At 50.8% G+C, this 255,970-nt stretch overlaps 1 protein-coding gene across 17 annotated transcripts; it reads left to right on the top strand.

Annotated features, from left to right (window-relative positions):
• Positions 1-63,227: 63,227 nt before the first annotated feature.
• NFASC (neurofascin) lies at positions 63,228-241,364 on the top strand. Of its 17 annotated transcripts, none has more exons than XM_004756402.3 (33): positions 63,228-63,391; positions 145,539-145,644; positions 167,941-168,121; positions 174,295-174,312; positions 175,037-175,142; positions 177,069-177,265; positions 177,725-177,847; positions 180,629-180,799; positions 185,007-185,057; positions 190,978-191,089; positions 191,519-191,703; positions 192,997-193,128; positions 195,455-195,598; positions 196,263-196,374; positions 196,639-196,805; positions 197,505-197,652; positions 198,864-198,988; positions 199,910-199,954; positions 201,205-201,306; positions 201,613-201,810; positions 202,620-202,690; positions 203,959-204,181; positions 206,101-206,216; positions 207,857-208,061; positions 209,207-209,329; positions 210,366-210,539; positions 212,944-212,958; positions 218,295-218,519; positions 221,885-222,001; positions 223,260-223,412; positions 230,122-230,253; positions 232,157-232,226; positions 235,206-241,364. In XM_004756402.3, exons 1-33 carry the CDS (start codon positions 63,285-63,287, stop codon positions 235,435-235,437), a joined length of 4,386 nt encoding a protein of 1,461 aa, XP_004756459.2. In that variant the 5' UTR covers positions 63,228-63,284; the 3' UTR covers positions 235,438-241,364. The 17 variants fall into 17 exon arrangements, with proteins under 17 accessions (XP_004756459.2, XP_044937012.1, XP_044937011.1 ...); XM_045081087.1 differs by lacking the exon at positions 63,228-63,391 and adding an exon at positions 161,564-161,758 and having other exon boundaries at positions 145,543-145,644; XM_045081077.1 differs by lacking the exon at positions 199,910-199,954.
• The last annotated feature ends 14,606 nt before the right edge of the window (positions 241,365-255,970 follow it).

Raw genomic sequence — 255,970 nt, forward strand, 5'->3', positions numbered from 1 at the left:
AAGCCTGGGCAAAGGGGAGAGGGCAGGGGGTGAGGTATGTGTATTGAGGGAGAGGGCAGAGGACAGTTAGTCTATACTCATACCATTTCACATGGTAAAGACCCATGAGTTTCTGAAGAGCTGGTTGGGCATAGCAGAAGGGACGTGGTCTTGAGTTGTCAATGACTCCACCCAAGGACTGCAGGCCCACCAAGGTCATCCCAGCAGCGGGTGGCCCAGTGTTGAGTTCATTTGGCAGGAGCTAAGGGGAGGTGGGGAAATGAGGTAAGCCAGAGTCAATCTCCTGGTCAGGGACATGTACATTGGGGTCCCCACAGGGTCCGCTCTTCCCCAGCCCCTCACACAGCTCACATATGGCACAGAGCCCAGCATTTGATGTCTGGCCTAAAAAAGGGCTTGATGACCTGCTTGCCTAAAGGATCCGTGGCCACTTACAGAGTAACCATGTGTTGATCAAAGCACCTGGATTACTCAGACCTTTCAAGGAATCCTGGACTCTGTCTCTGGTGTAACATTAACTCTTGGAGACCCAGAACAGTACTTTATCCATTGGTCAACATGAAGCTTTTGGGACCCAGCTGATAAATGGATTTTTACCTGAGTCAATCTCACAGTAGACCCAATAAGTCTCTTAGCCTATCCCGTGGTTATTTTCTCAATTTCTGACTAAACAATTACTAGATGACCTTAGCAACTGGCAGAATCCCTACCCTCACTCCTGATCTGTGGAGAAAGGGTTATTGCCGTCAGAAGGACCAAATGGGAGTCTCTGGAGACCTCCCACTGCCATGAGGGAGTTGCAGAGATTAATACGGACATCAATAGCTTCCAGTTTTGACAGGAGCTATGAGCAAGAGAAGGTTCTGTTGTGGGTCCAGGTCGCAATGTAAGCATCTGGGTCCTGTGCGCGCCCCCCACCCCCACCATGACCCAGCCGATGGAGCGATGATTACTGTGTGTGGTGGATCAGGATTCTGCATGGAGACATGAGAGCACCCATGGGAGAAGCACAGTGAGGGCCTCTGAGGTTTTGGAACAATGATCTCATCTCTTCAGCTCAGTAATTATTCATGTGAGAAACAGCTCTTGACTTTCTACTAGACCTCACAGGCTGAACACCAGATCGTGGGATTCCAGACGACCACGCAGCCCACATCGCCCATAGTGAACCAGGTAGGATTGGATCAATAAGCCAAGAAGGGCGCCCCCACTGCCACCACACCATCAGGCGGGAGCAGCATATTTGAGCCTGGGTCAGGCAGGGCCTGGAGACACAAGCAAGTTGCACGTGGCTCACGCTCCCAACACACTTGCTTCTGTTCTACCCATCACCCCACCCTCAGCACACACCTGTAGCCTCAGAGAGACTTCCCTGTGACGTGTTGTCTGCAGGGGGAGATGTTGGGGCCTGATTTATATGCTGCCCTTGCATGGGAAGGGATGGCTGTGGCATCAGAGCTGCCCTCAGAACCAGCCTTGAAGGATAGCCGATGTAGGCAGATTCAACTCCATCTAGAACATTCCGCTGTATCTTTTGACCCCTCCTCTCAAGAGAAGAGATGGCCCTAAGGTGAGCGTTTAAAGTGATTCACAAGGTCTGTAGTGAAGGGTAAGGCCCGATGGCCAGGGATTTGAAAAGAACCAGATAGAAGGGGCGCCTGGGTGGCTCAGTGGGTTAAGCCTCTGCCTTCAGCTCAGGTCATGATCCCAGGGTCCTGGGAACGAGCCCCGCATCGGGCTCTCTGCTCGGCGGGGAGCCTGTTTCCCTTCCTCTCTCTCTGCCTGCCTCTCTGCCTACTTGTGATCTCTGTCTATCAAATAAATAAATAAAATCTTAAAAAAAAAAAAAAAAGAACCAGATAGAAGATTTAGTGACAAAGGGGTTTTGAGAAGGGGTCTGTGAGTGGAAGCCTACCCTCAAATAACAAGACCCTCTTATCTCCAATATGGCCCCCACCTTGTCTTCCAAGTGATCTTGCAGCAAGCTGATCAGATCACGTCTTTACCTGACTAGAATTTTAACCGCTCCCTATTGCTTATGGGATAAAACAGAAACTCTTCACATAGCCCGTTTCTTGCTTGTTTGTTTAGCCTACCTCTGACCTTTCCTTCCTTAACACTTGTTTCTCCAGGCTGATTTCCCAAAGCAGGCTTTTCTTTCTCTGCTTTCTGTACCTCAGCCTCCCTGTTTTTCCCTTTGCGGAAGGACTCTGCTCTAGTCCTCCGCCGGGTCCCAGCTCAGAGGTCACCACCTGCCCCGCTGTCCCCGGGGCCGTTTCAGGCCGGCTCCCATAACCGACTCTGGAACCACGCTGCTTGGGCCACGGCCCTCGCTCTGCCACTCCACCTTGCCCACGTTATAGGTGAATCTTCCTCACCTGTAAAGCAGGCAAGGCTTGATTTATCAATATGCAAGGATTAGTAACAATAAGGCATTTATGTTGATCAATAATAAAACATAAATATATAAGATTACAGAACCAGAAAGATAAAGTTAGAATTGTGCCCGGCAGTGTGGGTGTTCAGTAGGTGCTCATTAATTGCTGCAATTAGATGCTCTTGGTCCTGTGCTCCCTGATACCATGTGCATATGCCCAGGCCAAGAGGACCAGGATGCTCTCCCCTCTTTGCACCCAGCAAGAGGGGAGATGAGGGGTGGGATGAGGGGTGCCTGGGTGGAGCAGTGGGTTAGGTATCAGACCCTGGGTTTCAGCTCAGGTTTGATTTCAGGGTCATGGGATCAGGCCCCACAGCAGGCCGTGGGTTCAGTGGGAAGTCTGACCGACAGTATCTCCCTCTCCGTCTGCACCGCCCCCACACGTGCTTGCACACTCGCTCTCTTTCTCAAATAAATAAAATCTTAAAAAAGAAAAAAACTCATGGGATGAAAAAGCAATGTCTGGAATCAGAATCAGAAGTACAGGAGTCAGAGACAGAGGACCCCGTTCTGCTGTTCACTAAGAAACCTGGGACAAGTTGCACAGTGAGTTCAAGTCTCAGTTTGTTCGTCAGCAAAATCAAGATGACAGGGCACATATAAAGCCCAACGACAGGAAAGTGCCATTTTTGTAGGTCAAAAACAATTGAATATCAGCGATTTCATATGCTCCAATATTACTCTCACACCTTAGGGCTGAAAGGGATGCCCAGATGAGGTAATGGCTGTGAGAGTGATTTACAAGCCGGAAGTACCATACTAATGTCACTGTTGGTTAGCATCTGGTATGTGTGGCAAGTTAGGCTCAATGTATTTGACTAGAAGAATCACTTTAGGCAATTCTGCTTGTATAATAAATAGCAATTGGAAGAAACAAATTAAAATGTCAAATTCACATGACAGGTGGCATCAGAGCTGGATTGGAACTGTGAGCAGAAGGGCCATGGGCTGGGGTGGGCCCCCGAGTGGGGCGCAGAGGCCAAGGGATGTCTTGCAGAGTGCTGTGGGTCCGAGAGAGCGGTGGCCGGCCAGCCCTCCAGCCCGAGTGCATTTAGCATTCTGTGGTTCTTGGAAGCCCCTTGGGACTCCTCCGGCGCTCTGGTTCCTCCAAGAGCACACACTGTATTTGTTCACACTCACTGTCCCTCTCCCAGACTCCCAAGGTGACAACTTCCCCGGAATCCCTGATGCAATGGGAGCTCTCCTGGTGAATGTCAATATGCACAGGTCCCTGGGAGCCCGCTCCTGCCCGTGTAGACACCCCCACAGCCCCCGGTGAGTCTGATGGAAGCGATCTGTTCATAGACCCAGGCTTCTCCCATCAAATGTCCTTCCTGCTGTGATTTCACTGGCTCAGAATGCCGACTGTGTCCGATAGGATAGAAGGAGGGGGATGGGCTTGATGTGATGACTCCGGTGATCCAGGCCGGCAGAGTCAGCGTCTGGCAGAATTAACATCGGCGTTGCCAATAAAGCAGAGCCTCCCAGTTGTTCCCTTGGTGTACCTGTTTGCCCTCTTGCCTTTCCTACATGAAAAAAACCTCTTGATCACCCAAAATTGCTGTGATTTTAAGTCGTAAAATCATTCACTGTGAGAGCCAGCAGGATCTTTGGAGATCACCCACAGCTGAGGAAACTGAGGCCAGAGATCAGAGGCTTGATTAGAAACTAGGCCTGTGGAATCCCCCAGTTAGTCCTCTTACTGTCTTGTGACATATTTTAACCAATGGGTTGTCACTGATAAGAATATGGGTGTGTGACAGAGGGTAGTCCTGGGTTCATCTGAATCTGCCTCTTACCAGCTGTGTGACCTTGGGAGCATCACCTGACCTCTCTGAGCAAACCTTCGTCATCTGTAACCACTTAGGGTTGTAGAGACTCAGATACCATATATCATGCACATGAGGCTCATTAAAGTCAGTAACATTTCATTGTGGAATAAAAGACAAACTTTGTTGAAGGGTCAATAGCAAGTAAGAAGATTTGGCGCAGTCTTGGTCACAGGGGAGGAGGAAAGGGTAAGGAACCCCAACGTAGCTGATGTCACCCTATTTTATCCTGCTTTTGTACAGGGCTGGCATTGACTCCCCAATTGATTAAATTCTGGAAACATTTATTGAACACTTATTATGTGCCAGACCAGGGTAAGTTTCATGGGTATAGACTCTTCTAAGACAGTGCTCTTCCACTGCAGGAGGTGACCCTCTAGCCTGGGAGACAGATGGGTAAACAAGTAGCTGATGTTTTTCTGCATAAGAGGTGTGCTAACAGAGGAGTGAACAAGGAAAAGGGCATTTCAGGCAGAAGGAACAGTTTGAACAAGTGCCTGGAGGCATGAAAATCAATTTGGAGAATGTATCAGGTAGGCCTCGGCTTGGCAGCTGACAATAGAAAACTCAAAATAGCAGGGGCTTAAGCAAGCTTGAGGTTTATTTCTCTCTCACATAAAAGCACTGCAGAGCCCTGCAGCCCAGAGCTGACTGATGTCAGCCCCTCCACAGTCGTCAGGAACTCAGGCAGTATAAGGCAGATGCTTAGAGCATGGACTCCGGAGTCACACTGTCTGGGTTTTAATTCTTTCTCAGGCCAAGAGACCAGGAGGAGGTTATGTCTTTCCTCTGTTTTCTCAGCTGTAAAATGAGGATAATAAAAGGGCCCATCTCACTGAATTGCTGTGAGGATTAAATGATTTCAGTTGGAAATGTGTTTTGAACAGAACCAGGTACATAATGGGGCCATATATATTTTAATATCCTATTTTTCTGTCCCATCATCTTTAGCACTTGGCTTTCATTCTCAAGGTCACCTCACAGTCCAGAATGGCTGCTGGTGCTCCAGCCATCACATCCCAGTTCTAGGCAGCTGAAATAAGAACAGGGAGGAGGGCAAAGGCCTCTCCCTCCAGTTGGGTCAGCTTTCTTTAAGTAGCTTTCCAGAATTCCCAACACATCACTTGTCACTGGCCTGAACTTAGTCACTTGGCTCATACAGTTGCAAAGCAGGTTTGGAACCATGATCTTTTAGCTGGGTTCTAATCAGACAAAAGGATAAGGGATATGGATTTTGATTGATATGATATTATGATTTGTGATAAGAAGTATATATTGGATGTCCTTTTCAGAGGTCCTAAAATCCTTGGACTTTCCTGTGATAAGAATGGTAAAGGTGGAAAAAAAAAAAAAGAATGGTAAAGGTGTCTTTGTTATGTTAATGAAGCTATTCCCAGAATGCCCTTAGGTAACAAAGATTGAGGGTTGATTGGAGGGGTGAGGGGGGTGAGGGGAGAGAACCAATCCTGTGATTAGAAGTTGATTAGAAGGTTGGAAACTTCAGTCCCACCCTGTGGCTTCCAGAAAGGGAGGAAAGGCTGGAGACTGGGTTCAATCTGTAATGGCCAACCATTTAATCAAGCATGCCTAGGTAAGGAACCTCCATAAAAACTCAGGACTGGGTTCGGAGAAGTGTGTGTGTGCACACGTGGACATCTGGGGAGCGTAGGATCCTCAGGGAGGGCAGGGAAGCTCTGCATCTTCTTACACAGCTCGCAGTATGCATCTCTCCCATCTGGCTGTTACTCAGTTAAAACCTTTAATAATAAACCAAAGACCTAGTAAGTTAAATGCAGTTTTTTGGGTTTTTGTGTGTGTCAGTTCTGTGAGCCACCCTAGCTAATTAAATGAACCCAAGCTGGAGGTTGTTGGAACTTCGGTGACCACCTGGACTTCTCACTGGCCTCTGATGGGTGGGAGGCAGTCTTGTAGGACTAAACCCTAAACCTGTGGGATCAAATAGTTTCAAAACTGACTTGAATTGTAGGCAGAGAGGCAGAGAGAGAGAGAGAGAGAGAAGAAAGCAGGCTCCCTGAAGAGCAAAGAGCCTGACGTGGGGCTCGATCCCAGGACCGTGGAATCATGACCTGAGCCAAAGGCAGAGGCTTTAACCCACTGAGCCACCCAAGCGCCCCAGGGTCCAGAACCCTTTTCATCAGCAGCTTGTGGTGTCGTTTTTTGTGAAGGGGCGTTGCTGAGCTTGGTGGACTTCAGAGCTGAAGGCCAAGAAAGAATCCTTGAGCCGTCTTCAGTGCAGAGTGGTAGATTTATTAAAGCACAGGGACAGGACCCGGGGGCAGATAGAGCTGCTCCTGCCTGCCAGGGGACAGTGAGGAGTGAGGGATCATATATCTGGGGGTTGGGAGAAGGAAGGCGAAGGGAAATTCTAAAAGGATCTTCCTATGCTAAAGAAGACTCGGGATCCTGGAGGAATGCTATCATCTGTCTATCCCAAGTATTTGTCGATGGGCTGCAGGTTATAAGGATATGTGATTTTATCTACATTTCCTCTGCCTTTGTCTCTCTTATCACTTGTAGCGTCTGCCACCAGGAGTAACAGAGAAGCTCCAACAGGCACGCTCCAACGTAGGGGTTGGGGTTGGGTTGTGGGAATAAGGCTCAGACCAAACTGCGGAAAGCCTTGAACGACGTATCAGTCACTGGTTGGATGCCGGGGATCTGCATCGCAGTGGGGAACTGGGCTCGGGAATATCTTCTGGGAGTCATCAGAACACAGAGCCTTGGAGCAATGGGAGTTTGAGCTCCCTTAGTATCAGAGGTAGGGGGTGATGAGAGGTGAGGAGTGGTATTCAGGCCCTGACGTCAGTGGTGCTTGCCCAGGGTTTGGGGGAGGTGAAAGACGATGGCGTAGGAAAGGTAGCACCATTTGACCAATGTCTCTCCATAGCTCATCTCGCGGTGCTGTGTTCACGCTGCTTTGTCTTCTAACCAACTGCCATCAGTCTGCAATCATCAACGCAATATATTACCTTGAAAAATGAACAGAGTTCCTTTCTTAGGAATGTGCTTGCCTACACCCCATCCCCATCACCGCCCAGTTGCAGATAGAACCCTGGAGAACACCACCCTCTGGGGAGAGGAAGAGGAAGAAGAGGAATTCGTGTGTCTGGTGAGGACCCTGGGAACCCAGCTCACTGGTCACCTTCACTGAGCAAACTCTGTCTGCATCAGTGCATTTGCTGAAGGAAGCCAGAAGAGGAATTGGAGGGAGAGTCTGTGTCTCATCCTCAAGCCTCCTGGAATCTGAAGGTAACATTGGAAAATTATGTTGGATTAGGTTGTCACTGGAGGATCCTGTGACCTAAGACAGAAAGCCCCAGATGCCAGGTGGCTCTGACGTTGTCTCAGAAACACCACCCTTAGGCAGTACTGATGCCCAGGGAGCCCCACAGTACAAGTCACTCTTGCTGTTAGTGTTTGTAGCCGCCTCCTCACCAGAAAGCGCCTTCCTGGGGTATGGAAAGGGAAACTGAGGCCAGAAGAGGTTGTCCCCTAGTGAGATATAGGCATGGGCAGGGAGGATTCTAGAAAGGTCTACACATGTATACCCCAGCTTTCTACACTGTAGCATCTCCCTCCTGGCACTCTAGGAAGCAAGCATTTATGGGAAACTTCCCACAAGCCAGCAGTGTGCTAAACATTTTTATGTTGCTACATCCTTCTCCTAACTCACTACGGTAAGTACAGATTCCCCCGTTTTACTGATGAAAAAACTGAGGCACAGGTCCCAAAGGTTAATGCTGTAGAAGAAGTAGCCCAAGGTCGCTCGGCTGCTGTGATCCTAGCCCTGCCTGGTGACTCCGAAGCCAGCCTGCTCAATCCTAACGTTCTCCCACATCCCAAATGTTCCAGCCCCTAGAATTACGTCTTTCCTGCTGCCTCCATCATCTTTGGGCATTTCGTAATGTCCTCTGCAAGGATGGAGCTCTTAGAAATGGAGAAGCCAGAGGTCTGAGTTTCCTTTGCAGGAAAGCAGTGTTCAAGCCCGCTTTCCCTGCCCTCCTGGCAGGTTTGCATTGCCAGAATCCTAGAATTGGGAGTCAGGAATCCACCCACTCTGTATATCCAGAACTCCCATGTCAGGAATTCCCTTTAATAACACCAGGCTACCGGTCCTGGCAGCCGCAGCAGTCAAGGCCAACAGCGATGGGCGCTGATTGTCTCTTATCCACCCAAGCAACACTCCCTGGGTTCCCTACCCCCACGTTTTCCCGCAGAGCAGTGGAGGCCAGGGTGGCAGGAAGCCCTTCTCCCTGAGCCCTGTGACCTCCCGTGGTGGGCACAGAGCCCCAGACTCCACGCCTAGGAAGCCAGGTCCACCTCAGCGGCCCTGGGGGCCGCTTCATGCTCATGGCGGCCTCCAGAGGGCGCACCTGGACAAAGTCTGGTCAGTTAGGAGAGGCTGTGTTTCTAGACCACTATCAGGAAGAAAGACAATCTGACCCACTCCCCCTAGACCCCGGAGATGTAATGAAGCCCCCTCCCTCTCCCAAGGCCAGTCTGTAGTGTGAAAGGTGATCAAGAGAAGGGACAGTTCCGAGTCTGGGGAAAGGACTGGTATCGAGGAATCCATGTGGACGGTGTGCTGCCCAGACTCCAGCGGGGTCAGCCATCAGTCTGGCTCTGTCCGGGAGACTGCAGGCTGCCCCGCTGTGGAAGGGGATTTAGCAGAAGCCCCCTGAGCCCACCACCTCTTAACCCACCCTGAGTTCTCTTGGAAAAGACACATTGCTTCTGCCCACCGAGGTGGCCTCTCGCCAGTCACCCTGTCCCACCCTTCGTGCTGCCTGCGTACCTACAGCCAGCTGTGTTTGGTCCAGTCTGTTCATGCCGGTTGTCTTCTTTCGTAAATACATACTTTTCCTTAAATATTATGTAAACTGGGGCTCCTGGATGGCTCAGTCGGTTAAGCGTCTGCCTCTGGCTCAGGTCATGATCTCAGGGTCCCAAGGTCACGCCCCCCATTGGGCTCTGCTCAGCAGGGAATCTGCCTCTCCTTCTGCCCTTCCCCCACTTGTGATTTCTCTCTCTAATAAATAAAACCTATTTATTTTATATACTTATTTTATATATTTATTTATTTATTTATTTATTTGTCAGAGAGAGAGAGAGAGTGTGTGTGAGCACAAGCAGGGGGAGCAGAAAGCAGAGGGAGAAGCAGGCTCCCTACTGAGCAAGGAACCAACTCGATGTGGGACTTGCTCCCAGGACGCAGGGATCATAACCTGAGCTGAAGGCAGATGCTTAACCGAATGAGCTACCCAGGCATCCCAATAAATAAAATCTTTTTTAAAAATATGTAAACTGATGAAATAATAAGCCAAAAAAAAAGTTGCTTCAATGAAAATTAACTTCAATACTTTGGGGAGAGCCCATAAAGACAGCTTGGATGGGATGGAGGGAAGGAGGGAAGGAAGGGAGGGAAAAGCTTTTGAGATGTGGCTGACTTATCTGTAGACGATCAGCAAGCGTGGGGCTAGGAAGAGGAATTCTAAAAACCCCAAGGGCCCTGCGTTCAGGTTGCTACACAATTGTTCTCAGGTCCTTGGGTAGGATAGACATCCTTGCTGCTGACTTACGATGTGCTCCACGGAAGAAAGACGAGGAGGAACAGAAGAGCGGATCTACACTTACACAAAAGGTCATGGTTCTACATCAAAAAATTAGCAAATGTCCATTTATAATTTTTACCGTAAAGTAGCGTTTCCCATAGGAAATCGCTTGGCTGTGTCCCCACTGGAAGGAGTATGTCACCCAGTGCGGACGGCAGCCGGGGTGCTTCCAGAGCCTAGCTAGAGAGGAGGCCACAGCACACCCCAAAGGCTAATTAGAAAATCAATGCATCCAGGCCTAATTGACAACCCTAATCATCTTTTTGAACTAAAGTGTCCTAGCTGCATGGGAATCATTAGCGCCTGTCAGTGAGAGATAAGGTCTTCAGATTGCCACAAGGAGGTGGGGTTCTTTATTCAGCAGACCCGGACTCAATCAATACTTCCAATATCATGACCCATAACCTGAGTCCAGTTAAGAAATGCTTACACTTCCTTAGAGGCATCATTGCCCCGAGGCTGTCCCTGCAGTGAGGCCATCTCCCATTGGGTCCCTCATCCCACCTGTCCATCTCCGCGCAGCTCCTGAGAGGCACCACGTTGCTGGAAGCAAACCTTACCGCTGAGCCTGCTTTTACGTTACACTCATGACATCCTTCAAACTGGCACAGGGCTGCCCAGCGATTCCTCTTCATTTCTTTCCCAGGGAAAACTTCCCAGTATGGGAGATGCCGCCTGGCTCAGGTGCTTCTCTCTGAAAGTCTCCCATACCGGCTCCTTCACTTCTTTACTGGGGGAACAGAAACCATCTGATGTGCACTCTTATCTCTCCCAGTCTTCCCCTTCTCCTGCCCTCTGGGTACCATCGAGAACACTCTGTGAGGGCAGGGACCTGAGTCAGGTCCTCAGCACCTAGCACAGGGGCTGGCTCATCATGGGCTCTTGAAATTGTTGATTGAATGAATGAAAGTGAATCCTCTATGCTTTCCTGATTTATCAGTCCTGTTCATTGTTCACGACCTTCTGGAGGGGAGGGACGAAGATCCCATCACATTGGCTTAGGCATCTGAGAAGACAGATGAAAATGAAACCCTTACTGTCTCCACCATTCACGGAGCGTTACCAAGACCACCTTTCCAGGCTCAGCTCAGTTTTATTTCCATCGGCCGTTGGCATTTGTGCTTCTCCCAGAAGGTTATACTTTGCATGTTCAGATCTTGGTGGGTAGCAGAAAACTACTGCTTGGCCCATAGGTAGAGCTCAATAAGAGTGAGGAGTAGCTGAGTGCCCCAGACCCCAAAGTCACCCTGGATTCCTCCCTTTCCTGTCCTTTCCACGTCCGGTCTGCTAGCAGACCCCTTCAGTTTTGACCTCTATGGCAGAAACAAGCAAGCGTTCTCTGTAAAGGCTCAGATGGCAGATACTGTTCATGTATGGGCCACAAGGTCTCTGCTATAACTGCTCCTTCTACTGTCGGTATGAAAGCAGCCAAAGACACTAAGTAAATGAATGGGTATGGCTGTGTGACAATAAAGTTTTATTCGCAAAAATAGTTGTGGATGGGATTTGGCATCGTTTGTGGTACTGTGCTCTATGGCATATCCCCAGATTGGTCCTTAGAAAGGAAATCACGCTGAGAAAAAGAGCCATGTTCAGTGCCTTCTACCCTCCTATAGCAGTCACTTGGGAAGGAGCAGTAGAGCCTTCCGTAGTCGTGTGCATGTGTTTATAGATGGAGGTGAGCTGCCACCAGATCAACTAAGCTTTTCTCCTGGCCCTTGAATAGGTCTCTCATGTCACTCTTCTTTCCTGACAGGCTCATGTATTCAAGACAGAAGCTGGTGCCCAGCACGGCCACTCGTTGACTGGGTCACCTGTTCCCGGTCACTGAACCATTGAGAATGTCTCTTGTCTCATTTCAAAACTGGAGGAATCTTGCCACTTTTCTCATTGGGTTGTCCTGAGGTTTAAACACGATCGTGTATCTGAAATGCCTGGTATGGTGCCTGACACAGAGCAAGGGCCCCAGAGCTGCTACTGCCGTTAGTGCTGATGGTACTGTCATTGTATTCTGATATATGCCTCAATACATAAATGCCACATGAACTTCCTGTGTAAGAATGTGGTCACCTGTGTCTGTCTGCCAAAGTTTGAATCCCAGCTCCGCCACAGCCCGTGCGACCGTGGCCAAGTGCCTCAGTTTACCTAACTTGCAAGGCTGTCGTGAGGATTACATGAGTTGTATATAAAGTGTGTAGAAGGGTGCTAGGCAGACAGGGAGCACTGTGGAAGTGTGCGCTCTCCGTATCAGCATTATCAGGACCAGGACAGAGTCCCGGAATCCCCTGGAGTTCGGCACCCCTGGTATCCAGGCGCCACGCCAGCCTTCAGCCCATGGCGCCCAGCTTAAGGAGAAGTGGGTCCTCCCCACTGCTTTGACAGAGTCTGAGCCCCTACCCCTTGCAGAGCAGGGTTCAACATCTTCTGCCATTCTCCTTTCGATCCCCCCGGAAGCTGCCTCTCCTTTCCAGCCTGCTTTAAACCAGTGGGAAAGGACCCTTCTTTTCTGCCAAACTTTTTCTCTTCTGCCAAACCCCTTGTCCTGGGGGATATTTGTGGTCCTGCTACTTATTTAGCTCCCGTAACAAGGCTGCTTATGCTGTGGTGATCGGAGTCATACAAACAGGGTAAGAATAGAATTCATGGTCACTAGCTCCCTTAGAGAGCTCACTCAGGCCACACTGCTCCCGGCTGGGCAGGTGGGCAGGATGGGACGGCAGGGTCGGGTTCATCCTCTCCTGAACTCATCCAGCATCTGCTGAAGTAGCTCACTCCCTTCTTGGTGTTAAGTAGCCGGAAATCTGCCTCCTTTCCCCTTGTTTCTGCTAGATGGACTTCATTCACCACTACTGATGTCCGTTTCCATCGTGACAGCGACACTGTTCCCACTCTCCAACGGGCCCGAGTATCTTTAAAGGCGGGTGAATGCTGATTCCCACAGAGTCCTAGAGACCGACCCCCATGTGATCAGTGTTGGCTGATGAGGGTGAGCCCCGGATCGGTGGTCACCCCGGATCAGTGGGCAGGGCTGATAGGGACAAGCATACAGCACTGGTTACGTTCTCTTGTTTTCTGTTTTAAAACATGTATTTAATAATTAGCTAGTGGCATAGCAACTGTTCTTGGAAGCTATGAAACACTCCAGTTAGAGAAGGGTTAAAAGAAATAAAACCTCCACAGAACAAATTAGATGCTTTGTCATTAACCAAACTGTTATAAATTCCCTTTCTCTGAACATTTGCTTGTTTGTCTTTTTTTTCCCACCTCCAGGCAGCCTCGGGTCTTTTCACAGGCCTGATAGGGCTTATGCACAGTTTCTGCTTAGATCACCAACGGTAATTATCTCCTCAGCACCTCTGCCTCTTTGTTCAGGGCTCCAAGCCTCAGAGATTGGCTCCATTTTCAACTCCCGCCCCCCCACCCCCACCGTAGCTCTGAACTTCTTTTTAAAGGCCGTACTCTTGCCCGTATCTTCTCTTGGCTCCTTCTAACTTGCCCACTTGGGTTCCTTCCTTCCAATGAGAGAAGTCTTCATTTTATCATCTGACTTCTAAGGGAATTAGGCCTTTATTCCTTCTGAAGAGCCATCAAACCAAAAAGAACATCAATTAAGCGAGCCTCTTCCCACACCAAGGAAGGAGCTATGCATTGTAATTTTTATATAAAAATTTAAAATATAAAACTTGAAAGAAAATTTTAAAACATAGCTGAGCTCAAAGTTAAGGGAGAGGGATCCCTAATGCTGGGTTAACAAAGAAGAGACTCAAAGGCTGGTCTGGGTCGTTAACAGCCACGGAACCATAATGCTTCATGGAGTTCTACAATTAGCTTGGGGCCAGAATTCTCATATCTGCCTGGGGAGAGGAGCCTAGGCTGCTGTCCCATGGAGTAGAGTTGAGCTGTCATAAAAGTAGGGATTATGAGGAGTTGGTAGATCCATGAAACGAAATAAGGAAACTTCTCCAACCACCTTGGAAATGGATGAAGAAAGCTTGATGTTCACTCTGGCCATGGGTATACAAAGAGTTATTAAGAAATTGACATCCTGAACCAATATGACAGGTTTGGGTTCTAAGTTCCCAGTAGTCACATGGTACAGGGACTCCCATGTGAGAAATTAACATGAAAACCAACCAGAAACTGAAACTTGTGGGATCCTTGTGATGCCTTGTGAGAACACTTGCACAGCCCAGGGGTTTGTGGGCATCCTGTGGGAAGTGATCCCCCACTGAAGAGAGGCTCCAGTCCAATGTAATCACAGAAGAAAAACAAACCATGTAAGGGATCGTTAGCAGATACCTCAAGTCAAAGCCTTTGCACCTCAGTATCTGGATATAATTAAACAATGTGGAAGAAACTTTCATAAGTACCCTTAACATTTAAAAATATTAAAGACAGAATAAACATCAAGGTGATCTGCATAAGACCATATAACAAAAAACATAATTATCCAAAAGAACATATAAAACTCTAGAAATAAAACTATAATAGGCAAAACTTAATGAGTTAACCAAAGCTTTGAAGAGTAGTCTTTTCAAGAGAATTAGTGAATTTTTGAAAAGCTGGATCTGAGGTTACCTAGAATGCAGTTCAGAGAGTTAAGGAGATGAAAACCAGCCTAAGAAGTCAATACCTTGTAATGAGGAGGTCATGGAAAGTGGAAGAGAGGGAAACGCAAGATGCCTGGGATAAGGAACTTGTCAACCTAGACTTCTCTATCCCATTCAACTGCCACACAGGAAGGAATGAGAGATCAAATGCTTTTGGACCTTCAAACACTGAGTCTACTACTCACAGACCTACTAAAAAAGAAGAAAACACAACTTTTAATGAAACTGAACATAAAGAAGAAGTAGGTCTAAGAGGAATATTTCAACAACTTATGTGACTCTGATGGAAACCCGGGGCTAAGACCCTTAGATTCGGATCCAAACCTTAATTTTACTTAAGTGAAAACAGATTCTGGGAGGTAAAGATGTTCTACCCAAGGTCAAATTCAGACAAGGGGTGTGCATGGTGTGAAAGAGAGATGTTCTTAGATATTTTTCTGACCATATATCCCGGAGATCATTTAGCTTGGATGGAGAGACCTTGAGCCAGGGCAATCATAGAAAGAAAAGTGAGAAGAGAGGATGTTACTCTAGGACAGATAGATTTGTTCAGTTCTGTCCCGTGTGATATTTATCTGACTGATTCCCACTGTTTCTATGTGGTATTTTTTTTTAAAGATTTTATTTATTTGACAGAGAGAAATCACAAGTAGACGGAGAGGCAGACAGAGAGAGAGAGGGGAAGCAGGCTCCCCGCTGAGCAGAGAGCCCGACGCGGGACTCGACCCCAGGACCCTGAGATCATGACCCGAGCCGAAGGCAGCGGCCTAACCCACTGAGCCACCCAGGTGCCCCTCTATGTGGTATTTTAAATAAATTCTGTGTTTTAAAAAAACAGAAAAACTAATAGTGAGCAAGGAAATTAGTTTATATGCTGGTACATCTCTAAATGATAAATATTTTAAATGTCTAAATTGGGTGAGGTTTTTTTTTTTTTTTACTTGACAGACAGAGATCACACGTAGGCAGAGAGAAAGGAGGAAGCAGGCTCCCCACCGAGCAGAGAACTCCCAGGACTCTGGGATCATGACCTGAGCCAAAAGCAGAGGCCTTAACCCACTGAGCCACCCAGGCGCCCCTAAATTGGGGGAGTTTAAATATAAGATGCAAAATAAAATCATAGTTTTATTGAAAACATTGTTTGCATGAATTACCATTTTTGTAGGTTGATATTGACAGTTTCATGTACTTCAACCTGATAGATAGCGGTAGCTTGGAAAATGGGAGGAGAAATCAGATGGACAGGATGGTAAAGACCTTGTACAGCTCAGGAGAAAGGCAGAGATAAATCATTTTAGACTTTGTTAAGTACTTATGTTAAAATGTTAAAGGTATAGAATTCAATATAAAAATATATTCAAAATTAAGTATAATTTCTAAAAGGAAAACGATAGAATGCGTAACTATCTAACTAAAGGGGGAAAAAAAAAGAAAAACAAATTTAAACACCCTGGATCCAATAGGACGCAGGAAAGGAGGGAAAAAGATGACAATGCGGGGCGCCTGGATGGCTAAGTTCGTTAAGCATCTGCCTTCGGCTTTGGTCTTGATCCTGAGGTCCTGGGATGGAGCTCGTGGGGACCCCAGCTCAGCGAGGAGCCTGCTTCTCCCTCTCCCTCTGCCTACCGCTCCCCCTGCTCATGCTCTCTCTCTCTCTTTCTCTGTCAGATACATAAATAAAATCTTTTTTTTTTTTTTTTTTTTAAAGGTGACAAAGAAAAGGCTTAGTAAATGGACTTTTGAATTTGGTCAGACTCGGGTTCAAAACTTGGCCTTGTCCATGTCACCGGCCAGTGTCACAGGCAAGTTACTTCCCTGTCTTCCCTACTCAGCTTCTTTTGCCTCAGCTGTAAAATGGGGCAATGAAATCTTGGCAGGGTGGTTGTAAGCATTACACGAGATAACATAGAAAAGTGGATGGCTGTGGCCTCCGGCGGGTGCTCAGTGAAGGTCAGCCGAGCCCTCCCCCCGTCCTGCACTGCCCTCACCTTCACGGGGCTGCCCTACCCGTGTGTGTTCACCCGCAGCCCGGGGCGGTCTTGTTCGAGTCCAATGTCCTCACGCTGTGCTTGGGAAGGGTGGCGGCAGCCACGACACTGTGTGAAGGCCTGGCCTGGAGCTCTCCATCAGAAGAGCTGTCCTGTCTCTGTTCTAAGAGCTGCGAGATATCGGGCAAATGACGAAGTCTGTGAATCTTGGCTTTTCTTCATGTGGAAAATTAGTTAACAAGCGTGATATCTGGCTTAAGGCTTTTTCATCCGGATTCGACAGGGAAGAGCGATGAAAGCTTTGCAAGCTACAAACTATACTGCTCTAGGAGAACGTGACCCCTGTGGGAAACTTTGAACCCACTTCTGGCCCCCTAAGCCCTGGCTCTTGTTCCAGTCACCTCTGCCACTTCCTGGCTCACTGAGAAGGAGCCTTCTCCCCACCCCCACCCCCCACCCCCCACCCCCGCCCATCACACACTTACTTACGCATTCAGTCTCCCAACACATTTTTTGCTGAGCGCCTATTGTTTGCCAGGCATTGGGCAGCAGGGTTGGTGGGGGGGGGGGTGGTCATTCCTTCAAAGAGTGTGTATGGTTTTTAACACTACAGGGCATAGGAATTATTCTGAGTAGCTTGCTTAAAAAATATGATGCCAGTTCCCCCAAAGATCCAGATTCAGGGGCACAGAGTCTAGGAATGTGCCTTTCTAAATGAGCAAGCCAGGTTATTCTGGCAGGAAAGTCTCTTGGCTCACCCTTTGAGAAGCGCTGGCCTGGTTCTTCCTGGGAGTCTCAGGGGCTCACCGCTGGTCCCCCCTGTGCCCACCAAGATCTTCAGCCTGCCCAGGCTTTCTGTTGAAAGTTCAGCGCCAGGAGAGGGCGGCGTGCAGGGCTGTTTGGCGGTTTCGTCCTCAGAAATGTACACCGGCTTTAGCTCCCACCTTCCTTGTCAGAGGAAATCAAGCTAACAGCAAAACCCTATAGGCCTGACAGGCCCTGGGGGGAGGACTCTGTCATTAGGACAAGTGTCATGAGAGGTGCATTGGTAAGGCCGGCACCCCAAGGCTTCCCACAGGGCAGCTGCCCTTGTTCCTTGAGCCTGTTTTGACCATGAGCCATGACCAGACCCAGAGTGCCTGTGCCGATGGACTCTGACCTGCATTTCGGCCCTGCTCAGATGTCATGTCTCCTGCCGTGTTACTGCAGCATCTGGCCCTGGGCTGCCTGGGTTGGGAAATTCTGCCCTCACTATCCTCAGAGGCGATCACCGATCCTGCATCTCGGTTTCAGTGGAGTGAGAGAAGAAGCAGCCAGGTTCTCGCAGGACAGGAAACCCAGCTGGGACACAGGCGCAAGTGCACGACGTGTCCTCGTGTTTGCAGCAGGGCCCACACCCATGCGATGCATGAAGTCTGAGGTCCAGTGTGGAGGTCTGTAGGTTCCCAGCCCTCCGGACGAGTTCCCCTTCAGTCCGGATACTTCTCTGCAGGAGACGGTATATTCTTCACTCTGGGCTCACCCCTCCGCAGAGGCTTGGCAGTCCACATCCTTTCTCTCCTCCACACACTGTGCTCTTCTTAAACGTTTTGCCTACTCCCCTGGGCCCACCTGGTCCCTGGCTTTTCTCAGATATAGCCCACAACATGCCAGTTTCTCTTTAGGGAGACAGTTCTCAAACCATTGACTGTTAGACAGGAAAGATCTAGAAATCGTCTCATAGAAGGACTCCCCTATCTCTACTATCCCATCTTCATTTTATAGTTGTAAAATCTGGCACATGGAGAAAAAAGTGACTCCTTGTATTCATTCAGGTCACAGATGCTAATGGCACCTCATACTCAGAACCATTAGACCCAAGGCAGGCATGCATTGGGTAGCACAGAGCCAAGTGCAGACCAGGGCAGAACTCTGGGGACAGGAGGAGGCAGCCTCAGAAATTTGCAGACAGCCTGTGTCCTGGCTCACTAAGAGTGACTTCGTTGTCATTAGTGCTCCTGGCTCTAAAAAGTACAGAATGTCTTTCTTCCCATACAATCTCATTTACTTTCAGGATAGTCTTGGAATCCCAAGGAGCCTAGAAAATTCTCCCCTCCTGTGTGCGTGCATGGGAAATCAGCATGCGGGAGAGAACTCACTTGATTTGCCCATAACTGTATGGCCAGGACTTTGAGTCCAGGTCCCTGACTGTTTACTCTTTGCTCCTGTAAAGAGCCATTTTGTCATCCCAGAAGGGCAGTACCCTTCCCTTTGGGGAAGAAGCAGGGAGCAAAAAATTGCATCCTCTTGGGTAGAACCCTTCTCCTAAGATGGAGGCATCTCTTGATTTTGTCCCCATGGCAGATGCCAGAGATCTGGCAGAGAATGTCAGAGCAATGGCAGAGATCACCCCCATCAGAGAACGCCTGGGCTCTGACCACACACCAGGGACATGACACTTTGGGGGAATTGCCCTCAACCCTCTGTCCACTCTTGCCCCTCCACCAAACTTTCTCATTACAATTATGACCTCCACATTGAATTTCCTATTCTTTTTTTGCCCTTCAAGATCCATGAAATGTCATCTTCTTCCCATCATCGACCCTAAGAAAACACCCTGGAACAGAAACCAAGTAAATAGCGAGGAACCGTTCATGGGATTTGGGTCATAACCTGGCCCTACCCTTTCTGTGCCTCAGTTGTTCCAGCTGCTTGGTGAGAATAACAAAACATGCTCTTGCCATCTCCAAGGGTCGATGTAAGATTTAAATATGAGTATAAATATGAAAGATGCATGAAAATGTAGCACACCATATAAACACGAGCATCACAGGTTAACAGCCATGACCACTACAACAATAAATCCTCATCTCCCAGAAGCTTTCCACTAACCATGGCTCCTACAGAACTCTTCTTCCAGAAGGCAAATGATGGCAAATCAAGCCGATATCAAGAATTTACCTTCTGATATAGTAACTTCCGTCCTGTGCTGCTCATTCAGCCCCATCACCTTCCCTTTCTTTATCTACATTATCACCTTGAGACCTGGTCTTCTGGAAAAAATCACCACGAGGGCCTTAAAAATCCCTGTTCATCAGAGAAAGCATCAACCATGCTCACGAGGCTGTGCTTACGGTGGGGAGAAAGTAGAAGCAGACATTTCAGAGAGAGATTGAACAAGAGTTTTCAGAATAAAAGTTACTTAGAAAGCTCAATTTACCAGAACAATTCGTTTCATGAATGTTCATGAACGCTCTGCTTAGTCAGTTACACTGCATTGTTACCTCTAAAAGCTCTCCAATAAATGTTTGGATTGAACTCCACAGACCCTGTCTTCTCACTCACAAGGGCTGGAGAAGGATGAAGAATGGAACCGGGCTAGGGTCCTCCAGCCTGTGCTCCCTGTAGGGAACTGGAGTTTCCCCTTTGACCCTGGCAAAGTCCTGGTGTGTAACATTCTAGATCCATCCTCCAATGGATCCCTGAAAAGAACCCAGCAATCTTGGGTTCATAACAGCCTAATTTCTTCTTGGTAACAGAAACCAATCACCTTGGCTAGTTATGGAACCTCCTCTGCCTGTTGGTTCAGTGACAAGAGAAGCCCCAAATGGCCAGGGAGGAGGGTCACCTTCCAATTTCATGGCTGTGTCTCTTCCCTCATGGAAGTGTTCCTCCCTTGGGAACTAGGACCTCAAAACCTGCCAAGACCAAGAGAATGTGCACATCTAGAAAAAGATTGTATAAATGTATTTTTGGATATAATCATGAGAAGTATCATTTCTGCCTCTTTCCTTTCAATTTTTTGGACCTTCATATTCAGGCTTTGAGAGAAAAGGCACCATCACTTAGTCACGGGTTTAAAGCATATGTGGTATTTTATCAGATAACACCTCAATCTCTCAGGGTGTTGTTCCCCAGCTGGAATCATAAGTGGGCCTCTCTTGGCCATTTCATTCTTTGATCAGACCAGCTGCCTCTGACTGATGAGGTACATGGTGGGATCACTGAATTCCATAGGCATGATGAGCCTGTCACTGAACAATTTTTGTATTAATATGAGTGTCTTTGTTAGAGGCAATGTTGGATAAGGTACCAAGATCATGAATAAAGGATTCTGTGGGTCCCCTAATGATAGCATTGGCAGAAGAATATCAGGCAAAGCAGGTAAATCTGTACAGAATATGTTCTAGTCCCATGTAATCAAAGCTTTGCCCACTCCAGGATGGAAGGAACTCAATATAATTAGGTGACTGGCTGCTCCCAAAAGATTAGAACCCTATCCAGGGCTCAGTGTTTGGCCTCTGCTGATGGCAAGGTAGGTGCTCACAGCAGCGGTCTTCAGAGTCATTGGAGGGGAAATCCCTGTTGTTGTGACCAGTTCTGCCACCGTGGCCACTTTATACATGGGCCCAAGGAGTGAGCAGCAGGGTGGTTGGGAAAAGAAGATGACGACCGCCACAGCGTGGGTCATCTTGTCTACCTTGCTTTTGGAAGCTTTCTCTGCAGGGAGTGGTCTCTGATGATCATTCCCTTGGGTCATAAATGTCTTCACAGTCTTCCTTCAAACCACAAGTTTCATCCACATCTTTTTTCCTCAGCCCTCTCTGTCATACAAGTTTTTCACTCGTAGTCTTTCCAAGTCCCCAACCAATCAAACCGAAGTGTCAGCTACTGTCCATGAGACTGTATAGACTTGTACTTCGGCCCATTTTTCTTCCAAGCGAATCAGACATTTTGTCCAAGCTTCTGGGAGAATTTTCCTTATCAATGTGTCTCAGCATCATCCCTATAATGCAGCAGACATCCTCTTCTGGCTGCTGCTAGTGTGCGAACAGACTTATCTATAAACCAGGCCTACAGTTTTTTCTTCTTTTGTTAATGGGGAAGTTCCCATGAGACCATTCGGGCGTGTGGAAAAGATGGTAAGACAGCAGGAGTAGACGCGATGGGACTCTAAATTCACCCATGCCTACGCAAGTCTCCAGCACTTCCATAAAATAGTGGAACAATGCCGCGCATGCCAACTTCATGATCTGGTGATGACACTCAGTTCATAATGAACAGCTCAGGTCATGTCACTGCTTGGTGCCCTTTGGTTAAAGGTTCAGGTACTTCAAGTGTCCTTGAAGCTTCTGGGTCTAAAAACCTAAGGGGCGAAGCCATTGGTACTTCCGCCTGGGCTTGGTACACGGTCCTCTGTTGCCTTGGGACTCACCTTGAAATGGCAGCCTCATGAGTTGCTGAGCCAGTGGGCCAGAGTAGAATACCTGAAGGTTTGCTTTTAAACTTCAGAGAGACCCACCAAGCACTAGGCCTTTTTCCTTATGGTGCATGGTTCAAAGTGGAGAGATTTAACCTTGACTTCGGAAGAGTAATTCCAAGATATTTTAGACCACTGGATCCCTAGGCATTTCATTAGTGAGTCAGGCTTCTAAATTTGGTGGGTTTTTTTTTTTTCCTTCCTACCCTCTGTCATGCCTACATCTTATAGAGGCTTCAAGTTTCTTGCTGCTTCCTGCTTTCCAGGTTCAACTGACATAATGTCTTTAATATAATGGACCAGCAGGAAATACACAGCAAGGTATCATAGCTCCTTTGGATTCTATGAAAGCAGGAGAGTTGACATAATCCTGAAGACCATGAGTGTATGCCAACAGGTGAAAGCAGGCTGCTGCTGATTGTTCTTGCTAATTAAGATAGAGAAATAAATAATCTGTCAAGTCACTAGCAACACACCCGGTGCCACTGCCATAGTAAAGACAGTGCATCCAGAGTAACAGCTGTAGTCAGCAGCAACTGCCTGGCTGAGCAGAACACAACCCACAGTCATTCTCCACAACCTGGATGATGTTTTCCCTGACCAAATAGGTAGTAATCAAGGATATGATTGAAAGCATCATCTCTCCATCTTTCACAGCTTGGATGGTGACTCTAATCACTGCAGTACCACTGGGAATGTGGTATTACTTTTGATGTAGTCTTCTAGCATGTAGGAGAATGGGTGCTATTGGCTTTCCAGAGGCTTCCTCCTTGCTTTGCTCACTGGTTCTCATCCATGAATCAGGAAACCTAGTGGGGCTTCTTCCATTTGCCATTCATGTCTATGACATGGGTCTCCTGGAGTTATTGCAAGACAGCTCACACCAAGATCTCATTCATCATCAGACCTTCACAAGTCCCCACCGCAGCTCGTGGACCATCATGCTTTTAGGGTCCTCAGAAATTAGCATCAATTCAGAGCTATTATCCAAGGCTTGTGTGTTTCCTTTCTCTTGTGCTCAGTGGCCCCAGCAAATGGCCCCTTGGGTACGTCTTGGGGAGATTTGAAGAAATGCACAGAATACACTCATACTCACATTTCGGGCTTCTTCCTTAGAGGGACCTGGCCTCTTCCTCAGTCAAAGTGTTCTGAGTTTGAGCACTACATGATCTGAGCAAACTGGGTGGAAAAGTGGCTGCTCAAATCAGGTGTCTACCTGCTACGACAATAATTTTCTCAATTATTGAGAACAACAATTATTTCTCAGTAATATTCTTTATAGATGTAGATCTATGCTATCTAATGTGGTAGCTGCCAGTCACGTGTGGTTACTGAGCATTTCACATGTGGTTAGTCCTGACTGAGCTATGCTTACGTAAGAAGTACACTCTGGGTTTCAAAGACAGTCCACTGAAATGTAAAATATCTATACATCAGTAATGCTTGATATTGATTATATGTTAACGTGATAACACTTTAGATATGAGTTAAATCAAATATTAAAATTATTATCATGGTTTGTTTTTACTTTTTAAATATGTGGCTACTAGAAAATTTAAAATCACAAATGTGCTTCACATTATATTTATATTGGATCACGGCTGATACGGATGAAGCAATATCTTGGTAAGTTACACATCTATTTTTTTTCTTTCAACTCTATGATCCGTTATCCACCACCATAAACCCATGTGGAGGAATCTGATTATCATTCTGTCCCGTGGCTTATTAGAGTAAGTGAACCCACCTCGTCTCTGGGGACTGTCACTGGGGATTCCAATTTGTAAAGTTAATATTAGAGTTCTTGATCAAATGGCAGCCTCATCCACAGACATCTCTGACCTATGGAGAGCAGCCACACAGTGCTTCTCAAGGAGGCAGGTGTTCTTTCTAATGAACTTTTTAACGCTTTGGTGAGGGGCGTATCCCCTGGGCCTTTAGAAGAGAGATGAAGTAGGTTACAAATATTTCAGTTTCCCATCACCCTAAGCTTTGGATTCCTTCTACAAGGCTGTAGGAAGTTCTGGTATTCTCAGCCTCATTAGGTATAAGACACTATTAAACCCAAGATTTAATGACTCATCCAAGCGAACGATTAGAGCCACTCCCAACTGCTTGAGCTACCATGTTACGTCTAAATCCCAGGTGAATTCACCCATATTGACTAAATTGATCCAATCCAACTATATTTCATCTTCCTTGGCCTAATATTTTGGAGTCTCTTTTGCATATGCATGTTCCTGATTCCTGACACTACAAATGAAAAGATGTTGCAATTCCTTTGCAGAATAAATGTCTTCTCCTGGAGGAGAAGACATTTCAAAAAAATGAAATAAAAAAAAATTTTTTTTTGAATTTCAAAAAAATTTCAAAAAATTTTTTGGGTATGGTGAGATGTAACTCCAATTACAAGCCTTCAGGAAATGAGATATGCTGGGCCTAGGTCTAGAGAACCGTAGGTGCACCTCTTGCCAGACAACTGCCCTGTGCAACACTGTAGGGAAGCCTTATGCAAGGGACTGCTTTTTCTAGCAAGGGATATTCAGGGGGCCTGGGGGTCTATAGGTCTCGGTTTCATTTGTATCACTCCAAATATCCTCATCTTAACCTTAGCATCCAACTCCCTCATGACCAGTACCCCAACATTAGCATAAAAACTCGACAAAATTTTACATCTGATACTCCTTGCAAACCTTCAACTTGCAAAATTGACTTTAGGCCAAATGCACAGCTATGTCTTCTCTGAGGCAGCACGCAAAAGGGATTCTTTTAAGGTCTCCACAGAAAATGTCTGGTTCTACACTCAATGTCTTGAGTTGTATGTTCAAAGCTCAAAGCTCCTCTCTATTCCTCTCTCTCACACATACACACCCCCACACACTCACACACTCTCCAGCACAGTCAGATGTTGTCAGCAGTTCTTGTAATTACCACTGTTGCCATAGCAATCAAGTGCTGTGGTCACTTGATCACTTAAAACCTTGTCTTCCGCTGGGTCTCCATCCTACATCACAATCAGTGATGATTCAAATCATCTCTTTGGTACTTCATGCCACAGATGACCAGAGCCCCATTTCCTCCCCAACAATAAGGTCATTCATGCCTTCATTAAATAAGTCAGAAACCTGATCCCAGCATCTCATTTTGAAGGTTGTTTCCTGGAACTGTTCCTATTACCAACTACTCTATTCGTCAGGGGTCTGAGCAGGAAACAGCATCTATGCCGCACGGTGTAGAAGAAGATCTCTTAATGAAGAGGTAAGAAAGAAACATGAGCAGAGAGTTAAGGGACCAGATGTGGGGTGCTAAGGAACTGAGAACTTAGAGGTGGTGGAAAGCCATCCCTATCCAGGGCTGAAAAGGCCGTGGAAACACATAATGACACGGAAAGAAAAAGTAGGAGGTGGAGTCACGGGGGAGGGGACACGTGGAAGGAATTACGGTCCATGGAAGGGCACAGCCCCTGCCAGAGATGGGAGAGAAGCGCAGGTAAGGGGCAGGTAAGAAACTCCAACCCCACTGTCAAATGCAGTTGGAAGCTAGAGGACAAAGGAGCCCAGACGATGCAGTCCAGAAAAAGGGAATGGGTTTCCTGGGTGTCCAGCAGGGTAAAGAAGAGCCAACAGTGGGTTTGAGAGAGGAAGGCCAGTTCTCCAGGTGTTGCCTTTACCGGAACAATCTCCTTTCATCCTTTTAACCTAGTATCCGTAAGATGTATTCTATTATCGCCATTTTGCAGGTGAGAAAGCAGGCTTGCTCAAATAGTAAGTCATGGGGCTGCAGCTTTAACCCGGGTGAGCTGAACTGGAGTTTCTAGATCGTGCTATGTGAGATTAGTCAGGCTGGAGTAGAGGGTTCCATTAGAGAAGGGGCCAGAAAGGCTGGGACCGGAACATGGAAAGCTTTGAAGGCTGGTCTCAGGAGTGCGAAGGGTCACGATCTCTGTAAACGCCGACAGGTGCCACATCCTCCCCTGCCATGCTTTCTCAAACCCCGTCAGAATTAGGAGACCCATTGACCTTTGCTTGCTTGTCTAAGTAGCCTGAGCCAGGGAGTCAGCCTTGAAGAACCTGCCTAGCGCTCCTGTGTGTGGTTGACCCTGGTTGGCTGGACCCCCCCCCCATTACTCACTTTCTTCCACGGAGTCATTCTCCTGCCACTTGACTTTGGGGGAAACTTCCTGCCACTCCTCCCAGCACATGTGTTTTGGGTTGAGGTCCTAAGCCAGCTGGCATATTGCATGGGCAATGACTAGTTAAAGATGGGTGCGTGACCCAAGTCCGGCCCAAAGGAACAAGCCAAAGTCAGTTCCTGGAGTTTCGTTAGAGAACTAGCAGCCTGAGGGGGAAACGGGGGACCGCTAGATTTCCACAAACGGGGCCGAGACCAAAGCCAACGTGGAGGAAGGCAAACAGGATGACCCAAAGTATGCCCCTGTGACAGGTATGAGCCCTGAATCCAAGCACAGCCCCAGCCAGCCCATTTGCAGACTGTTACATAAGCCATAAATCCAAGAGGTTTCAGCTTTTGGTCATAAGACAAACGTGGCGAGGTGAGGCGCTGGCCCTCCTTTCTCCAGAAAGTGCTCCAAATTTTGCCCCTTACCCCGCAGGTTTTAGGAGCCCGGGGAGTGGGTTGTGTGAAGAGGCCTGGAAGAGGCTTATGTGAGGCAGAGGGCGAGGAGGCCTGGGGCAGCGGAGTGTATCCTCCGGGATGAAAGACAAGATAAATGCTTGAGTCAACACACACCCCCACAGAGGTATATTTAGTAAACTTTTTTCCTCACAGGGCTTGAAAGATCAAAATTGCTTTTTAAAAAATAATAAAAAGGAAGCAGCCACTGTGGTTTCTTTTGACACCAGCCCAATTTCTTGGCTGTCACAATACTTCCAAATAACATGTGTAAGATTTCGCTGGGCTGTCTCTTTTTCCCTAAAACCCAAGGCGAAAAACAACAACAAAAGTCTGCCTTTCCAACTGCATGATAATGTTGGGTCAGAGGCTTCCTGAGATCTCGAACACTCCTGGGTCGTTTAGAGACCTCGATGTTTCCCTTGCACCTGGGAAATGCAGATGGAGCACGGGCCGAGGTGGAAACCGAGGCACGAAGCTTGACCTCTGGGGTTCACTAAGCAATGAAACCCACCTGGCCAACCTTTAAGACTATAAAAAGTCCCTATGGTGCCTGGGTGGCTCGGTCAGTTAGGTGTCCAACTCTTGATTTCAGCTCGGGTCAAGATCTCAAGGTGGTGATCACAAGCTCAACACTCAGCAGGGGGGTCTGCTTGAGTCTCTCTCTCTCTCTCTCTGCCCTTTCCCCTGCCCACTCTCTCTCTCTCAAATAAACAATACGGGCTATCATAGCCTTCCTCGTGGGAGATAGAGCTTCGGGGCTACTGAAGTTAAAAGGTACGTTCCACTGGGGCACTAAAAGACTTCTCACTCCTCCCCCAATGACAGACAGACTCCCTCAAATCTCTCTGTGCTCCTGCTTGTCACTTTCTTTCTTCCAGGTATGGCTCAGAGGAAAAAGCCTATCTTGCTTTGTTCAAGATTAGCCCTTCCCTTTATTGTTTGGCTCGCATTGTACACTAGGACTTGGTCTCCAGTGAGTCCCTCTCTTCCATATTTAAAATAAAATGGTTTAATCAGCTTTGCTCCCGTAAGTTACATACAGTAAAACACAACCATTTTAACGAATGGATGAGTTTTGACAAACGGATACAGTACGTAAGCATGCGTACTACAATCGAGGTACAGAACACTTCCGTCGCCCTCAAAACTGCCTCCTGCAGTCAGTTCTCCCTCCCACTCCCATCTCCCTCCCTCCCCAGCAACCCCTGCTGGGTCATGGCAGATCTGTTTTGTGTCACTGTGGATTAATTTGGGTTGTGATAGAATTTTGTGTAAATGGAATTGCACAGTATACTCTCACATGGGACTTGCTTTGCTCAGGATAATGCTTCAGGGGTTCATCACGGTTTTGTGCAAATCAGTAGTTCACCCATTGTACTGCTGAGTGGCATTCCACTGTGCAGATAGATATAGTGCAATCACTTATCCGGGTGCCTGATAATGAATATTGGGGGTGTTTTCCATTTAGGGCTATGACTAATAAAGTTGCTATAAACATATGTACGCAAGCTTTGTGTGGACGGGGTGTCACATCTCTTGGGTAAACACCTAGAAGTGGAATTTTGAATTGTATGGTAAGTGTATGTTTACCTTATAAGAAACTGCCGAATTGTTTCCCAAAGTGGCTGTATTTTACACTCCTGCCAGGGATATGGGAAAGGTCTACCAGCTTCGGATCCTAGTGAACACTTGGAGTTGTCAGTCTTTTTAATTTTTGTCATTTTAGTGGGTGTGTAGTGTTTAATTTTCACTCCTCTGATGGCTAAAGATGTTGAGCATCTTTTCATGTGCTTGTTGGCTATCCATATCTTCCTTTGTGAAGGGTCCATTAGAATCTTTTGGCCATTTTTTCTTCTCTTACTATTCAGCGTGATGCTCTTCTAATGCCTAAGTATATATGTATGCCTTTTTAAAAAATATATGTATGTCTTTATATGAAAATATTATACATATACAATCCATATATATTTGTCTTATCGTTTTCTTTTTTTTCTTTTAAAAGATTTTATTTATTTATTTGACAGAGAGGAAGCAGGAGAGCACAGCAGGGGGAAAGGGAGAAGGAGAAGCAGGCTCCTCACTGAGCAGGGAGCCTGATGTCAGGCTTGATCCCAAGACCCTGGGATCATGACCTGAGCCAAAGGCAGATGCTTAACCAACTGAGTCACCCAAGCACTCCTGTATTTTCATTTTCTTAAGAGTGTCTTTCAAAGAGCACGGACTTTTCATGTTGATGGAGTCCAAGTTATCTCTCCTATAATTTTAACCTCTGCTGACTCCTTCCCTTCAACATGTAAACATGCTTAAAGGGTTGCCTGGGTGGCTCAGTGGGTTAAGCATCTCAGGTCATGATCCCAGGGTCCTGGGATCGAGCCCCGTGCGGGGCTCCCTGCTCAGAGGGAGTCTGCTTCTCCCTCTCCTTCTGTCTTTCCCCAAATTCTTTCTCTCAAATAAATAAATCTTTTAAAAACCGTGCTTAAGTCTGTCTAATAACTACAAAAACCAACCAGACATAGAACAAGGCAACCACCACTTCCCCCACCACCTCCATAAGCCCTTTATTAAACTCCTACCCCTGCCTGGGTGGCGCAGTGGGTTAAAGCCTCTGCCTTTGGCTCAGGTCATGATCTCAGCGTCCTGGGATCGAGCCCTGCATTGGGCTCTCTGCTCAGCAGGGAGCCTGCTTCCCCCGACCCACCCCGCTGCCTGCCTCTATGCCTACTTGTGATCTCTCTCTCTCTCTCTGTCAAATAAATAAATAAATAAATACCCTCCTACCTCTCTCGAGCTGCTCTGTATCCTTCTCCTTCTTTTCACAGCCACGCACTTCAAAGGAACAGTCTTCATTTACTCTATCTACATCTTCCAAACCCTTCGCCTCTTTAGCACATTCCCACCCTGCCCTGGGAAATCCCTGGCGGAGTCATGGACACACAGGCACAGTTAGGTGCTAACATCTAGGGAAGCAAGAGCATACATCTTACCACCCCTGGTTTGCAAGGGCTGGGCTGGACATCCAGGCCTGGCTGGAGGTGAGAACAGGGCCCTTTAACTACTTTCCCATGGGGTTTCAGAGTCTTGTTTCTTGGCTCTCTCCACGTCTTTGTGTTACTGTCTAAATAATCATTGCATCAACACATTACTTTAAAATGATTGATGAGGAGTTACCTGTGGAGAGTGTTTGATGAGATTGCCCTCTGCCTGGTCTCCACTCTGAGTGATGCTACTTCCCCCAGCCCCTTTCTATACTTCTGTACCCACCACTCTCTCCCCCACGGGCTCCATCAAGTGGGCTCCTGGGGCTTAACTCTCTTGATCAGCACCAACACTCTTTCTCCTACTTATTCCCTGTCTTGCTTAGCAAATACATACTAAGTACCATTGTGTGATAGAACTCAACAACAAAAATTGCTGATCTCTGGAGGGTGGATGTTGTGGTCAGAGGATGCACTCAAGAAGCTCCTGGTCTGCTTGGGGAGACCCCTGATTCATCTATCACTGCAGTGTGATGTGTGAGTACAGAGGAGTAATACCCAAGGTAGCTTAGGGGGATTAGGGCAGGTAAAGGGGCTCCAAGCTCTGGGACAGCACCTGCAAAGGAGCATGAATGCGTGTGTAATCTACACGAGGTGTGGGAGAGCAAGGTATTTACATCAAAGAGGTCAGATTCGGGGGAAGGGGAGCAGTGGGAGAAGGTGCATTAGGGAAATATCACAGGATATAAGTATCACAGGCTACATTGCCTAAGTCGTTAGCTGTCCACCCAAATCCATTGTCTCTAACAGAAATGGGGGTGGTAGCCAAGGATATGGCTGGACTACATTTCCCAGCCTCCTTTGGTGTCAGGTGGGGGACACATGACTAAGTTATCACCAATGCACCAAAGAAGGGTGCATGCCCTTTCAAGCCAAGGCTTTTGACGAGTGGGTGTGCCTCCTTCGTGCCCTCTTTCCCTCTTTGAGAACTGGATAGAGACCTAATGAGACCCTAAGGAGAAAGTGGACCCACAATGGAAGGAAGGAGCTCAAGTCTTTGAATGGCCCTGTGGAGCAGAGCTGTCCTATCATCCCAAATAATCAGCCAAGATTGTTTCATGAGCAACAAATAAACTTGTAATGTGTTATGCCATAGCAAATTTTGAATGATCTTTATTGTTGCAGTATGACCTAGCCTACATAATACATTCTGATTATGGTGCATTGATGAAAACACTCTAAAATATACCCGCATGTACGGGGAAGATGGAATGAAGTAGACCAAGGTGTTAATAACAGCGGCTGCCTTTGGGTGGTGGAATTATAGGTGGATTTCATTTCCTCCGCAATTTTCTGCCTTTTCCAAATTGGCTACAATGAGCATGTTATTTTAGAGTCATGACAAATATAAATTCTCTAAATTCAAGTAGTTACAGAGATAATAACAAGTTGAGGAAGAACCTCATTAGCAGGAGGCATGTAGAAAGTCTATTCGGGTAGTAGAGGTTAGGGGTGGAAAAAAAGCAAAGGAAAAGCAAAACAACATAAAAATTTTTTTATTCCACATTTATTGAGATCTGATCATGTGAAGGAGAAGAGGAGGGCACAACAGAGGAGCTCCCAGTCCATGCCTTCCTTGCATTCTCACACCCTGCCCAGAGCCTCCGTCCAGCCCTTGCATGGCTGGTGCTGCTGGGGGAGGGAGCTGTGAAGCTTGGTTTTGTATCTTCTTTCATGTAGTTTACAAGAAACTGACAGAGAGAAGTTCTAGCACCAGAGAATGGAAAGGAGAGGGAAAGGAGAGTCAAGTGATCACAGAGGGGGCACCAATGGCGTGTAGATGACACACACATTTTCTGTTCCTCCAAATCCCTTCCTGAAGCTCACCCCTCCATGGGCTTCCATGAGAACCTATACTCCTGGGGATCTTTTTAGGTCTCTGGCCCCTCTGGCCTCAGGTACTTTTCTCTGCCCATCTTTTTGGTTCCTCAAGGGTCCATCTTTGGGCCTATGCTCATACCACACTCCCTTCTGAAGTGGGTTCATTCCCTCCAACATGGCCCCAAGGCTACCCTCCAGCATAGCTCCAAATCCAGATGGACAACAGCCTCTGAACTCCTTCTGTCAAATGCCACCACGTGCTACTTCCAACCAGGGACCCAACTCACTACCATCCAGCCAAAGAAACCGGGCTGTTAGCTTCATTTCTCACACCTACCCTACCTCTTTAATATCTTCTCCATGTGTCCCATTCCCTTCGTCACTGCTGCTGTGGCCTCTGTTCAAGCTATCTGATTTCTCCCATATTTCTGTATCACTCTCTAATTCACACCCAGAAACTCAGAACCTTTCACTTCCACACAGCTCCAAGAATGTATTTTTTCTAATTTAAAAAAAACTAAGAGGGGCTCCCAGCTGGCTCAGTCAGAAGAGCAGGCAACGCTTGATTCTGGGGTCATGGGTTTGAACCCCACATTGGGCCCAGAGATTACTTAAATAAATAAAACTTTTAAAATAAATAAATTTGTGAGCACCTGTTTGACTCAGTGGGTTAAAGCCTCTGCCTTCAGCTCAGGTCATGATCCTGGTGTCCTGGGATCGAGCCCCGCATCGGGCTCTCTGCTCGGCGAGGAACCTGCTTCCTTCACTCTCTCTCTGCCTGCCTCTCTGCCTACTTGTGATCTCTATCAAATAAATAAATAAATAAATAAATCTTTTATAAATAAATAAATTTATGAAATACGTCTTATATACAGAGAAGGATGCTGAGAATACACAATAACCATAAACATCTGTATTACCCATCTATCCCCCATCCAGGATTAACTGATGAGAACATTTCCTGCCTATTTTCTTACAGATAAGTATTTCTGAAACAGACATTTAAGGATGCCTGGGTGGTACAGTCCATTAAACATCCGACTCTTGCTTTTGGCTCAGGTCATGATCTTTGGGTCCTGAGGTCGAGCCCCAGCTCAGCATGGAGTCTGCTTGAGGTTCTCTCCCTCCCTCTGTCCTGCCTGCTTGTGCTCACTCACTCACTCTCTCTCTAAAATAAATAAGTAAATCTTACCAAAAAACCCACAGAGATTTAAAATGTTTTCAATGTCATTTTTCTTGATTAAAAAGTCTCCGTGCATCTCTGTTGCACTCAGCATACTTTCAAGACTCCTTGACAGGTCTTCTGAGACTGTCCGCAGTGCCCTAGTGGTTAAGAGTGTGGGCTGTGGGGTCTATCACTCAGCTGCTGATGCAAGTAGCTGATCAGTTATTTAACTTCTCTGAGCCTTGGTTGCCACATCTGTAAAATGGGAATAGCATTGTAGGGCTTGGGAATTAATGGAGATATGCGAATTTCCTAGCACAGTAGTTGGCACACAATATTCATGTCAGATTTCTAACTCTTCTGCCCCGAATTCTAAAGCAAGAGAGGAACGTGGAAGGAAGAGGAGGGAAGGAAAGAGAAAAGGATCAATCACGTTTAAGCAAAGAGTTGGATAAAAGAGAGAACAGAGTGGGGTGCCTGTGTGACTCAGTCAGTTAAGTGTTGGATTCTTGATTTTGGCTCAGGTCGCAATCTCAGGGTGGAAGGATCAAGTCCCCAGTAGATCTCCGTGGGGCTCCAACTCAGCGGGGGTCTGCCTGAGAGTCTTCCTCTCTCCCTCTCCCTCCTACCCTCACCTCCCCGCCCCCCCCATACCCACACTCCCTGCGAATTCTCTCTCTCTCCCCCCTGAAACAAATAAATAAAATCTTCCAAAAAGAGAGAGGGAGAAATGAGGGAGTGAGACATCTAAATGGAGGAAATAAAAATAATGGAGGAAAAAATAGCAAAGGTGGAAGCGCCTTCCCAGGATGAAAGGGGACTGTGGGGTCTGGGAGAATTCGGAATGAAATGAGTGCAGCAGACACCCTCCCCACCCCCCCGCCCCTCACTGTTTGGAGGGCTCTGCAGGCATGGGTTCGCAGCAGCTCCACCAGGGGGCAATGTGGAGCCCTCGCTCCTTTTGCCTATAATTCACCTCCCCCCACCACACCGCGGGAGGTACCCGGGTTGATGCCAAGTCGCTTGGATAGATTCTGCTACTTGTTATTTGAGGGATAGGACAGGTATCGAGCTTTCTGGAGATTAATTTTTGATTTATCGGTGGTAACAATGATTTATTCTGATACACCCCCCAGGGCAAAGAAAGGGCTGTAAATATTTTAAATGCTGTTAGCCAGTGACAAGAAACATCGCAGGTTGGGGAGCAGGGCAGATGGGAATTTCAAATGCCTTCTCTAAATTACTTAAAGGCAAACTGTGAACACTTGCTAGCTTGTTTAAGACAGAGGCTGGGGGTAGGGGAGAGAAGCATATTAAATTGTTATCTTATTAACTCAGACAACATCTTATGTTTTCTCCATAGAGTCCATTTGCTTTTCCTACAGATTGGATTGGACTGGCTTTCACAGCCAGCTGAGGCAACCCAGCGAGTCATCTTTCAGACTCCTGTAGAGAGGAGGGACCGTCAGGGACAGGAGCCCTCTGGCCCATGCTCTCCAGCAGGACCCAAGGAGACAAGGACTGAGAGGCAGGATGGGATGGTGGGGAAAGCTTTGGACCAAGAAATTTCCCAGGGCTGTGTGGCCCGGGGTGATCCACTCTGACTTTGAATCTCAACCCCCCACTCCCACCCCGCCCTGATCATCCAAGCTGGTGTGCCAGGATGGAGACTGTGATGTCTAGGAGCACTTGGTATAATCATTGGCAAAAATAGCTCTGTGGGGTTCGCTTTCCCAACCTTCTCCCGCCTTGGTCCTTGTGCCAGCCCTGATTGTCAGGCAGAGGCGAGGAGGCCGTTCCCTCTCACGTGACGAGGAAACTGGGGCTGAGCAGTGGACCAGGTGGAAAGCCAGGAATAGAGAGTCAGGGTCAGTGGGGCGCCTGGGTGACTCAGTGGGTTAAGCCTTTGCCTTCCACTCAGGTCGTGGTCTCAGGGTCCTGGGATCGAGCCCCGCATCGGGCTCTCTGCTCAGCGGGAGCCTGCTTCCCTCTCTCTCTGCCTGTTTCTCTGCCTACTTGTGATCTCTGTCTGTCAAATAAATAAATAAAATCTTAAAAAAAAAAAAAGAGAGAGTCAGGGTCAGTTGGAACGAGGGGGAGGTGAGCAATGCACTCACCTCTGGCCTGCAGAATTTCAGGGAGCGCCAAAAACTCAGTAATCAAGATGAATAATATTTTAGTGCAATATTTAAAAAAATCAAAATTAATGCAAAACTCCATCATGAACAAAGTATCTCATTGTTTAAAAAGACTTTATTTATTTATTTATTTGAGAGAGAAGTATGAGAGCCAGCATGAGAGGGGAGAAGTTCAGAGGGAGAAGCAGACTCGCCGGGGAGCTGGGAGCCAGATGCAGGTCTTGATCCTGGGGCTCCAGGATCATGACCTGAGCCAAAGGCAGTCACCCAACCAACTGAGCCACCCAGGCGCCCCAAATCTCATTTTTAGGTAAAGACAAGGTCGGTCCTCATAAAACAAGCTCTTTTTTCCCCCTGAGGACAGAGGCTGGGAATCCTCCAAGTGCCTGGGACTCTGTATTAGGATTTTCCTCTTGGCATCTCAGCTCAGGGCATGATCCCTTTTCTTCTCTGACCTCCGCCTTTTCCTCTAGAGGCAGGCAAGACTGAGTTCAGTCCCTGCTCCATTCTTTACTGGTTATGGGATATTGGATTAGTTGTGTCACATTTGATAAGCCTCAGTTTCCTATCTATAAACCTCAGTTTTCTCATCTGTGCCTGCCTCATTGGATTATTTTGGAGGTCGAGTGAGATAATGTGCATAGAGCCCTGGGTGGGGGAGGGGAGGAGAGGGGGTTATATTATGTTTATGATATGTTAGTGCATATCAGGTGTTCGGTAAATAGTAGTTATTATTTTTATCTGTAAAATGGGTATCATGTCCTCAGTCCCAAAGCGAGACAGTTGTATGCGAAAGAGACATCCTAAAATCTCAGAGAAAGGAGAAAAAGCCCAAGCACAGTGCTCTATTCCATTCCTGGAAAACACCAGAAAGCCAGCACTCTCTGCTCATCCCTCCAGCTCCTGAAACAATTCCGGGCATGGCTGGAGCATCTTGGCCAGCTGCCCCCTCCCCCCCAAGGGAGGTTCGTGGCAGAACCCCAGCCTGCCGGATCATCCGCCACAATGAGGCTGGTAATCCAACACATGCTGCCTGGGGCAGGTGCTGGAGCCCAGAGACAGGTCGCTGCAGGAAGCCAGGCATCAGGGGGACGGAGCTCTGAGGGTCTTGGTGATGAAAAGCTCCCCGCCAATACTATAACCAGTCCTGCTTCCCTTTTTGAGTTGGATACTAAGAGCATGGAGCTAAATTTACGGCCCATCTTTAGCAGGCGCATAATCCTGCATTTTCCACATTCGGTTATGTACCTCCATCTAAAATGCACACTCTTATGTTCCCTTTGTCTCATTTCCCTTCGCTTGTTTTAATTTACTTTAAGCTGCCTTAAATCCATTTTGAAACAAGGTGGGGATAAATAAATACATCCTATCTGTATTTAAACAGCTTCCCATTGTATATGTATATATTCTTGTGTATCTCTTTTCCAAAAATTACTGCCTGCTGCTTCTTGCAAACGGCTGTGTTTGTGCTTGCTAATTGTGTAACTGAATGGATTTAACATTGGGAGCTCTGATGAGTACCCAGGAAGGAAGGAAACAGTGTTTTAGTTTTCAGTATAAAAGGCAGGGTTGGGCACCAGGTGTCTGTCCTAGGAAGAGGCCATTTAAGGCACTTGTTCTCAGCTAAGGCCGATTTTACCTCCTGAAGGGCATTTGGCAATATCCGGTGGCATTTTTGGTGGTCACAACTGGAGGCTGGGGTTGGGGTGGGCCTCTGACATCTGACATCTGGTGGGTGAGGCCATAGAAGCTACTAGGCGTCCCACAAAGCAGCCCCATGACAAGAATGATCTAGTCCCAAATGTCAACAATGCTTAGCTTGTGAAAACCCTGCTTAAGGGTAGGTTAGTTCTAGGTACCCAGAATAAAAACAAGGGGCCAGACTTCCTGAACCCTGCTGGGAAGATGGGCTTGCTGAGAGGGCCCCGTCTCCTCAGTCACCAGAACGGTGGGTCTCCCACTGGGGTCACAGGAGAAGAAAGAGCGTCTTGGGAAATAAAAAGACTCTGCCAGTGTCCCCAGGAGGGGTCAGGTTTGGGTTGGCTGGGATGGGGACCCCCTTCATTTAGCACTGGAGTCCTTCCAGTTGCCCCCTGCCCTTCTTTACTGGGCTCTCTGTCCCATGAAGTATCCAGCGGTGCTCAGCCAAGGGGAGCCCCAGCAGAGGGTCTGAGGGTAGGAGAAGCACAGGAAGGGGTATTGGTCCCTGCCCCTTTCTGTGCGCCTGCCTCAGGCGGGCTGCATTCCTCAACCAAAGTCACCCCTCCTCTCCAGGAGCACCCCTACACCAGCCGCTCCTTACAGGTTCTGCTAACAACCTGCAGGTTGTCCCCTTCTGTCCCTTCTAGGCTAGGGGGTATCAGAGTCCTGCTGTGCTAGTGCTGGGGTACGTTGCCATGTATTGTGATCTCCCCATAGCCTGTCATACCTTTGCAAATAGCCCCTTTACTCAGCCTTCCTCAAATTCTCCTAGTTTGAGCTTGTCTCCTGTGTCCTTCGGGGAGCTCAGCCATGGCAGCGCCCCATTTGTTTACTAAATGTTCATTGAACACCTACTGTATACTCAGACACCGTTCCAGGTGTTTGAGCTGCACAGGTAGACGCCCCACCATCCACGCCCCTGTCCCTTCCCGCAGCACTGAGGAGCACCTGCGGGAGGCACGCTCGTGATTGGACAGCGTCAGGGGTGCCAGGCTCCGCCTCGCGCCTGCAGTGGGTGGGGCCTCAGTTACTGGGGGATGGGCAGCTTCCTGACACCGCCCACCACCACCACCACCGCCACCCCTCCGCCGCTCCCGCCCAGGCCAGAGGCCAGGGGACTTTGTAGGAGCTCTGCCACCAGCGGGCTTACACACCTGGGCAGGTCACCCAGCCCCTCCGGCATTCCCTTTCCTCATTGGTCAGCCTCGGGGTTGGACCAGATAACCAACCTGTGGGCTTTCCATATTTGGAGTAAAATTTCCCGGCCTGATTGCTGCGCAGATCCTGGGTTGGGGGCAGCCCAAGCAGGCGTCCTGGGACGACTGTATGCATGCCAGGCCTTCAAGAGGGCTAGAGAGGCTGGGACTCCAGGCCCCGCTGTTGGCTGTCCTGCTTACCTTCTGGGGGTGTGGAGGTGAGGTGAGCCCCTCTGGGTCCTCCAGGGCCCCCGGACTCTCTCACCCCTGACCTGCCAACTACCCTTTCTCTCAGGGCTCTATCTGTTCTGGGGCCAGACGCTGGGTCCTTCAGCGTGCCCAGTGTGGCCCTCTTGGCTCCAGCAGCAGGCCTGGCAGCTTCCTAGGCAAACAGAAACAGTGCTTTCTAGATGCTACCAGCTGGCAGGGCCCGCCAGAGGCAAAGGGGTATTCCCTGTCTCAAGGCAATGTTGCATCTGCCAGCCCAGAGTTACAGGCGTCTCTCCTGCTCTGACAGACCTTCAGGGCTAGACCCCGGGGACCTTGCTTTCTGAAGCCGTCAGAGATGGAAGGAAGGCAGTGGGACCATAGGCAGGGGCCGAGCCTGTGCTGGGCTCGAATAAACAAACACATGCTGAGTCTGGGTGGAGATCAGGGCTTTGAGCCAGGCATCTTCACAGAGAGCATCTCAGCCAACCTCACCGCCCCTTGGTGAGGAGTAACCGTACCGCCCTTTTTTGATGGAGACTCTGAGTTTAGAGAGGGGAAGTGACCGTCCCAGGGTCACACAGCTAGCAAATGGAAGAGCAAGGATTTGAAGCTGGGACCATGGGCTCTAAACCCTGAGAGCTTCCCATTACAGCACGTGCCTCCTGCCTTTAGAGACCACCCAGCCCCCAGCCCCTTCCCCTGTCCCCCGCAGGATTAGGTCTCCAGTGTCACTTCTTGGCTTCAAGGGGAAAGGCCAGGATATGTGGGAGCTGGCACTTGTGAGCATCTAGTCTGTTGGGGCTCTCCAGCCAGTTACTTCGAGAGGGCCCTGGGGGCGGGAGGCCCCTCCAGGAGAGCAGGACCCCGGAGGGGCCACCCCTGGGCCCAGAGCTTTCTGGCTAGGACACACCCCATCCGATGGTAGACAGATCAGGTCCTGCGGGGCATCTTTCTATGACATTTTCCAGGGGACGGGAAAGACAACAGGGGCCAGGGTCTAAGGAATCTCCCACCCGCCTTGTCCCAGCCTGGGCTGCTGCTATTTAGGAGGTGAATTTTGGTAACTCATCCATCAGGGACAAGGCATCTTTCTCCTCCATGGGTCTGCAAGAGGGCGAAGGTGAGAAAATACCCCTTTCTCTCCACCAAACTTCCTTTTTTTTAAGATTTTATTTAGTAGGCAGAGAGGCAGGCAGAGAGAGACGGAGAAGGAGGCTCCCTGCTGAGCAGAGAGCCAGATTCGGGACTTGATCCTAGGACCCTGGGATCATGACCTGAACTGAAGGCAGAGGATTTAACCTACTAAGCCACCCAGACGCGCTGGATTTTCTGTTTTAAAAAAAAATGGAAATATTAATAGGTATCTAATTTAAAAAATATATTTTACTTTAAATATAAAGGTCATTTTAATGCACATATATGAATTTTGGACAAAAAGTACGGGGCACTATGAGAATAAGTCACAGTGTGCCAAGAGGTCTGAATTTCTTCAAAGAAGGTCCTTAAGGCTGATCACTGGGAATTTCTCTTACAGCTTTGTTGGGCTTTGTTTCTGTATGCAGTGCTGTGCTGGCCAGTGGCTAATGACTTGCTGGTGGGGGTGGGCTGCCCTGACTCGTGACGCGATGTCCTCAGAGTGAGTGTGGCCACCATGGCCAGTCTCGTGCTCCCAACAGGCAATCGTTGAAGGCAAAGCCAAGAAGAGGTGCAGACAGCGGGCTCTTATGAGCTCATCCCAATGGCCCCAACACATCGCTGACTTCTGCTTACTGGGGCTGGGGTCTTTGAAGGAAGTGATGGGGCTCTAAAGTACCCCCAAGTCAGTCACTCCCTTGGGGATCCCCTGGGCTATCCTACTGTGGGGACACAGGAGAGGATTGTCCTGGCCTCCTACCTGGGCCAGGTTTGGGCCCTGCCTATGGGGCACCTGCTGACCGCCACAGGGGAACACGGAGTCCAGCCGTGCTAACCTACCACCCCTAGTGCTCCCAATTAGGGTGTCAGATCAGGTGAGCCTCCTTCCAGGTGTCTGTGCTGTGCACACAGCTCACAGTGCCCCCAGCCCACCTTCAGAGCACCCCCTGCCCCAGGTGGCCAGGGTGAGTGGCATGCCCCCTGCAGACAGGATGGTGACATGGCCCAAGTCTGTGCTGAAAGGGGCTGATTGGGCAGGTAGTGGCATCATAGAGAGAAGAGCCATGGTCTTGGAGCCAAGAACTTGAATTGGAGTCACAGCCGTGTGGCTTACAGATGCGTCACGTCACCCTTCTGGACCTCATTCTCCTCCTCCATGAGGTGAGAAATGGTTGGGACGGCCCCCTGGGCCTTGTGGAGGGCGGAACCAAATGGCCTCCATGAGAGCTGGGCACCTGGGACTTGAATCCTGGGGCTCCCCGTGTAATTCACTAAACCACAGCGACCACTTCTAGTCCACAGAACTGCGGAAGCTGGGCCTGCGGTGGGCTGAGGGGGTTGCAGATTTCCCTTCCTGCCCTGCAAAGGACTCCCCTAGCCACCCTGTCTCTGGGTGGTCCAGTCCAAACACCCAAGTTCAAACCTTGTTGGAGCCCTGGACAGGGCTCGGGGTTAGAACATTCTTCCCTTCACCGACCTGGAGTCTGCCTTCTCTGTGCCTGTCAGCGAGCCCTCCCCTGCCTGCGCACACACACTCTGACACACGTCAGCAGGAGCATAAATATTTATGACATGTAGCTAATGCAGTTGGCTTATAGGCTTTCCAGTGCTTCAGACGGGTGCTTTTGCTCAAGAAGACTGATGTGGGGAGGGGTCCTGGGCAGGGAGTGGAGGACTCAAGCAGCAGAGAGGAGCCTCTTGGCCTCACTGAGTGTTCTGGAAGCTTGCCTTTCACTGCAGCAGCCCCAGATCTAAATTTGAAGGGGAGGTCAGCTGCCACCTTGGGCTCTGGGCATTGGGAATCAATCAGCCTTTAAAGGCGTTTATGGGAGAATCTCCTCCCTGCCTCGGCTAGGCCAGGCCTCAAGATGAATGGGTCCCTAATCAGAGGGGTCTAAGGCACTCTTCACCTGGCCGCCCTGAGGTGGAGCCTTTGTGAGGGCAAGACAGAGGGTTCTTACTCCCACCCACACTGGCTTCCCAGTTTTGTCCAGAGCTGAGTCCAGGGATGAGGTCCTAGACGACTGCCTCTACCTTCCAAAAAATCCCCACTGAAGTCACTCCCCAATATCCACAGTGAATAGCCCACGTCAGGAAGTGCCAATGCTTCAGAGACTTTCAGTGGGTAGCCAAGAGCTCACATGCTTGTGGGTTCTTCCCAGGGCCGGCCAGCTAATGCCCCCCACGCGATGGGACTTCTGAGCATTCTGGGAGGGAAGCTGCACCACTCTCCGGACTTTGAGGGGCATTGGGAGATGTGGTGGGCCAAGGAGTGTGAGAGAGGGCAGGGGAACAGTCAGCTCATGCCTGGAATTCACCTGTCTCCCCCCCCTCCCCATGCCCCTTCCTGGGAGAAGCCGCAGAGGCAGAGCCTACCCTGGGGAGGACCGTGCTCCCTGGAAGGGAGCAGGAAAAAATCCCAGGAAGACCCTTGATAAGGCAAGATTTCATCCTCCAGAATCTCACTTCCATCCCCTTCCAAACCGGCGCTCTCGGGTCTTAGACTCTACACAGCTGGGCTACCGGGATCTCCTTTCCCTCCACGGGACCCTGGGACAATAATGGTTTCCTTTCCCCTACTTTGGACAGCTCCTCTGTTGAGGAAGAAAGGGAAAAAAAGGTGATGGAGAGTGTCAAGAATAAAAATGCAGCTCGCTGTGGAAGCTGGGCTGGGCACTCCAGACTCTGGTGTATCAGGAAGGCTGAGCCATAGAACCTTCTCCACCAGGAAAATATCCGTCATTCCACCTGCCCCCACAACCAGGGTAACCCCCTTCCTCTGTGTCCTCATAACACCCGAGGCATCTCCCTATCGCTCTGCTGATGTCATTATGTTCGTTTTGCTTACGGGGCTATTTATTTATTTATTTTTACTTTTTTAAGACTTTAGACGGACAGAGAGACAGGTAGGCAGAGAGGCAGGAAGAGAGAGAGGAGGAAGCAGACTCCCTGCTGAGCAGAGAGCCAGACACGGGGTTCCCAAGACCCTGGGATCTCGACCTGAGCGGAAGGCAGAGGCTTTAACCCACTGAGCCACGCAGGCACCCCTCACGGCGCTATTAAGATCTCATCCTTCCCAGCATACAAAAGTCATCACATTCTTTTTTACTGTGTGAATAGTTATTCTATCATAGGGATTTTTTTTTTGTAGTCTATTAACTATTTTCCTGAATCACAGATTATGAGATTATTTCTATACAATGTGCCATTTAAACAATTAATGAGTAAGACATCTCAAATATTTTAATGCTTGGTGTTTAATGCTTCCAGAACTACCATGTGCTTACAGGCATGTGGGGGTCTTGTTAAGATTCAGCAGGTCCAGATGAGGCCTGAGAACCCGCATTTCTAACACGGTCCCAGGAGATACCGTGAGGCTGGGCTGTGGACCTCATATTGAGTAACAAGGTTTAGCCAACTTCCTGAGAGTTCTAAATTCTCTCCTATATAGCCGGTTCCCTAGGGAGGAAGAAAGTGATTGAACCATCTCACTACATCTTTGAAGGGCTCGGACTGACATTCTTCTTCATATGAAGTCAAATCTGTATTTCTTGGCCCTGGTTTTATTTCCTGGATCTAGATGGATCACATCGGAGCCATCACTCACATGCCAACCTTTCACATTCTTGCTAGACAGTTTTCTTTCCTGTATCCTTTGTTCAGGCTGAAGGCTCTCCTCTTCCTCACCTGCTTCCCCGAAGGGCAGGGGTGGGGACGGGGAGGGGCGTGGGGAGTACGCTGCCCTGCCCCAGCTTCCTCTTTTTAAATGCCAGTCTCTGTTGCTCGGTCTCCCCTGTCTGCTGGTCCCGGTGAGGTCATTAACTCTTCCCAGGGCGAAAGGTCAAAGCCATGTACAGCATCTCCCTACCTCGGACTCTCCCTCCGACAGCTGGTGGCGGGAGGGGCTGGAAGGGGCGGGGAAGGGACCCAAGAACTGAAGGTAAGGAAGACAGTGGGCCCAGGGCAGTGTGCTGGTGAATGCTTCACGTCTGGCTCTCCGAGAGGGCAAGACTCCTCCCCGATTGGCCGTGTTTGCTGAGCTCCATCGTGCAAAGCTCCCACCGCGGCGTTTCAGGCTAGCGAGGCGGGGTCCCTGGGCCCCCCAGCGCGACGTTGTAAAGCGATACCACGCAGGATACACGCGAGCCGCCTGAAGAACATACGTAACAGATCGCAGTATAACGAAGTGATGCGTTTTTCGTGTTTATGACTTTTATTTTGAATATGACTTATTTCTAAGTTTTTAAAGATATCTATGTTTAACAACTGGCTTGTCAACGTTTTGAAAATGTTACCACTGGCTCTTGTGAGCCTGTAGGAACGAGCCCCCTGGTGGGCGTTTCTCTTGCAACTGGGAGTAGCCCCCTTCCCGAGGCCTCTGGGAGAGAGCAAGCAACGAGCGAGGTCACTCTCCTCTGCAAGTCCTTTGCTTCCTGCCCCTTTGAGCCTCACTACCTCTGGTCCCCAACCTTGAAGCCAGACCCCATTCCCAACATCAATCTTCTGCTGCCCCCTAGTGGCAGTTTCTGCCCTCTGCAGGTGCCTGGGAGCTTTCTCACCGCAGGACCCACCAGCAACGTGGCGGGATCAGAGGCACCCCGGCAAGTTAAACAATCTCCCCCTCCCACTCCAGCCTTCTAGAACCCAAGGAGGGTGCTGGTTCAGAGCACCCCAGTGTCTCCAGCCCTGCTGCTCCCTCTACTTCCTGGATTCCTGGGTTCTCACTGCCCTCTGCAGTTCCCTCGAGGTATTGATAAGCAGAGCGAACGGGTCTTTACCTGGCTCTGTAGCGCCACCCAGTGCCTCTGCCGGGTCAGGGGCCTATGCACCTGCTTTGTCGGCCCCCCTACAGGGCGTCCCTGACAACAGCTGCTCTACTGAAGAGGTGTCAGCACCAACGCTTCCTCCAACGGTGAGGCTCATAGTCTCACCAACAGTCTCACCGCCAGTAGTCCCAAGCAGAACTGAAAGCTCCCAGGCAGAACCCTAGGATGCTCCAAGACAGTGGTCCTCACGTCATGTTGGCCGGGACCCTCAGTAAGACACGTTTTACAATGAAACAGCAGCTGACATGTCCGTGATTTCCCATCCTGCCTTTCCATTCAAAACAAACCCCCCAAATCTTGCCACAACTTAATAAGTAAAATTCACAGCCCATTAAAGGGTTTTCACCTGCAGTTTGCAAAACACGGGCTTAGGCCAACCCCTCGTTTCAGAGAAGAAATGGAGGGCAAAGAAAGAACAGGGATGCTTAAGGGCAAACCGGGCAGAGCCAGATCTTGAGTTCAACTCTCTAAGCTCTTCAGCCATCACATTAAGGAAAGGCTCCTCTGGGCTCTGTCCCAGGGCTTCCTTTGCACTGAAGCCCAGAGCCCTCATTCTCTGTGGCCCTGATCCAGTTAGGACGGACTTTCAGGATCTGACGGGAGGCTCCTTCTGGCCCCTGAAGTTAGGGATTGTCAGCTGCTCTCTCTCACGTCCTCCCAGATGAATTTCTCCTGTTTCAACACAAGGTGGCAGCAAAGAGAAGCAAACAGTCTTGGTGGTGGTGGACAGGTAAGAGGGCGGGGCGGGCTCTGGACAGGGGCTTTAACCTAGGAGATAAATGAATACCATCAGCATTGTCACCTGAGATCAGAGGCTTAAAGGCAATATTGTACCAAAGACCTTTGGAATTTACTTACTTTTAGAAGTTCAGGGGTATAGAGGATACACTTGTGACCATATAATGCCCCATGCAATATTTGTTGCATGAGCTCTGATAGAAATATAAATCTGTTTAACCTTCCTGGAAAGTATTATGTCATTCAGTCTCAAAATTTTTTAATGTTCAAGCGAGAAACTCCACCAGTAGGAGTTTAATGCAAGGTACTAATTACACATACAAAGATGTTTGCTACCAAATTATATATCTTTAATGGAAAATATTAAATAATGTCAACATGGAATTCATTTTTAGATTCTGCTACAACAACAAAAAATGTTTGCAACCATTAGGCACAGTGATGTAGAATGTAAAAGGGAGTGTACAAAATAGTATGTGTGCAATGAGTCATTCTCGTTAAATGTCCAGGGAGTCTCTTCACCCTTTCCACCTTGGGTGAAGGTGGAAACCCTCCCTAAAGGGGGTAGTCATTCAGCGTCCCCTGGGGAGTTTTTCAAACCACACAGCCTTCCCCAGCCCCTCACCCCAGTAGACTATGATGTGTCCCTCTGAGAGCAACAGCTTCCTTCTGGGAATCATTGCTGGGGGTGGGGAGGGGGGGCAGAGCATGGCTCAGTGGTGTATGCACACCAATTTCCTCTTGGGATGTGTGTGCATGTGGGATGTTGGCAGGATGTCCCTAGCATGGTAGCAGGACTGGTTTCTGGGTGATGAGATTGCCCAGTGACTTTTCAAGAATGAAAACAATACTTTTAATAACTATGTTTTTAAAAAATACAGTTCGTTTAATCATTCACCTATTGAAGGACATCTGGGCTGTCTCAGGGTTTTCGTTATTACGAATAAAGTTACCGTATACATTCGCATACAGGTTGTTGTGTGAGCATACTACCGTTTCTTAGACATAAATGCCCGAGAAGGCAATTGAGACTTGTTTTATGGCCTAGCATATGGTCTGTCCTGGAGAATGCTGTGTGCTCTCGAGAAGAAAGTGCATTCAGCTGTTGGCTAGTGTGTGGCATAGATGATGTTGGGTCTAGCTGGTTTACAGTGTTGGGGACGTTTCTGGTGTCCTAGCTGATGTTCTGCCTTGTTGCTCTATTTCTGGAAGTGGGGTGTGGAGGTCTCCAACTGGTATTGTTGGGTTGTCAGTTTCTTCATTTCCATCAGATTTTGCTTCGTGTCTTTGGGGCTCTGTTTGTCCTTAGGTGCACCTATGTTTAAAATTATAATATCTTCCTGATGGGTGGAACTCTTGTCATTAGGAAGAGTCCTGCTTTATATCTGGTAACATTTTTAAATTTTATTTTTATTATTATTTTTTTAAGGATTTTATTTATTTATTTCAGAGAGAGGACATGAGCAGGGGGAGTGGGAGAAGGAGAAGCAGACTGTCCGCTGAGCAGGGACCCTTTTGTGGAGGATCGAGCTCCCCGGGATTCCAGGATCATGACCTGAGCCAAAGGCAGACGCTTAACTGACTGAGCCACCCAGGTGCCCCGATCTTTTTTATTTTAAGGTCTATTTTGTCTGCTACCGCTGCGGCCGTTCTAGCTTCGTCGTGTTGCTGTCTGTAGGATGTCTCTGTTTCCAACCCTCCACCTTCAGACTGTGTCTTTCACTGTCAACTGGGTCTCCTGTAGTTGGGTTGTGTTTTCGATCCATTCTGACAATCTCTTATCTTTATCGGGTTTGTCTGATCTACTCATGTTTAATGTTTCATTGATAATGTTGGATTCACATTTGCAGTTTAACCTTTTGCTTTCTGTAGGTCTCCTGCCTTTACTGTTCCTCCTTTTTTGCTTTCTTTTGCATTAAGTGAGTCTTTCCAATGTAATATTTTAATCTTTTAATGATTTTTTCACTTTTTTAAGCTATTATTTTAATGGTTGTTCTAGGCCTTACCATATACATCTTTTTTAAAAAAATTTTTTTAAAGATTTTATTTATTTATTTGACAGAAAGAGATCACAAGTAGGCAGAGAGGCAGGCAGAGAGAGTGGGGGAAGCAGGTTCCCCGCTGAGCAGAGAGTCCGATGCAGGGCTCAATCCCAGGACCCTGGGACCATGACCTGAGTCGAAGGCAGAGGCTTTAACCCACTGAGCCACCCAGGCGTCCCGCCTTACCATATACATCTTAACTCATCAGAATCAGCTTCATATTTTTACTGGCTTAATTCCAGGGATATATGGAAATGTTTCTCCTGTCTAGCTCTATTTCATCCCTCTTTCCTTCTTATTATGGTATGGCCGTTGTTTAAGGAACTTTTTTAAAAAATTTTTGTTTATTTTGACAGAGAGAGATCACAAGTAGGCAGAGAGGCAGGCAGAGAACATGGAGGAAGCAGACTCCCTGCTGAGCAGAGAACCTGATGCGGGGCTCCATCCCAGGACACTGAGATCATGACCTGAGCCAAAGGCAGAGGCTTTAACCCACTGAGCCACCCAGGCGCCCCTTATGGAGCTTTTTTAAAGTACGGATTTCTACATCAAACTGAAAAGCTTCTGTAGAGCAAAGGAAATCATCGACCAGATGAAAAGGTAACTTCCAGAAAATATTTGCAAATCACACATCTGGTGAAAGATGAATGTCCAAAAACCATTAAGAACTCATATAACTCAATAGGAAAAAAACACAACGACTTGATTTAAGAATGGGCAGAGGTTCTTCAGACAGTTTTCCAGAAGATCTACAGATGACCAACAGGTACATGAAATGGTGCTCAGCATCATTCATCATCCGGGAGATGCAGATTAAAACCACAGTGAGAGATTCCTTCACACGTTAGAATGGTTTTTACCAAAAAGACGGGAAATAACAAGTGTTGGTGAGGATGCGGAGAAAGGGGAACCCTCACACACTGTTGGTGGGAATGCAAACTGGTGCAGCCACTCTGGAAAAACAGTATGAAGGTTCCTCAAAAAATTAAAAATAGAATTACCATATGATTCAGTAATTCCACTTCTGGGGATTTACCTGAAGGAAATGAAAAACTAACTTGAAAAGGTATCTGTACCGCCATGTTCACTGCAACATTACATATAATAGCTAAGACATGGAAACAACCTAAGTGTCCGTCAGTGGATGAATGGATAAGGAAAATGCAGTGTGTGTGTGTATAATAGAATATTATTCAGCCCCAAAAAGGAAGGAAATCCCACCATTTGCAACAACATGGATAGACCTTGAGGGAGCTATGCTAAGTGAACTTAGCATAGTTAACATAGATAACTTAGATATAACTTAGATAAATATGGTACAATCTCACATGTGGAATCTAAAAATCAAGAGACAAGAAACAAAAAACACCCAGCCTGCAGACAGAGAAAACAAATCGGGGGTTGCCAGAGGCAGGGCATGGGAGCATGGGAGAGATGGGGAACAGGGATCAAATGGTCCAAGCTTCCAGTTACAAAGTCACTCCCAGCAATGTCATGTGCAGCATGGAGAGTGTAGTTAATAATTCCTTCTTAAATACTTGAAAGTCGTTCAAGGAGGAGAGCATAAAAGTTCTCATCACAGGAAAATTATTTTGTAATTATGTGTGGTGATGAATGTTAACAAAGATTATTCTGGTGATCATTTTGCAATATATATAATGATTATTATATATAATATGTTGGCTATATATAATAATTATGTTATACACCTGAAACTAATATAATATTATATGTCAATTATATCTCAATTTTGTTTATTATTGTTTATTCATTTATTTATTTAATATCTCAATTTTAAACACTAAAAAACAATAGGGGCGCCCGGCTGGCTCAGTCAGGGACGCACGTAACTCTTAATCTCAGAGTCATCAGTTCCAGCCCTACACTGGGTATAGAGAGTCCTTAAAAATGAAATCTTTAGGGGCGCCTGGGTGGCTCAGTGGGTTAAAGCCTCTGCCTTTGGCTCAGGTCATGATCCCGGGGTCCTGGGATCGAGCCCTGCATCAGGCTTTCTGCTCAGCGGTGAGCCTGCTTCCCCCTCTCTCTCTGCCTGCCTCTCTGCCTACTTGTGATCTCTATCTGTCAAATAAATAAATAAAATACTTTTAAAAAATGAAATCTTTAAAAAAATTTAAGAACATTAATAAATAATTGAGTAGTTGCACACGCAAAAACAATTTTTAGTTGTTAAAAATCAATGGTATTATTATGAACACTAGTATTAAAATCTGGCTCATTTTTACCTTCTCCCTTGTTGCTAGTAGAGTAAAAGCCAACATTAAAATGTGTGAAGTAGGGGTGCCTGGGTGGCTCAGCCAGTTAAGCATCTGATTTTGGCTCAGGTCATGGACTCAGGGTACTGGGATCGAGCCCTGAATCAGACTCCGCGCTCACTGGCGTGTCTGCTAGTCCCTCACCCTCTGCCCCTCTTGCCACTCGTTTTCTCTCTCATATAAATAAATAAATAAAATCTTTTTAAAAAATGTGTGAAGCAAAAGGGCTTCAGTGGCTCAGTCATTAGGCGTCTGCCTTTGGCTCAGGTCATGATCCCAGGGTCCTGGCATCAAGTTCCGGGTCGGGCTCCCTGTCTGGCCAGGAGTTGGTTTCTCCCTCTGCCCCTCCCCCATGCTCCTATGCACTCTCTTACATAAATAAATAAAATCTTTTTAAAAAATGTGTGAAGCATAACACCTATATTTCTAGGTATTTGTTCTATCACAAATAAAGTTATATTTCTCTATTACCTATCACTGCCTTTAAAACTCTGAAATATTTTTTGAAAGTAGGATTTCCGCCCTTCACCCCCAGGCCTGCAGAATCAGAACTTGTATTGTTTTTTAAAGATTTTATTTATTTATTTGTCAGACAGAGATCATAAGCAGGCAGAGAGGCAGTCAGAGAGAGAGGAAGGGAAGCAGGCTCCTTGCTGAGCAGAGAGCCTGATGTGGGGCTCGATCCAAGAACCCTGGGATCATGACCTGAGCTGAAGGCAGAGGCTTTAACCCACTGAGCCACCCAGGTGCCCCTAGAACCTGTTATTTTTTAAAGCTCCATGGGTGATTATGATGATTGGCAAGTTTGGGGACCACTTTTATAGCAGGTGGGGGAAAGGCCCAGATTTAGCAACAGTCAGACCCTCTGGGGAATGAGAAGCCTGGGCGCGGAGCCTGGGTCTTACAGCTCCCACCCAACACTCTTTCCTATACATCCATCTTTCCCCAAGTGACCCTCTGTAGAACTTTCTCTCAGTTTCCTGCTCTTGGCTCTTGCTTGCTTTTTAGACAAGGAGAGGAATAAAGTGTTCTGTAAACCATTGAAACTTCATGGAAGTTTGAGGGGAAAGTTGGGAACCCTGCACAGATTCATCTGGCATAACCAACCACCTGTCACGACTCATTCCAGGAAGGGCTTTGCTTGCCGTTGTGTTACCCATGAGGAAATAATCTGGGAAATAAAAGGACATTTCATCTATTCATTTAGCATTTACTAAGTGTCAAGTGTGTGCCAGGGTAGGCATTAGGGATAAAAAGATAAGACAGCACTCCTGTTCTCAAGACGCTTATGAACTATATGAAGAACACAGGGAAAATATTTAACCTACTCAATAAGTTTTATGAAATGAATTATTTTCATAATTTATATGGTAGCAACACCTAATTTAACCTGAAATCATTTGGTAGCAAAACCTGACCTGGACTGTCATAAGGCAATGAATTAAAGCCTTATTCGTCTTGCTTAGCGTGACTACTCATGCACTTCACTGCAGAAATATTAATGTGTTTGATTTACAGTGTGCTGCCCCAGACATCACTGGGGCATAATATACAGTATCTGCACCAAGTTATCTTTCTCAAATCGAAACAATTCTGAATTCTAAAATACATCTAGCCTGAGGGTTTTTACTCTCCCTCGGGCTTCTGATAAGAGATTGTGCACCTGTGTTTCTTAAATTTTGTCTTTAAGATTATTTATTTGACAGAGAGATATCACAAGTAGGCAGAGAGGCAGGCAGAGAGAGAGAGGAGGAAGCAGGCTCTCCGCTGAGCAGAGAGCCCGATGCAGGGCTCAATCCCAGTACCCTGAGATCAAGACCTGAGCCGAAGGCAGAGGCTTAACCCACTGAGCCATGCAGGTGCTCCTGCACCTGTGTTTCTTTAGGTCCTTTTGGTCCAGGAGGAATTCTGAAGGTTCAAATTTCATGGCCATGATAAAGCCAGAACTCCCCTCTGGAGCCTCCGGATAACTGCTAAGATGTGAATGTAATTTTTATTGGGTCAGTATTTCTATGTGGGTCAGTGAGGCTCCTTGAACTTCTCATAAGCACTGGACCCAGCTTGGCTGGGGAACCTTCCAGAGCATCACAACCTAATCTGGGATGTGATATGACCAGCTTTGACAATGGTGGCCAAGAGGACAAGCAGAGGCAGGACAGTCCCAGCTGCAGTTGCTGGGCAGTGACCCTGAGCCTCTGTCCAGGAGTCAGCACCTGAGTCAGGTCAGGGTCTGGCAGGAGTGAGCAATTCTCTGTACAGCTGTGGGCGGCCCAGCAATGGGAAATCCAGGGTGAGGACACGGAGAGTCCAGGCCAAGAGGTGGGCAGTAAGGTTCAAACCCTCAACAGGGGGTTCAGAGCAGGGCCCCGGGGCAAGAGAAAGGCTCATGAAGGAGCAAGCACTGAGGCTGAGAAGCTGTCAGGACAAGAGCTCAGCAGATAGAGATAGCGCAGAAAACCAGGTACCTGACTGGGATGAAGGTGGGAATGAGTCTCAGCGGCAAGGCTGCCTGGTTGCTGAGCTGCCGATGGAACCTATGGTAACCTAAGTCTCTCCCTGCTAAGGTCTGGTTTGGCCTCTGAAAATGGGTGTGGACCAGAATCTAGAAATGTTCCCTCTGCAGGCAGGGCATAGCATCAAGGTTTGGAAGTCCATGGGGAAGAGAGATGAGGAACCCCTCCAGGCCTAGATACCATAGTGACTTGGGTTGGTCCCCGTGCAGGAAAGTACTAACTTTGCCCAAGGAAAGACTTGATTCTTGTCCAGCTCCTTGGAGGACCAGGAGCCTCCCAGGCCTTGGAATATTCCATAAGGCCTTGGAATATCCTAGCTGACAAGAGTATCTTCGTTTGCCGGGGGCGCTATGGGTCACACCAGATAGTCCATGCTAGTAATGTGATATATGCTGGAGGCCTTGGGCCAAACAGCACCAACTTGACCTCTGGGAGGGCTGAACGCCAAGGTCAGCCATACCTACATGCCACCAAGTCCTTGGGTGAGCTTCTCTGGCTGGCAATACTCTCAATATATTGCCACCTCATGTTGCTGGGAAAATCCAGTGCTGTCCCCATGTGTCTAGTGGGAGAGGAACACTGCAAGTTTGCTCCTGGTCTCTCCTGGGTCCTGCCCTATGTGGCTATGTCTTCTGCTGATTTCCATCTGTTTTCTTCCACTGTGATCAACTGTAAGCATGAGCACAACAGCTTTTCTGAGGTCTTTGGGTCCTCCTAGCAAATCATTGACCCTTTAGGGGGTCTTGAGGCTCTTCGAAAGTGCAGCCCCAGCTTCCTCCCTAAATCAGACTCCAAATCAGCCACGCCCTTCTGGACCATTGCTCAGTGTTCCACATGTTCCATCCTGAGTCCTCAGTGACCCACCTGGTGTCCTTTGCATCCAACTCTTGAATCTCAGCCCAGGTCTTGATCTCAGGGTGGTGAGTTCAAGCCCCATGTTGGGCTCTACACTGGTTGTGGAGGCTACTTCAAAAAAAAAAAAAATAGATAAGTTCTTAGACCGGGGACATACTGTATGAAAAGTCTTCTCTACCTACAAGGATAGATATGCCCCACTCTGGAGTCTGCTGTTCCAGAGTGCAATGCCCTGAAGGCACTAGGCCCTTACTACATTTAAATTCATGTAGAAGAAACAACAGAATCAAAAGCACAGAGACAAGAAACCTGGGGCAGGTTTGAGGCACAGAAGGCAGTCTTCTCTGGCAGAAGTCACGGGTGTCAGCAGAGAGAATCCTAGGAAGCAAGGCTGGGAGGGAAGGTTGGGGGCAAAACACTAGGGTCTTGAACGCCGCATTCTGGTGTTTGGGCTTCAGCTTTGTTCTATAGTCGCCAAAGAGGCTTAAAGTACAGGCAGCAGGCGTGGGATGAGAACACGAACACTTCCTTGGGAATCGGAAGTCTTGAGTTGGTTTTGCCTTGGTCACTGTGGAACATCAGGGACGTCCCTCTGAGGCTTCAGGTCTTTGGTCAAGTTCCCTAGAAGCAGAGCCTGAGGCAGGAATTCAGTTGCATATGGCGGGCGGAGGGAGGGCCTTCTGGGAAAGGGAGTGTGGGAAGCACAGTGACGAGGAAGCTGCCAAACCAGGCTGTGTCTCAGGTGAAGACCTGGCCTCGTCCACAGATGCTCTGAGTGAGAGTCACACAACAGCAGAGCCCTCCCCAAGGAGGACCACTCACAGTGGCAGCACGGGTGGGAGCGCCAGCCTCCCACCAGGGAGGGGTGGGTATGCGTAGTTTCGTGCCAATGTCTACCGCATCTGGCTTCCTCTCCTGTAAAACAGGTGCCACACACTGACCTCACTGAGGGTGTTGGGGAAGCCGAGAAAAAGGAATTCTAAGCTGGGGATTGGCACCAGCAGGGGCTGAGTGGCGGGAGCTGGCTAGGGTCAGCTCATCGGAGCCCACTGCTGAATCTTCAGGAACTTTGCAAACTGGTTGTGAAACACAGCCGTTACGAAAAATTCAATTACATAAACTTACAGTTAAATCATTAAAAAAAATTTTTTTAATTATATATTTGACAGAGAGAGAGACAGTGAGAGGGAACACAAGCAAGGGGAGTGGGAGAGGGAGAAGCCGGCTTCCCACGGAGCAGGGAGCCCAACGTGGGGCTCCACCCCAGGACCCTGGGATCATGATCTGAGCCGAAGGCTGATGCTTAATGACTGAACCACTCAGGGGTCCCTATAGTTAAATCATTATATTAAAAACGATAGGAAGAAATGATTCAGAGCTCATAATTTCCTAATTATTTGACTGCATTTTAGAGCAATCTATGATCTGGAGCTTATCTACATCTATTGATGTGGAGGAAACATTACATAATAGGGGAGCTTTGCCACAGCTTTTCCCAGCTCCGTGCTCAATGCTGGTTCCTTGAAATTGACCATGGTGGGAGAACTTTCATTACAGAAACTGGAAAATGCTGCAAATCAGGGCTTCTCTTTCTTCTCAGTGGACCAATTACTAAATATTTACTTGTCCATTACTGCTCAGACCAACTCATTCTGCTCCCCCCCCCAACATAAAAATATGCACACAATGGTCAGATTGCATGTTGAAGAGAAGGTTCTCTCTGGGCAAGGAGAGGGGTGATGTTTGTTCTTGGATTTTTAAAAAAATATTTTACTTATTTATTTAGAGAGAGAAAGCACGCACATAGCTAGGGGAGGGGCAGGGGGAGAGGGAGAGACACTCTATAGCAGACACCTTCCCCCATTGTGGAGCCCGACGTAGGGCTCCATCTCAGGACCCTGAGATCATGACCTGAGCCAAAATCAACAGTCAGATGCTTAGCTGAGCCAACCAGGTGCCCCTTAGGGTTTTTGTTTTGTTTTGTTTTGTTTTGAAGTAATCTCTACACTCATCGTGGGGCTCAAACCTACTACCCCAAGATCAAGAGTCGCACAATTCACTGACTGAGCAGCCAGGCGCCCTCTATGTTCTTGGAATTTTAAATTTATTTATATTTTTATTTTTTTTAAAGATTTTATTTATTTATTTGACAGAGATCACAAGTAGGCAGAGAAGCAGGCAGAGAGAGAGGAGGAAGCAGGTTCCCCGCTGAGCAGAGAGCCCGATGCGGGGCTCGATCCCAGGACCCTGGAATCATGACCTGAGCCGAAGGCAGAAGCCTTAAACCACTGAGTCACCCAGGTGTCCCTTTTATTTATTTTTAAAAGATTTATTTATTTATTTGACAGGGGGAGAAAGCAAAAGTAGGGAGAGCAGCAGGCAGAGGGAAGAGGGAGAAGCAGGCTCTCTGCCAAGCAGAGTGCAGATGCAGGGCTCGATCCCTGGATCCCGAGACCATGACCTGAGCCCCTGGGACCATGACCTGAGCCGAAGGCAGATGGTTTACGACCGAGCCACCCAGGGGCCCCTGTTCTTGGAATTTGTAAAGCTGAGTGGTAGTGAGGGAGGAAACAGCCAGGGGTGTCTTCTCCTCTACCAAACCCCACCTGGTTTGCTTCTACCTGGTCGTGGTACTTGGTCCGAATGAAGCAAAAAGCGCTCATGGCTCATGAAACGTTCTCAGGTGCTTGGAATAATGTTAAACTATGGCCATGTATCAATTCACTTCCAATCCACTCTTGCGTCTGAACGCGTGTGGCCCCACCTATTTAAGCCCCAGCCTCAAAGAAAGAGAGTGAATGATAGGCCTCTTTTTTTTTTTTTTTTAAGATTTTATTTATTTATTTATTTGACAGAGATCCCAAGTAGGCAGAGAAGCAGGCAGAGAGAGAGGAGGAAGCAGGTTCCCCACTGAGCAGAGAGCCCGATGTGGGGCTCAATCCCAGGACCCTGGGATCATGACCTGAGCTGAAGGCAGAGGCTTTAACCCACTGAGCCACCCAGGCACCCAATTGATAGGCCTTTTGCAGAGCTAGGAACTCCCTGTCGGGAAGATAGCATTTTCACCAGTTCCTAGCCTGGTGAAGTTAGTCTGTTTGGAGGCCTGAGAGGGAATAAGATTTAATTATGAAGGCTATTGCATTTACAAAGCCACTGTTATTTGATAGACAAATTCTGGGTTGTAAATGCACTCTTAGAGGACCCTTAACGGGAAGCTTGCACAAACGCTTCTGAAATTGTGATGAATCTTGTGTGGCGAAGCACACGCTCTCCCATCTGCCCAGTCAGATCCACTCTCCCCAGGGCCACCCACCCAGAGGAGGCAGGAGGCCACACATCTCGGGCCTGGCTGAGCCCTGAGCTCAGGTGTAAAGCTTACGGACAGGAAATGCAGTGGCTTATTTAAAACATCCTCCTGCTCACCTCCCAGGGGTTCTGTGCTAATAAATTGGCATTAATAAGATAAACTAATTGGGGGTGGCCTGGCTCATAGGCCAGGCTCTCAGCTGCTACCTCCTGGCTCTCAGCGCTGGCAGCCGGCAGGAATTGTGCTGGGGGTGAGGGGCAGGGTGGGGGATGGGGCAGAAACTGAGGAGCCTGGGGTCTGGAGCGCAGGGCCCCTGGCTTGCTCCTCAGCTTTTCCCCAGCCTGCTGAGTCGGATCCTTGCAGCAGGAGGCACTCTTAACCATTTGGATGTATAGTTACCCTGGCAGAGTAAAATCAGAGCCCATAGGAGATGGACAGGATGCGGAGACACAGAAACGTTATCCTGATAGAAAACAGACATATGGTCACCGGACGTTTATATATTTGCTGTGTACAGAGGTGGTGTCCGAAAGATAGTTTGGAGGTTGGAATGTTGCAGTGGATGGAACATTGCAACGGGTTATAGAAAACAATAGGGAAGACCATTGTAAATTTTACTTTACCCGGGAAATCAGTGGCTCCATGTAAGAGATCTTCTGTGGTTGCTACATGAGCACAAATATTTGCTTTGGCCATATTTCCATACCCAGCATGGTTATTTCTGGCTACTATGTTTATTTCTCTAAGAAATCTAGCAAAGTCATGTCTATTTCAAATATAAGTAGGGAAACACATTAGTATTCAGGCTGTAAGGACAGCCAGACTTTATATTTTTTTCCTTTGGTCTGTTTAATTTTTATGTATTTGACAACACCTAATGGCAATCTGTGTATTTCATTTAGCCCATATTTATTCAAGAGAGCATTGTTTATAGTGTGTGCTTCTAGATGGTCTCAGGCCTGTCTCAGACCACAGATGTCAGTGTAATTCTTTGACCAGCAAGGAGCCCAGCACCGCATATAGGGAAGGACTTCGAATGACCCATTCTGAACAACTCTTTTATTTTAGTTAATTTAAATTTATATAGCCACATGCTGCTAGTGGTTACCATCATGCCACACTAAGATCTATCTATGTTCATCGCAGCTCTGTTTTTATTCATGAATCCTGTTGCCCATTCAACAAATACTCCAGAGCTTCAGCCCTGAGCAGTGCCCTGTGCTGGTCTCTCTGGATTTCAGGAGTCCCTGCTCTCAGGAAACTTGCAGTCTAGCTGGGGAGACATACCGATAAGGAAACACGGTGTGATGAGCACAGGGAAGGAGAATTTATCATGTGCTCTGCTGCCCAGATGAGAGGCTGGGTCTGGCAGAAAGAGAGAGTTTTTCCAACGCGAGTTGTGTTTAAGCTGGGTCTTAAAATAGTACACCACAAAGTTAAAATGAGCAAGGAGGTTCAGGAAAAGAAGTTGTTTAATATCTCTTACATGTTTGATCGTGATGATGTAGATGCCTTTGTGGTTAGCCATGCATGATCTCTCTGAATTCTACTCATACAAATAGGTTTGCAAGACAAGTGCGAAAGAAAAAGCTCTCTTAATTTTTTTAAGTTTTATTTAATTAAGGAACCTCTACACCCAGCGTGAGACTTGAACTCATGACCCCGAGATCAAGAGTTGCATGTTCTGACTGAGCCAGGCCGGCAGCCCGTTTTTTAAAAATATTTTTATTATTTTTTTAGTTTTAAGAAAAAGCTCCTTTGACAAGGGTTTTCTAAATGCCAGGATTTCCCAGCTGGGGAGGGATTGTGTTCATTCTCCTGTTTGGGGACAGGATCAGAAAGCAGCCTGCCTGGAAGATCAGACCTTAAAGGCCTCTAGAAAACCAGGGCTTCACACATTTAGAGAGAGAAAAGTGTGAAACTGATTGTCTTCTTGCTGGCTGGTAGGAAGTCAGAGAGAGAGAGCTGTCAACTTTCCCTATTATTGCTGGGAAGCAGGTGCAGGACTTTCTCTGCAGTAGAGAACAGCTCCAAAAAGTCCTTCTCTAATACATTGATGCAGGTGAAATTTATCCCCAAACTAACTTTGCATTTAGTCTTAAAAGGGAAATGTGCCCTGTGCAGAAGTAGGTACCAGGATGGCTCCAGTCTGCCTCACTAGGAGCAGGGACAGGGCTAGGACACACACCTAGCCTGGCTACCTGCTGTTCTGGGGCCTCTCCTCCTCTCCACCTGCTCCTTGTTTACTGCCTAGTCTACTGGGAATGGAATTTCGCCTGCCTAGGGGTAGAAAACTAATTCCACACACCAGAAGCAGGCTCTGCATCCGGGAGCCAACAGCCTGGCAATCAGAAGCCCAGTTCTGCTCTCAGCAGTGCTGGGTGGGAGTCTAATCCAAAACAGATTTTAGTTTTTATTTTTAAATTCCAAAACGGGGAGAGGGGACGCAGGTGGAAAGATGCCTTCCAGCCTGGAACCAGGTGGGGGGCAGTAAACGCTAAAGAGTTGTCTATCATAGCTTCTAGCTTCTTGGAGGACCTATAAGAAACCTGGAGCCCCCTGGACGCTTCTCCCATCCGCTTTCTCTGCACCTGCCTTCTTGCCCTCCTGCATTGTGAGGGACATAGATTCTGGAAACTTTCTAAAATTGGCTCCTTCTAGTGTCCCTTTGAGCACACTCCTGAGCTTGTTTTCCTATGTCTTCCCCCGCCCACCTTGCTGTTGCTGAGTGTGGCTCTCACTCTGTTCTTGTTCTTCCTCACGGCGCCAGAATTTCTTCCCTAAAGCACTTGTCCACCGTGGGTCAGTGTAAGAGTGTGGAGGACTGGGAAGGGGGCGGAGTCTCCGAGATCTTTGTGCAAATCCCAATTCCACCCTTTACCATCTTCAAAGTTAGCAGCAGCCCCTAAGACCACCCTCACTTCTGACATCATTCACAAGCTTGGGCATTCCCAAGACTATGGTCAGGTTCTATAATGTGCCAGTAGAACGCACAGAACGCACTGGAAGCTAGAATACCTACAGTTAAGTTTTTCTTTTCTTTCTTTCTTTTTTTCTTTTTTTTAAGATTTTGTTTATTTGGCAGAGAGAGAGCAGAAGCAGGGGGAGCAGCAGGCTGAGGGAGAGAGAGAAGCAGGGTCCCTGCTGAGCCTGATGTGGGGCTCAATCCCAGGACCCTGGGATCATGACCCAAGCTGAAGGCAGACGCCCAACCAACTGAGCCACCCAGGTGCCCCCATAGCTCCGTTTTGTTACAGCGAAGGGATTCGGATTAAAGTCAGCCCAGAGAAGAGGCACCTGAGGCAGAGTTCAGGAGAGCTCCAAATGCAGAGCTTGTAGTCCGCTTCTCCCCATGGAGACACACAGACAGCAGTGCTTTCCAGTGATGTGCTGCCAACCAGGGAAGCTCCCCCAAGCCTTAATGTCCAGAATTGCTACTGAGGCTCAGTCAGGTAGACACAGCTGACCACCTGTATAGCTAACTTCCATTTCCAGCCTCTCTGGAGGTTGAGCTGATGCGTGCCCAAAGCCTCCACCATAAATCATTGTGTTCTCATAGGCCACCTAGTGTGGCCTCAGGCCCCCATGTAAAGCCACTTTTATCTGGTAGGACATCCCACAGGTTTAGAGATGACCTCCCAGAAGCCAAGGGCAAGGCCAGCTCTCTCTTTTCAGTCCAGTTAATCCTTTGCCACATCTCATCTGTGTGAGGTTGAGATCTTCCTAGCCTCACTGGGTCTCTCTTTTCTCATCAGCACACTGGAGGCAATGACCACAAATCTTACTGGGGTCTTGTGACAGCCAAGTGATATGACAGACGTCAAGGACCTGGTACGTGAGAGGCTGCAGTGAAGATGTGGTCCCTTCTAATGTTCTCCAGGTGCTTGGTTCTCATCTCCTAACCTGGCCCAGGGTGTCAGTCCCTCTCCCCTCTTCTTCCCACCCCTTATACTAACTTCCTTTCCCCCAGAAAAGGGTAACAACCTACCTATGCTTATTAAGCTGTTCTTCTTTTAAAAAGGTGTGTGTGTTGGGGCCCCTGGGTGCCTCAGTGGGTTAAAGCTTCTGCCTTCCGCTCAGGTCATGATCTCAGGGTCCTGGGATCGAGCCCCACACAGGGCTCTCTGCTCAGAAGGAAGCCTACTTCCTCCACTCACTCTCTCGCTCTGCCTGCTTCTTTGCCTGCTTGTGATCTCCGCGTCAAATAAAACAAAACAAAATAAACAAACAAACAAAAGATGTGTGTGTTTGCATTTTATTTTTTTTAAGTGGCTGCATACCTCTCCATTGCACAAATGAACACAATATATTGGACTGTTGCCCTCTGGATGAACTACAGCAAACAGCTCTAGGCATTCACATCTTTGTGACTTGTGCTAGTGTTTCTACAGCCTGGATTTTTCGAGGCAGCACTGATGGGGCTAAGGGTCTATTCAAAGTCTTGATGGTATCAAGTTAAGCCTCTACCCCAAATACATGGAACAGCCAATTTCCCCAGACCTTCTGAGGACCACGTGTAAGAGACTGGCTTGGCAACAGACACTGCTGGGGTCCGGCCCTGTCCCTCAGCTTCCACCATCCCTGCACACGCCCAGTCCTACTACATCGGAGACTTAGTGCCCGCGTGTTTCTTTTCCCCTGGCTTTAGGCAGAGCTTGTGCCATTGACTGGGAGCAAGGAGAAGCTAGAGGATGTGAAAGTCACTGGTGACTTTCCATTCACCATGAGACAGAACACAGTGAGTAGGATTTCAGGTCCAGGGTCAGCAAGAGTCCACGCCCGCTGGGGTTTCAGCCAGAACTTGAAATACAAATTCAGGGAAGAAGAGGAAGCAGGAAGGCCAGATGAATGTCTGGAAAGAAAAAAGCAACCACTGTCTGCCCTTGGCATTGAGAAGTTCTGTTCCTGACACACCAGCAGAACAGCTTGCACCAGATCCAGGCCTGTCTTTGTTCCTGGTGTCCATCACCACCAGCAGGTGGTGTCCCCTGATCAGGACAGGCCAGTGGTTGAGGACACTGAAGCCAAGGAAACCCCTGCTTCTACCCCATCTGGGCATCTGGGGGCCTTACATGCCCATCAGACCTGCACTTTGCTTCTTTACACTAAGGTCAAGAGATAGGAGCTCCAGTTTGAATGACCAAATCACTGCCTGATTCCTATCTGCTTCATCTTCTCTCCAGGACTCAGTTATCTCAGCTGTTAAAAAAAAAAAAAATGAAGGAAAGAAATAGAAGTAGTAATTAATATTTGTGCAGAGCATTTGGTTTACAAAGTACCTTATCTCCTTGAACCTCACCCCAATTTACAGATGAGAAAAATAAGTCATAGAGGGGTTAAGTGATCTGCCCATGTTCAGCCGCTGGTCAGCCAGGACTTTCCTGGAAAATCCTGTGTTTCTTCAACTTGCCTATACTGAAAGATTCTAACATTGTAAATCTAAGATTTTTAGGGCCTGCCCTAAAATAGTGAAATTAAGTAGGCGCCTTCAGACATATCTGGGCTTTAAACCATTGCTTGGGCTGGTTTGTTTTCTCCTCTCGAGTAATAATAAGACAATATTTATTAAGTGTTTATTATATGACAAACATTGTACTACATGAATTATTTTGCTTATCCTTACAATAACTCTAGGAGATAATATAATTATCCCCATTTTACAGATGAAGAAACTGAGTTTGACGAGGTCAGTAGCAACGTCCCGCCTACAGAGACACCAACAGAGATTGGAACTCGTCAAAAGGTTCCAGAGAGAATCTTCAAGGAGATAAAACTAATAGAATCTCTGATAGTTCGGAACATACAGATAGAGACAATTGATGGAGAATTTAGAGTTGAATTATAATTACTGTAAACAAACAAGTAAACAAAACATGATAATTATTAAGTCCAGAAAAGACCAGAACGTTTGCAGGAAAAGCAAAGGTCAGTTGTGAATAGGGTTTTAGTTGTCCTAGTAAATACTTCTTTGGATATAACCAATATCAAGACATGACGAAATTGGGAGGTGGGGGGGGGGACAGGAAAGCTATGTGAGAGATGAAGATAGGGCTGAAAGAGTGTGTCTTATAGGGTTTTCACTACTCACCAAGAGATAATGCCTGAACCAGAAGCAAGAAGTAGCAATTTAGCACGTTATTTAGAAATAGGGAGGAAAAGAAACAGCTCAGAAGAGTTGAAAGTGATGGCTTCTGGCAAGGAAGAGCATGAGGGAAATGTATTTTTAAGAAATCTATAATGATTGGACTCTGATTCAGCTCTATGTTTGTGTAGCTTTAATTATATTTTCTAAAGAAATAAAAGGAAAATAAGTAAATTGCCCAAGTTGACCCAGATCTGATGTGGTGGACGTAGGATTTGAACTCCCACAGGCTGCCTCTAGAGCTAATGGCAAAGCCACTGTGCAGTATGGCCTATGAAATACCTATGTCCTAGCGCTATAAACAGCAAGTCGCTGATATACATACAAGAAACCCAGTGGATGAATTTAGTGCTTAAAAAAGGGAAATTATTGGGGCGCCTGGGTGGCTCAGTGGGTTAAGCCTCTGCCTTCGGCACAGGTCATGATCTCAGGGTCTGGGATGGAGCCCCACATTGGGTTCTCTGCTCATCGGGGAGCCTGCTTCTCTCTCTGCCTGCCTCTCTCTCTGCCTACTTGTGATCTCTGTCAGTCAAATAAATAAATAAATAATAATTTTTTTAAAAAGGAAAATTATTTTCTTTCTCACATTGAGCCAGTCACGTGGACACTTCTGGTAAGGAAGAGAGTGGGGTCCTGCCCTGGGTTCAGGCCTGAGGGGCCCTGGTGCTTTGAAGCACCTTCCTCTGAGTTCTCTAAGGCCCTCCAATGCCTGGGGACAGTGTCGTCCGGACGGGGCTCCCCAGTTTCCAGATTCTCCCCTTCAGAGAATTTTCCAACCCTGTACACTCCCTCCTGCCCCTCCCCAAAGGGGTTGACCAGACACCCCCAGGAGCCTCAAGAATGGGCTACAGGGCCATCCCAGGGCCTGGGGTCAGGCCAGGCTCCAGGAGGGTACACTATTTCATTCATCGGATTGTGTGAGGCCAGGCTGCCAGAATGATGCTGAGGAGATCATGAGTGAAATCAGATTGTTTGTGTAGATGAGGGTCCTGCAGAAACTTTTGCCCAGGGGCAGCTATGCTTTCAGGCCCTTGCCCTAATGGACGGTCCTCTGTTTCCCATGACATAGTCCTTACCCCATAGCTCTGGTTGCAGGTCTCAAAACAGCCAACGGAAGAGGGGAACATTTTGTCAGTTACCTGTAAGATCCCGCCCTCAACTTTTCACTGTTCATTGGAGGAGGACATTGAGGAAGTGTCATGTCCTTGTGAGAGACTTAGTCACAGGGCCAGGACTAACACTGAGATCTCTGGCCTCCCGGTCACTGGACTTCTTCCATCCTATCTCAAGTTTGGGATCAGGCCTGCGTCCCCGGAGGGCAGAACAGAATCTCCCGTTTTTAAACGACGACCACGCTAGCCCCTGCAGGAATCGCAACTTTCTGACACCCCTAATTCGGGATCCCAACCATTCTTCAATCAACAAACGTCCCTGGAGAGTCTACCCGGAGCAAGCAAGTCTCCCTGGGAACACAAGCGCTCCGACACATTTCTGCCCCCAAGAAGTCACAGTCTGATGGTGGAGGGGCATTTTCAGGGCAAAACCCGATACCGCGGGGGCTTCCCGGACGCTCCTTTCCAATGCCGGTGAGCGGGTCGGGGAGAAGAGAAGGGAGGAGCTTTTTTTCCCGGCGGCGCAGGCCTAGCGAACCGCTCCCGGACGCGCCGGGCGGGGCGGCGCTCGGAGCATCTTCCTGCCCCCACCTCTCCGTCCGGGTCCCCGCCCGGCGCGCGAAGGGAGGGGCGCGGGGGCGCGCACGCAGGACGGCGGGGCCGCGCCGGCCGCCCGGGGACGCGCACGGGCCGGTCTCTGCCCTAATGCGGCGGCTGGCGGCGAGAGGCGCTGCAGGGGACGCGGGGGAAGTGGCGGCGCCGGCGACGGACAGCACGGACTGCGCCCAGGGCCGGAGCCCGCGCCCTCGGAGGTAGGCGAGCGCGGATACCGGACAGGTGGGGGTGCGGTAGAACGGGGGTCTTGGAAACCCATCTAGCGACACCCCCTTGTTGCCGCCCTCTTCTGCCCGTCTCCATCCCCCGACCGGTCCCCATCCCCCTCTGACTACATCCCCGTCCCTTCTCGTCTCCACACCATCACCTGCCCCGAATCCATCCTGCTCTGTGGCTATCTGCATCCACCCCCATTCAGCTCTCACCCCCCTGCCCACCCCAACACCCTTTCTGTCTCATTGGCCTCATTCCCTCCCTCTCCCTGCATCCTCGACCTCTTCTCCTTGCTTTCCGTCCCTGCCTCATCCACAGCGCTGCCCTATACCTGTTTACCTCCACACCCCGCTCTGGATGACCCCATCTTTCCTATCCCTCACATCAGCCCCTCAATTTGGCCTCCCCTGTCCTCATCCCCACCTCATATCCCGTCACTCTGTGTGCCTGTCTCTCCATCTGCTCCCTCAGTTTTGTCCTCCCCAGGTCCCTCTGCACACCCTGTCCCAGCCGCTTCCCAGCTGCCTCTTGGTTTCCTCCTGCACTATAGTCCCTCTCAAGAACCCCATCTTCCCCTTCATGTCTATTAGCTGGCCTGCCCCCCATCACCTTTCCCATTTGCCCTTCCTGGTGCTCTGTGTATCCACAAGGCTTGTACTGAGCCCCCATCACCTGACACGGGGCCCTCCTTCCCTGCTTGGGGAGGCCTAGGGCTCTGAAGGCCTGATGTAGTCACGGTTGCGGAATCCACTTATAACCTCTTTCTTCATGTTTGATCCAATTCATGGCTTGGGGGTGAAGGATGCTGGGGGATAGTCGGCCTCTTGTGTTCCTCAGCCTTCCCTGGTTCAGGTTGGTTTCCTAGATGGACTGTGGGAGGGAGTGCTAAGCATAGGGGAACTAGATTGGGCAAGAGGCAAGGTCCAAGGGAATGGCTGAGGACCGCTTACTGGTCTTGTTCTGAGCTCTGGGATGCAAAGGCCTGGATGTGGAGCCCCGCTGGAAGGTTGGAGAATTTTGGATTTTAGAGACAATTCTTCTTCAGTCTCCAAGTTGGCACAGCTGCCATGAGTGTGGCCCATGGGCTGGGCTGGAGAGAGGGCAGACTGCTGAATCACTTAGACTCTGGTCCCCACAGCAGCCCCTCTCCTGCCTCAAGCCAGGTTCTGCTCCTGATTCCTTTCTTGGCATTTGGCAGCAGGCTGTGTGTGTGTGTGTGTGTGTGTGTGTGTGTGTTGGGCAGAGATGCCTCCTCCCCCAGTCTGGAGGAATAGATGACAGTGCCCCTTTCCAGCCTGTCTGTCTGCCTGGGATGAGGGCCTGGTGTAGCTACCCTTGGAACCATGATGAGCCCTGCTGGGGCCCAATCAAAGCTCCAGCGACGGCAGACTGCAGGCCTTTGAGACATGGTTGGGCAGGAGTTGAATTGTTTGTATGGGGCCAGAGACCAGCAGGTTCAGAACCCACCGAACTTGAGACATAAATAGGAGAAGCCCGGGGAAAATGTGTGTGGTGAGTGGAGGCTCTGGAGGACAGGGGCCATACCAGCTGTGGGAGTGGGGAACAGGGAGAAGAGGGAAGGCAGAAACCTGTCCTCCGCTCTGGTTTGGGGATGGTTGGATCTGGTGGAATTGCGCTACAGGAGGAATTGGACGAAATTGGGGAGGGGGAGTGTCATTCTAATCTTTTGTGTTGACGGAGTTGGCCCTTCTTTGTGTGTGTGTTGAGAAAACTGCTGGGTTTTCTTTTCTTCCTTTTTTGTTTTTTTGAGTTGCACTTCTGAGGGATTAATATCTTCCCCTTTGGATTCAGCTGAAAGTGTGTGTGTGTGTGTGTGTGTGTAGATAAAGAATGAGAATAGCACAAATGAGGAAAAGAGACTCATTCACATTTAACCCCACAAATTGTGTTTGCTCCCTCGGACAGGGGATGGTAGCCCAGTTCCTGTCTTGGGACTTCAGCTAAATCCCCAGGGCTTAAATTGGGGGTGAATAGCACATTGCTGATGGGTTCTGTCCCATCTCCGTAAGGGTCCCTCTCTTTAAAAATCCCAGTGTTTGGACTCCAGCTCCTGTGCTACAACCCTAAAGGGGACTTAGGCACTGCCTGGCAAGGGGGAGGGGCATGCGTCTAGGGGGCTGGCTGCCCACCACTTTGTAACCTTTCTGCGCCCCCTCCCGTCATAGGGGGTGGGGCAGGAAGCTTCCCCAGGCCTTTCCTGGCCGGGGGAGGAGGCAACACCTGGAGCTCTCCGGGAGAGCTGATTGGATTAAGGTTCTGACGTTGAAATGCTTGATTGGGGCTGAGGTTATGTGGGGGATTCTGATAACAAGGTACGTATTTGCTGCTTTTGTGCAATGACTGTTATCCCAGATCCCTAGTTTAGCATCACAGAGGCTTCGCAGAGATAAATCAAGGCACAGAGAAAGAGGAGTGGGCTCTCCGGAGAGCTGGAGCCACATGCAGCGGGCTCCCTGTGGGCTGAAGCCGACTGGCTTCCGGGGCTGCTGCTTTCGGGGCACATTGAGGAGGTGGCTGTTCTCCGGGGTGGGGGGAGTTCTGGCTTGGCTATCTGAGGAGGAGGTACAGAGGAAGGTCCCTTTTCTGCAGTGACCGAGGGACAGAATTCGAAGGCTCCCATCACTCTGTTCTTGCATCTTGTTCCCTTCCCTTGGCACCACTGTCCTCTAAGCCCATCAGAGAGCTGGCATGTGAGGCTCATCACTTAGTCTTTACAAAAAAGAAATCCTTAGGACACCAGAAAGTTGAGTGGGGAGACAGAGTAGTTTAGTCTTCAGTCTGTTGGGCCTGGAGGACGGGGGTGTGGGGGAGCGAGGGTTGGGGGCAAGGCCAACCGGCTTAAGGCCGGGCTCCGTACTTATTTATTTAGCAAATACAAATGAAGCCTGCAGTTGCTGCCCTGCTCCGTGTGGGGCTTGTAGAGATGAAAACTGAGACAGCGTCTGGTCTTCAGAGCTCCCAGTGTCCCGGAGAAGAGAGACAAGTAAACAGACAAGCACCGCAGATAAGCTTGAGCGAGAACATCTGGACAAGGATGTAGAGAGGCGGGTCCTCCATTCCAGTGGTATCAGCCCCCTCGCTTCCAGAACCATGAAGATGACTGGGTGAGTCTGTCCAGAAGGGCAGGTCCAGTCTGGCCCTAAAGTCGACTAAGGAAAAGGATAGAAGAGGAGGTGAGCTGTAAGATATTACCAGATCCCTGGCTTTAGGGGGAAGAGCTAGGACAGCTGAACCTCAGTGGGTGCTGCTTTAGCCCATGGGGGGAGGGCACCCAGAGGGAACTCTGGGGCAAGTTCAAGGCTACTCAACTCTCCCATTACCATCTCCTAAGCCCTTGTATTTTAGGGGCAAACTGTGGTCTGGGTATGCTTAGAATGTTACAGGGAGTCAGAGGAAAAGAAGCCCAGTCTGCTGTCCCAGGAGCTAACTATCTGATGGGAAGTAGCAAGTATACGCCGAGGTATGTGCTCAGAAACAAGATAAGGAGGAAAATCCCAAGCTCTGGTAGGTGGGGAAGGGTCTTGGTGTCCTGGGGAGGTCAGAACCAGGTGGGATTCATCAGAGAAGTCCAGGTGGGGGAGGGCCTCCCCTTGAAGTTATTCCCTTGAGCACAGGACACCGGGCACATCCACAGTTGAACTGGGAAAGAACGTGAGGATGGAGACCCTCAGTCTTATCTGTCTGAGGAGGCCCCTTCTTCCCCACACACTAAATTTAGCTCGTTTCATTAGTGTGTCCTGAGTCTTTGAATATATCCAAGGAATTGTGCTAGGGACTGGGGTCTGAGTGAGTTGGAGAGACAGAAACAAAAACAAAGGAAAATTCAGTACAAGAAATGCTCTAGCAGGGGCTGGATGAGTTCTTGGCATTGTAGGAGCATGGCTGAGGGGTCATGGTAGACACGGTAGGATTGTCTTCCACAGTTGAGATACACCCTGTTTTGGCCAGAGCAGCTCGATATCAAACTTTGGAGCATTTACTCAAAATGCCCAGCTAGAGCCCACACCTAACTGCAAGGGCAGAGGTTGGATGCATCCGGCCTGGTCCTTGGGCTTACAGGGGAGGGCTCTGGGAGTTAATGGCCGTGCTGGGTGCTTGAGTAGGCACTTCCGAAGCTCTGCTGACCAGCAGCACCAGTCAGGTTGTGCCAGCCAACTGGAGAACTCCTGAGCCACCCTCCTTTCCTTAGACCTCGAGGCAGGCCAAGAAAAATAAGTGTCATACTATCATAGTCATCATTCTAGGTTTGCTGTGTGCTGGGCACTCTACTCTGTGCTTGTATGCATCACTTCATGTAATCTTCATAAGGGTAAACCCTAAAAAAAAAAAAGAAGTATTGCTAGGATTCTGGTTTTATAGATAAGGAAGCAGAGTCAGAAAGGTGGTTATTTACGATTGAAGAACAGGTAAGTTGTAGAGCTAGAATTTAAACCTGTGTGTATTTGCCATCAAAGCTCATATGCCTCTCCTATATATTACTGGAGAGTAAAAATAAAAACCTGGGATGTTTTAGCCCAAGGCTGTCTAGGAAAATCTATTAGAAAGGCCCAGTTATCATACATCTTTGAGTACCTCCTATGTCCTTCTGCAGGATACAGAAACTTTCAAATGGGGGAAATACATGGAAATATACGACAACTCTTAGGAATCATCTAAGACAGTATGCAATTAAGTCTTCAGACCCTGGAGAGTAGAACTTCAAGAGTGATCCCTCCATATGACTGTTAGAGTCAGGGAGGTGACAGGCGTAGTAGAAACAACTCAGCCTTTGAGGTCAGACTTACATTCAAACCTTGGTTCTTCCAAGGAGCTGCAGCTTGCCTATCTGTAACGTGGAGATGTTAATATGAACCTTGCAGGGCTGTTCTAAGGATTAAATGTGAGAAGGCAGTGAAGGCCCCAGCAGGGCACCTGGCTGGTAATAAGTACTCACCAAATGTCAGTGGCTCTTCACAGAGGAGGTGAGAGTGGGGCTGAGGCCTGCAGAATCCCTTGACTTGGTGGAAGAGGAGATTATCCTAGATGAGGGAACCCACCAGGTGTAACCCACCAGTTAAAACCTGATGGGTGCGGGTTCCCTGGGAAAGAAGTGACCTCCCTCATCTAGCCTGCTCTCCCCAGGTCCTTGTGGTGAAGTCTTATAGGAAAAGGACATCACCCTGAAAAGCAGGAGGGGCTTCTCTTTTACTTCCGGCTCTATCCTGAACAGAGCTTAAATGTGTTTCTGTTTGTAAAAGCAGAAGATTGCTGCAAGTCTCTTGTCCTAGAAGCTCATGTCTCTGGAATATGTCATTGATTAATTTCTTGTCCTGCCCTTCTTCTCCCAAAGGTCATGCCTTGATAAAGTTAGAGTGCCTGCGGTGTGGTGGGCTCATCTCCTGGGGCCGTTGTCATCCTGCCTCTCTCCTGCCACTCCCTTCTCTGGGAAGCAGCTGCCTGAGCATCTGCTTTCTCCTCCTTCACCTGCTCCTCCTCACTCATCCCCTCCCAAGCTGGGCCAGCCCCTCCTGAAAGGCCTCCCTGGCAGCCCCTCTCCCCGTCATTATGATGCTAATCGTGTTGTTAATTTTTCTGAGATGCTGAAAGAAAGCCCCAATCTGTTCTAATGAATTTAATTAGAGAGGGGCTTGGAGGGCTTCAGAACCTCTTACCAGGATCACAATCAACAGAGTTAACGAGATAAACAGCCTGGGATCAGCGGCTCAGGGGTAGGAAGGGAGGATTTCCCACTCAGTCCTAGAATGAGGAAAGCCCCCAGCACCCAGACTTGGAAGAAGGCTGTGCGAGCCGCTGTTGACTTGTGGGTTCTCTTTTGGGCTGTTTCCGCCCACCCCACCCAGCCCCAGGTGCACGGAGCTTTATACCTAGTTCTGCCCTTCAGTGGGAGCTACACCTCTGAGAAGGTCCTTTCGTTGTCATCATCATCACCCAGTATTTGTTGAGCACCTGCTGTGGGCACAAGGGGTCCGGCACCATCTTCTGGAGGCTCATGAGACCCCGTCTCCTCCCTAAAGAGAAATGAAGATATGTGTTCATATGTAAGAAACATTTGTTAATTCCAGACAGTAAATGCTCGAAGATTGGCAGGAGATTATGTTAGGCTTAGGTGATCTGGAAAAGCTTCTTGCGAGAGGAAGTACTTGAGGTCTTGAGATAGCAAAACTTGAAGACTTAATAATCAGAACTCTTGGAGTAAGAGTAGGAATGTGCAGATCTTCGGAATGAATAAATGGTATGGTTGGGTGCGTGTAATTCAGTAGTGAGGGAATGTGTTGGGGACGGTTTATTGAGATGTAATTGTAGAGGACCCAGGGTGCTGGAGTCTTTGCTCTTCTAACCTTATTGTGCTGGAGTCTTCTCTGTGCTTTCCTTTTCTGGAAACTTAGCATGACCAGCTTGGGGGAGTGCCTAAAAGAGGATGGTTTTTGTGCTGAGCTCACTGTCCTGGATCTAGTTTAGGCCAGTGGGGGTGGATTGACCAGATGCTAAGTTTTGTTCTCTGATCTTGTGATTTTCTGGGATGCAAGTGAATGGCTGGCAGAGCAATTCCAAGGACTTTTCCCGGTGAGAGTTCCCTCCTTCTTTATTGATGCTGGCCAATTTCCTTTGGCAGTAGCATCTTTTGCAAGTATTCCGTGGAATCTTCCAGTTCCAGGGTCAGTGAGTTTCGTAACTTGTCTCTTTATATTACTAAGACTTCTCAGAGTGTGTGTATGTTCATGTGTGTTTGTGCTTGGGGGGGTACATGTTGCCTATGTTAGTGGAATTAGTCCAACTGGATCCTGATTCTGTTCAGATCTTTATTTGCAACACAACAGTTGTTGAACATTTGTGAGCCTTAATTTCTCCAGGTACGAGGGAGGAAAAGTCATCCCTATATCTTATTGTGCCTGTGGATCCATAAACTGAATGCTTTGAGAATAGGATTTCAAACACAAGGAAGAATTATAACTAGGATTTTTGACAGGAAGTACAACACTGAGCTGAAATTTTAAGTCAGTTCTCCGTCCCCTCTGGAACTTCTACCTGTGAGATTAGCCAATGTTTTATTTGGGGGCATCACCAAAGATGATGCCTTTTGTTATTTGCCATAGTCTGTCTGGGCTTATGCATCATTAGTGGTGAAGTTAACACCGCTGTCAGCTGTTGGTTGGCCTGTACGTGTGTGTTTATATTGGAGACACTGTTATAATGTCCATTGTGTGGTATTTTTCCACACGTTGGTGGTGACATGTTCTTTATGAAGGAAAATGCCTTTGAGGCCACAGGCGATTTTCCTATGCTGACGTAGACAAGGACAGGACAGAAACTAGATCTCTTTCTGATCATCAGCACACACTGAGTGGAATTGAAGGCTTTGGGACTCACGTTGGGAACTAAACCAGAGTTCTCTGGCTGACCCAAGCCCTGGGCTATGCCTTGTGGGTTTTTTTTTTTTTAATATATTATAAAATATATATAATATTTGTTGCACCTACAGTCAGTCTTCAAAGGCTCTATTTGCATGGCACACTTCTAGGTGGCTTCTTGTTTTGAGAGCATCTTTAATCTCAGAGAATGTTAGAGATGGTCTAATCCAAGATCATTATTTGACCGACCAAGAAACAGACTCAAAAGGGCTACATACTCTGCTCGTGGCTGCACGGCTAGTTGCTGGCAGAGGTAGTTCTTCACATACTGGACCACTGGGAACTTTAAAAATAACAGATAAACCTAGTAATTGTGCAGAGGATAAGTAATTAAGTTCCCTAAAGCATTATCTAAACCAATAATGCTTTGGGATATCAGAGAAGAGAGGAAATTCATGTAGACTAAAGTCCTTTGGGAAGGTTTTGAAGAGAAGCAGAGGCTGGTTTGGGCCTAGGGATGGGTTGGGTTTGAGTAGATGGAGGAAATGGACCTTTCTGGTGGGGTACAGGAACATAAGCAAAGGTTCACAGGAGGGAAGCTGTGTTCAGGCATTGTACTGGCCAGACTAGAGCAGTGGGAGGTATAGCTGAAGGGACTGGCTGGGGCCAGAGTGTGGAGAATCCCGACCTTGATTGAGTAGTTGGTGAGGAGCATTTGAAGCTTCTTGATTGAGCTTGCTCTGTGTCTGGGATGGTGTTTGAGAGTTAGTTCCTTCTGAAAGGGCGTTGGGCAAACCGGAATGCTGGAACTTTCTCTCGCGGGCTTAGGGAGGGAGCTTGCTGCTGTCCAGGGTGCTGACCTGCCTCTGAAAGATTTTCCTCCCCAATGATGCCAGGTTAGAAGGTAAAGCCAGAGAATGTTTAGAGCAACCCAAAGGGATCTAGAAAACAATTCTGGCTAGGACTAGGAAATGCGTGGGCTTTCTGGCATCAGCCTAGTTTACCCCATCTGACTTTGCAGTCCTTGTAATGAAAGCAAAAGTGTGGATTGGGGGAACTAGTAAATGGCCCTTTTAAGGCGAGACCATGTGTGTGCACATTTGCATGCTAAAATGACCCAATTTGTAGCCTAGTAAATTTTGCCTTAGAGTCTGTATTTACATGAGAGTCTCAGCCCATTTCTTCTTTCATTGTGAAAATGCACTCCCTCTACTCAACATTTCAGAGTGTCTAAAACCTCTCCAGGGGGCATCTGGGTGGCTCAGTCCATTAAGCATCTGCCTTTGACTCAGGTCATGATCCCAGGGTCCTGGGATCAAGCCCCACATCGGGCTCCCTGCTCAGTGGGGAATCTGCTTCTCCTCTCCTTCCGCAGCTCCCCCTGCTTGTGCTATCTCTCTCTGTCAAATAAATAAAATCTTTTTTTTTTTTTTTTTAAAGCCACTCTGTAAGTAAGTAATAATAACCTGTCAAAAGACCGGAGTACAAAATTTCCATTGTGTTGGCATATGCAGTGTACATAGGCGTGCCTAACCTTATCATAAATGTGCTCGATTTCCGTGGGTCTCTGGTCTTAGGTTTGGCACATATAATCTGATTTCCTAAACCAGACTGCATGCTTTTTGAAGATGTGCCTTACAGTTTTCTTGTTTTCTCCCGTAGAATCTCAGTGTGCTGATAGTAATCCTTAATGAACGCCTGCTAGTGAGTAGCTCTCTTTGTTAGCCTGGAGCTATGGGTTTGGCTCCTAGAAAATGTGTGCACATGAATACAAATAATATTTATTGAGCCCCTGCTGGGTGTAAGTCTCTGTACTTGGTACTGTGGGCAGTGACAAAGGAGGAGCCGGGATGGCTGCTCTCAGTCTAATGAGAGAGCAAAGGCAGGCACGTGTGAAAACAACACACACACACATGACTGATAGACAGAAACAAAGACAGAGTGGTAGCAGGGATGCAGATCTGCGAGTGGGTTGCAGGATGCCAGCAGGGGCAAGATTTTGTGTGTGTCTCTGTCTGGCATTCTCTCCTCGAGGATTCCCTTCTTCATGAGGCGTAGCTGGTACCAGCCACCTCCTTGCCTCCAAGGACAGTGCTGCCTTTATGGCTGGTCAGGCAGCTCCATGTCTCACTGGGGTTGGGCTTAGGCGGGGCTGTCCTGAGCTGGCCTCTTCCTTAAAGAGTACTCGGGAAGGGAGAGAGGGCTGTGTGGAAGAGAAAGACACTCCTTTTCTTCTGGTCACTGAAATGGTGACAGGGTCTAGCTCTTGAAATTCCTTCCAGCACAGAAGGGTTTTGTTGGGACCCCAGCAGCTCTTGTACACGGAGCTCCGTGACGCGGGGTCAGGCAGCTCTGAGAGAGACAGGAAAGGCAGAGCTTGGTGGCGTGGCTCCCGACAGTCACCTGAGCTCCCCTGCTTTACCCTCATGGAGTGTGCGCTGCCTGATGGGGAGCAGGTGGGCTGTGTCTCCCAGCTGGGCCTAGGGTGGGGGACTTCTCTGGTTGACTCACAGGAAGGAGCCTGCCCTTTCCCACCTTCTGTGGGCACACAAGTCACCTGGGACCTTGTTAAAGTGCACAGGCAGAATGATGAGGTCTGGTTGGGCCTGAGTTTCTGCATTCCTTACCAGCTCCCAGGGGTTGCCAGTACTGCTGGTCGGCAGACCATACTCAGCAAACAGGCAAGGCCCTGTTTGTGGGTTGTCAACCTGGAAACATGCTAGTCTCACGTGGGGAGATTTCAAAATATGCAGACGCTGGGACCCACTCTACAGCCCAATAACATAATCTCTGAGAGTTGGGTCCAGGCACCAGAATGTTTGAAAAGCCCCCTCCATGATTCTGATATGTATATATCAGAATGTATATGTATATGTATATATCTCAGCCCTTGCTTAGAACCACTGGCCATCTGGATGGTCTTTCTCTTTCCTCTGATATGCTTTCCACCTGACTGTGCCTTCCTTACCCCAAGAGACAGGGCACAGAACGTCTTATAGCAGATTACCAGTCATGCCCTACAGTCATCCTCAGTCAGCTCAGCTGGTAACAGCATGATGTGTCCCCGTCTATCACTCTGGCCACCGCTCCCTTGCATGTACCATCGGCCACGAGGGATCGAAGAACGGCTGGCTTAGAGCAGGACAGTGCTACTCTTGGGATGACAAGTCAGAGAGGGCATCCAGTACCTAGAACCATGCCTGGAACTTAGGAAACTTTCAGGAAGTCTATATTGAAGGGATGATGATGCCGGTGTGGGGTGGCAGAGCGGGCTCTGGATCGAGGAGCTGAGGACCGGAGGGATGGGGGAGTCTAAGATGAGTAGGGCAAGTTATTTAACATTCCTTAGTTTTACTTTTCTCAGTTGTAAAAATGAGAATAATAACACCTACCTAACGGGGCTATTTAAGTAGAAAATAATGTTGGAAAAGGGGGTCTGGAAATGCAGGTGTTATGCAGACGAGATTGTGTAAGAATTCATTTTCAGGGACACCTGGGTGGCTCAGTTGGTTAAGCAGCTGCCTTCGGCTCAGGTCATGATCCCAGTGTCCTGGGATCGAGTCCCACGTCGGGCTCCTTGCTCAGCGGGGAGCCTGCTTCTCCCTCTGCCTCTGCCTGCCATTCTGTCTGCCTGTGCTCTCTCTCTCCCCCTCTCTCTCTCTGATAAATAAATAAAATCTTTAAAAAAAAAAAAAGAATTCATTTTCAAAGTGGTGGGATGAAGCCACAGGTATTGTTGCAAGCTCTTGTTCTAAAGGACCCTCCCAGGCCCCACCACGTGTGCCTCTGTCTACAGAAGACCAAGGGGGCTTAGGGAGGTACCACTCACGGGTCGCCTACTCTGTGTCCAGGGCTTTATCACAACCGTTGGGTGAGGTATCATGATCCTGATTACACTGAGAAAATGGGGGCTCTGGATGGGAACCTGCTTGCCCAAAGTAGGACAGCTCTCTATCCCAAGTGGCAGAGCTGGGATTGGCTCTGATGCCAGATTCTCCTCCTCCTGGCTCATTACCCCGTGGGCAGCGCTGGGTTCCAGCACGGGCTGATTGATGGTCCCTTGGTTTGAGAAGCTTTCTTGTTTGGGGCTCACTTGTTTTAAAGAGTGACATAAGAGGCTGGCTATCACAGAAACACCAGTCTTCCATTAGGGAACGTTAGAGGGCATGGCCCCGGAGCCTTCTGAGTCTTGGCCAACACTGCACTGTGAAGACATTGCTCAAAGTCTTCCTCAGGCCCTGAGGCAGAGGCTGTGACACCTTCGCCTATAGGAGAATCAATGTCTGCCCCCACAATCCGCCCCACCCCCCGCCCTCTGCTTGACAGAGGCACTGGCCCAGCCCTCATCTATTTCGCCTACCTAGGTTTCCCTTTCATTCTGGATAAAAGAAAATGGCAACACAAAAGGGAGCAATCCCATGAGCCTCTCCTCATCCACAGGTGTAACGTCAATGGGTTATTTTTATTTTCATTGCCTGGTGCTAGTGCTCCCTCCTCAGGTGAGGAGGGGGAGGGGCCCATCTCTTCCCACAGCTTCAGCCCAGGGAGGAGGTCCCAGTGTCTTCTGTCTATCTGTCCACCTCTCTTGGCTTCAGCAATGCTGCTGTGAGAACAGGGACACATTCGGGCTGAAGCCTGGCTAAGATATTTGGAAGAGAGGGGAGAGGGCTGGTTCGCACGGTTTGACCCGTCACCGAGGGATCCACCTGGTCTGGGTGCTTATCTGTGTGTATTTGAGGAGTTCGTTCTTTCTTTCTTTTTTCTTTTTTTTTAAGATTTTTACTTACTTATCTGAGAGGGAGAGACAGGATGACAGAGATAGTGAGAGAAAGCAAGAGTGGGGAGAAGAGGGGAAAGCAGGCTCCCTACTGAGCTGGGAGCCCAGTGCGGGGCTCGATCCCAAGACCCTGAGATCATGACCTGAGCCGAAGGCTGAGCCACCCAGGTGCCCCTCGAGTTCTTTAACTTGGGGCCTTGTCAGGTATCGGCTGAGACCAACTGAATCCACGCCGAGAAAGAGAACTAGAGAGGAAACTCAAGTGACTTCACAGGCACCACAAACAAATCCCTCGGTGGACTTTGGATATGAATATCGCACTCCTCGCTGAGCTGTGACTAAGTCTCTGTTTGTATCTGGTCCACATTTGTCCTCTTGCTGTGCTCTAATTTGGCTGACCTTTCCCTTACGTATTTCATGAAGTTCATGCTGGGAGGTTACTTCCCTGTAGCAGGGCGGGGATTATAGCGTCCAGAACTTTTTTCAGCTTTAGGAATTTACCGAGTTTACATTTAAGTACAGAGGGTTTATCCATTGTGTTGCTTCAATATTTTCTCTGCTAAATCCCCATTTTTTTTTAAAAGCCATTTTGGCTTTTTTTTCCCCCCTCTCTTCTCTTCAAGTGTCCCTAGGGTTTTCTGTGTCTGAGAAGTCTGCTTCCTGTCTGTGGTTCTGCACAGTCAGCATGCTGCCTCTCTGGTAGGAATAAAGACTCCCAGTTCAGGCCAGGCTGAAAACGAATCCCCTGTCGCCTGGAAGACTGGCCACCAGGACGCCTTGCTGTAACGCCATGAATTCTCCATCTAGCTGCAGAGGTCTGGGGCCTTAGTGCTTTCATCTTTTCTCTCTTGTGGATATGTGGTTATTCCGGGACCACCTATCCTGAGTATCTTAGCAATTGGCATGAAACCTCCTGAGCTTCTGGGGCTGGGATGGATTTGGCTGGTGGACCCCCAGGCCTCTGACCCTTTTCCTTCTCCATCTGGCTGCCCTCGGCAATGGGGCGCTGATACGTTTTCACGCGGCGCTGGCAGCTGGTGGCCTCAGTAAGATGGGCAGGTTGAGGGGGAGGCGAGGTTAAATGAAATGTTGCAAAAACTACGAATGGTGTGGGGCTGGAAGGTTCTGTAAGGCTGGTATGTGAATAGGATTAGGGTCTGGGTCAGGCGCTGGCCCGATTCGGAGTCTGATTGGGAAAACCCTCTCTGAACATATTTCCCCAGATTGTTTGTGTTCTTATACCTTGAGAAGTGGGGGGGGGGGTGGTGCTTTTAGATGGCACCCTAAAAAGTTGCAGCTGGGGCTTCTGAGAGCAAGAATGCTTTGTTTCTCAGTGGGCTGGTGACATCATCCGGGGTCTACCCAGATGTTGGCATGTCAGGGACAGACCAGAATAGGCCAAGCGCTGCTCAGAGGTGGCTAAAGCTATTCTGCTGGCTTGGGGCGTGCTTGCTCCAGGTCAGTTGTCAGCCTTCCTCCCCTTCTTCCTTCCCCAGGTTTGTTTTTCCCAGTTCCCACTGCAGAAAGCCCAAGGGCATGCATCTGATCTCAAAAGGGGAAAATAGCCCAAGAGCAAGGGCTTGGGTTCATGTCTGGCTCTCCACTCAAGAGTCGTGCGACCTTTGGCAAATGACTTAAATCTCCCTTACTTTTCATCTGTAAACTGAGAATTAAATGGTACTTGCCCTGCTTGGAGTCGTTAGAGTGGAATTAGGTAATGCACAGGAACCCCTTTGCACAGCGCCTGCCAAGTAAGAAGTGGCCCATGGAAGTGAGCTCATGGTACTTCCCACCTCCTTTCCCGGAAGTACCTTCATGCTCTGCCTTGTCCACACCTCAAGACTTTGCTGAGGAAAGAAAACGTTTTCGGACCTCAGCAAGGTGCTCAGCTGCGTTCTAGGTACGGCGAGAGTTGCAGCGGGAAGAAGCGGCGATCTTTCTGGGACCCTGGTTGTACCTGGCGCTCTGTACCTGTGCATGGGGAAGATAACCGAGTACGCAGAGTCCTAAAGGACAGATGCACACGGCTGGTGCGGACACAGAGCTCTCGCAGTTTAGCAGAGAGAGTGCGAACAGTCCGTGGCTACCTGGAAGACTGCGAGGAAGGAGGGGTGTGGGGGACCCTGGAAAGAGGGAGCTCTTGCTCTTTCTCTGCTCCAGCAAGCTCCTTAGGGAGTGCCTCCAAGGGGAGAGGGCAGAGATGAGAAGAAAAGGACAGTCTAGTTATCCTCAAGACCAAATTTCCTGCTGGCCAAACCCATAGGGAAAAAGGACAGGAGGGAGGAAGGGAGGCTCAGAAGTGGTGCGGAAGCCAACACAGGGTCGGTCAGCAAAACAGTAAGACATGTGAGAGGCACATCTCAGGACAGGGAATGAGAGTCCCTTTCTCCATTTCGGTCCCTTCGTTTTGCTTCGTCTGACCTAATTGTATCTTTATCATACCCCTGGCCACACCAAGTTAATATATCACTTTTAGGCAATACAGCACTTCCAGGTGAGGAAATCAAAGCACAGAGAGGTGAGTGGCCCATTAAGGAAGTGACATGAATCAAGGCAGAGCCAAGGCTGGTTATCCACCTCCTGACTCTTAGCCTGTGGATTCCTAGTCTGGCTCTCTCCTGAGCTTCTCCTGTGATTCAGGTCTCAGATGGTGTCGCATAAGGCAGCCCGGGATCTCTAGGTGGGGGATGGAGAGCAATCCACCCAACACAAGACCTCTTCCAGCTCAAGCAGCTCTGGTCCAGAATACCATGTGACCATCACTGCACCCCACCCCACCCCCACCCTGGCTGGGTTTCAAGTCCTGGTCTCAACAGCCACGGGACTTGGTGGCCAGGCCTGGGAAGAACCCATTGTCTTCTTGCATCATCACTGGTTGTGTGGCTGCTGGCTAGCTTTCTTGTTCATTTTCTGTTTGTTTTGTGTGGGCTGCTCTGAGCCCGATATTCAGACACAGCTGGGGAGCTGGCACCTGCTCAACCTTTGCCCCAGTCTATCCTAGAATTCTCCGTGGTACTGACGGAAGACCGCTGGCTCTGCGTGTGTGTGTGTGCGTGCGTGTGTGTGTGTGTAAGAGAAGAAGTGGGGAGAGGTATAAAGAAAGCTTCCTGAATAGGAAGAGACCTCCTTTTCCCATGGCGCTTGGTTCTGGATTGAGACAACTAGGAGGCCCTGTGGTTTTCTTCTTGCAGAGATGTGTAAAGGGACCATGGTTATCAACCTCTTAGCAGTGGGACAGGAAGTGTGCTGTGTTCTAGGCACGAGTGGCCTGTCACCTCTCCCACGCCTGGCTATTGTCATAGCAGCAATGGTCGTAACAAGGAGAGGGGGATTAGAATGACGGCAGTCTCCAGGCGGTCAGAGCTTACTACGTGCCGGGCAATGCGCTAAGGGCTTTTAATAAATATTGTCTCACTCCACACTCATCTATTTTTTTTTTAAAGATTTTATTTATTTATTTGAGAGAGAGAGAGACGTGAGAGGGGAGTTCAGAGGGAGAAGCAGACTCCCCACGGAGCCAGGAGCCTGATGTGGGGCTTGATCCCAGGACTCTAGGATCATGACCCGAGCCGAAGGCAGCTGCTTAACCAACGGAGCCACCAGCTGCCCCACTCCACACTTCATTTATATGATGTATCATCAGTAGCCTTATTTCACAAGAAAGTGAAGCCCAAGTACTTGAGTTGCTTTTCCCCAAGGTCTCTACTAACTGTGCAGTGGGGCTTCAGATCAGATCCATCTGATTCCAACCAGATTTCATGTGATGGAGCTCTTAACCTCTGTGCTACCTGAGTGCTGAGGACTCTTCCAGCCATAAAGTCCACTGTAACTCTAGGCAGAGACCATATTCCCCTGCTAGAGTAAGAGATGTACAGGCCTGAGCAGCCGAGAGTTTCTTGGTTATGACAAAGCCCTTAGTATCTCATGTCTGAGCTTAGGGAGACTTTGGGACTCCCTAAGTTATGTCAAGCCCCCCATTTTGCAGAGGAGGAAGTGAAGCCTGAGGAGGGACCTCACTTACAGCTGTGTAGCGACCCAACAGCAAAGCCGGGAGCAGAACCCAGCCTCCTAATTGGTAGCAGAATTTTCTCACCATCTGTCTATTTGCAGAATACCTTTGCTGCCCGACACCCCTCTGTCCTCTTACCCAAGATGCCAGCATGAGACAGGAGGGAGGAAGGGGGGTCAGGCTGAATTCTTTTATTACCATGGGGCTGCTGTCTTGCTCTGGGCTGTGTGAGCTGGGGGAGGGGTGTCCCCACTGGCCCTTTCCCTGAGAATTCACCAGCTTCCTTTTCCTTATGTCTCCTCATCCACTGGTGTTCTTGGCAAGACTAGGGGTTATAGAGGACTTGACTCCCCACTGTTTCTCCCCATCCACTGTGACCCATTCTTTCCAGAAAATTCTGCAAACCCAGTAGGTTATGAGTGACCCCTCCTGGCTCCATATTGGATGCACTTCCATCTCCCCTTGAAGGCAGGGCTGCCTTCTGCTTTGCTTCTTTCCCTGTGAGCAGTAGGCTTGGGGAGCAAGGATTGGGGGCAGTTGTCAGGTGTGTCTGTCTCTCCCCTCCTGGGGCGAAAGCTCACAAAATCTCTAGGGGTAGAGGAGTTTGACCATGTTGGTCAGAGTTAGGCTGCTGATAAGAACATGAATTCAAAGACGGGGTAAAGAGCAGTTTGGGAACTCACCTCTGACTGTCTTTTTGTCTGCCCATAAACCCTCTGGAAGCAGTGACAGTTTCCCCATCTCCCAGAGGGACACCCTGAGAGACTCAGAGGGAAAAGTTCATCCTGTCTTAGGTCGGCAGGGACTCAGTGAGTTGGAGGTAATCCCCTTTGTCGTAAGTTTTTCAATAATTTTCATTAAAGTAAAACATATAGTAAAGTGTACAAATCCATACTTTTTATTTCTTAAACATTAGTTTTCCGGTTATAAAGGTAAAAGTTGTAGAATTTAAAAACAAAAACAAAAACAAAACAACCCATAAACCAGAAAGCCTGACCACTTGGAAATGACAACCGTTAAGATTTTATGTGTGTGTTTTCAGTTGGTCTTGTTCTGATTTGAGTGTTGTTGCTAACACCGGCTGTAGGGGACTGAAGAGATAAGGACAGGGGACAGGCCCAGAGGGTCCTTTGCCCCTGTCCCACGACGTTTCATTGCTGCTAGGCTGCAGCCCAGCTTCTGAGCCTTCACCTACCACTCGGAAACACTATCACCCCTGCCCTCACTGCTATTAAGTCAAATAATCAGTGGTAATGCCACGCAGGCCATGATTTATTGAACAACCTGCATTGTTCAAGATACAGAAGTCGGGTTTGACACGTTGGGATGAGAGTTCTAGAGTGCCTGGGGCAGGTGTGTCCCCAGGGAGACCAGTTGGCCCGGGGACAGGCTGTGTGTGTGTGCACACATCTGAAATGGTGTCTACCTCTGGCCTGTTTCATAGACTCGCATTCTGGGCCTCTGAACGAGGCTCAGAGGGCGGCAGCCACTGGGTGAGAAGATGTGGCCTTACCCCTGGGCTTGTCAGCCTCAACCATTTGTGTCTGAGCCTGCCTACCGAGATCTGCTGGGCATGGAATGATCTGACGTGAAGTGCTCAGAGGAGTATCTGGTGCTGGCCAGGGTCAGCAGGTGTTTGCTGCAGTGACCGTCGTGAAGATCTCCATCGTCTCCTCCTTTTGCAGGCCAGGCCAGAACTCTCAGAGCCACAGGGGATCTGAAAGGCAGGCTAATCTGCAATGCTCAGAAGTTAACCTGCATTAGAGTTCCCTGGAGGGCATGTCAGAACACAATGGGGGGCCTCATTCCCACGGTTTCTGAGTCAGGAGGCCTGGGGTGCACCCAAGAAGGTGCATCTCTGTCAAGTTTGCAGTTGAGGCTGCTCTTGCTCGGTCCGACCACACTTGGAGACTCACTGGATCAATTCTGTCATTTTGGAGGTGAGGGACTGCTGTGACCTAGATGTTTATAACCCCCCAAAACGCATATACCCAAGGTGAAGTACTAGAAGGTGGGGCCTTTGAGGGGTGGGTAGGTCGTGAGGGCAGAGCTCTCGCACAGGAGATAGTTGCAATTACGAAGAAGTGCCTAGAAAGCCAGGTCGTCCCTTCCATGAAGTCAGGACACAGTGAGGAGTCCGAAGTCTACAGCCCAGAAGAGGGCCGTTGTGGAACCGGATCACGCTGGCACCCTGAGCCTGGACTTCCAGCTCCAGAACCACGAGAAGTCAAGTTCTTTAGTCGACAAGGCATGCAGTCTGGCATTTTGTCATAGTAGCCCGAACAGACCAGGTCAGGGCCTGAATGGAAACAGTAATGGTCTGAGTACTCTTTGGTTGCGGAGCTGGGATCCAGCCCAGGTCTCCTGACTCCCAGCCCAGCGAGGCAGACACATTGCTGATGTCCTGGTCACCTGTCCCCTGGGCACTGCCAGCAGCTGGGTGATGAGGCCCAGTTTTCCCGTCAAGACGGAAACTGTCCCAGCTTTATGGAAAGGGAACAGGAGCCGGCCCTGCATGACTCGGGGTGCTGGCAGGGGGCGGGAGGGGCACCAGGAACACAGATCCTGACCCTGCTACAGTTTCATCCGTTTATTCATCCAGTGAGCATGTATCTCCTACGGGCAAAGAGCTGGGCCTGGCACTGGGCGGGGTATGCAGGCAAACGGACACAGTCCGAGTGCTGGGGCCCTATTTCCCACCTTGTCCTGGCTGATCCCTTGTCTTAGCCTTGAACGCGCTCTGAGTGCACAGTGAAAAGAGAGCGCTCAGTCAGGCCCCTGGATACCAGCCCTTGCTCCGCTCTGATGTACCCGGTGACCTCCACTCGGTCTTCACTCTAGGCCTTGATTTCTTCATAAGAAAGTTCAGCGCAGGGGACGCCTGTGTGACTCAGTCAGTTAAGCGTCTGCCTTTGGCTCAGGTCATGATCCCAGGGTTCTGGCATCCAGCCCCACATCGGGCTCCTTGCTCAGTGGGGAACCTGCTTCTCCCTCTGCCTCATGTTCCCCCTGCCTGTGCGCTCCCTCTCTCTCTTTCTCTGACAAATAAATAAATAAAATCTAAGAAAAGAAAAAGAAAAGGAAAGGGAAAGGAAAAGAAAAGAAAATTCGGTGCATCCCTAAGCGAGGTGATGGTTAAACAAGACTCCTTTCCCAGCCTATGATTTTGAAGCTCTGGGGGTTCTCCAAGGGCTGAAATGGCATCAGACTGCAGCTCAGTTGATTACGACCTTTATTCCATTTCCCGCTCCTTAATATGAAACGGATTGGGGCTGTCCTAGTGTGTGAGGGATGAGGAGTTCAAGGAGATCAGGTGGTTTGCTCTGGGCCGAGTACTGCCCACTGACCACAGGACCGGTTTTGGCCTTTTGGTGTTAGTTTGCTTTTCTTCTCAGCCATCTATTGTTTAGTTCATCCATAATGAGCCACGAACGGAGATGGGAGACATATGGAACTTCATAGAGTTAACGAGGAGCACAATGATAATAATAATAATTCTGCCAATTTGCATGAACATTATGGTTACCAGATTGTATTCATTGGACCAGAATTTTTATATAGCACATCAAGATGTCTCTAGTATTCAGAAAAGTGATCGTTATCCTTAAAGTGGATTTTCATTCACAGGGAATAAACATGATTCACACCTGTAACAGAGAAGGGCCCGTAAACCACTCTGAAAGCTTCTCTCTTTTAGAAAGAAAATCTAAAACTTCCAAAGCACTAAGGATAAGAATTTCCAGCTTCAGAGTGTGAGAGCAGCTTTTGACTATTTTTATACTTTAACATTTGATTAAATTATTTTAATGGAATTGGATCCCCAGGGCTGACGTGATGTAATATGACATCTACAAACGTGTTAACGGATCACGCTGCTTCTTCTCTAACCTGAACTAAATTGGACAGTATGTGCCACTTGCTGAATGAGGGGGATAGTTGAATTTTTTAAAAAATATTTTATTTATTTATTTGACAGAGAGAAAGATCACAAGTAGGCAGAGAGGCAGGCAGAGCGCCTGATGCGGGGCTCGATTCCAGGACCCTGGGATCATAACCTGAGCCGAAGGCAGACGTTTAACCAACTAAGCCACCCAGGCGCTCCGGGATAGTTGAATTTATGCACGTGATAACCACTGTTAAAGATTGCATTAAAGCTACACTTGATAAAAATTATAATTTAAACTTAAAAACGTGCAAAAATAACCAAATTTTGTTAATATTTCCTTAGGGTGATCACAGGATAAAGGATGGAAAGCATTAACCAGAAGGATCTCTGAGAGTCCCTCTGGCTCTAACACCCTGGGATTCTAGAATGGTGCAGGGTCTGAAACCATGATGAAGAGCAGGAGAGTATAATTGTCTGGCTGAGGGTAAGGGGACGCCGGGTCTCCCCTTCTCCGCAGACTGTTGGAAATAGGATGAGACATGTTCAAAGTCCAGATGTCAGAACTACAATCAGAGAGCAGCTCTGTGTCGAGTGTACCCAAGAACTGTCTTTTCGAACCACCAGATGGTAGAGTAGGAAGGGGCATTAGACGTCACCCGAGCTATTAGAGTTGCCCCCAAATAGAGGTATCAGAAGCCCCCAAGGATGGAGTCCTATGTCCTAGGGTATGTTTAAGCAGAGGCCCATTTAAGTGTTTAAGTTGGCCCAATGGCTTAGGTGATGGCCTGCTCTGTTGGCCTCCTGGTTGGAACCTGCCAGTGGGGCTCAGAAACCAGGGTGGGCACATGGACAGGACCCCCACCCCCCTCTCCCACCAGCTAGAAGTTGTCTTTGCTAAAGGTCAGTCTGTAGATGGATGAATTTGTGGCCTGGTCCTAGGGCCCCCCAGGAACACTGCTGTAGCCCCATGAGGACTCTCACCAGGCTTGGGTGAGCTAGCTGGTGTGGCAGCATAATTTTAGTTACATGTTTGTTGGGGAGAGGACAGCAACTTTGGAAGAGGTGCTGAAGGCCTCTTCTGGAGGAAAGGCCCTTAGACTTGGGCTGTGGACACACCTGTGGCCTCGCTTTGGCCAAAGCCTCCTCTGCCCCATCAGTGGACACTGTCTATGTGCCTCTTCCTAGAAGTCTGGCTCGCTGCTTAGAGGACCACCTTAGCAGATGGGAAGCAGTGCTACAGAAAGCCCCAACCGCAGATAATCTACGACCTACATTTGGTTCAGGTTTAGGAGCGATCTATTGGATGTCATTTATTTTTACGCAGATTAACCTTCCTCATTTGTGTTTTGCTGAGGCTGAAAGCAAATGCTTTCATATACTTGGAGTCCATATCAGAAGTGGGTAACCTAGAATGCACTCAGGCTCAGAAGTAAGCTGTCCTCAGCCTGAACGTTTACTGCAGATAATTGATTGCTTTTAGTGTCCCACAATCACATTAGCTTATATTTTTATGTTAATCCTTTTCAACTTTGGCCATTTCCTGTATGTGTGTGTGTGTGTGTGTGTGTGTGTCCCATTTACTCCGTTTAGGCTTGATTGGCTTCCCGGAGCCCCAGCAGAGACCTTTCTGCATCTCTCTCTAGTAGGGCTCAGTCGCTAGCCCCCCCTGTTCTTTTGGGGTGCATTAAATGAAGCCAGTTGAAGCTTCATACATGAAGGGTATATAACCCTGAGCCACTCCTTTGTCCTCTGTTCCTGTCTAGGGGAGACATTTGCTGTGTACATACGTGTCCCGAACACAGCTGTCCACACACAGCCCATACCTCCTGGTGTTGTGTCAAACCCGTGCCAGCTCCTCCATGTTTCACTGACAAGTTGAGAGAAGTCTCTGATGCTCTTGGCGTGCCCACTTGGAGAGTGAGAAGGGGGAAGGGAATCCCCCGTGGCGAGGGTGTGAATGAGTTTCTCAGCTGGGTTTCTCAGGACACGCCCTTTCTGCCTGCTACTCCCACCCCTAGGGTCTGGTGGGCACACTCCTGGATCTCTGTTGGCAGTGGGGAGCTCCCCACTCTGCCCCCCCGGCCCCCATCCCCGTGATGGGAGAAGGGCTGGAGAGAGACAGGCCCAGGCTGCAGGAGAGCTGATCGGCTTCTTTTCTGCTCTTTCTTCCACAAGGCTCCAGGCAAGCTTCCTGACTCTCTCTGAAACCCAGACTTGACCATGAGCATAATCTTGCAGCTGGATTGTTCCCTGACAGCCAAGAGGCTGACCGTTCCCTCCTGCCACCCTCCAGCCTTTCTGTCTGACCTCAGAGACTCAGCAAGAGCCAGATGCCTTAAGAGCTCTCTCTCTCTCTCGTTCATCCCATTCCTGGGGCAGGGGGCTCGTCCAGGGGGCCTGTGAACAGGAGGGCTTGCATGTGGGTGTCCTTACCTTCTTCCTCTTCCCCCACACCAGGCTCCTTCATTTTTTGGCCGACACTCAGTAGGTGGCTGCCTGTCGTGGGGGGAAGAGGCCCGTTCTGCTGGTGGTTGATGGACACTGGGGCTGGTTGGGTCACCGCCTCCCACCCTCCTGACCTGGGAAATCCTCTAAGCTGACCTAATTACTCACAGTGCGGGACGGCCTACGGATTCCCAGCAGATGTCGCCCTGTGAGGAAGGGAGGGATCCTTGGACAGGTGGGCATGTGCCCATCTGGGATTAACCCTCTGGTTGCTCCTTCTGAGGACAGTGTCTGCTTTCACTTTGCTGTCCTCCGGTGTTCTTCTAGGCCAGTCAGCCCTCCCCTAGGGATGTGTTCATCTCAGTGACCCAAGGAATCACAGTCCCAGTTTCACACAGATCTGCCCGATCCAGGGCATTTCTGCTCCTGTCTCCTGGTAGGAGACCATCAGGAGACGATGTATTTAGCCAGAAGCCTTAATCTTTACCCCTCCAGCATCTCCTCCCAACCCTGTCTGAGCAGGAGCCATTCAGCGCCCTGATGAGCCCTTGGTGTAAAGCTTTTCCATCGGAGCCTGGAGCCTCACAGGACCTCCCTCGGCTGCCAGCTGCTCTTCCAGACCACCGCCCCCCACCACCACCTTCAGAGAAGCTGGAGTCCTGGAGGGTGGTGCACAGCACAGGCACCCAACTCGCCAAACAGTCACGCAGCACTTGCTCTCACAGTCGTGGGTTACATTCTCTTCTGCTTCACACGGGGCAAGCCCATCGGAGCTTCCTTACAGCGCGGGGAGAACTCCGGCCGGGAGCTGGGACTCAGGCTTAGTCAGTGCGTGAGGGGTGGGGCCGGGCCATGCTCAGCCTGCCTGACTCCAGCAATGGGCTTTTCCTGCTGCCCCGGCTCAGCATTCGCCCTTGACAGAGCATGTGCATGAGCCTGAGTCCCTTCCTCAGGTTGATAATCTCAACGTAGGAGTGAGATCTGCATATGTGAAAAAGACTCAAGAATGCCATTCCACGCTCAGACATGACTGAGTCTAACTGGGAACGAGTGGGTGGACAGCAATGGGATGAGGATCAAGAAAGGCCGTTATTGACTAGAGTCCTGGGGTAGGCTTTGTGGAAAAGACAGGCTTTAAGGTGGACCTTAAAAAAATCAGTATTTTGAGGAGTGCCTGGGTGATTCAGTTGGTTAGGCGTCTGCCTTCAGCTCAAGTTGCAAACCCAGAGTCCTGGGATCGAGTCCCGCATTGGGCTCCCTGCTCAGTGGGGAGTCTGCGTCTCCTCCTGCCTCTGTTCTCTGCCTAACTTGTGTTCTCTATTGCTCTCACTCTCTCAAATAAATAAATAAAATCATTAAAAGATCGATATTTTGGGGCACCTCTGCCTTCAGCTCAGGTCATGATCCCAGGGTCCTGGGATCGAGCCCCACATCGGGCTCTCTGCTCAGTGGGGAGCCTGCTTCCCCCTCTCTCTCTGCCTGCCTCTCTGCCTACTTGTGGTCTCTGTCTGTCAATTGAATAAATAAAATCTTTTAAAAAAAAAGATCGATATTTTAACACATGGAGGAAAAAGAAGCTTAGGGAGGAGGAAGAGGGAAGAGACCTCTAATCTCAGGGTTAGGGCCTCTGTTGAGTAGGGGGAGATGGAGTGATCCCTCATTGTGGAGGGTTGAATTCCAGGATGAAAATCAAACCCAGTTACACTCAAGAACTGGAAGGAAAGAGGCCAGGGCTGCTCCAAAGTGCTTAGAAGAGAGACGCAGTTCCAACCTGGCCTCACTCGTGAGCTCAGCCTCGACCTCACCCTCCAGCCTTTGCTGCTTGGGGCCCCAGTGCCTCCCCAGCGAGACCCAGAATCTCTGCTCGTTGGAACGACTGGCCGCACAGCAGGTACTGTGGGACCACCCAGTGAGGTAGCGGAAATGGAAACCCTGTAACTGGGATTGGCCATGAACACATTTTAGAGGGAGAAGTAGAAGGAGAATGTTTGTTTGAGACCATTTCTGTCGGGCCTTGTGTGTGTGTTTGTCTTGCTAACCTTCACAAGGACGTGATGACGTAATTGTAATCGTCGTTCTCTGTCAGCAGGGAGGAGTCAAGGTGGGAGAGCCACCATGAGCTGTTGCAGACAGAGCTTCGCAGGGGAAGCTGGGCGTCAAGGACAGAAGGAGGGCTGGCCTCATGGGGATGGCCACAAAAGTGCCAAGGGGAGTTGCAGAAGGGTGTGTATGTGTGTGTGTGTGTGTAAATGTCTGTCAAACATACCAAAGATAGGCTAGAATGACCTCCCATACACCTAGTGCTTAGCCTAAAAAAACGTACTCAGGTGCAATTTGTATGACATAAGGTTCATAATTTTAAAGTGAAGAGTTCAGTGACCTTTGGTAGAGTCACAGTGTTGTGGGACCACCATCTCTGTCTAGTTTCAAAACGTGTTCATCACCCCCATATCCATCAGACCATTGCTCCCCGTCCCCTTCCTCTGCTCCCACCGCCCCCGCCCCCGCCAGCAAATGCGCACGCGCCGTGTGTATGGGTTTGTCTGTTTTGGACATCTCGTAGGGAGGAAATCATACCCTGTGAGGCCTTTTGTGTCTGGCTCCTTTCACTTAGTTTTCACTAATCCGTGTTGTAATAGGTGTCGGGACTGCGTTCCTTTTTATGGCCAAATACTATCCCATTGTGGGGATAGACCACAGGCTGTTTCTCTCTTCACCTACTGATGGACTTTCGGGTTCTTTCTACCTTTTGGCTCTTGTGAATAGTGCTGCTGTGAAAATGTGTGTTATGTGCACCCATGCTTATCCGAGTACCTGTTTTCAATCTTTCGGGTACCCACGTGGTAGTGGAATTGTAGGGCCCTAGGGTCATTCTGTGTTTAATCTGTGAGGAACTACCCAACTGTTCTCCCCACAGGTGCACCTTTTTAATGTTCCCAGCAGCCACGCAGGAGGATTCCCGTTTCTCCACATCCTCCCCCAGTGCTTATCGAGTGACTTACAGATCTCCCCTCTGTACTGGGTTCCGGATCACGGGTGCTCCCTCTTTCTCAGACTAGGCCCTGACGTCCACGCACCTTGGGCCAGGGGCCTTGGCTGCTTCTAGTCCTTCTCATCCCATGTCTCACACACGTCCTGCCTTCATTCAGCTGTGGATTCTCATAGGGTAGGGATTGGACCGCGAGGCATGGGGCGAGTGTCCTCCGGTCCTCCCGAGCGGAGGAACCCAGAACCACAGTTTCCTGCACCCCCTGCCCCTGACTCCCCAGCTCCAGGCCTCCTGGCTGCTTTCCAGCTGAGCTGGCCTGCCTCTCACGTGCCCTGCCTACCAGCCCCAGGCCCCTGAAGCCCACTGTGTGTGAAGACCAGTGACCTCACAGTCCTCTGTCCCTGCTGCTGAGATGATGTGTTCCGGGCTATTTGGGCACCACACAGAATGACAGCAGGCTCTCAGAGGGCCTGCTTGGGTGGGGTATTGATTAGTTGGCTCCGGCCGTCATAACAAAGGACCACGGACTGGGTGGCTTAAACCAACAGAAATTTATTTCCTCAAAGTCTTGGAAGCTGGAAGTCCCAAGATCAAAGGATCAGCAGGGTCGGCTTCTTCTGAAGCTTCTCTCTTTGGCTTGTAGAGGGTTGTCTTACCCCGTGTCCTCACATGGTCTTCCCTCTGGGCACATCTCTGTCCGGATCTTCCCTCCACATAAGGACGCCAGCGACATTGGATTCGGGCCAACCCTAATGACCTCTCTCACCTTAATTTTAATTACTGCTTTGAAATACCCCGTCTCCCAACTCAGTCATGTTCTGAGGTGCTGGGAGTTAGGACTTCAGCAGATGAGTTGGGGGTGGGGGGCCCCCATTCCACCCAGAGCGGGGGTGGACAGAGCAGCAAGGGTCCATAATGGCGAGGGAGACAGTGAGGCGGGGAGGAGACTGGGAGCTGCGGGGGGTGGGGGGCTTGTGATCCTTCTGGGGTTCTGTTTTGGTTTCAGAGGGACGAGCTTCCAGGCAAATACAGAACAGGTGGAGGAGGGGAGAGAAGTGGTGGCGGCCAAGAGGGCACTGGGGGCTTCGGGGAGGCGGGGAAGCAGTGTCCACGATCAATAATTTATTCCTGGATGCCACGCAGGAGGGTGTTGTCATGGCAACGGGCAGCTGCTGGTGGTCGGGCTGACAGTTGCCTCTCAGAGCTGCCTCTCCTCCGGCTCCTCTCTCCCTCCCCTCGGTTTTTCCTGTGTGTGTCTCAGGAGCTGTTTTGTGGCCTGCAGCATGCCAGACTCTGGGGTCTGGACAGCTGTAGTGGCTCCTTCCCCATCCCTGTGTGGCTCTGGGCAGGTGGGTGACCCGGGCCAAAGCCTGACTCCCTCCAGAGGTCACGCCCTGGCTCCCCGACCACCAGAGCCCACCAGGCGTCTTGCCGCAGGCGCTCAGAGCACTGCTTCTCCTGGCAGCCTGTTTGACTGTCTTCTAACAGCTGTTACTCCGCCTCTGCTAGCAGGTCGGAGGCACTGTCTTCTAACCCCATCAATGCGCTCGGTGCCACCCTGGAGATCCACCCCAGCAGGGCGGCTGGGCAGGGCCTCCCCCAGCCTCCACAACCCACCCCACCCCCCTGAGTCCTTCTTGGCTCTGCCATCTTTGACCACAGCAGCCGAACCTTCATTCTTTCCTCCTGGCCTCAGTGGGCAGGAAGACGCCAGGAGCAGGCAGCCAACCGGCACGTCTGTCCTCCCCACTGCACCTTCAGCGCCAAGGTGCCACATAGTAGGTGCTCAGTAAACACTTGTGCTTTGCTGTGGAATGAATTAAAGAGAGGTGGGAGGGAGGCCCGTGAGTCAGGAGCGGTCCTCACACGTCGCAGGCTCCGGCTGGGCTCTCTCTCCCAGTCTTTCCCAGAGACTGGCCCTCAGGTCCAGCAGCTGCACGGAGCCTCTGAGATTGAGACCTTTGAATTTTTAAAGTTATTTTTCATACGCATTACTATTCACTGCTTCCCTAATTCACTGGCTGTCATGACTTATAAGGGATCTGGGCCTGTAATAACCATTTAGAACTTAATGTTATTAGTCTTGTAATTGCTGCTAAGCGTCTTCTTCTCTGTTCTCTGAATTTGTAAATCCAACCACACAAAGATGAGGAGAACATACCCTTAAGCTAGAGGCTGCCAAGGGGGCCGGGTGGTTGGGGACCAGCCTCAGCTGCCTGGCTGGGGTGTGAGTTTCCCCCGCAAAGCCTGGAGCCAGAGATGCAGAGAGGCCTGGGGAGCATCCCCCCGGGAGCCCTCCTGGGGAGTTGGGGAAGGAGGGGCAGGGCCCTGCGGAGGAGTGTGACCTGGGTTGCCCTCATGACAAGCCGCTGCTGGTGGAGAGAAGAGCCTTACCTCCAGGGAAAGGACATTCCTTCCCTGCCCCCTCCCCAGCCCAGAGGCTCACAGCCCTGATGACCCGGAAGGGATGGCAGTGATGCCTTCATCACAGGGTCCTGGTGCTGCGGGCAGAGATGAGAGTCGACAGGAAGACCAGCTGTGTTAGAAATGGCCTCCGCTGGCTTGATCTCAGGAACTGTCCCTGCCTGTCCCCATAGAGGATCTTTGTCCACACATGGCTCTGTTGAGTCCTCGTGGAGAAGGGTTTATCATGGACTTGAGAGTACAGCTGTGGGGAAGGGCCAGGGCACACGGCTGATTGTCCCTGGTGTGTGAGCCAGTCACCCTGCACCACACCTCGGCTCTTCTCCCTGTGAAGGCCTCAACCCTGCTGCCTGACAGCGCTCGCAACCAGGGCTGGCACCCCTGCCCTCTGCGTACCGCTTTCCTGCCGGGAACGAGCATGGAAACTCTGCTTGCTGCTTTCTCCTTCGTCTTTGTGATAAAGTACACGTAACATGAAGTCTACCTTTGTCATCATTTGAAAGTGTACAATTCAGTGGCATTTAGTCCATTCACAGTGTCGTGCCCCATTGTCACTGTCTGGTTCCGGAGCACTGTCCTCACCCCAGACAGAACCCCCCTGCCCTTGAAGCAGTCACTCCCCATCGTCCCTTCCCCCCAGCCCCGAGCCGCCACAGATCTCTTCCGTTGTATCTCTGCCGACTTGCCCGTTCCGGATATTTCATATAAACGGAATCTCACAATACGTGGGCTTTTCGTTGCTCCATCGTCTGTGGGTGGGTATTTGGGCTGTTTCTTGTGACTAGTGCTGTTACGAACGTTTGTTTACAAGGTTTTCTTTGAGCACCTGTCTTTAGTTGTTTTAGGTATATACCTAGGAGTGGAACTTCTGGGTCACGTGATAATTTAACGGTTATCTTGCGGAGGAACCCCCAGACTTCATCCACTTATTTGGATGTGCCAGACTCTGTCTTCTTCTTTTAAAAATTTTTTTTTGTTTGGAGGGGAGGAGCAGAGGGGAAGGGAGAGAGTCTTTTTTTTTTTTCTTTAAAGATTTTATTTATTTATTTGAGAGAGAGAGAGAGAACCCAGACGGAGAGGGGAGGGTGAAGCAGGCTCCCCGCTGAGCAGAGAGTCTGATGCAGGGCTCTGTCCCAGGACCCTGAGATCATGACCTGAGCTGCGAGCAGATGCTTCACCGACTGAGCCCCTCAGGTGCCCTAAGGGAGAGAGTCTTAAGCAGACTCCATGCTGAGTATGGAGCCCAGCGTGGGGCTCAATCTCACAACCTGAAGTCAGATGCTTAACCAATTGCTCCACCCCCAGACACATACCCCTCCCCCCCTTTTTTTCCCCAGACCCTGTCTTCTTTTGAGAGAGGGGGAAACTTGCTTCTTATGTCCTCTCCAGGCTATGACATTCGGCAGCCACTAGAGGAAAGTTTCTGGCTCCTAGCCCCTGGTCAAGACACAGTGACATGAGTGGACACAGCAAGTGGGTCTATTGGTGACATTGGGGTGGTTTCTGATTGTGTTTAATGATGTTACCAGATCTTGCGCACCCACACATGGGCTGTCCTCGCTGCACATTTGTTCCTGCAAAGGAGCCAGTGCACAGAACCTTGTTTCATCCTCCCTAGGAATAGTCTTCAGAGGTCTTTCCTTGATAATCATTCTTTGCTTTTGACATGAAACAGTATTCCCAACTGCATCACACACTGTCTTTTTCATTTTTGGCTTGATCTTTGAACTTAGGGGAAAAAAATCAAATCTACCCTCATGGGATGAAATTTGCCACCATGGGGGCCCATCAAAAGAATATGCTATAGGCTTTGAAAGTCCTTCCAAAAGAGAAGCTACAGAAATGTTCTAAGCATGGGCGGGCGCATTGTTGGAATATGGATATAGCCTCCCAAGGGGACGGCTTTGAAAGAGGCGTCACTCATTTAAATGTATAAATTCTGGTGTGTTATTTTAAATGATCACTCAAAAGGCTTTATGGGCATACACTAAAAAGATAATGTGAATGGTTATTGAGTTATGTACACCTCCAGGAAATCAAAGATACACGTTTTAGGAATTTTAAGAAGATGAAGTTCAAATTATAGCCCGAGCGTTCAGTGGGATGGTTAACTCAAAATAGTGTTGCCTAGCTTCTGGAGAGGAGGTCAGTGGGGGAGCCCATAGGGTTAGAACAGCATCCCCATCTTCACAAAGGTTAGAATACAGGTTATTACAGTCATCTACCTGGCTAGGAAGGTGGTGTTCTCCATCTTCAGGGACAATGAGGAGGAGGAAGGCTGGCGAGATGTCCAGGTGAACAGCTATGTTGGTGAGTTGAGTTTAAAAAATTTTTAAATAGCCTATCTCTTGCTGTAGACTTCATGACCAGGGCTTCCCTTTGAAGGTTAAATATTGAAGCTGGCTTTGGAAATCTGGCAAGGAAGCTTTGGGCAAAGCCCCTAGGCCAATGTCCTGAGTCTCTTTGACCTACTGGGTAGTGGTGTTTTCCCTCCTTGTTCAAAAGCTGAAGTCAGGTGAGACTAAAGGCTGTTAGAGAGTCCCAGAGGGAAGGTGGGGGGTCCGAGCCGCTAGTCTGGCTCTTAGAGGATTTCAGAGTTACGCTGGAGGCTGCTGACGCTGTCCCCACTTTACACCCAGGCCTGGGAAGGGGATTTCAGAGTCAAGAATAGATCTTGTCTCACTCTGTCACCTCAGTAACTCGTTCCAAGGTTTGAAGAATAGCCCCTCTGGGGAAACAGCACTTCTTTTTTTTTTTTTTTTTTAAAGATTTTATTTATTTATCAGAGAGAGAGGGAGAGCGAGCGAGCACAGGCAGACAGAATGGCAGGCAGAGGCAGAGGGAGAAGAAGGCTCCCCACTGAGCAAGGAGCCCGACGTGGGACTCAATCCCAGGACGTTGGGATCATGACCTGAACTGAAGGCAGCTACTTAACCAACTGAGCCACCCAGGCGTCCCGGGAAACAGCACTTCTGAAACCTGTTTCATATCTTTGTCTCATTTATTCCCACAATCATTTCTTTGGGGTCCAATATTGATGAATTTGACAGCAAAGCAGCGAAAGATGTTGTAGTGACTTCTTAAAAAACTTTATTACAGTAAATATATATATCATATTTATATATAGTATATATTTATATATAGTATATATTTTATATATGTATTTTATGTTTATGTGTGTGTGTGTGTATAAAATTTGCCATTTGAACAATTTAAAACATACAATTCAGTGGTATTTGGTATATTCACAATGTTATCCAACCATCAGTACGATCTATTTCCAGACTTTTCCATCATCCCAAATAGAAACTTTTTCACTGTCAAGCACAACGCCGCATTCCCTGCTCCCCAGCCCCTGGTAACCTCTAATTTACTTTCTGTCTCTATGAATTTGACTACATTGGAGAGCTCCTCTACTTAGACTCATACAGGATTTATCCTTTGTGTCTGGCTTATTTCCCTTGGCATAGTGTTTTCGAGATTCATCAATACTGAAGCATGTATTGGAACACCATTGTTTTTGTGACAGGATAACATTCTATTGTATGGATATACCACATTTTGTTTAGCCACTCCGACTCCCCCCCCAACACACTTGGGTTGTTTTTACCCTTTGGCTATTGTGAATAATGCAGTGATGAATACTGGTCTATAAGCACATGTTTGCATCCCTGTTTTCCATGATTTGGGGTGTATACCTAGGAGTGGAATTACCGGCTCATATAGTAACTTTATGTTTAACTTTTTGAGGAACAGTCGGATTTGTGTGTTGGCCATTTGTTTATCTTCTTTGGAGATATGTCTACTCAAGTTCTTGGACCATTTTTAAATTTGGGTTGTTTGTCTTTTTGTTGTTGAGTTTTAGGGATTCTTTGCAGATCCTGGATATTAAATACTTACCAGATGTGTGATTTGTAGATATGTTCTTCCATTCTTCAGGTTGTCTTTCCATTGTCTTGATGATGTCCTTTGATGTACAGTTTTAAATTTTTGCAAAGTCCAGTTAATTGATTCTTTTCTCTTTTTGCTTATGCTTTTGGTGACACATGTAAGAACCTATTATCAAACCCAAGGTCATAAAGATTTACCTGTTTTCTTCTAAGTGTTTTATGGCTTTAGCTGTTATAGTTAGGCTGTTGACTGATCCATTTTGAGTTAATTTTTTTTATATGGTGTGAGGTAGGGTCCAAATTCAGTTGTTTTGCATGTGTAAATCCAGCAATCCCAACATCATTTGTTAAAGAAACGGTTCTTTCTCCCTTGAGGAGAAACAGTTCTTTCCACATTGAACACTCTTGTGAAAAATCAATTTGCCATAGATGTATGGGACTCAGTTCTATTCCCCTGGTCTATATGTCTGTCCTCAGACTAGTACTACCCTGATTTGACTACTGTAGTTTTATAGTAAATTTTGGAATCAGGAAATGTGAGTCTGATTTGTTGTTCTTCAGGATTGTTTTGGCTATTTAAGGCCTCTTCTGATTCTTTATGTATTTGAGTATAATCATTTTTGAACATATCTTTTTATGGATCTATAACTGCTATCCAGAGATACTGCTGTGTCATACCACACCGGCATGTTCAGCTTTAGTATGCACTGTCTGATTCGCAAAGCGATGGAGCCGGTTTATTCTTCTACCAGCAATCTGTGAGAGTTCCAGTTGTACCACATTTGGTCATCTCAATTCTTCTGTAAATTTTTAACCTTTCTGGTAGATTGCCCCAAGTTATGAGTGTGACACTGCTGTGTTTTTCAGGGGCAATGTGAGCATCCACATCTCCTTGTTCAGATGATCTTTCTCTTGGCACCAAGTCTTGGAAAGTGCTACTTGCTCTGTGCCCCATCAGCAGCAGTCAGGGACTTGCTCAGCTCCAGAGGCTGGAGATCTGTCTAGTGAGCTGCATCTTTACAGCACAAAAACCGAGCCTAGGCAAGAGAACCTTAGGACTGGGAGTGTGCCTGTTAAGGTGCTAAAGGAAATTGGTCATTGGACCTGGTTATGGTTCCTGGCTGCAGCAGTGAGGCACATGTAGATGAGGCTCTTGGAGAGATGAGACTCTTGGAGGAATAGAGGAGGAAGGAGGCTGTGTCCCTGAGAGCAGTTCTTAGGAAACTGCTTCACAAGAAGGAGGAAGCTAGCAGAGCTGTCCCATTTGACCTTTGGAATTTGCTCCTAGAAGAGGCCCCTTCAGACCCAGAGCCTGAGTCCAAGGAGGGTAAGTGGCTTTTCCTAGCCCTACAGCACACTAGGGCTGGAGACTCTCAGCCCTGTGTCTTGTGCTTGCCCAGGGCAGTGACTGCTCTTTCCACGGTCAGCTTGCTGGTTAGCCAAACTCAAGTCATGTAGTTCAGTAGACTTTTACTCCAGGACCCTGTGTACCAGATATGGAACCAGGCATCTTGGGACCTGCAAAAGTCAGGACGAAGTCGCTAACTATGTTATTTGTCATCCTGTAGGGGAAGAAATACTGCACACATCGTTGCAGTGACAGGAGGACAAGGTGTGTGCTTTGTGAGGGATGTACATAATGTGCTTTGGAAGCCAGAGGCCAGGATGTTCATGTCCAGCCGAAGGGCAGAATTGGCTTCCTAGAGGAGGTGGCACTGGCCCTGAGCCTTAGAGGATGAGTAGGATTCTGTTGAGGAGAAATGGAATTAGGGAACTCCAGGAAAAGAAACCTAAAAAGCAGAGGTTGGGGTGGGCTATTCCAGGCCTTTGGAGAAAAGCAAGTGTAGTCAGATTACTGGATGTTGATGAGTTTCCTAGATGTCCGCGGTGGGGAGGTGGGTTTTCTTCTGCAGGACCAGGGAGCTCCTGCAGGGTTTGTAGGTGGACGAGTCATTTAGTGTTGTCCTTACTGGAGAGAGTTCTGGTAATGCAGGGAGACCGTGGGAATGCCCCGACCTCTCCTGCTTCTGCCCTGCACACATAGACCTGCACATAAGGAGAAGCACAGACACAGTACACATATCAAGGTAGATATACATACATACAGAAACCAGGGCTAACACACGCACTGAGACCGAGAGACCCACACATCAAAACACATAGCCATAGGTAGGAACTTACTGAGCAGACACTCCCCCCCACAGACACACACACTCTCACAGGCACAAACGGAATGATGCCATCCTGTAAATGGAGGGAGACATTCAGTCAACGTCACGTACATGGGCTGCAACACCAGTAGCTTCACTAAGACAGGTACCTGCACGTATTGAACCACACTAATGATGTAACTCATGCCTACGAGATAGAAACTATGGGGCCTCAGCGCTGGACGGGCTCTGATGTGCTCTCCCACTCAGTACCAGGATGTCTACAGCTCCTCTGACACGGGCCACATGCGGTTCTGTTTCAATCCTTTGGATAAAATACTGCAAGTTTCCTGTTATAATAGAATTCACTTTCCATCTCGGGAGGTGAGGGTTATGCACACAGAGAGGAAACTAGACCCTTCACCAGGACAGTCAACAGCCAGTTAAGAACTGCTGTCTGAGGGCCTCGGCCCACCCAGCCCCACGCTGTCCCCTTGATTCCTGTATGCAGTCCCTTGACTGCAGTCTGGCAAGGTCAACCATCCCCCAGATCACTGTATTGCTGATCTCTTGTGTATGACAGAGCGGGTGGGCGGAGCTTGGCACACCAGTCCTCCCAGGGGAGGGCAGTGGGTGGCAGGGGGTGAGCCTGCAGGGGGTGGGGGAGGGGAGTCCCGCCTAGGACCTGGGATGAGATGGAGCTCTCCCACAGGCACGCCAGCTGTTTGCACAGCCACGGCCATCCTGTGCTGGTGGGCCGTCCTCTGCAAATGTGACCCACATTCAAGCTGACCAGCCCCCAGCTGCTCTCCCTGCTCCCTACTGTGTTCCTCCCTTCTAGCTCCCAGCCCTTCCCCACTGCCCATCATGCACTGGGGCTGTCTCCCTCACTTGAGACGGGGGGCTGTGACATAGCTGGTTCGAGGGATTGGCCCATATGGCTGCCTCCACAGAAGCCTCCAGAAGCCAGGAGAACTTCAGAGCAGTGGGGCAGCTCTGTCCTCTGGGTCGACCCTCCCATCTAAATCTTGCCCGTTTTTCTCAGAATCTAACCTCTTTTTATTCCTGTTCAAGATGGAATAAATCTGGTCTCTCCCTTAGCCCCTCTCTTATCCTGCTGGTATGGAAAACGGACTCCCTCTGCCTCCAACCTGGGGTTCTGGCTCTGAACCAAAGCGCTGACACCTTCCGCTCTGCTTGGTCCTTTCTCAGCTATCCTTCCCACGGTCTTACCAAGTCCACTAACCCATGTTCATTATAGACAAGAGAAATGGCTCAACAGTAGACCCTGGGAGAAAGCCAGGTGGGGGGGGCACTGTGTGGGGCAGGAGGGAGCCAGGGCCAGGGGGCTGCGTTATGGACATGAAGTTCAGTCAGAAGCTGCAAGGTGATATACGCGGAGCTTCCCCAGAGGAAGGGCGGCATCTGGAACCAGGTCTGGCCTGTGTTCCGTGCTGGGGATTACACCAGACTGTCACACATGCTTTTCTTATTCATGGAAGTAGCTTATGTTCTTTGCAGAAAATTTAGGAAAAATATATAAGTAAAAGGGAAAAATGCAGATCGCCCATCATTTCACCACCCAAAGAGAACCATTCTTCCTCCGTTTTTGTAATCCGCTCTTTTCACTGAATCATCTTTCATATCATTAAAATATTGTTCTATCTTATTTTGTTTTAATAACTATATAGTATTTCATCACTTATGATAGTAATAAGAATCCAATTTTTTTCAGTATTTACCGTATATGTCAGACATTATCATTCATTGAATTTTGTAATTTGAGGCTGATACTATCATTACCCCAATTATACAAATAAAGAGAATGAGGCACAGAGAGGCTAAGTAACTTGCCCAAAGTAACACAGCCAATAAATGGCAGAACCACATTTTGAACCCAGGTCGTCTGGCTCCAAAACCCTTATTTTCACATACTGCTTCCTGTCATGGACATGGCATAGCTCATCATTTCCCCTAGTGATGTCTCTAGATTTTTTCTAACTTTTTGCTATTACAAGCAATATTCTGATGATTTGTGTGACTTACATATTCTCATTATCCTTAATTTTTTACCCAAGAGCTACTCTCAGAAGTAGATTTTATGAAACAAGGCATAAACATTTTTTAAAAAAGATTTAATTTATTTGAGAGAGAGGGAGAAAGCACAAGCTGGGGGAGGGGCAGAGGGAGAGAGAGAATCTCAAGCAGATTCCATGTTGAACCTGGAGCCCGACACGGGGCTCAGTTCCATGACCCTGAGATCATGACCTGAATCAAAATCAAGAGTCAGTTGCTCAATGGATTGAGCCACCAAGGCAACCCAGGGCATAAACATTTTTAAGACTTTTAGATCCATTTTCAGATTTCCCTCCAGAAGAACATTAACAAGGTCTGCTCATTACCAGCAAAAAAGGAGGGTTGGGCCTTACACTCTAAGAGAAAGCCTGACCCTCAGAAGTTTAGCCATCATAGGGGGAACAGGATGGTGCTGGAAATGGAAGACTTTGCACAGGGGGCAGCTGAAGGGACTGGAGATACGTAGTCTTGGGAAGACTTGGATGCTGGACAGAGGCGAGGGTACACTCGGGGTGACAGTCAAATGTGTGACGGGCTGTAGAGCAGAAGAGAGTTTTGTCCTGAGGTCCTAGAGCAGAAGTGGACCAATGGGCTGAAGTTGACATTGGGAGAGCCCTCGTCCTTTGTGGGGCTTTGGTTGGGTGGAGTGGGTGTCGAATAATTTTTTGTACGACCTGCTGCCATGCCAGTTTGGGTTCGAGTAGGGTGTGCGTATGTGGGGGTGATACTACCCACAGAAGATTACATCTTCCAGTCTTAACCGGGGGGTCTGCTCCTCCTTCCACCCCTGCCTTGGGGAGCCTGGCCCAGCCTGGTACTTCTGTCTATCCCTTCGGAGCCTGAGCAGCACAGCCTGGCTTGTGTCATGGACCACATAACTCCTCCATTATGCATGAGGGGGACCCGGCAGTGAGCGAATGAGCAAGCCTGGGCAGGGGGCGGGGGGCTGAGTGGTTATTAATAAACAAGAGTATTGTGTGGGATTCCATTCACAGCACTTTCAGAGGACGTGGTGGGCTTGAGATAATAAAGCCCTGTTTATGCCCCTGAGGGCTGGGGAGGTGGCAAGTGGGAGGTGGCAAGGAGCAGGGAAGCCAGGAATTATTTTGATTCCCCCCAGGGCAGGGCTGCTGTGTCTGCTCTGAGCCCAGCATCCAGGGGGAAGGTCTAGCTGGGGCTGTCTGTGCTCAGGCCTCCGTCTGCCCGTTGGAATGGCCTGGGTCCTGAGAGATGCCTAGCTTTCCGCCTCCACCTGTCCCATGGAGGGAGACTGAGGACACACTGGGGGAACTGGAGCACGACACGTTCAGGAGAGAAGAGGTAGACTGGTCACCTCTACCCTCCTTCCGGCCTCCTGTCCCCACCCCATTCCTCCTTCCGGGTGAGTCCTTCCACGTTGGCCCTCCGGGACTCCGAAGTGGCCTGTGTTGCGATGGTGCCTTGTTTCCTGAGGGTGTTGGCGTTGCGTTTGTGGGCAAGGGCTGCGAGAAGCTTCCAAGCCAGGGAGCCGGCAGTTTGGTGTGAGGATGTGGAACACAAAGGAAGCAGGCCAGAAGGGAGAGAAGCACTAAGAAGGGATTAGCTTCAGTTTCAGAGGAAGAGTGGCAAGGGATGAGGCTCCTGTGCCTTGGCAAGGCTATGCAGGGGGGCTTTGGTTTGAAGGTGTCTGGGAAAGTGAGAGGCCGAGGAGCATTTGGCAGAGCAGGATCTCAGGCTGTGCAGCTGATTGCAAAGCCCGCATTGACTCTGTGACTTGTCCCTCTGGTTAGCCCTCCTGAGCCCCTCCCTTTCTGTCCCTCAGCCCTTGGCTGTGGGCCCCACCATCCCCAAACAGCCCTCTCCTTCCAGCAGAGCCTGTCCGGCTCAGTCTTGGCATCTCTGGTTCTCAGGCCAGGGATGCAAAAGCTGCTAGTTGGGAAGAAGTGAGAGCAGGCCATTTTGCCCTCTGCTGGCTTCTAGGGATGCAGAGCAGGTTTTGATTCAGGGAGTCTGGATTCCCTCCCACTTAGGGTTGAACCAAAACAAGAGGGATGCCAGGGCCCAGGCAGGCCTGGGTCACCGGGCTCTGTTAGAAACTAATGGTGCTCCCTTTGGCTTTTGCAAGTGGCTCTGGCCTGGAACTCCCCTGATTTGGGACATGTTTCCATCTCAAGCCAGCTCTGAGGAGCTGTTTATGCTGTTTTGGCTTTGTTCAGGAAGGGAGAAGGAGGCTGGTAGCAGGGACCGTCTCTCCTGCACTCCTTCTGCTTCCCTGCGGCAGCCCTTGGACCAGTGACTTGAACTTTTTGTTTGGATTGAGGATTCAGTGACCCTACTTAACCCAGGAATGTTTGAGTCTATTCCAGCCAGAATGGGCTGATTCTAGGTTACTGAAGGCTCAAACCAGAAGGGGCAATCTCCCCAAATTTCCCTAGGGCAGTGTCAGGGTCCTGGAGCTGTGCAGGCCACTCCCTTCCCCCAAGTGCACAGAACAAACAGTGCAGGTTCCTTGAGCACATGCACCCCTGGGTGGCCCATCCCGGTCCTGGTTGCAGGGCAGTGGGGAGAGGAGGTGGCCCTGCCGAGAACTGTAGGTCCTCCTTGGGCTCTCCACTCCTGCAGATGCTGTGGGCACTCGCTTCCCTTCCCCTCCCACAGTCTGAAGAGGTGGTGACTATTTCTAGTAGCATCTGCCTGCTCCTAGGAGCACTGTTCCTGGGATTTATGGGCCAGGCGGGATGCTCTACTAGTACAGGGCACCAGAGCTGGCACACCAGCTGGAGGGGAGGAGTGTGTGTGTGTGTGTGTGTGTGTGTGTGTGTGTGTGTGTTCGACCCCACTGTGGTCCACCCACCTGGGCACCTGGCCTGCAGGAATGACCCAGCATCTTCTACCAAGATTCTCAGGGGTTCCTACTGACTGTTACATGGCTGTCCGTTGCTATGGGATGTTCCAGGAAGGTCCAGGAACAGAGACAAGGGTCTTCCTCAGAGAGGCAGACAGGCTGAGTCATGCCGTGGGCACGCGCCTCTCAAGAAGACAAGCCCGGTGTGTACCAGAAGGGGTAGGCAAGTGGGCCTCTCCCAGGGATGGGAAAGCCATCGCAGCTGTCACAGGCGACGGCTCACTAAGAGCTTACCCCGGGATCGGCTCTCCTCTGAGCACTTGATGTCTGTTGTCTCCTGTAACCCCGGGCTACTGTCCTTTTAGAATCGAGGAAACCAAGACCGGGAAAAGTTAAGCATGTTGCCCGGTGTCACACTGACCATGACCAAGCCAGTCATCCTCCCCAGCCCGAGGCCCCGTTCTCCTGAGCTCTTATGCTGGGCTGCCGCCCCGTAGAAGGCAAGAGATGCTTTGTTTTGGAGGTGACAAGAAGGGCTGAAGTCAGATGCAGAGGAGGACTTCCTGGCAGTGAGAAGGGCCATGTGGAATCTTCCTTGGAGATCTTTGAGAAACGTCTAGCGCTTCAGGAGGGGCCTTCCTGCAGGCTGGGCTCTGGATTGAGGACCACTGGAAGGATCTTCTGTCAGCAGCCTCCCTGTGAGACAGGCTGGACCGTGCCTCAGTGGCCCAGAGCATAACCAACTGGAAGCCTCTGGGCGCACCACACACCCAGCTGCGATTTGGGGTCTGGAATAAAGGCTGGGGTGGGGGACGGTTCTGAGAATTCTCCAGTAGGGAGAGGAAGCCATGAGAGGGAAGCCCCCCCCCCCGCGCCCCGCCCCTGGAGCTCTGGAGCAGCACGCCGGTTAATAGGCTTTTCATTTTGGCCTTCCCATCAGATGTGCCTTGTTTACCCAGAAAGAAATCTCTGGCTTTGCTGGAACTCTGTTCCCGGAACCACCCTCTTCCAGAGGAGGCACGCGTCTGAGTTCGGCGTGCTTAGGGACCACCGCTGGGGGCTCTCCAAGCGGAGCTGGGACCAGTGAGCCATCTGGGCAACTGCGGGGCTACTTACCCCATTTCTTGTCCTCTGTCATCCGGATCTGTACCAGGGGACAGCCGCAGAGAGAGGAATGCGCAGGGTGGGGGGTGTTGTCTCCCTCCTTGATCTGCTGCAGGGGGGAGGCGTGTGGGGGGCCATCCCCGGTTCCTCAGCTGTCAAGTGTGACATTAATAGTCTCTCGGACTTTGTGAAGATAAATGAACGAATCCGTGACTTCATTTAGCACAGGAGGAAGGAGGAAGACCCCTCTGTCCCGAGCCACGTGGCTACTTGGGTTCCCCCACACCGCTCTGCTTGTTCTTATACTGGGGCCCAGGCCTGCGTCGGGCAGGTGGCCTCAGCAAGTGCTAGTAGCTCGGTCCTCTGCTCCTGGCCTTGGCTCAGGTTAAGTAGCACAGCTGTGTCCTTTGGCCGCGCCCTTCGGCCGCAGGAGCCGGTACGAGGCCAGATGCTCAAGGTCCAGGACTTCGGCTTCCCTGGGCTGCATTCAGCCCCATTTATTTTGAGGTCTACAGAAGTAAGAGTTTGCTTCTGGTTTATTCCACATGTTTGACTTGGCAGGTCTTCCTCACAGCTCAGCCATTACCCAGTGTACGGGGTTCTGGGATCGAGTCAGGGCTTTCTTCTGCCCCCACCCACGCCCTGTAACAGGCTTCCCAGGTCCAGCCGCTGCACCGCCAGCCCAGCCTCCCGCACCCGCCTCCTCCTCCCCACCGTTCTGGCTTCCTGTCCTGTGTGCCTCTGCCCCAGGTCCCTCCCTCTCTCTGCCAGCAGGCTTCTCCTTTTCGCACCTCTGCCTTGTCCCCGGGCTGAACATCGTCCAGTTTCTACTTCTCTGGGATCCAAGGACACTTCGCATGCCCACAGCAAACTTCTGTTGACATTTAGAAGTGCTGCGGGACCCACGTTTTCATTTCTGAGTGAATGCTGCATATTCTCTTTCTGCTATATGAAGCTTAAAGCTGGGCCCTGTGATAGAGTCTGCCCCACAGAGATGATCATTTTTGAAAAGGAGAGGTAGTTTTCCCCTTTGCTCCGACGAAGCAGGGTCAGAATGAGGAGGTTGAGTGGGGGAGGGTGACATAATGCTTTCTGTCTGTCCCCAGTCACTACCCTAGCCTTTTGGTACATCTCCTCACTCCGTCTCTTCAATAACCTGAGCCAGATACCACAATCCCCATTCTATCAGTAGAAGGGGAAACAGAGAGGTTAAGCCACTTGCCTAAGGTCACACAGTGATTGAGTGGGGGAGTCAGGATTTGAGTGTGGGTCTGTTTTTCCTAGAATCATGTATCCTCTAGAGGATGGTGGATATTAATGCAGACACATCTGGAGCTGGATTTCTGACCCTGAACAAACCCAAGTGTCCTATTCATTTCCCTTCTTCCTAACCTCCCCTCTCCTGGCTGTGGATCTCTGAAGGGAAGAGGGGAGACCCCTGCCTTGAACCTCTGTCTGTCAGCCTCCCGGGTGGATGCGGTCACACTGCTAAAGCCATCAGTTTCCCACAAATCACACATGCCAGAGAATAGACTCTATTTTGCTGGAAAAAGGGGAATAAAAGTCAGAATGAGGAATCTGCAGGGGCCTGAATAATACAGTATGAGAAAGTTAAAGTGCTTCTTGTGGGGCACCTGGGTGGCTCAGTCAGTTAAGTGGACGGCTCTTTCACATGCTTTCTCTTTCTCTCAATTTCCCTAAAATAAATAAGTAAAAATCTTAAAAGAAAAAAAAAAGTTGCTTTAAAGGGGCACCTGGGTGTCTCCGTTGAAGTGTCTGACTTCAGCTCAGGTCATGATCCTGGGGTCCTGGGATAGAGCCCCACATCGGGCTCCCTGCCCAGCTCCCTGCCCAGCGGGGAACCTGCTTCTCCCTCTGTTGCTCTCCCTGCTTGTGCTCTCTCTCCCTCTCTGTCAAGTAAGTAAGTAAATAAATAAATAAATAAATCTTTAAAAAACAGTCTGTGAGGGAATAGTCTGCAAAATGTTTGCAGACAGACCGGAGGCCTGAGAGCCAGAAACCTCCCTCTACAATCCGCCGGAATAGCTGCTCCCCGTCTCCAGGCTCCGGGCTGTTCTCAGGGCTTTCTCTCTCCCTGTGCCCCTCAGCTCCCCTGCTGGGGGCTTTTTGTAGGGGAGGACATTGTAAGTGACACGGTAATGGGCCTAAGCACACACCAAGAGCCAATGGTAGGTCCCAGCTGTTCTGTTCCCCCCTCCACAAATCCCCCAACCAAGACAGGATGTGATTAACTAGTTCTGAGGAGCATTTGGAACTCAAATTCCAGCAGCTCGAGGAGAGGTCTGATGGCGTGAGTCTTTGTTTGCCTGACTCTGAAATTCTGGGGTTGGGGGAGAGGTGGAGGGGGGAAGGGCTCTGCAGGCCCTTCAGACTCCGTGGAGAATCTCCTGGTAAATACAGTCATTTGGAATGTGTTGTCTTCTGTCCTAAGCCTTTAAAATCTGCCTTCTAAATTACTCCCAAAGTGTGCCAGTCTCTCACCCGAGCTCTTAGTGTTTTTATTTTTTTCACTTTTAAAATCAACTGTATTGAGGTATGATTTACACTCAATAAAATGTATTCATTTTAAGGGCACAGTCAGATGAGATCTGACATATGCATATACCCACGTGACCACCTTTCCAATCAAGTTATAGATTATTTCATCACCCCTGAAAATGCCCACATCCCTCCTGCAGGCAGTCTCCCCGCTGCCCCTGGCCCCAGGCAACACGCCGGCAGCTTTTGGTCACTGTACATTGATTTGCTTGTTCTAGATATCCACGTGTGCAGCATTTTTACATGGTGGCAGCGATCCTAGGTGCCAACTTGGTAGAAAGGACAAAGTGCTAAGAATTTGCTGATATTTGCATCATCTTTCCGGGATCCTGTTGACCCATCTCTGTAAGTGGACAGATTTGAAGGATATTTTAGGGGTACTTCCATCTCTTGGGAAAAAAGGGATACAAACTAAAGCCAGGATGCTATCATTATGATATTTTTTCCTTTTGTTTTATCATCATCATCATTATTATTTCATTGTGGTAAAATATACTGTTGGGGAGGAAGAAATTTTTCTGTGTCCTTCAAGATTCTTCTAGCTAGATTGAGAATTGAGTTGACATGAAACCGAGTGAAAGTAGAAAATCAAGTTTAATTTCATACATACAGGGAATCTACACAGACATGACAATTCAAAGACAGTCAGGCAAAATGAGGTATATTGAGAAGGGGTAGGGTCTGGTACTTCAAAGGAAAGGAATTCAATTCACAGAAACATGAAAAAGCATCAACATTTGGTAAAAAAATATTTGCTGGGCCATTCAGAAACAATGGGACATAGAGGACTTTGATCAGTTGGGCTTTGCTAGGTTCCTCCTTGTCTTCCCTACCTAGTTTATATCATAATGTGGTTATCTGTGGTGATAGCTCCCTTCCTGGAGCTGGTCCTCTATCTAAATTCTTTTAGGTACTTGTATATGTATAGGGAACAGAGGTCCAGGTTTCTTCTTGAGTCTTTTGGATCTTGATTGTTTTCAGTTTATATAATCTGCATGTCCATGTGCCCCATCTTGGGGCAGCCTGTCCTTGGCTCCTGCAATACACAACATAAAATTGACCATTTTAACCATTTTCAATTACACTGCTAAGTGGTATTAGACACATTTACATTAAGGTGCAACCATTACCACCACCCATCTTCAGGACTTTTCATCTTTCCAAACTGAAATTCCATACCCATTAAACATTAACTCTCCATTCCCCACTCTGCCTGGCACCTGGCAACTGTCCTTCTACTTTCTGTCTCTATGAATTCCACTACTCTAGGTATCTCCTATAAGCAGAATCATTCGGTATTTGCATGTCTGACTTCTTTCACTTAGCATAATGTTTTCCAGATTCATCCATATTGTAGCAAGTATCAGAATTCCATTCCTTTTTAAAGCCGGATTAACATTTCATTGTATAGGTATACCACATTTTGTTTATCCATTCATCTGCCAACGGACATTCAACATTCAACTTGTTTCTGCCTTTTCGCTGTTGTGAATAACGCTGCTATTATGAACATTTGTATACAAATACCTATTTGAGCCATTATGGTATTTAAATGCTCAGCATCCCCTCCTAGTTGCTCCTCCTGCTTACATTACTGCTGCCTGAGGCCCAGGGTGGTATGCCTTCCTGCTCCTTTAGCCCGGTACCCCGTCTCCTCTTGAGTCCTGCCTGTGGCAAATGGTGTGCTTGCAAATACTTCAGTCTTTGATGAGTATGAGGGACCTAGGGTTTTGAGTTCCTTTCCTAGCAGCTTTCTTCTCTGTGTGTTTCATCTACTCTTGGCCATCAGCTGTCTTTTGGGAGTTTGATTCAATGAAGCTTCTAAATACCAAAATACAACAGAATATCTTTGGTTCACCAAGGAAAGAAAAGAAACTAAGTTTTATCAAGTATCTGTTATGTACTCTCAGGTAACTGTTCAAGGTACAGTAAAAGTGCCACTGGCTTTATATCCTTTTAAGGGGCTGTCCTGTGAGATAGAGACCCAACCTGAGTGTGGAGGGTAAGGAAGCCGAGGAGAGGCTGAGAGAGGTTAAGTCACTTGCCCAAACTCATGAAGGCCAACACTCCATACATTACCTGAATACCTCCCTGGCCTCAAATGCAGATGAGCCAGAGAGATTTCCTGAATCTTCTCTTTTACAATGGAAATCCAAGTCTGGAGTTCCCCTTAAGATTTGAAAAGAATAATCCTTTGGGCTTCCTTGCCCTACTTTTGGTAAGATATGGAATTATTAAGGTTTTGTTTTGTTTTTTCCAAATATACCCATGAATGTTTTTCCAAATATACCATGAATCCCCATGTACCCAGCGCCCAGCTTCAATAATTTTGAACACGTGGCCTGTCTTGTTTCATCAACCAGGTTCTTCTTTTTGATCCGTGGGGTCCTCCCAAGTGGTACCGCAGCAGTTGGTGTTTTCTGGAAGAGAGAAGGGGAATGGGTAGATCTGGGCATCTCAGAGCTAAAGCTCTTTTCAGCTGGAAGAGGGTTAATTGCCACCGGTTGGAATCCCCTCTGGTGGTTCATTATTCAGCTGGCTACTGAACACCATCCAGGAGGCAGGGGAGGAAGGAGGGCAGATCTTTTGAGAGGCCTGGCAGGACCTGGCAGGGTGGTATGCTGGGAGGCTTCCCTTTCTTAGAGCATTTTCCTCCTACTGTTTGATTTTATTGGAATTCTTCTGAGTGGCAAGAGAGGAGGTTATGTGAGGATAACCGCCCCTTTAGGAGAACAACACCAAGCCAAAGCAGTCTTGAGGTGGAGCAGGGACTGGTGGAAAACAACCCTATAGCCTCTTCCGCTAGATTTATTTAACAAACTTTTCCACTTTTTTTTTTTCACTTTCACTTTTATTTTTTTATGAATACCTCAGCGCACCCGGCATAGAACTAAGGCGGCAGTTCCAGCTCTGACCCACTGGTGTCTGCTCTCCAGAAGTTCATGGTCCGCAAAAATACTCACTCATAACAACTCACACTTGTGTGTGCCGGAGCTTCCTGTGGGCATCGTCTCCTTTACTGCCCGGCCCCAAACAGTCTGTAAGAATGACGTCCGTGGTGCAGACGAGGGGACCGGGGCTTCATGCTGAGCTGTGTGTGCAGAATGTGCGTAGGATGGGGAGGACCGGGGGTCAGGAGAGGGCTGAGGGGAGCGGGACCGTCTCTCAGGCTGCAGGAATGTGCATCTATTAAAAACCCCGCCAGATGTGTGTTCTCAGAGGATTGAGGGCAGCCAAATGGCACATTTTTTTTCCTCTGGACTTTATCGAGGACCAAGGGATTGATTTTTATTTAAAAGACAGGGGCCATTCTTCGGTAGGAACGGTTGGGGGGAGTCAGGACTGGAACTTGAGGAGGAGTTCTTTCCTGGGGCTGTCGGAAGGGATAGACAGTTTGTTTGGGCTCTATTTAAAAAAAGATTTGATGTCTCTCAAACTGGTGGGACTGAAAGAAGTCGTTTTAAGGATAAAGAAGGAGCAGTTTCTGATCTGGGCTGACTCTGTCCAGTGATCAGAGTGGTTTGGGGTTCTTGTGGTGGCTGGGTACCCCGGCTAGCAGGAGCTCCTGGAGTTTAGGGAGGCACTGGTGCCCAGTTTCTGCATGGAAGCCTGCTTTGGGAGTTTGAATAGATTTTCTACGACTGGCTCAGCTAATGTGTCTAGCGGGGGGCAGTAAATAATTTATTTTTATTATTTTTTAAAGATTTTATTTATTTATTTGACAGACAGAGATCACAAGTAGGCAGAGTGGCAGGCAGAGAGAGAGGGGGAAGCAGGCTCCCTGCCGAGCAGAGAGCCCGATGTGGGGCTCGATCCCAGGACCCTGAGATCATGACCTGAGCCAAAGGCAGAGGCTTAACCCACTGAGCCACCCAGGTGTCCCTAAATGATTTATTTTAAAAGACAACCTATGAACCTCTTTCCAGTCTCCGCAGGCAGCCCCCTCTTCCCTGGCTGTGGGTCAGCCACATCCTGCAGGGCTAAGGTAAACTTAGAAGGCTCTCCCTGCCCACCCAAAAAGGGATATGAGACATTGAAATGAGAGTCCCAAAGGCCGGGTTCTCCTTTAAGAAGAGAGAAAAGGAAAGTGTTTATTATTACCATTCTGATTTTTTATTTTAATTTTCAACTTATTTTAAAAAATAAAGAGGTTTTTCTACCACAAGAGAAGGTGCAAGATGCCATCTGGACCAGAAGCAGGAAGAAGGAACATCTCAGGCTCCTTCCAATTGTGTCATTTTTGGTCTTCTTCTTCCCTTGCTGTCCCCACCCTGGGCTCCCAGGTAATTTAATAGCAAGAGGGCATGCAGGATCAGCTTCCTATAGAACCCCTAAGAAAAGATTGTCTTCCAGTCAATGCATGGTCTCCATCTGAACCTTGCTGACAGAGAGGAAACAATGGAAGTGAATGAGGACACTTCTTTCAGGAATGGAGGGCGTCCCGAACCCACGAGACAAATGCATGTGGCCTTTCAGAGCAAGCCAGAGCGTGGCAGCATGCCTGCCCTCCTGGGACTGCAACTCACAGATGACGGTTGCTATGGATACGGGCGACTGGGGCTCCCCTGGGGCAGCAGGGAGTTGAAGCCACGAGAGGCTGTTTATTGCAGTGATGTAAGCTAGGGCACACCACCTGTGCAGTTGCTGGGTTTTAGGTGACATGTGGGGGACCTGTCCATTGGTGCTGGGCGTGCAGCTTTCTCTTCTTTTCTCCTTATTTTGGAGGCTGGCAGAGCTAATACTCACAGCTCCCCAGACCCCGGGGCGTACTCCTACATGGGAGGACTACCCGGTGAAGCTTTACTGTGAGTGGGGCTCTGACCTGGAGGCTGCAGGAAAGGTATGAAAAGCTAGAGGGAACATAGTTTTTGCCATCCAGGCATGCCTGGTATGAGGGGAGACACAGCCCCAGCCATCCATGAGTTCCCAGCCCAATGGGGACAGCCAGAAGAACACCAATGACCCAGGGTAATGGACAGAGACAGGGTAGAAAAAGCCCATCACTTCACACTTCCCAGGAAGTCAGACACGTCCGGGGTGTACCAGGAGCTGTACTGGGCCCTTCCTGCCCCTCTGGACTCAGTATCGTCACTTTTCCCCCAAGCTCCATCCGCTTCTGCCATGCCGTGCCCTGGGCTCTTCCTGAGACTCCAGCGGCCGGTGCACTGGGGTCCTGCCTACCTATTCCCTCGGCCGGGGGCTGTTTTCTCCAACACCTCCCAGCTCCCTCACTGTTTCACTGTATTTATTCAGTCCTCTGCTTTGGTATCATTTCCTGAGCACCCTGTGGCAAGCAGCCCTTCCCGGCTTCCCAAACCCCTCCCTTAGCCTCTCCGCTTGCTTGCCTTTTCTTGACAGCACCAGCACTATTGACTAGTTCACTGTCGGATTGTCTGCCTTCCCTGCTAGACAGCCAGCTCCTCCAGTGCTGGGACAATGCCTTGTTTACCGCCGAGTCCCACTGCTACGAGTATCACCTGGCATCTGGGAGGAACTCGATAAATATTGGATGAATGAGGGACAAACTGTGTAGCCTTGGTTCGCTTTGCATTCTCCGAGAATGTCGACACATGCCTTTATATTCGTCCACCAATGGTAAACATAAAACTTCTCACTTGCAATTCTAATTGGTGATTTAAAGACATTTTTCCTAAAATTAGATTTTGGTTTCCTAAGACAGGATCTCTCACACCGAGGCATACAGACCCCAGGAGTTCTTGGATCCGATCATGGGAGTTTGGGTATTTGTGTTACCTTTAGAAGATGTCTGTGTATTAGTCAAGTGCGGAAGACCCATGTGTAGTTGCTAGAAATCATGAACAAAAAGTTGTGAGGTAGGGTGCTTTGGAGGTGGCCTCCAGAGAACTTTTTGGAAAGCAGATCTTGAGAAGCAAGTTGATAGAAAGGGGCAGGTTTTTATACAAGATAGAAAAGCATTGGGTGACTTGTTTGTGATGGTAAGGGGCCATATGGAGCAAGACTCCATGGGTCATGGTGTCCCAGCAGATCTATGTGGCTGAAGCAGAGTTTGAACTTGGGTAGAGCAAGGTGAAGCAGTTAAGTTGAGAACGCTTCCTGCCTTGGGAGCCTGGATTGGAGTGACAGCCGTGCAGAGCTAGGACTGCTCGGGAGCAGTGACCCATAAACTCTCCTCTCTGGTCCCCTCCCCATCACTTACATCTCCCTGCAGTCTTGTTGGCATGAGGGCCCCTCCAGCGAGCCCCGGCCCCTCCCTGCCATGGCTGGTGCAGCTGGGGCGTAGGGTGTGTGCAAGAGTCAGCTGGCAGGTGGAAGCCGACCCGCCTGCGGACGATGGCCCCCGGCTCACCAGCTTGCAGTCCTTTGTTTAACTGGGACTCAACCAGGCCAAAGGTCAGCATTTTCCTTGGAAGACTGTCAGAGCCTGTCTGCAGTTGAGGGGGAGCAGGGTCAAGTTCCCAGGGAGTGGGCCAGGATCAGGCTCTGTTTCCAGAATCATCTGTCCACTGTCTGTAGCCCGGCCGGTGCCAGCACCATGTGACTGGCAAGGTGGCCTCTTCTGCCTGGTCACCACCTGATCACAGCATTGCCAATGAGAGCTGCCTGGAAGTCCCTTACAAACCAGGCAGTGACTTCCCTGTTAGAGGGACAAGTGGCCAGAGTTACTGCAGAGGTGGGTCCCAGACCAGCTCAGTGCTATTTCTGCCACCTCCTGTTTGGCACAGGGGCCCAGGTGCTCAGTGAGATAGGGCCCTGCCCCTGGCTTCACTCCGAAGTAATGAGGTCTGCTTGGGGAGATTAGACGTGTCCCACTCCCTGCTAGAGTGACAGCTGTTCTCCTTACACACAGGGCTGTGATGCAGCTTCCTCACCCTGCCAGGGGTGGCGGGAAGCACACATTTCAGGACTGTGCGCCAAGGACTTTCAGCCCTGGGTGGGAAGTGTGTGTAGTGAGTAGTCCCGAAGGGAGGGGTCTGTGTCCAGCAGAGTCCTACATTTCTCTGTCGGCCGGCTTCCCTTCCTTCTGCCCTGGTGCTTCCAGGGTCCCTCATCGTAGGGGTGGGTCCTGAAATCTGTCTGGGTTTTGAGGTTCCTTCCTCCTGCCCCCTCCCTGGCCTGGAGGATGGGATTGTGTGGAAGCCAGCAGGAGGGGCCTGGGACAGGGAGAATGCCTAACCTAGAAGATAGACTGAAGGCCTGTTCTAACTCCTCGATCCGGGATCTCAAGGAGGGAGTGAGCCGTGTCTGAGTGTTAAGGGCTCTGGTGAGCCTGGGGTTTGGAGACAGAGATTTGCAGCCAAGCCTCTTGCTCTGACCTTGATCAGGCTACTTAACCTTTCTGAGCCTCTCTTTCTTCATCTAAAAAGTAGAGTTAAAAGCACCTCGTACACATGGGACGCCTGGGTGGCTCAGTCGGTTAAGCATCTGCTTTCGGTTCAGGTCATGATCCTAGGGTCCTGGGACTGAGTCCCACATTGGGGAGGTCCTTGCTCAACAGGGAGCCTGCTTCACCCTCTGCCTGCCGCTCCCCTGCTTGTGCATTCTCTCTCAAATAAATCAATAAAATCTCAGAAAAAAGAAAAAAGCAGCACTTCGCACACAGCACCGTGATGAGGACTTCGAGATAATATATATTGATAGAGCACTGGTCTGAGCGCCAGTCCTTAGTAGGGTACGCGTGATAACGTCAGCATCACCGTCATCAGCACATTGGCCGAGCGTCTGCACGGTGTCCAGCACCGTGCTGTGTGATACAGGAGATCAAAGGGACTTCCGCTCCAGCCGGTGGGCACGGGTCTGAATAAAGAGAATGACATAAAAGAGAGTACCTTGCAGAACATGCGCATCGATCTAAAATGGGGGGATTTAGACCAAATAAGGGTGTTGGGGAGAAATCCAAAAGGGAAGAAGATGACTTTAAAGGCCTTTGAGGCATTGAACATGGGATTAGGAAAAAGCTTGGTATGTATGCAAAATAATATTCCAGTTTTGGTATCTGCCCCCACCCTTCTTTCCCTAAGTGAACAATTAAGAATAACACAGGGGGGTTCAAGGAGGAAGCCCTTGGCCAGGTGGCCAGTAGCGCAAGGGAATTAGACCCTCCGCATCTTCATGTTCACCCTGCCCTCCTGGGGGCAGAGACGGCTGCGAGTCTCCCTCTCAAAAATCAGAGCGTCTGCCCAGCCCAGTAGAGGGAGAATCTTCCACCTTCTTTGCTCTTGCTGGACTTTGTGGGATGCTAGAAATATTTATCAACCCACCGAAGGAGAAAGAACTGACCAGGACCAGTGCCAAAATATTCAGTAAATTCAAGAGTCTTTTGTTTGATGAAGAAAGTGGTTGGCCTGGCGTCTCCTCTTCTGATCTGACGTCACAGCCTGGTGGGCTGGGTCCTTCTATTCTCGTCCAGCCCCCACTCCTGGGCTGAAAGGCAGTTCGCCTATTCAGGATTCTTTAGGAACGCTCATTTCTGGTTCCACCTATTTGTCTGACAGCCTTAGACAACTCCTTGGGCCCCTCTGGCCTTAGCTGCTTCACCCGTGAAATGGCCTTACCAGCTCTGGTCCCTCTGAGGGGCGAGCTCTGACCCGGTGGTCTCCTGTTCCACCTCCAGCCCCCTCTCACGTCTGAGCTTGGATGACCTGAGTGTTGCCCCTTTTCCAGACGGGCACTCCGGGATGTCCAACGTACAACTCTGCCCTGATCCAAAACCTGCCTGACCTCTGCTTTGGAATTTGCCTTTAAGCTTGGCACGTTCGTTCGGTATCCTCAGTCAGGGACCGTCTTCTTCCTCTTAGAAGGAAGTTGATTTCCTCATCGGGACAGTAAGTCATGTAGTGCATACACGTGTCATTGACAATAAGGATATGATCAAACTGAATGAAGATACTTTTAGTTCCAAACAAATGAGGCTGATTTGGCTCTGCTTTAAACTGACTCAGAAATCAGTTCCAAGTAAAATCTTAAGGACGTTTTGAGCACGCACTGCCATCCTGAGAACACAGGTGGTAGACTCTTGTAATTCTAAGGACAGCACTCATTGGGATGCATTAATTCTGAGTTTAAAAAATGAATTTGCCACTTTATATTTACACCGCATGTTTTAAAGAAAGCCATTACCATCTTCTTCATTCCTGTTCATTGCCTGAGGCATTTGTTTTATGTTTGGGTGTCTGTGATTTCTATTTTCTTAACAATGTGGCTTGCCTTGATCATTATCAGTTATAAAAAAAAATAAAACGTCCTATCTCAGGGGTCCTCAGACCTGTCTCAGCTTGTCCAAACCCAGACTTCTGGGCTCACACACATTCTCTGATTTAGTAAGTCTGGGGTTGGGGGGGCTTTGCAATTTGCATTTTTAATATACTCCCAGGTGACAGTGCTGCCCCGGGACCATGTTTTGAGAACCCCTGGCCTAACGGAAAGGGGTTTTAGTGATTGAATCCATCTCCCTTGTACAGATTGCTATACTGAGGTACGGGGAGAAATGCCTCCCTTGCCAAGTGTTCTATAACTAGTTCAGTGACAAAGCTGGCAGTGGAATCAGACATCCTGTGCGCCCCGTCTGGTCCTCCTCAAACTCCTGTTTCTTGTTTGGAGAATAGTTAATAGGATTGCCGGTTTTTAGGATTTTGCAAAATAATTTCATATAATCTGGCCTGTTAACCCCTTTAGTATGATCAAGTCATGATTTTCATCTCCATCCAGGAATAGCATGTGTTTCATTTCTTTTTTTAAATTGTGATATCGTAGCTACAACCTGAAATTTACTTTCTTCACCATTTCTCAGCGTGCAGTTAATTCTGGAGCATGATGTGCGTCCACATTGTTGTGTGACCAGCGCCACCATCCATCTCCAGGACTCTTTCATCTCTTTCATCAACTGAAACTCTGTCCCCATTCAACAGCACCTGCCCATAGTCCCCTCCCCCAGCCCCTGGTAACCGCCATTCTACTTCCTGTCTCTGAATCGAACCACTCCAGGCACTGCATCTAGGTGGAATCAGACAGTTCTGGTCCTTTCGTGACTGGCTAATTTCCCTGAGTATAATCAGGTCTTCAAGGTTCAGCCGTGTTGTACCATATATCAGAATTTCTTTCCTTTTTTTCCCCCCCCAAAATTTTATTTATTTATTTGACAGAGATCGCAAGCAGGCAGAAAGTCAGACAGAGAAAGAGGAAGGGAAGTAGGCTCCCCGCTGAGCAGAGAGCCAGATGCGGGTCTTGATCCCAGAACCCAGGGATCATGATCTGAGCTGAAGGCAGAAGCTTTAACCACTGAGCCACCCAGGCACCCATATCTTTCCTTTTAAAAACTGAGTAAGATCCTGTTGTCTGTGTATACTACATTTTGTTGATGTATTCATCTGTTGATGGACACTTGGGTGGCCTCCACTTTCAGTTTTGTGAATAATCCTGCTGCGAACATGGGTGTACAAGTATCTGTTTGAGTCCCTGCCTTCAGCTCTTTTGGGTATATCCCCAGAAGTGGAATTGCTGGGTCATATGGCCATTCTGTGTTTCTTTTTCTTTCTTTCTTTTTTAAAAGGAAATATTTATTTTTTAGAGAGAGAGAGGGAGAGAGATCTCACAAGCATGGGGAGAGGGGAAGGGGGAAAGGGAAAGGGAGGGGGAGAATCTCAAGCAGACTCTCTGCTCAGTGTGGGGCTGGATCTCATGGCCCTGAGATCATGGCCTGAGCTGAAATCAAGAGTCAGATGCTTAACTGACTGAGCCACCCAGGTGCCTCCCAGGTTTAATTTTTTGAGGACCCTGCTTTGCTTTGATTCTGGGAGCTTAAGGATCTGCCATGGACAAATCTGTGGATAACAGAGTCTGAATAGTCCTTGGCTCTTCCTGCTCTGGTCACATGCTAGGAACTGAGCTGGCTGTCCTGAGGCCTCGTCGTAGAACGACCCTGTTATTCCCCATTTACTATCAGACGCTGTAGATGGCCTCTCGGGCTTTCTTCTACTCCTTGACTCTGCTCTGACTTGACTGTCATGGACCTCCATTAGTATTTGTCTTTGGGCATTTATGCATTTGTGTTCCTGTCCACCAAGTCTTGCCGGTCCCCGAACGCTCCTGCTGCATTGCAGAACGAGGTCTGGCAGGGATGGGACCCACGTCATCGCAGAGCACCTGCTGTTCTCTGGGTGGAGTACGACTGTCCTCCCAGGAAGGCGGTATGCCAGGGTGGGAAGACCTCACACAGAGTGGAGATTAAGAAATACCGAATTAATGAAGGAGTGTGACAAAGAGCCTAGAATGCTGTCAGGCAGGGCTGGGGGCTGGGCATTTTGCAAGAAATAGCCAACTACTTGGCTTGACTTTTACCACCACCCAGCAGTCTCTGGGGCTACACCACCTCCAGGGACCCTGGGAATAAAAGAGAGCAGTTGGGAAGGCTAGTGTTTTCTGCTTCAGAGTAGGTACCAGCTTGAGGGTCGGAGGACAAGCCTTCCACCCTCATCTCTGGGGAACTAGAGCGGTGGCTCCTGAAATCAGCAGAGAGAGCACCGGGAGCTAAAGAGGAAGGAAGAACAGGGTCTAGACTTGTTAACCTGGTTCCAGCCGAAGTCTGCAAAACCCTACACATCTCTGCAGCTGATTCAGGAGGGTGTTGTGAAAACTTCAAAACCAAAAGGATTGTGTTTCAAGTTTAAGGAGAATTGAGACTCCATAGCGCTCTCTTCCTGGTTGATTTGCAGAGTCCTTCTATCCATGCTGCAGTAGCAGGCAAGCGTGGAATTTTTTCAAGTGGGTCAGTATCGCTTTTCCACCTCTCCCAGGGTCACTTAAGGGCACAGCTACGTCACTTAAAATTTTCTTGAAAGCAACAAGATGCCCATTATTGATGTCATCAGGAATTACTCTTCCGGTCTAGTTCTGGTGCCCCATTATCCAGACTGACAGAGGGTGAAGTGAAGCGGAGGTGGTAGTTAATTCACAGAATCCTTGTCAGCTAAGAATAACATCCTTTTTATTGCTTTTGTATCAGCTGATGATACTGCCTTGCTGTGTGGAGTTTTATGGTTGATGGTTCACTTTTACCGACATGTCTCTACACATTGGTAAATGGCTTGTCAGATCCCAAGACTGTCTTTCTCTTCCTTCAGGCCATTTTCTCAGAGGGAGGTAGTCCAGACTTCCAGCCCTGAGTGTGCTGTAGCCTTGTTTCCTTCCCTCTGGTTGGAAGGGCGGCTGCTAAGAGTTCCCAGATCCCAGATCCCACAATCAGGGAAGGTAAATGTGCCCGGTGGCAATTGACGTATCTGTCTGGCTACTGGGAGCCCGTCATCAGGTCTTCAGAGGACAAATTTGTAGAATCCATTAACATTGATGCTTGCTGCTAATTGTAACCAGACCCCACCTTATCTCAGCCTCTCACAGCTCCTTGAAAAGGGCAGTTCCCCTCTGGGAGCTGACTGCCCTTTCCTGCTGCTCTGTCGGTAAAAATGAAAGGGTGTTTATCTGCTTGAGGCTGTAACAGTGTCTTCAAATGAGACCCACAGAGTCTTCAAATGAGACCCGCACAGTGTTTATGGGCCTCCCTATCTGAGAAAGGTCCACATGGTCTCTGTGCATCTGCTTAGGGTGAGGCACAGCTCCAGACGCATACAGCTGACTTGCAGGGCATTTGACTTTCAGGAAGAGATACTCAGTACTTTAAATCCCCCGAGATAGTGGCCACGAGGTGCCTCCCTGGTAACATCCATCCCTTCCTCCATGCACTCTTTCAGGTAGTGTTTGCTGAGCATTCAGGGAGTCCTGCCAGGAGCAGCCTGGCAGCCAGAGTTGTGTGAGACCTGGCACACGCCCTCCCAGAGCCTCCAGTATGCTTGAGGAAATCAGACCGTTCTACAGGGAAATGTAGGCAGCAACACAGGGCTGGCCTTGGGTCAACAATCCAGTTGTGTTCTAGGTAAATAAAGAGCGTGTGAAACTCAAGCTCTTGCCTGTAAACAAGGTGAAGTAATAGCAGGCGTGGGGAGAGGTGACGTATTTTAAGTAAAAATGTTGAAGAAAAATGGTGTCTGTATCTTTGGAAAGTGGGGGGCCTTTTCCAAGAGGTGATTATGGGGGAGTGACAGTGCACATATCCCCAGGTGCTCCCCCAGTGGCGGGGGTGGGCCAGGCCTTCTTGGGCAAGCATAGTGAGATGGGCAGAGAAGGTATTACTTCACTGAGAGCCAAAGGGATTTGGGTCTCCATCGAAACAGCTAGTCTTAAGGTGCCTTGAGTCTTAGTTGAGGGTAGGATGTAAAGATCTCCTCTCAGACAGGATTCTTGATAGCTTGGCACCTTGGCCTGGAGCCCCTAGAATACAGAGCCTAAGGCAAGTTTTTTGTGCTACAGCTTCATAAGGGAGCACGATCTCAGAGAACGGAAGCAAAGGAGAAGGTGAGAGGGAAGGGAAGGGGGGGGGCGTGAGGATACGTTATTGATCTGCTTGCCTCTTAGCATCAAGCCCAACCAGTGGCCCAGTCTTTCAGGACTGTAAAAATAGATGGCTCCTTGGGACAGTCAAGAGAGGAAAGGCTGCCCTCTCCCGATGGTGATGAGCTCGTCCCTCTGGGCATCCATTCCCCTGCCTCTCTGGGTGGCACACGGCAGGGCTCCCTGAGTGGCCTTGCATGGTCTCACTCCCCAGTGTCAGTAAGAAGCCCTCGGGATAGAAGCAAGAGGTACAGGAAGTAAGAGTTTTTCGAGGCACTATTGGTGGTGCCCATGTGAAGGGGGGCGCTCTCACATAGCCGGTCACTCCAGTCATGTCCAGGACTGGAAGAAAAGGCCAAAGGCTCTGGGGACAGATGTGGCTGGGAGGCACTTGACCACATACCCGCACACCGCAATGGACAGGAAGCGAGAGAGATCTTCTTTCAATATTGGCAAAAGTGTGGGGCTTAGAGTGGAGTGGGGGGCTGGGAGATCCCAAGAAGCATTATTGGTTTTTCCCAAGGGAGATGGAGATGAAGAGGCCAGGTGCCCAGGTAAGCAGCAAGAGCTGCTGCTGAGTCTGCTGCGGCCAGAGCTCTGGTCAGACCAAGCCAGTCCCCAGGGAAATCATCTTCTTCCCGGTCCTGGCCTCCTTGGAGCCGTGCACTTAACCCAGCCCAGGGGCAAAGACTCTATGTGCCCCAACGTGTGCCTTGTATTGGTATAGGCATGTCATGCTGGGTTGTTTTAAATTTCAGTTCATCAGTGGGCCCCACAGCAAGCAAAATACACGCATAAGAAGGTAGCTCAGGGTGGGTAAACATTGAAACATTTGGAATAAAGTGAATTGTCTGACACCTGCTATACCTGGGAAGGTTGTTTTTGGGAGGCTAGTTCATCCTTTACCCTCTGCAATAGTTAACCCCTTCCTTCCCTGAACTCTCAAGACTCAGCCCCTCAGTAAACATCGCAGCGCCGCCCACTTCTAGCTCCATGGCCTACCTCTGCCTAATGGGCTGCCCCCAGACTTATCATTTCTTCACAATTCTGGGGGTCAGCACTTTCAAGCGGGGCTCAGTTGGGACGTTCCTCTGCTGGTCATGCCTGGATTCACTCATGTACTGCTATCAGCTGGTGGCTCAAAGCGGGCTGGGTGACGTCAGATAGCCTCACACGGCTGGCGTGTGCACCTGTCAGCTGATTGGCCCAGGGCTGTGCGAGATGGTAGTGAGGCAGTAGCAGCGCTCTTCTCTGTGGATCTGAAGACATACCTACATCTACTGTAAACCATCTCATTTAGTAAGGGAAACAAAAGCCAGGGAGGGAAATGACTTGATAAGGGCAAGAACCCAGGATTCCTGCCATCCTGGCCTGTCTGTGCTGCTCACACCCTTCAGTGACACTTGGTTGAATCCCTGCCTTTGCCATGGACCATCTGCTTCTCCAGCTGAGGTGTTCTCCTCTTTCCAGACACCTTAAAACCCTTCCCTACCCTGATCCCATGTCATGTCTTCATGCCACAGGCAGCCTGACATTTTATACTCAATCCCGAGCGCCAGAAGCAGACGCAGGAGCTCAGAGTCCTGCAGTTTGATATTCTGCTGTCATCAATTGTTCACTCACCTAGCCTGCACTGGTGGGACCAGACTGGGAGCAGGGCTCCCAACTCAGGCTGGAACGAAAGTAGAGCCTGTGATTATTACAGGCCATCACTGAGCGGGCTGGGCTGAAGCACATCCATCTGACCTTTTGGCCCAAGTGTGCCAAGGTCCTAAGGGAGTCCGTAGCTTCTGTGGTTACAGCCAAGCCGAGCTGTTCTGCACACCTTGCAGAAGCTGCAACACAAATATCATTGGGCAACAGGAAGACAATTACCACGTTTTCTAGTGATCTGATTGAGGCTTGAACTAAAGCACAGCAGGAAGCATGTGTAGGAAGGGACAGTAATTAGATACTTGGGAGCTAAAATTGATAGGCATTGGGTGTGGGAGGCTTGGAGAGAAGAGTCTGGTCCTTGGGGCTAGCTGGGTGAACCTGGCGGATGATAGTGTCCTTCACTGATAATGTGACTGTAAGGAAGAGAGGGAGGTTTGATAGAGATCATAGTTCTGGTTTAATTCTGTTGTTTTTAAGGTGCCTATGGGAGACTCTTGGGGAGAAGAGCAGTAGATAGCTAGAAATACAGATTTAATTGTGGGAGAGAAGGAAGGACATCAGAAGTCGATATCATGTAGCAGCAGGTGGTTGAAACCATTGGTGGAGATAAGCTTCTTCAGGGAGGTTGTGGGGACTCAGAGGACATCATGACCGAGAGTGAGACCCTGGGAAATAGGTATGTTTCCAGTGCAGGGAAGGCAAGCAGAACCTTTGAAGAAGATCAAGAAGTGATCTAGCCGGAGGGCCTGGGACTTCATCGGTAATTGCTAACAAAAAGGAGAAGGAGATTCCTGGAATGTAGTGAGCCATGTGGTGTTCGTCTTCTTATTTCCCAAAGGGCTTTTAGGAGACACACAATTAATGTTTGTTAAATTGAATTAAGTTGCTTTGTAGTGTACTGCGCTGATTTGAGCTGAATTGAGTTTGCTGCTTCCTGGGCTGCTCTAGGAGTTTTAGGCTTCTCCCCTGCTCTGTCCAGATTCTCCCTCTTGCCTTTCTCTTGTTCACTGAGTCCAGGACACAGAAAGAACTTGGTTGCCCAATTAAACATGTCAGGGTCTAAGGAAAAGCTACAGATTCTCTCACCATTACCATTTGGCTACCTTCAGGTGATAGTGAGCAGTGCCCAAGGTAACAGAAGCTTAGGTAAAAGGACACGGAATGACCTCTCAGAATAAACGTCAGACGTTAGGTGGTTTCAAATCTGGGGCAGGACTTTGGTTGTAAAGGCCCCGTGCTTTCCCCCCCCCACCCCCATCTTTCCACTTTCATATCTTTACTTTGTCAACTCTCAGTTCCTACATTTATCACCTCATGGTTTTGAGATGGCTCCATAATTCCAAGCATCATGTTCTAAAATAGTCAGCTTCTTGGTAGGAATAAAATGTCAGGCCTTTGCTGTATCTTTGACGGAGATAAAAATCTGTCAGAAGTCTCCCCAGCTGACTTCCTGTTATGCCTCATCAGCCAAGTTGGCCATATGTCCATCCCGAAGCCAACTACTAGCCAAGGGGAATGGTATTACCATGCTGGGCTTAACCAGATCATGGCTCATCCCTTGGAGCTGGAGAAAGAGCCACCTTCCTTGGGCATGGTACACCAGAAAAAAGAAAAGAAAGCCTGGGGCCCCATAAACTAGAGGAGAGGGAGGGAATGGCTGTGGGAAAGATCAATGGTGTCTTCCTTACCCATATATTTGGTCCTTGTGACTTAGGTTTGAAAACATTCAGTTCAACCTTTATTGAGTACTTACTCAGTGTATCAGAAACAATTATTTCACCATTGAGGCAGATAACAGGTCAGATTTTAAAATCAGAAAAAAAAAAAGATTTTAAAATCAGAGTAGATTCTTCTGCCTACCCCTCTTGCTGAGCTCTGTTACTCCTTGAAGGACTTTTCTCACTTGGGATCCTGAACCAACCCTCTAGGCTCTGCTCAGTTCTTAACTGATAATGCGGCCAGTTCCCTCACTGTCTTGGTTGGTGCTACCCCTGATGTTGAGAATCCTGGATTCCCATCATCTTTGTTGTGTTTCCATGGACCTTGTTGTCTATACTCTTGGTCTCCTCCCTTTTAAAATATTTTCCTGCCTATTCTCCTGTCTGTTTCTGATCTATCTGCCTCAGTCTCAGTTTCCGTCTGTCAACCTCAACGTCACCTTCTAGCTGTTGTGCTCACTCTCTTTCTTCTTCCTACCCTGTTCACTCTCTTCCACCTTGGGCCTTGTACTGCTCTGTTCCTCAGAAGTCACCTGCTGACCTCTGCTGACTGTTCCTGACAGTCTCTGACGCAGAAAGTTCCAACGAGTTCCCAATGCCTGTTACATGAAGTCCTAAATCTGATGAAAAGATACCCAGCCAACAACAGCATTGCCTCTGTAGAGGGAACTTGGGTGAGGGGTTCCTTAACACCACCTGTATCACTTGAGATGTTTACTGCAGCAAAGTATTCTGTGTGCCTTGCATAACTAAAAAACAAAACAAGAAACCTCCAGCCCAGCATTCTGAGCTTTGCACATTCTTTCCAGCTCCTCTCCCACTACCCTTCTATGTGAACTTCCCTCTCCATTCAGACTGGCATCCTCCCTCCCTCGAGACCAGCCTTGAACTATTGCTCAAGACACAACCCATTAACAAATGACCTATGCCTTTCCCTCCTGACTTAATCAATCTCTACCCCTTCACCAAGCTTTCAGGACCTAGACTAATACATTGCCCAGCAGCCCCATCTCACCTCCTACCAGCCCCTCCCCCTCCCCATGAGCTTCCCGGGATCTCTTCCTTGTCTGTGTTGTGCATGAGCTTTTGCTGTTGGACATCAGGGCCCCGGACACAGCAACCCCTGTGTCTCTCGGCTCTGCTCTTTGGGTGCTGCCTGATAGCCCATCCACTCTCACCGCCTTTATTCATTCATTCTGATTTTTGCTGGTGACAGTGAACGTGGCTGGTTTGGCTGAGGCAGAACGTCAGCTGACAGTAGTGGGCTTTAAGATGTCTCCCAAAATGCACTGACCATGAACTGAAAACACTTGCACTATTCATTTGGCTTTTACATGCTTACTTCCTGGTTATACCTCTGATATTGTACCCTTGAGGCATTGCTTAAATAGCACATCATTACTCACTACTTCCTATATATCGTGCCCCCCCAATAAGATTGTAAATGGCATAAAGGACAGTGTCATATCTGATTTATTTCTATTTACTGCTCCCCCAGCACCTTTCTCAGTAAATATTTGTTGCTTTGATTTTAATCCAATTTCCATACAACATTTTCTTTATAGCTGTATTCATTTTTTTAAAGATTTTATTTATTTATTTCACAGAGAGACAGAGATCACAAGTAGGCAGAGCAGCAGGCAGAGAGAGGGGGAAGCAGTCTCCCTGCTGAGCAGAGAGCCCAGCAGGGGCTGGATCCCAGGACCCCGAGATCATGACCTGAGCTGAAGGCAGAGGCTTAACCCACTGAGCCACCCAGGCACCCCTCATAGCTGTATTCAAACCGGCACGCATAGACTTATGCATTTTATAAATACTTAAGACCCCATTTTTGAGTTTGAGAGTTGATGTTTCCAACCCCTTTATGTAAGTGACTGCTCTAACCCCATAATTACCTACTTGGAGGTTCAGGGCCCAGAAGAGCCTTCTCTGGGTTCCCACTCTCCTCCCTGATCTGTAGGAGGTTGAGAATGAAGGGAATTGGTTCTGCAAATGGGATTAAGTTGCCTGGAAGTGGCCTGATCCACTGGTTCCCTTGCGACTGTGTTGTGTAGAAGCGTCTGGACAGCACACAGCTCTGCCCACTCTCTGGCCTGAAGGAGACAGCAAGGAGTGAGCCAGAAGGAACGAAGTGGAGGCGGGGGAGCCGGGCGGGGGTAATCAGAGAAGCTGAGCGCAGAGAACTGAGGCCCATTGCCTGAGGGTGCTGTGAAATTGGTGGGAGGGGAGCATTGCAGCTTCCGCCCCCCCCAACACCGTGGCTGGTGCTCCATGGCTTTAATAATTGTATTCTGAGGAGCATTTAGACTGGCATTTAGTCAGGCCCAGAATGCGAATTCTTGCAGGGGAGGCAGCCAGCACAATCCTGCTTTGTTCTAGTTCTTTGGGGACTAAGGAAATAATTTTTAAAACAATACCCTCCTTCCTGGGCTGTCACTTGTTTGTTTGCACTGAGGATTTCTCAGTAACTCTTTGGTCTCTGGTGTTTGTGTTTAACCTCTGTGCTCCTAACCACAGTAGGAATTGGAAGGAGGGAGGGTTTAGGTTTAAATGCAAGGCTGGCGATGTAGTAATTGTGCCATTCTACGTATGTTGGACTCTCGTCAAGGGCCATGGACTTGGGTCTCTCTTTCCTTTTTCCCTTTAGGCATCCATTTGACCCTTTGCAGGCCTTGGTTTTGTGTCCAGGGCCATTCTAGGAACTATTTGGGTGTGGAAATGAAATAAAAGGCATACTGTAGTCAGTATACTATATGATTATAAATGGCCAGCACTACTTACTGAATTTCTTTTGCTCTGACCAGGAACTAGGCTGGAAACATTATAGATACCATTAAGTGTAATTGTCAAACGTTTCTTGATTTCTTCTTATCCAGGCACGATGCTAAGGGCCGGGGAGGGAACTTAGGCTAGCAGGAAAGCTACCTCTCATTAAACAAGTAATTACAGGTACCTTGCCACTCTTAGGGGCGCTCCTCCCAGTAGCATCAGATAACCTGGAGCTTGTTAGTAGAATGTAGCCCCAGATATGCTGCATTTTAACAAGATCACTGGGTGATTCATTTGTATGTGCAAAGAAGGCATCGCCAGCCAGCAGGCAGGGATTCAGCATGCTCCGGGACGGCAGATCAAAGAAGGCTGTCTGCGGAAGTGACTTTTAAGCTAAGAAGTGAGGAGAGCCCAGAAGAAGGTAACAGCTGGAAGGTGAGATAGAGCAAGCTTTGGGCAGAGAGAGCAGCCGGAGCCTGCTGGGGCTGTGACATGCACTCTGACAGAAGAGCTGAGGGGTAGACATGGGCCAGCTGGGGGAAAGCCTTGTAAACCCGGGGAGAGAACTTAGATCCAGTGTGACTGGATTGAAGAGAAATATGGGCCCCAGTTTATAGACGAGGAAATAAACCAGAACCCAGACGGCTTGACTAACTGGTCCAAGGCTGCACAGCTAGGAAATCCTTGGTAAATTAATAAGGGCTGGAATTTATATCTGGATCTCTAATTCCAAAGCCCCTTTTCCAAACTCCTCCATGATTTTGTCTTCTTGGGTCATTAAGAAGACAAAATATGATATAATTTTTAATGTGTCTCTGTAGTAGTTAGGATTTGAATGATCTTATAATAAAGTGACTTCAATAAAACAAGATGATTACACTTCGAATAACATAATAAAACTCATGAAGTTAGAAGAGTTACAGATTAATTTTGAGCACAGATTTTACCCCCTTAGGGACAGGAAGGTTTATTAGGAGACAGAGTATAAAAGGAGACGCTATACGTTATATAGATAGCTCTGATTATCTGAAGAAATGGATGATTCTCTCAAAAAGGACCTTTTTATTTTTCTTACCATCAAGTGTGAGAGGAAACATGAAGTGGTGGATTGTGAGGGGAAAGCACAGTATGATTAAATTAGGGTTGTTTCCTTCCCTTGTGCTGCTAGGCTGAGTGGGACGTAGCCTCCCTCCATTCTGTCTGCTCAAGGGGGGATATCGGTACCTCACAGTCCAGATACGTGAGATTTGGCACTGCTACCAGCTCGGAGGACCACGTCTCAGGAGACCCACCAGGATTCAAGTGGTTCACTGATTTCTAAAAGGCCACATTGGCCAACCCAGGCACCGCAGGGGAAGAGTGAAAGCAGACTCCTGTCCTCGGTGTGGCAGAGGTGAAAAGAGGTGATAGGAGCCCTGGGGCTCAGGGGATTCCAAAGCTGTTGGAAGGTATGACCTTTAACCTTAGGGAGCTTCCAGTCTAATAGGAGAGACACAGTCCCTGACTTTGGAGAGCTGCAGCTGTGATGGGGGAAGGCACAGCTCCTGTCTTCATGAAGTCCCAACTGAAGGGGAGAAACAGACCCGCTCCAGGGAGCCTCCAGGCTGATGGGAGCACAATTACCCAATTATCAAAGTTACCAAAGCTGTTAAAAAAAAAAAAAAAAACACAACATTCCTGGCTCCATGTTGCCATCAGGACTTTGAAATATGACAGTTTTTCCTGGCCAGCTCCAAGAGCCACAAGTGCTCATCACATGACAAAGGTAGAAGCCAGTGAAGACAGTAATGTCCCAGATGATGCTCTTCTTGATTAAACGGGCTCTCTCTGCCCAGGGTTGATTTTAGGTTATTATTCAGAACCCTGTCAGAAGAGACGGAGGTACTCCTGAGGCTGAGACAGGTACCTGGGCAACACTCAGGCCATCTCTCCCCCTTTCCACTCCTCTGAAGACCCAACTTTGCTCACGGTTCACACTCCCCTGCATAGCCAAGGCCCGTGGCACCAGTCGTGGGTGACACATTTGCCAGTTCCCACCTCTGAAGAACAGCTGTGCCTTCCAGCTGATGCTCTGGAGTGCTGTCTAGCAGGTGGTATATTTTTCTGCCCTTGCCAAAACAGGGATCCTTCTGTCTCCCGGCCGCTCCTCCCCCAACACTTCCTCTGGAGACCGTGACTGCTGATAGCAGGCAAGGAAGAGGAAGAAGAGCTTGAGGTTTGCTGAACAGGACAGTGGATTAACCAGGACGTTCTTGCTTCTGTCCCACAAATGGTTTACCTGTCACCATGAGCACATTCTCCTGCATTCCTTTACTCTGCCCCCAGGACCACGCTTTTCCCACCAGTATTAAACTACGGAAGTGTGGTGGACACGCAAGCCCACATGAAATCAGTAGACCCAGGCTCAGTTCCTAGCTCTCCCACTCCAAGCTGCATGACCTTGGATGAAGTGATTCTGTTTGTCCTCAGATAAAGGATCTTTAAAAATCATCTGAGTTCAGTTTTCTTGCCCATAAGATGGGAATGATGATGCTGGGTGGTTATGATGATCGTTTGCAGTGAATATGTTGAAGTGCTCTGAGAATTTTAAAGCATTTAATAACCAGTGAAGGGGAAATGGACACATTTCCCTTTTCTCCTCACGTGATTATGGTGTTGATAGCATTGGGGGGGGATCATCTATGAAAACAAAAACTTCATTAAAATATAAGAGATTGGGCGCCTGGGTGGCTCAGTGGGTTAAGGCCTCTGCCTTGGGCTCAGGTCATGATCTCAGGGTCCTGGGATCAAGCTCCACATCGGACTCTCTGCTCAGCGGGAAGCCTGCTTCCTCCTCTTTCTCTGCCTGCCTCTCTGCCTACTTGTGATCTCTATCAAATAAATAAAATCATATATATATATATATATATATATATATATATATATATGAGATTAATGTGGCCAAAATAAATATTGAGTTCACTCAAGCCTGAGAGCCTGTGCAGTGGGTACAGCTAACTCGTGATCTGTGCCAGGGCTGAGGAAGAGGAAGGATAAATGGGAAACCAGGTCTCAGGCTCAGAAAAAGTCAGAGTTTAGTAGAAGAAATAAGAATAAGAACATAGCAGTAATATGTAATATTAACTGTTGTATTTCATAATCAAAGTGCTAGGGAGGTTCAAAGGAATCCAGGAAGCCTGCATGGAAAAAACATTTTTTTATTATAACCCCATGTAAAAATGTATTCATTTATTGAACAAGTATTTTTTGAGGCCCATCTGTGGACTGAGCATTGTTCTAAAAGTCAGAGATGTAGCAAGAAGTAGATAAAATGCCTGCATTTCGGGGGGCTTGCATTTTAGCGGGGAAAGATGGGCAATAAACAAGGAAAATAAAATAAGTGGTACACTAGGAGATGGTGAGTATGAAGAGTTATAAAATAGAGCATGTGTAAGGGGACTAAGTAGGGTCAGGGCTGTTTCACCTAGGGTTGGTGGGGCAGTTCCTAACTGAGAAAGAGACAATGGAACAAAGACCCAAGGGAGAAGAATAAGATAGTGGGCAAGAATGGTGGTGTAGACCAGGGAAGTAGCAGGAGAGGAAGTGAGGACAGAACAGATTCCTTTCAAAGCAGGAGGTGGTAGGATTTGCTGATGGCTCAGATGTGAGGTGAGAGAGAGGGAGAAGAGTCACAGACGTCTCTAAGGGTTTGTCATGGCACCTGGAAGAAGAGTTATCATGAACTCGAATCGGGTGTTGACGGGAAAGGTGGAAGAAGATATGGTAAGAGATGCCAAGTAGGCTGTTAAATAGGTGGGTCCAAAGTTCATTGGGAAGGTTCTGGGCTAGAGATGTAAAATTAAGAGTTTTCAGCATATAGATGGTATTTAATGCTGTAAGACTACACGAGGTCACCCAGGAAGAGAGCATAAGTAGAGAAGTAATCCTAGGACATAGACCTTTAACAGAAGTTGGGAAGTAGAGGAGGAACCAGCACAGAAGACTGATAAGGAAGCGTTATGGAGGGGATTGTAGAGATTGTGCTGTTCCGGGTGCCAAGGGAAGGAAGTATTTCCAGAAAGATAGACTGATCACTTGTTAGATCAAGCAAGATGAGAACTAGGAATTTATTTGCCAGTGGGCTTATACTGTTAAGGTGACCTTGATGAGACCAGTTTGAGTTGAGTTGAGGAGGGAGGGGGATCTTGATTAGAATGGGTTTAAAAAAAGTTTGGAGAAGAGAAATTGGAGGACCTAAATGTAAGCAGGGCTGGTAAGGAGTTTTCTTGTAAAGGGAAGAGAAACAGGGCAGTTGACAGAGAGGAAAGTGGGGTTAAGGGAAGGCTCTTTAGGTTGGGAGAAATCACGGCATGTTTGTAAACTGGTGGGAAAGATCCAGTGAACAGGGAATGATGGGGAAGCATTTTTTTCTTTAAAAAATAAAGTGTAAGGGAAAAAAAAGAGAGATGGAACTGATAGATTTTTAAAAGAGACATAATACACATAGGAATTAATATTATTAGTTAGGACCTTGGGACTGTATTTGGATTCTGATTCAAACAAACAGCAAAAAACAAAAACATACAATGAGTCATGGAACATGACATCAAAAACTAATGATGTACTAATGATGTATGGTGATTAACATAATAATAATTTTAAAAACCCAAGACATTTGTGGGACCATTGGAAATCTGGGTACTGAATGGATATTTGGTAGTAAAAAATTATTATTGGGGCGCCTGGGTGGCTCAGTGGGTTAGGCCACTGCCTTTGGCTCGGGTCATGATCTCAGGGTCCTGGGATTGAGTACTGTATCGGGCTCTCTGCTCAGCAGGGATCCTGCTTCCTCCTCCCTCTCTCTGCCTGCCTCTCTGCCTACTTGTGATCTCTGTCAAATAAATAAATAAAATCTTTAAAAAATTATTATTAATTTTGGAGTTGTGATGTTATTGAGGTTGTTTAGTGTAAGGGTCATCTTTTAGAGGTAGATGGTGAAGTATTATAAATGATATTATGCAGTGACAGGGGTTTGCTTCAAAATAATTCAGTGCAGACATGGGGCAGGGTGTGTAGATGATATGTAATTGGCCTGGGCTCGGTAATTGTTGAGGTTGGCAGGTATGCTCATGGAGCTTCATTATACTTCATAATAAAAATTAAAAGAAAACAAGAATGGAGAAGGAGAGGTGGGGGGGGAGTAAGAAGAAAGGGGAAAGTACAGATTACCATCTGGGAGGGCGGATGAGGGGGAGATGCATTTGATTGTCAGATACCATGAAGAGCCCACTGGAGATTAGAGAACTTGAATCTGAAGTGAGGACAGAGAGCACAGAGGTGTGTGTTTTCTCAGCCATGTTCATGACACGTGTGCAAGCACAGAGCAGGTGGAGAGCTGGATTTAACCAGAGTTGTAGGTTTAGCCAGCTGTGTACAGGAACTCAGAATATCATTCACCCATCATGTTGATAAAGTCTTGGAAGACCAAGGAAGTCTTGGTCTTGCTTCCATGACTTAACAGCGAATTTGACTAGCTGATTCCCCAGTCACCCATAGGTCTTGACTGCATTTAATACTTTATCACAAGTGCTTGAAATTTATTTATTTGGAAGTGCTAAGGAGTGAGGGGAGACGGAGACTGCTGAATGGCTATGGAGTTCCAGTTTGGAACTCGTGGTGGTGGTTGTACAACAATAGGGAGGTACATAATGCCACCAGACTGTACGCTTGCAATGGTTAGGATGGCTAATTTTGTGTAATGTATATTTTACCATGGTCTTCTTAAAAAGGATTTTACCTGCTGGCATCTATGAGAAAAAATAAAGTGGGAATAGAAGTGGTTCCAGTTGAATGCAAGCTAGTGCAGCCACTCTGGAAAAGAGTATGGAGGTTTCCCAAAAAGTTAAAAATGGAACTACCCTATGACCCAGCAATTGCACTACTGGGTGTTTACCCAAAGGATATAAATACAGTATTTGAAGGGGCACCTGCACCCCAGTGTGTACAGCAGCAATGTCCACAATAACCAAACTATGGAGAGAGCCCTGATGTCCATAAACAGATGAATGGATAAAGAAGATGTGGGGTATATATACAATAAAATATTATTCAACCATCAAAAAAAAAATGAAAGCTTACCATTTGCAAAGATGTGATTGGAACTAGAGGGTAGTGTGCTAAGCAAAATAAGTCAATCAGAGACAATTAGGATAGGATTTCTCTCATGTGGAATTTAAGAAATACAAAAGAGGATTATAGGTGAAGGGAAGGAAAAAATAAGATGAAATAAAAAAGAGAGACAAACCATAAGAGACTCTTACCTATAGGAAACAAACTGCGGGTTGCTGGAGGGGAGGTGGGTTGGGGGATGGGTAACTGGGTGATGGGCATGAAGGAGAGCACGTGATATAATGAGCACTGGGTGTTACATGCAACTGATGAATCACTAAATTCTACTCTGCAACTAATAATACGCCGTATGTTAATTAACTGAATTTAAATTTTTAAAAAAAGTGGTTCAAATCGCCTTGTGCCCCGTGCTCCTCCCCTTTGGCCCTACGTACAGGCCATCTTGGTCTGAGTGTTCTTTCCCTGTGTACAAGTAGCTGGGCAAGTGTGACATTAATGCCTCTGGTGACAATGACTTCTGCATCAGATCCCTGTGTTCGTGTGTTAGCTTGTCCTATGGAGGGTGTCATGGAGGGCCAGTTGGAAAGCAAAGCATCATCTAAAAATGCAGATGTTTCCCACATCCCTGATTATGGCTCATCCTTCGTAAGGTGCTCCCCTCAGCTCCCTTCTTAACAGTTTGCCAAGACTTCCACCTACAGCAGGAGTTCTGTCTTACTGGATCATTTCTTTGTAGGTCCGAGTCATGGGACTGGGCGCCCAGTTGCTGGGGCTTACCTGCCTTATCTTGCTTAAGAAGAGATGTTTCATAAAGCAAAAAATTTCTCTCACCAAGTCATGTGATCAGTACAGATTCATGGTATATTTTAAAACCAGGATATACTGAGTATATAAACCAAGTGTAGCTACTCTTCTTGTTTTCCCTTGGGAATAACAACGATTTTCTGAGATAATCAGAGAGGACTTTTTCAAGAAACTCCTTGTGTAATTTGCATGTCTCTGTGTCTTCCACAGGACCGTTCACAAAGTAGTGGTTGACATTTTGTTGCATTGCTATCAAGTGGATTTTGGCATAGCATCAAAAAGTGGAGGCTTCGATGCCACCAACGTGGATTGGAGTTTGGCTCTGCCACTCACCAGCTGAGATCCCCTAGATGAGATGTTTCAACACATCCCTGGGCTTTGGGTTTCTAATGTGTAAAGCCAGGGTAATAGTGCCTTCCTTAGAGGAATGTTGTAAGGACTAAAAGAGATGGTTGCTCTAGGAGTGAATGTTCTTAACTTTCCCTCATTGCTGCTGCCTTTTTTGGCAAATGTGACTGTGAAAGGATTAGGATGTCCATGTTTGTGTGATCTTAGAGAGATCACCAAATATCTTTGCGCTTCATTCATGTTTCTCTTGTATCTCTGTATCATTTTTCTCATCACATCGAATGATGGGCTTCAATTAGAGATTTCTGAGATCCCTTTCATTGTAGATGATCTAAGATTCCTTTGACCCACTGGAACAAAGTTTTGTTTATTTTTGGACCTCAGGTGCACAGCCTTGGGTTAGCCTTTGGTTCATGACTCAGCCTTATCATCGGTCTTACATGCCCTTGCTATTTTTCTTTCTCTTTTATTCGTGTTCTTTTCCTCTCTTCCATCTCCATAACTTATCTGGTGTCTTCTTTCCCATTTCCATTTATCCATCCATCCATTTACTTATTTATATAGTAAGAACCTGCAAACCTACACGCACAACCAAAGATAGAACTTTGATAATTAGAAAATATCTTGTCTTAGGATTTCACTACCACCACCACCAAGCCATCCTCTCTAGCTCTCTACTACCAGAAGTAATCATTAATTAAAATTTTTTTTTAATTTTTAATTGCAATAAAATATGCATGACATAACACCATCTTAACCATTTTCAAGTGTACAGATCACGAGGGTTGAGTACATTCACATCGTTACGAAACTGATCTCCAGCACTCCGTTCACGGAGTCCACTGAAACTCAGTGCCCATTAAACAACTACACTCAATTCCCTACTCCTCTCAGTCTCTAACCACCACACTTTCCCTTTCCATCTCTATGAATCTGACTACACGAAGCACCTCAAATGAGTGGGAGCCTACAGTAGTTGTCTTTTGGTGACTGGCTTATTTCACTTAGCATAATGTCCTCAAAGTTCATCCATGTTGTATCACATGTTAGAATTTCCTTCCTTTCTGTGGCTGAGTAATATTCCCTTGTGTGTGTACCATACTTTGATGATCCATTCACCCATCCACGGACACTTGGGTTACTTCCACTTTTTGGCTGCTGTGAATAATGCCGAGATGAACATGAACATACAAATACCTCTTTGAAGATTCTGCTTCTGGTTCTTTTGGATATACACCCAGACGTGGGATTGCTGAATCATATGGTAATTCTATTTTTAATTTTTTGAGGAACTGCGTACCGTTTTTGGTAGAGGCTGCCCCATTTTACGTTCCCACCAGCAATGTAGGAGGGTTCCAATTTTCCACATCCTCACCAACTTGTTATTTTCTGGTTTTCTCAGTAATAGCTATCCTAATGCGTGTGAGGTAGTAACTCATAGTTTTGATTTAGATTTCCCTAATAATTAGTGATGTTGAACATCTTTTCATATGCTTGTTGGCCATTTGGATATCTTTGGTGAAATATCTACCCAAGCCCTTTGCCCATTTTTGAGTCAGGTGGTTCATTTTGTTGTTGAGTTGTAGTAATCATTATCTTGGATCCTAGTTTCTCTTATTCCCTTCCTTTTGTATAGTTTTCTTGCATAGCACTGTAACGCACTTATCTCACCTGCTGTGTAATATTTCATTGTTTGACTCTACCATGGTTTAATTATCCATTTCTCCCTTGATGAGCTTTTGGGCTCTTTCTAGGTTTCTGCTATGGTGAAGAAGGTTGCAAGGAACATTTTTGGGCAGGTACAAGAGTGTCTCATGGGTACATATCTAGGAGTAGATTTACTAAATCATAGTTTGTGATTGTTCAATTTTAGGAAGTAATATAAAACTTTTTTCCAGAGTGCTTGAACCCTTAGCAATGTATAAGAAATCTTCAACCTCTTTCAACACTTGATATGATTAGACTTAGTAATTTTTGCTGGTTGAGTGAGTATAAATTGGTATCTCATTTTAGTGAGATATATATATATAGATTAGATAGATAATCTATTATATATTGATTATATATCTATTGAATATATATATATATATAGGCATTTCCCAGTCATCATTATGTTTATTAGCCACATATATTCCTATGTGTCTCCTGCCTTTATTTCAGTTGGTTTGTTATCTACTTATTTGCTTATAGAAGCTCTTTGTATATTTCTTGACAGTGATCTTTTGTTAAATGTGTGCATACCCAGTATCTTCTCCTAAGTCTTAACTGGTGTTTTCATGTACCATAAGATTTCTTTTTTCCAAGTCAGATTTATTAAGGTATAGCTTACATAGAATAAACTTCACCTGTGTCAGGTGTAGAGCCCTATGAATTTTACAAGCATATATAATTATGTAACCACTGCTGTAACCAAGATACAGAACCTCTCCATCATTCCAAGAAGCTCTCATGTACCCTTTTTTGGTTAATCCTCTCCCCACTAACCCTAACTCTTTTTGGTCTCTAGAGTTTCCATTTTCCAGAATGTCATATAAATCAAACCATACAGTATGTAGCCTTTTTGGAACTGGCTTCTTTTACTTAACACAGTGCCTTCACGATGCCTCTAACTTGCTACATGTATCAGTAGATCACTTCTTTTTATTGATAAGTACTATTCTATTACAGACCACAGTTCATTTGCCCCCTCACCTGTTAACAGACATTTGGCTTGTGTCTAATTTTTGGCAATTATGAAAAACTTACTAAAAATCTCCACTGAACGTACTAAAAAAAATCCAGAATAGGATTACTAGGTCATATATTAACTGGATATTTAACTTTCTAAACCGCTGCCAAACTGTTTTCCAAAGTGTTGTGCCGCTTTTTATTCCCATCAGCAATATATACAAGTTCCATTTACTTCACATGCTCATCAGGACCTGGTATCATGAGCTTTTCTGTTGTTGAGCTCTTCTAACAGGTATATAATCCCATCTCATTGTAGTTTTAGTTTGCATTCACCTGTTGACTAAAGATGATGAGTATCTCTTTGTGTGCTTATTCGCCCAAAATACATCTTCTTTGGGAAAGAAGTGTCTGTTTACGTCCTTTGCTTGTCTTTTATTGGATTATTTGTTTTCTCCCATCCAAGTACTAACCCAGGCCTGGTCCCACTTCGCTTCCAAGATCAGATGAGATCAGGCACGTTCAGGCTGGTATGGCCATAGACTGGGATATTTGTTTTCTTATGATCAGTTGAGAATTCTTGCTATATTCTCTGATGGGCCTTTTATCAGATTTGTGTTTTTTCAAACATTTCTCCCCAGTCTGTGGCTTGTCCTTTATTCTCTTACCAGTGTCTTTCAAATGGCCATGCAGGGCCCCCTGGCCCATCCTGGTCATCCTCCCCCCTGCCTAGGGCAGGCATAGCTGCAGAGGGGTGCTTGATGCTGGATTCCCCACTATCACCAGCAGTCACCTGGGGCACCCTCTGAAGATACGATTCTTCTCCACATCATTTGCTGTTCTGTTTGGACTGGTCTAGTTTTGCTGGATCTGTGGGTGAGAGTACTCTCACGCATCTTGAACTTTCCAGAGCTTCCTTACAGTTAGAGAATCTCTTTTGGCTTCACAACATAGGTCCAGCTGTACTGAAATAACAATGTCCGATTTTAGCTAGATTTTTTGCACCTTTGGAATGTGAGATCCCCTCAGTGAAGCAAGTTATCAAGGAAAGTTAATGAATCTCTTTCCTTGGAAATGTCATTATTGAACACTCATGATGCTCAGCACTGGGCAATTTATTTTGAGGAGAAGTAGCTTTTTAATACATCTGAGAAAGTGTTTTTGTTTTTAAAATACTGTCAAAATTTTGTAATCCATGCTAGCCCACAATGAAAATATGTTTAAAAAAATATTTCCATCTAGTTTGTATTACTTTCTGTAGTAGCAGATTTTTCTTCCTAATTTGTTTTGCATTTGTTTTTGCATTTTAAGTTTAATCTGCTGAGAGAAAGAAATGAGGTATAAAGATTGGAAAGGAAGAGATGTTATATTTACATAGAATGCAAAGAGAAGCAACTGAAAACTATTTTTTAAAAGATTTTATTTATTTATTTGACAGAGATCACAAGTAGGCAGAGAGGCAGGCAGGGTGGGGTGGGGGGGGGGGGAAGCAGGCTCTCTGCTGAGCAGAGAGCCAGATGCAGGGCTCGATCCCAGAACCCTGGGATCATGACCTGAGCCAAAGGCAGAGGTTTTAACCCACTGAGCCACCCAGGTGCCCCATGAGAACTATTTTTACCCAAACTTTTTTATTTTGAAACAATTATAGATTCTCTGGCAATTATAGCAAATAGTACAGATAGATCCCTCGTATACTTTGCCCAGCTTCCTCCAATAGTAGCTTGCAAAATATAGCACAGCCTGGGGCCCCTAGGTGGCTTGGTTGGTTAAGCATCTGACTTTTGATTACAGCTCAGGTTGTGGTCTCAGGTCATGAGCTCAAGACCCCCATCAGGCTCCACACACGGCATGGAGCCTGGTTAAGATGCTCTCTCTCCCTCTTCCCCTTTAAACAAACAAACGAACAAACAAGTAATAGTACAATGGCCAGGATATTGACAACAGACTGTCAAGATGGAAACTATTTCCGTCACAGCCGGGATCCCTCTTGTTAACATTTTTTTTTTTTTTCAGAGATTTTATTTATCATTCATTTGAGAGAGAGAGAGCAGGAAAGGGAGGGAGAATCAGAAGCAGACTACACACTGTGAGCAGAGCCTGACACAGGGCTGGGTCCTACCACCACGAGACCATGACCCGAGCCGTAACTAGGAGTCAGATGCTTACTTAACCTTCTGAGCCACCCAGACGCCCCTCCTCTCGTGGGCATCTTCAAGCTGCCCCCATCTTCTCCGAGCACAACCCACCTTCCTTCATCTGTGGCAACTACTAATCTGTTCTCCATTTCTATAATTTTGTCATTTCCAGAATGTTATATAAATGGAATCACAATCTATTAAGTTTAGAGGATTGGCTTCTTTCATTCACCATAAATCTCTGGAGATGTATCCAAATTGCCACAAGTATCAATAATTCTTGCCTTTTTATTGCTGCTGTAATGTTCCACTACACTATACCACAGTGTTAACCATGCCCCCATGGAAGGATCCTTGGGTTGTTTGCATTTGGGGCTATTATGAATAAAACTGCTATTAACATTCTTGTGTAGGTTTTTGTGTGGACATAAGTCCTTGTTTTTCTGGGATAAATGCACAGAAGTGCACTTGCTGGGTTATAGTATAGTTTCTGTGTTTAATTTTTTAAGAAACTGCCGAAGTGTATTGTAACCTGGCTGTACCAGATTACATTTCCACCAGCGATGTATGAGTGATTAAGTGTTTTCAGATCTTACCCGTGTTTGGTGTGGTCATTATTTTTTATTTTAGCAATTCTGATAGGTGTGTAATGATAGCTCATTATTGTCCTGTTTCTTTCCTTTTCATTGCACTTTTAATTTGCATTCCGCTAATGGCTGGTGACGTTGAACTGCTTTTCAAGTGCTTATTTGCCATCTGAATGTCTACTTCAGTGAAATGTCTTTTGGCCGTGTTCCAGTTGGATCGTTTGTGTCTTTGGTGCTGAGTTTTGGAAATTCTTTATATATTCCAGAACTAGTTCTTTGTCATATGTGTGATTTCTCCCACTCGTCATCCTCTTTTGCAGAAAAGTGTTTTTAATTTTGATGAACTCCAGCTTATCAGTTTTTTTCTTTTATGCAGTGGTGCTTTTGGCATCAAACTAAAGAACTGTTTGCTTGCCCCTAGATCTCAAAGATTTTCTGTTTTAATTCTACAAGTTTTAAAAGTTTACATTTTACATTTAAGTCTTCCCTCCATTTCGATGGAGACTTATTTCTGTCTAGTCTGTATTACTTTTGTATTTCTGTTTAAGGACTTAGGCTGAGTTTTGTGGTTTTGGGTTTTTTGTTTTTTGTTGTCATTGTTGTTTTTTAATGGCTCATAAATGTCCAGTTGTGCCAGCACCATTTGCGGAAAAGGCTGTCTTTTCCTCTATTGCTCTGTCACCTTTGCATCTTGGACAGAAATCATTTGAGCATATTTGTGTGGATCTACTTCTGGATTCCCTGTTCTGTTGCATTGATCTATGTGGCTGTTCCTTTACCAGTACCATACATTCTTTTATTACTGGAGCTATCTAATGAGTCTTTCAGTTGGACAGACTGCTTCCTCCCATGTTCTTCTTTTTCAAGATTTTGTTAGCTATTCTAGTTCCTTTGTGTTTCCATTTAAATTTTAGAATAATCTGTCTGTGTCTACTGAAAGTCTTGCTGGGATTTCGATACAGATTGCATTGAACCAGTGTATCAGTTTGGGGAGAATTCACACCTTTGCTCTGTGGAGTCTTCCAATCCATGAACATGATGTGTCTCTGTCCATTTAGAGCTTTGATTTTTTTCCATAGGCACTGTATCATTTTCTACATATGAATCCTGTACACGTTTTGTTCATTTTATACCTAAGTATTTTGTTTTTTTGAGGGATTGTAAATGGCATTGTATTTTTAATTTTTCCATGTGTTCATTGCTTGTATATAGAAATGCAGTTGGTTTTCAGATGCTTATCTTATATGCTAAAATCATGATGATTCCATTTATTATTTCTGAACAGGTTTTTTGTTTCTTATTTTATAGATTCCTTGAGATTTCTACATAGACCATCATGTTATCTGCAAATAGAAACAGTTTTATTTCTTCTTCTCTCTCCTGTACGCCCTTGACTTCCTTTTCTTGCTTTATTCCACTGGCTATAACTTCAAGCACTATGTTGAGTAAGATCAGTGAAAATGCATATCTTTGCCTTGTCTTCAATTTTAGGGGGAAAAAATTCAGTGTTTCACCATGAAGTATAATGTTAGCTGGAGATGTTTTGTAGATTTTAAAAAATTGAACTGAGGAAGTTTATCTCAAATTTTTTTTCTGAGAGTTTTTTCTTTTTAAATCATGAATGGGTGTTGAATTATGTCAGATGTTTTTTCTGTCTTGATTGATAGGATCATGTGATTTTTCTTCCTTAGCTTGTGAATATGGTAGATTTCTTTGATGATTTTAGAATACTAAGCCAGCCTTTCATCTGTGGAATGAACCTACTTGGTCATAGTGTACAATTCTTTTCATATATTGCTGAATTTTATTTGCTAATTTTTTGAAAAGATATTTGTGTTTATAGTCATGAGAGGTATTAGTGATCTTTCTTTTTCTTTTTCTTTTTTTTCTGTCTGTGTCTGCTTTTGCTAGCAGAGTCACCTAGCTTCATAAAATAAATTGGGCAAGTGTTCTTTTCTATAGTATGGAAGAGATTTTCTAAAATTGGTGTTGATTCTTCTTTAAAAGTTGCTAGAATTCTTCAGTGAGACAGTCTAGACCTGGAGATTTCTCTTTCGGGAGTTTTTTAAATTATGGATTCAACCTCTTTAATAATTACAAAACCATTTGAATTATCTATTACATATTAGGAGTTGTGGTTTGCATTTTTGAGGAATTCGTCCATTTTGAGTAAGTTTTTAAATTTATGTATGTGGAGTTGTTTGTAGTGTCTTCTTACATCCTTTTAACGTCTGGAGGGTCTTTAGTGACATCTCCTTTTTCATCCCTGATATTGGCAATTTTTTTCTTTTTCAGTTTTGCTAGAGATTTATTGATTCTATTGATCTTTTCAAAGAACGAGCTCATGTTAGGAAAAAAAAGAAAGAAAAAAGAACCAGCTAATTTCATTTTTTTTCTATATTGGTTTTCCTTCCTAGTTCATTTATTTCTGTTGTTTCTTGTTTTCTTGTTTCTGCTTGCTTTGAGTTTATTTCATCCTCTCTACTTTCTTCAAGTGGGACCTCATATTATTGATTTGAGACTTTTCTTCTTTTCTAATGTATGTTTTTAGTGCACAAATAAAGTCAGGATAAAAATAATGACGTGGACAATTTTAAGCTCCTCTTATAGATAAAGAGGTAATTTTCCTAGTAAGTAACGAGTTGCTTCAAACTGATAAGAATAAGCCAACTAATAGAGAAATGAACAAAGAATAGGAACAATTTAAAGAAAGGAAATACTCGAATTCATTCATAATAAATGAACCACAAAAGGCAATTAGATTGTCAAAGACCAAAAAGAAACCACAAAACAAAACAACCCAAACCAGAACAAAACTATTAATACAGCATACTGGGGAAGTGGGAATCAGAAACTCAAATATGACTGGTGGGAGTATAAACTGTCACAGCCTTCATGGAGAGCAATTTGGCCACATTCCCTTTTTTTTTTTTTTTTTAAGATTTTATTTATTAATTTGACAGAGAGAAATCACAAGTAGACGGAGAGGCAGCCAGAGAGAGAGAGAGGGAAGCAGGCTCTCTGCCGAGCAGAGAGCCCGATGCGGGACTCGATCCCAGGACTCTGAGATCATGACCTGAGCCGAAGGCAGCGGCGTAACCCACTGAGCCACCCAGGCGCCCCGGCCACATTCCCTTTGACCCAGAAATTCCGTATCCAAGAATTTATCCTATAAATAGTCTTGCAAGTGTGAGAGATCACATATATCCAAGAATATTTATTGGAGCAATTTTCCACATCCAATGATTACAAACATCCTACATGTCTAAGAGTAGAGGATTGAGCACGTAAATATGATATGTTCATACAATTAAATACTATGCAGCTGCTAAAAGCAGTTTTTACATGAGCTAATATAGAAAGATATCTAAGATGCTTGTTAACCGAGAACAGCAAAGTAAGTGAAAAATATGTATAGTGTGTTGTAATTTTCAAAAAATGTGTATCTATGTAGACACAGTCGGCCTCTGTAAAGATACACAACACACTGCTAATAGTGGCTGGCCAGGGAGAGGGACTAAGAGGAACTGGGAAAGGGGGTACAGGATTGGGAGGGTAATTTACTCATATATACATATACATATTATTCATATAAGCTTCTTAATATATACTCTTATTATACACTTCTTTGCATCTTTTGAATTTCATATAATGTGAAGGGACTACCTATCCAAAAAAAGTAAAATAAATTTTTTAAATGCTTAGCTTAAGTAAGAACCTCCAGAAAGAAATAGAGACAGAGACTAAATAAGTCTTCGTTCCCACTGCACAGACTAAATATCTGGGGGGAAGAGGGACATGAGCCAGGACTCAGGAGTACTTTGATTTTTTCTATGTCTTCAGAAGAATGCACTTATGGACTCATAGAATTCCAAGGCAAGAAAGTGTTGGAGATTCCCCAGTCCCACTTTTATTCTGTGGCCAGAGGCAGGACAATCTGAAAATAAGCATTTGCTGAGAAGAAATCTGTAAACACTCCCCACGCAGACACTGAGATAGGAAAGCCAAGAGATAGCATTTTTGGAGCCAGTGAGCAACCTCAAACATTCCTTCTGGTCATCAGAATGACATGCTCTGCCTGCCCCTTATTACTGGGAAGCACATTCCGTTGCCCACTAGGAATGCCCACATTCCGTTGCCAACCTAGGTCTCGTTCAGAGGTACCAGCAAGTGTCTGGCCTCTAGAAGCTGGAGGTAGTACCTCGGATGCCCAGAAACCTGGGAGTGGCCCCATCCATCTGTTACCGAGAGCCACTCTTCTTGCAGCCTGTGGGATATCAGGTATCGCTTGATCATGGTTCCTCCCCAGAGCACCAGGTGTCATTCCTGGAACTGTCTTACCCCTGGGTCAGGTGGAGAGTCTTTACCATGGATTCTAAGTCTCCCTTCTCACTTAACCCTGAAGTGCTGTGAGCAATGATGATAAAACATTGGGGGTAGTTATAACCTCATTCTTAAGGTTCCCTGTCTGTCTTTGTATCTGTTCATCTCTCTTTAAATCACAGCTCTCATTTGATATGGCAACCTCATAGGGCAGATCCGATCCCCAGTTTTTTTTTCAAATGACTGTAAAATATTCGTACGAGGATTTGTTTTCCAAGTGCTTTCCCACACGTTATCTCATTGTAGCCCTCTGATGCCCTCCTATAGGCAAGGAGAGTTTTATTAACCCATATATACAAATGGGTATATTAAAGAAGCAGCTGTGGAACAGTGGGTCTTGGGGATAAGAACATGTGGGTTTGAATACTTCAGGATAAGAACATGGGTTTATTCTACCTGTTTCCTCCAGTGTGAAATGGGGGTGACCATATCTGCATCCTTCAGTATTAGACTGGATTACTGTGAAGATTAAATAACTGTGATTTGGAAGGGTTTCAAAAATTAGCATTCTAGGGCGCCTGGGTGGCTCAGTGGTTTAAGCCGCTGCCTTCGGCTCAGGTCATGATCTCAGGGTCCTGGGATCGAGTCCCGCATCGGGCTCTCTGCTCAGCAGGGAGCCTGCTTCCCTCTCTCTATGCCTGCCTCTCCATCTACTTGTGATTTCTCTCTGTCAAATAAATAAATAAAATCTTTAAAAAAAAAAAATTAGCATTCTAATGATTTCTTGCTTCTCAGTCTGTTCTAGCATTCAAAATTTATTTGTGTTTTTGAAAATGCTTTGCAAAGGAGAGAATTTTATAACGAACCCGACATGCCCACTGTTGTCTGCGACAGTCATCAGTACAAGACCAGTCCTGTCTCAGCTATCCCCCCACCCACCTTTTCTTCTTTTGCTTTATTGACCCGTTTTCAAAATAATGAAGTATTTTAAGACATATTCTTAGGGGTTTGTAACACATTTGTTATGTTTCAATCTATTGCAGTTATGATCCCTGTAGATGTCCAGGTTGACCAAGGAAACCTTATTCTGGATGGCTTTTGAGACCTTTTGGCATGACTCTTACAAGATGTCTTTGATGCTGCATTTGATTTTTTGGTTTGATGAGGTGTTCTAGTCTTATCTTGTACAACTGCTGCCTCAGACATTTCCCCAAAGAAGCCTGTTCCTTTGTGGGAGGGTTAGTATTTAGAGTTCCTAAACTAATTGCCAGGGGTGCCCAGTCCTCCTGGGACGATCCTTGTTTCTTGGTCTTACAGTGGACAGGGCTAGGGAGTACGCTTTGTGTGTGCATGTGTGTGCATGCATGCAAGAATGTGTGCAAGATAAAACATAGGAAGTTCATAATGAGACTCTAGTTAACAATCGGCTACAGACTTTACCTGATCTCATAGATCTTGCATCCGTATCACCTTTCAAGAAGAAATTTTTTTTCAGCAACATTAGTAGTATTATTCCTTTGACTTATCTCATAATACACTACAAAAGTCCCAGAATAACAATAAGAAGAACAGAATAGTACCATCAATAATATGATTATTGAAAACAGTTTCGGGTTGGAGGGGCTTAGGGAATGGGGCAGTTCCTTTTATTCTTAGGTATATTCTTCCAAGGATATTCAAATTACAGTGTTTTAATTTTTCTATGTGTAGTGCCAACCAACTGGACACATGAACTCATTTGTTGCATTTTATTTTTAGACATTTCTTTTTAAAAATATTAATTGTGCTTTTATAATTATGTCAGATACTTACATGTTCCAAAGCAAATTCACACAACAAGGTCGATTTAAAACCCAACTTTTATTCCTTTCCCATCCACGCCATTCCTCCTCCTCTCTGTAGGTCTTTCAAATTCTAAATTTTTAAAAAAGATTGATTTATTTGTGTGTGAGAGAGAGTGCATGTGAGGTGGAGGCACAGAGGGAGAGGGAGTCTCAAGCAGACTCCTCATTTAGTATGGAGCCTGATGTGGGGCTCAATCTCATGACCCTGAGCCAAAACCAAGAGTCTGATGCTTAACTGACAGTGCCACACAGGCGCCCCTTAAATTATATTTTATGCTTTATACTTTTATTGTCTTTTTAAAAAAATAAGCAGGTACATATTTATCTTCGTGTCTCTCTCCTTTTCTTAAATAAATGATAGCATATTAAACACACTTTTCTCTATCATGTTTTTTCCATTTAATAGTAGAGATCACGGCAAAGGCAGATAGGATATATTTCAAACAGATTCCTAGAACTGGGATTGCCAGTCAAAGAGTGAATGCATGTGTATTTTGATACATATTGCCACATTCCCCTTTACAAAGGTGGATTTTGCCATTTCCTGCAGACACATTTTAATGTTAAAGCAAATGATTAAGTGAGATATGTTATCTGCACCAAGAAAGGTTAAATGGTCATCCAGAAGGACTGGCACTGGGCTTGAACCTCTGAGTTCTAACTAGTAGTAACTTCTTCCCATAATACAGATCAAGAAACTGTGAGACACATGCAGGGAAGTGACCCACCCTAAATGACATAACAAATTAGAACTTCAAATCCATGTGCCCTGACCCTAAATTTAGATCACCTTTCAATGTTATAGATGAATTTATGGTGAACTCAGTTTGATTATCTGTAGGTGGGGAAGAAAAACCCAATCTTTCTCCTCAGTTAAGACAACTAATGAGATAATTATGGGTTAATTCCCCCATGGGTATAGGAGAAATGCTCCAAGATGTGACTTAACTCCTTTAGGTAAACAGGGAATCAGCAATTAGATTATGATGTCAGGGCACTAATAATGATCTTATGGATGAGAGAGACCACCGAAGTCTGACATGATTAGGCACCTTGCAGAATCTCTGTCCTCTCTTGCCCAGTGCCTTGAATTTCTTTAAACAAAGATGTCATTATGCTAAGCAAAACTTTCCAAATGGGTGTGGACAACAATGTAATTTCCCAGTGAATGAACAGACTGCAGACCACAAAGCCTTTTCTTTTCCTTTCCAAGAGTGACCCTGGGGCTCTTTGTGCTTGCTTTGTGACAGGTTGATTGACTTATGTGCAATTTGGGACCCTGGAGCTTTCCTTCCTGCTGCAAGCTGGAAGAGTGCCCCTGGTATCACTAGAAGGAGGCTGAATGAGGCAGAGACGGTGAGTGGGGTGAGGGGGGCTTGGCTGGGTGCACTCGGCTCAGAGATGGGGGTGGGGGGGTGTTGCCTCTCCTCTTCTCTTTGATGAGCCAAGGTTCTTTGGCTTCCCGAGTCCCGTAAAAGGACATCTCCTTCCTTCTCCCGGGAGCTGGCTGGCCACAGAGCCAGACCTCCAGGCTCCCCTTTGCAAGGAGACTGCACTGGGCAGCTTTCGCTCCTTTTCTCCAGCGATGCAGTCAGTGGCATTAGACTTGTCATTGTCCAACTGTCCACCGGAATTGAAAAATTGGGAAACAGCTTGGTGATCCATAGCCCCCTGCCCCACCCCACAAGCCTGGTCTCCACAACCTGGGAGCATCCTGAGTGACAGCCTCGGCATATGGGGGGCAGTCTGGAGAACCCCTCCTCTGGGCGGGGCATTGGGCCCCGGCAGATGGATCGCTGTCCATGGCCCAGTGAGCAACCCAAGGCCGCATCACTGAAGCAGACCCTGTGTGTATGTCTGCATTGTTCTGTTCTCAACTAGAATTGCCTGCTGCCCGCGGCTGCTGTTTGAGTTTCAGGCTGGGGGTTGGCAGGGGAGGAAATGTGTGAAGTGAAGGCTGCAGTTTTCACGGAGTCGTCACTGGTGACAGATCACACGCTAGTGGCCTGGAGGCCTGAACAGAGAAAGATTTCCTTATTCTTGACTCTTGGCACCTCTGCCTCATGGCATTTTGTCTTTCTCTCTCCAGCCCCCTTTCCAGATGTCTTCATTCTCCCAGGAGTTGGGAGATGGGGCTGGGGGGTGGGGTGGGCAGGGATGCAGGGAGGGGGTTGAAAGGTGGGAGCAGAGCTGGCTGATGACATGGATTTCGGATCTGGACAAATTCCAGCTTTACTTGCTTGGTGACTTTAGGAGTGTTTCTAACTGCTATAGGCCTGAGTCTCCTCGTTTATGCAATGGGGATAATAATGGATATCTTGTAAAGATCAAAGATGAAATGTACAAAGAGCCCTGCACAGTGCCTGACATGTAGCAGGTGTTTAGTGAAGGAAAGTTATTATTATCTAGCCTATCAACAGAGCTCAGATGTACTTTTCTTATCAAGGCAGTTTCTCTATGGGCCCTTTTAGGGCTACGACTTGCCGTTAAAACACTGCCAGGTTTCAGGGACTGCTCGGGAAATCTATCGGACCACAGGGCTTTTCACTGAATCATTGTTACTAAATACTGAACTTGAACATACCGCCTGACCTTGGGGGTGGGAGGCACCATTCTTTTGTTCTGCTGTTTTTGGAGGACCCTGATTGTAAAAGTGGTATTCCAGCTGTTTTCATGGGCATATAAGGCTCTGAAAAACAGCATGGGAACAGACCTCCGGAGCTGGGGTGGAATCAGGAGGTAGGCAGCGTTGTGTGGCCACACCCCCTCTCTGGGCGCTTTTTCAGGTACCCTCCCTCCCATCTGTCCCTGTGCCCACCGGAGCCCCTCACTGCCCTCTCTGGACACCAGCACTGTAGGTTGCCTCCCGAGACCCCCACCTTGCCAGGTGATAGCAGAGCAAACTTGTGCTGCCTTGCCCCTCCGAACACTTCCAACCTAACCAGCAATCACTAATAGGGGTTCCGAGCTTAATTTTGATCGTGCATCCATTTAATTACATCATTTGACCTTCATGACCATTCTGTGGTGCGAGCAAGGCTGGGGTCTTCATCCCATTTGAGGAATACACTGAGGCTCAAGAAGTTCTATCTCCCAGGTCCACAAAATTCCTTAGCGGCGGAGCCCATCCTAGAAGTGAGGTGCCGTCAATGACCGCTGTTTTTCTTTCTGTGACCCCACACTGCTTGCTCCAGCCTCAGGCACCGGCACACCCTGAGGGGTCAGTAGGTCCAGGGACTTTCAGATGCACAGAGAAAGCTTTAAAAAGAAGAGTGCAGAGAGTACATAAAAGCAGGCCCATATGGCTGTTGAGGGAACAGGAAGTTCTGAGAGAAGGGGGGCTGATCCAGGTTTCTTTAGAGGGCGATCACCATCATCCTTACAGTAATCAACATCCTGAGTGCTCCCCGTATGCACTGGGCACTGTGCTCTGTGCTGATGTCGCTCTTCCGTGTCATCCTCACGACAAACCTGTGAAATAGGGCCCGTTAATTGCTCACATGCTACTGGTAACACAGATGCAGCACGATTAAGGCTGGTCCCAAAGCTGCACATGTGCAGAAGGGCCAGGCCTTGAGTGTGAATCCCAGCAGTCCTGCCCTGGGACCTGCACAGTCGGGTTTGGGGTGGCTGCTTCCGAGTCTTCCTAGAAACTCTGGGTCACCTTCGCTTGGCCTGCCTCCAGCCAGGTTCCAGGTGGGAATCTGATTTCAGAAGCCTGCAGGGGCCAGTCCTCTGTTTCTGGGTCCTTCTTCCCTCTGGTTCTTCCCTTTTGTTCTGAGGCCACTGCCATCTGGAGCTGACCCAAGCATCTGCTCTCAGATGCACTCATCTGCACACTCCTCCCTCCCTGCGTGACGTCCCCACTCAGCCTAATCTCTCCCCCACCCCAGCGCTACGGCTCTGGGTCCTCACCGGGCACTCGGAGTGGACACCTGCCCTCTGACGCAAGGCAGAGAAACCTCCCAGTTCCCCAGGCCTTCCGCTTCCATTTGGTTAATTGCACTCACACTCCTAAGCCCTTGTGCCTGTTGCGGAGAAGCTGGGCCTCCTCCACACAACAGCATTCTAACAGGACAACTCGGGCTCAGGACACAGGGTTGCAGGTTGATGGAGGAGCAGGGGATCTTTATTAGGAGCTGTTTTGCATCTCCATCCCCTGCTGCAAGACTGATTCCCAGGCCCTGAGGTGCTACCCGTGCTTAGCCACCCTTTCCTGGGGCGCTGAGGTCTGCAGGCTGGGTGTGGGGACATGACGACTATTCCCCGAACAGCTAGCTGTCTCCCTCGTTTCTCCCGAAGTGATGCCATCTCTTCTCCACCCCTTGGCCTTTGCTGCCACCCCGCTAAACCCACCTTTTTAGCAGAGGCGGGGCTGTTGAGTTTGAGACCGCAAGTCACCTCTGGGTTTCTATTTCTAATAAGAGGACCTCATCTCCAGCCAAGAGAGAGGCTGTTCTGCTTGCTGACAGATGCGCTTCTCAGGGCATAAGACAAGAAACTTTCCCCGGCTCCGCCGGAACCAGTCTTCAGCGTAAGCGTGTAGCCGCCGGTGCTTCGCACCAGACTCCCAGACACATGGCACACCCTCTCTCACAGGCCGCCACCTTCCCTGCCTGTGCCACATCCCCTCCTCCGGGCTCCCGTATCTTCACGCCCCCAGCCTGCAGAAGCCTGCCGGGGTGGCAGGGGATCGTGACTGATGCCTGTCTAGGATGTAAATGGAAGGAGCCGGAGAGAGGGAGGGGGACAGAGGCCACTCCCTCCTGCTGTCTTAGTCCTTTCCTCCATGTGTCACTTTATCAGTCCAACAGGGATTTTTTTTAAAAATATTTTATTTATTTATTTAACAGAGAGAGACAGAGAGAGAGAGAGAGATCACAAGGCAGAGAGGCAGGCACTGAGACAGGGAAGCAGGCTCCCTGCTGAGCAGAGAGCCCAATGTGGAGCTTGATCCCAGGACCCTGAGATCATGACCTGAGCTGAAGGCAGAGGCTTTAACCCATTGAGCCACCAGGTGCCCCCAACAGGAATTTTTTAAAAATGCAACTGGGGATGTGTCATCCTTGGAATACCAGTGGCTCCACCAGTAAGGAGGGCAGGACGGGAGTTACCTCTGAAGCCCTGACGTGGTTCTCCCTGTCAGGCCTGAAGTAGTCAGTGCCTGGGCAGGTGACCTATGTTGGTTTTAATATTTGGCCACAGAGGCAGTATTTGGTTATTTGCACAGGCGTTGTGCATTCTGAAGATGTACAAAGCAAACTTGTAGATTTGAAAGCCCAGCTCATCCAAAGCCACGGAAGGATACAATACACCAGCTATAACTTGGGGAACAGGAGGAAGGACCAGTGGTTTTTGAACGCCACGTTTGTGCCAGGCCTTGTGTTAGATGCTATACATAGACATTACCCCACTAATTGATGAAAAATGAATCGACTCAAAGCAGTCCATTTAATTCACAATCATCGCAGCAACCTTTTAGTAAGTGTCTTCACCCCACCTTTAAAGACAAGAAAACTGAGGTTCCAAGAGACAGTAAACACATTGTTGAAGACCACGCAGCAGGTCGGTAGTTGAGGGCATTGAAGCCACGTTTCTGTGTCCCTGTCCTGTGTGTAATGTCCTAGTGAGTTCATTGTTCACCTTTATTGATTACATCCAGCCCTGCTCGGCTTTGACAAACCCTTATTCCCATGAAGGACACAGGAATGAGGTAGGAGCTACTGCCCCCACCCTCAGGAAGCTCACTGTCTGATTAAGGGGTTCAAGGTCCTCTCTCCTGCACCCCAAACAAGCTTCCCCTTTAATCTTGTCCCGCTTTTTGTTCCTGGTTTGAGCTCAGTCTGTGGTTTTTAAATGGCTTCAGAACCTTGGTCTGTGAAAGCAGGCTTAGAATCCCACAAACAGGGGACAGAGTAAGCAGCTTAACCCGAGTGATATGAGCAGACGGATCCAGATGGTAGGTCCTCGGATGGACAGTGGCCAGGAATCCAGGTGGGGCACCCCAACTCAGGGAACCTGGGAGGCCACCGGTCAGTGCCTGGGGGAGGAAGCTGGATTTGAAAGAAAGATGGTTAGGGCTTTAGATGCACAGCGGCCTTCCTTTAGGAAAACTTCTGAGAGGGTCTGAATTTGCTAACTGTTCTCTCTACCGATGCCCTCCATATAGCATTTTGCAATTCACTGTGGGGTGGGGGACAGAACTGTGGCTTGCCCAAGGTGGCAGACAAACACTTAGCCCTCCGTCTTTTGTTTTAAATCAATATCCAATATATTACATTTCCAAGTCCTCAAACTGAATTCTTCCTTAAACTTTTCAACTGACAAATTTTATAGTTTTCAAATTTTTAACAAGCGTTTGTTAGATCCCATTAAGAAACTTAGTTCAAAAATAGGTAAATAAATCTTTTAAAGGAAGGAAGGAGGAAGAAAGAAAAGCAAAGAAAAGAAAAGGGAAGAGAAGAAAGGAAAGGAAAGCCTCTCCCCACTTGGAGGGGGCACGCACGCTCTCTCTCTCAAAAATGAATAACTCTTAAAAAAAAAAAAGAGAGAGAGAGAGAGAAACTTAGTTCATTAAGTTCCTTTCAACATTGGAAACCACTTTTGTAAATTTTACCATTCACTTTCCTTTTTGAATTAATTTCAGAACATTTTCATAGAATTTGCCCTCCAGCCCCGTAAAACTCCATACCCATTAGGGGTCCCCCCCCCACCCGCTGTGGTCTTCCTCTAGCCATAGACAACGCGGATCTACTTTCTACCTCTATAGATATACCTTCTCTGCTCATTTTATATTAGTGGGATGATGCAATCCGTGATCTTTGTGACTGGCTTCTCTCACTTCTCGTGAGGTGTTCATCGTGCGGCCGTGTTTTAGTGTGACTCCACACCTCGCTCCCCTTTATGGCTGAGCAGGTTGGTGTTGGACAGACCTACCACATTTTATTTATTCATCCATCAGGTGATGGACTTTTGAGTCATTCCACTTTCTGGCGATTGTCATTATGCTGCCTTGAGCATTCCTGTGCCGATTTTCCTGTGGACATGTCTTCTGTTCTCTTTGGTACCTACCCAGGAGTGGCGTTTTTGGGTCATGGGATCACTGTGTGTCACCTTCTGAAAGACCCTAGGTCTTTTCATATTAAAGGCAAGCCTTTCTTTCTGGCCCTCTATCCTCAGTGTCCATCTTTTTTCCCTCCCAGATCCCTCCTTCTTGCCCAAATCTTGGACCCCACCCTTGGAGACCTGTCGTGTAGGATTATGATCACTTCCCCTCCAGCCACTTCCCTGTCATGACAGGCCCCAGGGAGACAGCTGCTGCTACCCTAGATGTCTTCCCCACCCCCTTAGCGAGGGGGTGGGGGACTCACAACCCTCTCTCTCCAGCTGTGAAGAAAGATGTGCGCCTAATTGCTGTGAAACTTTCTCCCTGAGGGTAGAAGATGGGGAGCCAAACAGTGAGAAGCTAGGTCGCTGAATTGTAGAGAGAGGGGAGTTCTTTTCTCCATCCTGGAGGTGCTAGAATTCCTTCATAAGGGGGTTGTTTCCTGTGCATCCTCCCAAGCCACCTTTCCTGGCATCAGTTTGGTTTATTCTGATGGCTCCGAGGTGGGGGCAGTCCACACATGTAAACGTCTGTTTCCTTTACAGTCTGCTTTACCTGCTGATCTGTATATGGAAGGAGACTGGCCAGAGCTCAGTTAACCACAAGCAGGGCCAGTGAGTGGAGCCTGAGACACGGAAAGTCACAAAGAGCCACAAATCTTATTTAAGTCAGCCCCTGCACAGCCTGTTCGCCCAGCTAGTCCTCAGCTACACTCACATTGGAGAGCCTCTCCCATTCCACATGTGTCTCCTAGTCTTGCCTCCTGGAGGATGAACGAATAAACAATAATAGGGGGAGAAAATGCACAGCCCCAAAGAACTTCAGAAAGCCGGCTGGATTCTAGCACAAGCCATGTCCTTCCCCGTGTGGCCAGCAAACCGCTGGCCCATGTGGGAGCTGTCGGCAGGACCAGGTTATGGACCAGACCACCTGTACATTTTGGCCTTCCCTGCCAGGCCAGGCTAAGAGGTGCCAGGCTCCAGCTGACCTGATGAGATGATGGAGAGACGAGATGATACAGCAACCCCACTTCCTCCACGTATCAGGCTGTATGTATAAGGATGTTCATTGTGGCATTGCTGTAATGGAGAAAAAATAAGGAAGGACAACCTAAAAAGGTCTTCGACAAGGAGATGGCTAAAAGCTGTGTGGTAGACCCTCACAGTGCAGTTAGGGAAGAGAATCACTGCAGCCCTCCGTGTCCAAGCTCCATTGCCTTGGTGACCCAACCACTTATGCCGTGGCAGTCCAACGGGAACACCACCCTGCCCCCCTGGAGGGGCTACACTCTCTTGGTTGGTGCAGCCTTCTTCTGGGGCCCCAGCCTGCCTGGTGCCTTATGAACATCAGAGTACCCTGTAAGTGCTTTGTGCCCCTATAGAACCTGGTGTGAAAACTGGATATTTACTAGATATTCATGGTGGTCACCTTGAGGGAAGGCCCTCTTCCCCCTTTCTTCTCTCCCATTCTCTCCCTCCCTCGCCCCCAGCTTAAAAAATAGCCAACTGGTTCAGGTTTCAACCTATAGATTAGTTCTGGGTGTTGAGCAGGAAGCAGCTGTTTTCAGCCAAATCCCTAATCTGAAAGCCAGGTGTCCCCCTTGTCTCCCTCCCCAGGCGGGAATCAAGGGCCACCTGATACTGTTGTTCCCCCATCCCCCACTCCTGCTGAGTCCTGCGGCCTCTGTGAACTTAGCTGAGGCAAGAGGAGGAGGGGTTGGGTCTGCTAGGTTCCCCTGCCTGCCACTACCACCAAGTGGATCACTGTCAACGGTTAAACACAGCCCTTTACTCCTCCCAGTTCTCTCCCTGTGACAATGAAAGGGAGCCAAGGCTGTAACAGCCACTGAACAGATGGAGACCACCCCCCTCCAACCCTGAGAAGGGAGGTGGGGGAAGAGGGGGAGTCAATCCCATATACTGGGTTTCCTTGTCTGTTGGAGAAATCCTACAAGACAACTGGTTCAACCCCCACGCAGACAAGGAAATTGGGTCTCTCTCCTCCTGGGCATGGGGAGAGGCCAGCGTCTAGAAGCAGGCTGGTGAGTGATTTCTTAGGCTGTCAAGCCCCGGTGACCCAGAGGGTTTGGTGTAGTTACAGACAGCCCTTTAGAGTGGGACGTGGGTGCATTGTGTGGGCAGACACCTTCTTAAAGATGCTGAGACATGTGGTCATTCCATGGGGGTGAGGAGGGGGATGTGGGAGATGTAATCTTTTGGCAAGTGCACCCAGAAGAGAAAGCCAAGGACTCCTCCCTGCGGCTCTCCCTTCTACGCTTGTCTTTTTCAGAGATCCTTCTGTCTTTCTCCTCCTTGCTTGGCGCTCTGTCTCTTTGGGACAGGCTGATGATCCTCAGTAGGGGGCATTTCCAGTTTCCCAGGAAACCCACCCCCTGGCCTTCAAATGCCTGTGAGGAGAGGGAGTGGAGCAGGCTCGGGTCACCATCTGTTGCATCGTTTATTCCTTGGCATGAGAGAGATGGAAGGGAGGTGGTCGGGGATGGGGGGGGATCAGAGTGCAGGAGGGGGATGGGATGGACAGTTCCCTGTAGGACCCAGGGCCTTCCCCGTGCGGCAGGTGGACTTCAGAACCCAGGACAGCTACACTGAGCCGCAGGTAGACTTCAGAACCCAGGACAGCTACACCGAAGCCCCTGGATCCGGGAATGGAGGGGATAGCAGTTCTAGGACTACTGCCTGGCGCAGCTGAGTCCCTGCATACTGAGACCTGTCTGTGGGATAGAGAAAACAGTACCCCGACAGATCAGACAGAAAGCTCTGAGAAAGGCATTGGGGTGAGGATTTCAGAAAAAGAGAGATGAAAGTGTCTGCTGAGAAGATGCTGGATAGGTGTTCCTTTTTGGCTATTGCTGTTGTTTTCAGGACTCAGGCTTATGCTATGACAATGGCTTTGTTGTATGTGATATTAACCAAGGATTTAGAGTATACTGACTTGTTGGTGAGTAAATATCTCCCAATAAGAGGAAGTATCTGATCAGATGGCTGTTTACTCATCCCACATATATGATTTGTACCTTCTTTCTACAGAGGGAGGCAAGACATGGACTCTGAGCTCAAGGAGTTCAGAGTTTGGTGCAGGAGATGGGCATGGGAATCCCATGGGCAGGAAATGACTGCTGGAACAGAGTTGGGTGGCATGATGGGGAATATGAGAAAAAGGCAGCCTAATCTTAGTGGGAAAGCAGGGTCAGTGTTGGGGTGGGAGACGGGGGTCACCGCTCAGGGCCTTGGTGAAGAAGGGAATCTGCACCAGAGAGAAGTAAGTGAATAGCATTACTGGCCTAGGCAAAGCAGGAGCAAAGGTGGCCGAAGGTACAGAAGGCACTTGGCCTGTTTGGGGAGCGGCAGGGGGCCTAGTGCTGGCCGGGGTCCTGCTGGAGGAGAGGCTGCACAGGGCAGGAGCCGGATCACCAGGGCTTGAGTCCTGCCCACAGAGTGTAGGCCAGCTCTGCCACCACTTCCTCTGCGCGGACAGATATGGGAGAGGATGATCACAGGCACAGCATACCCTGGCTCTTTGTCCTTCTTCAAGAAAGAAAACAGAGAGTGAGTGTATGGTTATTACGGTGGGAACCCAAGCCACGGAATTTCTTTTTAGATTTATTTACTTTAGAGAAAGAGAGAGTGCAGCAAATTCGCTGAGAAATACCTTAGCTCTGAGTCCTGGGTTCCAGCTAAGAGGGGCGCTTGCCTGTCTGCGAGAGCCCTCCGGCCCAGGGTGGGACCCCTTGGAGCTCTTCAGCTCCCACACACTGGGCCCTGCCCCCCTGCTTATTTTGAAGTGCCTTTATTTTCTCTTGTCTTTCAGCTGTCCTCTGGTTTCTGAGCAGGTTGCTTCAGATGGTTATAGTAATAAGCCTTACTGATTCTGTTTTGTTTTGTTTTGTTTTGTTTCATCTAATGCAGAATGGTGGAGTTTTATGTGGGCTCTGTTGGGCTTTTATTATCTCTCTGTTCCCTCACAATATCCTGTGGCAGTGATGTGTGAATGTATTCCTTAGTTGGTTTTCGTAGTACTATTCTAGTCCTTTCGCTATTTATTCTGAGAACTAATTGCTGGCACGTGGCCTCCCAGTACTAATGTGTCAGCATATCCCTAGGCATTGTTCATTCAGGAGCACAGCCTCCACGTACCTGCAGGACTGCTCTGCTCAGGGCTCTGAGGTATCACACTGGACATAACTCGCGTAACAGCTCCTGCCCTCCCTCTGCTCCAACCCTAATGGATTCATTTCCTTTCTGATTTTTGATACCAATCATTAGCATCACCCAAATCCAGTTTTCCAACCTAGAAACCTTGATGCCGTCCTTCTTCTCACTGCCCGCTACCCATCATTCGTCAGCTTCCGATGATTCTAACTCAGAAAATATCCTCCCAGGTCAGGGGTCCTTGGATACTGGGAAGGCGTCTATCTGTTGCATACATGCTCTCTGACGCTGTGTGTGGCATCTGGAATCAGGGGAAAGATGAGCACAGTGACAGGGAGGGGAGGTGTGGTATGAGGACCCTCAGCCTGGGGGTTTCCTGCTGGAGCAGGAGGAGGCTGTAGGGCAGAGAGTGGCCTGCAGCTAAGCCCACACCAGCCACGTGATGGGCAGAATGATGGGCAGGTCACAGGCCCTCTCTTGAACTTAGGTTTACCCAAGGTTCAAAGAAAAGTCTTGGAGCACCTGGATGGCACAGTAAGTTAGGCATTCGACTCTTCGTTTCAGCTCAGGTCATGATCTCAGGGTGGTGAGATCGAGCCCTGCACCGGGCTCCGGACTCCGTGCTCAGAGCAGAGTCTGCTTGAGAGTCTCTCTCCCTCTGCCCTTCCTACCAGTGTTTTCTCTAAATCAATCAATCAATCAATCAATCAATCTTTGAAAAGAAAAGAAAAGTTGTGCAGAGCAGAGTCATTTGAGGTCGCCAGGAAAGAACACAGTAAGAAGATAAAAGCAGCTTAATTGGTGCTGTGGTTCACTTTGTTATGCTTCATCCATTTGATTCTCCAGCAAAAACCACCAGAAACAGGAGTATTTATTTCCATTTTTGAAATTTTTAAAAGGGCTTGGGAAACAAGTAATTTACAAAAAAATAAGTGGCAGGATTGAGGCTTTTACTTGGCTCTTCCATCCCATAAATACTCCCTACTAGGTGGGATGCCAGGCACTGGGACACAAGAATGACCCAGGCATGGTCTCAGCCTCAAGAATTCCAGGGGCGCCTGGGCGGCTCAGTTTGTTAAGTGTCCAACTCTTATTTCAGCTCAAGCATGATCTCGGGGTTGTGAGATCGAGCCCCGTGCTGAGCGTGGAGCCTGCTTAAGATGCTCTCTCCCTGCCCTCTGCCCCTCTCACCCCCCTCATGCGTGTGCACATACACTCTCTCTCTCTTTCAGAATAAAAAAAAAAAGAAGTGGGGGAGAAAGATTAAGCCAGTGGCAAGCAGATTGTGGCCCTCAGGCCAATTCCTACAAACACAGCCTATTGCCTATTTTTGTAAATAAAGTTTTATTGGGACAGAGCTATGCCCATTCGCTCACTTATTGTCCTCGGTGCTCTTTCACTAAAGTAGTAAAGTCCAGTAATTGTGACAGAGACTGTATGTCTTGCAAAGCTCTCACAAAACCTAAAACACTTACGATCTAGACCTTCACAGAAAAGGTCTCCAACCCTTATTTTAACTTACAGTTTTACCAGTGTGCTAGGTGCCCCAGAGAAGCCGGTGTAAGGGAGAATAGAGACAGGCATTCTAGGCTTTGCTGGGGGCGGCAAGTGCGTTGAGGGCCGGAGGCACAACAAATTAGCCACAAAGCAAAAGATGCTTGAGAGGCAGGATGTTGCAGGCTGAGTAGGAATTAATCACGTGACAGGAAGAGAAGGCCTTTCTGGGAACGGAGGATGGCACAGGTAGAGTGTGGGGGCTGTAAATGTGTGGCATGCTTGGAAAATGGCACAGCGCTTAGTTGGGGAAACTTCAGTATTGGGGTGGGGTCTGAGAGCCCTGCAGCAGCCTGACATCCCAGATCCTTGCTGCACTTGGGAATTCGGACCTGATCGTATGGACCGATGGGGGTGACCTGGAAATAGCACTGAGAGGATGAGGCAGGGGTTTAGAAAAATCACTGTGCTAGCGACACAGAGACCAGCTGGGAGGTCATTGCAATAGTCCATGAGACATGACGTGTATCAAAGGTAAGAGGGTGTGCGTGTGGGGAAGCGAGACACAGGAGGGTCTCGGTGCTTGGTGTGAGGTATGAGAAGAACTGGAGTTTCAGAGTGATTCCCAGGTGTTTGGCTGGGTGACTCAGCTGGGTGCCACCAACAAAGACAGAGAATGGAGATAGAAGGACAGAACCCCAGTGGAGACACAGAGAACATCAGGCAGAAGGAAAGGATCTAGCAGTGTGATCAGTGCCGCCTTGGAGGCTGGCAGGGCCAGAGAGAAGAGGACTCTGGAATGGTGTTTCAGAGGCCAAGGAGGAAGAAGGCGAGGCAGGATGGTCAGCCCATTGAACAGTTGCCGATGCCTCCAGGAGGTCTCGCAAGATAAAGACTGAGCACTCTAGAGTCGGCCATGGGGAGGCCAATGGGAGGCCTGGAGAGAGAGTTCCAGGGTCTGGCTGGAGGAGTGAAAGAGAACCCAGCAAGTAAAGGCAGAAGCCATAGCCCACTCTTTAAACAGAGAAACGTGCATGAAACGAGACGGAGGTGGAGAAAATTCAGGTGTATATGGGGAAGCTTTGGGATCCAGAGAAGATTCTTTTGGTTTTGTATGAGGAAAACTTGAAGGTGTTTCTCTGCTGAGGCCTGGAGCCATTTGAGAAGAATTCAGAAATTGAGGAGAAGGCTAAGCAGATATTTGGTGGTCGAGGGCAGGTTTCTGTGGAAGGGCGGGGCTGGGTCCCGCAGAGGCAGGCAGGAGGAAGGACACTTTTTACACAGAAAGTGGAGGCCATGGGAAGCTTATGCTTTCGACCAACATTCCAGGGGCATTTCTGATCGGCAGTACAGTCAGTTGCTAGTGATGAAAACTTGCTTCCAAGCGGCTGGTAAAGGGAATATTTACTGTAAACATATGCAATTTTAAAAACCCACAGTTAGGGCTTGCTTCAGGACATGCTCCGTCAGCGACACAAGCAGTGGCATGAAGAATCACATCTTCCAGGCACCTGGGTGGCTCAGTGGGTTAAGCTTCTGCCTTCGGCTTCGGTCATGATCTCGGGGTCCTGGGATCGAGCCCCATATCGGGCTCTCTGCTCAGCAGGGAACCTGCTTCCCACCCCCCCCCCACCTGCCTCTCTGCCTACTTGTGATCTCTCTGCTTCTGTCAAGTAAATAAATAAAATCTTAAAAAAAAAAAAAAGGTACTCTTTAAAAAAAAAAAAAAAAGAATCACGTCTTCCCACATCTTCCCTCTGTCTTCTGCAGGATTCGATTAGCCTCCCATGATACGTGGAGACACTCACTCATTGCCGCCCACCTGGGTACTAAGGATCAGGGATCGTGAAACAGTCCTGAGAAGTCCTCTGGGCCTGGAGGGCGCCCCAGTCGTCAAGGCATAACTGCTAGCGCCAGGAAGCCAGACAGTCTCCAGGTCCAGCACTTCAGCCCAGGCCGGGCGCGCTCTTCCTGGCCGGCGCGCTGGCTCTGGTGCCGTGTGCTCCTGCTGTGGGGCGGGCCTTCTGCATTTGGAGAGTCAGACATTCATACCAGGATTTTTAGTGCTTTCTTGTACTAAGAGAATCCTTTCTTCGACTAAAACCTTAGGCAAAACCCAGACCAAACTCCTCCCCCCTCGGAGAAGGTCCCCAGAGGCTCCAGAGCCTTCTAGAGGGTCTTTCTGCTTCCACCATTGCCTGTCTACCTGCCACCCTCCACAGAGCAACCGGGGTGGGTTTTGTGAACAAATCTCATCAGACACCCCACCATGCAGAACTCTGCAGTAACCTCCTAAAGTGCTTGGGACAGAATTTAAACTCCCTGCTCCAGCCTTCAGCGCACTCTGTGAGTATGTGCCTGCGAGACTGAACTCCATTCTTCCCCAGGTGCCCTCCAGGCTCCAGCCATGCCGGTTTCTTTCAGGTCCTTGTACCTACCCCTCTGCTTCCTGCCACAGGGTCTTTGCACACGTGGTTCCCCTGGCCTGGGATGTCTTTCTGACCTGTCTTCATGAAGTTGGCTCCTGTCTGCCATTTAGATCGTGGTCAAATGTCACCTTCTCACAGAGGCCTTGACCATTCACTTCCTTTTGCCTCATCACCCTATTGTGGTTTCTTTTCTTTTCCTTTTTATTAATAGACCTTATTTTTTTAGAAAGCACTTACATATTCATAGCAAAATTAAGTGGAAAGTACAGAGATTTCCCGTATACCCTCAGCCCCACACACGCACGGCCTCTCCCACCATCCCCACCCCACCCTCGCCAGAGAGGTGCATTTGTTACAACTGACGATGCGACACAGACACGTCATCGTCCTCCGCAGTCTGTGGTTAACACAAGGGCTCACTCCGGGCGTTGTCCATTCTGTGGGTTTGGACTCACATGTAATGACATGGGTCCACCATTGCGGTCTCCTATGGAGTTTCCCTGCCCTAAAAGTCCTCTGTGCTGCACCTGTTCTACCGCCCCGACCCCCTGGCCACCACTGATCTGTTTCCCATCCCCAGAGTTTTGCCTTTTCCAGGATGTCCCTGGACTGGAATCATCAGTACGTGGCGTCTCCAGACCGGCTTCCTTAACTCTGTGATAGGCACTTACCTTTCCTCCGTGTCTTTCCACGGCTTGGTGGTTCATTTCTTCCTAGTGCTGAACAATAATCCGCTGTGTGGACGGACCCCACATTGTGTATCCGTTCACCCGCTAGGGACGGAGGACATCTCGGTCGCTCCCACGTTGCAGGGATCAAGGGTAAGGCTGCTCTCAGCACCCGTGTCAGGCCGGGTCATGGTTTTCTTCATTGCGCTTATTGCTACCGAGATTTGGGTTTTTTTTTTTTTTTTTAAGATTTTATTTATTTATTTGACAGAGAGAGAGAGAACACAAGTAGGCAGAGAGGCAGACAGGGGTGGGGGGGGGGCAGGCTCCCCGCTGAGCAGAGAGCCCGATGCGGGGCTCCATCCCAGGACCCTGAGATCATGACCTGAGCCAAAGGCAGAGGCTTGACCCACTGAGCCACCCAGGCGCCCCCCGAGTTTGTTTTTGTTCAGCATTTATGTCCCACCTTCCCCACTGGAAAGAAGGCTCCACGACAGCAGAGAAACCTGGTCTCCTGAACTTGGGTCCCTGCTGCCAGGTCTGCGAAACGAGTGAGCGGTCCGTTCGCTGCCCGCCGCCCACAAGTCCCCGGCGGGCTCTGCTCGCGGAGCCATGTTCCCGCACTGCCGGTCTTTCCTTCCATCATCACAGATGTGTTGTGACCACCGGCGCAGCCCCCCCCCAGAGCGGGGCTGTGGGAGTGTGGGGGGCTCCCCACGAGGACAGCTTGCTGGAGCCGTGGGCTTCTCCTCCGTCTGCCAGGGACAGCTTGTGGTACCAACACCGGGGAGCCTCCCAGCCTGGGGAAAGAAAGCAAACCGGAATGCAGAGAGAAGGAAAAATAGGAACGCAGACTGATGTGGAGTGACTCTTACCAATAACCTCTGGGTGTCACCAGGATGCTTCCTTCATCCCCGTGAGCTCGAACCCCGCTCAGTGGCGGCAGCTAGCATCTGCCGAGGTTTACTTTGTGCCCCACCCTTTGCCACGTGCTCTGTGTAGGAGCTGTGTGTTAAGTCATCCCAGAAGCCCTCTGGAATATGACCCTGTGCATTTTTCAGACGAGACGTACAGAGCTCCGAGGGTTCAGTACTTGCCCATGCTCCCCACCTTGTAAGTGGGGGGCAGCTTCAGACCCACACAGTCCACGCTCTTGAACTTGACCGAGGGAGGCTGGCATGTCCAGCGGTCCCCACGATGGCTGACCATCACCCAACTCACATACCCGTCCCCGTCCCCATCCTAGATATTTTGAGTCCTAATCTTCCACAAGACTTGCAAATTTAGAGTTTAGGAAACTTGAAAGCTTCCGTTCAGAGAGGTTGCATATGTGAATGGAGCGTCTCTGGATACAATAATAGAGGCTCTAAGGGCATTCAGATTCCAAAAAGTTTTTTTTTTACTCTGCAGGTCTGGTTTGGCTGCTGCCTAGAAGTCTGAGGCCCCAGGGATCTGTGTGTTTAAGTAGCACCCAGGAAATTCTCAAAAGCATCCAGTTTCCTTCCTGTGCGTACATTGTCATCACAGCCTCTGACCAAATGCTGTCTGGATTCTTTATAGAACAGTGAGCTCAGTATTTCACACAGCAGAACATTACGTGTACAGGTGACTCTATTCTCTCTTTTTTCTTCTCTTTTCACACGGGGTCTACGGGGTCGGGGGAGGACTTCAGATATACAGGACTCGAGTCCATCCTCTTCCCCAGTTCGTAGTGCACTATCAGTCCACACAAAATTTTTCTTCTGGTTTTATTTATTTATTTATTTTTAATATTTTATTTATTTGACAGAGAGAAATCACAACTAGGCAGAGAGGCAGGCAGAGAGAGAGGAGGAAGCAGGCTCCCCGCCGAGCAGAGAGCCCAATGCGATGCAGGGCTTGATCCTAGGACCCTGGGATCATGACCTGAGCCGAAGGCAGAGGCTTTAACCCACTGAGCCACCCAGGCGCCCCTGGTTTTATTTATTTTTGTTCTTTTCCTCACTCTCCCCCCTGCAATAGCCCCCCGTTTAATGTACATCCTTACAATCTACCACTTAACCTGTTCGATTTGCTAGAAAAGGATCTTTCACACACATCATACTGGTAAGTGTGCGGGTAGAGTCCTTATCATCATGGACAGTATTGTAAAGTGGCTTTATTTATTAGATCATTCTTCCATACATCTCAGAGAAGCAGCTACCTCTCTGGAACTGTCTCCCATTGGTTCTCTTTTTGCCCTTGTGGAGCTGAACAGAAAAATTCCACACCCTCTCCCACCATTCCTAGACAGTCACCATGGTCCCTCTTCAGCAGCCCCCATCTGCCCTCTCACAGGATGTGGGATTTTCCTTAATCCTCCCCAGGATGCTCTGTAGTCAGATGGCATTCCCCCCATCCACCTGTCCCCCCCCACACACACACCCTGTCTGGATGATGTACTTCTCTACTCCTAGCAGGAGAGGAACCTGAGATGTTATGTGACTGGGCCAAATGACAAGATACTGTAAGAAGAAAGACTTGGTTAGAAGTATGCATTTAGGGGTGCCTGGGTGGCTCAGTGGGTAAAGCCACTGCCTTCGGCTCAGGTTGTGATCCTGGGGTCCTGGGATTGAGCCCCACATCAGGCTCTCTGCTCAGCAAGGAGCCTGCTTCCCTTTTTCTCTCTGCCTGCCTCTCTGCCTACTTGTGATATCTCTCTCCCTGTCAAATAAATAAAATCTTAAAAAAAAAAAAAAAAAGAAGTATGCATTTAACTGCTTTCAGTTAGACATCCCTGCCCTTGGCCTTTTCCATCTGGCTATCAGGGTACGGGAACTGTAAGCCTGGTGGTGTAGGGGTACCTTCAGGCGGGGCATCTCCTTCCTCACTCTGCTTGCGTTCTTTGAAGTCAGGACTAGAACCCCCATGCCCTGACACCGGTTGACACTCCCCTTCCTCAGATGTGGGTGGAAGGTCCTACAGAATGTACTGGAAGGATTGCCAGCCATGTACCTGTCTTCCAGGCTGAATAGACTGGGCTCGGGGAGCTGAGGGTGCCTATATCCCCATGCGGAATAACCCGCCCTCCTCATCCTCTGCTGTTTTATCTTCATGAGCACATTCCAGACACCAGCGCTTCCATCTCTTTGGTATGGAGGTGAAATCGACATATCATACAGTCAGCCAGTGTGTAGTGAATACTTCACTGTCATTCAGCCCTTTCACAGTGTGTGCGACCGCACCTCAATCGACTATTGCTTATGATACCAGTGCAGTCCCTCTCTCACCCCAACATTATCAACACCCCAAAAGGAAACCCCATACCCATTAAGCCATCGCTCCCCATTCGCCCCCTCCCCCCATCTCTGGTAAGCACCAATCTGTGTTCTGTCCATATGGATTTACCTGTTATGGACCTTGAATATAAGAGATCATTCCATATGTGACCCTTTGTGTCTTGCTGCTCTCATCAAGCATAACCTTCTCGGGCTTCATAGCCATCACAACACGTGTGTACGTCATTATCTTCCATGGCCAGATAATATTTCACGGAACATACAAACTGCCATATTGCTTATTTATTCATCTTCTGATGGACATTTGGGCTGTTTCCACCTTCTGGCTGTTGCAAATGTTGCTGCAGTGAACATGTGTGCGCATGTACTTGAGCCTTGCTGTTGAATTCTTTGGAGGCATATATCTAGAAGTAGAAATATGGGGTCATATGATAATTCTGTTTAATTTTTTAAGGAAGGTATTTACATTTCTTTTTTAAATAGCAATTCTACTGTGGAACTTACCTGCGTATGGAAAGACAGGGGAAGTGGATGAGGAGTCAGGAGATCTGGGTTCTTTTCCTGGCTTTGCCACTAACCAGCTGGGTGGCCTTGAACAAATCACTTCCCCTTTCTGGGCTCTTGTTTCCTCATTTGAAAAGCAAGGGGATTGCATAAAGCTAAATGGTCTTTCAATTATCTTTGTCTTTCAAGATTTTATCCTGAGATCGTGCCCCATATCAGGCTCCTTGCCCCGCAGAGAGCCTGCTTCTCCCTCTTCCTCCGCTGCTCCCCCTGCTTATGCTTTCTCTTTCTGTTCAAATAAATAAATGAAATCCTTTAAAAAATATATTTTATTGGAAAAATTGGGTTCTAGAGAGAAGAGAGAGAGAGAATTGTCAAACAGCTAGACCTGATTATCTCTGTGTGCATTCTCTACCGTGTTTTTAAATTGTGAGTTGAAAGCATCCCAAGTAATGGGGCTTTTTCCCCCTGCCTGTGTGTTTCTAGTTAATGAATAGCTTTGGGCTTCCTATTCCCATGAGGATTCCCAGAACAAGATATCTTTCTCTTGCCCATCACTTCCTACTGCTTGGCAGCTCCTGAACAAAACATGGCGGTCACGAAGCCAAGACTGGCGCCATCCCATCCGCACTGTCCTCTCTGCAGAAATGCTGAGCCGCACCCCGTGTTAGTTCTCACAGCACTCAGGTGGTCAGCTGGATCACCCGAGTCTGGTCTTGGGAGCTGTCGGGTCCAAGGAGAGGAGTCAGCAGACTCTTGCTCAGCCCATGTCAAGACCATCTTAGAAGGTTTTAGGAGGAACAACCAAAGGCCTCCTGTGATACTGTCCAGCCAGGAGCTTTTCCTCCTTGGGTGATTTCTACTCTCCTGAGTCTCTTCCGTCTGATTGATTCGCTGGCGCGAGTGCACTGCCTAGGGAGAGAGGGAGCTTTTCCTCCACTAATTGGCAGCCTCCACAGGATGCCATCCAGGTCCAAAGTATGCGTTCTCCTGAGCTGCCTGCTGGCTTTCTGGGGGGAGAATGAGGTTTCAAAAAAAACAAACAAACAAAAAAACAAAAGCAAAAACAAAAAAAAAAATGTGATCCCAGTGGTTTATTTCATTCGGTCAGCCATTTCTTTGCTCATTTCCCATCCATCCATCCCATATTTTTGAGTGCCTGCTGTGTTTTTGGCACCATGTTAGAGTCTAGGAATAAACAAGATGAAGCGCCTTCCCTATGGAGCCTTCCTTTTTTAATAGGAGATACAGATGTGTGGCTTTTGAAATGAGTACAATGAAAACAAAATGACAAGTGCTAGGGTGCCTGGGTGGCTCAGTCAGTTAGGCATCAGACTCTTGATCTCAGCTCAGGTCATGATCTCAGGGTCGTGAGGTTGAGCCGCGCTTCAAGCTCCATGTTCAGCAAGGAGTCTGCTTGAGATTCTCTCTCTCCCCTTCCTCTGCCCCTCCCCACCCCCGCTCACGAAATCTCTCTCTCCCTCCCCTAAATAAATAAATAAATAAATCTTTAAAACTTAAGTGACAAGTGGCAAGTGCTATATAGTGGGGAGGGGGGCCATAAATGGCGTTCAGAAGTACAGACAGGAGACACACAAAGTCATCCTTGGCAAGTCCTCACAAGAAGGCAGATTCAAAGCGTGTTCTAGACAGAAGCTAATCTGTGCTGAAGTCACAGAGCAGGACGCATGAAGGGACCTGGCAGGTGACCAGTGTTGGCCAGAACGCAGAACACGGAGGGAGGGTGATGAGAGGCGAGATTGCAGAAGGGGCTCTGCTCGGAGGACCACCGAGCCACGTCGAAGGATTCAGCTCTGGTGACGGTGGAGAGTGAGTCGGAAGGGTGAGAGCAGCAGTGGGGTGAGCACTCAGGGAGCTGTTGCGGTCACTGTCATGAAACAGCGGTGACCAGAACCAAGGTGGAAGCAGTGGGAAGGCAAGTGGATGGACAGTGGGGCTGGAAGCTGGGGGGCTGCTGTCGGGCCCAGCTTCCAGGAAAGAAACTGCTGCTGTGGGAATCGAATCCCTTAGCTGGCCTCATGTCCTGGCCCAGGGGAGGTCCCTCATCCTCCAGGTCTCCGGAAGGATAACTTTGTCTCCCAGGATTCAGCCCAAGAGCCCTGCTCCTTTTGCCGACAGCCTCAGGCAGGAGAGGTCGGAGATGGTAGTGGGGTACAGGGAAGAGAAGAATTCTGCGGGAACCTCGTCCCCCCTTCTTCTTGGACTCGGCCCCAGGACAGAACAGCACACTGCACCCAGGTTCAAGACCCACGTTTCAGACGCCGTGGCAGTTTCAAAGCACTGCATCTCAGTGCCTTCCCCGGGCCACTCTCTTCTGTATTCAAGAAGAGTTAACACACAGGGTTCTATTCGTTTCAGGTGCGCAATATAGCGATTCAGCAGTTCTATACACTCCTCAGTGCTCGTCAGGATAAGTGTACTCTTAACCCCTTAACGTGTTTCATTCATCCCCCACCCACCTCCCACAGGCCATTCTCTCTCAGGAGCTAGGGAAAAGGGTTTCTCTCTTAAAGACTCATTCTAGGGCCCTTGGACAGTTGGGGTTTTGTTTGTTTTTTAATGAACATATGATTTAGTATTTGTTTCAGGGGTACAGGTCTATGATTCATCAGTCTCACACGGTTCACCGCACTCACCATAGCACATCCCCTCCCCAATGTCCACCCCCCTAGCCACCCATCCCTCCCACCTCCCTCCCCTCCAACAACCCTCAGTTTGTTTCCTGAGATTAGGACTCTCTTATGGTCTGTCTCCCTCTCTGGTTCCATCTTGTTTCATTTTTCCCCTCCCTTCCCCTATGATACTCTATCTTGTTTCTCAAATTCGCCATATCAGTGAGATCACATGATAATTGCCTTTCTCTGACTGACTTATTTCACTCAGTATAATACCCTCTAGTTCTAGCCACGTCCTTGCAAATGGCAAGATTTCAGAGTTTTTGATGGCTGCATGATATATATATATATATATATATATATATATATATATCCCACATCTTTATCCATTCATCTGCTGATGGACATCTAGGCTCTTTCCATAGTTGGGCTATCGTGGACATTGCTGCTGTAAACATTCTGGTGCACGTGCCCTTTCAGATCACTACATTTGTATGTTAAGGATAAATGCCCAGTAATGCGATTGCTGGGTTGCAAGGTAGCTCTATTCTCAACTTCTTGAGGAACCTCCATACTGTTTTCCAGAGTGGCTGCACCATCTTGCATTCTCACCAACAGTGTAGGAGGGTACCCCTTCCTCAGGGGTTGGCGAGGATGTGGACATTCGTTCTAATCAGACATGATTTGTTGTGCTTGAGAATGTGGACATTGGACTGTCGTAATAGTGCTCATCCTACCAACCCACTGGAATCCCCTTTTCCTGGGTCATAGTCTCAGCATTGACATTATCTCTAAAGGGACAGCATCAGGGACTGCCATACCTTTGCTGCACAAAATGTCTGCAGAAATCCATTTTTTATTTAAAAAAAAAGAAAGAAAGAAAGAAAGAAAAGCCCGTTGAGCAACCAGCTTTCACCTAACCCCACACAGCACATAGGGTTCAGAGAAGCTATGAGACTGGTGTGTTTCTTACTGGCCCAGCGCATGGCAGCCTCTAGGTACTGGACCAGTGGGACAGTGTTTGTTTTCATGACTTTTCCATGAAGAGTTGTCCTTCCTTCTAGAACAGTGATTCTCCACTGGGAGTGGTTTTGTCCTCTAGGGGACAGTTGGCAGTGTCTAGAGACATTCTGATTGGGGACAGGAAGGGGCTGTGCTGGCCTCTAGAGGGTAAAGGCCAGGGAGCCTGCTAAGCACCCAGCAATACCCAGCATCCTTCCCTGCACAAAGAACTGTGGGTCCACAATGTCAATTGTACAAGTTTGTAAGAAAACCTATTTAAGAACATCAATCTGTGACCAAACCCTTGAGTTCTTCAGGCCCCATAGGATTGCTAGAACCAACCGCAAGTTCAAGAAAAACTCACTTGGTATTGTATTTCTTTCCACAGCTGAGCTCTGTCCGGGAGGCCCAGTTAGAGCGGCTGGAGGCGGCAAGACCCCGCAGGCCGGGGAGCAGGGAGCGGGGCCCCGTGCTGAGGATGGCCAGGCAGCAGCCGCCGCCCTGGGTCCACGCAGCCGTCCTGTTCTGCCTCCTCTGCCTCAGTGGGGCCATCGAGATTCCTATGGATCGTGAGTCCCACTCTATCATCTCTTTTGATTCTCCTGATTTGGGGCAGAGGGTTGGATGGGAGGGATAGGTCAGGGGGGCGTTAAGCCCAACTTTTGAAAAGGCTGGAGAGAGGGGAAGTGGTAGCTTCTGGAGGCAGAGCTGGGTTTCCCTCCAAAACATGGAGGCAGGCAGGCTCGTGTTTGGGAATGTGAGATGAATTTTATAGCACAACCTCCAAAAACTGTGTCTGAGCTGATGCTTGTGCTGCCTGGAGCCTGCTAAGTGGGACCAGAGGTGGTGGAGTCTGCAAGTCTGTGTGTCCCTTGGGAGTCCTTCCCTTCACACCCCTCCCATGGCCCTCTGCGGTCCTGACTTGCCCGTCAACAGGGAGTTTCCAAGGACCAAGTGTAGTGGACACTTACCTGCCTTTCTATATCTGAGCTAGACCCTTGGGCTCTCTTGGCAGGTCTAAATCAGGCTGGATGGCATGGGGACAGTAGGGAAAGGAATTATTTTGCACAAGACAGGGGCTTAGTGAAACTTTAAACCAGAGCTCCATTATAATACTGTTGCGGGAAAACCAGGTGCTGATTTCAGCTTTCCCATGGCAAAGTTGGGAAGTAAAACCTTGTGTCATTCTGTGTCCTAGGGTGGGGGCATTATTTGGCCACCAGAATCATCAGACAGGGGGCTTGGGATGGTGCTCTAATAGCCCCGTCTCTAGCTGCTGTGTCTGTTGTTATATTCAGAAGGGGCCTGGGGACTGGCAGCCCCGGTCCTTGGCCCCGCTTTTAGATGTGTACCACCTTTGCCGTATTTCCGGCTCTTCCATCAGAATGTCTTGGCATTCCAGTGCTCTAATGTGGGCATACCACCTCTGTTGCCTGTTCCCTGCTTCCAGAAATAAATGGTGCCCACATGACCAACCTTGACTTGGGCTCTGTCCAGGTGACAGATGTCTGGGGAGGGTAGGGAGAGCAATGCAGCTTCCAAGGAGTGCCCACTGAGCTCTCCAAAGCCAGGCCCTGGGGCCTGGACTTAGCACAGCTTGGAGAAGAATTGCACGTACTTCAGCCCCCTCCCACCCAACCCTACCAATAATAGCTGCCCAGAGGAGTGGGCACTTCTGGGTAAGAGAAGACCAACGGAAACTCTAAGTTGGACCCAGAACCAAGATGGGCAAGGCGCCTGCTGCTCTCTCAATAGCCCCAAGTGTGTGTGTGTGTGTGTGTGTGCATGTTTATGTGTGTGTGTGTGTATTCAGTGGGGGGGGGGGTGTTGTGAAAAGAACGGTTCCCATGGAGACCATCTGCACTGCTAACTCAAGGAAGAGTGTCTCATTAACAATCCCAGGCAGGCAATCTAATAAGGGAGAACGATAAGGCCATGTCCCTGGAGAGGAGAGGGGTGCTGAGGAAACTGGGTTATCCAGGACGTGCTGAAGGCTCATTTCTCTTCTGCTGCTCCTCCTCATTCATTCACCTGCCACTGTGACCCCTGGGGCTAGTGGGTGAGGAGTTCCTCCAAGATGAACTTATAAAGAGACGGCTTTGACATCTGTGTTAGGAATCTGGGTTGCTAAAGCTCTGCTGGAGCTGTGGGCAGATGACCCAGCTGCAAGTGTCTCCAAGGGACCCCATGGGGGGCAGAGACCCTCCCCCTCGTGCCATCTCCTCACAGTGTCTGTGAAGAGGGAGGGCCCGGGGAGTTCTGGAATTGTCTTCTGGGAAATGGAGACCCTTCCTTGCTCTGGGTCACACAACAAAGGGGTACTAGATTCACGAATACAACCCAGGTCTCTTAGCATCCCACCCGGTTGGCACTCGACACGCCTCACCCTGACCTCTGGTAATCCCACCTTCTTTTAGTTCCTAGAGCCCACCAGAGTAGCAGCTGCCGTGCACCCGCCCGAGAGCTAAGGGCTTCTACAGGTGCCTCTCCTGTGACTCTCACAGCCAGTCTTTTGCTGACATTAGGAAGCTGGGGTGCCATTCTCTCCAGCCCCTAAGTGGCAGGCCCAGCGCATGACCACAGCCCCTATCTGCATGAAGAGGGGAAGCCTTTTGTGACACGATATCTGATGCCCCGGGAGTGTCACAGCAGGAAACCCATGCTGCCTTCCCGGAGCAAGTCTATCTCGCAGGCAGGGTGGTGTCCATAACGACTTCTCCAGAACAGGTCTGCCAAAGCCTAAGGCAAGACGAGAGAAGGGCAGCCCTTCAGAGGAGACCCAGTGGCCCCGGGAAGAGGTCCTTTTCAGCCAGCTTTTCCCCTCCTGCTGGGTCAGGCATGACAGGCACCCCCCTACACACACACCAAGTTACCTGAGCCCATCCTTCCCTCTTACCCTGTGCTGAGGCCCCGGGGGCTGGGTGGGGAAAGGTCACACTTCGTTTTCCTCCCCGCCCCCCACCACCTCCCAGGGTTACTCCGGTCTTTACTGGTACACAACCTATGTAAGTTGAAGGTGTACAGCCTGATGATTTGCTACGTGTATATTGTGAAATGACTGCCACGTGGGTTCATTTACCCCCATCCCCTCACACAAGTACCTTGTGTGTGTGTAGCCATAACTCAGAAGATTGACTCTCGAAACAACGCTCAGGTGCGGATACAGTCTGCTAATTACAGCCGCATGTGCATTCGGGCCCCAGAACATTTCCATCTCACAGCTGGACGTTTGGACCCCTCACCAGCATCTCCCGGGCCCCTGACAACCATTCCACTCCGTTTCTTTGAGTTTGACTTCTTTAGATTCTACATGGAGTGAGAACATACCAGAGCTTTCTCTGACTTAATTTCACTTAGCCTAAGGTCCTCAAGGCCTATCCATGTTGTCACAAAAGGCTGCAGAGAGACCTACTTGCTGTGTTCCCTGAAGCGTTATCCACGCTCGCCCGGTGTGGGGCACGTGAAGATCAGGCGGTCGTAATTTCTCTGCGTGTTGCCTGGGAGGGGCTGAGGGGGCTCAGGCCGGAGGCTGCCCTTCCGCCCGCCTGCCCCTTCAAGAGGCCATATCTGTGCCTTGAGGACGGGGCATTGGTTCTGCTCTGGGGAGTTGGGGCCCAGCAGGCTTCCTGGAACCGCCCTGGGCTGCGACACAATCCCTCATTGAAACACTGGCCTCCAGCCCCTGCCGTTCTGCCAACAGAGTCACACGCACCCGCCTCCCCCCCTTCACCCACCCCAAGGAGAACAACGTGACCTTTGAAGAAAGCAAAGGGTCGCCTCATCAACAAGAGTGGGTTTGCCAAAAAGTGAGTCTGCTGGCAGCTCGCCCCTCCATCCCTCTCTCCACGTTGAGCGACTCGGCATTTTTCTCCTAGGAACCCACAGAGGAGACAGTGGGGTGGGAGACATTTCGTCCTCACTGTCATCCCAAAGACTGCTGCAGGATGACCTCAACACGCGCACACGCACACACACAGGCGCACATTCACACACTCTCCATCCTCCAGGGACAGGTGCCAGGGGCAAGTGCCGGGGAGAGAGAAGAAGTGTGGGGATAAAGAAACCTCGCAGACCCGCAGGCCTCTGCCTTACACCCTACAGAGCTCATTGGAAGATTTTTCCCTCCCCCTCGGAAGTCAAAAAGGCAGACCCATTTTCCACTTGACATGACCACTTTGTAGTGGAGAGAAGGGCAGGTGGAATGACGTGGAATTTGGGGGGGTGTCGCAGGACTCGGTAGGTTGCCCTTGTCCCCAGGTGGGCAGGCCTCCCTGTCCTCTCCCTGTGCTGGCTTGTCTTCTGGGTTGGTTTTGTCTCTGTAATAAATTCCTTGGTGACTCAATGGTGGTTCCAGATGTCATGACCTCTTTAGGGAAGTAGACTCTCAAGAGGCCCCCGGCCTGGTTTCATTGTGGGGCTGGGGACAGCGTCCGTCCAGCTCCGGGAGTCCTCACTCCCCTGTGGTCTCCCCCTTACTTACCTTACTCACGTCCGGAATGTTAAGGAGAGCGTGCTAGGGACCCACCTAGCCAACTGACCGCTCTGGCCAAGGATAGATTTGTAAGAAGAGCTCTGGACCAGACTCAGGTGGGCTGGTTCTCGTTCCATTTCTGCAGGAAATGTCCTATTGACCTTTAACCGAGTGACTTCCCATCCGAGAATCTGAGATTCCCTGGATAATTTCTAGGGCTCTTTCCATTGAGCCAGCCCTTGATTTTATAAAAGAGAGGCTTGAGGGTCATGTGGGCAAAGTAGAGCTTTTGCCAGGGCCAGGACAGAGCCCTCCACTGTGTGTGGGGACCCGAGAGCCATCCACTGTGTCCTCAGATGAAGAAAGCACAGGCCTAGGCTAGTGGTCCCAGGCAGTAGGTCAAGTGTCAGCCCTGCTTCTTCTAAAAATGGCCCTTTCTCCCCACCTGTCCTCCACGCTCCAATACACTAGCTTTCCAGAATTAGCCATTCTTGGGCCACTGGCAGGAAAACCTTCTAAGGGTGAGGACGCCACTGTGGGGAACTCCAAGGAGCATGTGTTCAGAAACCCCAGATTTCCCCTTTACCCCAGGACTTTTCATTTCCTGCCAAGGCTGCACCCAGGCAAATGGTACAGATAAAATTACTTTTCGGTGCCCCAGCAGACCACGCAACCCTGGCCCACTTGAAAGGATTATTCTGGACCTTTTAGTGCGTCGTACTCAAGACTTTGACTTACCGACAGTGCACGTAGCAGGGGACCCTTCCTGCTACACTCCGCCTTTCCTCCCTGATGTCTGTTTTCTCCCTCGGGACCCTTCTGGCACCTCTTGGTCCTGCCTTAACTCTGCCTTCTCCACACCGCCCCTCTCTGGGCCCCTAACGCTTCTCTTCCACATCTCACTGTGGCTGAGTCAGGAAGCTTCAAGGTCACCTGGGCTCACCCACAGCCTCTGCTTTCCCCTGGAAAAGTCTGCCCGTGACACCAGTGCATCCCAGACCTCAGCGCTGGCGTGGAAGAAGCTTTGCATATGACTTCATGCTAGAGCCATTAAGAAAAGGCCTCTTACAAAGTGACAGAAACACGCAGTGTCTTTTCTGTACATTTTACACCGAGGCCTTCTCCGCCAGAAAATTAGCATCAAAAGTCTTGCTGTTGGGGGTGTTTGGGTGACTCAGTGGGTTAAGCCTCTGCCTTTGGCTTAGGTCATGATCTCAGGGTCCTGGGATCGAGTCCCGCATCGGGCTCTCTGCAGTGGGAAGCCTGCTTCCCTTCCTCTCTCTGTGCCTGCCTCTCTGCCTACTTGTGATCTCTCTCCCTCTGTCAAATAAATAAATGGAATCTTTAAAAAAAAAAAAAAATTCTTGCTGTTGGAAGCATGGTGCCCTGACCCCCAGCATTGGCACTACCTGGCTGCTGGTCAGAAACACAGTGTCTGCTCAGTCGGAACCTGCATTCTATCCAGACCCGCCCCCCAGGTGGTTCACGTACCTGACAGAGTCTGAGAAGCCCGACCTCAAATATGCACTGACTTGTACACGGGCCCATGCACGCCACAGGTGAGGGCTGGGTGAGACTTGTGCTACCTGCCTCCTGATCCCTTCCGTAAAAAGTTCCGGAAGGAGTGGCGGGCTCCACTTCATCCCCACACTCGTCTGGAAGAGGGATTTCCATATGGCCATGTACTTCTGCCGTGAGCAGAGCCACAGCGATTCATCGGTCCCTAGAATTTTCCAAAGTTTAGGAAAGGAGGTGCTTTCGTGTGTGACAGAGAGGAAGGCGCGGTAGGAGGAGTGAGGCCTGTGGACCACGCGAGGCCTTTGGGGCTTTGCTCTGGAGCCCTGGTTCTGATCTGCTGCTGCCCGGGCTTCTCATCCCCGCCCTGCTGGCCTGGGAGCCCCCTTCTCTCAGCGGCGTCTAGAGCCCGGCCTCTTTCAAGCAGCCTTGTCACTTTTGATAGTTGGACTTCCCTGATGGCATCATTTGGGCAGAGGCTGGTCTTTCTGCTCAGCTGCGTGGTTTAGGTCCCCGTGGAGCTGTCGCCTCCTCCAAGAAGCCCACACTGGGTCTGTCCCCGTCTCTGTGTGGCTGTCCCACAGAGTTCTGCAGCTGCGAGCAGAGAGCCCAGGCACCATGCCCACACCCAGGCCAGCCTCAGCGTGCTCCCTGCGGGCTGGGGCCTGAGGAACCCGGGCGAGTAGTCATTTGTGATAACCTATAACCGATGTCTTCTTTTCTCCCCTCGCAATGCTAACCCACCGGAACTAACAGCAAGCATTCAGAATGAGCGTAAGTCCCCGCGTGCCTCTCTGCACTCGTGCCTCTGGGAGGTAGGAGGGCAGCAAGGAGGGGCGGGAGAAGGCCAAGTGAGGAGATACAGGGGGATTAGCTACCTTTCTGCCCTGCCTGTGGGGGCTTCTTGACACCAGAGCCCATGCAGTGCGGGCCCGGGAAGGGGAGCGGCCAGCTGGAGCCCCCCATTGCCGGGAACGGCAGAGGAGCCGGGGGATAAGAAGGGCCGCTGCTCCCCCTGCTCCGGTGGCCGGCACAGGAGCTGCACAGAGAACACTAGACGCGGGGCTGAGAGTGAGACTCGCTGGCTCTTTGGCGGGCAGACAAGTCCCTGAGGACTGGGCCTGGGAGCTCCAGCCTCCCCACGCTTTGGCCATCTGCGGACCCTCCAGGGCTCAGAACCATCCCGGCCACGGGGCTCTGGAACGCTGGCTGCTTTGTGGTCTTGATTCATTCAGTAAATGTATTTCAAGAAGTCTCATGCACTAAGTGTTGCACCAAGTGTTGGAACACAAGGGTGGGTAAAACAGAACTTTCTCATAGAGATTCCATGAGATCTGAAAGAGCTTCTTCTTAGGCTCAGTCCTTGACATAACCCCCTGTCCCCTGGCCCCGTTTAAGAACCTGGGCCCCTGGCACAGTGTACTGCCCCCTGCCCCTGGCTTGCCGGCTTGTGCTGTGGCCCCCGAAGCCCTGAACGCCCCTGTTTGTACTGTTGCAGTATCCCAGCCCCCAACCATCACCAAGCAGTCTGTGAAGGACCACATCGTGGATCCCCGCGACAACATCTTGATCGAGTGTGAAGCCAAGGGGAACCCCGCCCCCAGGTGAGCGTACTGGCAGGTAAATCCATGCGCCCCCGCCCCCAGGAGGTACTGAAACCACACCCTGGCCCTGAGCGTAGCTGAAGCAGTGGATAGATTAAAATTATCCAGAAGACATCTCTTGGATACCTACCTGGTGGAAAGTACAATTCAGAGAACTAAGAAATGTAGCTGATGAGGAGGCTGGATCCAGAAATCCTCAGTGGCTTAAAGTCACACCCGGAAGTCGCGACGAGATACTAAGTTTCTGACTGTCGGTGTCACACATTCCTTCCACTGTCTTACCTCCCCAACTCTCCCCCACCCAGTGCACCACTACCGTGCGCAGCTTATAGGAAGTTCCTCCTGCTGGCTAACCGGAGTCTTTCTTGCTGAGCACATCTCGGCTTGTGAGCACATCAGCATTAAACAAGGCGTCAGCAGACCAGAGCCGAAGGCCTGCGGTGTGCAGACGAGTTAAATGGTGCTCCTCCCACCATCTCCTTAGAGCCCCTCTCTGTCCTTCAGAGAGGGACCCATGTCCTCAGGAAGAGGAAGTGAAATGAAAGCACAGAGGTATTACGTGCCTTTGCCAAGGTTGCCCAGCTTGAAATGGGGCGGAGCCTGGAGTTAAACCCAAGCCTCTGATAGCACCCCCACCCCAGGCCAGGTGTGTTTCTACCAAACGGAAGACACAGGAGATGGAGAGCTGTTCTGCTATTTGTCCCCCTCCTTCAAAGGAGCGGCAGCCCCAAGCTGCACCATGCAAACCAGACATGACCGGACCCTGTGCTGGGCGTCTGTCTGGAAAAATGCGGCGGGCGGAACTTTGAGTGTATGGCAGCCTCCTTCTGCCTGCCCCCTAACCCCTCACCCCCTCCACCCCCCCCCAATTTGCATGAGCCCGAGAACAAGGAGCGCCACTCTCATCCAGGCTGGAAGAAGCAGGGTCACCCGGAAGGGTCAGACGGGGCACAGATGGCCTTCTGAAGTTTGGTCTGTCCACCATGGTTCCTTGGCAGGGACAACGATTGCATGACAAGGAGCAGTCCCGATTGCCCCTGCTTCTTTTATGTCCTGAGCAGCTACAGACGTAGCCCCCACCCCCAGAAGCGAAGGGAGATTCTAGTCTCTTCTCCCCTGGGGTCTCTGAAGGCTGCCGGTTCTTTCAAACGCCCCTCCTGGGCTATCATGTGTGGCCCCTGCTTTATACTCTGTACCCACTGAGCAGGGCATGGATAACCTGAGCCATTGCCCTTTGGCTTTTTTTTTTTTTTTTTTTTTAAGATTTTTATTTACTTATGACAGAGAGAGATAGCAAGAGAGGGAACACAAGCAGGGAGAGCTGGAGAGGGAGAAGCAGGCTTCCTGCTGATCAGGGAGACCGAAGCGGGGCTTGATCCCAGGACCCCAGGATCATGACCTGACACTTCATGACTGAGCCACCCAGGTGCCCCACTTTTTGGCTTTAGAGTTGGTTCTCGAACAGGAAGACAGGAGGAGCAGAACTAGCTCCCTGATGGGCTTGGCTCCGGTGAAATAGGAATTTGGGCTTGCCTTCGTAGTCAGAGGCTGGGACACCCTGGGGTAGAAGCTGCAGCTGACTCAATTTTAAAGCAATCTGAGTCCCCACTGGCTCCTGCAGAGGACAGAATCTCCCAGTGGCTGCTTGGGTACGTGTCACTTACAGCCATGACTCTCAGCCTTGGTTGGCTAAAAGCACTAATGTCAGGAGCCTGCCCCTCTTTAGCTTCACCTATGGCTCTGGCCTGGGACTCTGCATTTTATCCGACTTCCCAGCCGGTTCTGCCACCTAGCCAGGGGGACATGGAGGAGTGGTTATGGGACTGGGCCAGGGACCAGGGCCCTGAGGTTCTCACCTGGAGCCCGGAGTCCACTGTGTTCCTCCTTGTTGCCTCTGCTTCTGCCCCCACCCCATACTGCCCACAGCTTCCACTGGACTCGAAACAGCAGGTACTTCAACATCGCCAAGGACCCTCGCGTGTCAATGAGGAGGCGGTCTGGGACCCTGGTGATCGACTTCCGCAGCGGGGGCCGGCCCGAGGAATATGAGGGGGAATACCAGTGTTTCGCCCGCAACAAATATGGCACGGCCCTGTCCAACAGGATCCGCCTGCAGGTGTCCAGTGAGTAGCTAGCGCACTTGCTAGCGTGCCTTGCTTCTCGGTGCATGGTGGTGGGGGCATGGAGGGTCATTCCGGAAGGGCCATCCCTGCCCTTGGCCAATGGGTGCCTTGGTGCTCTGCTCATCCTGCCTCCTGTTCTGCCTCTGAGCAGGAGCACACCTTGCCCTCCTCAAAAAGATTGCTTGGAAACGAGGTTTCCGAGCCAGAGTCTTGAATGACTTCATGAGCATTCTGGGCATGGGTGGAGAGGAAGGGGAGGAGCCTTTGGAGAAGTGTATCTATTTAGACTGAAGTCCTTCCTCTCTTGCTGCACCTGGCCTAGACTCACGGGCTCTCTCCACCCACTCCCTTGTTCTGCCCTTCTGCTTTTCCTCTTTGTACGCCTGCCCCCAGCCAAGCTCCTTGTCCTGGCCCCCGCCATAACGCTCACTTGATGCTCCCCTGTCTGATTCCCCCCAGAGTCTCCCCTGTGGCCCAAGGAAAACCTAGACCCTGTTGTGGTTCAAGAAGGCGCCCCCTTGACGCTCCAGTGCAACCCCCCGCCCGGACTTCCGTCCCCAGTCATCTTCTGGATGAGCAGCTGTAAGTTTTGGAGGCCTGCCATTTGATTTCTACTTTTATCTTAGGGAGTGGCATGGGTGTCTTACATGGGAGGGGCTTGCCCAAGGTTGGGAGACCTTGACTTATGAGAAGCAGGTGTAAAGGGACCACATGGCGGAAAACAGATCAAGAGGCTGCTCAGGCCCATTTCCTAGCAGATGCTATCGGCTGTGTGATCTTGAGCAAGTTGCTTAACAACCCTGAGCCTCAGTTTGCTCTTCTGAGAAAAAAACAATAGGTTAGAGAGGAGAAGGGAGTTGTGGGAAATTGGAAGGGGAGGTCAACCATGAGAGGCTATGGACTCTGAAAAACAATCTGAGGGTTTTGAAGGGGCAGGGGTGGGAGGTCGGGGTACCAGGTGGTGGGTATTATAGAGGGCACGGATTGCATGGAGCACTGGGTGTGGTGCAAAAATAATGAATACTGTTATGCTGAAAATAAATAAAAAATAAATTTAAAAAAATAGGGCTAGAACCTGTACTTATGTGGTTGATCATTGTAAGGATAAATGAGTTAATACATCCAAGAACTTATAACACAACCAGACACACAGTAAGTGCTGAGTAGTATTTGTGAAGATGAAGAACAAGAAAAAAGGAAAGAGGAGGAAGAGGAGAAACTGTCAATAAGCCAACTCAGGCGGGTTGACATGAAGTCTCCTTTCAGTCTTTAGTTGGCCTGGATTTACTGAGGACAGGGAGGCCACAGGAATGAAACCTTTGATAAAGGAGTGACAGGGAGACAGGACATTTGTAGCAGGGGCAGAGTATCATCCCTGAGAGCTTGTCCTGTTTCATTATGCACTGAGATTCATTTAACCACTGTGGACCTCAGTTTCTTCCCATGTTTTGAATCGTAATAAGTGGGGGCATGCTATAAAGGTGTTTAGAGCATTGCTGGCTCTCTGTCTTCCTGGCTTCCCCTCCCCATACTCCATACCCACCCACCCCCAGCCCCTTCTATCCATCCATCCTTTGGTCAGTCCGTAGATCTGCCTGCCTGCTTAGCATCCATCACCCATCCATCCATCCCCGAGTCTTTACCAGCTTGCTTCCGGAAGAAGCAGGGTAGTGAGCTGTTTGGCAGAGAGAGTATGGCTTCGTGCTCACCTGTCGTCTCACTCCTCTGTGTCATCTCGGTGCATGTGCGTGGGGGACGCCGCCTGGCCACAGGCTAGAGGGCTGTTTGGTTTGCTAACTGGTTCAGAGTCTCTCGTCCCCTGCATCCCACCGGTCACCAGCTTATGTCCATAAGTAGATCCTGAGTGGATCTCATGACCCTCATCTTTCCATCATCACTGGCATCTGCCCAGTGCAGGCCACCATCAGCTTTTCCCTGGGCACCAGTAACCCTCCATAACTGGCCTCTCCAGTCTTTCTAAAAACATAAATCTGATCATTTCATTCATATGTTCCCGCCCTTTACTGGCTCCTCCTTCACCTCAGACCAAGTCCAGACTTATTTCCCTTCCTAATCTAGTTCCCTCTGCCTCTCGAGCCTTCCTCCTACCCCCTTCCCCGGCTGTGTGCTCTTAATTTCTAGCACGTACTGTTCTTACTGCTTGGAAACCTCTTTGGGCCCCTGTCTCTTTTGCCCAGTGTCGCGGAGCCTCCAAGGCGGAGCTCAGGGCCCCCTGGCAGGGACTCGGGGCTCCTCCGCTCAGCCCATCCCCTTTCTTATCCAGGCTCCCCACTCGCCACACTGCACAGCAGTGATTTCTTTCTCTCCTGCCTCTTCTAGGCTGCAGGCTCCCTGAGGGCAGGAGCTATCTAACTAAAGTCTCTTTCACCAATCATGGGCACAGAGCCTGGCACACAGTAGGCCTGCAGTCAATTTTGAATAATAAGTCATTTAAAGAACTGACCTTTCCATTGTTGGAAAGTTGGCATCATTAACCTTGCGCTTTCAGAAATGATGAGTTACATGATCCCAGGATCCTGGGATCAAGCCCCACATCGGGCTCTCTGCTTGGGGAGCCTGCTTCCACCTCTCTCTCTCTCTCTCTGCCTACTTGTGATCTCTGCCTGTCAAATAAATAATAAATAAAATCTTAAAAAAAAAAAAAAAAAAGAAAAGAAAAGAAATGACTTAATAAAAGGTCCTGGGAGGTGAGAAGGCATTAGCTGTGAATCGTCAGCCTGACAAATACGCTTTCACAAACCGAGTAACCGGCTGACCCGGTCGTTTGAATTGACACCTATTGCTTCAACAGTCATGGACAATGTAGCCCACTTCCTCAGCCACTCCTGTGACATCATTGATTCTAAAAAGCACCATTTTCATCTTTTAACATCTCCAAAATTAGCATCCTAGAATCATTGATTAGTAGGTATCTTGCAATTATAAATGGCAGTAATTTTCTCTTTCCTGGTGGGAGTGAGAGCTTTAAAAAAAAGAAAACAAGTGAACTTGACTCTTGATTTGGGAAGCACCTGAGAGATAGCATTTCCTCCCTCTGGTTCGGAGCCAGTCGGAGCTTTTGGGGCATGGACGGGAGCTAGAAAAGTCTGGTCACAGAGCACGAGTGTGGCAGGCAGACGTCTTCCCTCACTGCTTTCACAACCCAGAAGGTGTGAAATCCACTGCTTTCTTATCTGTGAACTGGAAAGAAGCCTCTCTCAGAGTTGAGAGGACGAGAGGGAATCACGTTGAACTCCCAGCACCACCCGACACTCTGTCGGCACTCCGTCGCCAGACCAATCGCCACGGTCACTCCTCTTACCATGACCGCTCACCTCCGTCTGTACCTCTGCTCCCTTCCAGCCATGGAGCCCATCACCCAAGACAAGCGTGTATCCCAGGGCCACAACGGCGACCTGTATTTCTCTAACGTGATGCTCCAGGACATGCAGACGGACTACAGCTGCAACGCACGTTTCCATTTCACCCACACCATCCAGCAGAAGAACGCCTTCACCCTCAAGGTCCTCACCAGTAAGTGCAGGTCCCTGCCCGGGGCTGGGAGCCGGGGCAGAAGCCCTCGGACCCCGAGGAGCCCCGGGTACCTAGGTCGGGGTACAGCCTTGTCCCCGAGGCTGACCCAGAAATCCCTCTAGCATGGGGGCCTGAACTGTTTCCGTGGCTCAACTTGCTTGATTCTGAAGCCTTGAGTTAAACCTGGTCTGGCTCTGAGTCAGTGCTTCTCAAGCTGCAGGCTCAGTCCGAATCACCAGGCCAACGGGGCAGCCATCCCCGGCCCAGCCCGAGCCTGCCTCCACGGTCCGGGCCTCTGTGTCCTCCATTAGCTCTTCAGGTGCTCGGGACCCACAGCAGCATCCAAGGAGCCCTGCTTTCGGTGGTCACCCAACGTCTCTCCCATGCCCTCAGCATGAGGATTTCTTTTCTAGCTGGTCCCCGTTTGGTGGTCTGTACTTCTAGAAATAGAGCCACAGTACAGAATTTCCGCATTGGCTGGGACCCCAGCATGAAATGTGTTTGATGCCGGACCCCATGGGACAACTCCATTTGCAAGCTGCAGATTAATGTTCTAGTTTTACTTGTTTTCATTTTTATTTCTGGATTCTGTTTGGCTCGTACCGAAGCGGGTCAGCCCTGCCTGACCCAGGATAGCGTGGGGTCGGCGGCCCTCCGCAGAGGAGAGAACCAAGTAGTCAACTCCCAGACACACATCTTGCCGGGGACCCACCGGCCTGGCTCTCCGGCTGCCCGTCCTCAGCCTGCCAGGACGTTGCATTCCAAGTGACTGTGTTCATTTGCACCGCGGATGTGTAACAGGCCTTCTCTTGAGGAGCCCCCCAACCCCCCAAAGACCTTGGTCTGTGTGACTCAGCTGTGGAGGCTGCTTTCCACACGGGGGACAGTGGTACTTGTGGGGGAAACCAAGCAAAGGGCAACATGTGGGCGCTGACAGCTGCCCCAGGTCGCAGAAGAGAACCTGAACCCCAGGTTCTCTGTGCCCACACGCCTCTCCGGGGAAGGTGGGGAGAGTGTAGGGGACCTTGCTCCTTGCTCAGGACAGCCGGGGGGGCCTGGTCTTCTTTCCTCAGTTGCCCCTGCCAGTAGTGGAAGCAGGTGGTGCCTAGAACCCCAGCTCCACACCCCGTCTCTACCCGGCATGGAGGGGGCCCCCAAGCAGCAGCTTCCTTCGTGGTCCCCTTCTCCTGTGCGCGGGTTCTTTCTCTCCTTCTCATGGTCTTCTCTTTGTTTTCTCCCTTCCTTCCTCTCTGTTTCCCTCCTGCCTTCTTCCTTTCTTCTTTCCGCCCCTCATTTTCTCCCTCTCAGAACCCCGTCTTCTCCCCTCCGGCACCCCCACTCCTGCAGCTCCCCACACACTGTTCTGTGTTGGAGTCGGGCTGCCCACAATTTGCAAACCGACAGGATGGCCGGAAACCTGGGGACGAGCCCCCACATGCTCCCGGCAGCAGACCCAGGTCCAGTCTACTTGGCTGCCCCCTCGCTGGCCTTCTTATTCCAGACCAAGACCTAGAGGGGACCCCTGGGGAAGAAAGTTGGGTTGCCTAAAGCGTCTCAGTGCACGTCAGGAGCAATTGCTGGCTAGCTGGCTGGGCCGTGGAGGACAGTGTGGTGCGCCTGGGACCTCTGAGTGGGCTCCGGGGCCAGGACAGGGCTGGCAGCATGAGGACGTGAGGGCGGCAGGAGCATCAAGCAAGATGCTGGATGCTGGATGGTCCTTAGTGCTATCCCCTAGCTTCCTCTCTGCCTGCCTAGTGTGAGGCTTATAGTCAGACTCCTTTCTGGGGACTGAGCCAGGTGACCTTCTGTGGTCCTGAGCAGAGGCCCTCAAGGTCACCCAGGAGAGAGGCCAGGGGAGTTGGAGGGGGTAAAGAGCCTTCCTCTGTGGAATTAGGCAGTTAGAGATCTTCAACATTTAGAAGTCGGGTTTTCCAGAAACATCCTTATCTCTACCTGCAGAGGTAAGGGCTGTTTATTTCAGCTTCATTTCTGGGTACTCTACTCCACTGAAAACTCTTTCCTACAAATGCCAAGACACCCCCCCCCCGCCCCCCGGTGATGGGAACAGAGCCCTGTCTGCTTCCTGGAGTTCTCCCAGGGGTAGCTTTGGCCGGGAGCAAGTTCTGGGCATCTGAGCCAGCCCAGAATTGAGTACAATTGCTTAAAATAGCACAGTTGTGCTCTGTCTGCTTTCCTGCGTGGAGAGGACACAGGCTCTTTCTTATACCTTCAGAAGCGGGTCTGGGGGTGGGAGGCAGAACAGCCAAGCTTGGCTGGCTTCAGTGTCCCTCCTCACCTCGGTTTCCATCACAGTCTGGCCCCTGGGGGAAGATGCCAATCTCAGCGTGGCTGATGGTGCCTTACCTACATATAGGGAATGGCAGAGAGGAAGGTATCTAACACAAAACACTGGGCTGTCTGAAACCATTTTTAAAATTTGTTTTGGGTGCAATCAAAGACAGACAGCAGAGGTGACATGCCCGCCCCGCTTTGCCTGCCCCAAAGCAAGTCTTTTGGTGACTGTGGTGAGGGAGAAGGGGTCTCCTGAGGCAGACCGAGGAGCACTAACCCTGCTTCCTTCTAATGTCTGCTGTCTAAGTAGCACTCTCAGGAGGCAAAAGATCTCCCTGGATTGCCCAGATGAGCTACAGAATCCACAGATTGTGAGATAAGTCCCAAGCTTGAGTCACTTCTCTGGAAAGAGAGGATTTCTGTTTCCCTCGGTGGCATGGGAGTTTAGGAGCATGAAGCCAGGGTCTTTTTTAGCTGTGTGCCGCTATCCTGCGCCCCCCCAGAGAAGAATGTCCCCTCCTGAGTACATCTTCAGCCCCTCCTCTCTTCTGCCCCCCACCTCTCCACGCCACTGCCCCGAACAAACCCAAGCTGACTTCCCAAACAGGCTCGGTCTTGCAACACATGCCATCTTAAGGGATGGTTCTGAATAATGCAAGTCTCCCTAGCGGGCTTTAAGCACATTTGGGAAGCCCTTCGATATGGGTCCCAGCAAAGAGGGCGCACAGCCTCGGCAATCAGTTGTAAGGGGAGCTGATCTGTCTTCAAATATGCAAATACTCTGGCACAGCGCCTCGCCTCCCTCAGCCGCTTGCTTGGACTGGGTCCGGCTTTCTCAGGGCCGTCTACTTGGCTTCCAGTCCGCTGTACCGCCCCCCACCCCCTGTGGGTACCGTCAAAACTTGAACCCAGTAGCTGGTTGGGGATGACAGTAGAAGAATGAAAAGCCAAGCTTGGCAGGCTTAAGTGCCCTATTCCAAAACCTCTTTCACTGAGGATTAAACGCCCAGCAGTCTTAATTACCTGACATTGGCACCAAAGGCACTGGTCTGCTCCCTAAGGAATGACTTCAGCCCACGCCAGTCTAGGAGCTCCGCATCTCCAGCTTCGTCCGTAGTCCCTTCCCATCCAAGTGTAGAATGCTGAGCCCATGTACTCTCCCCCATCCCAGGCAGGGTCCCCTTCTGTTCTGAAAGTCTGACCCACAGTCTGGCCCTGCCTGCCTCCCTAGAACATTCCAGGACTCCTTGGGAGGAGGGCTTTCTGCCACCAGAGACATCTCAGAGACCAGGGTGGTGCCTGGTGCCCAGTGCTCAGATGGGAAGGGGCGCTTGCTGCCGGTCAGCCCACGATCGCTGGGCGCTGCCAAGGGTCCGTCTGTCCCTGTGTCTCAGCTGCTGAACTGTATCTCTTGGTCTATCTGCTCTCCCTGACCGCCCACCTGTGCACCTTAGCTTCCGCCCCGGGAGGGCTTTGCTCCTTCCCTCAGGGCTCACTCACACTCCTTTCTCTTTAGCTGCCCCGGGAGCTGGCCTGATCCAGAGTCCTGGGAACTGAGGATTTTGATGGGAAGTTGTTCAAAAGACGGCTACGGGATACCATTAATCCTTACCTCATTTGTTTGAAATACAGTAGGATCAAGCCATTACAGGTCAAGCCTAATTTCTTTCATTAAAAAGAAGATTTTTTTATTATTGCCTTCTTTTGCAGGATTTAACCTTTTCTTCTCTTTTTGGGGCTGTTTTATGTTGCTTGTTTTTTCACCAAGCATATTTCCTTTCCAAATACGCCGTGTCTTTCCTTTGCAAAATCCCCGGTTGTTTTCTGCAGCTTCGCGTTTCTGTTGTTCTCTCCCTGTTTATGCCTCCGTGAGCTCTCCGTGGCCTGTTTGCTCACCCTCTTCTGTTTATTGCAGACAACCCCTATAATGACTCGTCCTTAAGAAACCACCCTGACATGTATAGTGGTGAGTCGCCGCGGTAACCTTGGGAGTAACCTTGCCTGTCCTAACCCCAGTTTGCCTAACTCGACTGATACCGTGTCATTAACCCACGCTGGGTGGAGGGGCTGACAGTCAGCCACACCAGGGTGCCAAGGGGCCCCCTCCCGGACACCACTCTCCCGGAGGACGGTGGCCAGTGCGGGAGTCTGAAGTAGCTCATGAGGGGCGGTGGCTTCCGGGAATGCATAATCCGCCAGGTGCTGAAATCTGGATCAGGTTGGTCGGACCAGGGTAGGACTCCAAAAGAGCTTCCTGGAAGGTTCTGTGATGGGTGGAGGGAGCGTGTCAGAGGAGAGGGGAGTCTGCACAGTGAGGAGGAAATAGGGAATCTGGTGCCTGTTAGTGGTTTAAAGGATGCAGAAAGCTTTGTGATAGAGTGTCTGGATGTGATTTGCCTGCCTTGCAATCTAGTTTTAGTTACTGGGGGCACCGTTTCACGTGTCTCTTTAAAAATCCCTCTGGGAAAAATGAGCGAGAGTCCAGCTCTGAGTTCTCTTTGAAGGTAAGTATAAAGGGAGGTGGTCCATGCCTGGTCTCTGTTCCCTGGGCTGCTTCTGTCCTCCGGCAGCGTGTGCAAATCCAGGGCCCACCAGTCCGCACACTTGCATGTCCCAGAAGAGTTTCCGTGAGGCGTATTTCTAACTCATCACACAACTGGTTGCTCAAGCTGATTAGTAGAGTAATTGGCTATTTCCACACCTGAGCCCCCGCCCCCCCACCACCACGGCTCAAGAATGTCTTGTTTTCCTTGCACAGCCAGAGGGAATAGTCGTTTGCTGGCTTTGGCAAGGCAGCTGGCCCCCGTCATCAGTTATGCCTCGGATGCTGAGGCTGCAGGTCCCCAGGGTGGTCATTGTGGCCTCAGATGGATAGGAAGTGTCTGCATTGTGATGTGCTAATATAAACAATGATCGGTGTCTAGAGTGGGGGAGGGGAAGAAGGAGGGAGAGCCCCGGAGCAAGGCAAAGGCTCTAACTTGGCATCAAGCAGCTAGAGCCACACTGAGATTCTGCCAAGGAGATTTACTGCCCAAGGAAGCAGGAGATCTTTGTTGGTTTCAGGACGCTGTTTGTTTTCAAAATAATGGGGCCAACCAGCATTGTGTCTAGAGCCCCAGAGCACTGGTGTGGAATGTGTCTGTCTCTAAATTGGATTTCAGGTTATCTGTTACGGAAGTACTCTTGAAGCTAGAGTATGTCAGAGCCAGAAGGTCCCTTAGAGACTGTCTGGTCCAAGCACCTTGCTTTGTGTTGGATAAACCGTGCAGGGGAACACGCATGTAGAATTATTTTCTCAGCGGGATAAATTTGAGTGATTCCAGCCACTTAAACTTTGCGGCCAGTGGTAGATTTGATTATGAGTGAATGGGTGGGAGTTCTAAAAGCCATCCAGGGCTAGGACACCCAGCAAAGCTCGTAAAACGCACATGGAGATCAACCCCTTCTCCTCAACCCAGAGTAGAATGAATGGTGCTGACCCAAGCATGAAGCCAGCTGGAAGGGACCTAAAGTCAAAGTGAGACACATGCTGAACAAAGGACAGCTAGGTCGAATGCTTCTAGAAAGAAACATGAAGTGAAAAGGAAGAAAGATAAGGTCCTTCCTGAGTACAGGGCGGGACATAGAGACACAAGACAGTGACAAGTGCCCAGTGCATCTGTCTGCTTAGCTTTGAAACATGGCACATCTCTTAAAGGGGTAAGGCCACCCTACGAACTACATTTTGTTCTAGTGATTCTACAGTGGTTTGGTATCCTTCAAACCTACGCCAGATGGCCCCCGACCCACTGAGTGGCAAGGGAAGCTGGTCTGAGATGGCTTGCCACGTAGAATTCGCCCAGTTTGGAGACAAGGAAGAGAAGAGTGGGCACTCGGAGGTAGACAGCCTCCAGTGAAATGCAGGCTCCTGAGTGACCTTGGGTGATTCATTTAGTGTGTGAAAACCTTAATGTCCTCATCTGTGAAGTAGGTATACAATGTGCCTCCCAAGACTGCTGTGAACAGTGACCAGGGTGACGCGCCTCTGGTCGCTAGCGTGGCATCAGACACGTCAGTGATGAGTACGTGTCCCCCCAGTATTGGTATTGAAGGATTGAATGTGTTAGTGCTGACTGAGGTCAAGATGGGCACAGAGAAGTCGAAGAGAAGCCAAGGGCAAGAAGCCAATCAGCAAGGATGATTATGGGAAGAAAGTACCGCAGAGGGAGGGACTTGAGGGCAGACTAGAAAAGGGAAAGTCATCAGATCCTCAGCCCTGCTTGACACCTCCATCAGAAAAAAGGCCCACCTCTCAAAAAGTGAGGGGTTGAGGTCAGACTTATGGAAGAGATTTCCTGACGGTGGAAGGTATCAAATGTTACTAGACAGAGAGTTTTTCTTGTCATCTGGGATTGTTTCATCAACCATTCCTGGAGCCAGAGCTGAATGAAATGCCACAGAGCCAACCCCACGAGCCCTTAATCCTGGGAATCAAAAGCAGCAAATGTGGGATCCAGTTGCCCCTAAAAGCTGTTTTTGCCAAAAGTTCTCAGCTATATCTGATGCATTGGCTCTTTTCTACTAACCGACAGCACTTAACAGAAGGGAGCAACTTAGGTTTTCAGCAATCTTGACCCTTCCTCTTGTAGGAATCGATGAAGACATTTTTTCATTGGCCCTTTAAAGCCAAGGTGGGTGAGGCAGTATCATCTCTCGATGTCTCCCTGCTGACCAGATCCCCCTGGAAACCCATGCTCCCATTCCTGAGCCAGGGAGAACAGGAAAGGACAGACTGTCCTTAGGTTAGAGGTCAGAAGGGCCCTTGTAGGAAGATCTTCCTGAACCCACCAATGTGAGTTTTGGCATCTAGATTCTGAGTTTTATCCGATATTAGGTCCAACCCCAGCCCTGAAGATCAGGGAGAAAAAGAGAAGCATTATCAAGCTTGTCAGGCTGAATCTCCACCTCTAAGAGGGTAGGTGACATCCTGTGACCCTGGGAGACTCTCATCCTCTACCGTGTAGAGGCCTAGAGAGAAATCACCTTTGTCTTGGAGAGTCTTCCTGGGTCTCTTTCCCCAGAGAAAGAAACTAGCCACCTTCCCTTGGGAGCAGTGGCCCCGAAAGCCACCAGCTGGATTGTCCTCCAACAGTTTTCCTGTAATTCCCTCCAGCTGCCGCTGACCACATTTTTCATAACCCCCAATTCAGGTCCAGCTTCTCATCCCGTAATGACACCACGTGTCACCCTGACTCCTCTTCAAGCTTTCCATGGCCTTAAGAATCCACTTGAGAATACTCTGGGGCTTCTTAATTCCTAGCCCAACTTCTTTCTCCAGCTCGGGCCTGAGTTTATCTGATGGCCACCAAGGAGGGATGGAGTCTTACCGAGCAGAAGAGGTTCACCAGAGCAGCTCACCAAGACACTAAGTCTTTTCCCCTTCGACACTTTTGCCCTTGGGTTTGGGTTTTTTTTGGTTTGATACTCCCAAAGCTGGCTGTCCGAAGGAGGGACAGATGGGCTAACCATCTCTAAGGAGGCAAGCTCGGAGAGCTCTCAGGACATGCTTTGGTGCCAAATGGTCCAGAATCCAAAACATAAGTGGCTTGTGACCTTGCCAAGTCTATGGATTTCCTTGAGCCTCAGTTCCCTCTGCTGAAAATGGTGGTGGTACCCCCACACACGTCTCCCCCGGATTGTTGTGAGGAGTAAGCGTGACTCTGACGCCTAGAGAGAGCTATTAGCACAGGCTTGGCCCCTCGGGCTTATACCAAACGCTGGCCCTGATTAGAGCCTCTGACTTTTAGGATGTTCTTCCCTCTATTTTTGAACTTTGGCTTGTTTCCCAGTAGCTTCTCTTCCTTTGGGATAATTCTATGGTTGCTAGCCCACACCCTACCAGTGCAGCATGGCTGTAACCTTTTCATAGTCATGGCTGCAACACGTCAAGGCCCCCACAGCGAGACTCGGCTCGTTTCTCCGCCTGCTCTGCTGGCTAAGTGTGCTCGTGCTATGGTGTGAATTAAATGTCCACGGGGTCGCAGGCTGTCTTCTGCCAAGTTGGTCCCTGTGTAGAAGGAGTATGCCAACCAAGCTGGGGCCGTCCACGTTGTCCCCGCTTCCCAGCAACGGACAGCCTCACCAGAGCCTCCTGCCCTGAAATAGCCTTCTCACAGTTCCCTTGACCTTGTGTTATCTGGACTGTTTGGGGGATTCCATGATAACGGGTGGGAGGAAGCTGCTGCTTTGGTATCCGGCTTCCTTGGTCCTGAGAGCTGGCTGCTACGAGGGTCATAGACGGTAACCGATTAACCGCATAATGGATTAACCCGGTCAGTAGCCACTGTTGTATATGTGTGTGCTGGTGGGACGTGTGAGGACATCTGCACGGGTAATAACATGTGGGGTACACGGTTGCCTTCTTTTTTGTTCCCTTCTCCCTTTACATTCATTCATCGCACCAACACCTACTGAACGCTTGCTCTATGTGCCATGCATTGTGCCAGCCGTCTCACTAACTCTGCACACGTCTTATCATTTCTTCCCCTGACGAAAGCATAAAGTAGACTCCAGCTCTTTGAAGCGCACTCCGCAATGGCTAGTGGAGAGAAGCTGAGTGCCTCTAAGACAGGAGCCTTGTGGATCCAGCCAGGCACCAGCCTGTCCGACGAGCTCCTGTAGGGGACATCAGTTTCCCTACCACTCTGTCCTCATGGCCGGGACCCCTTAACAGCCCCCAGCCGGGAAGATGCCTTTGTCCCCACTCCAGGTGTCTCTGGTGGCTTCCAGCTCCTGGCAGCTCTGCCTGCCTTTCTCCCCTCGCTTCTCCAACTGAGCGTAAGACCCACTGCACCACTGGGTGGGCTCAGCTTCTAGAGTTAACTCTTCGTGTTTACAACCCTACACCTTTGGGCAGGGGTGTGTCTCCCAGCTTCCCCTCGCTTTGGGGTTCCTGGCTGGAAAACCTTCCCTCTCCTCCCTCCCACCTTACCCATGTCCATAGAGCTGTGCAAAAAGCTCCCCAGGAGAGGTGGGGTGCAGGTAAGGTGGGGTCCAGACTTGCATGTCCCAGGCCACAGCCAAACAGCCACCCTGGCCGTGTCGATCTCTGGGAGCCACCTGGCCTCCAATCCCCACGTGCACGTCACTGTCGGTGGACGTGGCTGTTCCAGCCTCGTTGAACTGTCGATCCGCTCCTCCATCTTGGCTGCCCCTTTCCACTCCCCCTCCCCCAGTCTCTCACATCCAATTAACACCCTCCCTCCAGGCCCTCCCAGAGTCATTAGTGAAGAAGCAGAATGGTCTTGGCCCCAGAGCGATTTCCTGTCATCTCTGCTCATTCATTCTCTCCACACCTCTGCTAAACCAGACTGTTCATCCGGGTCTCTGTGGGCTCCTCCCAGCTCCTTGTCTCCAGGGTCCCAGAGAGCAGGTTGTCTGTCCTGTGGCCCCAGTGCATGCCTTCTCACTCATCCATGGCTGCTGAGACGGCCTCCCGGGGGGGGGGGGGGCACATTGGTCTCTGGGGTCCCAACACAAGATGCTCGGGGGGTCGACGGCACACTGCTCAGGCAACCCCCTCCTCCTTGCCCAGGAAGGCAGGGTTTACTGAACTGGGGAGGAAGCTGGACTCCTCTTGGCAGATCCTTTCAGAACTTCAGATGCTCACACACATGTGCCAGTGGGGCCGGGGAGCCCCGCGCTTCCTAACACACCTCTCTTAATGATGCGATGCCCCGGCCCTTGTTGGGGGTGGGGTTCAGCTGGGATGGTCTGGGGCTTGGTGCCTCTGAGGGTAACAGGGTAAGTAGGGGGCGTGATGACACTTCTTCCTAGCCTGACCGCTTGGGCCTCGTGGGTCCGCTCTGGGCAGGAGGCTTATGACGGCATCTTCTATCCTATTTCAGCGCGAGGAGTTGCAGAAAGGACCCCCAGCTTCATGTACCCCCAGGGCACGGCGAGCAGTCAGATGGTGCTGCGCGGCATGGATCTCCTGCTGGAGTGCATCGCCTCCGGGGTGTACGTACAGCCCGCATCCCCACTCTGGCCCCTCTCCAGGAGGATGGGGGGGGGCGGGAATTTGCGCAGGGGCTCTTCGTGCCGCAGTCTGAGGGGGCGAAAAGAGACACAGACAGCCCCTAGCCGGGCTTTTGCAAAGCCTCATCATTCCCATCCCTTTCTGGCTGTCTTCTTTATGGGTAATGGATGAGGAAAGGAGACGGGGTAATGTCCTGCACGTGTGTTCACACCCGTGTGACTTCCCAGCAGTGCTCTCGGTGCTCTGTGGCCAAGCACCCCTTCCGTACGGGAGAGGTCCGCTCTCAGGGGAGCGTCCACCCTCCTGAGCGCCTGGACACTTCCAGGATGCCTGGGTGGCCCGGGCTCGGTGGAAGAGCAGCAGGCCCAGGGCTGGGGGTAACCCCTGTGTCCTGCTCGCTCCTCTCCCAGCCCGACGCCAGACATCGCGTGGTACAAGAAGGGGGGGGACCTCCCCTCTGACAAGGCTAAGTTTGAGAACTTTAACAAGGCTCTACGCATCACCAACGTCTCCGAGGAGGACTCCGGGGAGTACTTCTGCCTGGCCTCCAACAAGATGGGCAGCACCCGGCACACGATCTCGGTGAGAGTAAAGGGTACGTTGTGTGTATTTCTCATTATGATGATTTGCCAGCCCTGCACGCCACAGCGTACCTTTCCCTCCACGGGGAGGAGGGGGCGGGGGGAGTAGGAGAGACCTGATGGCACACTGGCTAGTGGCAATAGTGATCTGCCAGGGACAGCGTTACCGCCCGGATGTGAGAGAGAGAGAGAGAGAGAGAGAGTGTGTGTGTGTGTGTGTGTGTGTGTGTGTGTGTATACACAGTGAGTATGAGGGGAGGGAGCTGCACCCTGACCATCCCCCTCCTCTCTGTGTTGCCTTGAGCTCCCCCCACAGGTGAAGTACCCCCATGGGCCATTTGGATTTCACGCAGCCCCATTTCTTTCTTACATTTTGCATTCCCGTTCACGGTGTGTCGTCTTAGCTCTGTGCTGTCTGTGTACTTGTGCATGGTTTTTCTCTTAAAAATGGGGAGTTATCAGAGCACGGATTATTTTTTTAAAAGCCACCTCCCTCCCTCCATGGTGCCGATGGCCCATCTGACCTGTGGTGGGCAATAGAGCACGTGCCTTTATAGGTCCCGGCCGTGGGTGATGGGGTACACCAGTCCCTGTCAGCCTGGCGCTGACCGGATGATGGGGACGATGAGGTCTGATTCTGAGAGTGCAAGAACTTGGGAAGCCCTCGCTCCGTTGACCGGATGACTTTGGTTTCAGCGCTCCACTTAGACCAGGTTCTTAACCTTTTGGGGGGTATCAAGATCTTTTGAGAATCTGATCAATCCACAGGAACTTCTCAGGAAAAAAAAATCCCCATCTCCACATATTCCCAGTTGGAAGGGACAGCCAGTCTGCTCTAACCAAAGCCTGATGCCTGAGGTCTTTTCTAAATGGTCTGATGTCATAGCAATAGCCCCAGGATCCCGGGCTTGCTTTACTAACTGTCGCCTTCGGGTGCTCATCATGAACACCTGTGGGGCTCTAAAAGCATCCACTGCCCCAGCCTCCCCTGAGAATTCAGACTTAGTAGGTCTAAGCTGGGCCCCAGTGCCCATGTTTGTTCAGAGCTCTTCAGAGGAGTCTAACGGGCGGCCGCAGTTTAGAACTATTGTTCTGTGAACCTGAAATAGAGCGGGAAGCATCTGCAGAGCCAAGCCCACCAAAGGCAGGCTGGACTGAGTCGTCCCATGAGGATGAGCCCCTGGGCAGGTGGTGAGGGTCTGGAGCTGGCTCTTGGAGGCTCCTGCCTTCCCAGCGAGAGCCGGTCGGTGTCTCCTGCCTGCCCCCAGTCATCTAACGCCGCGGCCTGCGCTCCGCTTGTCTTCCAGCTGCTCCCTACTGGCTGGACGAACCCAAGAACCTTATCCTGGCTCCTGGCGAGGATGGGAGGCTGGTGTGTCGAGCCAATGGGAACCCCAAGCCCACTGTCCAGTGGATGATAAATGGGGAGCCTCTGCAGTGTAAGTAACAAGCTGTTGTCCCACTTGACTCCGCTGGGCCTCCCTTCAGAGCCTCCAGGGCCCCATCCCTATGCGCCGGCCCTGGGTGCACAGAAGGAAGTTAATGACTAGCCCCTTGGCCACTGCTTGGGAGCATCCCAGCTCTCTAGGCATCTCAAGAGGCAGGAAACCTATGCTTATGTTCCCATATTTAGGGAGCATGTAACTCCCTTGGGTTTTTCTTGAATCTTGTTTTCTGCCCTAAACCACCACCCAGCCCAGTTTCCAGGTCTACAGAGATCCGGCCTCTGAGTTGGGGAGGGCCATGGAAGGTAGAGCAGAGCTCAGTAAGCTGCTGTGTTTAGTTACCCAAGCCCCACTCGCTGCTGAGGGCAAACCGAGAGCCAGGCTGGATAGGAGGAAGAACTGCCCCCTGAGAGCAGAGAAGCACTGATGCATTTCCTGGGTGTGCCCAGATTTGGGGAAACTGAGTCCTGCCTGCTGGCTGGAGTAAGTGACTGCAGGGCTCCTTCCGGCCAGGGCTCTGGGTCAAGTTTTCCCATCATAGTCTCTCCGGTTGCATTTACTTTATAAAATGTCCTTGTGGGTCTCTGAGACTGCCAGACGCCTGCACCATCTACTGCTGGGGGCAGAGCTCCTTCCCAGCCCATGACCTTGCCCTGTGCAGGAGCAGAGACGCAGAGGTTGCCCGCCCTCTGCTGTTCTCCCTGTCCTGACAGCACTCTGGGAACAAGGCAGACAAAGGCAGCAGACTCCACAGCGCCACAGAATAAATGCAGAGCCCAGGACTTGCCACTGAGCCCTGGCCCTGGAAAGGTCACCTGTCACTTACAGGGAGCGGCTGAGAAGAAAGTTGGCTCCACGAGAATTGCCAGGGAAGGAGGTGTTGAAGTTGCTGGCGTAGACTTCATGCCTTTGTGCTGAGTGGGGACTTGGGGGCGGGTGATAAAGATGCTGACCTGTCTTTATTTGCCTCCTGCTGATTCCCCAGTTCCAGGCTCAGACTTGCTGTCTGTGGCGGGGCGCCTCGGGGGCCGGACGCTGGGTGGTCCTCTCCCCACTGTGGCTACCGGCCTGAGCTATCCTGGATGCATTCACAGACCGTCCAAACCAAGTCACCTTGGCTCAGTCCAGAAACCCTACAGAGGAAAGTCACCTTCCCATGAAAGATGAGCAAAGTGGCGATTCCTTACGTTTCTAGAAAACTTAATTTATACCGCTCATTATCGTTCTTTTAGTAAAGCTCCTCGGAGTGGGAGAGGATGGGAGTAATTCTCCAAAACTTGACAGATGAGGGAAATGAGGCCCAGATTTACTGATTTGTCCCAGTCCCGGATGGATGTGTGAACAGGACTGAGAGCCCGCGGCCACTCCCCAGCCTCTGCTCTCTACATCCCAAGCCAGCCGTGCTAGAAGAGCTGCAGGAGGAAATAGCTTCTCTCGGTTTAGGACACATTTCTTGGGACGATCAGGTGGGCTTTGGCAAATTTAAGGACCCATTCAGTCTCGACAGGCATCAGCCTAAGGGTCTATGTGAATGTTTGAGGAATGCTCTGCTCCGAGGATGGGAAGGTGGTAGGTCTCATCTGGTTGTATATTCCTTTGTCCTTTTCAAAACCTTTAAGTATATGCAAAGTGTATTAAAATAATAAGAGCAATAGTAATCAGTGTGTGCTGGGCCTCTGCTGAGGAGGTTTTTTTTTTTTAAGATTTTTTTACTGGAGAGAGAGCAGGACAGAGAGGGAGCAGGGGGGAGGAGCAGAGGGAGAAGGAGAAGCAGGCTCCTTGCTCAGCAAGGAGCCCAGTGCAGGGCTTGATCCCAAGGCCCAGGGATCATGACTCAAGCCACAGGCAGATGCTCAACTGACCAAGCCATCCAGGCGCCCCTGCTGATGAATTTAGACATGTAATAAAATCTCAGGTTATCCTCATAAGAACCCTGCAAGGGGGTACGTCATCCCCATTCTGCACACAAGGATGCTGGAGCTCAGAGGAGCTGATGACGCTGGAGGTGATGTGGCTGGAATGCAAACCCCTTGTTTCGACGGCTCACGCTCTCAACTGCATCTGCCCAACTCTCACGCGGGTCCTGCAGGGACTCACAGTCCCATAGGACAGGCTGAGAAAGCAGCCCCGGTGGGTTTGACGATGGGCCCGAGGTCACACAGCCAGGCAGCAGTGGAGCCAGAAGCCGTGTCTCCTGGGGGCCACCGGGGGCTGCTTCCTCCACCGCACCCCAGTCATCTTAGGGAGCCCTGGCCAGAGCCCCAAGGGCCCTCTACCCACCCTTCCCGTTTCTCACGAGGCGCGTCTTTCCTGTCCGCAGCGGCACCACCCAACCCAAACCGTGAGGTGGCTGGAGACACCATCATCTTCCGGGACACCCAGATCAGCAGCAGGGCGGTGTACCAGTGCAACACATCCAATGAGCATGGCTACCTGCTGGCCAACGCCTTCGTCAGCGTGCTGGGTGAGCGCACCCCTTCCTCGCCCTTGGGGCAGCCTCCCTGGGGCTTGCCCCTGTCGTGGGCCCACCTTCTGCTCCAAAGGTCAAAGGTTGGCCCAGCTGGGTGGGATAGGAGGGCCTGGGATGGAGGGAGCATGGAGACAGAAGATGAGTTTGCCAGGGACGATGGGGAACTTCAGATCCATGGGTCTGGGCGTGCAGACGGTCGATTCCTTGCTAGGATCATGTCTCCAGATGAGGGGGAGGGGCCCATCTCACCCCCTCCGTGTATCCAGGCCAGCTCTGCCTGCATTCTCAGCGCCCCAGGGCAGGAGGTGGTTCTGAGTACTGGGGTCACTCCTAGATCAGGGAGAGGGCAGGGGCAACCAGGAGATGTGCTGGGGTGCAGAGGGGCAGTGTCCGTAGCTGCTGTATAATCTGGGGAGACCCTTTGCAAAAGCTGGATTGCACACAGGGTAGGTCGAGGGCAGAGAGATGAGCTTCCTCTTCCCTCCCCTAACCCTGGGAGGCTTCTTAAAGGAGGGAGGTTGATGGGGGAAGGATTGGGGGGTGGTAGGGAGGGCTCCTGAAATGCTGCTGCCCTGCTGGGGCACGTGGAAGACCTGGGGGGGTGGGGACCAGAGGAGGTAGGTCCCCCTAGCCAAGGTCCATTCTCCGGGAATTGCAGATGTGCCACCCCGGATGCTATCACCCCGGAACCAGCTCATTAGGGTGATCCTATACAACCGGACACGGCTGGACTGTCCGTTCTTTGGGTCCCCCATCCCCACACTCCGATGGTAAGTTCCAGGAGACCAGGCCACGCCCCTGGGGGTCCTCGGCCCAAAATCGGTATTCAGTGAGACCAGGCAACCTTATGGGGTCCGAATAGGTAGGAAGTTGACCAATCATTGAGGTCAGCCCCCCTTAATGTGCAGAGGCAGAAACTGAAGCTCAGAGAAGGCCAGAGACTTGCCAGGGCCACCCAGCAGTGGGAGGCAGACCCCTGTCCGGGGGGCCGGCCCTCTCTCAGTGTGCTGTGTGTTCTGCTGCTCTGTCGTGAGGTTTAAGAACGGGCAGGGGAGTAACCTGGATGGTGGGAACTACCACGTCTATGAGAATGGCAGTCTGGAAATCAAGATGATCCGCAAAGAGGACCAAGGCATCTACACCTGTGTCGCCACCAACATCCTGGGCAAAGCTGAAAACCAGGTCCGCCTGGAGGTCAAAGGTAAAGGAGAGGTTGGTAGGGAGAGGGCAGGTTGGGGCAGCCAAGGAAGCCATCTCTTCAAAGTGACTCCCACACGCCATTCCCTTTGACAACTCACTGCTTGTCCTGTTGACTCCCTAATGGGGCCCTCCCTGTGGACCTCTGTGTCCTCACAGGGCTTCCAGCTGGCCTGGGTGCTGGAAGGGCAGGATCCTGTTCAGCCCGGTCCACGTGGGATTAGAAAGGGAAGCCTGGGGCACCTGGGTGTCTCAGTCATTAAGCATCTACCTTCGGCTCAGGTCATGATCCCAAGGTCCTGGGATCGAGCCCCACATCAGGCACCCTGTTCGGGGGGGAGCCTCCTTCTCCCTCTCCCACTCCCCCTGCTTGGGTTCCCTTTCTGGCTATCTTTCTTTGTCAAATAAATAAATAAAATCTTTTTTTAAAAAAAGAAGAGAGAAGAGTGAGACCCCCACTAACACCCCACTACCACCCTAGGAAATCACAGGTTTCCAAACCAGAGAGAAAGGACCTGTTTCCTCCTTGGAATCGTGCCCACACACACACACACACACACCCCACCACCGTTCATGTAACTGAACGTTATCTCTGCCATTTTCCGTGGTCCATCTAACCTTTCATGCATGTCACGCCGTGTGGCCACATAGGGTGGTGGGTAGAGGCCACGCCAGTGATGAGCTCCCTCGGCTTCCCCCACAGACCCCACCAGGATCTTCCGGATGCCCGAGGACCAGGTGGCCAAACGGGGCACCACGGTGCAGCTGGAATGTCGGGTGAAGCACGACCCCTCCCTGAAGCTCACGGTCTCCTGGCTAAAGGATGATGAGCCTCTCTACATCGGAAACAGGTTTCTGCTCCTTCCTTCTCGAGTCTGGGCCCGTTTTCTTCCTCCTTGCCCTCAACACACTGAGGGAACCCGGGCATAAGGAGCTGCATCCTGCGTGTCCCCCAGGAACTGCTGCTGGGGGTGGGGTGGCTGTGCCAGGGGCTCCCCCACCCCACGTGCTCTCTGCCTCTCTCCTCCTCTTCTGTCTCACTCTCCTTCTGCCCACTCCTTTCTCTCATCCCTCCTTCTCTCCCCCTCTCCCCTCCTCCGCACTCCTCCTCCCTTCCTCTTCTGCTTTGAGGTCCCCTTGGCGCTCCGTCCTCAGCCCCGCTTGCAGTGCCCCTGTTGTCCAGCAGAGGGCAGGGCTGGCCCGAGCTGCCCGCCACTAGGGTGTTAGCTGGGGGTGTCTCAGCCCATAGGCACCTGGGAGGCTTTTACTAGACCACACCACCCTCCCCGGTCCAGATTCAAGTGGTGTGGGGGGAGCAGAGGCATTGACAGTGTCTAAAAGTCCCGACAGGTGTCTGTAATATGCAGTCTGTGATGGCGAGGACTGGTCCGAGCTGCTCCTTCCGCGAGACTCTTTGTCACAGCCCCTAACATCTCGGGGGGGGTGATGATGGTGCAGGGTCAGGCCTAGGGAGCAGCACGATCATCTGGCTTTTGCAGGGGCATACCTGACAGGCAGGCACAGGCATCCACACTCAGTGGGCACCCACAGCTTTCACAGCGCACCCTGCTCTGTGGCACCCACCTCCCTCTGCAGGAGACAGTGCAGAGGAGCCCAGGACACCCGGCCTGAGCCTGGGTACACAGACCGGCCTGGACTGAAGGGACAGCTGGAAGTAGGGGAAGGGGAGGGAAGCCAGCCTGCCTTTTGGGGGGTGGACCTAACTGTACCCTCATTTGGGAGGGGGGCACAGTGTAAGAAATGCACAGAGAGTAGACACGGTAGAGTTTGAGGACATGAACAAGGGTCAGAGCCACTTCTGCTTCACCCACTTGCCTTTTCCTCTCCGTCAAGCACTGAAGAGCTCCAGGGAACGGTGAAGACCATGGGAGGGAGCCTCCTGTCCCCTGCCAGGGGCTGTGGCTGCCCAGCCCAGCCTGTGATGCTCCCCTCTCACCCTCCATCCCCACTCCAGGGAGACAGCAGGCAGGGCGCAGAGCTCCCCACTCCCCCGCCATCGGCCCACTCACCCTCCTCCCCACCCCTCCTGGGGCCCTTGCAGGATGAAGAAGGAAGACGACTCCCTGACCATCTTCGGTGTGGCCGAGCGGGACCAGGGCAGTTACACCTGTGTTGCCAGCACTGAGCTGGACCAGGACCTGGCCAAGGCCTACCTCACTGTGCTAGGTAACAGCCATGCTCACACACGCTCTGACCCTCCCCCGTCCCACCCCTTCCCGATCCCAGAGAAGCGGTGGAGCCTGGGCAGGTCCCAGGCCATCGCCTGTGGTCAGCGAGCTGGGCAAACACAGTGATCTCCTCCCTCTGATCTAAGGGTTAGGAAGGCGCTCCTTTCCGAGCAAGCTGTGCCAGGCACCTTACCTCTGAGGGGAATCATTAACTCACCCAAATCCTCAACAGATGGATGCCTGAACGAGAGAGGGAAGGTGGACAGAGGACAAATATTTTTTAGACACTGTCCAAAAATGTCACTGTCACAAGATCATTTTGATGATCACAAGATCATTTTGACCTCTGTACCCAGTTAAAACAATCCATCGTTGAAGGCAGATTGCATTTTGAGTTGGTCCCACCAACACCTTCGGCCAGCTTCCCTCTCCCTCCCTCCCTGCGCCTGTCTCCTGACGGGATTCTGTAGGGCGCCCTGCTTTTAGCAAACCGATTCCATCATGGCTGCCTTGTGTCTAGGCCAGACTGTAAATATGGAGCCGACCTCAATCCCAGGGGAAGATCACCTATCCCATCCAGGGAAGCACATGCCTGGGTGTCCCCTCCTCACCTCTGTCCTCTCTCGGGCGTCGTATTGCTGTTACTGTTGGTGCGCTCCATCCCTTTGGTGGCGGTGACTCACAGTTGCCGGGGATGGCAGACCCAGGCCCACGGGGGCATTGGGATGGGAAGGAGACAAGCACCAGCCACAAAGGAAGCTTGAGGGGTGGCAGGGGGTTTCTCCATGGAAGCGAAGTTGTGCCCAGAACACCTCTGCCCAGGGCAGCTGTTCAACCCTTGGCCACCTACTCCCATCCTTCTAGAACACCTGTAACCCTGGATAACTTGCTAACCTGGATAACCTATCTTACCTTGCAGCTGATCAGGCCACTCCAACTAACCATTTGGCGGCCCTGCCCAAAGGTAATTCGTACTAATCACAGGACCCCAGCCAGAGCCCCGTCCAGGTAGCAGGGAGAGTGGGGTCTGAGGAGGAAGGTGCTACAGCACAGGACGTGCCAGGGGGAGGCCACTCGCTGCCAATTCCGATGCCTTTCAAGGGCCCCGCCCTCTCCTCACAGCCCAGCCACCACCCGACTCTGGGCTTCCTGAGCCTTTCCTAGGTGGGGCTCCAAAGTCCTCGGCTGCTGTTCCTCCCCATGCCTTCCTTCCGGCCACACTCAGCACTTCCTGGTGGGGGCCTGTTCTCTCCCCCAGCTTCGGTCTCAGAAGCACGGAGGGGGCAGCTGGGAAAGCCCTCTCTTCAGATTACCCGCAGCCCGGCTTGTTTGCAGCCCCGCCTGTGGCGGCACACCCCTTCCCAGCCGGCATCCACACGCGTGCACGCAGACACAGACGCGGGCTCCTGTGACCCGCCTTCCCGATGCTCCCAGTAACCAGCCGGAGCACTGAGCTAACTGGCCCGAGCAGCCAAGATGGGGAAACATCCCGCATACCCCACCGGCAGTGCTGAGGTGGCCTCGTCCCCAGGCCAGGGTGGCCCTGGCAGCCACTGAGGAAGTCCAGTGAGACCGGATCCCCCAAAAGTGCTGTCCCCAGCCCCATTTGGAGGCTTGATGGGGCTTCTCTGTCCTGCTGTCCGTCACCGAAGCTCTGGACTGTGTCCCTACGTCCACCCTCGCCCGGTCCTCTGCTTTTGTCCCTCCCACGCTCCTAACCAGTCCACCTCGCTCGGCTCTCCCAACACCCCACTGAGCCCCTGCCCCCTCCAAGCCTTGGCACACAGAGTAGAAGGTAATTATCCTGAGAAAATGAGACCGGATCCCACACGTCCTCCCCAGTTTCCCTCCAGGTGGCCAGCATGGGTCTCATGGAAAGGGCAGCATTTTCCAAACGCTCACACCCTAAGAATAGCCACAGACAGGGGATGAGTTGGTCCCGGTTCTCGGTTCTCTCTGTGCCCTACATCCTTTGATGATTTTTTGAGGTGGTGGAATTTGAAGTCTCCTCTTTGTTCTTCCTCGGCCCAGGAAGAGGAACTGGGGTGGGCCCTGGGCTGACCCTTCCAGGAAGGCCAGGGCTGGTTCCTGCGGGTGCTGACCTCGGCCCGTCCGGGACCTATTGTAGGACAGTGTCCAAGGCCGGGGCCAGTGCAGGGACGGGCCGGCTCTAACTGGGGAGTCCCGTGTGGTGTCTTATTCCTCTGCTGCCAGGACGGCCAGACCGACCCCGGGACCTGGAGCTCACAGACCTGGCGGAGAGGAGCGTGAGGCTGACCTGGATCCCAGGGGATGACAACAACAGCCCCATCACAGGTCAGCCCAGGGCCCTGCGCGCCAATCCAGAAAAGAGGGATGGACGGCAGCCTGGTTACTGGTAGCTGCTGGAGGCCTTGCCCTGGTTTCTGGTCCCGCTTCCCTCTTACCTGACGCGTGCCCTGGGCTATTCGCGGAGCACATGGAGGCCTTGGCTCCCCTTTCAGTGTCTGGGGTGGGGGGATTCTCCCTGTGCCTTTGTCTCCCCAAGGGAGAGTGTAAAGACTAGTGGGAACCACGCAGGAGAACGTCACCGAAGTCCGCTACCTCAGCTCCCAAACAGCGCTGTCTTCCTTGCCTACTCAGATTACGTTGTCCAGTTCGAAGAGGACCAGTTCCAGCCTGGGGTCTGGCATGACCATTCCAAGTTCCCGGGCAGTGTCAACTCTGCCGTCCTCCAGCTGTCCCCATATGTCAATTACCAGTTCCGGGTCATTGCCATCAACGAGGTGGGCAGCAGCCACCCCAGCCTCCCCTCCGAGCGCTACCGGACCAGTGGGGCGCGTGAGTACCCGAGGGCTGATGGCCAAGGCATTGAACCCAGCTGCCCTGAGGCCCCACTGAGTCCCCCCAGTTCCTGGCCACATGAACGTGGCGGGCCATTTAACTCCAAGGCTGGACTTCCTGAGCTTTGAGACAAGGAATGACAGCAACACTGCCTGCATCCCCGGGCAGTTGGGAGGCTTGGGTCTGGAGATCCGGTCTGGGTACCAACGCGATGTCTGACATATCGTAAGTGCCCAGTAAATGCTTACTGCAGTTATTACTAATATCCTTAATAATTCTGGATCGTCTGCTGTACAGGGAAGCACTACGGCAATGATTTGCCATAGAAATACATAGTCTGGTGTTATCTCAGATTTCTTTCCCTATCACACTTGGGTAATTTAGATTTCTGAAAATACACCCACTCATTGCGAGTGGTGCTGCTCCCCCAAAATGCTGAATGCCAGGGATAAGCCGACCTCACATTAAACTTACTTAGTGGCTAATCCAGGAAGGGGATAATCCACATTGCGTTGGCTGTTGGGACCATCCAAAGTGCAGAAAGCCTTGTGATAAATGCTGTCTAGTGAGGGATTAAAACTCAAAAGAAGTTAGCCCTGCTGGGTGGGGGTGGGGGATGTTCAGTCTCAGCTAGGAAGGCACGTCCTCCTCGGGAGAAAACCACGGAGGAAGTTCAGTTGCCTGTGGGTCGGTGTGCAGAGAGATGCTGAGGAGGGATGGCCGCAGAAGAGGCTGGTCGGCTGGGAGGGAGAGAGGCCCTGGTAATGCACATTGGACTTGAACTTTGCACCCCCCTTGGGTTCCAGCCCCTGAGTCCAATCCTGCCGACGTGAAGGGAGAAGGCACCAGGAAGAACAACATGGAGATCACGTGGACGGTAAGGGTCCCTCCCAGCCCATCTCCCGATGGGCCCGCTCTCTTGACCTTGAGCGCTGGTAGCCCTTTTGCTCCGTATATGCCTGAGGCCCCAAGGCTGCTCTCTGCACTGGACATGCAGGGCCCAGACAGGAGCGTTGTCTAAGAGCAAGATTTCAGACTGGAGACAGGAGCAGAGGTGACCGAGGAACATAGGCAGCTCGTCTGGCAAAATCAGAGAGTACCAGCAAGGAAAATGGACTTCTCTAGGAGAAGGAGGGTGTAGAAAAGATTTAGCTTAAACATCGGTGCCTAGTGTTACTGTGTCCTGGGGTCCTCCCACTGGAGATGGTTGGGGTTTGGGTGCAGGGGAGACCAGCCCCCAAGCTGCTTTGAGTGCAGGCTTTCTTTTAGTCCAGGAAGGAACGAGAGGACGTAAAATCAACTCTCCGGGCCAGGTTTGAAAAAAAAAAATCCCATCTTCATCTTGGCTCTCTGACTGTTTTCCAAACCAGAATTGGGATTTGTGGTCTCAAAATGAGTTTTTTCCAAAACCAGTTCCAAGTCTGAGAGATGCACATTCAGCCATGGAAATATTAACATTTCTGTGCTGTCGCCAGGAGTGACAGAAGCAGGGAGATACAACGTGTGAGATCATGGCTGTCCCCATCTTCTGGGGACCCAATCTCACAGCAGCCTAAGCAGCTGAGCTGAGCCCAGATCCAAAACACTGGGGCTCATCTTCAGGGCCTTGCAAGGACCGGCTCCTGGTCTACAGCTCTGGAGGGAACTGCTTCCTGGACCAGGCCCTTAGGGAACAAAGAGCAGAGTTGTACCCAACCTTAGCTGCTGGGCAGGACAACATAGTCACACATGGATTCAGTAGAACCCAAGCCAGTTCTGTAATTTTGAGTTCATTGGCAGCCGGCATGCTGTGGCTAAACCAAAACTCATCCTTCTCCGACGTCAAAGAACATTCTGTCATTTTCTTGTTTTGTTCTGCTTACCGATCGGTCACGGGAGAGTCCTGTTGAACATAAATCTTTGGCTTCCTATGCACTTGCAAACGTGGGTGGCTCTGGGACTCAGAGAGACTAGGTCTCGGGTGAAAACTGTCACAGAAAATCTACGTGCCGCTGAATTCGTAAGACTTTGGGCTTTGGAGGACTCAGTGTGAGGATGGCCTGCTCTCCCAGTGCCGCAAGGGGGCGGTGCTGGGCAGATTGGGGCAGGGTGCAGGCTGTGGGTAGGTCTGGGCTCCACCCCTGCCCTCAATCTCTCCCTGCTCAGCCCATGAACGCCACCTCCGCCTTTGGCCCCAACCTGCGCTACATCGTCAAGTGGCGGCGGAGAGAAACTCGAGAGTCGTGGAACAATGTCACAGTCTGGGGTTCCCGCTACGTGGTGGGGCAGACCCCCGTCTACGTGCCCTATGAGATCCGAGTCCAGGCCGAAAATGACTTTGGAAAGGGCCCTGAGCCAGACACTGTCATCGGTTACTCCGGGGAAGATTGTGAGTACCCTCCCCCATCCCCCAGCCAGGATCCTCCCAGCCAGGCTGCGCACAGCCAGCCTTGCAGCCCAGGAACCTCGGGGTGGGTCATGGGACTGCCAAGAACATCCTGAGAGGAATGCTGGTTCCCAGGAAAGAGAAATTCCCTATGGTGACCTCAGGCAGACAGGCCCCTGATAATGTCGGGAGCCGAAATGTTATCACCACCGGAAAGGTAATTAGAATTACTGAACATCATCAGCTAGTCCAATACTCCCATTTCATGGATGTGAACACTGAGGCCCTGCAAGGGAAAACCATTGTCAGTATTACCCAATAGCAAATGTCAGGCTTGAAAACAGAAGCCAGGCCTTCTAGTCTACCTGAATGTCAACCCTTACTAGTGCCAAGACTCCAGGACTCTCCCTCCCAAAGAGCCACAATCAGACTCCTCCAAAGGAAGCAGGGCCACAGGCCAGACTCCTCCCTGGCTCCCCAGGGGAAACCTCGAGAAATAGAGGTCTCCAGAGCCCCAGACTGGAATAACCCAGACCAGCTACCTGCTGGCATCCCAGTGCTGCTCTTAACCCTTGGAACTGAGCATGCAAAGAGTTCTTTGGAGGCTAGCCTTGGTAAATCAACAAGATTCCGGGCATGTATGTAGAAGTACATCCCTGGCTTTGAAGATGGCAGTGGCCTTCCTGTATCCCACACAGTAATTCAGTAGGCTGCTGAGCAGAGCAGGAGGGCCAGGGGGGCCCCTCCCGATCAGGGTGATCCGAGAAAAGATCACGTAGGTAGGTGGAGAGGAGGACAGAAGGAAGGGAGGAGAGAGTCTTGGGGACCCCACTGCTGGGGTCAAGAGTAGGGCCCATGTGCCTGACAGCCAGGTGGGAAGAAGTGAGGCAGGGGGCCCATGCACCACTTCCCTGGAGGTGATTATGGACTGGACCCATTTGGGGATAAGTGGATAGTATCAGCAGACTCTGTCCACCCTGCTCCTTGTCTCGTGGTGGCAGACACGTCCAGACAGGAGACTGGCAGGAACTACTGGCTGGTGAGTATGGAACGAGTAGTGCTAGTCGTGGACTTCGTGGCCCCGCCCACAGTTCCCACGGCCCCCTCCGCCTGTGCTCTGCTACCAGAGGGGCGGGGCAGAGCTGTACTGCAGCAGAGTGTGATGAACAGGGGGAGTGCGGGTCTCCCTCTTCAGAGGGTCAAGCATCAGAATCCCCTCCTGAACGAGGTTAGGGCTACTTCAGCCTGGCTGACATTTCCTGCAGGGTCCTAGTGGGAAATGAGTGTCACTCAGAGGGGACTATCTCTAATGTGAGGATGCGGTTCGAGGGAAAACAGCAGGGTATCAGGAGCCACCCAGAGGACTAGCAACAGCAGGCCCAGTATAACACTCTGAGCCTTGAAGGGGCAGCGGATGGGGGAGTCCCCACGAGCAAGAGGTAGAACCTTGGGTAGAAAAGTGTAGCAGCCCTGCAGCCCACAGAGAGGTGGCCAGAGGACCTGGTACCTTCCTCTCCTCCTGCCCTGGGGTCTCCCATTGGCCTTGCCTATTAAGCAAACCCCTCCAGGGGCCTGTGAACAGGGGGAGGAGGGCAGCTGTCACAGTCCGGAGAGGGCAGCCTGCCGGGACACAGAGCAGATGGGAAGGGTAGTGCATGGGATGGGCGAGCAAACGGAGGCTGCTCAGCTGGGAGGCTAGCAGATAATCTCCCTCTAAACGTGGGGCGCATCTCTCCCAGCCTTGGCCTGGCCTTCCCCCACTCCCCAAGGGCAATCTCCTGGAACAGTCCTGGCCTCATGGAGTACCCCGTGACTAGAGTGGGGTGGAGGCACCGGCCAGCCGAGAACAAGTCCGAGGGGCCTCTTGAGTCCAGGGGCCAGCCCCGCTTGCTTAACTGGCTCTCTGTCCCAACGCATTGCAGATCCCAGGGCTGCACCCACTGACGTTAAAATCCGAGTCCTGAACAGCACGGCCATCAGCCTTCAGTGGAACCGCGTCTACCCCGACACGGTGCAGGGCCAACTCAGGGAGTACCGAGTGAGGAAACAGCTCCCAGCCCGGCCTAACTACCCGGCTTGCTAACCAGGGCAAGGGGCCAGCAGACGCGGGCCACAGGCTGCTCGGAAGGGGTTCTAGGGCTCGCTGTGGGATCCAGAGTTGATTCAAGATGATGTCCTGTTCAAAATAGCCCCAGAGAATGATGATGCGGGTATCCCCAGGTGTGTCCTGCGACAGCAGGGCTGAGACACTGCTCAGCGGACAGCCACACAGAGGGCGCCGGGCTCGGGTGGACGCCGCGCGTGGCCCGTTGCGCTCCTCCACCAGCGAGCGCACACACCTGTGTCTTAGGAGAAGCGTTGAGGCCCCACTGAGCCGCACCGCTCCCCTCTCCTCGCGTTCCCCGCCAGGCTGCTTGCCTCACCGGGTCCGGTTTCATGACACCCAGGCAGAGCCTCCAAAAGGTGTAAACACCTTCCCCGTGTCGCAACCAACTCCGGATTACCGGGCCTGTGGGTTACCGAGGCCCTTGGCTGCGCCGGGTCTCCCTGCCTGCGGGCAGTTTCTGCTCACGTGTCTCTCCTCTTGGAAGAGGAGAGGGGAGAGTAGAGAGAAAACCAGGCTCTGCCAGGCTCTCCCTTACACGGAGCTTTATTCAAAACGTGTCTGGGAGGTGATGGCAGCTGTAAGCGTGGGTTAGTGCAGGTTCTGTGACTGGAACGTCACTGAGAGTTGGCTGATGGACAGTCGGAGGCAGAATGGCGGGGATCCGTCTCTCTGGGGCCATGGATTCGGTAGGCAGGGGAAGGCAAGCAAGAAAATATGTGCACTTGAATGAGCTCCTCCCCAGCACTCGTACCCTTAACCGACTTGCCCAGAGAGTTTTCTGGCTAAAGCTCCTACTGGGTCCCCTTCTAAAGTGTGGGCTTCCGCCTTCCTTAGCCATTTGGAGGCCCAGGTGACGCTGGTGTGACAGCCTGACCTGCGCCACCTTCCCTACCGCTAACTGTACCTCGTGTCCCAAACTCTCTCATCTACCCATAACCCTGCCGCCTTCCGAAGGCCACCCCATCCTCGCTCTCGCCACCAGGCAGCCTGCTGTCCACGGACCTGGACATGCATCTAGCTCATTCTAAAGGGCTCCAAACAATTTTAAAAGAAAGCGTTTGACTTCAAAGGATTAAATCAGCTCTCCTATTCAGACTTCCGGGAGTAACCTGTCCTTTTCAACTCCTGCCTGATGCCGAGCTAAACCATACTAATCCAACTCCAGGCGATGTGGCCTTTGAGCCCAGAAGAGAGCTTTCCATGCCCGGACCCTTGGCCCGTGTTTGTGGTTCCGGCATGGACTCCTTGAGCAACTCGTTCCCTGGCTTGGAAATCAGGGGCCTTTCTACCAGAAACTTTGGCCAACTTGCCTATTTTCCAGAGAGCCCATGTGGCTCAGGAAGTGATTGAGCCCCAAACCCCTGTTTCCTGTTTGACAGCAGTTCGTACTTGCTAGGGGTCGAGGACTGGGGCCTCTCGGGCCGCTCCCCCAGCCCTAGGTGGGGCTGCTCAGGGCACTCGGGACTCGGAGCCTGTGACAAGCAAAGGGAAGACCAGTCACTCCCAGAGCCACTAACAACTAACCCAGCTCTGCCTGACCATCCCCTCACCGGCCCGCCTCTGTCCCGAAGGCCTACTACTGGAGGGAGAGCAGCTTGCTGAAGAACCTGTGGGTGTCTCAGAAGAGGCAGCAAGCCAGCTTCCCTGGTGACCGCCCCCGTGGCGTGGTGTCCCGCCTCTTCCCCTACAGTAACTACAAGCTGGAGATGGTCGTGGTCAATGGGAGAGGCGATGGGCCTCGCAGTGAGACCAAGGAGTTCACCACCCCGGAAGGAGGTAGGTCTGGCCTGCAGCTCTTCGGGGTGGGGGCAGGACAAGGGCCTGGGCCGGACAGCACAAGGTGACCTCTGCATGAGCGCAAGGCGCCGGCATCCTGCGAGCCGTTCCCGAAGTGCTCCATCCCCGGGCTGGCCTGCCTGACAAGACGCTGTGTCTCAAGAGAAGACCTGTGCCGCCTGCTGACAGAATTGCAGACGGGCCAGCAGACGGACCCCCACAGCCAAGGGCGCTACGGGAACCCGGGCCACCCCCACCTTTGGAGGCCGAAGCACCGTCACTCTGACCACCAGAAGCACCGGCTTATTCCCCAGCATCCCAGACCTTCAGAGTTCTCTCAGCACTGTGCTCCGGAAGCTTCTGTCGGGACAGCTGGCCCATGTGTGCGGTGGCCCCGCAGGGGGCGCCCTGCCTGCTGCTGGTTCCAGGTCCCCCTGGGCCTGGGAGGCAGACACCTGTGAAGTTCACCATGTCCTGCTGCACCAGCTCAGCGTTTGCTATGCCCTCTTCTGTTTCTCCTCCCTCCTTCTTAACCGCCTTCCCCCCCATTTTACCTTTCTTCCTCCTCCTTTGTTCTTTATTCCTACCTTTCCAGCCCCCTCATTTTGCGTTTCATCACCAGCCTCTCCCCGTCGCTCCTGCTCCTGGTGCCCTGTCCATGAGGCCCACCTTGGGCTGCTTTCTCCTGACCCCTGAACCCTGCATTCTCAGCTCGGAGGCCTGGGCCTGCTGCTGGGCCCCAGGGTGAGGAACCTTGTCTGAGACTGGGAACCGCAGCTTCTGTGCCCACAGCTCTGGTTGGCTCCTCCTGGCTCGAAGGCATCTTTGCAGGGACAGAGCCTAACGTGTGCTGAATCCACAGTAGCTGCTAAAGGAAAACCTGACTGACTTCTTCCGCATTTAAACAGAGTCTGAGCCATGCTTGTCCTAAATGGGGAGGAGATACAGGGGTAGGGAGCAGCATCCTGGATGGGGCGAAGGGCTCTCGTCCCCCCTCTGGTTCCCGTGGGTTCTGGCTTAGCAGCTGTCCCACATGGGGGTTGCCCCAGGTCAATGCCTTCATACTTGTGCTCTGTTTTTTTGTGTTTCCTCATCCTGCCTCTGCCCTCCCCTTCTTTTCCCCTGCCCTCTCCTCCTTCCCCAAGTACCCAGTGCCCCCAGGCGTTTCCGAGTCCGGCAGCCCAACCTGGAGACAATCAACCTGGAGTGGGATCACCCGGAACACCCCAATGGCATCCTGATCGGATACACGCTCAAATACCTGGCCTGTACGTTCCACGCTTCCTTCTCTTAATCTGGGATTTACAAGCCCCGTCCTCACCATTTCACTGAGTCGAAGTAGAAAAGCTTGAGGTAGCTCAGAGTGCCCTGCAGAGGGCTGGAGGTGCCGGGGAGAAAGTTCCCCTAGAGGATTAGGGGAAGCAGAGACACCCCCCCCACCCCCCTCCTCCCCATCACCTCCCCCCACTCCCCCGCCAGCACAGCTCCTCCTGCCAGGAGCTTCCAGTCTAATGAGGGATTCAGCCCTACCCTTTGGGGATCTTAGAGTTTCCAACACCTACAAGTGAGTCTAGGAAAGACCGTATTTGTGCCTCATCGGACAGGATACATTACACACAGGGGAATCCACACAGCACTCGGGGAAGCTAAACCAGGTACCGTTTATGTCAGGAGCCCAGGTAGGGAAGACCTCACTGAAAGAGCTTAGTGTCCCCCTGTCCGGACAGCAGTGTCCTTGCCTTTGAGAAGCTTCCACAGTGGCCGATGTTGTACCTCATTGGGAAGCTCAAAGGGCCAGGTGTTGTGCTGTGGACGATTTTAATAGCCAGCTGCATGCTTGTGTGCTGTTCTGAATGATCTCTGGCCTGACCATCCCCCTTTGAGGTATACTGAATAAGCCTTCTACAAAGGAGGCATTAATGATCAAAAGCTCTAGTGATTCTGCCCTAGTTGTGTTTGAAAGGAAGAAAGGACCTCAAAAGTTTTGTCCTTATTGAAAAGGCCTGGGGATTATAAACTAAATCTTTCAGAACCCGCTGCATAACTTTACAGTGAGCTGGAGATAATGAGATCAGTGAAAAAGCCTGAGCCCTGGGGTGTCCTTGAAGAGCCGGAAAGTTTTGCCCCGGTCTCTGCCCTTGAACCCCAATCTCCCAACCCCCGGGTCATTAAGGTCCTGGGGCGAGCTCCCCTTGTTCTCTTTGCAGCAGGGTCGGGAAGGCTTTCTCCTTCCAGCTGCAGATGATATAACCTATCACGGTCACTGCTGCTCAAGTTCAATTTCACTTACCTATCTCTCCCCAGTTAATGGAACCAAATTAGGAAAGCAGATAGTGGAAAACTTCTCTCCCAATCAGACCAAGTTCACGATGCAAAGAGCAGACCCCGTGTCGCGCTACCGCTTTACCCTCAGTGCCAGGACGCAGGTGGGCTCTGGGGAAGCCGTCACCGAGGAGTCACCAGCACCCCCGAATGAAGGTAGGTGCATTGCAGCAGCCTCGGGGGTGGAAGGTCCCGGCTAATTCCGATGCCTAGAGAAACACCCTCACCTGGCCTTCTGGCCGCCAGCCTTCTGGGCTGGAGTGAAAATAAGGCTGCAGGTTCTCCAGCCCCCGCACGGGATACCAGAGAACCCATCCCCTATGCTGAGAGGTAGGTGTATCTGGAAAACTCAGATCTTCTTAGACAATGGCACTCAGACCTGACCCGCACTTTGCCTTGACTTGCTCAGCTACTTAACATCTGTCACCTGTCCTCCTTGGGGGGATGGGGGACAGGAAAGAGAGCCTGGGTCCATAGTAGAGACAACATGAGGGAAAGCATGTGGGAAGTAAAGGTGCTAATGAACTTCAGAGAGCTGCGGCAGTGTTCGCCCATGGTGGGGGAGGGGGACTGCAGTGCTACTAAGGATGCAGGGGGACGGCTCGGCTCTGGGATACCTCTTCGGTGGGCACACGGAGCCAAGGAGAGAGGGAAGCAGCCTCGATCGACGCTACTCGCCAGGAGCGTGAGCACAGCAGGTGTCAGCCCTGCTCAGAGCCTGAGCTGGGTGGGGTGTCAGGCCGTGCGCAGGGAGGGCGTTGGGAAATAGCCCCTGGCCAAGCCAGCTTTCCTGAGAGCAGCTTTTGGCTCAGCTCTTGGCTCCTGGCGTCTTCCTAGCCCCGGAGCATCCCCACTGGGCTGCGCCTGCCTGAGAAGGCCACTAGAGGGGACTCCAGGCCCACTCGTAACCGTGCTGGCACCTGGAACATCCAGGATGCCAGGCTGTAGGAGGAGACCTCGTTTTCCAGAGGTGCAGTGGTGTGTTCAACAGCCGTTTCCTGAGCATCTGCCACGTGAGGTCTGAACACGGTGCCAAAAACAAGGGACATGGTCCAGGAGGGGAGAGCCACAAGAATATCTCCTTGCTGTCCCACGTGAGGAATGTTAAGTTGAGCTGAGGCAGGTGCAGTGGCCATGCAAAGGCTGGGCAGAGGAGAGGTCCATTTTGCAAGGGAAGAGGCGGTGTGAATGGGGATTCTAGAAGTAGACAACAGGTTACTCTGTGCAGTGCTTGTCCCAGAAGCTGAGGTCCGACGGCCTGACCCTGGCCCACATTGGACCTCCCAAGCACCTCTTCCCCACCCCAGCAGAGCCTCAGGGCTTCTTCCTCTGGGCCTACCAGGCCTGCTGCAGGGACTCCCAGCTCAGCTTCACAGCCACCCTGCATCCCTCCCCAGCCCTGCCCATCGTCCCCCTCCCCCTGGGCCAACAGGCCAGGCTAAGCAGGCGGGAGCGGGGACGGGCAGGACCTGGAGAAAGGCTGACAGTCCTTCTCTGGTCTTATAAACCGGGCATGAGCCAGACAATAAACTCCCCTCCTAGTGTGCTCATCAACCGCCCCTGGGCACTAGGGCAGTTTATTAGGGCTGGGGGACTTTGGGTAAGTAGCTAATAATACAGCACTTAGCAAAAGCCTGGCCAGAAAGGGGATAACGCGCTTTCCTGATTCCTTAATTCTATAAGGAGAGACATAAAGAGAGCCTCTTGTCCTTCCCCATTCCTGGCCCAAAACAGAACATCAGATCAACAAATACGCCATTGTCAAGCCCTAGTGACCACCACAGGGTACATTCTGGGGCCCCAGGGGACGAGAGGACAAAGGGAGACTTTCTTCTCCATTTAGGGGTTTGCAATAAATTCAGGAATTCCTTTTTAGGACTCCCCATCCACAGTTGGGTTTCTTCTTTCATAAAGTTCTGCTGGTGGGAAAGAACAGGGGGCAGAAGACCCTCTGAGCGGGGGCCTCAGGGCTGCCATCTGTGAGAGCTCCTGGGCCTTCCAAGGCCAAGGTGGTGTGGGGGAGGGTTCACAAAACAGGGTCACCCCTCCTCCATCTGTCCCAATGCTACTCACCATCTTCCCCCAAAGATACGGGAACCATCCTTTTGACTGGGTTTGACGTCCTCTTTATGCCCACAATTCTTGGCATCCCGGAAGGTCACCCAACCTTCCTCATAGAGACCAGCCTGGCCAGGGAAGACACACCCTTGGGGAAAGACCTGGAAACAAAGCACTTGAGATTCACCGTCCCTACGACCACCCCTTAGTGGGTAGTTCCTGAGTGGAGGTAGAATCAGAGTGTATTAGAGAGGTCTCCAAGATCCGGGTGGAAAGTTTTCTATAGGAACATACCAGACTGCCCATGAAATTGACCATGAACCCTGGACACCAGTTGGCATCCTCAGGGCAGTAGCCAGCCCCTGGTCACACTGTCTGGGTCAGGTTTGAGCCAGACGCTTCTCTGCTCGCTTGTCCTGTGGTTTCACCTGTGCTCTGTTTTGTCTTCCCTCTCTCATCCTTTCTCCCTCTCTCTGGCCATCTTGGGCGCTGTGTTCTGAAGCCACTCCAACCGCAGGTACCGTACCAGCAGCAGAGGTAATGGGCATGGCATGGGACAGTGCAGGCGGAGCCCGCCCAGCTAGGGTGGAGAAGGAGGGAGCCCAGGAGGAAAGCATGTTCCAGACTGTCTCTTTCAGGGGTTGGGAAGCCAGACTGTCAAGAAGGCTATGTGTGGAGGACGGGACCAGAGGAGGTCAAAGCTTCCCCCTCTTCCTCTTCACTTACTCTTGGTTCCCCTCGGATGGCTTAGGAGGGGCTCCCCCACACACGGGCTCCAGACCTAGTCTCTGCACCTGCAGCTTTCTTGGAAGCTGCGTGATTCCTTCCCCTGACTGACATGGGCCCTGGCCTAGTTTTGACAGCTCGGGGTGCAGAGAGGGGGTCTGCCGTCCTTGGGTGGCCGGCCGTGCCCCTGAAAGGAATGCTGGCCTATGAGTGGAGGCAGCTGGCTCCTGTCTTCCGGTCCGGCTGCCATCCCCTGAAAGGGTGCCTAGGGGCGAGCGCTCTGCATGCAGCCCGCGCGCGCGGCATGGGGGCCCGGCACCAGCTCTGCCGTCTGCCGTGGGTTCTGGGCAGTGACCGGAACTGAGCTTGTCCTTGGATAGGGCCAGGTGCTCCAGGACCTGGAGTCTCCGTGGGCACCATGGGCTGGTTGTTCCCTCGCCCCTTAGAAACCCAGCTTCTCAGAGTCTCCAGCATGAAGAACAGCCGCCACTCTTGGGGTCTGGGAGCTAAAAGCACAGCAGAAGGGAGGAGCGGGTGGGCAGGTCTCGACTTAGGACGAGGCCCGCTGACCGCTGCCCTCCTGTTAAGCCTTCATGCTGGGCGTGTCACTATTGAAGGCCTATCCTCAGGCTGGGGATGCTAGGCAGGGGACCCCACGGCTCCTTCCCTGTCATCCTCTGCAGCTGAGGGCAAGGCTCACCCTGGCAAAGCAAAGGCTAGGGGCCCAGGGATCACTAGAACCTCCTGAAGCTCTAGGCAGCGGGGTGGACTGAGAAGCAGGTGAGGAACCGGAGGGTTGGCTTATGAAGACGACTACCAGATCTGGTTTCCTCCCACCCCCATTTTAGGTTGGTTCTATTTCTGTTGCACACCCTGCTTCCTTCGATTTGTGTTTGTTCTGCCAGATCTGTGGGTGGTGCGCAGCCATCATCCCTCCCTCTCCACGCCCCCAGTTCCCCATGCCCCCTCCACATCATTGCCCAGGCTGGTAGATCCCAGTGCCTCCCCACAGGGCCCAAACAGCCTCCACTAGGATATGAGAAAGACACATGTCCTGGGTGTGGGGACCATGGAGAAAGCCATCCTTGTACTCCACAGGCTGCCCTGACTTTCTGGCGCAACTTGGCCCAGGGGTTTCTTCTGGAACTCTTCTAGCAGGTGCTCAGGGTAGCCTAAGCGGGCTCAGTGAACATAGGAGGGGGAGAACACAGGACACCAAGAGAATCCACTGGAAGCTCATTGGTCAACCAGCTCCCAGCCCACCTCCCCCTTTCTGGCACCCTGGGACCCGAGGCAGGTGGGTCGGGTAGCAGGGAGTCCGCCGTGCCAGCAAGCATCTGTGCCAGCCTGCGCTGCCGCTCTCATGAGTGGCACCTGAGAGGGAGAGGTGATCATTCCGAACCCCCCACCTTCTGCTCCCCATTTAGAAAACATCTAAGCCCATTGTGGTATGCACAGTGACTGCAGGGTCTCCGACCCTCGATCACATGTGCTTCCTGGGCACCAGCTTCCCCGGGGCATGGCAGTAGAGGCACAGTGCACGTCTTTGTAAATGAGTTGTGCTCATGGCATCGGCTGTCCTCAGCTGGAAATGCTGGAGAACCTTCTACGCACACAAGTGCCAGGCCGTGGAGCGCAGGTCTGACAAACCCGACGCGGGTCCGCGGACCAGGCTGCTGCTCCCTTCCAGCTCATCGTCCCTGCACCTGGGTGTTTTATCCCCACACTTACCTGTTCATGTCTTGCCCACTGAAAATAAACCCTCTTGCACACCCGGTCTGTAGTGTCTCAGGATGGCTGCCCATCTGGCCTGGCCATCTGTGGCTTGGCCACAGTCGTCCGTGCGCCATGTGGCCATTTTTGGACTGAACCTTCCACCTTGGAATGTCTGGAAACTCCTGTCGTCCTCTGTGACTCAGATCTGCAAATGTCTGCCGGGCAGCTCCGTGGCCGGTTCTGGGGTCAGGAACATGAATAAGACAAGCCCTTTCCCCAGTTTTCCCCATCCCTTCAGTGGTGTTCCCCGAAACTCTGGTGGCAAAGCCTCAGCCGTGGCTGGGGTACCTTCCAGTGTGCGTGAGGTAACCCAGTAGGCTGCCATGGCCTTTGGGGAGGTGTGCTATGCTTCTAGCTCTAGCCGCCCCCGCCCACCGCCCTGAGACACCGCCCCCCCATGGCCTTCCTCTCCATTGTCAGGCTGATACTATCTGCTGCTCATTGGCTACCGTGTTCTCCAGCCCGTAAGTCCTGCTTTAACTGGAGAGGACATCCAAGCTCAGCAATGCACCTCCCCAGCCTGTGGGCCTCTCCGTCTCTAAGCCCCTTACCTCCTCTGTGCAAACCCACCCCAGGGGATGAGCTCCTCTGGGTCACCTTTGACCTGAGCACTGGACAGTTTCTCCATGAAAACCTGCCTCCCGTCTCACCCGTGGGAACCTCTAACAACTCACTCCCCTGACCCAGAGCCTTTTCGTCTTGCCTCTGCCCCCCCAACTCCCCCTCCCTATCTCCCTGTCTTTCTGCCCCTGTCCAGCTATGGGACAACAGACACAGCTAATGAGTGGGTCACAGAGAACAGTGATTTGCCAGCTGTGACCTCAGCCTAGCTGAGGCTGCCACCTCCACAGTGACTCCAATGGGAGGGCACTTGGGAGGCCACTCCTTGCCTTTTGTTTCCCTCTTACCTATACCAAGACTGTTGATGCTGATCTGGAGGGAAAGTGGTTAGGTGGCCGTCATCAGAAATGCTTCCTCCTTGTCACACATGGCAGAGGGGACCATTGGTGGGGAGGGGCAAGACGATGCAACATCTGCAGATTCATTTCCCATTCTTGTCTCTGACCAGCAGCATCAGGAAAAAAGTCATTCTAACCTAGCCTCTCGTAGCCTGTTTCTAGGGCTTCTTGCTGGAATGCCCAGGGAAGCATGTGTGAACCTCACTGTGGGCCTGTGGGAGTGTAGTGCGTGTGTCTCTGCTTTATGAGAGCCAAGGGGCATGGGAGAGTGTGTAGAGCTCTGGGGGCAAGTGCCGCTGAGTCTGGGAGCCCAGGAAATGTAACACCACCACCCATGTGTGCATTACCCAGAACAGGATGATTTTAACTCAGAGTTGTCCCCTCAAAGCTTTTTGGCGATGTCTTTTAAATAGTCATGGAAAAGGAAGGCGCTATGAACATCCTACCTGCCAGAAGTGATTAGAAAATACGCCGCTGGTAAGGAGCCAAGTCAGAGCCAGTCCTGCCCAGACGGGCAAGCTAGCCTCTCCAGGGTCCTTCCTGCAGCACAGAGCAGCGGGAAAAGCCCATGTGTGTGCGTGGCCACGGGAGCTGCAAGGGACCAGGTCTGGAAGGGAGCTGACCTCTGCCTTGGGGTCTCTCCGGCTTTTCCGTGTGTCTCTCTGTCTGTCTGTCTTGGTGAGTGGGATAGGTGGACTCCCTCACCCTGAGCATTTACAGCACTGAGCTTTCCAGGCCTGGGGCCACCTTGCACTAATGCATCCTCGAAGGGTGACTTTGACAGGGAGTCTGGCCACGCCCCACGCCTTCCTGATGTCCACTGTTGGCTTTGACCCCACCCAGGAATGTTTGGAATGCGTGGGACACAGCTGGCTACCCAGTGTGACTTCGGTGGTCAGCACACCCTCAGGGTCCAGTACCGCCTCTGATCTTGCAAATAGGGAAGTGGCTGGGATCCCAGAACTCTCCCTCCTCCTCCGTGGGGACGGGTCATATTGGAGACCCAAGGGAATGAAAGGGCCTTTGTTGCTCAGGCTCTTACTGCAAAGTCCTTGGGTCTCTTCATTCTCCCCTGAGAAAAGCTCTCTGGCCATTGTCTCTGACTCCCTCCCTGCCCTGGCCCCCCTCTGGGCAGTGGGGATCTTCTCTTCCTAAATTTCTGGAGCTTTGAGATAGGGCTGACGTGTGGCTATTTCTCGGGGGTTTACAAGGATCTCCTTCATCTTAACATCCCTGCCTTCTGTCCCAGAAAGCAGACCATGATCAGATGACAGGAGATGGCAAGGGGAGGGGGGGTCTGTCTCTCTCTGGCTTGCCCCCATCATTCTCATCCTCATGGCTTTCAGTAATATTGGACCTAGAGAGTTGTAGTGCCGCCCTCGGTTAGCTTCCCTGACCCTTCTGTCGAAGGAAAGTGGGCATATGGAGACAACGTCACATGGATAGACTTAGCCACCCAGGGGTGGCCGACATCCAGGGTGACTTTGCGTGGGAGACGAGAGTATGAGGGTGAGCACAGATTTGAACCAATCTCCCTGAAGATTTATACAACAAAGAGGCCCACAATATATCTCGCTTGTGTCCCGGGGTTTCTCCATCTACAGAGCACAGTTGACACTGCGACTCCATTAGTGCCCATCCCACATCCTAATGTGAAGGGAAGGGACCTGGGGCTCCTGGAACCCTAATGTCCTCAGAAGAGAGGAGTTAGGGCGGCGTAATTACAGGAAGGAACATCACTGGGCAGGGAAGAAGGGAGGAGAGGCAGGGCCACAGACCAGAGCTGAGAGCCTGGGGACGGGCCGACAGTGAGACAGGAGATACAGACCCCACTGGGAGGCTGACCCCCAGAGTGGGGGCTGTTTGCTCTCTGTCGTTGGGTTTGGGGGTGTTAGGACTCAAGCAGCTGTGAGAAAGGGTACTTTGGGAGTGAATGGCTGGGAATAGGAGTCTTCCCAGTGCTCCTGCAGGACACGGCCGCCACCTGCCCCCCCTCCAAGGCCGGAGCTCCGGAGCCAGACCCAGGTGCTGCTGATGTGTCTGGGTGGTGCTGGCTGGGGACCCCATGCCGTCCCTGGCACCTGAGCGATTCGGTGTCCATCCTTTCCCATCCTCATCCTCACTCTTGGCGGGGTGCATGCTGGGGGCTTCGAGCCACACAGACCATGAGAAGAAAATGAAACATGCACAAGGCTTCATTCTCTTCCTGGCCCATGGCTGTGTCCTCTCACTGTGATCCGTCCGACCCGGTCCGTCACACGCGGCGGGGGAGGCTTCTGGTCACTGAGCCCCATCTCCTCCCTGGGGCTGCCTGCCTTGCACGCGGGGCCGCGAGTCCAGGCCGAGGGCCGCCCAGACCAACCGGACGGGCTGTTTTACATTTCCCCCCCAGCTCCTCCCACGTGGCCCCCGACCACGGTGGGTACGACAGGCGCTGTGAGCAGTACTGACGCTACTGCCCCCGCTGCCACCACCGAAGCCACAACAGTCCCCACCATCCCAAGTGTCGCACCTACCACCGTGGCCACCACCACCGCTGCCACCACTACAACCACTGCCGCCACCACCGCAGAGAGGCCTCCCACCACCGCCTCCGGGACTAAGATGCCCGAATCTGGTACTGCCGCCGCCCCTCTGCCCCGTCCCTCCGCCAGAGCCCCCACGTAGGAGGGCGGGTCTGGGGGTGCCGTTGGCTGATGCCTCCCGTTGTTTCTACCTGGAGAGCACACGGGGTTGCTAGGTTCGGGAGCCCGGGGACACAGAGCGCCACCTAGCACTCTCCACCTTAGGCGGCCCTCCTCGGCTCCGCACGGCTGGTCTAGCCTCATGTCCTGTTAACAGAGGCCCACACTCCGCAGGCAGTACCTGGGGTCCTGGATGGGAGAGCTGCCTCCACCTCCACGGGGAGCAGCAGCTCAGGGCTGAGCATTCTGGAAAGGAGAGAGTATGGGCCAGCGCAGGGGCCTAACCCCAGATAGTCGGCCTGAGAGGGCTTCCTGCCCAGGCAGGGCCTTGTCACTTCCAGCCCCGCAACCTAGAGGAGTGGGGAGCGGCCAGCCCTGCCAGGCAGCTCTTCCCTCGCCCCGTCTCAGCAAAGCATATCTACAGCCTCCCCACCCCCTGCAGCCTTTTTTTAAGAAGGGCTTCCAGGAAAGCATTGCTACGGAGCTCCGTAATGCCCAGGGGTGCTCTGTTGTTCTTCCCACTCTCATCCCCCACACCCCCAGATACACACCCCCATTTATTTCTAAGAACCAAGCATCAAACACCCTTGCATTACCGGTCCAGGGAGGGCCTCTAGCTTGCAGAGTGCACAGGCCAGCTGTAGAGTCAGCCTGATGCAGCTGGCAGGGCAGGCAGGAAGCATCCAGAACCCTCCGCCGGCAGCTGTAGGGTGATAGCCGCCCGCCCTACCCTCCCGGTCCTGGGCAAGTCCCTTTACCTTCTGGGGCCTCACTTCTCAGCACCTGAATGAGGATGGAGGCTTGATGCACGTGTGAGTATCATCTTTAATTCCATTACACGGAGTAACGTGAGCCCTACGGGGACAAGGGACACATAACTGACAGTGTGTTCTCCAGACCTTGAAAATGCCAATTTGCCATGAAGGTACAATATCTAGAATTTAAAGAGCACAGACTATAGGAAGATGTTGGCTGGGGAGAAGCCTGGCAGGCTACTAGAAGCTGCCACCAGTAGTTTGGTAATGGGCATTCTTTGGGGCCACAGGGAGGCATCTTTGCCTTGTAACAGGGCCCCGTGTCCCCACGAGTGCTGTGAGGTCACCGAGCAGATGTGCGGAGGCTGAAGAAGGGACAGATCTTGCCCCCCTGCAGAGTTCCTTGCCCTCCTGGAGGGGTCAGCCTTGCTGCCATTGGACTAACCCATGGACTCTCACGTGCGACTCCTAACTGCCCGAGACACTGCGGGGGACCTGCCTGTGCCCATGAACTTATCCTTAGAGCCTGGGGACACCCTCAAACATCCTCATTTCCCTTAACGCAGCAGACTGGCGCTGCCATCCATGATTTTTTAAATGATCATCCATCTTTATCATGTCTTAGGACCAGATGTTTCCAAAGTTTACTTTTTTCAGGGTAAAATGGCACTTTTTCTTTGTCCTTAACGTGTCTCTTTCAGACTTCAAGGGATGCGCCCTAACTCTCCCATTGCAGGACTTGGCAGAACCGTCCATACTTGCTGTCACGCTTTCTGTTTTTCGTAGCAATCGGTAGTCCACCTTCCTGATCTTTCTCTTCGAACATTTTCTTTAGCGATCGGCGTCCGGCTCTCTCTCCGTGGCATGGCCTTCCCCCAGCTCCTTTTAAGTCATTCTGCTTCCCCATGGCTTCACCTTTTCCAGCAGTCCCCCAATCTCCACTACCTTTGAGACCATCAGATTTAGCAGCCAAGCTATTTAAACTCAAATTCTCTGGCTAATTCCAGGCCCCAGAGCTGAGGAGGAAGAAGCTCGAGCTCCCACATCCTGAGTTCTCGTAGTTCATTCCCACTAGCAAGAACCATGAGATGCCAAGGAGCTGGGATTCGGGGTGGCGTAAAGCCTCCGGGACAATGGGATCCCCGGGCAGATAAGTAAAGAATCCCGCATTCTGCCCTCCCCACGGAGAATGCCCCATGGCGCTGTCAGTGGAGCCTCTGTCTTGGCCTCTCACCTAACAGGAATCATACTCACCTGGAGCAACCGGCATCCAACAAGGTTGTCATAGAGAAGGCACCTCTTTGAAATGAAGATCAGATCTTTTATCACTTTCCCAGCCCTGCAGACTCGGTCACGTGTCAAGTAGATAATGAATAAATGCATCACCGTACTCTATTCATTTTTTTTGACAAGTGAGCCGATGACAGTGCCCCCTTGCATGCTAATAAAATATACAGGAGCCACACTTGTAAAGTCTTTGAAATACACGGCTTCACGCTAGTACTCCGCTATGAAATCTTTGCTGGGCAGTGGAGTAATCAGACTGCTGGGACTGGTGAAAAATGATTACACTTGAAGATTAGTGCCACTCTGCTGTCCACAGGCTATGGTTTCAGACAGTACCGGGGCTTTGATAAAGCAGCTCCCAGCTCGTGGGCTCCAGATAATTAATGTTTCCTGTATTGCGTGGAGATCAAGCCTCAGAGACCATTTAGTGCTGAGAAGCCAAAAGAACTGGATTCTTCCGCTGTCTGAGCCTCTGAGGCTTGGCAGGCAAGAATGTGTTACCTTCTTTGGGTCCCAGCTAGCCCAGGAGAGGGAGAAGAGGGCTTCATAGCTCTCCTCTCTACTTGGAACCCTGAGGCTGTAGACCCCAAGTCCCCTTAGACTATCTGAGGCCCCATTCCACATAATGCAAGAGCTTGCTGACCAAGAGGGACCTCAGGAACTCCAGAGCCACCCCTCTGGGTTACTGTTCTCTAGTCTCAGGAGCCCAGTAAGGCTTTCCCACCTTTGGTCCTGCCCTTCCTACACATCATGTCTCTCCAGGACCTTCAAGAGATCCCACTCTCCTTCCTGTAGAATGTCTGTGGTTGAAGGGAACGAGGCTGGCCCATCTCTCGGCCTCCATCTGTACGCTGGTCAACGGGGCTTTCTCCGGTTTCCTTCCGCTGCCCCATTCCAATCCATGACAGGGGATCTAGAAAGGGAAAGAGCCCAGGTTTGAGCCTCCAGTGCCATGGGTCGAAACCGACTTTTCATTCGGGCCCCAACCTGTGCAGACCCACAGACCATCTCCAGCTCTCCCTCCCACACAGGTGCTCCTGCCTGCACCCGTTCTGACCTGGATGTTGACCTCTGGCCCGGCCACCAAGGCTGCAGCTTGGAGCTCTGGCGGGCCCCGTGCACAGCCTCCTCTGAGTCCTCCCTTTCCGAGCCGCGCACGCGTGTGTATGTGTGTGTGCATGTGTGTGTGCACATGGGTGTGTCTCCGGAGCTGCCTCCCTCCTCACCACTAACCCCTCTTCTAACCTGCCCACCAGCCCCCGACAGGCAGTCCATATGGAACGTCACGGTGCTCCCCAACAGTAAATGGGCCAACATCACCTGGAAGCACAATTTCGGGCCCGGAACTGACTTTGTGGTTGAGTACATCGACAGTAAGCATTGCTGAGCGGAGGGGGGAGGGCAGCGGCGGCCGCTGCGGCGGGTAGCGCAGATGCCATTAGAGAGACCCCGCGGACTCCCCCAGGCTCTGAGGGCCTGCTAGCCCGGCTTAATTATGACTTAATGAAATCGATACGCGCTCTGGCGGCAGTGGGGTGGGAAGAGCAGCCAAAGGAGAAGGAAGAGGGCTTCTGAAACCATTAGTGGAGGTCTAGGGTTGCATGTGCTGGGGAGGACCTGGGTAATGGGGCTCTGTGTTTGCTTCCTGCCCAGGATGCGGGTTCTGAATAGCATCCCCCACCCCGTCACGAGCCAAACCTCACTTCTGCGTGGATTTCCGTAACTCACAGCCCATGGGGTCTCCACTGGAGAGGGGAGGCCAGTTCAGACTTTTGGGTTCAGCTGTGCTTTGCACACAGAGGAATGGCCAGTGGCCCCCCATCCAAGGCACTGACCGGGGCCACTTTGTCTCAGAGAGCAGGTGACTGGAGCTGAGCTGTTCACTCTTTATGGGATCTCAGGATCAAGGGTACATATTGATTAGACTGTAGAGTGTGGTCAAATATCTGCCTTCTGTGAAGGAAGAGCCCTGCCCCTAGAGACTCAGACCCACCATGGTGTTCCCCTTAGCCGTGAATGAAACCAGCTCACCCCACCAGGAGATCCACCTGGGCGAGCTCCCCGAAGATCTGTAAGGAAAGAGCAAAGCCGACTCTCAGTCCTCTGTGGCCAGACGCATTCCCATCCAGAGAATCGGCACCCCGAGTCTGATCCTTGCCATGGCAGCTCCCAACAGCCACCATTCACCCCGCACCTCAGAGGCCAGGGCACTCGCTTCTCCTGATGTGTGAACTCTCCACACAGCGAGACAGGAGAGGGGAAGCCAGGAGGGAGAGCCAAGAAGTAGAGTCCTGCCTCACCTCCGTGTCCCACGAGGGGGGCTGACTGGCTCTCAGATCCTTCCCGGGAAAGCTCGCACCCAGGAAGTAGGTCGTAATTGTTTAGTGCTAAGACCATAGTGAGGAGAAAAAGCTTGAGGAGAAGGAAGAGCGCCCTTGGCAGAAGGGCTGCCGGATGGGGAGAGTCAGCATCGCATAGAAGGCTTGGTAGAGCTGCCCGGTGACCTCCTGGTCTGCACGGTGCCCCCCCACCCCCAACGCTTCTGCCCTTGACCGGTGACCAGGAACCCAAGTGCTGCCTCTCCAGCTCCTCGTGCCTGGTCCTAGGCTGACTGAGGTTTCTGTTCCCCAGGCAACCATACGAAAAAAACTGTCCCTGTTAAGGCCCAGGCCCAGCCTATACAGCTGACAGACCTCTATCCCGGGATGACTTACACCTTGCGCGTTTATTCCCGGGACAACGAGGGCATCAGCAGTACCATCATCACCTTTATGACCAGTACAGGTGAGAGGGGAGCTGGCCTGGCCATCCCCGGCAAGCATGGGGCATTTCATCCCATTCTCAGCTTCCTGCTTGTCTCTTCTCCTTGGAAAGAAGACTCCTCCCACCCATTCCCCACCTTGCATGGCGTGTCTCGGCTCTTACTATACATTGGCCCACAGCTCCCAGGAGCCCAAGAGGAGCCAGAGTGCATGCACAGTGGAAAGGAAGCGCCCTTCCAACCCCCGGGCGTGAGCGGGGAGTCTGAAGGAAATAGGATTGTAGCATGAGGATGGAGGAGGCCACCTGGCCCCCATCTCTGGGCTTGAAACAGAAGGGCTTGGTGTAGGCCAAACCCGGGCCCTGGGCATGGGGCCGGGGGCCGGAGGAGCACAGAGCAAACCACCCCGTGCACGCAGGACCTTGCTTCCGGCGCGTGGTGTTAAGAGACGGGGCCATCCAAGGGCCTCGACGCCCCAAATCTTCCCAGGATCAGCACATATGTCACTGCCTTGCCACTACCATTTGTTAGAAAAATTCCCAAGTGTGTGACATGAGTTGCTGGGGGCTTTATTTTGGCTTAATTTTTTATCTCAAGTTTGCTGTGGCTTCAGAGTAGTTAATCTGTCGTGTTCAGCAAGAGGAGGAAGCTCTCCGGTTGGAGCAGAGTTCTGGCTCGAAAGGGACTTCAGCTGTCGCTAGAGAAGCAACCTCAGTGCACCAAGGGGACAGGCTGACAGGGGCTCAGGGCACGGGAGCAGGTCAGGATGGACAGGCAGTTTGGAGACCGGAGGGCACTGCTGATGTGTTCGTGTGTGTCTTCACAGTCGGCCAGGCAGGTGGCCGTGCTAAGCCCTGGGGCCAAGGGCGAGGGTTGGGGAAACAGCCAGAGAGAGAAAAGGACCAGTCCCTGCCCCCAGGATGTCCTAATCAGATGCAGGTCAGTAGACACATGCATAGAAGGAAAAGAAATACCACCCAATGATTTCTATGACTTTCTGAATGTTGACTGAAATATTCATTAACCCCCTGTGCCTGGCCAGGCTCATCCTGGCAGCCTGTATCTTGAGAGTCACACCCCACCCCTTCTGTATAAATGTCTCCCTCCACCCCTTCTGGCCTGGTCCCTCCTGGTCTGGACATCCTGTCCTCCGCCCCGTGCCTCCACCTGTCCTGCCTGTGTCCAGGCCATCGAGAACTCAGGGCGTCTGAGTCCAGCTGCCCGCTTGAGGCCAGCCCAGCCAACTCGGGCACGACGTCTGAGCAAGTGGCCAGGCCAGCTTGGCAGCCAGCCAAAGGAACTGGGCAGCTGAGCGAGCAGAGCAGGTGGCTGGACTCTGTCGGACCCAGTCAGGATCCCAAGCTGGTGCTCATCAGTACGTGCGCTTGATTTTGCTTCATTATGAACCTGAGTTCAGCACTGAGGCAGGGAGCCCCGATAAGATCCAGGCTGGAGCGCCCTGGTAGGGAACGCTGCCAAAGCCGGGCGCCCTCTGCTTCCAGAGTTTGACTTCTACCAGCACCAAGTCCTGGGGCTGTGAGTAAGGGGTGCGGAGAAAGAGCCAGAGAAAAAAGGACCAGTGCCTGCCCTCGGGGACATCCCAGGCTGCTTCCCCATATTGAACATGCGGTACAGGGGGAAAAAAGGAAAGGAAAGAAAACTAAGAAGACTGACAATACACTTCCGAACACTGGCTCAGTGTCCTTTTCTCTTTTCCTGTGGTGGTTCTGGAGAGACGCTTCCTGATAGATCGCTTTCAGAGTGAGTTTTCCCAGATTCCGCTCCGTGCAAGCCGGGGTGAGCAGGTTTGTGACCCCAGCCCTGAGGACGTATTGCTCCCTGACGTCACTGGCTGGTTAGAAATTACCATGTGCAAACCACAAAAGGAAAGGAAATATTTTCACTTTCTGAAGTTTGTGTGTTTCTGGATTCTTCAAAAATGCGCGCTGTATATCCTGTGGGCGGACTCCCGAGCCAAGTTCCCACGATCGCCTCGGTCCCAGGGTCTCATCAAAGCAAGAGTTTATGAGCATCTCTGGGTCACTTAGGTGACCACAGGCCATCACTTTAGCCCACAGACTCAACGTGCAGCAGTGGTTCGGGGGGGGGATATGGAAGAAAACCTCTAGGAATGCTAACCAGCTCCCTGGCCCTCCCCAGGAAGACCCCACGTGGGAAGTTAATCACCTCCTTGATGCTTTTGAAGCCAAAGAGACCCAAGGGACCACAGACACATAACTCTGGACTCTGGGGGGCTCCTCAGCTCTTCTGTCCTGGGAGTGGGCAGTATGGGCCAAGGAGGCAGGGGGCAGGTGGGGCCAGTGGGCCAGCGGAACAGACCGAGGACTGCCTCAGACCGCAGGGAAGCAGGAGGAGGGACATCAGGGGACCTCCCTGGAGTCAGTCTCAGTTATGTTTGGAAGAAACCCAGGATGGGACATGGTGCCGAGGCATCGGGGGCGGCTTAAGTAAGAGCAGCTAAGCCCCAGTGCATCTGAAAGAAGTCCTGTTCTGCATATTTCTCTGTTCCTATTTCTGAAATGTAATTCTCCTGCGGACTTTAAGTGACTGGCCTTTGACTCGTGAGAACTGCCAAACGGTGCATTTCTGAGCAGGGGTGCAGGAGTGCGGTGTGCAGAAGGCACACAAAATATGGCCTCTGGTCTAGAGTGAGAGGCATTGGGACTCTGAGTTTGCCAGGCATTGTGGGCTGGAAGAGCAGGTGCTATCTGGCCCCTCCGTTCCAGGAGGAGGTGGTGAGCGTCAGCACAGCCCCGTCTTCTAATGTTGTCATTACCGTGTCCATTAGGAATCTTGAAACACGTTGAACAGATCGATTAAGAATGATGTTGGCAGCCATGTGTAATACCCTGAGCCTCCCTACAGCGCCTTCCGCCTCCCAGAGTCCATTCTGTCGGGTCACGTTGTGAGTGAGATCATCTTGTCCTAAATTGCTTTTGGTTCTTGAGAAGCTAAGTCACTTTGATGGGGTCTGGTGGAGCCCACCTCACCCCAGATCCCGCCTGGTTTGGGTTTTGTTGACCAATCATCGACTAGAGCCTCGTCTTGGTTTCAGGTGTACAACATCATGACCTGATGTGTGTAGGTATTACAAAGCGGGGGCCACGAGAAGTTTAGTGAGAGGCCAACACACCGCGTAGTTACAAAACCCACTTGGATTTGAACTGCCTTCTGGGTCCAGAATGTTCTTTGACCTCTTTGGCAAGGACTGAAGGTAACATTTGAACTTCAGGTCTGTCAGGAATGGACACTACATTCGCTTCCCAGATGGCCCATATGGCCGCTGTCCCTGGGATTGTGACTTCCTCTCACAAGACAAAGGGAGTCTCTGGGAGATGGCTTGTCAGGACATACAGAACAAGCATCAGGAAGAAGGTAGTGGAGCAAACAGAGTCCTGCAGACCTAGAAACCAACTGTTGTGTGGAAGGTGGGAACCACCATCCAAACTCAAGGCGTGGCTCATGGTCAAGCCAATCTCCCTCTGATGCCAGCAAGTCTCCCAAATTAACTGTATTAAATTAGGATTAAACTGGTATTTTATAAGTAGTCACTGCCTGCTTGCTACATGACCAGCATCATGCAAAGCCCTTGGGGGCCCAATGACTCCCCTGTTCTCGAGCCTTTAATAGGATCATTAAAAATCCGGACCCAGGAAACAGAGCAATTGAATGTTACGTTTGGTGGAGTAAACGGGTAAAATTGGACTTCGGAGATTGGTGTGAGCGGGAGGAGAGGAAGGAGAGATGGAGAGCAAGAAAGGCAGCAGGCCAGGCTGTCTCGGGCACGGTGGGAGAGCTGTCGGCAGGGAACGCGGGGAGCCCCTGGACGGCCGGGCATGATAGGAGGTGTCCTGAGAGCATAATAACACAGTGTGCCGTTGTATCCTGGGGACCTGATAGACCCAGGGTGAGGAGGGGACGCCCCTAGCCTGGAGCAGTGAAGCAAGTATGAGGGACACTGGAAGGACAAAGGATAAGCCTTGGGGATGGCAGGAATGGGGAAGCCACCGGCAGGAGGGGGGACAGGAAGACATGGGTTGAATTTCAAGCAGGCAGACCATCCAAGGAGATGTTAGGGTGTTAGCTGGGAGCAGTGGGCTTGGTGCTGTGGAACTGGCTGGAGGGACAAAGCGAGAGGAGTTAAGGGATTGCTGGTTGGAAAGTCAGGCCTGGAGGACGGGGGAAGGTAGGAGCCGAGGAGGTAGAGGGAGGTTTGGGAAAGACCCACTCCACCGTGGTAGTTGAAGCAGTGAGTAGAGAGGGGCTTGAGGTTGGCCTGGCGGGGTTGGAGGAAGAAGAAGACGGGACCCGGAGCCCATGAAAGACGGAGTTCACCCAGAGAAGGAGTGTGCCTGAGCTCGAGCTGAAAAGCGTGGCGGGTTCCTCCAGGGTCTTTGTTTTATGATTCAGGAAGCTTCAGGGTGTTTAACAGCAGAAGGGAGAAGAAAGCAGTGAGGAAGGTGCTGGAGGGTTTGCGATCCTTCTAAGACTGAGCCCCCTGGGAGGGGCGAGCTACTGCCATGGCTATGGAGGCAAGGACAGCTGTGGAGGCTGTGAGGCTTCTGTGGTCACATTAATGTCACCGACATAGGGGTATGTCGGTGACATAGGGATATGATGGCGTGGAGGGGCGTGGGAGGGAGCAGCAGTTTGGGAGCACAGGGAGAGGGGAATGGAGGGATTGCCAGGCAGCCCCAAAGGTCCGGTTGAAGTGCACATAGCTTACCAGCTCTGCGACCTTGAGCAAATCACATGAACTCTCTGTGCCTCAGTCGTCTCATCTGGAAGATGGGAATAATAATAATAATAATAATAAAGCTGGATGAGGTGGTGAGGACTGAATCAGATGAGGCGCGGAGAAGTACTCGGAGTGTGAACTGTGATTAGTGCCGACCCGGATGGGGATGAGCGCCAGGAGAAAGAGGAATGAGAGCCATCGGGGAGTGGCTGGTTGGGGGAGAGGGCTTTGCCTTCAGCTGGGAAGGCCTTTCTAGGAGGAGAGGCCGGTGGGTGAGGCGGCCATCTGAAGGAAGAGCAGCACATGGAAAGGCCCGAGGTAGGGAGGTGAGCGGCCGGTGTGGCTGGAGGAGAGAGGGTGGGAGACCCGCCTGGAGAAGGGTCCGGGGTCAGCCCGGGTGGGGCCTGCCGGGACGGGATAGGAGGCATGTGTTTCCCCCGTAGCAGTGGGACGCATTGGAGGGTTGGACTGAGAAAGTGATTTGCTCAGACGTGGGGTTCTAGGAGGATCTCTGTGACACTGTCCAAGGAGCAGCCTGCCGGAGTGTGAGGGAGGGGGCGTCCCCCACAACAACATCCACAGACCAGGTGAGCACGAGGGCAGAGAGCACAAAAGTGCTTGCTCCTGTCTTCCCCATCTGTCCAGACCCTTCCTGGTGCCATGACCTTACCTAGGCACCGGGAAGGCGATAAAGAGTTTCTCTGTCCAAGAAGAGCAAAGGGTAGGATTGCACCCCGATGCTTGCCCCACAAAAAGGCATGGGATAAAGACTCTGGGGCACAAGGGCTCTGGGTCACCCCCTGTTCCTTGTGCCCCCCCACCCGGGAGGAAGCCCCGTGCTTGGCTTAGGTTCTGTGGGCTCTCTGGGACCCTGCTGTCGACGGGCGCTGTGAGACGACCCCTCAGCTCACTTGGCGGGCTCTGGGCTTACTTTGGGTCTGCTCGGGTGGCTTGGATCCTGCCTCTCCTCCCCAGTCTTGGTTCCCATGGCAGGCTGGGTTTCAAGAAGGGGCGCTTGTGCTCTCTAGTCCATAGAAAGAAGAGTCGGGGTGGGGGTCCTGCCCACTCCACATCCCCTCCCAAACCCTAATGCCGACAGTTGCGTCATTCGGGATACCGTGAGATGGCAGCTGAGCTCCTGTGCTCTGGGCCTACTCTCGTGCTCCTTGAACTATGAAGGGGTCTACTCAGGTCGAGACATGTCTTCACGCACTCCAGGTGGGGCTAGGGAGGGACTCACGGTCGTGGCGGGGGGGTCCTCCATGCATGGACGTGCTCTGAAATGGCATGGGGTGCGCAGAAGGCATGGCCTCGGCCCAACTGGGGGTACCCGCACAGGGACTGTCTGCTGTAAGGAAGCACACAGCCCAGCTGGGGGAACGTGAGAAAGCACACGGCGTTCTGGAACGACACTCCAGCCAGGACCCCTGGCAAAGAGACCTGGTTGGCTTCGGGAACATATCGGTGGGAAAGGTCGCTGTTTGGGGCCTGTGCGGGCCCGTGAAGGTGTTCTTGGAACAGGTTTTTGCAATGTAGCCACGGCCTCCATTCCCTAATGGGTAGCAGAGTCCCGTTTCCTCATCCCAGGCTCATTCATGGGGACTCGAACTTTCAGGGCCAATCTCTGGCCTTCTGTCCACCCCCATCAGGCTGTAACCAGCCATCTGGTTTGAAGAATGCCGTGCCCCATCCTTAGGAAACTTCCCCTTCCTAGAGGACCTGTTCAGCCTTCTGCTGCTTATTCTGCTTCCTATATCCCTTTCCTGTGCCTCTTTTCTGATCTCTGGACCTTGGCTCTTTAATTATTTTCTCTCCGTCCCTGTAGCGGGGTGGTTCGGGCCAGAGGGCTGCTAGGTAGTAGCTTAAGGCTCAAGGAGGAACATCGACATGAAATAGCCATTCTTCCCCCACGTTTCCCTGCTCACCTCCACCCCCGGGAAATCGCTCATGTCTCTGCTCCTGCCCCTCCCCAGCTTACACCAACAACCAGGCCGACATCGCCACCCAGGGCTGGTTCATTGGGCTCATGTGTGCCATCGCCCTCCTGGTGCTGATCCTGCTCATCGTCTGTTTCATCAAGAGGAGTCGGGGCGGCAAGTACCCAGGTAGGATGTACGAGAGGAACGGGCTTGGGGACATGGGGCCAGCATTCCCAGGATTCCCCGGCCACATCCAGGGGGCTCAGGTTCTCCCGGCAAGCCTAACCCTTGCCAAGCTTGGACAGACAGTCCTCTCCCTGGTCTGTCCATCTTAGAGCTGCCAGAAAGCACTTGAGTTAATCAAGTTCGCCTGAGGTGGGTGGATGGAACGGTCCAGGCAGCTCCAGAGAGGGGACGGAAGGAACCGTGACTCCCATTAAGAATGACCTTCCCTCCCCTTGACTCACCAGCTGTCTGCTCAGTAAATTGGCTTTTTTCAGCCTGAATCTCATTAGGATCCCATGTCCCAAGGAAGGAAGAAGGAAGAAAAGCATTTTCTCTAACCATGAGAAGGAGAGAACAGAGAAGGGAGGGTCTGGATGGAAGCAGCACGCCCATGAGCGAGGCTCTCTGGGCTGTAATGACCGACCCCTGGCAGAGGGTCAGGAGCTCCTGCTCGAAGAGCCCCCAGAGGCTCAGGGGTGGCCTGCATTGGTACAGACCCCATCAGTAAAGAGCTCTGGGCTTCCCTAGCATCCCAAAGAGCCATTGCTCTTCTGGGTGCCTCAAGATCCACCAGCCCAGACAAACCAAGGTCAAGGACAAGGACCTCGGGCATTCCTGCTTCTGGAAATATTGATTGCTTTTTCAAATAGGGGCAACAAAACCATCTGTCTGGGACGGGGTGGGTAGAATGACAGGAGACAGGATAATGGATGACCCAGCGAGCAAAAATCCTGCCGGACTGCAGAATGAAATTGCTCCCTGACCCCCAAAGCTCCATTGCCAAGCACGGGCCATGCTCCCCAAATGCCTGCCTCTCCCTCCCTCTAAATGAGTCCTCCTCCAGGGTCCCCCTAAAACTCAACTCAGAGAGAAGATTCTCTTTCCCCTGTCCGTGTACCCTCAGACCCTAGGATTCTAAAGGGTTTTGCCTGTGATTTAAGTGAGGCAGGTGTCTGTGAGGGAGAGCAGGAAATTGTAATTCTTTATTGGCAAATACTATTTCCTTTCACCTTATTGTGCTGTGTTGGGATTGTTTTTCTCCTGAAAAAGAGAAAGCCAGAGTCAGGGAGAAGAGTAGCCTTATTGAGCTCACCCCCCAACTCATCAGATCAACTTTGAAGCTTCCTTTACCTATTAGACAGTGTTGCTTTCCAGAAAGTTCTTCTCACAGCTTACCTCCTTCCCTCCAGCTGCAAGGTAAGGCCCTAGTCCACTAGAAAAATGAGCAAACCATGAAGCCCGGGCTCCAACCTTCGTGCTAGACTTCATGGTAGACTCTGTGCTGGGTGCCAAGGACCCAGAAAAGAAAGGTGATCTCTCCCTCAAGACACAGCAGGCGCCCAGCAGGAAGATCACAGCCCAGCAAGACAGGGCGTGGGATGGGTGTGTGCAAACCACAGAGGAAGCATGGGAGAAGAGGGTCCCACACACTAGTGAGGTCACAGAAGGAAGAGCATTTTCTATCCCAAAGGTGCCTACGGAACATCCCCTCGGCCCAGGGCCCCCTGTTGGGGGCTTTTACAAACGGAGCACAAATACTTATGCTGCAGAACAGAATAAGAGAGGGGCCAAAGAAAAAAATCACATCCATTTGGTGTGGTGCTGGGTGGGGGGGCAACCCCGTGGAAAGGTGGAGGTGGGGGAAGGGGCAGCCTGGAGGTTTCAGTTGTCAACAGAGAAACCCTGGGGATGAGGAGGAGGCGGGGCGTCAACCTGACAGCTGGTTAAATGCAGGAAGCCCGAATAAGGGAGGCACCAATGATGCCTTGTTGAAAGAGAGAGTGTCACCGACTCTACAGTTGGGGTCCCGGGGTACAGGGGCATAATCACCGTGTCTGTGTCTTTGCTTCTCTTATCGGCCAAGTGCGAGAAAAGAAGGATGTTCCCCTGGGCCCCGAAGACCCCAAGGAAGAGGACGGCTCCTTTGACTACAGGTGGGTGACCTGTTTGGCTCCTGGTGCCCCAACCCCCACCCATCCGGCTGTCACCTCTGCCTCGCTGACAGCCCCTACTTGTAATGAGGGGGCTGGACGAGGCTGCCTCCCCGCAGAGGGGACTCTGCCTGGCACAGTCTCATGGACTGTTCCATTCACTCAACCACACAGCTCCAAGCTGTCGAGATCCTCAGAAGGGTGCTTTCAGCCACCTCTTTCCTCTGAAAGCAGACGCTGGGAAGGCCATGGCCATGTAATGAGATGTCAGTTTCCTCTCTGCCCACCGCCCCCTTCCTCCCACAACCCTGAAGACAGGGACCCAGGGAAGCTGTATTGTCTTGGAACCTCAACTCAGTGAAGAATTGGGGAGGCGGTTCTAGACCTTTTCCTCATGAACTTGAATGATATCTCCGGGCCCTAGCCAAGAACAGCCCTTGGAGAGGCATCTGGTCATGGCCTGTCCCAAATCAGAGGACTGAGGCCCAGACAGGGACGTGACCTGCCGAGGAATCCCACCCACGCTCAACGCCCAGGGAGCTGGTGGCAGAGCTGGAGAAACCAGGGCCTCACTTCCGGCTGGGAGACATCAGGATCCATCCCTCTCAGATCTGGATGGGCCTCTGTGGCTGGCGTGATGACGCTGTAATGTCCCATTTTGGTGGCAAATGTATCCTGAGTTAAGGCATGATGCAGGGCGGGTCATGGAGGCCTCATTCCCAGACCAAGGCGGGCGGGAGGAAATGCTCAGATCAGAGCCCTACTTCCCCACCCCCACCCTGTTACTGTCTGGGGCAAGATCACCCCATCTTCTCTGACCTCTCCTTTTCTGGCCCTTGGCCTCCACCACTCTGCTCACCAGCAGCCCAGCAGGTGAACACTGCCCGGAGCCACTGCCTGGCCAGGAGCCCAGCAGAAGACTATGTACCAAATCTGGCCACCCAGCCCCCACGTCTCCAAAGGCCTCCTAAAAGGGCGAGCAGCAGAGGTCCCTCCCCTGACTGTCCTCAGCACTCCTGGCAGGGCCCATCTTCCCCAGAAGCTGAGCCCTATTTCTTGGCCACCAGTTTCCAAAGGACACAGGGCTTTCCCTCCCCCAGGCCCTGGCCGCAACCCCAGAGAGGGGTGAGGACCTCCTGGGCTTGGAGAAGCCACTTCCTCAGCCCCGTCTCCCTAAGACACCAAAGGTGTCTGCCTAATCCCCACCCACTCCCCTGTCCCACCCACAGGGAGGCTGGGTAGACACACACAGGAGCCTGCAAAGGCCCACACCCCCACACACGCGCGCGCACACCTGCCTTAGGTTTGGCTTGGCTTAGAAACCTCTCTGGTGGGTCTCTCTGCTTCTCTCCCCCTCATCTGTCCCCCTGTGTCCGGGTCTCTCGGAAGATGGGCCAACAGGTGACTAGACCAGAGACCCCCTAGTCCTTCTGGTTCCTTTCTAGCTTCCCTTAGAAGAAGTCTGCTCTTTCCAGATCTAGCTCCTCTTTCTCTGTGAGAACCTGACACACTGAAGACGCTCCCTCCAAGCTGGGCCATTGTCCAGTAGCTGCATTTGGCTTAGGTGCCCGGAGTCCCCTAGAATCACACAGACACAATCCTCCTGTTCCTGGGAGGGAACGTGTGTAAAAAAGACCCAGAAGTAGGACCAGGACCAGCAAGAAGCTGCTGGTTTTCAAAACGTGAGCCCCACTTTCCACACAGACTCAGTGCAGCCCTGTAGACTGGCTGCCTCCCTGTAGCCCCAACACAGGCCCAGGGAACAGGGCGCAAGAGGGAGGGGCTGATAACGTTCCAAGTACCGACGCCAGGCTCGGGTTCGGGCCCCAGGTCATCCCCTGCCGGCTGTCTCTGCCCAGCACTATCACTGCCCACTCTAAAGGCAACTTAACTGGTTGTTCCTCCTGCACACAGATACCCAGGAAGGACTGCGTATGGCCCAGGGGCCAGGAAGGGGACATTATGTGTTTGCCCACGCTGCCTGGCACCGCTGGGGGCCATCTACCCCTGAGATGCGGCCATAAGCACCCGGCCCCCCTCAGAGCCTAAAGGGCAGAGCTTTCAGCAGGCTGGGGAAGGGAGGTGGTGCCTGAGCACAGCCCAGTTAAGGGGGTGGGGTGGGGTGTTGTCTCACTTCCCTGGGGGCACTGCAGACATCCCAGCAGGTAGACCCTGCTCCGCCCCGAAGCCTGCCAGCTCTCCTTGCAGGGGGCTGGGGGGTGTCTGAAGGGCAGGTGCTAGGGGCCTTGGAGAAACCCAGGCAGAATCTTCAGAGCGTTTCAGGGCTTTGTCTCCAACTACTGGCCTCACACGCTCCCATGTGTGCCCCTCCACTCGTCCAACCTCTTTCAGCCGAGGCCCCAAGCAATAGCGTCTGCCGCTTGGTAGACCAGAGAGCCGATGGAAAGCACAGCACGGTGGGGAAGGGAGAGCCCGGGGAGAGGTTTCTCTCTCCATGGCCCACACCCGTTGCTTTTTGCCAAGGGCAGAGCCTTTCCAGACAGGGGCCACCCAGATCACAGAGAGTCAAAGCAAGTCCAACCTTTCTTGATGGAGAGACGAAGGCCCAGAGAGAAGAAAGGCATTCCCGGGGCCACAGGACCACACCCCAGCTCTTTGACCCACCCCATCCTGCCTCGTCTCCTGGTAGCTGGCTGTCCTCACCGTGGGGCGGCTGACCCCAGACGGGAGTCAGAAGACTGGGCTCCAGGCCCAGCGTGGCACCACCTTCCCACCTCACGTGGGAGAAGACGCCAGGGAGAAACCTGGTCCTCTCCAGGCCTCGGGTTCCCGCCGTAATCCAGCCAGGCAGGGGAGGGCTCGGGGGAGGGAGAGGCTGACCGGTGACCTCTGAGGTCCTCCCCTCTCGGAGCTGCGTAGCCCATGCGCTCGGCGAGAGGCCAACGGCCCGGTGCTACCGCGCCTTGGTTTAAGCGACACTGGACCAGGCCAGGGTCTGATTCTCTGTCTCTCTCTGGCCAGTGACGAGGACAACAAGCCCCTGCAGGGCAGCCAGACGTCCCTGGATGGCACCATCAAGCAGCAGGAGAGTGACGACAGCCTGGTGGACTATGGCGAGGGTGGCGAGGGGCAGTTCAACGAGGACGGGTCCTTCATCGGCCAGTACACGGTCAAAAAGGACAAGGAGGAGACAGAGGGCAATGAAAGCTCAGAGGCCACGTCGCCTGTCAACGCCATCTATTCTCTGGCCTAACGGAGCCCCCACGCCCAGGACACAGCCACTACTTTGCAAGTGGGAGGAGGGGAGAGGGGGAGATGAAGCCACCGCAGACCTACCACACAGCCGCCACCTTCTTCAGGGACAAGGGTACAACAAGGGGGTCTGCCAAGCTGTGAGGACCAGTGACGGCCCAGCCATCCCCAAGCCTCCTCCCGATGACCGCCCCTGCACCCCCGCGGTGCCACCGTGTGGAGGAGTCCTGGCTACGCTCAGCTGGAGGGAGCCCAGCCCTTCGCTCAGCCTCCCGGCCACCAGGCTGGAGCCTCCCCCACCCCGGCCCGCCCTTGCCCTCCGCACGCGCACTCACCGGTTTCTGTTGGTCACGGCCCTCCGCGTTATCTGTATTTTTCTTTTGTGCATCTTTACCGTCCAGACCCAGCGTCTCCATTTTCTTTTCCTTTCGAAGAAATGTCCCTGGACAAAGAAAGAATGGATGGATTCTCCCCCCGATGGGCAAAAGGATTGACCTGTAAAAGATGTTGTAGAAAAGCTGTCGTATTCACACCGCCCCCCCGGGCCAACGTATTTCCGAAGGATGCCTTTCTCGCCAGATGCCTCCCCGGGCCCCCAACCCATGCGCCTTGGCCTTGTCAGTTGCTGAGCTGGGCTTGGCTGCTTTCTGGAAAATGACAGTATTTTTGGCAGGGAGAGAGTGGGCAGGCCTCCTTGCCCCGCTGTGGTTCAGTCGGGAGGTGGGCTTACCTCTTGCTCCTGGCTCTCACCCTGCCCCTTCCCCCAGCGTGTCCCAGACAAGAGCTGCGCCAGCTCTGAAGGAGTCTGAGGAGTGGGAGCGGCCACGGATGGGAAGAGCTTCGAAGCCAGTGGCCGAGTACCTCAAGCAGAAGGAAACCGGGCGTCTGGTCCCTGGGGAGCTGTGCTCACCTCAGGAGAGAAGGAAAGGGCTGGGTTTGGACTTCCTTCCTCCCCGTCGGTGAAACCCGGGATGTGGGAGAGAGGACCGTGCACCCTGCCTCGAGGGATGAGGGCACCCCCCACACCTGGTCAGGGATCCCCGCTGCTACCCTCCCGGGGATGGAACCAGGCAATGCAGAAGCTTTGCTGATGTGTTTGGGGGTACAAGGTGCTGCTCCCCCTTTCGCCTCTAGCAAGTAGCATCTCCTCCATCAATTCTGTAAGACGTCGAAAGTGGTGTTTCACACTGTGCCGCCCCCTGAGACCGAACCAGTGTGTCCTGTCCTCGGGGTATTTACATATCAGGAGAGTGCGCGGGAACACCACGCTGATCGCGCTGGAGAGCCTGGCCTGGGGACCTTGCGCCCTCCGGATGCCTTACGCAGCTCTGATGTGGCCCTGCAGCAACCAGGTCCCCAGCTCCTGCCCGTAAACCTCGAAGCCTCCAGAGATGTCTCTCAAGAATGGGGCGGCCCCAGCAAACATCACCACAGACCCAGAGCAGCCGCTCGCCTCGTGCCCTGCACCCCATTGCCCAGCCCGAGACCCACACAGCCTGCAGTGCTCAGAGACCCAAGGCGCGGCCTTCAGCCTCCCCACCTAATCCGTTTCTGAAACCAAAGGTACCTAGCCTCAGAGAGAGATCTTGAGCCTGAGAGCAACCTGGTAGCGGTCGCTGCAGCTAGAGCTGGTTTCGGGAGGGGGAAGCTGACCCCCCATCTGGACTGCCTGCCACGGGCACAGCCTCTGGTCCGAGCCTCCAGCTGCTCGCCCGGCAGCCTGGGCGGCAACGGAGCTGCATCCTTCAGAGGCTCGATCAAAGCATCGTTTGCCACACGTTTACACCACAAAGGTATTAGCAATGTTTGCATCCCTTCATAATCAGTCAGCTGAAGGTCAGGCACATAGACACATGTACTCTGTCTGCAGGTAAGAAACCATAGCCCAGAGCTGAGCCAGTTGTGCTGTTTGAACCTGAGAGCAGGTGCCTGGCCTTTGGCCCCAGCCGTGGCCAGCCTTTGCAGCCCAGAAGACCCAGGGACAGCTCCCTCATGCTGAATGGAGACAGGGTGAATCACGGGGGGCTAGGAGTGAGCTTAGGGGCCCCCTCCTCTGGCTTTCCTCTACAGCTGGGCAATCCTGCACCCAAGCCCAGCCTCTCCAGGGAACGTCAGGGAAGTGTGCCTATAAACTGAATTAAAGGAACAGCCTTTCCAGCATATGCTCTGGATCTGAGCAGAGTAGACAGTGTCTTGGGCCCCACCCCCCCCATGTGACACCCCCACACCAGTGAGCTCAGTGCACCGCAGGCCGGCTCTTTGGGTAAGGGGACCGTGCACTGTCATGGTGCCCATCCCCCCGGCTGTGCACCTGAGGACCGCAGAAGGCCTCCTGCTGCCCAGGGGTCTGGGGGAGAGATGATTGCTCAGCCTATCTGCTCTTTGTGTGTGTCATGCCCGCTCGGCACCAGCTCCCTCCGTGTTGGAAGGCCGTGCGGGAAGCCACATGGAGAGGCGCCGTCCACACCGCCACATCACCCAGCCCTCCTGGCAGGTAGGAGCCCACCTGAGCCCGGAGAGGCCGTCTCCCCTGAGCAGAGATGCTTAGAGAGGTGTGTGTAGGGCAGGGTTAGGGAGCAGCCCTTCCAGGAAGAGATTGTCCATTTCCCATGAGCCCGTGCCAGAGCCCAGCCCACTCAGCCAGAAAGCAGTATTGTCCCGCACACCCTGCCCACTGGGGCTCTCAAGCAACCGCCCAAAAACATACCAACCATGGGGCCAGGAGACGGTGATACCGTCAGTGCTTCTGCCTGCCTGGCTGTAGGGGGTGGGGGAGTCTCTCAGTGATTCCAGAAGCCCTGTTGCCTGTGCTGCGGTCTCACCTGTCTGTGCCGAGCCACCAAAGCTGTGGGCTCAGGAAACAGCCTTGAACTTCTAGTCTGAGCCATAGTCACATGTGAGCCCTGCCCTCCCAGGGCTGGAGCTGAGATGCAGGACACAGTGGGCATTGGTTGGGGGCACCTTGAGTTCTCAAGCCTCCGGTTGCTCCAGGGTCCAAGGGAGAAGCTCCGGCAAGAGCACGTAGTCCACGAGGCTGAGGAAGATGGGGAGGGGGTTCCCCTGTGGGGTGGGGTCGAGGACCAGTCCTGCTTCCTGAGTCTCTTTGGTCTGTCCCTTGGGGCAAGTTGCTTGACTTGTCTGTATGTTGGTGCCTCCAGTTCCCCTGTGTCATCCCTCCTTTGAATACCTGTGCCCACGGAGGGACAGGAACCCAGCTGAAGGAGCAGGAAGGCCAGTGACTAAGGCGTACAGTGCTGCAGGGCCAGGGACAGCTGCCTCCCACCCTGCCTGGCTTTTGTGAAGGGGACCCATCTTTCCTTATCTTAGTTTTGAAGAGATAGTTGAGGCTCAGCTAAAGGGAAAACCAGACCAGCTCTTTCCCTTGTCCATTGTCTTTGCCCTAGGGTGGGGGCATCTGGTCTGCCCCTTCCTGGCAAGTCCCAAGGTCTGGAGGAGGGTCCAGCTGTCCCAGAAGCAGCCAGTGCCAACACTGCACACGCTGGCTGGGGGGTCTCTGCAACCTGGGTCAGATTTGGCTTTCATGGCTTCCCCGGACACAGCCTGAGGAAAGGGCTGCAGACAGGTGTGGGTTTTCCCCCACCCACACCCAGCACCCGTGCATGGGCACAGCCACACAGTAGGGCAGCGCTTGCAGGGGGAACAGTACAGATTATGACATTGTCTTAGGGAGGGTTCACACCCTGGCCCACTTGAGAGGTTGGACCCCTCTTGAAGGATTCCTGCAGACAGAACCGAGAGAGTCTGATCCAAAGGAGAGGGAAGCTTCCCTGGGAGAACCCGGGGCAGAGGATCTTTAAGGGTCCAGGGGCCCTTTGCAGGATCCGAGCCAAGCCACAGAGAGTCCCAAACAGCCCGTGGGACAGAAGCAGCGAGGATTGAACACACTTTGCCTCAATCTTAGCAAGGCTGCTTCACCAACCCTGAGGAAGGGAGGCTCCCCCAGCTCTCAGGGGGAGGGCAGCCAGTTCCTTGGGTGCGGGCACAGGCGAGCTCCCCATTCGGGACACCGGGGTCAGCACTCCTGCCGTCCCTGCCAAACACACACACATCTGCTAGGAAGAAACCACCCGGTGGATCTTGGCTGAGCTTCACGTGGTGGCTTAGAAGTAGCATGTAGGAGTTCCCTGATTGGGAAAAAAAAAAAAAAAAATGGAGGAGACACGTGAATGAAACAAAAAGCTTAAAAAGCCAGGAGGAGGCAGGGCTCTAGGCAGAACCCAGCTCCTGGCAGCCCATCCCCTAAATCAGTTAGGGGCCAGCCCATGGGAGGTCAAACCAACCTTGCTGCTCTCACCATCCCGCCCCGCCCAAGCCTGGGCAGCGCCCTTCCTTCCCTCCCCTGTTGAGAACAGCCTTCCCGAGATAGGTTCAGAGAAGGATCAGAGGGACAGGACCACCACCCAGGGAAGCCACGAGTCTCCACCGAGCAGTGTCCCGCGCCACACCCCCAACCAGTGCACCTCCATTGACACAGTAGTATTAAACAGAAGTTGTCTGACGCTAAGGGTAGAAACGAGCTCAGTCCCAGAGCGCGTCGCTTTGGAGAGCTTCAAACCGCAGCACGTGGGGGAATCACAGAGCTGATCTCATGGACAGGACTCTTCGGACAGACGAGGACACTAAAATCCACAGAGGGGAAGGGACTGGCCCGAGGTCACTCGGCTGGCAAATCAGGGTGAGGGAGAGCCTGAACCAGGGGCCTCCGGAGTCCTTGTCTGGGGTTCTCCACCTGCCTGCAGGTGCCTCCTTGGAAATAGAGCTGTAGCTTCACATCTGTCTGTACCTCATATCACTTCTCCCCATGCCCCGTACACCTCCCAAAATGAAAGACACAAAGGATTTTTCTGAGATTGAGACCAGTCTGTCTGTGACAGCCCGTGGGGAAGCCAGCTGCGCGGGGCAGACCCCTGCTGGGAGAGTGAGGAGCCGACTGGTGTCTGTCACTGTGAAGTCTGGACTGGACTGTAGTCTGGAGTGGCGTCTCTTGTTCCGTGACACTCGGGGCCCCCAGCAGGCTGCGTCCCTCGGGCCCTCGGCCGTGGGGTGCTGAGGGGCGGCTGGGCCACAGAGGCTCTGCCACCCTGGGGTTCACTGGGCTGGAGTTCAGCACACAGAAAGAGTTCAGTGAAGCAATAAACACAAAAATCTGGGAGAAGAAATCCAGAATTTTGTGCCCTACTCTGTTTCTTTTACAAAAACAATGCCGATCAGTTGACCCTGCCCCTGTTGTTGTTGGTTTTTGGGGGTTATTTTCTTGATCCCTCCCAGTTGGACATCCTCAGTCAGTGTTGTCCCTCTGCCCGGCTCCCAGCTCTTTGCCAACTTCACACTCCTCCTGGGCTGAGCATCAGTTGCCTGTGACATGGTCGCCTTCTGTCCCGGTCCCACCCCCAGCCCACGCTGGCCCCAGAGGACCTCTCTCCCTGCCTCCCCCCTCCCCTGGCACCCGCTTCCCCCCAACACCGTGCCGCATTGTTCCTTCCAGGGGGAGATTTTTTTCCCTGCCATCTCCATGTTCTCCCACACACCCACATACCTGCAGGGTGGTCTGATCTTTTTTCCATTGGTTAAAAATTTAACTCTCCATGGCAGACCTTGTTTTAACCCCTCTCACATCACGTTCTTTCCTCTTTGAGAGTTCTTTTGCATTAACCAACGTTGTCAGCGACAAATGCGGATCTGAGGGTGTCACGTGCGACCTTCAGCAGGGAAGACTTCCGGGCCGCAGAGGACCATCTAATACATGGACTTATAAACTGACTGCATGAGCAACGAAAAGGCCAAATTATTCAGAATTCTTTTTTTTTTTTTTTTTTTTTGGAATCACTGTAAAAAAAAACAACAACAACAACTGATTTCTTTTGTATAGAGAACACTAAACGTATAATAAAAGTTGTTCAAAATGGACTCTGGCCAGGTGATCTGTTCATTTTCTTTAGTTCATGGAAAGGGGTACAGGGTTGTCGGGATCGACAACAGAATCAAAAAAGGAGATCTCCGGGACTCCAGACAGCCCTCACTTCGAGGATTCTGCAAGACCAGCCCTTTTCTTGAAGTCGGTCTTATCCTGGGGGCCTCGCGGACACAATCTGTGTTTTGACCGTACAGCGACAGGCACGTGTGCAGCCGCCGAGAGAGCCCAATTCAGCTGGCCTGTATGTGTGCCCGGGCGCCACTGAGGACGTGCCGTGATGAGGATGCTGGGAGGAGGGGAGCCGTGTGCGATGAAGCTCTGTGTCCTGCCCTCCCCCTGTGGGCACCCCTGCCCTGAGGTGGGAGAATGCCGGCACAGTTCATATTGTTGAAGGAATGAATAATACAGCTTACAACAAACCCAGAACCTGTCTCCGTAGACTCCAAGGAATCTCAACCAACAAGCAAACAGGGGAGGGAACTAGGAAATGGAGAAAGGGAATAGGAAATAGGAAATAGGGAAAGAAGCAGAGAAGGCTGTGTCGGAGGAGGGGGACCGCGCACAGTTACGTCTCCTTTCTTGATTCTCCCGGCCTGCAGTTGGGCTAATTCCCACTGAGGAGCGCCCCTTTGGCTGTCATCCCAGGCAGAGTGAATGGCGAGGGACCGCCAGACATTGTAAACCCCCCCCCCCCGCCCTGTCCTCAGGCTGGTGCCGGGGCTAGACAGCGGGCAGGGCTGGAAAGCGGTTCCACTCGGGGAGAAACTGAATGGAATAGGAAATAAGGCCAAAGGGTTGCCCTGAAAATACAGGCCCTGCTCTCCTGGATCAGGGACTACGAGGTAACAATCTAACGCGCCTGTGTTTCCTCTCCCTTCAAAAGTCCTCAGAAAGGGGCGCCTGGGTGTCTCAGTGGGTTAAAGCCTCTGCCTTCGGTTCAGGTCATGATCCCAGGGTCCTGGGATCGAGCCCCGCATCTGGGCTCTCTGTTCAGCGGGGAGCCTGCTCCCCCATCCCCCGCCCTCTCTGCCTACTTGTGATCTCTCTCTGTCAAATAAATAAATTAAATCTTTTTTTAAAAAAAAAAAAGAGTCCTCAGAAAAGAGCGGGACCTGAGGCCTTATTTCTGGGCGTGGCTCCTCCTGAATTTGGGGGCATCTCGTAGTCTCTGCCACGTCTGAACCTTCCTGTTCACTCCTGGGGATACGTGAAAGATCTTTTCCTCGTCACTCTCAAGTTCACAAGCTGTCTGTGAAGTCTGCCCTTCATGTCCATGGGCACCACCCCACCAGCAGCCCAAGCCCTCATTCTGAATTGACAGTGTCCTTATCTTTCCTGCCACCTACTACCTCCTCGTAGAGGAGGCTGGAAGGATCTTGTAACACACAAATGTGATCCTGTCCCTTCTCAAGACCTTCAAGTTCACTACAGTACCTTCAGTCGGCTACAGTAGGATAAAATCTTAACCCCATGGCTTGGCATGTTAGACCTTTTGTGATTCGACCCCTCCTTCAGCAGCCTTGTTTTTCACTTCACGAACACCCTAAATTCTAGCCATTCCGATCTCTGTCCTGTGCCCCCGACATGGATTGATTTCTCACACTTCTTATCTTTGGCGATTCAATTCCACTCAGAATGCCTATTAATAACTACTCTGGGCTACTCAATGCTGTAAGGTAGCTAGCATAGAGTTCCAGTCCTCAGGAAGCTCAGAATGTCATGAGAAACAGGTAAGCAAAAGCAATGCTGGAGGGACACCTGCCTGGCTCGGTCTATAGAGCCTATGAGTCTTAATCTCAGGGTCATGAGTTCGAGCCCCATGTTGGGACTAGTTTACTTTTTTTTTTTAAGATTTTATTTATTTATTTGTCAGAGAGAGAGGAGCGAGAGTGAGCACAGGCAGACAGAGTGGCAGGCAGAGGCAGAGGGAGAAGCAGGCTCCCCACCAAGCAAGGAGCCTGATATGGGACTCGATCCCAGGATGCTGGGATCATGACCTGAGCTGAAGGCAGCTGACCAACCAACTGAGCCACCCAGGCATCCCCAGGGACTAGTTTACTTTTAAAAAAGAATCAGTGTTATAGTATCCAGGACAAAGGACTCAGTAAATGTGGTTCAGCAAATGAATGAAGGCCCAAAGGTGTGTCTGCTTGGCACACCCTCCTCCTGCCCTTCCCCTTCTAGATAATTCGTAATCACTGGAGTTGATGTCCACAACCAGCCCTGATTCCCAGCAGCACCTGATTCCAGGCTCTTTCCTCTCTCCCATTCCAAACCCTTCCAATATCCCTTCTCCTTACAGATCATCTCTCCTGGACTCTTGGCAGCAAACAGTGGCCTGGTGCTGGGTCCCAGAGGGCTGATCTTTAACAATCAGCACAGGTGAAGTCTTCCCCACGACCTGACGTAGCCTGTGTAAGGACGGGTGTGTTCTGCACACGCGCGCGCGCAAGCGCACACACACCCACAGGGCTGCACGGTCTGATTCGGATGCCCTCACTCTGCCCCCAGAACAGCTATGTTTTTTTGTCGTTCCCAGACAGTCCCCGTCATGTGTTGCCTATTTCTTTCACAAAATTGTGAACATCTTGAGTATGAGAAATTTTTGTCCCCTGTGGGTCCACAGCCCAGTGGCCCATACACAGCACCCACAAAATGAGTGAAAAAGAATGAAAAAGAAGGCATTCCTTTGATGTGGTGGCTGGGTGAATTCAAGACTTCTGTGTCATCCTCTTTGGATACTATTTGGATATTGGACTTGGATGTGACTTTCGGGGGGCCGTGGGCATTCCGAAGGGCCCACTTTTGGAGCAGGAACTCCCCCCTCCACACACACACACACACGCAAAGGGACAGAAATGGAGGGATGAAGAAAGCATCTTATTTGAAGAAAGCCAACCTCCATTCAACTGAGGCCAAACAAAGCGGCTGCCTCCCTTCGGGGCCCAAGGGATTCCCAGAATACGCATCATCCCTCATCCCTGTCTCCAGAAGGCTGCGCCTCCCAGCCCATTAGAAATGCTAATCTCCAGCATGGGTTGGATTAACTGACCCAGTGGGAGGCGACAAGTCATCTTCCAATCTTCATTAAGAGTGAAGGCTCTACCCCATCTTGCCCAGCTGCCCCCAAAGGGATGGGACCTGGGAATTCATTACAGCCCCTTTCATCAAGGCAGCCACTACTGCTCGAAACCGTATTAGGTGGCGGAAGGTAGGGGAGGGCCACTTTAGCCTCCCCTCCCCACTTAATGCATCAGAGCCCATTTGTTTGATGTCAGTTCCTGCTGGAGCGAGGACCAGGCAGTGGGCCTCAGAGCAATTTGGAGCCACAGCTGCGGCCCAACAGCCCACTCCCAAGCTCCACTCCCCCCCCACCCCCACCCCCACCCCCACCCCCGCCCCTGAACTTGCTGCTGATTAGCCCCAGACCCCACTGCGGGGAAGCAGGGCTTTGTGTAGACAGGGGAAACGGCCACTCTGAAGCAAACAAATGAAATTACTTAGTGAATATTTAACATCACAATTGCCCTCTAACAAGGCTGAATCCTATTCAGGGAAGGGTCTGGGACTGATGGGGTAGGGAGTTTGCAGAAAGGCCCAGGAACAGTCCAGCATTATTGGGGGGAGGGAGCTTTTGGAACCCCAGGGCAAGAGTGGGGGGCAGATGAGGAGCAGAGACAGGCAGCAGGAAGATTCGTACTTCTGTGATTCTGATGCGGGCTAATGTGTGAGGAGCGCTAGATGACAGGGACAGTGACAAGACCGGGTACTCTAAGATGCGTCGTCCCCTCCCAGTGGCCCCTCTCTGAAGTGTCACTCGCATCTACCCAATGGATGAATTTGCTTCACATGAGCGGATCTTTTAGGAAAACTAGCAAAGTTGGTGAATTCTACATCCAAAGTAATGCAGGGCGAAGCAGAGGCGGCAGGAGAATGTCAGCGTCAGAACACGCCCCCCAGGCATTAGCGGACATCGTGCGAGAGCCTTCAATGTTCACCGAGCGTGGGATTGGCAGGGGAACTGATCCGTTTCCATCCATGTCAGAGGCACGAGGGCACCAGATGGTATTTGGGTCACAATACATTTACATTAAGCGACTTCAGAGGAGAGCCACTAATGACGTTGACGCCCGCCGTCTGTGCGGGGAGAGCGATGGGCACTTTATGGAAATTCTCTCCTATGACCCCCACACCAGCCCCCTGAGGCAGGTTATGTCCCACCACGCAGGGAAGCTGGGCGGCTAAGGGCTGGGTACTATCCCCACTAAGCTGACAAAGTCAGAGCCCGCTGCCAGGCCCGTGGGACTTGAATACCTCCCCGTGGGCCAGGACCCTGGGGGTATGAACGGGCATCGCCGCGACAAATCAGGCCTGGCGCTCGGTGCCCCCACTGGCGTCCTGCCTGTGCAGCCCTTGCTGGCTTGTCAATGTGGCCGACCGGGATTTACCCCTCACTGCTCTGCTCTGCTGGGGTGCGGGTGAGGGGACATGCAGGCTCCAGACCCTGGCCCCAGGGAGCCCAGGGGAGAGGGTCGTGGGTGCCAGGCTGCTCAGGGTCCTGCAATGAGGGGCCAAGCTAGCTGCCAGCGCTCACCCGGCTCCAAGTCTGCCTTGGGTAATAGGAAAAAAACAGCCAGGACTCAGAAGATAAGGGAGGCACTGGCTGGGTGACTGACCTTCGCTTCTTCCTCAGTAGGACGGAGATTGTGACCGCAGCTTTCTCATACGTTGGTGTGAGCATGAAATCAGTTAAATGTGGGAAGTTCTAAGAAGAGTGTCTGATACGTGGTAAATATTATATAATGCATTAAACGTACAGAAATGAATGAATCCCCTTAGGCTTTCCCCTTCTTCTGCATTCTGGAATGTTCTCCCTAACCTCTATTTCGCCCTTCAGAAGCCCTCCCGATCCTTCCAGGAAGTCTCAAATCCCACCTTTCATGACCAGCCTAGCCCCCAAGCGTGTTTCTCTTCAAGGAGCTGCTCCTGACCTTCCCTCCCCCTGTCCCCCACCCCACCCTACTCGCCAACCCTCATCCACCTTGACCTTCAGCATGGGTTCACTGCCACTGCAAGGACTTGTCCCTTCTGTGCCTGCCCAGTCTACAAACTCTGCAAGGCAGCCCTCCCCCTCCCACGCAGGTGGGCCTCGTTTGTCTGTGCCAGTGGCTCAGTCTGTGCCGTATTGACAAGGGGGCACGGGGTAGGGTGGGGGGCTGATGTGTGTCAGGCAGTATCTCTCTTCCTGAAAGCTCGTTTACCAGGTTCGGAGTGGCTGGATGTAAGGGCCAGTGATCGGTATTGAGAGGTAGAGGTTCATGCTACAGCCCCATCAATTAACTTTCCCAAAGTCCCCTAAGTGCTCTTGTCTCTCTTTAAAGCCTAGGAACCCACTCTTGCTTATCGGGAAGGACTGTCCATCTTCCACCTCCCTCCCTCCCGCTGCTTCTCGCTCCAGGCTGGTGGTTAAGACACAGCACCAACCTCTGCCCACCGGGCAGTCCATGGGGCAGAAGAGAATGAGGCCAGCCATCCAGAAGGCCCAGGTTTGTCCTAAGAGAGAACGACAGGACTCTGCCAGCCTGCGTAGCTCTGATCCCCATGGGAGTGGGACAGGGAGGAAGTCATCTGGTGGAGAGGACCATATCCCCCCCAGATTCCGGAGCCTAACTCCCAAGCTTAGGGTAGGAGAAAGCCCCTCTTCCAGGCCACACGGCTCCTTCCTTCTCAACACCAACAGCATTCCTCTCCAGGGACCGGGGGTTTGGCAGAGATCATCATCCACGCCATCCTACTGGAGGTCCAGAATGGCTAAAATCTGCCATCCTTCTCCACCCCCAGGCCCAGCAGCCACCTCCCTGAAAAACAAAGCACAAAACAGACAGTCCTCCCTTCCAGCCACCGGGGCCTCCTTCCCACGTTTTCCATGGCGCTGAGCCCTGGTACAACCGAGCTCATCAAGCTGCGGGCTCGCTGCCAGGGGGACAGAACACGCTCTGGAGCCCCCAGGCAGGGGGACGGGGCCATAGGTTCAGTGGTCAGTCAGCAGGCTCCCGGAGAAGGCTCGGCCCCTCCTCAGTTATGAGCATCGCCTCAGACCTGCAGACCGGCAGGTGTGAGCCCTGGTCCATCCCTCCATTCCATAGATCCCCCACATCAAATGCTAGACTGGCTCCCAACCCAGCCCCAGCGACCCAGCAATGCACTAGCTAAGCTCCTTGGGGAGAGCAGGTGTCCTGTTCAGACTGTGGCCAGCCAGCGTCTGCAAGGGCTGTGAGGTTTCCCCAGGCCGGGAGTGGGACGAAATACACAAACCTACAAATACACTCATTCCAAAGCCAACAGAAATCGTCTGAGAGCTTCAGACTCTGAAGCTGGCTGAACCTGGCCCTCTAGCCTCCCCCATCCCAACACACCCCAACACAGACAGCTGGGCGCCATGCTGCTCTGGGAGAGCTGGGGGCCAGAAGAGCAATACGATCATTCTCCAGAACCTCATCCTATCCCAAACTGAGGTCCGTGAACGTGCATGGTACCCAGACATAGGCAGGCCCTAGACCAGGGGGGAGCCTCTGCACCCCCTTTCCTCCCTGCCCCCAGCCCTGACATCCATTTCCGATCTCCCAGCCCCGCTTCAGGGCTGTCAGGCACCCTCTTGTGGGTCCATCAGTGGCTTTTAACGGAGCCCCCCGCCCCCGCTTTCATCCTATTAGTGAGCAGGGAGTAATTACGACTTCATTAGCCAAATAGGTTCTTGGTTCAAAGATTCCCTCCACCCCCCCAAAACAAAACACACACCCGCTTCCCTCCATCTGAGGTCTGTCCCCCGGGGCACCAGCTAACAATGTAGAAGGCTCCGGGGAAACCAGCAAGGAAGGGGGAAGAAGCCAGGGATGGCTGGCCAATGGGGAGGGGGCCAGCAGCTGCACCCCCTCCGCCGCCACGCATCTGTCGGTGGGCTACCCCCACCCCAGATCTTTGACAGGGAGAAGGATGGCCCTCCAGCAAATGAGGGGCGTGACCCTTTGCATCTGTCTGCTGTCCTTCGCCCCCCAGCCCCCTGCTCTAACTTCCAGCTACTTCCCGGATGGACAGGCCAGGCTTTTCCTGTAGGGGGGCTCTCAGAACCAATTCCCAGGGGCCTGTAGAATGTCGGGAGTCCCCAGCTTCCCTGCCCCCAGTCTCCCATCTAGACTGCAGCTGCGGCAGATCCAGAAACGAGGAAGAAGACGGGTCTGCCAAGCAAGGACAAAGCTGCTCCCAGGACCGGCTGCCTCGGGGTGGTGGGGGCGCTCAGCCAGCCCCGGCCTCCAGGCCACGCAGGCAGATCCCTGACACCTCGGAAAGATTCCACAGCTTCCCCGTCTCCAATCTGGCTCCCTGTATCTCAGCCTTAGAAAGTGTTTTCTTTGGGTCTAAATTAGCTCCACCTTGCAATTAAAACCATCCCCGCTAGGGAAATGGCTTCTTGTGCTTCTCTTTTACTGAGCTTTTAATAGCTTTTAGGAGCATGGAGTCCAAGCCTCCTGCCTCCATTCCGCCCTACCACAAAACTTCCTCAGTTACGGCGAGCCACACAGTGCTACTCGCGCAGCCTCCTGCCTCTCGGCGCAGGCCAGGAGGCGTCCCAGCTAAGGCCAGGCCAGCTCCAGCCACTCCCACTGCTCACCCTCCAGCAGGGAAGGCACCGGCTTCTTGCAGACCCTTAGACGTATGCCTCTTTGTCCATGCAGTTTCCGAGAGAGATGGCTGCTTCTTCGGGGGGCTGCGCAAGTAACAGCTGGTGAATTCTCATTCCTGCTGAGGGCCCCCCTGCCTGGATCCTCAGCTGGCAAGATGCCATCTGCTGGGGCTGGACCTAGAGGCAGGAGGCTAGATGAAATGACCTCCAGACAGCCCTGCCACTTATCCGACTCCAGGCTACGTGCAGCCTGGCCCTGGCCTTGGCTCTCACCTGACCCTGTCCTGCCCCCAGGCCTGACAGCTCTGCCTCTGCCCACCCTTTCCCAACCCCCAAGCAGCCCAGAGGCCAGGCAGGAGGACCCCTGCTCCCTGCCCTTCAAGCAAAGGGAGTCCCCAGAGGCCAGTCCAGCTGTACACACCGCGCCCCTGCTTGTGCTCCCTGAAAGCAACCCTCCTTTTGTTAATTCTGCAATTTCCCCAAGTGCCAGGAGCGTCTCATTTGACAGTCACCGCATCTGTTCCTGTCACTCTCCAGAAGGTCGAGTGGGAGCCGTGCCAGCCCCTTCCCTGAGGCTCCCACACCTCACGCTTCTTCCATCAGCATGAGCGCCCTGCTCGCCTGGTCCCCTGGGAATACCTCCAGGTCCCCTCTCTATGTCCCCAGCCCCCGGCACCTCTCCTTATGGCCTTGTCCAGCAGCCTCAATAACCATCTCCCCTTCCAGGACCAAACTCACCTAAGTAGAGGAGCACCTGTCCCATGCCTCAGGGAACTTCAGGGAACATTAGTCCTTCCTGTGAGGGTCCCAACAGGTGTAGGAAAGTCAAGGACCAAACCCCCGTTTGGTCCTTCTCATTGTCCCCCCGCCCCAACACACACACGCACCCTGTACCCGCGGTCTTTGGGCCGCTCACTAGCAGAGCAGTGGACGTTCTGGCTAATTCCTCTGCCTAGAAGGCCTACCAGGAATCTGCCATGCCTGCATCCCGAGCTTCTGCATAGAGATCCCAACCTCGTTACTGCTGACATTCGGGGCTGGGTGATGCTTAGGGGGAGAGAGGGCTGCCGTGTACATTATAGGATGTTCAGCGACATCCCTGACCTCCCCCTAGACGGTTACGGGCACACATTCCGCCCCACACGCACCCTTGAGAACCAAAAATGTCCCAGACGCTGCCGGAGGTCCTCTGGTTGAGAGCCACCGAGCTAAGGTAAGAAGGAAACCAGAAACCTGAGTATCAGTGACTGACACCTCCGCCTGGCTCCCGGAGACTGAGGGACAAGGGACAGCTTTGCTAGGGTTGGGCAAGCCTCTTCTGCAAAGGTCCAGGTAGTAAATACTTTCGGCTTTGGAAGCCACACAGCCTCTATTGCCACAGCGCGGCCCCCGGCGTGGCATGAAGGTGGCCGGACCATAAATGAGCAGGCGGGGCTGTGCGCCAATGCACCTTGATGAACGCTGACATGTGAATCTCATCTTATTTTCACGTGTCATGGAATAGTCTTCTTTTTAGTTTTTCAACCATCTAAAAACGTAAAATGCATTCATTCTCAGCACCCGCGCCGTGCTCCTGGCTTCAAGGATCTCATAGGAATGGCCAAGGTTTCCGGCTGACCTGTCCGTACACAATGGACAAAGTCAGGCCCAGAGACTGACCCTGTGAATGGGGTCCTGGTCCTGCAAGGGGGTGGAGGGAGCCAGTCACCCCCAGTCCCTTGGTCCTAATAACTCCGGGGACCGTTTTTTGGTGGGGTAGCCCCACTAAGCCCAGCAGGACTGACTACGTAATTTGCAGCGCCTGAAGCAAAATGAGAATGCAAGGCTCTTCTTCAAAAATTATTCATAATTTTGGGGCACCTGCGTGACTCTGTCCTTAAGGGTCTGCCTTCAGCTCAGGTCATGATCCAAGAGTCCTGGAATCGAGCCCCGCGTTGGGCTCCCTACTCAGTGGGAAGCCTGCTTCTTGCTCTCCCACTCCCCCCTGCTTGTGTTCCCTCTCTCAATGTCTCTCTCTCTCTCTTTTTGTCAAATAAATAAATAAAATCTTTTAAAAATTATTAATAATTCCAAGACAGCCGCAGAAGAGCATGAAATAGGCAGGGACGTTCTGAGCACAAAGCCCATGTGATCTCACGGGCCGCACATCACCAAGCTGGCCCTGGACCTCAGTCTCCTCCTGGGAAGGTCTGCACCCACCTCTCAGCCTCTGCCGGGTGGAGGACCAGCCCATCAGGCTGGTTCTCTGGCCCCGGGGGCAGCTTCTCCCACAGGCCCTCAGGCTGGGCCAGCACGTAGGGACTGTGCCCTGCACTGTGACATCTGGCTGAGGTGGTGACTGAAGGCCTCCCCCTAGCCCAAGCTCCCCTTGCTTGATCCATTCAAAGGAGTCTGCGCTAAACAGGCTGGTACTTGCCCTGCCTCTGGGACACCCAAGATTGGCGAAGGAGGAGTCAGTTGCACCCCGACATGGTCTCCGCCACCCCCATCCTGAACTGCAGAGGAATGGATGCCCCACGTCAGCTCATTTAACAAGTATATATTGCACACTGGACGCTCTGCCGAGAGCGCAAAGCCAGAACATTCTGGGTGGAGACACCAATCCTGGACAGATCCCTGAGGGACATGCCCACGAAGGAACAGGCCTGCCCAGGGCCTAAGAGAGAGTCAGTGACCACTGGGCCAATTTCTGAGAGCACGGAGGACTTAAGCAGGTGTACCCAAGGGAGGAAGATGACTGTTCCCAATCAGGAACAGCACAAAGAGGGTGAAATGAGAGAATCTAGCCCCTTCCAGAAAGGGCAGGCAGGTCACCGTGGCAGGAGAGAGCTGGGTGGGGCAAGGCAACAGGAAAGGGCAGAGCTAAAGATGGGGCAGATCTGATGATCTCCTGGGTCACAGGACGAAGCCCGGCACCAACCCGGAGGCAGGAGATGTTGAAGAATTTTTAGCAGGAGAGTGACAGGCTCTGATTTGCATTTTAGGGAGCTCGCTCTGACTGCAGTCTTGGACGGGGGATAGGAAGGACTGAGACCGGAGAGGAAGGCTGGAGAGGACGAGATGGTCAGAATTCAGATGCAGCCCGTGAGGGTCAGAGCCAAGACCGTGGGACACGCACAAAGGAGGCCTCTGAGGGCTGAGTGGTTAGTAGGATACCAGGGGGCAGAGGGGTGGAGGAGAGGAGGTGAAGGTCTGGAGGGTCTGGAGGGCACCATTCGTGGGGGCACGGAACCCAAGAGGGGCAGCAGGAGGACAAGGGGAGGTGTATCAGTCAGGGTTCTCCTGAGAAACAGAATGGGTAGGACGTGTGTGTGTGTGTGTGTGTGTGTGCCTGTACATTTGTGTCCTATATATGTGTGTGTACACACAGACACATAGATATGACTCATTCCAAGGAACTGACTTATCCAACTGTGGGGGCTGGTGCTGTCTTCCGTAGACGAGCAGAAAGGCTGGAAACCAGGCAAGTGCTGAAGCTGCAGTTTGAGAGCAGAATGTCTTCTTCCTCAGGAAAACCTCAGTTGAGCTTTTAAGACCCTTCAACTGATTGGATGAGGCCCACCCACATTATGGGGGGTCATCTCCTTTTTTTTTCTTCTTAAAAAAAGATGTTATTTATTTATGTGAGAGAGAGGGAGTGTGCGCACAAGTGGGGGAAGGGGCAGAGGGAGAGGGAGAAGCAGACTTCCCATTGAGCAGGGAGCCCGATGCAGGGCTCGATCCCAGGACCCTGAGATCACGACCTGAGGTGAAGGCGGACGCTTAACCAACTGAGCCACCCAGGCGCCCCAAGGGTAATCTCTTTGAAGTCAGCTGATTATAGATGTTAACCACAGCTACCAAATACCTTCATGGCCATCCCTAGATCAGTATTTGATTAAATTACTATAGCCTAGCCAAGCTGACACATGAATCTTGATGGTCAGGGGAGTGGGGTAAGGGGTTGGGATGTGAGACACCCACAGGCATTCAAGTGAAGACTTCTGGCTGTCCAGGGCAGGTTGAAGCTGCAAGGATCCTTCTAGGTCCTCATCACCTCTCCTCTGCCCATGCCTGACTAGTTGGCCTCCCTGCCTTCCAGTCTGTGTCTGCTCTGTGCATTCAACCCTCCCCACCACCCCCAAAGTGGGCTTCCAAAGGACATGTCTCAGCCTGCCTCTTGCCTGCTCAGACCCCTCCAGTAGCTTCCGACTGTCTTTGATGAAGCCCCCCGTAGGGTTCATAAGGCTCTTCATGGACAGGACTGGCCGATCGCTCCAGCCTCCTTCCTTCTTTGAAACTTCAAGTGCAGACATGTTGGCTCTCTCCCTCCCCAAGCTCTTCAGGCTCTGCTGCTGCCTTTGCACACGCTCTTAGAACTTCCTGAAGCCACAGCCGTCCTACTTCCTCTCAGCCCGTGCCACCGCTACCTGGTGAGTTCAGACATTCTTTCAGGACTCAGGTAAAATATTTTCTCTGTTTCTGATCCGCAGTCGGCCAAGGCAGGTGCCCCTCCATGATAGTTTGTGCAAACTTGGGTGACAGCTCTTACTATATTTTGATGATTTGTGCCTATCACCCCACCATTATACTGTGAGCATCTCAAGAGGGTATATCGTGTCTTATTGTCTTCAGTATCCCCAGCATTTGGCATAGTGCTTAGTGCAAAGGTACTCAATATTTGCTTGGTAAGTGGGTGGATGATGGATGGAAAGAGATGATGGATGGGTGGGTGGATGGATGGATGACCATAATTTTCTAAGAATTTCTGGCTATCATTTGTGGAACACTTCTTTCATTCCAGGCACTGTACTAGGATTTTTAAGTTCTGAATCAATCCAGGTTTTTGGTTGCAGGCAAAGAATGCAGACTCTGACCATCATAAGCAAAAAGGAACTTAAGCTATCCCGTGGATCACAGAATCAATGGCTAAAGCAGACGACTCAGAAATGGGCAGAAACTGAGGGAGACTAGCCAGCAGAGACTCACTGAGGTCACATCTCAGGAATGGCCTGATCAAGAGACCATCTTTGGGATCACCCACATTGGACACTGCCTGCAAGGGTGCTGGAACCTTCCACTGACCCCTCTCCTGCTGCCCAACACATGTATGTCACTTCCTCTGATCCATATAACCCTTTAAGGCAGATGGTGTCGCCTCCATTTTACAGATGAGAAAATTGAGGCTTAGAGAAGCCTAAGGTCACACAACAAATCAGTAGAGTAGGTGGAACCGAAATCCATATTTGTCTGACTCCAAAGCCCATTGGCTTCTGCTCTGCTGTGTGCTATCTCCTTCCAGGGGGCACAAGTCACTGGTCTTGTGTAAATACAGCCCCCTTGGGTAGTGTACCAGGACACCAAAGCCTCAAAATTCTAACGTACTATCTTTTGCATAACTATAGATTTGGGTTACATTTTTGGCCCTAACAAATTATGGTGGGGAACATAAAGATAGCCAAGTCAGCACAAGTAGGCTGAGCAATTAGAGAAAGGGTCAGTGCCCTGACATGGGTTGATTTAAACTGCTTCTAAGAAATTAGGCATCAGATATCCAGGGATCCTGGAAAATATGAGTCTGGCTGAGACTCTGGGAGGCCTGCAGAGCCTGGCCGAGGACCCCCCTGTGTCCTCACCTGCCCCAGCTTTCATGTCCCATGGCCGCCCATTAGCCACCCTAGGCAGTCGTCATAAACCAGTCAGCGGCCACTTCTCCGCAGCCCAGCGCACATCCAGAGTCACAGCTGCTCCCAACCAGGGACATTTTGGTCTTGCCAGGACCAAAAGATGCCCCCACCAGGTATGTCCTTCTCAGACCCTGATACCCCCATGGAGTTGAGGGCACAGCTCCAGGCAGGGAGCCCAAGCACCCATTCCTAGTCCTGGTTCCACCTCCCCCGCTCCGTGACCTTGGCTCAACGATCTGACCTCTCTGTGCTTCACCCTCCCCATGACTCAGTCTCTCTCCACTGCCCCTGCCTCCCCCCACATTAGCCATATTGTTCCATTAAAATAAAGAACTCAGGGTTCCTTGAGCTCTTTGGAGAGACCACATAAATGCATGGCATTATTAGCATCATTACTATTAAATATTAATAAGGACATTAGCATTGTCTATTATAAGCCTGAAAAAGAAGCTCCAAGAGCCCTGGGTCGAAATGGCTAGAAGAATAATTAGGCCCCTCCAGGCCATAGACCCCTTCTGGCCCTCAAGCAAAATTAGGAAGGCAAGTGTAGGCAGACTGGAGATTTCCCTTCCAGCTCCCCCTGCTCAGTTCTGCTGCGCTCCTGGCCCCACACAAAGCATGTTCTTCCCAGTCCTCAACACTCCCCTGCCAGGAACCCACTCCTCACGACTTCTGCCTACCCAGGCCTCATCCCAGAGCCACACACGCCCACCTTCCCGAGCCTTCACCCCCCTGGTGTGGGTCGCAAATGGAGACACTCAGGTGATAACCCCTACTGTGAGATTCCACACAATCAGGGAACAATGATTGGTATTTTGCATGGCGCTTGGTGACACAAAATGCACTTTTAAAAGTCATTGTGTTTGGGGACACATGGGTGGCTCAGCCGGTTAAGCGGCCAACTCTTGATTTCGGCCCCCCGGTCTGGATCTTGGGGTCCTGGGACTGAGCCTAGCATCAGGCTCCAAGTTCAGTTAGGAATAAGCTGAAGGATTTCTCTGCCCCTCCCCTCACCCCACCCCCAATAATAAATAAATAAATAAATAAATAAATAAATCTTTTAAAAAAAAATCCTTTTGGGGGCGCCTGGGTGTCTCAGTTGGTTTAGCGTCTGCCTTTGGCTCAGGCCATGATCCCGGGGTCCTGGGATCGAGCTCCGCATCAGGCTCTCTGCTTTGCGGAGCGTGTGCTTCTCCCTCTCTCTCTGCCCCTCCCCTCTGCTTGTACTGTCTCTCTCTCTCTCAAAATAAAA

The sequence above is a fragment of the Mustela putorius genome, unplaced genomic scaffold (genome assembly GCF_011764305.1).
Source record: "Mustela putorius furo isolate JIRA1106 unplaced genomic scaffold, ASM1176430v1.1 tig00000508_pilon_pilon_pilon, whole genome shotgun sequence".
NCBI classification, from domain to species: Eukaryota; Metazoa; Chordata; class Mammalia; order Carnivora; family Mustelidae; genus Mustela; species Mustela putorius.

Coding starts and splice junctions, on each gene's coding strand:
- NFASC (XM_004756402.3), top strand. CDS start 63,285: ATGCGGCGGCTGGCGGCGAGAGGCGCTGCAGGGGACGCGGGGGAAGTG. Junction 197,653..198,863: donor CCTCTCTACATCGGAAACAG/GTTTCTGCTCCT, acceptor GGGCCCTTGCAG/GATGAAGAAGGAAGACGACT. Junction 232,227..235,205: donor GACGGCTCCTTTGACTACAG/GTGGGTGACCTG, acceptor CTCTCTGGCCAG/TGACGAGGACAACAAGCCCC.